The following is a 288,358-nucleotide window of genomic DNA, read 5'->3' as shown; positions in this document are numbered from 1 at the left end:
CACGCCCCCAGGACGTGCGCCAGCCATGCCCCCCTGCTCTCTGCCACTGGGTCAGAGTAACTTTTGGATGAGTTTCTGTGCTACAGTTCCCACAGTTCCCTGGAAAGAGTGATTGACCACTCTGGGAACTGTAGCAGGTGGGGGGCAGGGATAGGGAGTTTCCTGACACCGCTCAGCATCCTTAACAGACTACAGCTCCCATAATTCTTTGGGGGAAGCTATGGCTGTTTAAAGTGGCATCGCAGTACAGTGGTATCTCGGGTTACATACACTTCAGGTTACAGACTCTGCTAACCCAGAAATAGTACCTCGGGTTAAGAACTTTGCTTCAGGTAGAGAACAGAAATCGCACAACGGAGGCATGGCAGCAGTGGGAGGCCCCATTAGCTAAAGTGGTACCTCAGGTTAAGAACAGTTTCAGGTTAAGAACGGGCCTCCAGAATGCATTATGTTCTTAACCCAAGGTACCACTGTACTTTCATTGCATGGTGCGAATGGGGCCCCCCCCCCAATTTTTTTATTCATTTTATAACTCAAATAAAAAAAACATAGACAGAAAAGACAAACAATACTAACAGATTCTTGTCTTATCCTTATTTTTCTAAACATTGTTAGGTGGGCTTCCCCAAGTCCCACCTATCTGATTTTCATTTTACTTCATCTTTAGCAGTTTACATATATCATAATTTCTAACCATCCTTTTTTTTATCATGCTTAAAATAACTTCACATTTTATCACTTACAAATAATACTATTTTAAAATACCCTATCTTCTACTTCTAACCCTACAGCCTATATCCACTTCCAAAGCTATTCTAAGGTTTAAATATTAACATATTTTTTCAAATATTCCTTAAACTGAATAGGGGCCAGCGTGGTGTAGTGGTTAGAGTGTTGCACTACAACCTGGAAGACCAGGGTTCTAATCCCCACTCAGCCATGACCCTGGGGGCCAGTCATAGCCTTTCAGCCTAACCTACCTCGCAGGGTTGTTGTGAGGATAAAACGAGGAGGGGGTAAACCATGTATTCCACCTTGAGCTCCTTGGAGGAAAAGGTTGTGGGCATTCTGTGGCTGCGTGTTGGGACAGAGTCAGCCTGGGGGAAGTTGCTGCAGCTCCAGGCATGAACAACACACCCAGTGTGACAGGCTGTATGTAATTATATGAATTCTTTTCTTAAATTCTTATTTAACTCTTTTTAAAATAATTTCAACATGTCATATTAGAATATGTGGTTCTGTAGACCAACTTATCATATAAACAAAACATATTATGAGAAATTAGAGTCCAGCAGATTGACCAGGAAATACAATCTGTTCAGTTCTTATGTTAGCAATATGCTAACATAAGAATTGGATATTGCTAACAAGAATTTAAGAAAGCGTGTTCTCCTTCATGGACAGCACATGTTGCGGTGGGGGCCGCCAGGACACTCCAAAGTTGGGGGGCGGGCTAATTGATCGTTGGCCACTGATGCGATTGGGGCTTCCCTTGTTGTTGGGAAGAAGTTAATGTTGCCATTTATTGATTGACAGCCAGAAATAGTAAAACTCCTTGCACGAGGCTAGGGCTTCCTCTTTTCGCCCGTGCATTGGATTGCCCGTCCCTCCCTCCCTAGAATAGGGTTGTTCGCTTTGACCTTGCTATGCCTGTCATGGGGTTGTCTGCTTTGGAGCGGGGGCCTGGTAGGAATTTTGTCCATCTGGCTGATTGGCTGGGGCCATTTGGTTTTTGCCTACTGCGTAGCAAATCGTCACAACTTGTAAGGTTCGCGGTTAGGCATTGGTTGGTTGAGGGGCATGGATTGGCTGTGCCTGCCCCTCTAATGCTGCTGCTGCAAGGGATTCCGTTAAAGGAATTGGGAGCTAACTATTGCTTGTCCACTCTGTCAAGGGGGCTCGGGCCATAGCAATGAGCTCCTGGTTGCATTTGGGGTGAGGGCAGGTTCCCTGCTCCGTGTAACCCCCAAGTGTATTCCCCCATTCTGACTTTCGCATCGTGCGGAATGTCAGTCTGTCCCCCATGGTGGGGGCAGATAGTCGCAACCATTGCCTACGCAACCACTCACAAATTTGTATTTTAATAAAGTTGTGGCCAAAATTATGCCAAAAATCTTAAACAAAAATTTCTGTGTGATGTGTGAGTTATTGGGGTGGACCTGGGGACCTCGACACGCAAAAAGGAATTCATATAATTACATAAAGCCTGTCACATTGTGTGTGTTGTTCAGCTTTCCATTTACATGACAAAGGGTTTGATAGTGTTTTGAACACAGCTCCAGGCATAGTGAGGCCTGGGCAGGGGCAGGGGTGTGTGGTGGGAGTGGACCGCTCCGGGTGTGTTCGCTGAGGGGGGGGGGGGTGACCAACCCTACCCCGAGCCATCAGGGGAAGGGGGGGACTGCACTGCTTTGCTGATAGCATTTCCCCCTTCATTTTGAAAGCTCGGGGGAGGCTTGGGAGTCATGGGCGGGTGGCATGTTGAATGTCTGCCATCAGCGGCTCACTCCACCCCTGTGGGCGGTTCGCTCGGCCCCAACTGCAGGGCACGCACAGCGCTCCGTGCACCCGAGTGGCTATCCCGCGCCTGGGAGGGCACCCTCTGCCCCCTGCCTCCCTTGGGAGCACACTACACCCTGGGCACCACTGTCATATGCCCCGCCACTGGGCCTGGGTGGGCTGTAAATGGTTGCAAAAACCAGGAGGCTGGCAAATCAGCAGTGACTTACTGGGCACCTTGTGAGAGGAAAGTGATTAATACATTTAGCAAGTAAATATAATAAATAATGGAAGGCTCACCTGAAGCCAATTCTCACGAGGAAGGCTCCATTAGCAAGCCGCTTTGTAAATCTCAGCTGCAGAGGGCAGCTTGGCTGCTCTTGGGAAGTGGGAAAAGGAATTTTAATTTTGCTCATGCCTGCATTGAAGTCAGGTCAGCTGCCGTTAGTTATAGCTCTGTTTTGGACTTGGAGGTATGGAAATTGAGGCATCATGAAGTGAATGCCAGGCCTGCGAACCTGGACGTAATTGAATCCTGCAAGAGGTTTAAAATATGAAGCCTGTTCCTCTCTCCTGGCAGTGGGTTGCCCATTTGATAGAGTTTCACAGAATTGTAGGGCTGGAAGGTACACCCAGGGGTCATCTATTCCACCCCCTGCAATGCATGAATCACAGCTAAAGAATCCCTGGCAGATGGCCATCCAACCTCTGTTTAGAAATCTCCAAGAAGGAAAGTTCACCATCTTCCAAGGGAGACTATCCCACTGTTGGACAGCTCTCATCATCAGAAAGCTCTTAATGTTTGGTCAGAATCTCCTTTATTGTCCCCTGAAGTCATTGGATTGGGTTCTTCCCTCCAGAGCAGCAGAAAACAAGCTTGCTCCATCTTCCTTGTGACTGCCCTTCAGATAGTTAAGGATGGCTATCCTATTACCCCTCAGTCTTTTCTTCTCCAGACTAAACACATCCAACTCCCTCAACCGTTCTTCATAAGGCTTGCCTTCCAGATCCTTGATGATCCTGGTTGCCCTCCTCTGTACACCTTTGAGATAGCCTTGAAGGCAATAGCCTTGAAGGCAGCAATGCTACTGAAAATCAGTTCCTGGAAACCACAGGCCCTGCTTACCGGTTTCTCAAAAGAGGCATCTGGGTGTCCGCTGTGAGAACAGGATACTGGATTAGATGAACCTGATGTTCCGTTTGACTCTGTTCCCATTTGCATTTTTGCAGAAGAAGAAGTTCTCCAAACAGAGACTGGCGGGCTAGTCTTTCCAGGCTGCAATTATGTAACCTTTGAGAAGACGTTAGCATTGCAAAATTGCCACCCCGCACATGTGTTATCTCCCTTCCCCACAGCAGTCCGTTCAGCTGGAATTTAATTAAACTCATCCACTCACCAGGACTGCAGCTATCATCACCCAGCCCATGTGGCAAAGTGCTGCTTCAGCAAGGCAGGCGTGACCAGTCAGTCCCCCTTTGCTCTGAACCTTTTGGGGTCCCACACCCAGAATGGAGCAGTAGGGCAGGCATCTGCACTGGCCCTTAGAATCACCACCCTCTCCTCATTCACCAATCTGTTTCCTTTAGAGCAGGCTTCCTCAACCTCGGCCCTCCAGGTGTTTTGAGACTACAGTTCCCATCATCCCTGACCACTGGTCCTGCTAGCTAGGGATCGTGGGAATTGTAGGCCAAAAACATCTGGAGGGCCAAGGTTGAGGAAGCCTGCTTTAGAGAGCCAGTGTGTGCTGGTCCCGGGGGTAAGGTACCGTGGGCGTAAGCAGAGTCCACACAAAGAGGGGCGAGGTCCGAGGCGGAGAGCCGGGTGGGGAACAGGAACGCTGGAACAGGAGACCGAGCAGGGAACAGGAACACCGGATGATCAGGAGCAGGAGGCCGAGCAGGGATCAGGAACACAGGAAGGTCCAAAGCCAACAACGACGTTGCTCCCACAACCTGGGACCGGGCTGACTAGGCTTTTATCCTCTTCTAAGGCCAGGGGCGGTCCCGGCCCCCAGGAGCCCCGCCTCCTCTGGCCTTAAGGTGAGCACTCCTCCTGGGAGCAACCAGTTCCCTTCGCCTCTCTGCCCTAAGCCTCTGCAGATCAGGAGAGGCCGAAGGGTTACTGGGCCCTGGAGGAGGCTCACCTGACGCCACTGAGTCCTCAAGCACCTCTGGGGCCAGAAGGGTTTCACCTGGGGCCAGCTCCTGGTGCTCTGCCACAGGTGCAGGCGCTTCAGAATCAAGGCCCTGCCCCAGTTCAGCCGGCCCTGGAGGCGGGGACTCCTGTGCAGGCTGGGATTCCTCTGGTTCATCCTCTGAATCGGAATCCCAGGCCATCACACAGTGTGACGTAGTGGTTAGACTGTTGGGCTGGGCTCACAACCAGGGTTTCAATTCCCACTCAGCCACGAAGCTCACTGGGTGTGACTTTGGCGCCAGCCACTCACTCTCAGCCTATCCTACCTCACAGGGTTGTTGTGGAGATAACATGGGGATGAGGAAAGGCAGGATACATAAATGCAGCAATTCAACAAATCCTTTTTGCAAAGCTTCCAGATGATGTTTCAGTGTATTTGCGTCAGTCCAGTGTTTTCTATATTGCCCATCTGTGGCAGCTGAGGTGGGGATAGTGGTGGACCCAATTTGTTCACATTTTGTAAATAATGAAATGGGGGTGCAGTGCTGGCATAGTGATTGCAGCCAGAGCCACTGGTCTAGCAGTCTGGGAGCTGATGGGCCTTTGTCTAGTTCTCACTGTGGGAAGATGTGTGAGCAATTAACAAAAGAATTACCTGGGCTCCTATATTGCACACTCTCCATCCACAAAGAATCCCCAGGAGAGTTTAAAACATTCACAGAATTAAGCAGCAGAATAGTGTGAACTATAGTTTGTTAAACCCTTTTGCACATCCCTTTTAGTCTGCTTTAAAGCCTTTGCCCTCCTCTACATTCTTAAATAAGAAGGGACGTGGGTGGCACTGTGGGTAAAACCTCAGCGACTAGGACTTGCCGATCATATGGTCGGCGGTTCGAATCCCCGCGGCAGGGTGAGCTCCCGTCGTTCGGTCCCAGCTCCTGCCCACCTAGCAGTTCGAAAGCACTCTTAAGTGCAAGTAGATAAATAGGTACCGCTTTATAGCGGGAAGGTAAACGGCGTTTCCGTGTGCTGCGCTGGTGCTGGCTCGCCAGAGCAGCTTCGTCACGCTGGCCATGTGACCCGGAAGTGTCTCCGGACAGCGCTGGCCCCCAGCCTCTTAAGCGAGATGGGCGCGCAACCTCAGAGCCGGTCACGTTTGGCCCGTACGGGCAGGAGTACCTTTACCTTTTTACATTCTTAAGTAAGTTTAAAAGTTTAGAAGCTTTACTTACTAAACTTACTAAAGTAAGTTTAAAAGCTTTACTTACTAAATTCAAATGCATTCTTCATGCATTGTTCCATGCAGCAACACAGGTAGATTACTATGCAAAATGCGTAATAGAGTTTCAAACATATGGTCTGAACTTGTTCAGACACTTATATCCTAGTCGGGTACATGGCTGAAAGAGAGTGAGGAATAGGAAGAAGGAGAAGCTTCACTTCCTTCCTCATGAAGAAGAGGGGGTGTGACCTAGCTGAGCCTGGGAACAGAACTCTGTGGTCTTAACCACTTCATACACTAACTAGCACTCATGTGTAGTTGTGTTTGACTGCAATTTCCCACACTCACACAGACTTCCCATCCCTGGAGAAGCACTACAGTGGAAAGTCAGCAGGAACAGCATCTGTAATGGTGTCTGTGCAATTCTGAACTTTTTAGGTGGTTTGTTACTGTAGATCACGGCATCAGTACAGTTGGTATCATTCAATATACCACTCAATGAACTTTCTTGATCCTGGGACAAGTCCTCATCTTGAACATGTCCTGGAAGGTTTCCTGATATTTTAAAAACTTTAGGTAAATTATCAGCAAGTAGCCTACTTATCGGGACACGGGTGGCCCTGTGGGTTAAACCACAGAGCCTAGGACTTGCCGATCAGAAGGTCGGTGTTTCGAATCCCACGACGGGGTGAGCTCCCGTTGCTCGGTCCCTGCTCCTGCCAACCTAGAAGTTCGAAAGCACGTCAAAGTGCAAGTAGATAAATAGGTACCGCTCTGGCGGGAAGGTAAACGGCATTTCTGTGGGCTGCTCTGCGTCACCAGAAGTGGCTTAGTCATGCTGGCCACATGGCCCAGAAGCTGTACGCCGGCTTCCTCAGCCAGTAAAGTGAGATGAGCGCCGCAACCCCAGAGCTGGCCACGACTGGACCTAATGGTCAGGGGTCCCTTTAGCTTTACCTAAAGGCTCCTCTCTGTTGCATTGTCTCCCAAAACACCTCCCAATACAAGACGCAGCTGATCAAGTGCACGGGTCAAGGTTTGGCTGCTCTTTTGACCACCAGAGCGCCACATGCCAGCCCTCTCCCTTTACAATGAATGCCAGCAAATTAATTAAGCAGAGGATTAACACTTCATCATAAAGTGCTTTGAAGGTGGAAGGCACAATAGTGGTGGTAATTATGTAAATAATAAGAACAGTGAGGAACTCTTTGATGTGTCCAGGAAAAGCGGCAGTGAGATTGCTGTGGTGCTGGGAGCCTAAGAGATGAAGCAGGATTTGTGTGCAGGAGCATCTCAGTGAGGCTGGGCAAAGGGTGGCGGAGAGGACCTAGCTGGAATGTCATAGACTGGTTGGATGCTGAGAAATGGTGGGAGAAACCAGCTGGAGAAGACAGTTCAGAGGCTAGGGAGCGCTGGTGGGATGATGATGGTGTTCAGAGGGAGAAGACTGGGAAGAGGAGGTGTCAGAAGCTGAAGCGGGGTAACGGGGGCTAGTGAACTCGGAGAGTCTGTGCAGAGAGAAGCCCAGAATCAGAGGCAGAAGCTGAATCAGGAGGGTGGGAGGAGTGAGGCTGTGCTGGTCCCATGGGTTACCTGAGAGGCAAGGTCCAAGTCCGGTCTGAGGTCAAAGGTGCAACGTGGAGGCAGTTCATTGTAGCTGAAGCTGGGTGCAGGGCAGGGAGTCGGGTGAAGTCAAGAACAGGCTTGCAAGCAGGGAGCCAGGGCGGGTCAGGAGCTCAGGCAGAAAAGGAGGACAGAGTTCAGGCAAGAACTAGCAACCAACAATGTTGCTCCCACAACTTGGGACTGGGGCTGGCCGGCTCTTATCTACCCCAAGGCATAGGGTGGCCCCGATCCTCTGGTGACTCACCTCTCCTGGCCTGGGGGCGAGCCCTCCTCCTGCGGGAACTTAGTTCCCTCCGCCTCTCTGCCCTGAGCCTCTGCAGCTCAGGAGAGGCTGGAGGGTTACCGGACCCAGAGGCAACCTCAGCTTCCTCTGACGGGGCTGAGAGTGGAGCACCTGCGGGCAATGGGTCCTCCATCACCTCAGGAGCCAGAGCAGACTCAGCTGGATCCAGCACAGGTGAGGACCCTTCAGGCTCATGCCCCAGCCCCGGCTCAGCTGGTTCTGGAGGCGGGGGATCCTGTGCAGGCTGGGATCACTCAGGATCAGCATCTGAGTCCGAATCCCAGGCCATCACAGAGGCCAAGAAGCAGAGATGAGTCAGGCTGATGTCTTCCCTTCCTTCTGGGACAAGCTCCCCTCCCTGATGGTCTCTCAGAACCAAGAGAGGCGTGAAAAGGTGGAGGAGAGGTTGGCTGCACACAGGCGCAGTCTCCGATTGCTTGGGGGAAACCCTGGAGAGGCGGAGACACAGATGGCTGCAAGGAGGCTAGGACCTTTATTCTCGGCAACTGATCCACGGATGCAAGACCTATGGGATGGGGGTGGGGAGTTCCTGTGCTCATTAGGTCTGACACTCTGCCAAATCTGTGCAGACCCTGTTCTTGCTAATGTAGTTAACTCTGATGTGCATGGTGTGATTTACTACTGGCTGGCTCCTGTCAAAGCATAACAGAGGGCCTTCTCAGTAGTGGCGCCCACCCTGTGGAATGCCCTCCTATCAGATATCAAATAAATAAACAACTATATGACATTTAGAAGACATCTGAAGGCAGCCCTGTTTAGGGAAGTTTTTAATGACCGATGTTTTAATGTATTTTTAATCTTTTGCTGGAAGCCGCCCAGAGTGGCTGGGGAAACCCAGCCAGATGGGCGGGGTAGAAATAATAATAATAATAATTATTAAATGAAACAAAGAATAAAAAATGTAGACTGTAAAGTATCACAGTCAGGAAGGACCAAAGTACAAAGTTCTAGTGCAGTTTGGGGGCAAAAAAAACACCACCCATCCCCTTCACAGATAATAAAGATTTATAAAAAAATAAAAGTATTCTCCACCTGTGAGTTCCATAGATATTGACAAAAAAAGTTCTATATGGTTTTAAAGAGTCGTCCATGACTGGACCTCATAGTCAGGGGTCCTTTTAGCTTTACCTTATGGTTTTAACGTGGGTGGCGCTGTGGGTTAAACCACAGAGCCTAGGACTTGCCGATCAGAAGGTCAGCGGTTCGAATCCCTGCGACGGGGTGAGCTCCCATTGCTCTGTCTCTGCTCCTGCCCACCTAGCAGTTCGAAAACACGTCAAAGTGCAATTAGATAAATAGGTACCGCTCCGGCGGGAAGGTAAACGGCGTTTCCGTGCACTGCTCTGGTTCGCCAGAAGCGGCTTAGTCATGCTGGTCACATGACCCGGAAGCTGTATGCCGGCTCCCTCGGCCAGTAAAGCGAGATGAGTGCCACAACCCCAGAGTCGGTCACGACTGGACCTGATGGTCAGGGGTCCCTTTACCTTTACCTTATGGTTTTAAATGAGATGGATATTTGCATTTACTTGGTGGCACTGAGCAACCACGGGCCTCACAGGTGTATTTGTATAAGAAATAAAATCATGCCTGAGCTCTACCCTTTAGATACTTTTAGTTTATGAGATATGTTTTCGAGAAGGGCATTTTACCAAACACATTGTCTGCCAGCTCAGCCAGACCTCCACCCCATCGCTGCATCGCCAAACCTCCTTCCTCGCGATGCGCTTGCTATAACCTCCACTGTTAGATACGAAGGGAACCAGTGGCCCAGCCAGGCTCCATTTTACTGGGTGATCAATAAACTGTTAATTTAAAAATATCCTTAGAAAACAGCTTCTGGTCTGAGGTCTCCGAATGTGCAGCTGGGAAACAGATTGCAAAGGCGGCAAGAAATGCTATTAACAAGACTCCAGTGTTCCAGGAGATATTAATATTAATGGCGATATTAATGCCAACGAGCGTCAGCTCCAATATTTTGAGGCATCTTCTAAGCGCTGCTAATGGGTAATGACAACCAGGCAGTTTCTGGGGGGAATAGAATTGTCTCTGCTTAACGCGACGGGGCAGGAGCCAGGCTGGGGCTGCTTCCATAGCTGGTACTGTGATGGATCGGGGTAGGGGGGTGTCCTGTTTTGTGTCAGGGCCTGATCCACTCCAAAAAAGGCTACCACTAGACATAAGTCTCTAGGAAGTTCAGCTTTTCAGAGGAGGGGGTCCTAAACCTCACAGACAAGGTCTCCTCCCTCCCTCCCTCCAGAAGAGAGAGAGAGGAAGATAGATATATTCTATATTCTTATTGTCCAGAGGACCCAGCTTTGGAACAAAAAGGGCAGTGGACTCCCCTTCATTGGGGGCTTTTAAACAGAAGCTAGATGGTCAAGAATGGGAAATCGATGATGAAGAGTGAAATATACTTGGAGTCGAGAGTGGATTTCATGCTCTTTATTCAGCTCATAGTAGTGAGGAGGAATGGAAGTTCCCCCGAAATGTCTGCTTTATATACATTATTTACACAACGGGCCCCACGTGATTGGCTAATTCCGGGATTCTCCTGCAGGCCAATGAGGTTGCGGATTCACTTCCACCTGGAGTTGGATTGGGTGGCTTCTGTGGACCAATCAGACTGCTGCATTCTGAATCCTATTGTTCTAGGACCAATCAGACTGCTGCATTCTGAATCCCATTGTTCTAGAACCAATCAGACTGCTGCAATTTGGATCCTATTCAACATAACAAAGAGGTTAAACATGTTGTGATTAAATGGGCACAAGATTTAGGACATAATATTCAAATGAAAGACTGGGGAAAATTATGGAAAGTAGATTTAAAATTTACTGCTTGTACAACTTTGAAAGAAAACTATATGAAAATGATGTATCGATGGTATTTCCTGTTGAGCTTGCAAAAATGTATAGAATTAGTTCCAATAAGTGCTGGACATGTAAAGAGAAAGAAGGTACGTTTTATCATATGTGGCGGAATTGTAAAGCAATCAAAAACTTTTGGGAAATGATATATAATGAATTGAAGATGTTTAAAATAACTTTTGTTAAAAAAACCAGAAGCACTTCTGTTAGGTATAATAGGATAGGACTTACCAAAGGAGTGGAAGAAGTTGTTTATGTATGCAACAACAGCGGCTAGGATTCTCCTAGCTCAAAAATGGAAAGACAACAAGATACCTGCAAAGGAAGAATGACAAGTCAAACTTATTGAATATGCAGAAATGGCGAAACTTACAGAAAGAATCAGAAACCACAACAATGAAGATTTTAAAAAAAGACTGGGAACCTTTTATGTTGTATTTACAGAAATACTGTAAAGAAATAGACTCACTAGCAGGGTTTGATTAAACACTGACAAGTAAGAAAACAAGTTTAAAGGTCAAGAAACAATAATATGGAATGTAATTGAGTGTAAGATGTAATTATGAAAGAAAATTTGGTACAAAAATGATAAGAATTTAAGGGTATTCAGATATAAGATGATAAAAACAAGATAACAATTAAGCAGAAGTAGTAAATATTTAAAGATCCAGAAGGGGAAGTTGAGGGCAGTCATGGGGGGGGGGATTCTTTTTCCTTTTATGTGACAAATGTTATATTGTGTTATTTGGCTGAAAACTCCAACAAACAAACAAAAACACAAACAAGCAAACCAACCAACCTTTGGTGTACCTTCCAACTCTACAATGTTGTTGTTTAGTTGTTTAATCGTGTCCAACTCTTCGTGACCCCATGGACCAGAGCACGCCAGGCACTCCTGTCTTCCACTGCCTCCCGCAGTTTGGTCAAACTCATGCTGGTAGCTTCGAGAACACTGTCCAACCATCTCGTCCTCTGTCGTCCCCTTCTCCTTGTGCCCTCCATCTTTCCCAACATCAGGGTCTTTTCCAGGGAGTCTTCTCTTCTCATGAGGTGGCCAAAGTACTGGAGCCTCAGCTTCAGGATCTGTCCTTCCAGTGAGCACTCAGGGCTGATTTCCTTCAGAATGGAGAGGTTTGATCTTCTTGCAGTCCATGGGACTCTCAAGAGTCTCCTCCAGCACCATAATTTCAAAGCATCAGTTCTTCGGCGATCAGCCTTCTTGATGGTCCAGCTCTCACTTCCATACATCACTACTGGGAAAACCATAGCTTTAACTACACGGACCTTTGTTGGCAAGGTGATGTCTCTGCTTTTTAAGATACAATACTTAACTCTACAATACTATGATTCTATCGTAAATCTTAGCAGGAAATTCCAGAGAAATGCCTTTTCAAACCAAAGATGCTGTACACAGTATTTCGAATGAGCCATCGATTTGTATAGCAGCATTATGTTATCGGCCGTTTTCAATTCCTTTCCTAATGATCCCTAGCATGGAATTTGCCTTTTTCATGCCCCGCCACCACCACGAGGTCGACATCTCCACTGAGCTATCCCCTATGACCCCAAGGCTTCTTTCCTGTTCTTTCACTGCCAGTTCTGACCCCATGAGCGCATGTGTGAAATTAAGGTTTTTCTTCTGGGGACACAGTAGGTGGGAGGGAATCAGGCTGCTGACCAGGTCACAGATTTGCCTGTGGTTTGTGGCAGATGAGATGCCTCTGTGATGTAGAGAAGTCCCATCAGCTCCAGGAGTCCAGCAATATGGGGTGTGTGGTCCCAACAGGCTCACCACCTGTTATGTACTGAGCTGAATCCTAGAACAATAAGATCCAGAATGCAGCAGTCTGATTGGTCCGCAGGAGCCACCCAATCCAGCTCCAAGTGGAAGTGAATCAGCGACCTGATTGGCCTGCAGGAGCAGCCAATCAGGTTTCTGGAGGAGGTGAATCCGTAACCTGATTGGCCTACAGGAGCAGCCCGGAATTAGCCAATCACGCGGGCCCATTGTGTAAATAATGTATACAGTGGTACCTTGGGTTACATACTCCGCTATCCCAGAAATAGTGCTTCAGGTTAAGAACTTTGCTTCAGGATGAGAACAGAAATCGTGCTCCGGAGGCACGGCAGCAGCGGGAGGCCCCAATAGCTAAAGTGGTGCTTCAGGTTAAGAACAGTGGTACCTCAGATTAAGTACTTAATTCGTTCCGGAGGTCTGTTCTTAACCTGAAACTGTTCTTAACCTGAAGCACCACTTTAGCTAATGGGGCCTCCTGCTTTGCCGTGCCGACGCTGCACGTTTTCCGTTCTCATCCTGAAGCAAAATTCTTAACCCGAGGTAATATTTCTGGGTTAGTGGAGTCTGTAACCTGATGCGTATGTAACCTGAAGCGTATGTAACCCGAGGTACTACTGTATATAGCTAGACGTTTTGGGGAAAGTTTCATTCATTGCTACTATGAGCTGAATAAAGAGCATGGAATTCACACTCGACTCTGAATATATTTCACCACCCCTCTGTTTTCAAAAGAGTTTCCTTCGCACATCAGGCTTCACTACCCACAACACACTCTTGCTCCATTCATTTCAACTCCTTCATGGAATCCCTCCAAATGATGCTCAAACACACATGCGACTGTGTCTCTTAACTACACACACACACGCACACAATGTTTAGCACTGCCATTTCTAAGTGGTGTACAATGAGCTTTGAAAAGGGCTACAGTAGAGATGCAATCAGTTGCAATTAACCACAGAATCAGGAAAACATACTGAAAATGCCTGCTGGAAAATAAATAAATTCAAAAGGGGACAGATGTTCAACGAGAAGGGGGCCTTCCTCATCTCAGACGGGAGGGAGATTCACAGAATTTGAATACATGAATGCTGGAAATTAGGAGCCGGGTGCCTGAGCGACAGGAACCACAAATATCAACTCCCTCGACAACCTCAGTGGGTGGATAGGAATGTAAGGTATCAGGTGGTCTCTCGGGTATCCTGGACCCAAATAATGAAGGAGACTGGACTTGGCTCAGTGGCATGTGAGCGGCTGGTGCATTGCAGGAGGTTAGACTAGATGTCCCTTGGGGACCCCTCCCAGCTCTGCAATTCTATGCTTCTCTGAGTTATCTTTGGCCGAGAGCCTCTCCCTCCCGCTTCCATTCCCTTTGACTCATTCGGCTTCTGCAGCATGTTTATGGACATAATTACGGTGCGCTATTGATTTCCTGACAGCCAGCCTGATGTAGCTCAGTTACAGAGTCAAGCTAATTTCATACTTGGAGGTTTTTATGGCCCTTCGCAGCCTGTGGTGCCCACGCCATGCTGCCCTCCTCTTCGTGGCCAGAGATGGCGTCCGTGGGGGGGGGGTTACACCGACTCGGACCATTGGTCCATGTAGCTCAGTATTGTCTTCACGGACTGACAACAGCTCTGTGGGATTTTACACAAGGAGTCTCTCCCAGCCCTAGCTGAAAAAGCCAGCAGGGATTGAATCTTGGGCTTGCAAGACAGATGCTTTTTCTCTGAGCTATGGTCCTTGCTAACAACACACACACAGAGGATCTTCTGCCCAACCAACAGACGTCACAACAATACAAACACAACATGTAGGCTCCCGGTGGAGTACAGCGTCAGGTTTAAGGTGCTGCTTTTGACCTTTAAAGCCCTATGCGGCCTAGGACCCACGTACCTACGGGACTGCCTCTCCTGGTATGCCCCACGGAGGACCTCACAGTCCACAAATGACAACATTTTGGAGGTCCCAAGTCGCAAGGTGATTAGATTGGTCTCAAGTAGGGTCAGGGCCTTTTCAGTACTGGCCCTGACTTGGTAGAATGCTCTGTCACAAGAGACTAGGGCCCTGCAGGACTTGACATCTTTCCGCAGGCCTGCCTGTCTGGCCTTTGGTTTGGACTCAGTCTGACCCTTATGTTTCCCTCCCCTTATGGTTTTGATCTATGGGCCTCTTTTAAAATGAGGCTGCATTTTAAATTGCATTTTAACCTATATTTTAATTCCCCCCCCCATTATGTTTTTACTGTAATTTTACGGGTGTTAGCCGCTGTGAGCTCTGGCTGGGGAGAGCGGGGTATAAATAAATTTTATTTTTATTATTATCATTATTAGTTAATAGAAAATATATAATAGAATAATGATATCATTTCAAATTGTAGGAGTAAGCCAATCAAAGTTCATATGTACAATATAACAGAGTGGTAGTGAGGACCATCAAGGCATGTGTTCAAAACAGATGTATAAGGACTCCACAATAGTCTTTCAAAAGTTTCAACATACGTCTCAAAAGTTTCAAAAGTAAAGGCTCTCAATAGTCTTTCAAAAGTTTCAATGGAAGACGTCTCAAAAGCCTCAAAAGGGCAGTGTCTCTGTAATGATACTACTGTTTCGTAATAGTCTTCATCAGCTTTATCTCACAGGAGGCACCACGAATGGAAGTCTGGATCAAGCCTCAGTCCCTTTGTGGTGTGGGACCGGTGAAGACTTTTTCTTTTCTTTTTGTTTCATATGGCAAAATGAAACATGGAGCGCTGAAACAAACCTCAAAGGCATCTTACAAGAAAACAGCAGTAGCGGCATTATCAAGAAGAACGAATAACAATACAGTGGTGCCCCGCAAGACGAATGCCTCGCTAAACGAAAAACCCGCAAGACGAAAGAGTTTTCCGATTTTTTAGTGGCTTCGCAAGACGAATTTCCCTATGGGCTTGCTTCGCAAGACGAAAGCCCATAGGGAAATCTCCGGGGACAGCGGGGAAGCGCAGCGCGCCTTCTCCTCTGTTCCCGGACCTGTCCTAAGGCTTGCGGTGGGAGGTCCGGGAACAGAGGGGAAGGTGCGCAGCGCTTCTCCTCTGTTCCCGGACCTGTCTTGAAGACTTGCGGTGGGAGGAAGGTTTTCCTCCCCACCGCCAACATTCAGAAGGCTGTTCTGAAGGCTGGCGGTGGGAAGAAAAGCCCTTCTCCCCCGCCAGCCTTCAGAAGAGTTCCCGCCTAGGCTGCGGATAGCAGCCTGCTGCCCCGCGTGAGGGGCTCTGCTTAAGAGCGCCCCTTGCGCGGGGCAGCAGGCTGCTATCCGCAGCTTGGAGAGCCCTCTGGACCTCTTTTGAAGGCGGGCGGGGGGCAAAAGTCTTTGTCCCCCCTGCCTGCCTTCCCGGGGGCTTTTAAATTGCCCCGGACAGTGGAGTCCTCCGCTGTCCCGGGGTTTTTAAAATGCTGGCGGGCGGCAGCGAAGGCTTCGCTGCCGCCCGCCAGCATTTTAAAATCGCCCCAGGACAGCGGAGAAGTCTCCGCTGTCCTGGGGGCTTTTTAAATGCTGGGGGATGGCAGCGAAGCCTTCGCTGCTGCCTGCCAGCATTTTAAGATCGCCCGGGGACAGCGGAGAAGTCTCCGCTGTCCCGGGAAGGCAGGCGGGGGGAAGCAAAGACTTTTGCCCCCCGCCCGCCTTCAGAAGAGGTCCAGAGGGCTCTCCAAGCTGCGGATAGCAGCCTGTCCCCGGACCTGGTCTGAAGGTGGTTTCGATAGGAACGCATTGATTGATTTTCAATGCATTCCTATAGGAAACCGTGCTTCGCAAGACGAAAAACTCGCAAGACGAAAAGACTTGCGGAACGAATTAATTTCGTCTTGCGAGGCACCACTGGACAGTGGTACCTCGGGTTACATATGCTTCAGGTTACATACGCTTCAGATTACAGACTCCGCTAACCCAGAAATAGTGCTTCAGGTTAAGAACTTTGCTTTAGGATGAGAACAGAAATTGTGCTCCGGCGGCGGCTAAAGTGGTGCTTCAGGTTAAGAACAGTTTCAGGGTAAGAACAGATCTCCAGAACGAATTAAGTACTTAACCCAAGGTACCACTGTAATTTTAAGACTTTTGAAAAGTTAAAACAGCAGCGTCCTAAAAGCAGATTAAAACTCATCTCAGCTTTCAATATGTACATCCAGGTAGGCTTGTCTAAGCAAAAACATTTTTAGCAGGTGCCTGATATCACTAGGCAGGGAGTTCCAAAGTATAGGTGCAGCAGTAAAAGGTCAAGTTCTTACAAGGGCAGAATGCGTATTATGTGGCACCCTCAGTAGCGCCAATTCCTCCGATCAAAGCATTCGAGTGGACGTATATTGGATAAAGTTGTCTCCTAGGTCCCAAGGTGTTAAGGGCTTTATATACTAACAGTAACATCTGGAACTTGTCCTGGTAGCAAATCAGCAACCAGTGCAGGTCTCTGAGCACAGGTATTGTACGCCAACAAGGTATTGCTTGCTCCTGCCAGTAATCGTGCTGGAGCATTGGATGGTGTTGGAAATGCTCCTTTAGGTATATACTGGGCAGAGGCCATTTAGGGCTTTAAGGTCAGCACCAACACTTTGAATTATGCTCAGAAATGTACTGGGAGCCCATGTTCAATTCCTGTCTCCATCCATTCTTTGTCCCCGCTGGGCCATCCGGCCTTATTTGCTGTGTGAAAGTTGCCCTCCTGGTCCGGGTCCTGGTGACACGATAAAACAATTGTTCGAATTAAACAGGCTCCTTGCTTGTCACCCAGACGAGTAATAGAGTGGTCCTGATGCAATTATGTATCGATTGGCATCGTTACAGCCACTCCTGATTGCTTCTTATTGATATACCTCCAAGGCAGCCGTTGCAGGCTGAGCCAAGGTTCTGGGCGCGGAGAAAGCAGAGAAGCTCTTTCCAAAGACTGGGTGTGCAGGCAGCTGGCCTCCAATAGCCCCTTTGATAACTGAGCGCAGGGGCAGTGGCGTAGCGTGGGTTGTCAGCACCCGGGGCAAGGCAAGTAATTTGTGCCCCCTAACCGCACACCTGGCACCCCCCCTCCACAGTGGGCGGCGACCCGGCGGCTTGGATCGGATTCGCACAGCCAGCACTGCAGTGAGAGAGAGTGAGTGAGCCAGGTAGGGGCAGAGAGCTGCGAGTGCGAGCGCGCCCCCCCAGATGTTGCACCCGGTGCGGCCGGCCCCCCCCCCTGCACCCCCATGCTACGCCACTGCACAGGGGAGCAACTGAAATCAATCAGGACAGTGCAGGGGGAGGGCGCAAGGCAGAATTTCAGGAGCAGGTGAAGAGCCCCAGATAGATGAAGCTAGCCTGGCATCCTATCCAGGGCCCTGGGGCCAGTCAGAAGCCCACAAGCAGAGCGGCAAGAAGGCCACAGCCCTCTGAGGCTGAGGGATGCCAGGGACTTTGGTTTGAAGTTGACTGACTCTTCTGAGACAAGTGATATAGGGAGGGCTCCTAGGGACGCGGGTGGCACTGTGGGTTAAACCACAGAGCCTAGGACTTGCCAATCAGAAGGTCAGCGGTTCGAATCCCCGCGACGGAATGAGCCCCCGTTGCTCGGTCCCTGCTCCTCCCAACCTAGCAATTCAAAACCATGTCAAAGTGCAAGTAGATAAATAGGTACCACTCTGGCGGGAAGGTAAACGGCATTTCCTTTTTTTTATAATAATATTTATTAAGTTTTTTGTTTACACAATAAAAAACATACATAATAACATAGTATTTTCCAATATCCACATTTCATTCCCATCTTTGGACTTCCTCACATCTCTTGTTCCTGCATCCTAAACTCATAAATTTTACTAGCAAATTATTAACTTGTTTCAATTCATATAATATATTTTTCCAATATTTAAATCTCAGATTTTAGAATTTAAATCACTCTTTTGGAGACTTAGTTATAACAATTTATCCAAAATTTGTCTTTTTTTTCAGTTACAATTAAATTTGTATTCCTTGTAACTAATTTGTTGGAGCCATTCTATTGCTAATCTTACATCTTTCTTAACATTCATACAATTTACAATATTTTTGTAGATAGTCCTTGAATTTATTCCATTCCTCCTCCACCAATTCTTCTCCCAGATCTCGGATTCTGCTAGTCATCTCCGCCAGTTCCATATAGTCCATCAGTTGCATCTGCCATTGTTCCAGTGTGGGCAAATCTTGAGTTTACCAGCTTTTGGCGATGAGTGTCCTTGCTGCTGTTGTAGCATACATAAAAAAGGTTCGATCCTTCTTTTGCACACTCTGGCCGACAATGCCTAAAAGAAAGGCCTCTGGTTTCTTAGGGAAGGTATACTTAAATACCTTTTTCAGCTCATTATATATCATTTCCCAGAAAGCCTTCACTCTAGGGCAAGTCCACCAGAGGTGAAAGAATGTTCCTTCAGCTTCTTTACACTTCCAACATTTATTGTCAGACACATGATATATCTTTGCAAGCTTGACTGGAGTTATGTACCACCTATATATCATTTTCATAATGTTTTCTTTCAAGGCATTACATGCCGTAAATCTCAAACCTGTGGTCCATAACTTTTCCCAGTCCGCGAACATAATGTTGTGCCCTATGTCCTGTGCCCATTTTATCATAGCTGATTTGACCGTTTCATCCTGTGTATTCCATTTTAGCAGCAAGTTATACATTCTTGAAAGTAACTTAGAGCTGGGTTCTAACAGTTCTGTTTCTAGCTTTGATTTTTCCACCTGGAATCCTAACTTTTTATCTGACTTAAAAGCTTCTTTAATCTGAGCGTAATGTAACCAATCTCGCACTTTCCCCTTTAATTTCTCCAAACTCTGCAACCTCCAATTGTCTCCATGCACTGCTCTGGTTCCGTTTCCATGCACTGCTCTGGTTCGCCAGAAGCGGCTTAGTCCTGCTGGCCACATGACCCAGAAGCTGTATGCTGGCTCCCTCGGCCAATAAAGCGAGATGAGCGTCGCAACCCCAGAGTCGGCCACAACTGGACCTAATGGTCAGGGGTCCCTTTACCTTTGCCTGTTATGTACTAAGCTTGGATCCTAGAACAATAGGCAAGTAGGATCCTAGAATGCAACAACTGATTGGCTTGCAGGAAAAGACCAATCAGACTCCAGGAGGAAGTTAATCAGCCTATTAGGCTGGTAGGACTGTAGAATGCAACAACTGATTGGCCTGCAGGAGAAGACCAATCAGGCTCCAGGAGGGAAGCAGAACCAGCCAATCAGACGGGAATCACTGTGTAAATAATGTATATAAAAGCCTGAGGTTTGGGGGGCAATTCAATCACTGTTTTACAAGCTGCAATAAAGGGGATGAAATCACTATAGGAGTATATTTCAGTTCCTTCTCCAGAGTCTTCATATCTGTGGTCTTTGTAGCTAAGTAGAGATTGTTCTTCTTGTTGGTTGGCTTTAGATGAGGAGGAGAGGTTATTTTATTTATTAATTGCCCTTCCTCTTTTCCTCGCTTGTGTGAGAATGTAAATATCTGTTTCAGCAGAGTTAATATCACCACCCATGCACAGCTTAGCTCTAGAAGCTATTAGGTCAAGGTTGCGCGACCTTCTAGAACAATTACAATATGCAAGGATGTGATAGGCAGTCTTGGATTAGCTCCTCATTTTTTATGTTTTCCTCTTAACAAAGAAATCACTCTCAGGCTGTTGAGCAAACAGGAAAAATACAAGGTTTACTCACTGATCAACGTCTTGCCAGGATTCTACATTTGCAGGGATGAAGATCAGGCAGGCAATAATCCTTTAAAGGACCTACACAAGTCCATAAAAGGTAAAGGACCCCTGACAGTTAAGTCCAGTCGCGAATGACTCTGGGGTTGCGGCACTCATCTCGCTTTACTGACCGAGGGACCCATGTTTGTCCGCCGATAGTTTTTCTGGGTCATGTGGCCAGCATGACTAAACCGCTTCTGGTGAACCAGAGCAGCGCACGGAAACGCCATTTACCTTCCCGCCAGAGTGGTACCTATTTATCTACTTGCACTTCGTGCTTTCGAACTGCTAGGTTGGCAGGAGCAGGGACCGAGCAACGGGAGCTCACCCCTTCGCGGGGATTCGAACTGCTGACCTTCCGATCGGCAAGTTCTAGGCTCTGTGGTTTAGACCACGGCACCACCCGCGTCCCTGACACAAGTCCAGTTCAAAATTGTGTCTGCTTTCTGGGTGAGAGCTCACAGACATCCTACCCCATTGTAGGCAAGAAAAAGGATAGAAGACACAGGGATTAACTCATTGCCTTTCCCCCACCACCAGGTTTTGGGGATATGATGTCATAGAGTCCACTCTGTGCAGGTTCTGAAGCTCCATAGGTGCCATTGTCCCTATTTGTCTAGCCATTGTGCATTTGTGATGCTGGCTGCACATCCTCCCACACTTCCTTATTGCAATTAAGAGTTATTCATTTATTTCATAGAATTTATACACTGCTTGTGCACTGTCTCAGGGAGGGAGACTTGGGGCAGTTGGGAGGTGAATCAGACCAAGGTCCATGAGAAATACACTGGTTACCCCACTCCTCTTCCCCCCACCCCCACCACCAATGACGGCTCTTTCTCGCTTGCCGCCACCAACTCTTCCCCCCTGCCCTCCTCCATTTTGGCCTCCTTTCCCTCCCACGTTCCATGGTATTTTTTGTTTTTGCCTCATAAACATATTGGTCTGGCCCTAGTTGATGGTACCTTGGGTTAAGAACTTAATTCGTTCCGGAGGTCCGTTCTTAACCTGAAACTGTTCTTAACCTGAGGTACCACTTTAGCTAATGGGGCCTCCTGCTGCTGCCGCGCTGCCGGAGCACTATTTCTGTTCTCATCCTGAAGCAAAGTTCTTAACCCGAGGTACTATTTCTGGGTTAGCGGAGTCTGTAACCTGAAGCGTATGTAACCTGAAGCATCTGTAACCTGAGGTACCACTGTAATATGAATGCAATAGACGCTGCTTTAAAGTGAATCTCAAAAGAGTGTTTCCATTGGGCCTACAATGTGGTCTTCACATCATCGACGAATAATATGCTCAGATCTCTGTTTTGATATAGAGGCCTTTGTCACACATTCCTTTCCGGTGCTTTCCCCAGGTACGGTCCATGATTTAAAGCTCCGTGTTTGAGCATGGACTGTTTTTTTTTTCCTTCAGAGCTTTCCCACGAAGCCTCACTATTTAAAGCTGAATTGGAGCAAACAGCAATCCACAGGAAATCTGAATTGATGTTTGCTCCGACTGAGCACCAAATAGCGAGTTTTCACAGGGAAAGCTGGGGGGGGGAGTGTGTGTGTGTGTGTGTGTGTGTGTACACACATGGTGTTTTAGAGTGTGGACCTGTCCCTAGAAAGAGCAAGGCAAAAAGTAAAAGGTAAAGGGACCCCTGACCATTAGGTCCAGTTGTGGCCGACTCTGGGGTTGTGGTGCTCATCTCTCTTTACTGGTCCACCTTCTGTTTACCTTCCCACCAGAGTGGTACCTATTTATCTACTTACACTTCGTGCTTTTGAACTGCTAGGTTGGCAGGAGCAAGGACCAAGCAATGGGAGCTCACTCCGTCATGGGGATTTGAACCGCCAACCTTCTGATCAGCAAATCCTAGGCTCTGTGGTTTAACCCACAGCGCCACCCTAAGGCAAAAGGTAGGTATGGGTAAACCCTTAATTTTCTTGTCTGCTTGGCCAAATGAGGCATTCCCTCCTGCTGGGGTTGAGCTGGGGTTGAGCTGTGGCCCCTGGGTACTTTTGACCACTTGGACTTTTCCTACCCCCAGACTTGTCGCTTAACTTTGCTGCTCTCCTTGAGCTCAAGTTTTCCTTCCAGGGCAAGTGATGGAAGGAAAGGTCCCAGCGCTTGATTGTGGCTCTGGGCACGTTCATTTCAGGCTGCATCTCATTCACAATCTCCCAGCTCTAATGTTGCATCATCCTCAAAACACAACATATGCTGCAGAAATAAATTACAAATTCCATCTGGGGCGGAGTGATGAATTGGAGCACTTGCAAAGTTGCCTTATCGCCGCCATGCATATGGGCACCATTGTGTGTGCGTGCGTCCGTGTGTTGTGCGTTTGAGGGAGAAGGAGGGGGTGCGAGGGGTGGAATGAGGAGACAGTTTCCCCTCCCTCCCCCTCTTCTCTTTCCCTTGCTTGCAAGCCCTGTGCCACAAGGCTGCTGTTGCCTTCCTTGCAATGCGAAATCGAGGCATCTTTTCCTAAGCTGCCTCTCTCAGTTCCATGTTTCCCTTTAATTCCTGCAAAGGAAGGGTGCAAACGGCCAGATTCTTCAGCACATGTCAGCCTCTCGAAGCTTCAAATTCCTAGTTCTCCCCAGGCCGTTCCCCCAGACGGTTGCCTCTTGACAGGTCAGTGCAGCTGACCATTTCTCTTTACTGATAGGAAACTGTGAAAGAGCAACTTTGGCCGGAGTTGGGCTTGCTCTCCCAAGGCACTTTGAGGTTATTTGAAACCACAATCATAAAGGTTCCACTTTATGTATTTATAAGAGTGTTTGCATACCACCATCTCATAGACCATCTGGGTGGTGCAAAGCAATATGCGCACAATAAGGCATCAACATTAAAAACAGCAAAATATTAGAAACAAAATAATTGTTACAGTGGCTGGCTAATCAAGACAGATTTAAACAGCTGCACAGGCCTGTTGGCACAAATCCAGCCTTCAAACGATCTGAAAATCAAACACGAGGATGCCTGATGGATCTCTGCTGGAAGAGAGGCTTCCCTGCAGCAGGGAAGCAGCCACATGCAATGCCCAAGTATGGGGGACCAATTTAGAAATAAACACGAATAAACTGTGTGTCTCGTGAGATAGACAGATGCCAACAACAATGCACAGCAGCAGCAGCAAAAGAAAAAGAAAAAGAAAAGCTACTGCAATTCTAGGCTGCATCAACAGAGTGTCCAGATCAAGGGAAGTTTTTTTGCATTGGTCTGTGTCCAGTTCTGGGCACCCCAGTTTAAGAAGGGTATTGAAAAACTGGAAAACGTGCAGAGGAGGGAGACCAACAGAGGATCAAGGGTCTGGAAACCAAGCCTTATGAGGAACGGTTGAGGAAGTCAGGTATATTTACTCTGGAAAAGAGAAGGCCAAGAGGTGATGGGATAGCCACCTTCAAATATCTGAGGGGCTGGTCAGATGGAAGATGGAGCAAAGTTGGCTTCTGCGGCTCCAGAGGAGAGAAGCAATGGATCCAAATGGCAAGGAAGGTGATTCTGATTAAACCTTGGGAAGAACTTTCTGATGGTGTCAGGAGTGTGTGCAGGAACCGGGCCCTGTGACCAGTAGGGCTTCGCAGGACTGGGGCCTTCCTAAGGTTGTTCTGAAGAGGCAAGGCATGGCCACACAGGTGAGGCCGATTCACAGCACCTGGTGGCAAGAGCCGGGAAGGGATATAAGGTCAGCATTTCCTTTTGGCTCTTTGCTACAGCAACACATTCCCTGCCTTGCTGTGTTTGGCTCATTGACTCCTTGCTTCTTGATCCTTGGACCCTTGACTTCATGACTCCTTGCTTCCTCACCCTCGGACCCTTGCCTTCATGACTCCTTGCTTCTTGATCCTTGGCCCCTTGACTTCGTGACTCTTTGCTTCCTGACCCTCGGACTCTTTGTTTCCTGACTCCTGGCTTCTGGACTCCTGTTCCTGCTCCCACCCTGCCATCTTGCCCCCGGTCCTGACGTCCCCAGCTGGGACTTTGATCGCCCGTGAACTGGACCGTGGCAGTAAGAGCTGTTTGACAGTGGAGAGGACTCCCTCAGAATGTGGTGGGGTCTCCTTCACCAGAGGTTTTGAAGCAGAGGTTGGATGGCCACCTGCCAGGGATTCTTGGGCTGTGATTGCTGCATTGCAGAGGGTTGCATTACCCTCGGGGTCCCTTCCAACTGTACGATTCTATGATTCTGTGGTATCACTGTCAGTTTACGTCTGCATCAGCCGTTGAATCAGAGGCTTCCCTTTCAACTCTTCCTGGCCGACGGATTGTGTGGGCCAGCTTACTCTCACGGAAGGACACCCCCCACCGCCAGCACAAGGCTTTGGCTCAGAACATCTAAGCCTCTGCCTGTGAAATTGACACAGTGGTTGAAACGACACCAGGATGTTGGGTGTTGGAGGGGAAACAAAGGGCAGCCTTGACGGCCCTTTAGGCCAGCAGGAAGAGGGAGGCTGGCAGGAAGGAGCCTTTGGCCCGGGGGCCCAACAGAAGGTCAAACTTAAATGTTCTAGGCATCTTCTGTCATTCAACCCTCGACTTCAAAACTCTCTGTGACACTCTTCCGATGCCTTTGTGACACAGCGACTGCCAGATTCGAGTTTATGAATAGTAGAGGTCAAAGGGAAGTCCAGCGGCTAGGACCTTCTCAAGCAGGCCCTGACCCCAAGCAGGGCAGGGTGCTGCTGGTTGCAGGAAGAAAGGAGCCCTTAACAGAGCCCTTTGTCTCCTGCTGTTTGTAGAGAAACTCACTTCAAGCTATGTTAAACGTATGGAATCCTACAGAATTGTAGAGATGGAAGGGACTCCATGGGTTCTCTAGTCCACCCTTCCAGCTCTACAATTCTGATTTTCATCCAGGTCACACCTTAGACTCAGCCCTCCAGCTACTTGATTGTAAGAAAACAACCTCATGGCGGCTTACAGAAAAGATAAAGCAACAATTTTTTTCAGTACAATTTATGGGGATTGTAGGAAAGGATAGATAGTGGTACCTTGGGTTAAGAACTTAATTCATTCTGGAGGTCTGTTCTTAACTTGAGGTACCACTTTAGCTATAATGGGGCCTCCCACTGCCGCCACGCCGGCGGCAGGCGACTTCTGTTCTCATCCTGAGGTAAAGTTCTTAACCTGAGGTACTACTTCTGGGTTAGCGGAGTCTGTAACCTGAAGCGTCTGTAACCTGAAGCGTCTGTAACCCGAGGCACCAGTGTATTGAGTAAGTATTTTCCTTCCTTCACTCATGCTAGTGAGTGATGTAGCAGAGCAAATTCCCCTCAATATAGCTGGAAGCTTGTTTGCACATTCATTTGAATCTCTGAGTTAAGATTATTCCTGGTGTCCCCTTTAGTGCCCTCTTAAAAGAATAAAGACACAAGCGTCTTTCTGAGTAAAGTAACAAAAAAGTGTACTCACTTTTGATCCCTGAGAGGCGGGCTTTGCTTGGTAGTTACACAAAGAAACTGTGAGTTCATCTCATATGGAGACTGAACTCATGTGTGGCTGGCTGAGAGCCAGCAGACAGCAAAATTACATGAAGAGAATACAAAATGGCTGCAGGAGAGCATCATGGCAGCAAAAGAACAGTATCAAGACAAGCAAGAATCAAGACAACTTCTGAGGCAAGACAACAAGAAGAGTAGACTGCGACTGAGAAAATGGCTACATGACTCAGCTCTTTTATGGAGTCAGGGCCATGCCTTTCAAAAAAGTTATGATAACAATGGACTAAAATAGATTAAAAACTCACACCAAGTTTCTTGTTAAGTTGTGGGTGAACATATCAGATGACTCAGCGATTCTTCAAACAGCTCTTGTTTATTCACAGGCCAGAACAGAGCTGAACTGAAGGGTTCAGCCCAACCTGCTTATATAGAGCTCCACTAGAACGCAACAGTAACCATTTTCTGTAACTATCCAATCACTGAACGTCACTTTCTATCCCTTATTTGCATATGTGCCTGAACTATCTACAGCATCCCCCTGCTGGCCCAGGGTGAGAACTTCAGTACATAACATTTCTAAACAACTGTGAGTAGGCTTATTTAATCGGAAATATTTTCAAGGAGGTGACAAAATGAGAGCATTGAAGGCCTGATATCAACAGGCGGGGAGTTCCAAAGTATAATGCTTACATTTGAACCCCTGGAAGTGTAACAAATGCAATAGGAAAAACAAGCTTTGCAGCAGTTAAAGAAGATACATACAGGGCAGCGACGAAACCAAGGATGAAGCTGGCCAGATCCGTGATGGGTAGCATGAACCTGAGCAAGGGTTCCAATCCTATGGACCCTTGAAAGCTCATAAATAGAAGGAAGGAACCCCAAGGGTCATCTAGTCCAACCCCTGCAACTGTTAGCCACCAAGCTGCAAAGAGAAGCATCACAGCAACCCAGCGGGAGAGTTCAGCCGAGAGTGAGGTGCTTTACCTAGAGGCTCCAGAAGGCAGAGGTGGAGGGGCACAAGACTGGTATTTGCAGCCTGGGTCTGCTTGCCTCATCGACCACCACATGGGGGCACCCTGCCATCCCACTTTCTTGCTGGACCCCCCAGCCAGTGGGGACCTGGTTCCAGGCAGGGTTTCAGAGCTGCACAAATACTGTAATTGCCAGGGTTCTGAGCTAGGAAGAGCAATCAGACTAATTAGCCATCATGCAAATGAAAATAAGCAAAGGGGAGAAACAGCAAAGCCAGTAATTGAAGCCCAATAATGAATATTTAACTCTCATAAGTAAAGTTTAATTAAGTTCCCTATGGCTGAGGCTTTCTGCAACATCACTGTGGCTTTTGAGGACATTAAGGCGAGCTGGAAATAACCTGAGCAGAGAGAGAGAGAGAGACTAGGCCTGCCTGTCTCTCTCCTTCACTCTCCCTCTCTGAGGAGTTGTTTTCCTGCACCGCACTTTAGCCTGTAGGTTTCATTAACAATAAAGTGGAATTAATTTAGAGGCTGAGTCCCCTGCCTCCACCCTCTCCCAAAATGAATAACAAACAGTTTAGTTCCATTAGAATTAATTAGGGATAGATTCTGACAAAATAGGTCATCTTAGTAAGAGTCCTGGACTTAGGGCTTGGTGCTCCTGGGTCTATTCTGGCAGCAGGAGACACCAAGGAGACACCAAGCAAGAATGGGTGAGGATGGCTTTGATAGAGTGGGCATCATGGAGACGTGGTGGAGCGAAGGGAACCAGTGAAACACAGTTATCTCTGGACAGAAGCTTTTTAGGAAGGACAGAAAAGGATGTACCAGAAAGGAGATTCAAACTAAACACTGGGAAGGAACTTTCTGATGGTAAGAGCTCTTCAACAGTGGGACAGACAACCTTTGAAGGTAATGGACTCTCCTTCACTGGAATTTTTTAAACGGAGGTCAGTTAGGGATCCTGTATGTGTGATTCCTGCATTGCACAGGTTTGGACTAGATCAGAGGTGTCCAAACGTTTTTCAAAGAGGGCCAGATTTGATGAAGTGAAGGGCCACAAGGGCCAACTGAAGTTGTTGACCTTTTTTTAGGATTGAAGTTGTTGACCTTTTTATGATTTTACCCCAAAGTTGTTGGGCTTTTTTTAGGATTGAAGTTGAGGTTTTTGGGATTTTACCCCAGGAAATAAACTACCACAGGGGCCGGATTAAACTGACCAGTGGGTCAGATTAGGCCCCAAAATGGACTTTGGACATGCGTGGACTAGATGATCCTTTGGGTATCAGAAATCCCAAAAGGGACAGAATTGTTATGGATGTTGATACGGGGTCCCAGAGGGAGCCTGAAACAGGGTGTGTGTCATTTTCTCTCTGATCAAAACTCTCAGGGAGATCTTCAGATGAAGAATCAGATCAAGGAAAAGAGTCCAAAAGAGGAGATATTATACTTGTTAGAATTCCTGGCTCCATGATTGCAGTCATGGGATTGTTGTCTATCACATGATGGTGTATGTTTTCATTCCACAGAGTGGGAAGTGACGGAGACAGGATGTTTGTGTTACTGTGTTCCGTGAAGTGGGACTATTGTCCTTTGTTCTTTCTCTTTGCTGTCTGATTCTTCCATCGTAGCCGCCACAACAAACACTCTGTGAGGTGAGTGGGGCTGAGAGACTTCAGAGAAGTGTGAGTAGCCCAAGGTCACCCAGCAGCTGCATGTGGAGGAGCAGGGAAGCGAACCCGGTTCCCCAGATTACGAGTCCACCGCTCTTAACCACTACACCACACTGGCTCTCTACAACTCCCATTAGGCTCAGTACCAGAATGAAACCAGCAGCGGGTAACAACATCAAGTTCTGCCTCCTGTGTTGTTTTTGCTGCATTTGAAGCACCAACATGACCTCTCCTGGGTGCAAGCCTGGACATTGTACATGGAGATTCTGGCCTGGCTAGATGAAAAGACCTGCCCCCCTCTTGATGTGGTCCAAAGGAAAGCAGAGCAATAAATTTGGAACCAACTTGGCCACAGGAGTTGCTGGAAGGACCCCCCACAAAATCCCAAGAATTGGAAGGTACTCAGGGCATCATCCAGACTGACCCCCAAACCCACAATATGAATTTTCTTGCACACCAACATGTGTGTTTTTGTACTTATATTTTGCCTGGAGCTGGATTATGCAGAATTAGACAAATTAACAGGAAGCATTCGAAACCTGCGGGACCAGAGATTCTTAGAAGACTGGAGTAAATATATGAACTATTTGAAAGGTAATAGTAATGAACAGATTACGCTTGTAGGATTGCAAGAAGTTTTGTAAGGAGGACTATTTGAAATATTACAAGTAAGACTAAGAGGAGAATTATTAGTTTAGGATAATTACGAGTAATAGAGAAATTAAGAAATGCAGAATAAGTGATAAAGAACGGAAAGTCATCAGAGGTGTTGACGGACGTATAAGATAAGAAGATATGTTATATGAATGTTGGAAATGATACGTTAAAAAACTAATAATATATAAAAATATAGCTTGCCTGGAGAATTGCAATATAAAAGTCGGGGGCATGAGAATTTCAAAGGCGAGCTGCCTTTCAGTTCATGTATAGCTTTGGGAAAGTACAACTTAAGTAGGTTAACATTCAAAGTTGGAAATGAGTGGACCCCCTACCCCTGCCAGGGACCTAAGCCTGCAGCGCTCCCCAGGCGCTCCAGCAGGAGAGGGCTGGGATCAGCGGCTGATCACTCTTTTAACTCCAGCCAATTTCATTAGCACACTCTCTGCCATCTCTCCTGGGTTTGCTTTTCTGAACTTGCAGAGCTCCCCCTCCCCTCCCCAGCTGTGTGCTGAGTTCCTGGGATGATGCCTGGATAGAGCTGCCTATTGATTTCAGTGTCAACCTCTTAATTGCAGAGTCTCCATCTAAATCCTCTCCAGCATCTCTTCGTGAATGAGCATTTGGATGTATGAGTGCCACTCATCAGCTTCCATCGCAGATGTGGGGCAGAGGCAGAGAGGAGAGCTTGCCTGCATCCAATCCTTGCCTGCAGCCTAAGAATGTCAGGGATTCTTTCCTTGTGTTTCCTGCATTGTGTGTGTGTGTGTGTGTGTGTGTGTGGGGGAGGGGTTGAGCTACATGACCCTTGGGTGTACTTTCAAACAATTTTATAACTCTATTAATGGAGTAGAGCAGTAGGCAAGGACCACAGAGCTCCTCTCAGTTAACTGCTAGTCCCCACAGATGAAAAGCCAAACAGGGAAAGCTCCAAAATTCAGTGCTGATGCCAGGACTCATTTATATATACTTTTTAAAAGTAAGTGGAGAGTTAGTATGGTATGCCCCGCAGAGGACCTTAAGGTCCACAAATGGACAACACTTTGGAGGTCCCGAGCCTCAAGGAGGTTAGATTGGTCTCAACTAGGGTCAGGGCCTTTTCAGTACTGGCCCCGACTTGGTGGAATGCTCTGTCACAAGAGACCAGGGCCCTGTGGGATTTGACATCTTTCCGCAGGGCCTGCAAGACAGAGCTGTTCTGCCTGGCCTTTGGTTTGGACTCAGTCTGTCCCTTATGTTTCCCTCCCCTTATGGTTTTGACTTTTAAAATGAAGCTGCATTTTAAATTGCATTTTAACCTGTATTTTAAATTGTTTTTCCCTTTTTTTCTTATTATGTTTTTACTGCGATTTTATTGATGTTAGCCCCCCCTGAGCCAGGGAGGGCGGGGTATAAATAAAATTTATCATCATCATCATCATCATCATCATCCTGGGTAACCTCTATTATCAGAAGCCATATGTCCCCTGTACTTAGGTTCTGCTTCTATGCTTCCCATTAGGACATCAGAACATAAGAAGAGCCTTCTGGATCCGACCAAAGGGAGTCATCCAGTCCAGCACCCTGTTCTCACAGTGGCCAACCAGACACCTGTGGGAAACCAGCAAGCAGGATTTGCGCACAAGAGCTCTGTTCCCTCCTGTGTGGTTTCCAGCAACTGGTGTACTCAGAAGCATTGCTTGCCTCCAACCGTGATGGAAAAGCACAGCACATTTTGGCACCCGAGGCTAAGGGCAAAACGCCAGGGAACAGGCAGGGAGTGAAGAGCAACATTGAGAACAAGGCAGGGAATCCAAGCCACCTAATCTGATGGTTGGAGTGAGGATCAAAGGCCAGTGGGGTGGGAGTAGGGGGGAAAGGAGCCTTCCCTGAGTCATGCTGGGTGGGTGCAGAACCTAGGAGACCTCAGAGGACAGCCCCTGTCCATTTCCTCCCTAGGGGTGGGAGGGAGACTTGACCCCAGGGTTGGGAGGAGATGATTTGCTGAGAGGCTGCTGTAGAGGCAGTGTGTGTGTGTCTGTGCTGCTGATGTGGTGGCAGACCTGGCCTCCAAGAAGCATGTTGCTGTTGTTGCTACCACCATGAAGGAGTTGCCAAGGCATTTCTTGGAGGCCAGATCGGCTGCCTCTGTGGATTACGCCACCCGAGTCAGTCACCTCACCTTACCTCACAGGTGAGCCAGCCCTGTGGCCAATAGTCCTCTCCCCGTGGAATTAACAAAAGACAAGGTCAAGTGCAGGTATAAACAAGAAGGAGATCTGCAGAAGGGACATGGAAGAGACTTAAGAGCCTCGGACACAAGATTACCAGGTTGATGGTCTAGAAGGAATGGACAGTAAGGACTGACATAACCCGAGACCAGGAAAAGAGACGCTGGATGAAGATTGGAAGAAAGTTTTTAAAGATTTACTTTGGGAATTAGTGTAAAATTAATGAGTATTAGGAAAAATGTTGGAATGAAACTATTTGGCTTTAGTAGAAATGATATAAGGAGTTATGTATAAATAAGTATTAAGTTTTAAGCTTTAAGGTATTTTATGGTAAGATAAGGTTAAAATAAATTAAGGCAAACTGAATGACAGAATATAGTGAAAGATGGAAAGGATTTGTTCATTTAAATAATAAGTTAGACTGTTAAGATAAATTACCCAATAAAAATTGAGAAAGATGGAAAGAATTTGCTGAAACAAATAATAAACTAGAATACAAAAAGGGAGGTGTGAGGAAGTTGATGAAACAAGCAATTGGAAGATTAAGATATGGAATATTGGATGTGTGTCCCCCCCCCCTTTTATTGTTATTGTTGTATTGGTTTTTATGTTTTTCTTTTTTCTCTTTTTTATGTATTGTAATGTATGTTTTGCTAATTTTGTTGTTGTTGTTTTCTTCTTTTTTCTGTAATTTTTAAACTTCTAATAAATATCATTTAAAAAAGAAGAGGAATTTGTCTTATTTTCCCCCAAAGCCATCGTTATGTACTAAGCTTGGATCCTAGAACAATAGGCAAGTAGGATCCTAGACTGCAACAACAGATTGGCTTGCAGGAAAAATCACTACAGGACTCCGAGTATATTTCAGCCATCCAAGTTGGTGGCCAACACTGCCTTCTGCAGGGGCAAGTGCCACAGTTATACTATGTGCTGCATGAAGAAGTACTATCTTTTATGCTTCCTGACACTTGACTGGCCACTATGAGAACAGAATGCTGGACAAGGGCAGACCCCCTTTGCCCAGACCCAGCTACTGCTGCCGGGCTCTTCTTGTGATGACACTGGGGGATCTGCCTGTCAGGTGTGTGTGCAGGAGCCAGGCCCTGTGACCAATAGGACTCTGCAGGACTGGGGCCTTCCTAAGTTTCTTCTGAAGAGGCAAGGTGCGGCCACACAGGTGAGGTCGATTGGTAACTCACAGCACCTGGTGGCAAGAGCCGGGAAGGGATATAAGGTCAGCATTTTCCATTCAGCTCTTTGCCACAGGAACATGTTCCCTGCCTTGGTGGATTTGACCCCTTGACTCCTTGCTTCTTGATCTTCGGACCCTTGACTTCATGACTCCTTGCTTCTTGATCCTCGGACCCTTGATTTCTTGACTCCCAGCTCTCTGACCCTCAAACTCTTGGCTTTCTGACTCCTGGCTTCTGGACTCGCATTCCTGCTCTCACCCCACCATCTTGCTCCCAGTCCCGATGTCTCCAGCTGGGACTTCGATCGCCTGTGAAAAGGAGTGTGACACTGCCCCAGATCTGAGCCATTTCCCACTGCCAGATGTTTCTGAGGTTGAGCAAAGAACACCAGCCAGCACTAGTGTCAAAGGAATTAAGCCCGGAGGGGAAGCGCTCAGCAGGGTGGGAAAGCTCCAGTCTGAAGCCAAGTTGGGTCTGATAGTCATTTACATCTCCTGTTGCCCTGTTGCCCCCCAAGTAACCCCACTGTGGGACGCAGGTGGCGCTGTGGGTTAAACCACAGAGCCTAGGACTTGCCGATCAGAAGGTCGGTGGTTCAAATCCCCGCGACGGGGTGAGCTCCCGTTGCTCGGTCCCTGCTCTTGCCAATCTAGCAGTTCGAAAGGACGTCAAAGTGCAAGTAGATAAATAGTACTACTCTGGTGGGAAGGTAAACAGTGTTTCCATGCGCTGCTCTGGTTCCCCAGAAGTGGCTTAGTCATGCTGGCCCCATGACTCAGAAGCTGTACGCCGGCTCCCTCGGCCAATAAAGCAAGACGAGCGCCGTAACCCCAGAATCGTCCGTGACTGGACCTAATGGTCAGGGGTCCTTTAACTTTACCTTTAAGTAACCCCACTGCCCACTTTGGAAACTGCTGCCCTTGAGGATGGAGCTGTGTGCTTGGAAATGGGATGCACAAAAGGCTGTCTTGAGCTTTCGTGATTCCAGCAAAACATCCAAAGAAGGAAGCAGACATCTCTTCCCCAAGGAAGATTTGGTTGCCATGTGCCTGCAGGAGGTATGGTTGCTGCTGGTTTTGTCCCCATTTAGTGCTCTCGAGATGTTTTGCCCCATCACCAGGGGCTGCCCTGGTAGAAGTCCAAAACAGCTGGAGGACACCTGGTTGGCAACGGAGACTCTGGGGTAGCTGTTCAGAGATCCATCCTTCCTTCCTTCCTTCCTTCCTTCCTTCCTTCCTTCCTTCCTATGGCATGCATGGTCTCCCTCCTCATTGAATCCCTGCAACAACCCTGATGTAGAGAGCCAGTGTGGTGTAGTGGTTCAGAGTGGTGGACTTGTATTCTGGTGAACCGGGTTTGATTCCCCGCTCCTCCACATGTTTCTGCTGGGTGACCTTGGGCCAGTCACACTTCTCTGAAGTCTCTCAGCCCCACTCACCTCACAGAGTGTTTGTTGTGGGGGAGGAAGGGAAAGGAGAATGTTAGCCGCTTTGAGACTCCTTCGGGTAGTGATAAAGCAGGATATCAAATCCAAACTCCTCCTCTTCTGTGAGGTAGGTAAGGCTGAGGGGCAGTGACCACAGAGTGAGCTTCATGGCCAACTGAGAGGATTTGAACCCTAGTCTCTCCAGGGTCTAAGTCTAACCTCCTGACCTTCTTACTACACCACAATACATGTCAACACCGGGGTGGTGATCAAGGGCACCATTTTAGGGGACAATAAATTAGGGAGGCTTCTCCTGAGTACATTCAGGACTAAATTCCAAAAAGGTCGTTTGTTGTGAAAGCAATTTGTGTTGGATTTGTTTTAGGAACTACAGCAGCGTTGTCAACTCGGATGAAACAAACATCCGATAACATTTGCTCTTAGCCAAAGGAGTTGGCATTTTTGGCACGCAAACTTAATGGGCGGTTGGGAGGCAGGTGGAATTGCTTGGAACGACAGCCGCCTCCTTCAGCAAAGATGGCCAAAGTCATTTGGGCACAGCCCTGCGGAATAACAACAACTTGTGGCCTGGAAAACCTGGAGGTGCTGGTGGCTGAGTGTGGGGAGATGTGCCCCTTGACCTCGCCAGAAGAGGGAAGCATTTTTCAGCCTGTTCCTCTGTAAGTGGAGAGCCTGCTAGCAGAGAGTCAGGAGGATTGTGCTCTCCGCATTCTCTCCCTAATCTGCATGTGCTCATCAAGCACTCTAAACAAACCACCAAAAATAAAACAAAATTGTCTCTTCTGCTAAACGGCAATCATTCCCCGGCGGCCTCTTTTCCAAAACGCCTCCGATGACAATGAGTGATTTGTAACAACATCCAATTGGGTGCACCTCACCCTAACCCATAATTGCCTGCTTTTCCGTGGCGCTTAAAAGCTTTCCAGGTTACAGGAACAGAAGCTTCTTGTCAGAACACCAGGCTATTAGACAGATGAAAGGAGCCGGCATTTTTCCCGCTGCCCGTTTTGTGATGGCCTGCCCCTCCCCTCCCCTCCCTCCCCTCTCTCTTGAGCTATAATGGGAGCGTTTGACTTCAGGACATTGCCAAGATGATAAAAAGATTTGGAGGCAGGCAGGCAAAGGCTCTCTAGCTAAGCGTGACTCCACAGAGACTGGACATTGCCACCTAGCCTCACTGAATCGTGATGTTGGAAGGGAACCCCCCCCCCCCGGGTCATCTAGCCCAACCCCCTACAATACAAGAATCACAGAGGAAGAAGCCCCAAAATATGGCAATCAGAACTCTGTTTAGAAACCTTCAGCAAAGGAGAGTCTGTTCCCTTCCGAGGCAGTCTGTTCCACGGTCAAAAACCTCTTGCTGTCAGAAAGTTCTTTCTAATGTCTAATCTCCTGTCATGCAGTTTGAATCCATTGCTTCAGCAGCAAACAAGCTTGCTACATCTTCCAACTACTTAGCTCATTTGGTTAGAGCGTGATGCTGATAATACCCGAACCCTCACCTAGCTGCTAGGTAGGCGAACAAGAGCCTGGGTGGTGTGTGAGAGCTGAGCTGGGATCAGTCTGGAAGGCGGAGATACAGAGACCTGCTTGCTTTGTGCTGGCTCCAAAGCTGTGCCTTACGGAGAAGCGAAATCTGTTACTGCTGTGAGCCCTTCCATCCTATGCTGAAGTTGTAGCTGTATGTAATTAAAACCATATATCCTAAAGACACCACAGTCTCTGCTGACGTTCATTCCAGGGAAACCAAGCCTGGTAAATGCATGGAACCCCTAGAGTTTCTCACCACTCGGAGATTGGGAGAGCTTGCGACAATATTTTCGCCTGCTTAAAAATTAGAACTGCCCCTCAAAACGAGCTCTCCTCTTCTCCCCAACTCCCAATGAAAGTGTTTCCCTTACAACCTGCCTGGTTTCACTTTTAAGAAGAAAAATCTGAAGGATATATTTATTTTTGGGGGGGACTGAGTCAACAGAACAACTGGAGGCTTTTAGGGGGCACGGGGTGGCACTTCAACTTGGGGAGGGGCCTTGTTAGCATCACGATCCTAATGGGTAAACTTTAAAAAGGACACCCCAAGGACACCCTCATTTGAGTTGCAGATTTCATAAAGTTAATTTCATACAGAACTGATTTGTTGTTGTTTAGTCGTTTAGTCATGTCCGACTCTTCGTGACCCCCTGGACCAGAGCACGCCAGGCACTCCTGTCTTCCACTGCCTCCCGCAGTTTGGTCAAACTCATGTTGGTAGCTTCAAGAACACTGTCCAAATATCTCGTCCTCTGTCGTCCCCTTCTCCTTGTGCCCTCCATCTTTCCCAGCATCAGGGTCTTTTCCAGGGAGTCTTCTCTTCTCATGAGGTGGCCAAAGTATTGGAGCCTCAGCTTCAGGATCTGTCCTTCCAGTGAGCACACAGGCCTGTTTTCCTTAAGAATGGAGAGGTTTGATCTTCTTGCAGTCCATGGGACTCTCAAGAGTCTCCTCCAGCACCAGAATTCAAAAGCATCAATTCTTCGGCGATCAGCCTTCTTTATGGTCCAGCTCTCACTTCCATACATCACTACTGGGAAAACCATGGCTTTAACTATACGGGCCTTTGTTGGCAAGGTGATGTCTCTGCTTTTTGCACCCAAAAATACATCTGTCTAAAAAGATACATCCGTCTAAAATGTAGTCATCCTCAACTTGCAATCTCCAGCCCACGTTGCCACATAAGTAGGGTTCCACTCCATCCCAATATTTGAGCGGCGAGAGAATCCAGTTGTGATGGCCTGGGATTCCGATTCAGAGGCTGAACCAGAGGAATCCCGGCCTGCACAGGAGTCCCCGCCTCCAGGGCCGGCTGAACTGGGGCAAGGCCTAGATTCTGAGGAGCCTGCACCTGTGTCAGATCCTCAGGAGCAGGCACCAGGTGAAACCATTCTGGCCCCAGAGGTGCTTGAGGACTCAGTGTCTACAGGTGAGCCTCTTCCGAGGCCCAGTAACCCTTCGGCCTCTCCTGAACTGCAGAGGCTTAGGGCAGAGAGGCGAAGGGAACTGGTTGCTCCCAGGAGGAGTGCTTGCCTTAAGACCAGAGGAGGCGGGGCTCCTGGGGGCCGGGACCGCCCCTGGCCTTAGAAGAAGATAAAGGTCAGTCAGCCCGGTCCCAGGTTGCGGGAGCAACGTCGTTGTTGGCTTCAGATCTTCCAGTGTTCCTGTTCCCTGCTCGGCCTCTTGCTCCTGACCTTCCAGCGTTCCTGTTCCCGCCCGGCTCCCAGCTTCTGACCTCCCAGCGTTCCTGTTCCCCACCCGGCTCCCTGTTTCGGACCTCGCCTCTCATCTTGTGAACTCTGACTACGATCACGGTACCTTCCCCCCGGGACCAGCACACCAGTGGTGCAGTTTAATTTCCTTGGAATGAAGGTCAATGGAGCCTGTGGTATATTTTAGGATATGTGGTTTTATTTACACGTGCATACAACCTGAGCATAAGATGGAGCGACTCACAGCGTTAAAACCCCAACAGATCTTGCATCTCCATCAGTTACAGTTTTGGGTCCAGCACAGAGGAAGCAGGTCTCTGTGTCTCCAGCTTCCAGCCTGCTTCCAGCTCAACTCTCACACGCCACTCTGGCTCTTGTTCTCCTACCTAACCCCTCAGGGGAGGAGGGTGGAGGACAGGCCCACCCATTAGCCTGGAGGGCTACATCACTTAGTGTTAGCTCTTGCAACCTGGGTCATTCTTTGGGGATGCTGTTGAGGACATTGAAGTGGCCAGCTAAGCTTATTGTTTTACAAAGAAACTTGTCTGTCTAGTTCAGAAATAGAGATTCCAACCCTTCCTCAGGCACAAGACCCCTAGAATTAGAAGGGACCCAAGGACAACACCCCAAAACTCGTAACAACCTATTTGCCTGTGAATTTTCCTGAGTATATTTTAATAGAGAAATGGGTGATATACAGCTTAGAACACAACTTAAGATCTCTATCACTACAAGAAAAGGTAAGAAGATGCAGAGTTGGACATTTCCAAAAGCTCTTTGCAATAGCTTTGATGACTCCTGGATCTACCTGCATCATGTGGAGAAGATCCTTCTGGATGCTCAGAAAGCAGATCCCATCAGTCACAGACAACACAGTCAGATGACAGTGGGACTGGTGGGAGTTTGGGTACAAACATCTGGAAGACCACCAGGGTGTTGAATGTTGAAAGAAGCAGCCCCTTTTCGCCCATGTTTTAATCTGGAACCCAACAATGTTCTTGCCTGCTAAGGGAGTCTCCATTCATCTGATTCCCTTTCCTCTTTGAAGTGTGAGAGCAACATCAAAACAAATCCACAGAGGGGGATGTCAAACAGCTGGCTGCCAATTTCCAAGAGATCAAACTCCTGTCCCAGAATAGCGCGGCTGATTGCCATGTCATCATTTGCAATTTTCTAGCAATTAATTCTGCTCCTGGTGACATCCGGTCACTTTTATACACAAGGGGCTTCTTGCTGATCCTCCTTGAACAAACAGTCAAACATTTCACGGCAAAGCAGAAGCCGAGAGGATGTGGGATCCCAGTCATGTGCCCCCGACAAGATATATGACGCCCCATCCCAGTTCAAGGGACCACTCCATGACCCCAGGGGTCACCGATGCTAGTCCTGAATCACTTCCTGTTCTGATGCTATGACGGCGAACCATTGGTCTTAGAAAAATATCCTCTTGGAGCAGATTGAGTATGTTGATGGGGGGGGGGGGCAGGTGGCGTTTAATTCCCAAAGATCAAACTCCTACCCCAGAAAAGCTCCTATCTCTGGGCTAAGGTTACCAGATTTTTTTTCAAAGAATCCGGGGACATTTTTTTTAAAAGAGAAAAAAAAAGTTCTATTTTAAAAATCATTTTTTATAAAATTTAAGAAGTAATATCTTCTCTTCTGGGTCTCCTCTATTGTGCAGCCTTCCTTTGGGCTCCAGACTGATCTCTTGGAGCGCTATCTGCTGTGGAGTAGGCTTGGGTCGGGCCTGGGCTTGGCCATGTGTCCTTGCCCTCCTGGTGCTCTCCTACCTCTCTTCCTCAGCGGCAGTGGTGCGGCAAGAGGGGCTCCCCTCTTTTTTCTCCTTCCACTTTCTCTTCTTCCTCCTTCTCCCTGTGTTGGCTCCAGTGTTTTTACTGGCCCTGGAGCGCTGCTGGGCAGTCGGCTAGGTGGCTGGGTACTGTCACTCCCGGCTCAGTTTGGGTCAGCGGTTCCCCCAGTTGACACGCCAGGCGTCCCCAGTTCCTCCTCGGCAGTGGCTCTGGCTGGCTTCAGGAGCTGCTCGCTGCCATGGCATCCGCCATTTTGCCTCACCAGAAGTCCCCATATAATGTGTCTTGTGCTGTTGAACCAATCATGCAACATTCATTCCCTACTAATAAATCTGCAACACTTAAAATATACATCTGGTGACATTAAATGAAATCCGGGGACATTCTGGGGACAGATTTTGTCCGGGAACAGATTTGTAAATCCGGGGACTGTCCCCGGGAAATGGGGATGTCTGGTAACCATACTCTGGGCAACAGATTAGATTGGAAACAACTGTGGTCTGTTCCATTTCCCTGACCAGCAGCTCATTTGCCATCGTGGTTCATAAACTTCTTTAGGCCCCCACTTGCTTGGTCCCATAAATTCACCCCCAGTGCCCCCCCCCCTCTACCCTATAAAAAGCATTATTCAAAATAGCAGTTTGCAAAGCCCAGGAAGGAAAATAATTGTTGCTGGCATGTCTTGGGAGACAATTGACAAGTGTGCTTTTGGGGTTAAAGTCAAACTATTGGAAAGTTACAGCGTCTGCTTTGGCTGTAGAGATGGATGCAGGAGAGATGTGTTTTATTGCAAGTGGGGCTATCGTTCTGCCAGGACACTGAGGTCCAGTGCTGAGGGCCTTCTGGCGGTTCCCTCACTGCGAGAAGCCAAGTTACAGGGAACCAGGCAGAGGGCCTTCTTGGTAGTGGCACCCACCCTGTGGAACGCCCTCCCACCAGATGTCAAAGAGAAAAACAACTACCAGACTTTTAGAAGACATCTGAAGGCAGCCCTGTTCAGGGAAACTTTTAATGTTTGATGGACTATTGTATTTTAATATTCTGTTGGAAGCTGCCCAGAGTGGCTGGGGAAACCTAGCCAGATGGGTGGGGTATAAATAATAAATTATTATTATAATTATAATGAAGACGTGTGGTTGCATTGCTGCAGATACACCATGGCATTTCTTCTCTCTGCACTCCTCCCAATAAATAAAATTGGGAAATGATAACACAATAAAATTCAGAACAGTAACAATTAATTGCACATTTATTAAAAAAATATATCTATATATGCCAAAAACATATATGCAAAAATGAATATACACAAAAATGAATATATGATCTGCTCTAATCTTGTAGCTAAAAGAAAAAAGAAAGAAAACCTACTGAATTATTGCCTGTTGTGCAATTGCAAAGGGTTTTGTGGGACAGTCTAAAAACCTTCCCTCAAATTCCAAAATATTTCCATCATTAGAACGAAAGCTTTGTGAGATGAGGCATCCGACCACGCAAGGAGGAAAATGGAACCAAAGTGGGAGAAGGACAAAAGGAGTGTTTGCTGGATCAGAACAATGGCCCATCTAGCCCAGCATCCTGTTTGCACAGTGGTCAGGCAGAGGCTCCAGTGGGAAACCAGCAAGCAGGATTCTAGCACAAGAGCAGTCTCTCCCACCAGCTGGCATTCAGAAGTATAATACAGGCAGGCAGCTCTGGCAAAAAGGCTCAGCAGTCTTTATTTAATTATGAACAATATATCTACATATACCACAATTTAATTAAAAAAAAAAAATCAGAGCAGTGAAAACAAATAGGACAACCACGTATACCACCTTGAGCTCCTTGGATGAAAAAGGTGGTATAAAAAATGCAATAAATAAAATAAATATAAATGCAAGAAAAAACGACATAACTAGTCAAAAATCACAGCTCATTTGCTAACTGTAGAAGAAGAAACATTTTTTTAAAAAAATTGTCTGCATCAGTCTGTGTGGGAATGTTTAGGGAGACAGGAGAGGATATATTGTTTAATGATATACTTCCGAACTTGCATTAGCAAGTTCTATGTCTTAGCAGAGTTTAAACATTCCCCTTTAAATGCACAGCGATTCGCTTGCTGCAGATTTGTCTGAACCTCTCTCTATAAGATTCCCGGTAAGATCCCTTCTTGTCCCTCTTAAAAAGAGTATACACGGCAATCTTATTAAAGCGAATATAAAAGTAGTTTACTCACATTCATTCAGTTCACATTTAGATCCCTGAAGGCAGACTTAGGTTACAAAAGTATATATACGTGTGGGACTATCCCATAAGGGAGTTAGTCCCAAGTGACCGCAGACAGGCAGTCACTTCTGCTCACACATAGAGAAAAACAAAAATGGAGAAGCGAGGAGCAAAAGAAGATGTTGTGCTCCTCTGCCCCAGATTAGGCCACACACACAACCTCTAGTCACATGCAGAAGTTTGTCCCAGTTCAGGAGGAAACAGGAGGTTTTCTCCTGGCTGGTACAAAGCATCCCCTAGCATGTCCATTCTAGGAATGTTGTACTTGACTGCTATGCGTTTCACACCCCACAATCTGGTGGTAGAGAAAATACAAATGTCAGATGAGTGCAGTACAGTGAAGATCACTGGAGGCCTGCACACAGTGCGAGTGGAGAGTGCTGCAAATTATTTGTGATTTGAGGACCCGATCCCCGCTTGGGGAATAAAGACACGTGGACACAGAATGTAAGGTTAATGGGTAAGGTAAAGGCCACAACTTTATTGATTACAGCATGTGAGAAGGTATTGGCTTAGGCATTGGACCACGGAACATTAGACTCCACCCACTCGTAGAGGGATGAGTCTGAGGAGGAGTTAAGCACCAGTAGGGGAAGCCTGTTGGTGCTAATCCAACTATAGGCTCTCTTCCTGATGTCACCGAGGGTCGTGCCATGGCCCCCCGCTACACGGGCATTGGACAGGATCCACGACCGGCGGCTTCCTTTAGCGGAATACCCAAAATTGCCGGGGAAGGCGATGGCCACACCTTGCCACCCGAAACACCAACAACACATTCCAATGCCTAACCGCCAAATACCACGAAAGTTGTGGCGGTTGCTACGAGGTAGGCGAAAAAAACCAAGAGGCCGGGCCAATTTAGCCAATTGGAAAAAACTCCTACCAGGCCCCCTGGTTAAACAGGGCGACCAACCAGAGGTCCATAGCAAAGTCTCAGGAACAGCTAATCTAAAGGGAGTGGAGGGTGACGGTGACTCAAAGAAAAGGGGTGTGCAATGGTGGGGATCGCTGGCGCGGCTGCGTTTGAGCAGCAAGCCACACCCCCGTCGAGCTTCCCTATTGGGTGCCCAACTGGGGAGGGGCGTGGTGCCAGCCCTGGAGTTGAAGCAGGGAGCAGAGCAGGATCTGGTAGTTTTGGCTACCAGATTATTATTATTATTATTATTATTATTATTATTATTATTTTGAAGCTGAGTAGCAACAGGGAGTCAGTAGTGGGGATGGTGAGGCAAAAGACCCTGGGCCCAAGCACACATGCATATTGTATAAAGGTGCAAAGCCCTTCTTTCGCACCCTGTAAAACATAAATGCACAGTTTTTAAAAAACTGGGCAATGGTGTGCCGCCTGCCCGTGACTCCCAAGCCTTCCCTGATCTCTTGCCCCCTTCCCCCTTTGTTTTGACAGATCGGGGGAGGCTTGGGAGTTGTGGGCAGCTGGCCGTTGCCATTTTTTAAAAAACTCTGCACATTTATGTTTTGCAGAGTGCAAAAGAAGGGCTTTGCACCTTGCCTGGCAGAGAAACCGTGTGCCTTTTGCCCCTCCTGGGCAACAGTTGGCTGCCTGCAACTCCTGAGCCTCCCCCGATCTGTCAAAACAAAGGGGGAAGGGGCAGGAGATCTGAACCACCGAACGTTCCCGGTTCACCTTCGGCAGTGGTGGCGGCAGTGAGCAGCTTCTGAATCCAGCTAGAGCCAACTGTGCTACCAGACTGGCTCCGGGCTGCTGAGGCTGCCACTGCCACATTTCGCAGGGACACATTTGCAAATCTGGGGACATTCCGGGGACGGAATTTGTCTGGGGACAGATTTGCAAATCTGGGGGCTGTCCCCAGGAACTGGGGATGTCTGGTAACCCTACTTTAGGGTCCCTCTATGTGTCACTCCCTGGACACATAGACTCCCTGGAAAAGAACCTGATATTGGGAAAGATGGAGGGCACAAGGAGAAGGGGACGACAGAGGACGAGATGGTTGGACAGTGTTCTCGAAGCTACCAGCATGAGTTTGACCAAACTGCGGGAGGCAGTGGAAGACAGGAGGGCCTGGCGTGCTCTGGTCCATGGGGTCACAAAGAATCAGACACGATTAAACGACTAAACAACAACAATGTGTCACCTTTCACCTTAAGCCCCAAATTCTTAAGAAACCAGAGAGGATAGGGAAAGGTTTTGTGCATCTGTCATTGCACAAAGACACGTGGTCTTTCAAGGACACTGGATGTTGGGAGATTCAGGATAGATAAAAGAAAACACTTCTTCATGCAGCGCATAATCTGTGGAACTCCCTCCCACAGGAACCAGCGATGTGCAACAACTTAGGGGGCTTTAAAAGTGGATTGGACAAATTCATGGAGAAGGCTAAGGCTATCAATAGGTACTAGCCAGGATGGTCATACTCTGTCTCCACAGTTGAATACCAGTTGCTGGAAACCTCAGAAGAGGAGATGGCTCCTGTGTTCGAATCCTGATTGCTGGCTGTGCACTGTGAGAACAGGATGCTGGACTCAATGGGCTCCCACTGGGCTGATGCAGCCGGTTCTTCTTATATTCTTTTGGAGGCAGAGCAAGTGAGAGCAGACCTTGCACTGTCCACGTCCCCCTCTACACAGAAGACTTTGAAAGGTGCAGCCCTTAGTGTGTAGGGAAATATTATACGTTGCTGTTGCGTGTTATATGAGAAAGAAGCTGGACTCTCTGCCAAGCTGTGCTGATTAGGTGACAACGAGGCCAAACTCAGAGGTCTCAAATGACTTTTCTTTCATTCTGCGGCAGCCACCTAAATCCTAAGACTTGGGTCTGGAAGCTGGGATTAGACATTGTTTATTAAACTCCTGTTCACAGATGCCAGCAAAGAAAAGATTGTTGCCATTATGGATTGAGTATGTAGGGGGACGGAAAGGGGGGAAATCACGAATGCCTTGTTTACTCAATTCCCTTTCTTCCTTTTCAACTGGACTGTGAATCTAAGAAATCCGCTCTCTCCTCCCCCCACCTCACCCACAGAGAGAGAGGGACACACACACACACACAGAGATCTCTTCTATGTGTGCTCATTTGAGTGTTCATTGGAGTACAGCCAGGAGTAGCACTGGTAAAGCAGAGCACCTGCTGTAGAAGCATCCCTATCAATCTGATGGGAAGGAAGGCTTCTGGCAACAGGGCTCCCCCAAACACCATACAGTGGTACCTCGGGTTAAGAACTTAATTTGTTCCGGAGGTCTGTACTTAACCTGAAACTGTTTTTAACCTGAAGCACCACTTTAGCTAATGGGGCCTCCTGCTGCTGCCGTGCCGCCGCTGCTGCACGATTTCTGTTCTCTTCCTGAAGCAAAGTTCTTAACCCGAGGTACTATTTCTGGGTTAGCGGAGTCTGTAACCTGAAGCGTATGTAACCCAAGGTACCACTGTATAACATAAGTAGGCAACCTAAGGCCCGGGGGCCAGATGCGGCCCAATTGCCTTCTCAATCCTGCCTGCAGATGGTCCGGGAATCAGCATTTTTTTACATGAGTAGGATGTGTGCTTTTATTTAAAATGAACCTCTGGGTTATTTGTGGGGCATAGGAATTCATTCATCCCCCCCCCCCCCGGAAAAAATATAGTCCAGCCCCCCACAAGGTGTGAGGGACAGTGGACCGGCCCCCTGCTGAAAAGGTTTCCTGACCCCTGCTATATACAAACATCCATGTTAGGGTCTTAAACTTGATGCCATCACTAAAATGTTGTGGGATGAGAGTCTTCGTCATTTCCAGCTATTTCTTTGCCTTGAGTGTTCCTGTTCCTGTATATATTTGGCACCTGTAAGGAGATAAAGGGCAAGGAACTCCCTGCAACCTGCACACTCCCTGCTTCCGGTGATGCCACCTGCGATTGCATTGGCCTTTTCAAAAGCATCCCTGCTGACTCAACATTCGGCTTTTGATCCTTCCTTGGTGCCCTGCTGCCAAGTCAGGTCTCTGCCATCCTATGCCATGCCTTTGATTTTCCTTTTGGCACCCAAATGCAGGCACTGACTTTGATCTCTGTAGATTTGATCTTGTTTCCGCTGGTCAAGATGATCTTTCATCTCTCCTTAAGGGCCTCATCTGATTCACAGATCAAACTGCTGCAGTGCAAAGAGGGTCTCCTTGGCAAGGGCCTCTGACACCCCACTGGAGACCCCCCTCCAGCCCCAAAGGAGCACTCAGCTGAGTCTGGTTGCTTGCCTCAGTGGCGGAGGAACCCTCTCCGGCACCCGGGGTGGTGCAGCCCGTACAGACTGCGCATGTGCGGCATCCCGTATTGTTTGTCTAATCCTCTTTTAAAGCCATCCAAGTTGGTAGCTATTCCTGCCTCCCATGGAAGGGAGTTCCATAGGTTAACTCTGTGCTGCGTAAAGAAGAAACCTCCAATGCTCAACTTCATTGGATTTCGACAAGTTCTAAGGTTATAAAAGGAAGGCACTTTTTTCATATGTGGTGGAGTTGTAAATTGATTTAAAATTATTGGGATATGATTTATAATGAAATCAAGAAAATGTTTAAATTAACCTTTATTAAAAGACCAGAAGCCTTTTTATCAGGCATTTCAGGTCGAGACCTGCCAATAGAAAAGAAGAAACTATTTATGTACGTTACGACTGCGGCTGGGATGCTACTAGCCCAAAGATGGAAAAGCGAAGAAATACCAACCAAGGAAGAATGGATACAAAAATTGATGGAATACACTGAAATGGTGAAACTAACAGAAAGACTCAGAGACAAAGATAACAGAGAATTTTTAAAAGATTGGGAATCATTTATGTTGTATTTACAGAAACAATGTGAAGAACAATCCAAATGTCATAGAACAAATGGAGCAAACAGCACGCAGATCTAGTGGTGGGAGGAAAAAATCCTTAAATAAGAGACACGGGGGAATGATTAATGGACTTCAATGTCTGTACACTAATGCGCAAAGCATGGGAAATAAACAAGATGAGCTTGAGCTCTTGGTACAGCAAACTAAATATGACATAATAGGCATCACTGAAACCTGGTGGGATAAGTCCCACGATTGTAATAATGGAATGTAATAATGGAGGGATACAATCTATTTCAGAGAAACAGACCAGACAAGAAAAGAGGAGGAGTGGCGTTCTATGTCAGGGATGTGTATACCTGTGAAGAGATCCAAGATTTAGAACCTCAAAGCCAAAGTGAGAGCATTTGGGTCAAAATTAAGGGAGAGAAGAATAACAGTGACCTCATTGTGGGAGTTTACTATAGATTCCCGAAGCCAAACGGAGGACATAGATGATGCCTTCCTGGAACAGATGGCCAAGTATGCAAAAGGAAGGGAGATAGTAGTAATGGGGGACTTGTTGGATGTCAAACTCAGCCAAGAGCATATGGTCAAACAGATTCCTCACTGGCCTTGCAGACAACTTCATTGTCCAGAAAGTGGGAGAAGCAACAAGAGGAACAGCCATTTTAGATCTGGTCCTAACCAATGTTGATGACCTGGTTAGTGGGGTAGAAGTGGAAGGATCATTAGGCGTGAGTGATCATGCTCTTCTGAAGTTTACTATACAGCAGAAAGGAGCAACCAAGCATACTAGGACTCAATTTCTTGACTTTAAGAAAGCCGACTTCATAAAACTTAGGAAAGTGCTGGGTGAGATCCCATGGACAGTAATACTAAAAGGAAAGGGAGTTCATGATGGCTGGGAGTCTGTTAAGAGGGAGATAGTAAAAGCACAACTTCAGGCAATACCAATGAGACGGAAACATGGAAGGTGCCTAAAGAAGCCAGGGTGGCTATCTAAAGAACTTTTAACTGAATTAAGATTAAAAAAGGATGTGTACAAAAAATGGAAAAGGGGGGAAACCACCAGAGGAATTCAAACAAATAGCCAGCACGTGTAGACACAAAGTCAGAAAAGCTAAAGCACAGAATGAACTCAGGCTTGCTAGAGAGGTTAAAAGCAACAACAAAAAAGGCTTTTATGGGTATGTTCGTAGCAAAAGGAAGAACAAAGAAACCATGGGGTCACTCAGAGGAGAAGATGGTGAAAGGCAAACAGGGGATACAGAAAGGGCTGGACTCCTCAATGCCTTCTTTGCCTCAGTATTCTCCGATAAAGAAAACAATGTCCGACCTGAAGAATTTGGAGCAAATGATTCAGCAGAGGAAACACAGCCCAGAATAACTAAGGAGATAGTACAAGAATACTTGGCTAGTTTAGATGTATTCAAGTCTCCAGGGCCAGATGAACTGCATCCAAGAGTATTAAAAGAACTGGCAGATGTGATCTCAGAACCACTGGCAGTCATCTTTGAGAATTCCTGGAGAACAGGCGAAGTCCTGGCAGACTGGAGGATGGCAAATGTTGTCCCTATTTTCAAAAAGGGGAAAAGAGAGGACCCAAATAATTACCGCCCAGACAGTCTGACATCAATACCAGGGAAGATTCTGGAGCAGATCATTAAGCAAACAGTCTGTGAGCACCTAGAAAGGAATGCTGTGATCACCAATGGTCAGCATGGATTTCTGAAAAATAAGTCATGTCAGCCTAACCTGATCTCGTTTTTTGACAGAATTACAAGCCTGTTAGATGACGGGAACGCAGTGGATGTAGCCTACCTTGATTTCAGCAAGGCATTTGACAAGGTGTCCCATGATATTCTTGTAAAGAAGCTGGTAAAATGCGGTCTTGACTATGCTACCACTCAGTGGATTTGTAACTGGCTGACTGACCGAACCCAAAGGGTGCTCATCAATGGTTCCTCTTCATCCTGGAGAAGAGTGACTAGTGGGGTGCCACAGGGTTCTGTCTTGGGCCCGGTCTTATTCAACATCTTTATCAACGACTTGGATGATGGACTCAAGGGCATCCTGATCAAATTTGCAGATGACACCAAACTAGGAAGGGTGGCTAACACCCCAGAGGACAGGATCACACTTCAAAACGACCTTGACAGATTAGAGAACTGGGCCAATTTTAACAGGGAGAAATGTAAAGTATTGCACTTGGGCAAAAAAAATGAGAGGCACAAATACAAGATGGGTGACACCTGGCTTGAGAGCAGTACATGTGAAAAGGATCTAGGAGTCTTGGTTGACCACAAGCAGAGGCTTGACAACCATATGTCAGGAGTGCTCTGATGGTGTTTCCTGCTTGGCAGGGGGTTGGACTCGATGGCCCTTGTGGTCTCTTCCAACTCTATGATTCTATGAAATAGACTCACTAGCAGGGTTTGAGTAAACATTTACAATTAACAAAAGTAAGTATAAAAGCTATACAATGGTACCTCGGGTTAAAGACGCTTCAGGTTACAGACTCTGCTAACCCAGAAATAGTACCTCGGATTAAGATCTTTGCTTCAGGATGAGAACAGAAATTGCGTGGTGGCAGCGGGAGGCCCCATTAGCTAAAGTGGTACCTCAGGTTAAGAACAGTTTCAGGTTAAGAACGGATCTCCGGAATGAATTAAGTTCTTAACCCGAGGTACCACTGTAAAGCTGATGTTAAAGTGATAAAATATAACAAGAATTAATACATAATTTATACAGAGAATTCATATGAAAGCAAGCAGGGGAAGCCAATATTGGGGAAAACCAGAAGAGCAAGTTGAGGGAAGTCAAAGGGGGTGGGAATCAGGGAATGTTTTTCTTTCTTTTTTCATTTTGATAATTGGATAGTCTGTAATATCATAAAAATGTAAAACTTAATACAAATTTGTTTTTTAAAAAATAAGTCTACCTACTTTTTACCAGGCCACGATTCACAGATCCATCGGCTTGCACCTGTGTATCCACAAGGGGGCCTGTTTCCACGGCTGGAGGTGGTGATATGATAGCCTCACTGGGCCCCTGTTGTAACTGATGGTTTTCCAGCTGGCTTCTCAGAAATTCAAGGTGACACCCTTAATTTAAACCTTAATACAGCTAACCGTTTGAAGGTACCTTTTTTCACCTTTGGTGGACATGCCCAAAGATTAAGACCTTTTGGGAGATGCTTTATAATGAAATGAAAAAGGTATTTAAATATACCTTCCAGAAGAAACCAGAAGCCTTTCTCTTGGGCATGGTCGGCCAATTGGTGCCAAAGAAGGATAGAACTTTCTTTATGTATACCACAACAGCAGCAAGAATACTTATCGCAAAGTACTGGAAAACACAAGATCTACCCACCCGGGAAGAATGGCAGATGAAGGTGATGGACTACATGGAACTGGCTGAGATGACTGGCAGAATCCGAGACCAAGGAGAAGAGTCGGTGGAAGAAGAGTGGAAGAAATTTAAAGTTTATTTACAGAAATATTGTAAAATTAAGGAATGTTAGAAAGATGTTGGAATAAAACTATGTGGTTTTAGCAGAAAAGATGTAAAGGATTAAGTAAAAATGAATTGATGAAAGAAGAGAAATTAAATTACAGTATATTAAGATTATGATTAATATAAAAATAAAGCTGGAAAGGATTTGCTGAAATATCTAACTGAACTAGAATACAAAAATGGGAGGTGTGAGGAGGTCAAGGAAGTAAGTGAATGAAAGCAAGTAAAGGGTTTTTATGTATTGTTTTCTTTTGTGTATTTTTTATTGTTTTTATTGTATGGTCTGTTTTCTACTTATATTTTTCTTTATTTGTTTTTTCTTGTTTTTCTGTAACCTTTAAAAAAACAAAACCTTAATAAAAATTTTTATATATATATATATATATATAAAATACAGCTAACCGTTTGACTCTGTTATGTGTTAGACCTCGGGGGAGGGATTGGGGGAAACTCCGTTTTCATGCCAACTGAGATCATTTGTGCTTCTTAACTCTGTGAACTGAGGCAGAGCTTGCTTTTGAAATTCACACTTCTCTGAATTTTGTGATGCCTCCGATAAAAAATAAACACATACAGATGTGTGCATATTTGGGTAAAGTGTATAATGACTGCGAGGTTGATAATGTAATAGAAATGCACAGAGTCAAGTAAAATGAAGTACAGATATGTTCCGCGTTAGGAGCAATGCAAATGGAAATGATGATGAATTTTCACCAGGATTATTTTTTTTAAATTGCAAACTGTTGCTCAAATGTGTCAAAACAGCCTTAAAGCTAGGGGGAAATGATAAATGAGAATGGACGGATTTGTCCTATTCTAGAGCCGAGTGCTAAGGATGCTAAGGTCTGTTTGTGAAGAAAGGTACAAAGTCCTTTCAGTTGTGGAGGATAATTCAAAGATATGAGCAGCCCCACATGGCCAGACACCTCCCTTTCTGCTGATACTATTTTAGGCTGTATCAACAGAAGTTGAGTGTCCAGATCAACAGAAGTAATAGGACCATTCTGTTCTGCCTTGGGAGAAAAGCAATGACAAACCTAGACAGCATCTTAAAAAGCAGAGACATCACCTTGCCAACAAAGGTCTGTATACTTAAAGCCATGGTTTTCCCAGTAGTAATGTATGGAAGTGAGATCTGGACCATAAAGAAGGCTGGTTGCCGAAGAATGGATGCTTTTGAATTCTGGTGCTGGAGGAGACTCTTGAGAGTCCCATGGACTGCAAGAAGATCAAACCTCTCCATTCTGAAGGAAATCAGCCCTGAGTGCTCACTGGAAGGACAGATCCTGAAGCTGAGGCTCCAATACTTTGGCCATCTCCCTGGAAAGACTCTCTGGAAAAGACCCTGATGTTGGGAAAGATGGAGGGCACAAGGAGAAGAGGACGAGATGGTTGGACAGTGTTCTCGAAGCTACCAGCATGAGTTTGACCAAACTGCGGGAGACAGTGGAAGACAGGAGTGCCTGGCGTACTCTGGTCCATGGGGCCACGAAGAGTTGGACATGACTAAATGACTAAACAACAACATTCTGCCTTGGTCAGACCCCCACCTACAGTCTTGTGTCCAGTTCTGGGAGCCACAATTAAAGAAGGATATTGGCAAGGTGGAAGGTTGTAGAGGAGGGCGACCAAGATGATAAAGGGTCTGCAAACCAAGCCTTATGAGGAACAGCTGAAGGAGCTGGGTATCATTAGCCTGGAGAAGAGAAGACGGAAACGGGATATGAAAGTCATCTTCAACTACCTGAGGGGCTGTCACGTGGATAAATGAGTAATCTTGTTTCCTGTTAGCTGCTCCAGAGGGGAAGACCAACAGGTTCAAATAACACTAAAGGAGATTCTCCCTGAACGTTAGGAAGAACTTTCGGAGTGTAAGAGCCATTCAACAATGGAACAGACACATTCAGAAGGCAGTGGACCCTGCTTTGTTGGAGGTATGTAAGCAGAGTTTGGGTGGCCATCTGTTACGGATTCTTCAGCTCTGATTCCTGCATTGCAAGGAGTTGGACTAGATCATGGGTAGGCAACCTAAGGCCCGTGGGCCAGATGTGGCCCAATCACCTTCTAAATCTGGCCCATGGACGATCCGGGAATCAGCGTGTTTTTACATGAGTAGAATGTGTCCTTTTATTTAAAATGCATCTCTGGGTTATTTGTGGGGCATAGGAATTTGTTCATTTCCCCCCCCTTCAAAATATAGTCCGCCCCCCCCACAAGGTCTGAGGGACAGTGGACCGGCCCCCTGCTGAAAAAGTTTGCTTGTCCCTGGACTAGATGATACAGTAGTACCTCAGCTTAATTTGTTCCGGAGGTCCATTCTTAACCTGAAACTGTTCTTAACCTGAGGTGCCACTTTAGCTAATGGGGCCTCCCGCTGCCGCCACGGCACGATTTCTGTTCTCATCCTGAAGCAAAGTTCTTAACCCGAGGTACTATTTCTGGGTTAACGGAGTCTGTAACCTGAAGCGTCTGTAACCTGAGGTACCACTGTACTTTGAGTCCTTTCCAACTCTACAGTTCTTTCAATTCTTTCGTTCCCACAGGCAGAGGGACCCTCTCCCATCTCTGGTCATATCCAATGTTACGGCTAAAATCTGGGTGCGGGGCTACACTGCCACCCAGTTCGTCGGACTAAGTGTCCGCGGGTCCCTGCGGAAGAAAATGAGCTCAGCCGGATAGGAGCAAAATGCGGAGATCCAAGGTTTATTGCGCAACAGGTTCAAGACGAGATTGAACAGCGAGAAAGGGGTGACATGAACTTTTGAAACTCCCTCCATGTCCCAGAATACAGTGCAAAATACATCCCAGTTACATCATGAATACATTAAGGAAAGGTGGGGTTACACAGATTACATCATGAATACATTAAGGAGAGGTTGGGTTACACCGGATTAACATAAGGAGGAGGGAGGGGGGAATATGCAGAGCTACACCGGATTAACATAAGGAGGAGGGAGGGGGGAATATGCAGAGCTGGAGATATGCGCAGATAAGCGCTTCCTGAGTGTATGCATAGTCTGTCACCTGGCATTGCCCGGAGGAAAGGTTTGGCAAAGTGATTTTGACAGGATTAGGGTCTTGACACCTGACTTGAGGGATTATGGATTTGGATTTTATAGATTTTAGTTCCCTTTGACATTGACAATTGGGAATAAATGGATATATTGTAGTGAAGAAGGTGAAGAAGACATGCCCCCCCCTTCCGTAACACCAAATGAGACAGCTGAAGGTGACCCTTTCAAGATCAGGACCTTGCCTTTGATTTGCAAGGTCTCTATCCCAACCCTTCCAAGTTTTCAGATCAGCAAATTTGTTCTCGGCAAACCTCTCCATCCCTAGAGCCCCACCAGCCAGCGCCTCTCCCTCTCCGCCTTGTCCTTCTGAAGCTCCGGTTGCTGTTGTTCCCCACCCCACCCCACCCCCCAAGAAGCACTTGAACAATTTCAGACAGTCAGATTCGTGAGTAATTGTGTCCAGAGATGGCATTTAGATGCACGGCGCAGCAGGCACGGAAATGGCCAGCACTCAGCTTGGCTGCAATGCTAAATTTAACCGGAGAAGAAGCAGGGGCTGTTTTGCAGGCACAAAGCTTGGGATCCACACCTCCCAACCTCCCACCGCAAAATGCCCACACTGGGAATTAACAGAGTTTCAATCAAACGTCCATTCATCTTTCTCCCCTGGCTGCGTTGTTCCTTTGAAAGCCACTAATCACTTCTCTTATCTTTGAGGTTGAAAAAGCTTTTGGTTAAGGATCAGTGTCAACCCTTGCAGATTTTCAGAGAAGGCTGCGGAGGAAATAGAAGGGAGCAGTGGGGGAGGGGCAGAGGAGGAAGGGGGGGCTTCTGCTTGCTGGTGACGGGGCTCCAAATTGTTTGATGCTTTCCCACTGAAATCATCCCCAAAGCAACTCACAATGCAAGAGCAAAATACATATCATAGAACTGCACAGTTGGGAGGGAACCCAATGCAGGAATCCCAGCTAAAAGAATCCCCACAGATCTCTGCTTATAAACTTCCATTGAAGGAGAGCCCCCCACCTTCTGAGGGACTCCATTCCACTGTCAAACAGCTCTTACCATCAGAAAGTTCTTCCTAAGGTTTAGTCAGATTCAACTGGCAGAGCTTGTTTTTGAGAAACCCATACTGAATCTTACTAATCACAGCATCCTTTTCTTTCTTTTTTTACTTTTTTAAAATTGATTTTAATTCGTTTTGCTACATCAAACATTAAAACAAACAAAAGAAACATACATAACACATACACACAAAAAAGAAATACATAAAAAAGAGAAATAATAATAACGAAAACAAAAGAAAAAACATCTCCTAACATAAGATACCAACAAATTAACTTACATTTACTAAATAACACACAACACTGATTGACTTCCCTTCATCTCGGTTTCAGAATATATTATATGATTTTTATCTGCAGTTTCTTTTCCTCAAAAAACTCTTTACATCACAAGTGTTACATCACACCTACTATGATTTTTAGATTTTTTACCTCTGTTTCCATGTATGTCATAAATTTATTCCATTCTTTGTTAAACTTTATATCTTTTTGATTTCTTATTTTCTGTGTCATTTTTGCCAATTCTAAATACACAACATCCTTTTCTAAGTGCTCCCAGTTCCTTCCAGTCTGCAGGGAACTCACATGTTGTCCAGGAATCTCTAAGAGTATAGACAGAGGCTCTGAGATTATATCCAAAGGCAGCCCTGTTTAGGGAAGTTTTTAATAATAATAATTTATTATTTGTACCCTGCCCATCTGGCTGGGTTTCCCCAGCCACTCTGGGCGGCTTCCAACAAAGATGAAAAATACGCTAAAATGTCACATATTAAAAACTTCCCTGAACAGGGCTACCTTCAGATGTCTTCTGAATGTCAGGTAGTTGTTTATCGCTTTGACATCTGATGGGAGGGCGTTCCACAGGGCGGGTGCCACCACTGAGAAGGCCCTCTGCCTGGTTCCCTGTAACTTGGCCTCTCGCAGTGAGGGAACCACCAGAAGGCTCTTGGAGCTGGACCTCAGTGTCCGGGCAGAACGATGGGGGAGGAGACGCTCCTTCAGATATACTGGACCGAGGCCATTTAGGGCTTTAAAGGCCAGCATCAACACTTTGAATTGGGCTCGGAAACGTACTGGGAGCCAATGTAGGTCTTTCAAGACCGGTGTTATATGGTCTCGGCGGCCACTCCCGGTCACCAGTCTAGCTGCCGCATTCTGGATTAGTTGTAGTTTCCGGGTCACCTTCAAAGTTAGCCCCACGTAGAGCGCATTGCAGTAGTCCAAGCGGGAGATAACCAGAGCATGTACCACTCTGGCGAGACAGTCTGCAGGCAGATAGGGTCTCAGCCTACGTACCAGATGGAGCTGGTAAACAGCTGTCCTGGATACAGATTTGACCTGTGCCTCCATGGACAGCTGTGAGTCCAAAATGACTCCCAGGCTGCGCACCTGGTCCTTCAGGGGCACAGTTACCCCATTCAGGACCAGGGAATCCTCCACACCTGCCCGCCTCCTGTCCCCCAAAAACAGTACTTCTGTCTTGTCAGGATTCAACCTCAATCTGTTAGCCGCCATCCATCCTCCAACCGCCTCCAGACACTTACACAGGACCTTCACTGCCCTCACTGGTTCTGATTTAAAAGAGAGGTAGAGCTGGGTATCATCCGCATACTGATGAACACCCAGCCCAAACCTCCTGATGATCTCTCCCAGTGGCTGCATGTAAATGTTGAAAAGCATGGGGGAGAGAACAGAACCCTGAGGCACCCCACAAGTGAGAGCCCAGGGGTCTGAACACTCATCCCCCACCACCACTTTCTGAACACGGCCCAGGAGGAAGGAGCGGAACCACTGTATGACAGTGCCCCCAGCTCCCAGCCCCTCAAGACGGTCCAGAAGGATGTTATGGTCGATGGTATCAAACGCCACTGAGAGATCCAGCAGAACTAGGAAACAGCTCTCACCTTTGTCCCTAGCCCGCCGGAGATCATCAACCAGTGTGACCAAGGCAGTTTCAGTCCCATGATGAGGCCTGAATCCCAACTGGAAGGGATCCAAATGGTCCACTTCTTCCAGGCGTGCCTGGAGTTGTTCAGCAATGTCTGATGTTTTATCGCATTATTATTATTCTGTTGAGAGCCACCCAGAGTGGCTGGGGAAACCCAGCCAGATGGGTGCGGTATAAATAAAAAATTATTATTATTATTATTATCATCCTCCTCCTTATCATCATCTGCAAGCTCCTTTAGTAGCCTTGGGTGTAGCTCATCAGGCCCTGAAGATCTGAATTCATTCAAAGTAGCTAGGTGTTCCCTTATCACCCCTTTTTCCTATCTTGGGCTGCAGCTCCTTCTCCGCATCGTTTAGTCCAGGGGTCAGCAACACTTTTCAGCCATGGGCCAGTCCACTGTCCCCTCAGACCATGTAGTGGGCCAGACTATTTTTTTTGGGGGGGGGATAATGAACTAATTCCTATGCCCCACAAATAACCCAGAAATGCATTTTAAATAAAAGCACACATTCTACTCATGTAAAAAACACCAGGCAGTTGTATCCCACTGGACCATTCCTTTCCCCCCAAAAAATAAACCCCATGCCCACCTGTCAATCACTTGCTGTCACTCAGTTCTGCATCCCTAGCCTACAGGTGCCCCTTAAGAGCTAAGCCCACACCAGGGGGAAACAGAAAGAGACACAGCTCCCTCCTAAGTCCAGGCCCTGGCTGAGATGGCAGCATCTCTTTCTGCAGAACGAAAGACCACCAGCAGCACTCAGCGAAAGCAAGGCACGAAGTTGTTGTTGTTTAGTCATTTAGTCGTGTCCGCTTCTTTGTGACCCCACGGACCAGAGCGCGCCAGGCACTCCCATCTTCCACTGCCTCCTGCAGTTTGGTCAAACTCATGCTGGTAGCTTCGAGAACACTGTCCAACCATCTCTTCCTCTGTCATCCCTTCTCCTTGCACCCTCCATCTTTCCCAACATCAGGGTCTTTTCCAGGGAGTCTTCTCTTCTCATGAGGTGGCCAAAGTATTGGACCCTTAGCTTCACGATCTGTCCTTCCAGTGAGCAGTCAGGGCTGATTTCCTTCAGTATGGAGAGGTTTGATCTTCTTGCAGTCCATGGGCCTCTCAAGAGTCTCCTCCAGCACCAGAATTCAAAAGCATCAATTCTTCGGCGATCAGCCTTCTTTATGGTCCAGCTCTCACTTCCATACATCACTACTGGGAAAACCATGGCTTTAACTATACGGACCTTTGTTGGCAAGGCACGAAGCAAGACTGCTCTTTTTTTCTCAGTGTCCCCAGGACCTGCCTAGTTCCGCAGGCTCCTCAGCTGCACTTCTCTTGAGTAGCAGCTGCTACACCTCCTGCTCCTTTGCCTGGCTGGATGAAAGAGTCAGCCCTTTGAAAGCCCTTGGCAGGCCAAAATATTTGGCTCCACCACAAAGGCTCCTACAGCTCCCATTAGGGAAGGTGCCAGCTGCTGCCTTGCAGTGAGCACCACGTCCACCTGGCAGCACTCCAGCAGGGAGCTTTATCCAGAGTTGCAGGTCTGAGAAGAAAGGAGCGTGCTTGTCCTAGCGTTGGGACTCTCAAGGGTGCCCCAGAACGCAGGAATCACATCTAAATAACCCCTGACAGCCAACCTCTGCTTAGAACCCTCTGTTGACCCATAGAGTTGTACAGCTGGAAGGGACTCCCCGGGGGTGGAGGAAGGGGGGGTGCAGAGGGGGGCGGGTCACCCTGGGTGTCACCACTGAGGGGGGTGACAAAATGCCAGGCAGCATTCACTGCAGTGCTTGCAGTGCATGCAGTGCACCTGAGCCACACGTCTCTCCTGGGAGTGACACGCTGGCTTGGGCACCTGCAGGCTCCGCACTGCCCAAAATGGTCTGCCTGCTGTTTCCCCCTCAGCTGTAGGGGAGGAGGCAGGCAGACTTCTTGGAGGCCCTGCGGAGCGTCCTGCCCCGGCTGCTCCCGCCCCCCTGGGTGCAGGGCACACACGCTGCCCCAGGCACCTGATCAGCTTGCTCCACCACTGGGACCCCCAAGGATTTATGCGGCCTAGGACCCACGTACCTACGGGACCGCCTCTCCTGGTATGTCCTGTGGAGGACCTTAAGGTCCACAAATGAAAACACTTTGGAGGTCCCAGGTCGCAAGTGGTTAGATTGGGCTCAACCAGGGCCAGGGCCTTTTCAGTACTGGCCCCGACTTGGTGGAACGCTCTGTCACAAGAGACTAGGGCCCGGCGCTGGCGGCAAACCGCTATGTACAACTCATGTGCGACGTCATTAAGTACAGTGCATGCGTGCGATGCCACACATGTGCTGTACATAGCGGTTTGCTGTCGGCACTGGAATCCTCTGCTCAAGGCTGCAGCCGTGAACGGTGGATCGTCCACATGTGGCTTCGGCGACGTGATGGCTGCTTGCCACGAGCCCTCGCAGAGTGCTTTCTTGTCACCCCCCCGACATGGCACCCAGGATGCCCTGCCGTCTCATGATGCCACTGTTCCCCTCCCCAGTGATTTCCCTGTGAAAACTCGCTCTTTACTGCTGAATCGGAGCAAACAGCAATCTGCAAAAAACTCAAAATGCCTTTTGTTCCGATTCCGTATCAAAGAGCAGGTTATCGTGGAGAAAATGTGAGGCGGGGGAAAAGTGCTCAGACATAGCCTAGAAAGCACAGGGCAAAAGGTTAGTGTGGGTGATCCCTAGAATCATTGGGCAGAGAGTTCAGGGAAGCTGATTTGGGAGAAAGATGTCCTAAAAGTAAGAGCAGCTCAGCAGCAGAACAGGCTCCCTTGGGCGTTCTCAAGATTTAAAGGTTACTGTCTGATAGGAGTAATGCTGAAATTGCATTGAGAAGAAGATGCGAAGTGGGTCAGGAGTAGCTTCCTTTATGAGGTAAGTCTGCAATTTGGGGGGATTGTTACTTTAGAGAAAAGATGAGTGACAGGTGACATGATAGACGTTCATAAATTGATGCATGGCATGTAGAAAGTGGACAGAGAAAATCTTTTCTCCCTCTGTCATCACACCAGACCTCATTCAACGAAGCTGAATATTGGTACTATCAGGACGGTATGTAAAACTTAGACCTAGATGGCCATTGGCCTGATCCAGAAAGCTCCTCTTATATGAATTAGAAGACACCTAGCTGCCCAGTGGGATGCGGGTGGCGCTGTGGGTTAAACCACAGAGCCTAGGGCTTGCCGATCAGAAGGTCGGTGGTTCAAATCCCCGTGACGGGGTGAGCTCCCGTTGCTCGGTCCCTGCTCCTGCCAACCTAGCAGTTCGAAAGCACCTCAAAGTGCAAGTAGATAAATAGGTACTGCTCCGGCGGGAAGGTAAATGGCATTTCCGTGCACTGCTCTCGTTTGCCAGAAGCGGCTTAGTCATGCTGGCCACATGACCTGGAAGCTCTCTCGGCCAATAAAGCAAGATGAGCGCCACAACCCCAGAGTCGGCCACGACTGGACCTAATGGTCAGGGGTCTAAAAATAAATAAATCCGCCCAGTGCCTCTCCCAGCTCTGTGATTCAGCTTCCTGCCTATCAGTTCCAAATGTAGGTGATGCTTCTTAGAGGGGAACATGCAGTGAGGGACAGGATACTGGAGAGCCAAGCCTCATCTTCAGGTTGTCCTCCCTTCTGCTGACTCCCCAGCCAGCTCCCCTGGCCCACTCGTGCCGCAGTTCAGCATATTTCCTGTGCGAAATAAACATTACTTTCTTGCCCACCTAAGTCCAATTCATCTTCCTGTCAAGGAGATCACACAGAGAGGGAAGGAGGCAGGAAAAGGCCACTTATTGCTTACGAACGGCAAAAGGAACGGCGTGCTTGCCCACCCGACCCTCTTGCTGTTAGACTTTCTCTCTCATTCCCTCTCTCTCTCCCCCCCCCCCCCTTCCAGTTTCCTTGTTTAATCAAATTGAAGCAGGGATTATACGAGGCTGAAAAAGAACCACCTTGTTCGTTGCAACGGTACCTTTGTTCTATCCAGGGCTATAAAACCCTTTGCGATTATTATCTTTTTCATAAACTTTTATTGAATCCGGTGTTACGAGGGCCGTCGAAGGCGCTGCAATTAAACTTCCCCAGTCATCTCAACCTGAACTCCGGCGAGCTACACTGATGGGGAGATTAAAAACTAATACAAATGACAAATGCAGGCAGACAAGCCCAGCCAAGGAGTCTGGAATGGAGGGGGCGGGCAGGCGGGCAAGAGACTCAGGATGGCTGAGTTGAGAGTAGGCATTCCAGACTCAACCTTTCCCTTTCCCTTTGGCTGCAGGTTGTCTACTGCACAGGCTCACTTGGGACTCAGCTATGTTGTTGTTGTTGTTTAGTTGTTTAGTCGTGTCTGACTCTTCGTGACCCCCTGGACCACAGCACGCCAGACACTTCTGTCTTCCACTGCCTCCCGCAGTTTAGTCAAACTCATGCTAGTAGCTTCGAGAACACTGTCCAACCATCTCTTCCTCTGTCGTCCCCTTCTCCTTGTGCCCTCCATCTTTCCCAACATCAGGGTCTTTTCCAGGGAGTCTTCTCTTCTCATGAGGTGGCCAAAGTATTGGAGCCTCAGCTTCAGGATCTGTCTTTCCAGTGAGCACTCAGGGATGATTTCCTGAAGAATGGATAGGTTTGATCTTCTTGCAGTCCATGGGACTCTCAAGAGTCTCCTCAGCACCATAATTCAAAAGCATCAATCCTTCTTTATGGTCCAGCTCTCACTTCCATACATCACTACTGGGAAAACCAGAGCTTTAACTATGCAGACCTTTGTCGGCAAGGTGATGTCTCTGCTGTTTAAGATGCTGTCTATGTTTGTCATTGCTTTTCTCCCAAGAAGCAGGTGTCTTTTAATTTCATGACTGCTGTCACCATCTGCAGTGATCATGGAGCCCAAGAAAGTAAAATCTCTCATTGCCTCCATTTCTTCCCCTTCTATTTGCCAGGAGGTGATGCTATACAGCTGCAAATAAAACGTTTTAAGTGTGTTTTAAAGTGCAACATACAAATGTGACACTAGATGGCGGTGGTGAGCTATGGCAAATTCAATATATTTTTTTCAAAACGCTTTTTTTAAAAAGCATTTTCACAGTGGTTCTTATATGCTTGTAGATTCTACCTTGGACCTCCCAGAAAGACCTAAGGAATACTGCCGTCTTTCTGGGTCACCTTGCCGTGACCTGGACTCACTGAGGTATTGCTGTAATGCAGGTCTGGGGTCTGCTTGGCAAGAAAGAACTAAGCTGCCCTAGTTTCCATATTTAGCCCTTCCGTTAACTTCACATGCAGAGATTGGAAGACAAGAGCTGTTCTTCTTCCAGGCAAAAAAGCTTTTCCAGTGACCTGGTCTGGAAAGCAAGTCTTAGCGGAGGAACGGTTGAGGGAACTGGGTCTGTTTAGCCTGGAGAAGGAAAGACGGACAGGAGATATGAAAGCCATCTTCAAGTATTTGAAGGGCTGTCCCATGGAAGATGGAGCAAACCTATTTTCTGCTGCTGCAGAGGGTGGGACCAAACTAATAGAGTCACTGCTAGCGCATTTGAAAAGCCAAGCAGTTTCCAATTGGATGGGGGAATGTTCAGATTCCTGCATTGCAGGGGCAAAACAAAAAAAATTCCTTCCAGTAGCACCTTAAAGACCAACTAAGTTAGTTCTTGGTATGAGCTTTCGTGTGCTTGCACACTTCTTCAGGTACTTCATGTATCAGATACTTCAGATACTTCTTCTTCAGGTATCTGAAGAAGTGTGCATGCACATGAAAGCTCATACCAAGAACTAACTTAGTTGGTCTTTAAGGTGCTACTGGAAGGAATTTTTGTTTTGTTTTGACTATGGCAGACCAACACGGCTACCTATCTGTAACTGCACTGCAGGGTGTTGGACTAGATGACTCCTGGAGTTCCTCTTAACTCCATGATTCTGTGATTCTATCCATTCCTCAGCATTTGTTGGGACTGGGCACAGGCCCACTCTAAACTTGATTCCCTGGGCCCGCAAAATGCTTTTCTCTGCTATTACCATTCTTATGGCCTTAGATTTTGAGAAAGCCTGGGAAACGAGACGGCAAAGGATCTAATGTGACAGAAGGAAGCTTCTTAACACTTTCTTTCTATAAAACATAATTCATTCAGACTCTTTTATTTTCTAGAAGGATGAACATAATGCCGCCTTAAAAACTAACAAATTTATTATGGCATGAGCTTGGGGGGGGGGGGGACAAGCCTCTTCGTCAGATGTGTGAAGTGTTAGCCTGAGTTACAGGTACATATACCCATAGCAGTGTTAGAATTCCTGCTCCATGATTGCAGTCATGCAAGCTGCGCAAACTCTGCGGATCCCTAAGTGTGCCGGTGTCGGTTGGCATTGGTCGCTGTGATGTTCAGGCAGAAGAAAGCTTTTGAAGCTCCCAAACGATCACGCAGGAGGGAGGGAACATGCCAGTTGGGCATTGTCTCTGCCAGGGTCCTACTCGAGTAGGTTGAGCTTCTGACAAGCAGACCCTCCAACATTCCTCAGATGGAAATAGAGACTGCTGATCCCTTATTTTCAAATCTGAAAGTTGACAGCTATGCTCTCGATCCCCCTCATTTCCTACCAGAAGAAGGGTGAGGGCCACTACCACGACACCAACAGGACCTCCACTGTCCCAAGAAAACCCCTTAATCTCTATTTTATTTTCTTCTTTGGTAGAGTTACAAAAAGAAAACCACACACCAGTAAACAAATTTTAGAAAGGGGCAATATTAGACACACAAAGCATTGTTTTGTATATTAAAAAAAACAAGACTCCTTGTGCTCTGCTCTGCTCCTGCTAGTCTGGTCTCTAAAATATCACTGGTTTGCTCATTTCTATATACAGTGCTACCTCGGATTACAGATGCTTCAGTTTACGCGTTTTGAGGTTATGGATGAGCCAAAACCCGGAAGTACCAGAATGGGTTACTTCCAGGTCTTGGTGCTCACGCATGCGCAGAAACGCTAAATCGCACTTTGCACATGCGCAGTAGTGACAAATCGCGTCACAAACGCAGCGCTGTGGGTTGCAAATATGCCTCCCACACAGATCACATTCAGAACCCGAGGTTCTACTGTATAGGGTGCCTACATTCTGCAGGGACTGGCTGCATGGCAACAGGTAGCATGCAGCTTCAGTCTGCAGAGCAGCACAGTTGAATGTAGCACAAGCTGTTGTACCTGTTGTGTAATATGAGAGAGTGCTTGTAGACTGATGATCAGGCAGCATGGGCTAAGGGTATGAGTCTTCTGCCTACTGATTGATTCCATGTAATACGTAATTTATTTATTTTGATACTTTAGAAAAATATTCATCTTTATTATTTAGTATATTTAGTAGGGCCCCATTACCTTCAGTAGCTTAGGGCCTCATCAAACCTAAATCTGGCCCTGGCAATGGAGAGGCAACGCGATGCTCCCTTGCCACAGCCCTCAACACCTGTGACAAACGCTGGCTCATTCTCCTCTTTGAGCTTAGCGGCGGCAGCACTGACAGGGGAAATAGGGGTGTTCTGGGATCAAATCAGAAGCCGGGATGGCTTTTGTAATTCCAGAATTGTCCCTGGAAGGAACTAAAGACTACATTGCAAAGCTGGTTACATCATAGACAATTGAATGAACTGTTTAAGGAAGACAAGAAGAAAGATTTCAGCTACACAGTGTCAAACTTTCAAAAATAGGTAATTGAGAGTGATATGAAATTACTTTAAAAAAATGTATAATATATGGGGAAACGCTGGATGAAATGGTAATGTCAGCATAAATAAAGTGGGCTCAGGATTTAGGTCATAATATACAAATGGAAGATTGGGAAAAGATGTGGAAGGTGAATTTAAAATTTACAGATTGTATCTTATTGAAAGAGAATTATATGAAAATGATGTATAGATGGTATATTACGCCAGAGAAAGTGGCAAAAATGTATAAAAAGGGATCTATAACCTGTTGGAAATGTTAAGAAAAAGATGGTACATTTTATCATATGTGGTGGGAATGCAAAAGGGTTAGAAATCATTGGGAAATGATATATAATGAATTGAAAAAAGACTTTTGTTAAGAAACCAGAAGCATTTCTCCCAGGAATTTTAGATCAAAAGTTAAAAAAAAAGAAAATTGGAAATTATGTATGCAACAATAGCAGCAAGAATTATACAGTATTAGCCAAGCTTCGAAGACAGAAGAAATACCAACGAAAGAACAATGGCAAGGGAAACTTATGGAATATGCAGAACTGGCAAAATTAACAGATAAATTACAGACTTTAAAAGAGCATGGGAACCATTTACAACATATATGAAGAGGCAACATAAAGAATTGGACTCACTGGCAGGGTTTGAATTAACAAACACAGTTGACTATAACAAAAAGTAAGATTATATTTATTGGGATTTTTTTTTAGGAAACAACACGCAGGTTGAGTAATATGGAAATAAAACAAAATGGGAATATGAGGGAAGTCCCGGGGGGGCGTATGGAAAATTATTAGAGAAACGTTGTTAGAGGATGTATACATGGGGAAAACAATTATTATTATTATTATTAAAAAGGATTGTCCCTGGAAAATCAGGACACTTGGAGGGCATGCCATAGTTTAGGGTGGAGTGGGGAGTAGGGTTGAAGTCAGAAGTGATAACAGGTGATATTATTTACATTATTAACAGTGACCATTCACAGAAAGCAGTATTAGACCAAACAGATATCCTGGCCATAGTAAACAAACAATACACTAAGAATCCTTGGTCTCCGTTCAGCCAACAATTCTGAAACTCTTGATGCATTGCAATCCAGTCATTCCCCACTGCGGTCTCCCTTGGTTTCAGGATGGTCAGCCAATACAGTGGTACCTCAGGTTAAGTACTTAATTCGTTCCGGAGGTCCGTACTTAACCTGAAACTGTTCTTAACCTGAAGCACCACTTTAGCTAATGGGGCCTCCTGCTGCTACCGCACAATTTTTGTTCTCATCCTGAAGCAAAGTTCTTAACCCGAGGTAATATTTCTGGGTTAGCAGAGTCTGTAACCGGAAGCGTATGTAACCTGAAGCGTATGTAACCTGAGGTACCACTGTAGTCACTTCTAGGATGTCCTGGGAGGTTGAAAGGTTTGAAACCTCCATTGGTTTTTAGATATATTGTCATTTCAGATGTCAGATTTGTGTTCATTTTTTATTCTCCCTGAGGACTGGCTTTTTTTGCCCTTTACAGAATGCAGAAGGGCCTTGTTCGCAGATGGTGGTAGGTGATGCCACTGGAAGAAGCAGGTGAATGAATTTCTCCTCTCTTCTTCCCCATTTTTCTTTCTAGATTGTAGACTAGAGGGCTGTTTTGTCTTTTTAACTTTTCCTTTTCTTTTGAGTGATTTGAAAGCTGAGCTGGGAGCCCTTTTTTTGGCTGAAGAGCAGCATTTTTTTAAAAAAATAAAAGAAATCCCTTTATCCCTTGATGTTGTGGGGGGTGTTATTGGGACCTATAATGATGTTGCCCAAGTAGAATATGGGGACAGATTTGACCTCCATCTTTTTCTTATAGGGTCTGGTCCACAATTTTCTGTTGCTGTCTTTAAGAAAGCACAGAACTGCCCACCAAGGTCAGCGGGAGGAAGGTCTGTCATTGTCCAAGATTGGGCTGTTGATCATTACTGACACATTTGAGTGGTTTCAGCTGGGAACGATCAACAGCACTTTCTCTTCCAGCTCTGCCTTTATGATAGATCATTCCTAGGTACCAGTCTGGCCTTGTTGAGCTGTTTCCCCCTCCACCTTTTCATTTTGTTGGATGGGTATTGCAGTTTGAGGAATGCTTGATGTATATTCTTAAAACGCAGAGTCTCCGCCTGATGGGTCTTAAGAAAAGTGGTTGTATCTTTGAGCTTGGTTGTGGATCTTGTTCTGGGTGGAAGCTGGAAGTATATAAATCTGAGCAGCAGTCAGTGGATCTCCTGTGTAAGGCGGTGCCCTTATGTAGCTGCCAAGTCTGTCCAGAAAGGGAACCTCTTCTGGGGACTGGTCTAGGCTCAGGCTGATGATGGGGTGAAAGTTTGTTCTCCTGGAAGTCCTGGTGAAGCTGTACGGGTACATCCTGATCCTGAGTCCAGATTATGAAGATGTTCTCCATGTATCTCAGGTAGAGACGGGACTTTTTTCCAGCCAGAACTTGCTGGAACTCAGTTCTAGTACCTCTCCGTTTGTCAGGAATGAGCCAGCTCCAAGCGAAGGGTTGCAGCCAACTGCAGAAAGCAGCCAGGAACAGAGAGGCTTAGATGTTAGTCAGGCAGGGGAGAGCCGGCAGCTGCAGAATTCGGCTCTTCCTGAGCTTGACGGGCTGGCTGATAAGGCAGTAGCTGAGAGCAGGCTAGAACACAGCCAAAGCTTGCAGGAAGCACAAATAGGAGAGAACAGATTCAGAGACAGCCTCTCAGACCAGGAAGAGGTTGGAGCTGATCCACTAAGTCCAAAGCGTCGATGAATGGGAGGGTTGCTAGACAGGAAGCAAAACAAGAGGCGTAGGGATCATGAGTTCAATATCTTCTGTTGACGCCGGAAAGAGTCTTCAGAAGTGTCATCTTGAGTAATGATGCTGGAGGCTTTGTCAGAGCCGTCCAGAGCTACCTGTTTGTTTTTGCAATAAATCCTCCTTTTTAATTACCTACGCTTACTGTGTTATCAAGCTGGCAACCTGGACCCCAGACACTGTTGGTGCCATTGCCATTCTAAGAGAACGATTGAGGTGTTCAGGGTAAGTTCTGGCACCTCTTTTTCTAGAAAAATAGCACTGGGTAGAGGAGAGGTTTTTGGAGGCTGGGGTGGAGAAGACTTGTTCAATGTCAGCCATTAAATGTTTCTTTAACTGTGGAGCCAGGCAAGTGACCATGGCAGTGCCACTGATCTGAAGACAACATGTTCTCCCCAAGGCTGAAGTAACTGTGGAGTACAAAGTGGCAGAATTTAATAGCAAGGTGTGCTGGAGCCTGTCAACAATGGTATCTCTGATAGCTTGCACCCCATCTCTGAGGGTGGTGTGAAGAACATAAGAAAATAAGAGGAGTCTGCTGGATCAAGCCAATTGCTCATCCAGTCTAGCATCCTGTTCTTACAGTGGCTGACCAGATGCCCCATTGGGAAACCTGCAAGCAGGATCCAAGCCTAAGAGCTCTCTCCCCTCCTGCGGTTTCCAGGAACTGGTATTCAGAAGCATTTCTGCCTCTGACTATGGAGGTAGAGCACAGCCATCATGGCTAGAAGCCATTGACAGCCCTCTCACCTATTAATTTGTCTAATCCTGGTGAGAGCTGGACCATAAAGAAGGCGGATCACCGAAGAATTGATGCTTTTGAATTCTGGTGCTGGAGGAGACTCTTGAGAGTCCACATGGACTGCAAGAAGATCAAACTTCTCCATTCTGAAGGAAATCAGCCCTGAGTGCTCACTGGAAGGACAGATCCTGAAGCTGAGGCTCCAATACTTTGGCCACCTCATGAGAAGAGAAGACTCCCTGGAAAAGACCCTGATGTTGGGAAAGATGGAGGGCACAAGGAGAAGGGGACGACGGAGGACGAGATGGTGGGACAGTATTCTCAAAGCTACCAGCATGGGTTTGACCAAACTGCAGGAGGCAGTGGAAGACAGGAGTGCCTGGTGTGCTCTGGTCCATGACTAAATGACTAAACAACAACAAAAAGTTGGTGGCCATCAATACATTCTAGAGGAGCGAGTTCCATAAGTTAACTGCCGTATTTTCGTATTTTTCACTCCATAAGACATACCTTTTTCTTCCTAAAAAGTAATTAGAAATGTCTGTACGTCTTACGGAGTGAATGTGTGATCCCTGGAGCCGAATTGCCCAGGGGCAAAAAGCTAATCATGCTTTTTTTCTTTTCTTTTTTTGAAAGAGGGAAGTGGGTGTTGAAACAAAGCCGCTAATCTGCAAGCAATCGGGGAGGGAGATAAGGGACTCTAGTGATAAAGGAGGCTGCCTGGAAGGGGGGAGGTAAAAGCCTATGGATCCTCAGGATTTTTACATTGGGTCACCCCAAATTCACCATCAGATCACATAGCATGTCCATGGCTACAGCCTGCACACACACAAAAACCACGCATCCACTGTTTCGTGAGGCTGCAATGGTGCAAAAACGTGGTTACAAAGCATGGATCCACATGGATGCTCAGGATTTTTGCATTGGGCTACCCCAAACTCACCGTCAAATCACATGTCTGTGGCCACAGCATGAACCACAAAAATCATACATCCACTGTTTTGTTCAGAATATTTTTTGTTTTGTTTTCCTCCTCTAAAAACTAGGTGCGTCTTATGGTCAGGTATCTGGGAGGCTGCTCAGGAGAACTGTTCAGGAGCTGCAAGCGACTGGCCACAAGGACCAGCTCCTTCTTCTGGCAGGTCTGCAGTTTACGTTTCAGCAAAGAAAAGCGGCCGCTGACTCTGCAGGCTGTGAAGAAACTGCTCCTTTAAAAAAATTATTGTCTATAGGGAATTAACTCAAAAGGGCACCTTTCAAAGCGGAACTTTTAACCTTCTGCAAAAATGCAGACCAATACTATGATCTGTGTATTTTTACATTAAGTGTGATCTAAAGAAAGATCGCATTATGCATTTTGTATGTCAAAGGAAATGGACATTTTTTGCCACCTGTCTTTCCACCCATGGGTGCTTATTATTCCCTTTCTTCAACAGCAACTTTATTCTCCCTTCAACCTTCACAGCTTTAGGAAGCTGAGGTTTAAGCTATGTTTTCAAAAACATCTGCAGCAGCCCCTCCGCTACAAGCAGTTAGAACAATCCTATTCCCTTTGAAGCGTTTGTTTCCTCTATACATATCTCTTCAATGCAGTTTAAAGGCAACATACACACCTTTATTTCCTGTTCTTGACAGCTTCTAATGATTCTGGACTTTTTTATATAAAAAACCCAAACACCTCCCATCCAAGCCTTATGCCTTGAAACTGACAGGCTCCCATTTCACTGATTCTCTCTCTTTTACAGGGCAGGTTTTGAAATATGTTCCTTTTGATGTTTGTCACTCTTTGATGATTGTAGTTTTTGTTGGAAGCGGGGAGGAGTTTTGATCCAGTGTCCTCTGCTTTGTTTAGAGGTGTATGATAGCGAGACGTCTTTCTCTCAGAACACGGCTGGACCAACAGCAGTGGCTGAAAAGGGCATGGCAAAAATGCTTCCTGATTTCAGGCATTTGCACCAGGGCTTTGTACTTCAAGACACTTTGAGCATTTGGCCTTGTGGGATGTAATCCTCTGGAGCAGTCAAGTACAACATTTCCTGTTTGCCTAGAGTGAACATGCAGGGGAATGTTGGTCCAGCCAGTTAAACTTCCTGTTACACCTGGTCTGGAGCATCCTTGCTTTGCATGTGACCAGGTAGGTGAGCGTGACCCTTCCAGACCTAACAAAAGGTCCAGTCACGCAGACACCTTCCTCTTTTTGACACTTTTGCCTTTTGCCTCCTGGACTTTTCGACAGTGGAATTTGCTGCCAAGGAGTGTGGTGGAGTCTCCTTCTTTGGAGGTCTTTAAGCAGAGGCTTGACAACCATATGTCAGGAGTGCTCTGATGGTGTTTCCTGCTTGGCAGGGGTTGGACTCGATGGCCCTTGTGGTCTCTTCCAACTCTAGGATTCTATGATTCTATGACTGCACTGCTGGCTCTCAGTCAGCAATACAGGGATATACCCATATGGGGTAAATCCACTCACACTTATTTGCAACTTCAAGCCTAAAGCTTGCCTTCAGGAACCACACTGTGCTCTGATCATGAGTCAACGTCTTATTGTTACTTATGAAGAAGACTGTTGTGTCTTTATTCCTTTTTAAGAGGGATAAAAGTGGTCTTACCAGGAATATACTCCAATCTGAATGAAGCTAGATTGGATTGCTTATTTATTTATTTATACATACATACATACATACATACATACATACATACATACCCCGCCCATCTGGCTGGGTTTCCCCAGCTACCCTGGGTGGCTTCCAACAAAATATTAAAATACAATAGTCCATCAAACATTAAAAGCTTCCCTAAACAGGGCTGCCTTCAGATGTTTTCTAACAGTCTGGTAGTTGTTTTTCTCTTTGACATCTGGTGGGACGGCGTTCCACAAGGTGGGTGCCACTACTGAGAAGGCCCTCTGCCTGGTTTCCTGTAACTTGGCTTCTCACAGTGAGGGAACCACCAGAAGGCCCTCGGCGCTGGACCTCTGTGTCCAGGCAGAATGATGGGGTTGGAGACGCTCCTTCAGATATACTGGACCGAGGCCGTTTAGGGCTTTAAAGGTCAGCATCAACACTTTGAATTGTGCTCGGAAATGTACTGGGAGCCAATGTAGGTCTTTCAAGACCGGTGTTATGTGGTCTCGGCGGCCGCTCCCAGTCACCAGTCTAGCTGTCGCATTCTGGATTAGTTGTAATTTCCAGGACTCCTTCAAAGGTAGCCTCACATAGAGCGTATTGCAGTAGTCCAAGATGCAAAACTAAGAACATAAGAAGAGCCTGGTCCATCTAAAGCAGCATCTTGTTCTTGTCCTGGCCAATGAGATGCAAGCAGGACAGGAACCTCCATGGTTTCCAGCAACTGGTATTCAGAGACATTGCTGCCTCTCACTGAGGAGCCAGAGAATAGCCATCAGAGTTAGTACAGTGGTACCTCGAGTTAAGTACTTAATTCGTTCCGGAGGTCCATTCTTAACCTGAAACTGTTCTTAACCTGAAGCACCACTTTGGCTAATGGGGCCTCCCACTGCCACTGCACCGCCGGAGCACGATTTCTGTTCGCATCCTGAAGCAAAGTTCTTAACCTGAAGCACTATTTCTGGGTTACCGGAGTCTGTAACCTGAAGCGTATGTAACCTGAGGTACCACTGTAGTCATTGACAGTCCTTTTTTCCATGAGTTTGTCTAATCCTCTTTTGAGGCTCTCCAAGTAGATGGCCTTCTTTGGCAGGGAGTTCCATAGTTTAGGTGAATGAAGAAGTTATTTCTTTTCTCTCTCCTCAATCTTCCAACATTCTTTTTTTAATAATATTTATTATTAAATTTTCAATTTTGTCATAATCACAGTTCCATTACATAATTCCATAACCACAAGCATTGCTCAGACTGAGCATCGACCTCCCCCCGTCCCCCTTTCTGACCTCAAACATAATTACTTAATTCTAAGCATTTCTATGACCACTCTCTTCTTTTTGTATTTCCCCTCATTTAATGTAAATCAGTTCCTTAGGTTCACATTACAAAACATTTCAACTCAAACCTACAAACGTTTTCAGATGTTTACAATGTTCTTTCACATATAATATAAATGTGCTCCAGTCCGTTTGAAACAGTTCGTCGTGCTGATTCCGGATCTTCCCCGTCAGCTTTGCTAACTCTGCTTATTCCACCATCCTACTCAGCCATTCTTCCAATGTTAGAAGTTCCTGCTGCTTCATTCTGACCTATCTAGCAGCCCTGGACAAGGAATGCAAAGACCTCCTTAAATTAACAGAAACGGAGAGTCTGAAGGCTGTGGAGAAGTTCAGAGAACTGCGCCGGTTCCTGGAAGAACAAGAGAAACGTCTGCTGACTCATGTGGCAGAGGTGGAGAAGGAGATTGCAGAGAGAAGGGATGAGCAGCTGGCCAGACTCTCCAGGAAACTCTCCTCTCTTGAGAGGATCATCCAGGAGATGGAGGAGAAGAGTCAGCAGCCAGCGAGTGAACTCCTGCAGGATGTGAAAAGGACCTTACAGAGATGCTTTGCTATTCAGAAAGCAAATGTCACTCTGGATCCAGACACAGCCCATCCCTGGCTCAGCCTGTCCAAGGATGGGGAAAGCGTGAGATGGGGAGACAAACCTCAAGCCCTGCCTGATAATCCTGAGAGATTTAGCCACAAGATTTGTGTGTTGGGATGTGAGGGATTCACAGCAGGCAGACATTTCTGGGAAGTCACTGTGGGAAGTGGGGGATGGTGGGCTTTGGGGGTCGCCAGGAAGTCTGTGAAGAGAAAGGGCATCTTCCCCTTAAGGCCTGAGAGAGGGATCTGGGCTGTGGGGAAGAGGGGAGAGAAATACTGGGCCCGTACCTCCCCTGATCTTTCGCCTCTTTCCCTGAAGGAGAAGCCCAGGAGGATACGGGTGACTCTGGACTATGAAGGGGGACGTGTGTCTTTTTCTGACGCTGACTCAGGAACCGAACTCTACATGTTCTCAGGAGCCTCATTCTCTGGAGAGACCCTCCTCCCTTTCTTTCATCTGTGGGAAAATAAAACCCACCTCAGTATCTCCTGAGGAGATTAATCTGCCTCTCAGGCCGAGCAGGAGTTTCTCTCCAGACCAGAGTGACTGACATAAAAAAACGTTTACCTGCCAAGAGCAGGTTCGGCAGTTTTTCAAGGGCTCTTTGAGAGGATTCATTCCAGTCAAAATCAGCAGAAATAACAAAACAAAAACGGATTGCTCTTGGTTTGCATTTTCTTTCCTTTTCCCAGAATTCCCTCTGCAGCTTACTTCTTAGAGAGACAGTCACACTTTTAGGAGTCCTAATAAATTTTCTCACCTTCAAAAAAAAAGGAAAAAAAAGAAGAAGTATCCATGCAGCCGTTGTGGCATACATAAACAAGTTTACATCTTTTTTTTGGAATTTCATCTCCAATTAAACCTAACAATAACGCCTCTGGGTTTTTACTAAAATTATATTTAAACACCTTTTTAAATTCATTATAGATTATGTCCCAGTAAGCTTTCACCTTAGTACATGTCCAATCTTCCAACATTCAGCTTCATTAGATATCCATGACTTCGAGTGTTAAGAGAGAGGGAGGAATACTTTTATCAGTCCATTCTTCCCCACGCATATGCATGGCATTTTATAAACATCTGTCGTGTCATCTCTTAACTCGCCTTTTCTCTAAACTAAAGTCCCCAATACCTTTCCTAATAGGGAAGCTGTTCCAACCTCTTGATCAAACCAACCGCAGATGGAAATTGAGTCATTCCTGCCTCTCGCAGAGAAGGAGAGGAGGCTGTGAGCTGCTTGCTTGTATGCTGATTGGCAAGTTCAGGATGTTTCCTCAATATAAAATTGTATTGGGCTCCATGATCACTGCAGATGGTGACAGCAGCCACGAAATTAAAAGACGCCTGCTTCTTGGGAGAAAAGCAATGACAAACCTAGACAGCATCTTAAAAAGTAGAGATATCACCTTGCCAACATAGGTCCCTATAGTTAAAGCTATGGTTTTCCTAGTAATGATGTATGGAAGTGAAAGCTGGACCATAAAGAAGGTTGATCACTGAAGAATTGATGCTTTTGAATTATAGTGCTGGAGGAGACTCTTGAGAGTCCCATGGACTGCAAGAAGATCAAACCTCCCCATTCTGAAGGAAATCAGCCCTGAGTGCTCACTGGAAGGACAGATTCTGAAGCTGAGGCTCCAATACTTTGGCCATCTCCCTGGAAAGACTCTCTGGAAAAGACCCTGATGTTGGAAAAGATGGAGGGCACAAGGAGAAGGGGACGACAGAGAAAGAGATGGTTGGACAGTGTTCTCGAAGCTACCAGCATGGGTTTGACCAAACTGCGGGAGGCAGTGGAAGACAGGAGTGTCTGGCGTGCTCTGGTCCAGGGGGTCACAAAGAGTCGGACACGACTAAATGACTAATCAACATCAACAAGGTGCATAGGTACCAGTCCCTGTCTCTATCACAACTTCAGATAATATTGGATCTGCCCAAGTTCCACATCTTCTGTAATCAATGGTGAAGAATCCAAAGTCTGTCCCTACTAAGATATCAGCTCCTCTGCTCCATCACATAAGAAAATACAGAGGCCTTTTCCTAAATAACTCGAAGGAACCAATAATGAAGTGGAATTGTATAAGCAAGAGATTCCTGAAGGCAGGAGAGAAATGGTCCTTCAGATCTATTTATTTCTAGAACTTCTTATGTGACGATTACTCTCTTCAATGGAGTTGCTCTCAGGCTTTGCTTTCAAACCATCAAGAGTTTTCCAAGAGTGGTACTAATGGAAAGAGAGAAATGATTTGAGTTGAATCTTGGGGCAATAGGAATGAAGCTCCGTTTTCACTCAGATTCTCAAAATATTCTGCCGATAGTAGACTCAGCTCAGTCAAGCCCCACTTCTCCCCAAGTCTCAGGGACCTTTTTTTCCTAAGTTGAAAAGTCCGGAATGTTGTATAACCTTACCTGGAAGGAAAATTGCTCCATCCCTTCAATCATTCTGCTCCAGGTCTCAGGAAGGCCGATTCAAGGTAAGACATGGGGAGTCATGAATCACAACTGAGCCAACGGCAGACTTCAGGAAGATTGCTGCCGCTCTCTGATTCTGGAAGTGCTGCAAAGCTCTCCTTCAACAGGACCTACTGCACACATTACAAAGAAGAGAATAAGATCAGGTAGTCGACTGCTTGAAATCCAGTGCCAGATTTACCTATGAGCTAAACAAGCTATAGTTTAGGACCCCACTCTCTTGGCCCCCCCAAAATTTAAAGGATGTACATTTAATGGGTGTACATTTCCAAAATATAAGATTAAAAAAAATCAAATAAAATCTACATACAGCAACAGTGTTTTGTGTTGTGTAGGCTCCTATGATGTAAGTAATGGGCCCCGCCTGCTAGCCTGCTCCCTAAAATATCACTGGTTTGCTCATTTCTATATACAGTGGTACCTCGGGTTACAGACACTTCAAGTTACGTGTTTTCTGGTAATGGACGCACCGAAACCCGGAAGTACCGGAAAGGGGTTACTGAGCTCGTGCATGCGCAGAAGAACTAAACCACACTTTGCGCATGCGCAGATGTGGCGCTGCAGGTTGCGAACATGCCTCCTGCACGGATCATGTTCGCAACCCGAGGTTCCACTGTATAGGGTGCCTACGTTCTGTATGGTCCATTACTTACATCATTGTTTTGGGTTGTTTGGGGGGGGGGTCCCCAAGAGAGTGGGGCCCCAAGCTATAGCTTGTTTAGCTTATAGGTAAATCCATGGAGTGAGCTTCCGAAGGGCTACTGTCCCTCCCTCAGCTCCCCAGCCCAAATTCTGCAAAGTAGACCCAGGAATGTGCTTGGCAGGGAAGCCTACAGATCACAGCAGCGGCTCCCTGGAGGCCATCAGTGACACTGGTGAGAAGCATGCAGGTGAAAAATACCTGCAGAGCTCCCAGAGTGGCAAGTCAGCACCAAAGGTGACAAGTAGTGCCTTCTGCAAGGTTTTAAATGAGGAAAAGAATCCCACCAGGATGCAAGCCTTCCTGAAAGTTGCCAGCTCTGTAGCTTTTGAGGAATCTATGGAAGCAGCAAAGTGGTGGATTAAAGGGGGGGGGGGGAAACCACCACATGCTCTATCTGCCCCCAGGCATGAGTGTGAAGCAGTGGGGCTGAAATATTGTGGCCCTTCATCACTGGGTCTCACAATAATTCCTCAGTGGGCATTTTACTGCTTCCCACTTTGAGGGGTTCATTCCACCCTCTTCAACCCAAGACAGAAAATCAGGTGAGGGGTGGCACACTTAAACAAACACTATTTTTAAAATGTTAAATTCCGTTTCAGGGCAAGGACAGGGACAATCCCAACAATTCAGCTTCTGTTCACCTACGAATTGTGGGAATGTTCAGGGATGCAGGAGAGGATAAATTGTCTGATTATATCCTTTTCCAACTTGTGTTAACAAGTTCCACAATTTAGCAGAGTAACATTCCCCTTTTTTAAACTTGGAGCGGATGCGTTTGCTCAAGCTCGCTAAAGCCTCTATAATAACTGTTCTGGCATTTCCCCCTTATTCCCTCATAAAAGATAAGACATGACATAGTCTTCTACAAAAGTATAAAAAGAGTTCACTCACATTCTGTTCACAATCAGATCCCAGAAGGCAGACTTAGCTTAGAAAAGTAACATACACTTGGAATCGATCTCATAAGAAGACAGTCCCTTTGTCCTTTCTTTGATGGAAGACAAGAGGGCATCTTTGGCTTAGTAGATGTTGCTTCTTCGATGCATGTGGTGAAAGAGATATGGCTGCCCTGCCCTGCCCTTTTGTCGTTACCTGCACAGGTGAGGCCACACCCACCTCTAGTCACATGCAGAGGAAGTCTGTCCCAGCCCAGAAGGAAACAGGAAGTTTACCTGCTGGCTGGACAAACATTCCTCCCCATGTGCAAACATTTTCATTCTAGGAATGTTGTACTTGACTGCTCTTGTGTTTCACATCCTACACGAATTAAGCAAGTGTGTTCGAAAATGACGAGAGAGAGTAAACTTCCACATAAGAAGACGTGAGGAGCTCTCTTTCCCTTTGACTCTGACCCAGCAAGATGCCTTCAAGACTGAGGAAGACCAGGAAACTGAGGGGTCATGTTAGCCATGGCCACGGCCGTATCGGCAAAACACTGGAAGCATCCTGGAGGCCATGGTAATGCTGGGGGTTTGCACCACCACAGAATTAATTGTGACAAATATCATCCTGGTTATTTTGGAAAAGTTGGTATGAGACATTACCACTTGAAAAAAAACCCCAGCACTTCTGCCCTACTGTGAATATGGATAAACTCTGGATGCTTGTTAGTGAGCAGACAAGACTCAATGATGCCAAAAATCAAGCGGGATTAGCTCCAGTTATTGACATCGTACGCTCAGGTTACTACAAAGTCCTGGGCAAGGGACAACTGCCCAAACAGCCTGTAATCGTGAAAGCAAAATTCTTCAGGAGGCGGTTGGAGGATGGATGGCGGCTAATGGATTGAGGTTGAATCCTGACAAGACAGAAGTACTGTTTTTTGGGGACAAGGGGCGGGCTGGTGTGGAGGACTCCCTGGTCCTGAATAGGGTAACTGTGCCCCTGAAGGACCAAGTGCGCAGCCTGGGAGTCATTTTGGACTCACAGCTGTCCATGGAGGCGCAGGTCAATTCTGTATCCAGGGCAGTTGTCTACCAACTCCACCTGGTATGCAGGCTGAGACCCTACCTGCCCGCGGACTGTCTCGCCAGAGTGGTGCATGCTCTAGTTATCTCCCGCTTGGACTACTGCAATGCGCTCTACGTGGGGCTACCTTTGAAGGTGACTCGGAAACTACAACTAATCCAGAATGTGGCAGCTAGACTGGTGACTGGGGGCGGCTGTCGAGACCACATAACACCGGTCTTGAAAGACCTACATTGGCTCCCAGTACGTTTCCGAGCACAATTCAAAGTGCTGGTGTTGACCTTTAAAGCCCTAAATGGCCTCGGCCCGGTATACCTGAAGGAGCATCTCCACCCCCATCGTTCTGCCCGGACGCTGAGGTCCAGCGCCGAGGGCCTTCTGGCTGTTCCCTCATTGCGAGAAGCAAAGCTACAGGGAACCAGGCAGAGGGCCTTCTTGGTAGTGGCACCTGCCCTTTGGAACGCCCTCCCATCAGATGTCAAAGCAATAAATAACTACCTGACATTCAGAAGACATCTTAAGGCAGCCCTGTTCAGGGAAGTTTTTAATCTGTGATATTTTAGTGTATTTTTTGTTTCTATGGAAGCCGCCCAGAGTGGCTGGGGAAACCCAGCCAGATGGGCGGGGTACAAATAATAAATTATTATTATTATTATTATTCAGCAGAAAGGCAGAAGAGAAAATCAAAGAAGTTGGTGGTGCCTGTGTGTTAGTGGCATAAAGAATTTTTCTATGTATCCAGGCTTTGATAAACACGATTTCAGCTGTGTATTGATAAAAAAAGAAGAAGACATGAGAAGAACATAAGAAGAACCTACTGGATCAGGCCAATGGCCCATCTGGTCCAGCATCCTGTTCTCACAGCGACCAGACAGATATGATACGATATATATGATACAACAGATATGATACAATAATATTTATTGTCATTGTCCCATACAGAACAACGAAACTGAAAAAAATCTACATCAGACATTCAAAAACCAACAAGCCTGCTTTCCCAGCTATCCCAGCCTGGTTAACCCCCTAAAAACTCTGATACCCCATAGTTAAATACAATATACTTCCATATATAGAGAGCCAGTGTGCTGTAGTGGTTAAGAGCAGTAGTCTCGTAATCTGGTGAACCGGGTTCGCTTCCCCACTCCTCCACATGCAGTTGCTGGGTGACCTTGGGCCAGTCACACTTCTCTGATGTCTCTCAGCCCCACTCACCTCACAGAGTGTTTGTTGTGGGGGAGGAAGGGAAAGGAGAATGTTAGCCTCTTTGAGACTCCTTAGGGTAGTGATAAAGCGGGATATGGGCTACCTTACACTGTGTTTAAAACCAAAATTGCATTTGAATAGAAAATGTTTCTCAGGTGGCTAGTCCTAGTCTTTATAACCCTGTACCTTCTTCCAGAGGCTCCAATACTTTGGCCACCTCATGAGAAGAGAAGACTCTCTGGAAAAGACCCTGATGTTGGGAAAGATGGAGGGCACAAGGAGAGGGGGCAACAGAGAACGAGACGGTTGGACAGTGTTCTCGAAGCTACCAGTATGAGTTTGACCAAACTGCAGGAGGCAGTGGAAGACAGGAGTGCCTGGCGTGCTCTGGTCCATGGGTCACGAAGAGTCGGACACGACTAAACGACTAAACAACAATAACAACTTTCTTCCAGAAGGCAGAAGCTGAAAGAGATCATTTCTGGGGTGCGCACTGTCCTGCGCTATCTCTGCAGCTTTCTTATGGCACCTGGAAGCATAGATTTGATCCAAGGTGGGAAGAGTGCACCCAATTATTCTCTCCGCAGTCTTTACAACCCTGGATGTCCCAAAGGGAAAACAGCAAGCAGGATCTGAGTGCAAGAGCCCTTTCTCCTCCCGTGGTTACCAGGAACTGGTATCTTAAGTGGCTCTAACTGTGGAGGGTTGAGCATAGCTATCCGTGAATTTGTCTCACCCTCTTTTAAAGCTATTTAGGTTTGTGGCGATCATTGCCTCCTGTGGGAGCGAGTTCCAAAGTTTAACTATGCACTGGGCTAAAAAAGGACTTCCTTTCATCTGCCCTGAATCTTTCACAGGGCTGACAATGCAGAGAGAATAAAGTTTCATATAGACACAGCACACGCCAGCTCATTAGGAACCCTCCTAAAAATTTAAAACAAGACAAATCACCTTTCAAGGGTAGTACATGGAGATTCAGTGCGATTAGTACTATTAATATGGAGCTGTGAGTGAAGGATGGAAAGGGGGGTCCTTTTTGGAGTGAACTATTAGTCTATACAAGCAGGCATCACAAATATGCAAGGGGAGAAGGGGAGAAGGAATGTGCAAAAACCCAAATACCTGAACCCTGGAAGCTGACTCATAAAAGGAAGGGGGGACATGGGAAAGGTCCAGTACCCCCACCCCCAAGACGCAAAAATAGGGCAGAACAGGTTACAGTGGTACCTTGGGTTACATACGCTTCAGGTTACAGACTCTGCTAACCCAGAAATAGTACCTCGGGTTAAGAACTTTGCTTCAGGATGAGAACAGAAATCGTGCAGCAGCAGCAGGAGGCCCCATTAGCTAAAGTGGTACCTCAGGTTAAGAACAGTTTCAGGTTAAGAACGGACCTCCAGAATGAATTAAGTTCTTAACCCAAGGTACCACTGTATATTTATTAAAATGTAACAACTTCATACACAAATTCATGGAGATCTATCAATGGCCACAAGCCATGATGGCTCTTGCTCTGCTTCTGCAGCTGGAGACAGCAGTGCTTCTTAATCCCTGTTGCTGGAATCTGCAGGAAGGGAGAGGGCTCTTGTGCTCGCATCCTGCTTGCCACATGACTTCCTTGGTCCCACTCATGGGCCTAGCCAGGGAGGAACAGCTGCCCCCCTAAATCAAGTAAATAAATAAAAATGTTTAACCAACTGACCAATCAAGTCATAAGTAGCTCGCTTCTGCCCTCCCTAAAGTCCTGGCCCTTCCCCTGCATAAATCCTGGCTATGCCCATGGTCCCACTCATGCGACCTCAGCGGCCTCATCCACATAACTTCTTTGGCCACAACTAAGCTGGTACCACCACCTCCAGGCTGCTTACTGTAGGAATGTTCAGGGATGCAGGAGAGGATATATTGTTTGATTATATCCTTTTCCAACTTGTGCTAACAAGTTCCACAATTTAGCAGAGTGTGATGGCCTGGGATTCCGATTCAGAGGATGAACCAGAGGAATCCCAGCCTGCACAGGAGTCCCCGCCTCCAGGGCCGGCTGAACTGGGGCAAGGCCTAGATGCTGAAGAGCCTGCACCTGTGGCAGAGCACCAGGAGCTGGCCCCAGGTGAAACCCTTCTGGCCCCAGAGGTGCTTGAGGACTCAGTGGCGTCAGGTGAGCCTCCTCCAGGGCCCAGTAACCCTTCGGCCTCTCCTGATCTGCAGAGGCTTAGGGCAGAGAGGCGAAGGGAACTGGTTGCTCCCAGGAGGAGTGCTCACCTTAAGGCCAGAGGAGGCGGGGCTCCTGGGGGCCGGGACCGCCCCCGGCCTTAGAAGAGGATAAAAGCCTAGTCAGCCCGGTCCCAGGTTGCGGGAGCAACGTCGTTGTTGGTTTCGGACCTTCCTGTGTTCCTGACCCCTGCTCGGCCTCTTGTTCCTGACCATCCGGTGCTCCTGTTCCCTGCTCGGCCTCCTGCTCCTGATCATCCGGTGTTCCTGTTCCCTGCTCGGCCTCCTGTTCCAGCGTTCCTGTTCCCCGCCCGGCTCTCCGCCTCGGACCTCGCCCCTCTTCGTGTGGACTCTGCTTACGCCCATGGTACCTTACCCCCGGGACCAGCACACAGAGTAACATTCCCCCTTTTAAACTTGCAGTGGATGCATTTGATTAGGCTCGCTAAAGCCCCTATAATAACTGTTCTGGTATTTTCCCCTTATTCCCTCATAAAAGATAAGACATGACACAGTCTTCTATAAAAGTATAAAAAGGTTTACTCACACAACATTCTGTTCACAATAGAATTCCAGAAGGCAGACCTAGCTTAAAAAAGTAACATATACCTGGAAACTATCTCATAAGGAGACAGTCCCTTTGTCCTCTCTTGGCTGGCCAAGAGAGCATCTTTGGCTAAGCAGATGTTGCTTCTTCGATGCATGTATTCAAAAGGAGAGAGAGATGGCCACCCTGCCCTGTGCTTTTGTCATTACCTGCACAGATGAGGCCACACCCACCTCTAGTCACATGCAGAGGAAGTCTGTCCCAGCCCAGAAGGAAACAGGAAATTTACCTGCTGGCTGGACAAACATTCCTCCCCATGTGTAAACATGTTCACTCTAGGAATGTTGTACTTGACTGCTCTTGTGTTTCACATCCCACACATATTGGGCAAGCCCCACTCAGTGTGTGGGCTCCGGGATGCTCTCGCAGGGCTGGCCAAGTTCCCATGAGAGCATGCCAGAGCCAGCATACTGAGTGAGACTTGCCCAATACAGCAAGGTGGAGGACTCAAAAGCTCTTTTTGGAGCATGTTTTCTTCACCTTGTGTGCAGGTAATTTGTACAATTTCAACTCTACCTCTCTTTTAAATCAGAACCAGTAAAGATGGTGAAGGTCCTGTGTGAGTGTTTGGAGGCGGTTGGAGGATGGATGGTGGCTAACAGACTGAGCCTGAATTCTGACAAGACAGAAGTACAGTGGTACCTCGGGTTACAGGCGCTTCAGGTTACAGACTCCACTAACCCAGGAATAGTACCTCGGGTTAAGAACTTTGCTTCAGGATGAGAACAGAAATCGTGTGGTGGCAGTGTGAGACTCCATTAGCTAAAGTGGTACCTTAGGTTAAGAACAGTTTCAGGTTAAGAACAGACCTCCAGAATGAATTAAGTTCTTAACCCGAGGTACCACTGTACTGTTTTGGGGGGACAGGGGCCGGGCAGATGTGGGGGACTCCCTGGTCCTGAATGGGGTAACTGTGCCCCTGAAGAACCAGGTGCACAGCCTGGGAGTCATTTTGGACTCACAGCTGTCCATAGAGCCACAGGTTAATTCTGTGTCCAGGGCAGCAGTCTACCAGCTCCATCTGGTATGCAGGCTGAGACAATACTTGCTCGCATACTGTCTCACCAGAGTGGTGCATGCTCTAGTTATCTCGTACTAGGACTTCTCCAATGCGCTCTACGTGGGGCTACCTTTGAAGGTGACCCGGAAACTACAACTAATCCAGAATGCGGCAGCTAGACTGGTGACTGGGAGCGGCCGCCAAGATCACATAACACCAGTCTTGAAAGACCTACATTGGCTCCCAGTACGTTTCTGAGCACAATTCCAAGTGTTGGTGCTGACCTTTAAAGCCCTAAATGGCTTCGGTCCTGTATACCTGAAGGAGCGTCTCCACCCCCATAATTCTGCCCGGACACTGAGATCCAGCGCCAAGGGCCTTCTGGCGGTTCCCTCACTGCGAGAAGTGAGGTTACAGGGAACCAGGCAGAGGGCCTTCTCGGTAGTGGCGCCCTCCCTGTGGAACACCCTCCCATCAGATGTCAAGGAAATAAACAACTATCTGACTTTTAGGAGACACCTGAAGGCAGCCCTGTTTAGGATAGTTTTTAATGTCTGATGTTTTATTGTGCTTTTAATTCTGCTGGGAGCCACCCAGAGTGGCTGGGGAAACCCAGCCAGATGGGCAGAATGTAAATAATAAATTTATTATTATTATTGGTCTGCTTTCAGCTGCTTATGGTTGATATCGTGCAATTAAATTGCACATAAGATGTGAACGTACTGTACAAATATAAAATCAAACCAAAATCAACCAGTTAAGCCAGAGGTGACCCACCTTAATTCAGTCACCCAGCTGGTGAATTCTATGATCTGCCTCTCCTTTGAGGTTCCTATAAGATCCATGCAGACCCTCCAGAGGCAAAACCCACCTATCTGAGATACAGATCGCAGCAGTTCAAAGCCTCAGACTCTCATCACCCCCTTTCTCCTTTTCCTTCTTCCTCTCTTTTTTGCATTACTCACTCACTCACTGAAAGGTCACCCTCCAAGGAAGGAGGAATGTAATTACCCTTGATTGTGTGATTCCTAATTCCCTCCCCCACTGACTCATGCCTGCTAAATTCCCCATCTCTAAATGCTTGTTGAATGGAACTCCAATTCAACAAAGCTGTTTTGATGCACTAAATAAATATCAATTGACTACTTTTTAAAAAATAAAATAAAAAGGAGCTTATTTGAGAGGCTAGTACGAGGCAGCTGCAGGTTTGCAGGCTTGGCTTTGAAACACAGCCCTTGTTCTAGCAGCTGTCTGCTAAAACCAGGCATTTGAGAGTCACTCTGGTCATTAGGAATGCCACACACAAGAGCTCTCTTTTGCAGGCATGAACTAAGCCCCAAAACATCCTATTTGTCCAACAAGGGCTTGACAGAGGCAGAAGGGGAGGAGGGGAGCTGCTGCATAAGGTCCAGGAGTCAAAAGAGTCTTCTTGAGCAAGCTTTTGATGACCTCTGCAAATAGGAGCCAATAGGATTCCCACTGGGGTAGCCATATGAGTCTATTGCAGCAAAAAGAATGTTTCATGTGCCGCAATATTGTGGCACGTGGCCACAATCTCAGAGTGGTGAGAGACCTCAGGATTCCAGGTATTTACTTAGGGCAGGGGTCAGCAAACTTTTTCACCAGGGGGCCAGTCCACTGTCCCTCAGTGGGCTGGACTTTATTTGGGGGGGGGGAGAGAATGAATTCCTATGCCCCACAAATAACCCAGAGATGCATTTTAAATAAAAGGACACATTCTACTCATGTAAAAACACGCTAATTCCCGGACTGTCCGTGGGCCAGATTTAGAAGGGGACTGGGCCAGATCTGGCCCCCAGGCCTCAGTTTGCTTACCCATGACTTAGGATTTGATTTCTAGGTTTATATAGGTTTGGTTGCCTTGCAATGAAGGTCAGCAGAGACTCTGGTCTCTTTAGGATATATGGTTTTATTTACACACCTATAGAACATGAACATAGGATGGTGGGGCTCACGGCATTAATACCCCAGCAGATTTCGCTTCTCCATCAGTCACAGCTTTGGACCCAGCACAGAACAAGCAGGTCTGTGGGTCTCCAGCTCCCAGTCTGCTCCCAGCTCAGCTCTCACATACCTCTCTGGCAATTGTTCTCTTACCCAGCAGTTAGGTTGGGATAGGAGGCCTACCCATTCATTCTATGGCACAGAGCAACTCCTATGGTGCTTGACTAGTCAGCCAAAGCCATTGTCTGGAGAAAAGGACTGGTTTGGCAAGCTTGCTCTCATACCTTCTACCCCCAGAGACGCAGGACCCCAAGAATTGGAAGTCACTCAGGGCATCATCAAGACTGCCCCCCCAAAAACAACCCTCATAACAAGGGAAGGTTTGCCAGACAAGTGTCATGAGGCAAGTGGGATCTGCCTTGCCTCTCCTTGAACTGAAGAATGAGCTCATTTTGCACAAAAAGTATCCCAGAGAGGGCAGTTCAAGTTCACGCTGATGGCAAAAGTTCCTGGGAACACAACACACAAACCCTTAGGAGGTCGTTTGGCTGGGAGAGTTGAACACATGCCGGGCTGAATGGTGCCAGAACAAGCACCAGGCACGGCAAGGGGCTGCCTTTGGGGCTGCCTTTGACCAAGGGGTCAGCGCTGAAACCCTGGAAATTGGGGAGATGGAATGCCACGCAGTGTGATTAATCTGAGAAGAGAGGTTGATCCTGCTCCTGCTGCAGAACTCAAAAGGCTGTTTCTTTTTTAAAGCTGCCTGTGTAAATAGCTCCTCTGTGTCCAGGAGAAAAGGGAGAAGGCAGGAGAGGAAGAAGCTTGACAAAACCCAGCCTTGAGCCCAGAGTCAGGCACTAGGAGGCATCCAAAGGGTTTTGATGAGGGCAAGGGGGTGGTCAATGGATATAAAGTGCCCCAGCCGGTGGAGAGGAGAGGAGCTGTCCCTCAATGCAACTTCAACCCTGAAATGAAGAGTGGAATAGGGGAGTCTCCCCAAAAATCCCCACCAACTGTTCCAGGGCTTATTACCAATTTTTTTTTTGCTCTGTAGGACGCACCCGACCATAAGACGCACCTAGTTTTAGAGGGGGAGAACAAGAGAAAAAAAATTCTCTCCCTCTCTGCAGAGCCCCTTCCATTTCTCCTCCCGTTTCGCACAGAGGGGGAAAGCTGTGCAGCGCCTCTCCAGCGAAGCCAAGCCAGGAGAGCAAGAGGGATTGGTGCGCACCAACTCCTCTCGCTCTCCTGGCTTCAGGGATAGCCGCCCAAAGCCTCCGGAGCGCAGTGGGAGTGTTCCCGCTCCAGTGCGCTCCAGAGGCTTCGCATTGCTTTAGCTGAAGCCATGGAGCCAGCATTCGCTCCATAAGACGCACACACATTTCCCCTTAATTTTTGGAGGGGGAAAAGTGTGTCTTATAGAGTGAAAAATACTGTATTTTGGGATGAATTGCTGCTGATCTCCTGGCCTCAGAATCATGGACTCCCCAAGACATGAAGGGATTTGGGGTGAAATCCAGAATCAACAGGTTGCAATAAATAAATAAAAAGAACAGTGGAGGAAAGACATGTGTAAGAGAGGACGTGACAGATATGCATGCTGTAGAGAAAGTAGATAGAGAGAAGTTTTCTCCCTCATCATCCCAGAACCGGCTTGTGCCATACTTGTGCCATTCCCATCTGCTTAGCCACAATCTGAAATGGAAGTTTGGATCAGATGGGCCTTTGGTCTCATCCTGCTGCAGGCAGTGGTGCAGGGATATGGGAGAAACATAGAGGCAGCACTTTTGCCTGTGCTGGGCCAGGATCAGAGGTTGGGGTGTGCCTAACAATAATGATAGTACCTTGACACAGCGGCCTGCATATTTGGACTCCATGCGTTCTTTGGAATGGTACTTCCAAACCTTTCACCACTGGCTGCAGAATAATGAAAGAATATCGCTGTGTGTTTCAGGGGGGTCAGTCTGGATGACACCCTGAGTCCCTTCAAATTCTTGGGTTCCTGTTTCTGTGGGGACAGAAGGTATGAGAGCAAACGTGCCAAACCAGCTCCTTTGCCTAGGCAATGGCTTTGGCTCACTAGTCAAGTGTCATGACTAGCATAACCAAAGGAGCTGCTCTGTTTCATTGAATGAATGGATGGACCTTCCCTGCCTCGCTCACCTAGCTGCTAGGTAGGAGAAGGAAAGCCACAGGGTTGTGGGCTGGGCTGTACTGTAAGCAGACTGGAAGTTGGAGACACAGAGACCTGCTTGCTCTGTGCTGGATCCAAAGCTGTGACTAACGGTGAAGCGAAATCTGCTGGGGCGTTAATGCCCTGAGCCCCACCATCCTATGTTCATGTTCTATAGGTGTGTAAATAAAACCATATATCCTAAAGACATCAGAGTCTCTGCTGACCTTCATTGTGTAGCAGGACCCCCCCCCATAATCCAGTTTGTACAAACTTCACACACACTCACACTCACACACTACATACGCAACACTTCTGTTATAAATTCATAGAAAAATCAACCATACATCGGATTTGCACTGTTCCATTTTTATTTTATTCCATATGACAAGGACTATCAAAAGGGGGTGGCTTGGTTCTGGTCAGCCATAATCCCTTCACCATCTCAGCACATCCACAGGAGCCCTGCCCAGTTGTTATGCCAACCCTGATGATCCCAGACAGAAGACAATCAAGATCACAAAGAACTTGCATATGGGAGTGGATTCAGCATGGACTGAAACAAAGGACAATGATCAGATCTTCCCTCTGGGGGCAGGAAACTGCAAACTCCCCTTTGTCTCCTGGAAGTGACTCATGGGGAGGGGGGAAAGGAGGAACCAGCCAGGTGACAAGACACTCAGGTTACCACCACAACTCCTCCCTCAACCCCTCCTTTCTGTAATGTATGCATGATGTTTCTGGGGGTGGGCTCGACCTAGAGGAGGGGAATTTCAAAAGTTTTTATAAGACCTTGCACACTATTCTTCTGGGTCTTTCCTCTCTCCTGCAAGTGAGGGGAACACCCTGTTGCAACAGTTCAATAAAGGCCAAGCCTACAGGCTGCTGTTTTGCTCCAAGTTATCCTGGTTGGTGTCTTTGTTTTGTCCAAGGGAGCCCTCGGATTTTTCCGGTAACAATTGCCAAGAAACCAAACCTGGATAAAGACCTGGAGCCCCTGAATTCCCTTACTCCTTGGAGATTGTGTTGGCGTGTCTCACCCTCCAAGGCCAAGGTTTGGGTATGACAGAATGCAAAGGGGCTTTCGTAATCCCAGGGGGTCCAGATGGCTGCTCTTGGTGGAATGATTGCCAGTTCCACACAACCGGTGCCAATGGAAATGTTTCCTTCAGAGCAGATATCTCTCTCAGGATCACCACAGGGGAGAAAATAATTTCATCCGTCCGCCACAGTTTATGCCATTTTGAGTACAGATGTGCATCTATCATGCTTAAAACTATGATAACCAACAACCGTTTGTTTCTCCAGTGCACACCTGGTGGGGGGGGCAGAGAAAGTCCACGCCTTATGGTGCAAAAGCAGCAGGAACACACTAATCCTTTGCATATTGTGCCACAAATCGTTTGCCAAACAGAACCACATTGCTTCTGCCAAATGTGGAGGCTGGATTCGTGCCGCTGGCTCGCTCTGCTGTGTGCTGCTATTGGTATGGCAATAGAGGAAGAGACAGAGCCCCTTTTCAAGGGTCTGCTGTGAAGTAGATCAAGGCAGGTGGGAAAGAAGGATGCTCTGATTTAGGAGCTGTCCCTCCCCATCCCACCCTCCCCTCCCACTAGACATGGACCATTCCACAGTCCTTATCAGCCCTGCTGTTTCAACCCAAGCCCTCCATTTAATCAGAGGGGGTTGTGTTCATTGCCTCCTTCTCTGCAGCTGCTCACAGCTGGGATTTTGAGAATCTCGAGTGAGAAGGTTAACCAAGCTGTCAGAGTAGATTTCCCCCCCAAAAAAGATGGCAAAACAGTGACACGTGTCTAGTTTGGGGTTGGGAAACTAATGGGAAATAGATATTCCGGCTGTGCAAAGCACTAACTGCCTTTGACATGAATGATGGACCTTTGCTTGGAACAAATTCATCCAGTGCCTAAACACATTATTTCAAGTGCTGATAGCACCGTGTTGCAAATATTCTAATGCTGGTGCTCTGCTGCGTATCCAGCACATCTCATTTGGTGAGGCCAGGGGGAATAGGGCGGATCTGTTGTAGAGTTTGCAAATGGCTCCTTCTTCCTCCTCGTCACATCTCACCTTTGCATAAAAGGTAAAGGGACCCCTGACTATAAGATCCAGTCGTGACTGACTCTGGGGTTGCAGCGCTCATCTCGCTTTATTGGCTGAGGCAGCCGGTGTACAGCTTCCGGGTCATGTGGCCAGCATGACTAAGCCACTTCTGGCGAACCAGAGCAGCGCACGGAAACACTGTTTACCTTCCCACCAGAGTGGTACCTATCTATCTACTTGCACTTTGACATGCTTTCGAACTGCTAGGTTGGCAGGAGCAGGGACCGAGCAACAGGAGCTCACCCCGTCGCGGGGATTCAAACCGCCCACCTTCTGATCTGCAAGTCCTAGGCTCTGTGGTTTAACCCACAGCGCCACCACAATCTAGAACCCCTCATTACAACAGCCTTCTCTCCCAATAGATTATTAACAGGTGGATTATCACAGGGTGACGCTTCAGCCAAAAACAAACAAAACACCTCTCATGCAATTCTAGGCTGCATCAACAGTTTTTCTACTCTGTTCTGCCTTGCTCAGACCCCACCTGGAGTTCTGTGACCAGAAAGTTGACTCCAAGCCTTATGAGGAATGGTTTCGGTTAGGCTTCCTCAAACTTGGCCCTCCAGATGTTTTGAGACTACAGTTCCCATCATCCCTGACCACTGGTCCTGCTAGCTAGGGATTATGGGAGTTGTAGGCCAAAAACATCTGGAGGACCGAGTTTGAGGAAGCCTGGTTTAGGGAGTCGGAGATGTTTAGCTTGGAGAAGAGAAGTCTGAGAGGGCTGTCCCATGGCTTTGCCCAGAAGGTTAGTTCTTCTTCTCAGTGTGGGAATGTTCAGGGGTGCAGGAGAGGATATTTTGACTAATTATATCCTAATCCAACTTGTGCTAACAAGTTCCCAAAATATCAGCAGAGTTTATAAACATTCCCCTTTTAGTTCGCAACGGTAACGTCTGCACAGGTTCGCTAGAACCTCTATAATAATTACTCTGGTAATTTCCCCTTTGTTCCCTCTTAAAATACAAGACAGGACACAGTCTTTATAAAAGTATAAAAGAGTTTACTCACGTTCTGTTCACAATATGATCCCAGAAGGCAGACAGCTTAAAAAGGAAAAATACATTTAGAATCTATCTTGTAGCAAGATAGTCCTGTCCTCTCTTGGCTGAGAGCCAAGAGGACATGTTGCTCCTTCAGAAGATGAAGATGAGAGAGAGATATGGCTCCCTGCCCTGTGCTTTTATCATTTTCCTGCACAGGTGAGGCCACACCCACCTCTGGTCACATGCGGAGGAAGTCCGTCCCCAGGAAGTTTACCTGCTTGCTGGACAGACATCCCTCCCCATGTTCTAACATGTACATTCTAGGAATGTTGTCATTGACTGCTCCTGTGTTTACATCCCACACTCAGTGTATTGATCACCACATTATGAAAGATTGATATGTGCCACAGGCCTTGATTTACAATGAAACAGTCCCCAAAGATGGCTCAAAGCTTCCATATGAGGATGTTTGTAAATGTGACTTAAGTGACTTTGACATCACTGAGTGGGAAGCTCTGGCATGCGTGAGGAACATCTGGTGTCTCAGACTCTGGGTTGGTGCACACAAATGTGCCAAGAAATGTCTCCTGCAGGCCAGTAGAAGCTCATAAGCAGAATGAAGAGTAAGGAGGGAGGAGGCGAGAGTTGAAAATGGGCTCATGCACGCAGCTTGAGGTTGATCAAGATTGGTCTACCTAAGCATTTGTATACAGATATGTGTGGGCTACTTTAGGAAATCTACATTATATGGTATGCATATGATGTTATATGTATAATAATTACACTTGACTTGATCTTAGCCAAAAGGCCGAGAAGCCTTTTGACTTGCGATCTCAATCACACGCAGTCTGTAGTCTGCTGGCAGTAGGAGTACAAGATGGGCATGTCTTTAAGTTAACATCTTACATAAAAAACCTGACAGTACCAAACTATCAAAGGCTTTTCACCAAAGCCAGACTAAACATCTTTCCTTCTGCAGTGTTTGATGGCAGGTTGAGAGGAGTTCCCTACCAGGACAGACTTTGCTCGTGTGCTCAAGACATCGATTCCATAAAACATATTTTGTTGCACTGTACAAAATATGAGCAAGCCAGGGCTGAACTGATACTACCCTTGCTGGTACCTTTCCCGGGAAAATCAGAGGCTCACTATGTCAGGTTCCTACTGGAAGACCGGACAAATGCTAGAACATTAGCAGTGGCAAAGTTTTTATCGGTGGTTGAAAGAACCAATGATCCCTATATTCTGAATAAAATGCTTGTTTAACCTGGAAGTAGGCTGTATGAATTATGTAATGATTTCTTGGGTCTCTGGACCATAATAAAGATTGGTGATAATAATTTGTATAATAATGCATCTATCATCATCATCATCATCATCTTTGTGGCATTGTAACTTTAGGAAAAAGACAATGGCCAAAGTCCCAAACAAAAACTGTGTGTTTCCAGAGGATTGGAGGATCCATATTCTGGTGGGACTTTATTTCCACTGCTTCAGTCTTTGATGCTCAACATTCACCATTCACACCAGCTCAAAAAATACGGGTGCCTTGATTTACATCAGTGCTTCTCCATTTCTTTTTCCTATTATTGATTGATTGATTGATTGATTAATTGCTTTGTATGTAGCATGGTGTAATGACCTGCTACTACACTTTTGGATTATTAAGTAATGGCAATAAAGGAAGTTGTTTTTAAATATATTTTTATGATTATTATTATTAGTAGTAGTAGTAGCATATAGATTTACAAACCGCATCACAGCAGAAATCCATAGAAGAGGGTGCACAAGATGAAACAGAATAAACGCAAGCTCCAAGTTGAGTAAAAGCAATTCTGCAAACTCTAAAACAATAAAAATCATCTCTTAAAAACAACATAACCATTTCATCAGAGATGCAGTTTTCAAATCAAATCAAATACCTTTATTGGCATCACAGTATAAATTAACATTTCAAGTCCCTGAGATAATTAAAAGGACAAGGGTGAAGCTGTTGAGGGTAGTAAGGTCAAGCTGTGATTGTGTGCACTTAGATATTCTGTTTTGCCCTGTCTGCTCCCCAAAAGGATGGTTCGTTGGGAACCCTTTCGGGTAAAATTGTGGCTAGAAAGGAAGCTACTAAAGCAGTGATCTGCCAGGAGAAACCTTATTTGACTTCTTCTCAGAGTTATAGGCCAGAGGTTCAACGTTTTGCTCAGCATCAGTTGGCGAGGTCTACTGTGTAGAGAGCAATCTAAGAGAATGTGGTCCATTGAATCAGGTACTTCTTGGTTGCAGACACACAGACGGGCTTTGATATGGGGTATGTGAGAATCTACCTTTGGTCACTGCAGAGGGGAAGGCATTTAATCTCAGGAGCATAAAGGCTTGTAGATACTTCAGTGATGCAGTTGATCGTCCCTAAACGACCAGGAAAGCCTTCCAAAACAAAAACGTCTTCAATCGCTGCCTAAACATCATGATGCTAGACACCAGTCCGATTTCAGCTTGGAACTGATTCTAGGGGGCTGGCGGTGCAACACTAAAAGCCCAGTTTCTAGCACAGGCTGAGCGCACCTCTGGGGCATACGGTACTCTCAGCAAATTCCCCAACAGAGGAGCACAATTGCCAGGCAGGGGTAGATTGCGCAAAGAAGTCCCTTAGATATCCTGCTCCCAAGTTCTTTAGGGCTTTAAATGCAACTCACAAAGGAACAGATACCCACACTGCACTTCGGCACTTTGCTGGTGCACATCTCCTGGCCAATGTTAAAATAGGGTTTTCAAAGCCCTTAAAAAAAAACAAAAACCTAGCAAGGGTTGGGCTAGATGACCTTGGGGCATCTTCCAACTGCAGGATTCTAGGATTCTGTGCTCACTAGTGGAGCAGACTAGGGGGTTGGACTAGATGGTTTCCAAGGACCCAGCCAGCTCTGTGATTCTATTATCCTATCCTGGCTCTTTTTCTCTCGGTGGGTCTTTCAGTGCCAGCATCTCTGGTGGGGGCTCCTCGCAGGAGAGGGATCGAGGGGCGGCTTAGCACATTACCTGCTTTGTCTTGCAGGGCTTAACACTGCGCTGGAAAGAATATCTTTATTCCTAAACCCTTCAGTCCCAGTAGGGACAGCTTGCCTGGCAGAACTGTGCAGGGAGGGCTCCCCTCTCTCCGCGATATTACTCAAAGGAATGAGCAGCTATTATGAAATCATTAAATTAATAACTTGGTAATATAGGCAGATATATAAAGCAATCTGTTCACAGAACAAAAGAAATTACCACCTCCCAAACATTCATAATTTAATTTAGCAATGAATTATTAGCAGCATGGAGGATTTCAGCCTCAAAATGTCAATAGAATCATGTAAATATAACTTTGCATTCCTAATGCTAAGTGTGTCGACTGGAGGGGGTAGGGAGAGCTGGGCATTGTGTGGGTACCATTTTGAAGATTCCTGTTGTGGGTCGGGGGCACCACTTCTCTTTCAGCCCCCAAACCCAACAGACAGAAATACACGAGATGTCTGGCTTTTAATTAAGAGTTTATTAAACGCTCAAAGCTCTCTGAAGGAAAATGAAAACATGGGCGAGAGCTGGGATTTACTCTGTTTGTAGGATTTAACAGAAAGACTCAACCCAGCAATAGTTGAAGAGCCCAGGAGTTTCAGGCAGCTGAGAGGGTTTGTGGGTTTATTGTGGGAAAACTAGAGGGAGCCCATTTGGAAGAGCGTGCCGCAAAAAACAAAAATAATCTGTTCAGCAAACTGTGAAGCTCCAACTTTGGCTCAGATAACTAAATGGCCATCTAGGCACCACCCGTAACAAACGACAATTCCCATTATTCTTTGGGAGAACTCATGATTGTTAAAGTGGAATAAGAGTGCTTTTATGGTGTCGATGTGACCAAAGTCACACCAGGCCAGGAAGAGATGGGGGACTTGTGGTCCTATTTCATGCCAGAGGTGCAGGAAGCAATTCCAGGGGCAAGAAATGCTGAGCAGCAGTGGGGTCCATTGGGCCACCCCATATGACTCCCTAGCGGCTCCTGGGTACAGTCCAAGGACCCCACCAGCCAATGGAGGGTGAGAGAAGGAACCTGGCAATTCCAAACACAAGTGCTGTGCAGCTTGCTGGTTTGGGCGAATGAACATACTCAAGAAGGATATTGACAAGCTGGAAGGTGTGCAGCGGATGACAGCCAAGATGATTGAGGGCTTGGAAGCCAAGCCTTGTGAGGAAGGGCAGTGGAGGGAGTTGGTTATGCTTAGCCTGGAGAAGAAAAGACTGAGAGGTGATATGATTGTTGTAATTTAGTTGTGTCCGACTCTTCATGACCCCCTGGACCAGAGCACGCCAGGCACTCCTGCCTCCCACTGCCTCCCGCAGTTTGGTCAAACTCATGCTGGTAGCTTCAAGAACACTGTCCAACCATCTCATCCTCTGCCGTCCCCTTCTCCTTGAGCCCTCCATCTTTCCCAACATCAGGGTCTTCTCTTCTCATGAGGTGGCCAAAGTATTGGAGCCTCAGCTTCAGGATATGTCCTTCCAGTGAGCACTCAGGGCTGATTTCCTTCAGAATGGAAAGGTTTGATCTTCTTGCAGTCCATGAGATATGATAAAAGGTAAAGGGACCCCTGACCATTAGGTCCAGTCATGACCGACACTGGGGTTACGGTGCTCATCTCGCTTTATTGGCCAAGGTAGCCAACGTACAGCTTCCAGGTCTTGAGTAAGCCGCTTCTGGCGAACCAGAGCAGCGCACGGTAACACCGTTTACCTTCCCGCTGGAGTGGTACCTATTTATCTACTTGCATTTTGATGCACTTTCAAACTGCTAGGTTGGCAGGAGCAGGGACCAAGCAATGGGACCTCACCCTGTTGCGGGGATTCGAACCACCAACCTTCTGATCGGCAAGCCCTAGGCTCTGTGGTTTAACCCACAGCGCCACGTGGGATATGATAGTTGTCTCCAAATATCTGAAGGGTTGTCACAAGGAGGATGGAGCAAGCTTGTTTACTGCTGCTCCAGCGTGGGGGACCCAGACCAATGAATTCTGACGACAAGTAAGAACGTTCTGATGGTAAGAGCACTTTGACAGTGGAACAGAGGCTCCCTCGGATGGAGGAATTCAATCCTTGGAGCGATTGAAGCACAAGTTGAGGGGCCACCTTCCAGGGATTCTTTATCTGTGATTCCTTTGTTTTATGGGTGGTTGGACCAGATAGCTCTTGGTATCCATTCGAGATCCACAATTCTATTTTTTCTTCCAAAGGAAGAATGTACATTCAAGCCCCATGCAGAAGATTAACTCTGTGTCCAGGGCAGCTGTCTACCAGCTCCACCTGGTACGCAGGCTAAGACCCTACCTCCCCGCGGACTGTCTCGCCAGAGTGGTGCATGCTCTAGTTATCTCACGCTTGGACTACTGCAACGCGCTCTACGTGGGGCTACCTTTGAAGGTGACCCGGAAACTGCAATTAATCCAGAATGCGGCAGCGAGACTGGTGACTGGGAGTGGCCGCCGGGACCACATAACACCGTTTCTGAGAGATCTGCATTGGCTCCCAGTACGTTTCCGAGCACGATTCAAAGTGTTGGTGCTGACCGTTTAGGGCTTTAAACGGCCTCGGTCCTGTATACCTGAAGGAGCGTCTCCACCCCCATCGTTCAGCCCGGACTCTGAGATCCAGCGCCGAGGGCCTTCTGGCGGTTCCCTCATTGCGAGAAGTGAGGCTACAGGGAACCAGACAGAGGGCCTTCTCGGTAGCAGCGCCCGCCCTGTGGAACGCCCTCCCATCAGATGTCAAAGAGATAAAGAATTACCTGACGTTCAGAAGACATCTTAAGGCAGCCCTGTTCAGGGAAGTTTTTAATATGTAACGCTGTATGGTTTTTAACACTGATTGGGAGCCGCCCAGAGTGGCTGGGGAAAACTCAGCCAGATGGGCGGGGTATAAATAATAAATTATTATTATTATTATTAAACTCCATCCACAGTGACTGGTTCAGGATCTCTTCTGGCGACAGCCTGAAATGGAATGAAGTCTCTGTGCTGCCATGGCTGCACCTCCATCATTTTCCCTCCTGTTGCAGAAACTCACCGGAGCTCAGAGCAGCCCCCGCTGCCCCGCTAATTCCAATCCCAAAGCGCACCAGAGAAATCTGTGCCCGACGCCTGCCTCTGCCTCGCGGTCTGCCTCAGACTTTCCGCCCGTGTCTTTTTTCCATCCGAGCAACCCAATAGTTTCTCTTTTGGTTGGAAATTAATTTGTTGTAATATATGTGTGCATACGTTGATTGCTTTTGATTAAGTTTAACAAGCTGCAAAAAAAATCTGCTGAATTGAACATCAGAGTAAACAAACCCATTTTCGAGGTCTGCTTGTGTATAATTAATACACGCTGTCATTTTGGGTGCAGTGAATATATCTATTATGTTACAATAAAATATGTGTTGTGGTAATTACTACATGCAGCCCAAATATGCACTGAATAAGTTTGCAACCATCTCCAGACACAAGTTGCATGCCTGGCAGTTCCCTTATTGCCTGTAACTGAAAGACATCTGTGATTGCGAAGGGGGGGGGGGGAGAGGTTAGCAATTAGAGATGGCGCCAAAGGGGGGGGGTGGGAGTGTTCAGAAATGAACTTCTCCAGTTCATAAAGCTTGAAGTACTTACAGAGGGAGCCCAGCCCCCTCCTGTATTGTCTGTTGAACCTTGGCTAATAGATCCAGGCTCCACACAGGTGTTGGTGAGTAGTAGATTTGTTTTACCAGATCATAATTACAGAGCACTTTTGCAGGGCTCTGAAGCACATTCCCACAGCAGAGTTCCTCTTAGACTGTAGAGAAAGACTGGAGGGAGCCAGAGGGATGGCTTGCTTCTACTTGAGGCTAACTTGAAGGACTCTGCTGATAGGGTCCCTGTCTCCTCAATGCTCTTGCTCAAATGTGCATTGCAAGAGAGGAGGGAGACAGGCAACAGAGAAGGATCGTGGCAGAGTAGGAGGGGATGAGCACTTCTCACAATGAAGGGATGCAAGAAGACTCATAGAATTGTAGAGTCGGAAGGGACCCCAAGGGTCATCTAGTCCAACCCCCTGCAACACAGGAACCACAGCTGAAGAATCCCGACAGATGGCCAGTCGGCCTCTGCTTAAATACCTCCCTTCCGAGGGAGTTCATTCCAACATCATCACCCCAGTTATTTGATGAGTAAGCAGGCAGAAATAACTCCCACCCCCTACACACATATTCAGCTGAGCGAGAGGGTGGGTGCATCCACCACTGGGGGGGGGGGTGGTCCAAAAATGTTAGCACCCCCTCATTGTACATGCTCAAAGACGCCATCTTTATTGTTCCTTCACATCTTTCTTATCCGAAATAGAACCCATTTCAGTGTCTATTTAGGACACTGAAATGTTTTAGCTCAGGCATAGGCAAACTCTGCCCTCCAGATGTTTTGGGACTACAAGGGGAAGGATTTGCTGAATTAATATAACAGAAATTGGAATACAGAGAGGGGAGGTATGGGGAAGTCGGGAAAGTAAGGTATAAGAAAAAAGGGGAATGAAATTACACTTGTTCTTTTTTTTGGTCTTGTTTTTCTTTTGTATGTTTTTTTCCCCATTATTGTTTTGTCTTGTTTTTATATAACTATTGAAAAACTTAATAAAATTCTTTTAAAAAAACAGATGTTTTGGGACTACAACTCCCATCATCCCTGACCACTGGTCCTGTTAGCTGCGATGGGAGTTGTAGTCCCAAAACATCTGGAGGGCTGAGTTTGCCTATGCCTGTTTTTAGCTCAAACTCTGCAATGCCCCAGCCAGGGGAGGCCTCATGAAGAGAAGATCAGGAGGCCCTGTCTTTCTACAAAGCCCCATCAGGGATCCTGTGACACAGCCAACGAAGGACTCTCCACATGCAGGGTGAGTTATGCAGGAGATATTACAGTTGAATCTAACAATGAAAACCTATGCTACTTAGTAAATGAAGGATCGCAGAGATGTGAATTTCTAGAGAAGGCACGGCTAGATCATGCCCTCTCACCTTCACGGAAGGAGAAAGTAAGGTTTGCTTCATATTCCTTTCTCTCTCTCTCCTCTTTGAATCCTGCAACTGAGTAGACATCTGAGGCTGGGGCTCTAGACTCAGACTGCGTGTTTGAGACCAACTTCTGCATTTCGTAACCAAGGATACCTTACCTGCGTTGTTTCTGCTGTGCCATCGAACAATGCGTGAGTGAGACCTCTGATTACTATAAGTAAAGCATTTAAACTTACTTAAGGTTGTGGTCTATTCACTCCAAGAAGGGTAGAGGCCAGAGAACACAATTGTAAGCACTTAATACTGGAACATTTAAAGACCTGACAACCTATATTTCCTGCTGTTTTAAACGCTGCTAGGGTGTTTTTGGCTAGAGAGTGAGTCCAGCCCCATGTCCTTTTTGAAGCCAGGCAGTCAAATTGGTTTTTCTTTTGCAGTTTCCTCACACATTGGGGTGAATTGGTATTCCCCAGTTGTTCCCAACAAGTTCAGCCTCTGACCAAACAGGTCCCAAGCCAGAGCATAGCTGTCAACATACAGATTTGAAAATAAGGGACCAGCAGCCTTGAAAATAAGGGACCAGCAGCCAAAATAAGGCACCTGCAGCCTCACCTGTTCCAGGCACTCCAGTCTTCCTGTCCTCCTGCAGTCTGGTCAAACTCATGCTGGTAGCTTCGAGAACACTGTCCAACCAACTTTGTAACCAGAGGTTCAACTGAATAGAATCTGAATCACATGCACCACAAGGCCTATGCAGCCTCAACTTAAGATGGCTCCCCGGCCTGGCTTTGCACTGCAATGTTTGCAGCAGCACGTGCAACAAAATGGTGTCCAGCATTCAAAAAACCCCTCAGCTTGCATTAACTAGCCACACACAAGGCATGCAAGCTCCACCCCCCAGTCGTTCTTAGACTTCTTATTGGGTGAGCAACACAGCCAAGCAACACAGTTGGAGGCTCCCTCCTCCCTGGCCGGCAGGAAGGGAGGGAGAGGAGCTGCTTCCTTTGAAATTTAAGGGACATCATTTAAGGGACATTTAAGGGACATCTATCAATAAGGGACAGCAGCGGAACATGGTGCTGGAATAAGGGACTGTCCCTTCAAATAAGGGACACTTGACAGCTATGAGCCAGAGGAAGAGACGATGCCTTAAAGGCCAGATGGAAATCCAGCCCATATACAAGCTGTTGGGGTGTTGATGGCTGCTAGCCATGATGGTTCTGTTCTGCCTCCATGATCCGAGGCAGCAATGCTTCTGAATACCAGCTGCTGGAAACAGCAGGAAGGGAGAACGCTCTTGTGTTCGAATCCTGGGTTTTCAATTCGGTAGGGTTGCCATATTTCGAGAAGTAAAAATCCAGACACCTAGCTCGCTTTCTTTCTTTCTTTCTTTCTTTCTTTCTTTCTTTCTTTCTTTCTTTCTTTCTTTCTTTCTGGAAAACCCAAAAGCTGCTGAGTTTCTTTTACAACCCCCCCCCCCAAAAAAAACCCAGTTTACTTGCTGAAGATCCAAGACAAACTGCTGCCTTCGCCCTGGACGTCATTTCTGCCTTTGAAACCCTAGTAATGTTTGGGAAATCTTGGATGAATGGCAACCCTATATTAGGGCATCTGGTTGGCCACTGTGAGAACAGAACGCTGGACTAGATGGTCCCCCTTTGGCCTGATCCAGAAGACTTGTCTTACAGTGTTGCATGGGTACATGTCAGAGACAGAATGGAATCCAAACTGGAGATAAACCAAACTGAAGACAAAGCAGGTGAGAGCAACTTTAGAATGAAAATCCGTAGCAACTGGGACCAGCCCCCTTAGCCAAGCAAGAGGTTTAGATCAGGATTTAGGAGGACGAAATGGGCTTCCTGATGTCCACGTCAGGACTGGCTGCCGGCCGAAATTTCATTCTGCTTAAAGGAGGGACATTGCAGAAGGATGTGCTGTGTTTTATTAAGGCATATTCCCCTTCCCCCTTCCAAACTTCACACCCTCAACTCAGTTTCCTCCCCATTCCATTGTTCTGACAACATTTTGGATCTGATAATCATCAGCCATCAGAGCATATTCCCTAAGCTCCTCAAATGTTGCCTCCCCTTCTTTCTCAGTCTGTCACCATATTTCAGAGTCATTTTGTTTCAACTGAAATGATCAAGGAGATGGAACAACTCCCTTCGGGGGCAAGGTTTCAGCGTTTGGGACTTTTTCAGTTAGAGAAAAGGCAAGTGAGAGGTGACAAGATAGAAGTATATGAAATTATGCCTAGCATGGAGAAAGTGGATAGAGAGCAGGTTTTTTCCCTCTCTCTTAACGCTAGAACTGACGGACATCGGTTTCAGATTCAGATGACAGGAAGTCATTCTCTATACAACACAGAGTTAAACTGTGGAACTCCCTCCCACTGGAGACAATGGTAGCCACCAACTTAAAGGTAAAGGGACCCCTGATCATTAGGTCCAGTCGTAGCCGACACTGGGGTTGCGGCGCTCATCTTGCTTTATTGGCCGAGGGAGCCAACATACAGCTTCCAGGTCATGTGGCCAGCATGACTAAGCCGCTTCTGGCGAACTAGAGCAGTGCACAGAAACGCCATTTACCTTCCCGCCGGAGTATTTATCTACTTGCACTTTGAGGTGCTTTCAAACTGCTAGGTGGGCAGGAGCAGGGACCGAGCAACAGGAGCTCACCCCATAGCGGGGATTCAAACCGCCGACCTTCTGATCAGCAAGCCCTAGGCTCTGTGGTTTAACCCACAGCTCCACGCGTGTTCCAGCCACCAACTTAGATGGCTTTAAAAGAGGATTAGACAGATTTATGGAGGAGACGGCCACCGATGGCTACTAGCCAGGATGGCTATGCTCTGCCTCCACAGTTTGAGGCAGCAATGCTTCTAAATAGCAGTTGCTGGAAGTCCCAGGAAGGAAAAGCGCCACTTTGAGCATCTGTTTGGCCATTGTGAGAAGAGGATGCTGGACTCGATGGGCACCTTGGGCCTGATCCAGCAAGCTCTTCTTACGTTCTTACTTTAGCTTGGAGAAGGAACAGAAACCTAGACGATAATAATAATAAATTTTATTTATATCCTGCCCTCCCCAGCCGAAGCCAGGCTCAGAGCGGCTAACAACAATAAAAATAACACAGTCTACATAAAATCCCAATCAATTAATTGAAATGCATTCTAAAATCAACTCATTCTAAAATCAATTCAGAATCAAATTAATGGCGACCATTGGGCTAGAGTTCTGTGAGGATTACCAAAGGAGGGGGGTCAGACTGTGCCTTGGCCAAAGGCCTGGTGGAACAGCTCCATCTTGCAGGCCCTGCAGAAAGATGTCAAGTCCCACAGGGCCCTAGTCTCTTGTGACAGAGCGTTCCACCAGATTGGGGCCATGGCCAAAAAAGCCCTGGCTCTGGTTGAGGCCAGCCTAACCTCCCTGTGGCCTGGGACCTCCAAGATGTTTTTGTTTGAAGACCGTAAGTTTCTCTGCGGGGCGTACCAGGAGAGGCGGTCCCGTAGGTACGAGGGTCCTAGGACGCGTAGGGCTTTAAAGGTTAAAATCAGCACCTTGAACCTGATCCTGTACTCCACTGGGAGCCAGTGCAGCTAATATAGCACCGGGTGAATCTGATCCCGTGGCAAGGACCCTGTAAGGAGTCTCGCCGCGGCATTCTGCACCCACTGGAGTTTCTGGGTCAGTCTCAAGGGCAGCCCCATGTAGAGCGAGTTACAATAATCAAGTCTGGAGGTGACTGTCACGTGGATCACAGTGGCTAGGTCAGGGCGAGACAATCGCAAGCAGACAATCACTGTGTGTGTGTGTGTGTGTTGATAATTTTTACGATGCCCATTCCCTCTCCCGGCCCGGTCATCAACTGTCCTCTTCAGCAGCTTCTGTTTGCATTTAACATCCCATAAACGTGGATCTCAAGCACAAGGTCAACTTTGGCAGTCACACATACTATTTAGGAGTTTCTTCGTTTATGGCATTTATATCCCACCCTTTTCTCCGAGGAGCTCAATGTGGCATTCCTAGGACTAGGTAAAGGTAAAGGTACCCCTGCCCGTACGGGCCAGTCTTGACAGACTCTGGGGTTGTGCGCCCATCTCACTTAAGAGGCCAGGGGCCAGCACTGTCCGGAGACACTTCCGGGTCACGTGGCCAGCGTGACAAAGCTGCATCTGGCGAGCCAGAGCTGCACACGGAAACGCTGTTTACCTTCCCGCTGGTAAGCGGTCCCTATTTATCTACTTGCACCCGGAGGTGCTTTCGAACTGCTAGGTTGACAGGCGCTGGGACCGAGCAGCAGGAGCGCACCCCGCCGCAGGGATTCGAACCGCCGACCTTTCAATCGGCAAGTCCTAGGTGCTGAGGCTTTAACCCACAGCGCCACCTGCATCCCTATTCCTAGGACTACCCCTCCTCATTTAACCCCCACAACAACCCTGTGATGTAGGCTAGGAAAAGAGGCTTTGACTGACCCTCCCTACAAGGTCACATCCATGGCTAAGTTCCCCCTCACCGTCTCCAGGTGAATCTCTTCTCATGTAACAAAGGACCAGATCATAGCTCTGCAGCCAGAGAGGGTTTCAAAGGCTGCTTTCCGCTTTGAAGAGAGGGCATAACCGATGGAAATGAGGTAGGACGCATTTATTTTTCATTATAATCCCAGGTGATACCGCCATGTAGCTGACGTTTTCCTATTCAAAAGGAGTCGAACATTTGAATTTTGGCAGCCAAGGCCATTACAAAAAAAAAATTTTAATCCCTTTCGCCTGCAGTTAGCAACATTTGTTGTATTTGGGTTAAAGGAAGTGTATCATTTTAGAAGCTACTTGGCCAATTATTACCTTTTCTTCCTTAGCAAGCCCCCACCGCCACCCATGTACCGTCTAATGATAGTAATTGCAGGCAGCTTCAGAGAACAGGGAAATTAATGACTAAGAATGAAGGCAGTTAGCAGCCAAAGGAACCGGGGCACTTGGTGCAACGCCATTGTTGCTGGCATTTAATATTTATGGCTGGTGGTGTCAAATAAGCTGTAAATTGAATGAGGTTGTTTGCAAGGTAATTAAAAAGAGGCAAGCCAGGAGATGGAAAGTCTCCTTTACGGGGAGTTATAAAGCGGATGTAATTGGGGATTTGGGTGTTCAGCAGGGAGGGAGCAGCCTATGGGCTCACGGAGAAAGGGGGCACCCCACTCGTGGGGCAGGCTGAAGGCAAAGGGCCTCATTGGAGCGGAAAGTCTGGCAGGTGGGCCTCCCTCTGCAGAGAAGCACCTTCTGTTCGCCGGGGCCGATTAGAAGACAGGCATATCTAAACATGTCAGGCTAATTACAGAGTTGTTTAGACAGCAGCCGTGCTTCTGCTTCTCGTAGGGGCTGTGCAATGATGGGTGGAAGCTGCTGCAAATAGCTCTGCTCATTCCCAGAAATAGGTCAGGCCACGAGTTCGGGGGGAGGGGGCTCATGGCAGCAGAGCTGTTCTGTGCAACAGCTGCCGGCCCCATCGGCAATGGCAGGCAGCAAAGTGCTTTGGAAAAGGGGTTTTGCTCAAACGGGCGTGGCAGAGAACTAGGCATTTTTGAATGCAGGAGCACAGCATAGCAATTCAAAGCACCGCAAGTCAAAATGCAAGTCTTGAAGAGAGAGGCAGTATACAAGTGTTTATACGCCAATGCTGGAAGCCTCCAAGCCAAGGTGGGTGAACTCTACAGGGAGGACAGAGAAGGACGTGGTGTTACTCTGTCAATGTCTGCTGTATAAACCACCACGGACCTCTTTCCCTCTTTATCGTGCCACTCCTTGCTTGCCATGGGTGGGGTCCTGGGGAAAAGGGGTGCTTCCTCCTCCAAGCAAACGCCTCACTCCCCTTGTTTAATGGAGCAACCAGCTTCTGGATCGCTTACCATGAGAACCTTTCTCCAGCACAGCCAAAAATCCTTGGCTTCCCACTCCTCAGCAAGACTCCGACTCAGACTATTATTAATGTCAGCTTTGATGCAACCCTATTCCTGCTCCAGTTAATTCTGGAGGCATGCCTGCGACAAACACACGCAAAAAGCACAATGGCTTGGCCTCTTCCCAAGCCTGCAATACAAGAGAGAAGAGGCAGGGTGGGCAGAAAGAAGGGCTTGCGTGCACATGTAAAGGTAAAGGGACCCCTGACCATTAGGTCCAGTCGTGGCTGACTCTGGGGTTGTGGCGCTCATCTCGCTCATCTCAGCCGCTCTGAGCCTGGCCTTGGCTGGGGAGGGCGGGGTATAAATAAAAAATTATTATTATTATTATTATTTACTGGCCGAGGGAGCCGGTGTACAGCTTCCAGGTCATGTGGCCAGCATGACTAAGCCGCTTCTGGCGAACCAGAGCAGCACACAGAAACGCCATTTACTTTCCCGCCAGAGTGGCACCTATTTATCTACTTGCACTCTGACGTGCTTTCAAACTACTGGGTTGGCAGGAGCTGGGACCAAGCAACAGAAGCTCATCCCGTCGCGGGGATTCGAACCGCCGACCTTCTGATCGGCAAGTCCTAGGCTCTGTGGTTTAACCCACGTGTGCATGAGGGGAGAGCAAAAAAAATCAGCATGCATTTGAATGGGTTCGCTGCAGCATGCGACAGATAAATTTTGTCCAAGTAAAAGAAAGTCACAAAATGGAGAGTGCCATTATTCAGCAAAAGTGATGATGCCACAGGCAGGGCAGGCTGGACCTGATGGCGATACAGTCCCAAACTTCTAGAAGGCAGCAGGTTGACAAAGGCTGATCCACAATTTGCACATTCGCACCATGGCCCATCCAGTTCAGCATCGTGTTCTTGAAGTGGGCTACCAGATGCCTCTTCTGGGAAACCTGAAGAATTTGGATTTGGACTTGATATCCCGCTTTATCACTACCCGAAGGAGTCTCAAAAGCGGCTAACATTCTCCTTTTCCCTTCCTCGCCCACAACAAACACTCTGTGAGGTGAGTAGGGCTGAGAGACTTCAAAGAAGTGTGACTGGCCCAAGGTCACCCAGCAGCTGCAAGTGGAGGAGCGGGGAATCGAACCCGGTTCACCAGATTACAAGTCCACCGCTCTTAACCACTACACCACACTGGCAAGCAGGATCTTAGCTTAAGAGCCCTCTCACCTCCTGTGGTTTCTGGCATGGCCAAATTTGGAGGCAGAGCACAGCCTAAAAGCCATCAATAACCTCTCCTCCATGAATTTAATCTTACTTTAAAGCCATACACGGGTGGCGCTGTGGGTTAATCCACAGAGCCGAGGATTTGCCGATCAGAAGGTGAGCAGTTCGAATCCCCGCGACGGAGTGAGCTCCCGTAGCTCGGTCCCAGCTCCTGCGAACCTAGCAGTTCAAAAGCATGTCAAAGTGCAAGTAGATAAATAGGTACCACTGCGGAGGGAAGGTAAATGGCGTTTCCGTGTGCTGCTCTGGTTCACCAGAAGCGGCTTAGTCATGCTGACCACGACCTGGAAGCTGTACACCGACTCCCTCGGCCAGTAAAGCAAGATGAGCACCACAACCCCAAAGTCCTCCGCGACTGGACCTAATGGTCAGGAGTCCCTTTACCTTTACTTTAAAGCCATATAGGTCAGTGACCATCTCCAACTGCCCCAAATCTGTTGGGATCGCCACAGAAACATGAAGCCATTGTGGCTTCTTCCTTTGCCACACATTGGGACAATTTAAGCCGCTCTTAAAGGGGCAATGAGCTTGCAGCTTAAATTTAATCTCATTCTATTTATGTGTTGAAGGTGTATGTGATCCCTTCCCTTGCAGATTTTTCCTTTACAACAATCCTGTGAAGCTGAGAGGTTGTAAGTAGCTCAAGGTGACAGATGTCTATGTGTGCAGTGAGATCTAACATGGTAGAAGCCTCCTGATGTAGAATAGAATGTCGCTCTGTTCATCTGAGGAATGTTGGAGGGTGGGCATCTCTGCCTCCAGTGGAAGAGAGTTCCATAGTTTAACTATGCAGCATGTGAATAAAGTATTTCTACTATCTGTCTGGAATCTTCTAACATTCAGCTTCCAAGGGTTCTCGTGTTATGAGAGAGGGGGGAAATAATCCCCCTTCCACTTTCTCCATGGCAGGGATAATCTTACAAACTTCACCTCTTATTCGCCTTTTCTCTAAACTAAAAAATCCCAGACACTGCAAGTTTTCTTCATAAAGATCTTTTTAAAAAAGGCAAGGTAAAGGACACCTGGTTGGTTAAGTCCAGTCAAAGGTGACTATGGCGTGCGGACAGGGCCGGATTTAGGTTTTATGAGGCCCTAAGCTACTGAAGGTAATGGGGAACCTTATATGTCCAGCTGCCTTTTGTCAACAACAAATTGTCACTGTTTTTGTGTTGAATTTATGCTATGTATATGTATATGTATATGTATATGTGTATATGTATATGTGTATGTATATGTATATGTGTATATGTATATGTATATGTATATGTATATGATGTGTATGTGTATATGTATATGTGTATTTGTATATGTATATGTGTATATGTATATGTGTATGTATATGTATATGTATATGTATATGTGTATGTATATGTATATGTATATGTATATGTGTATATGTATATGTATATGTATATGTATATGTATATGTGTATGTGTATATGTATATGTGTATGTATATGTGTATGTGTATATGTATATGTATATGTGTATGTATATGTGTATATGTATATGTGTATATGTATATGTGTATATGTATATGTGTATGTGTATATGTATATGTATATGTGTATGTATATGTATATGTGTATGTATATGTATATGTGTATGTGTATATGTATATGTGTATGTGTATGTATATGTGTATATGTATATGTATATGTGTATATGTATATGTATATGTATATGTGTGTATGTATATGTATATGTATATGTGTATATGTATATGTATATCTCCAACCTAGAGATAGATAGATAGATAGATAGATAGATATAGATAGATAGATAGATAGATAGATAGATAGACAGATAGATAGAGATACGGTAGGTAGATAGATAGATAGATAGATAGATAGATAGATAGATAGATAGATGGTAGATAGATACAGTAGATAGATAGATATAATACAGTGGTACCTCGGGTTAAGAACTTAATTCGTTCTGGAGGTCTGTTCTTAACCTGAAACTGTTCTTAACCAGAAGCACCACTTTAGCTAATGGAGCCTCCCGCTGCCGCTTCACGATTTCTGTTCTCATCCTGAAGCAAAGTTCTTAACCCAAGGTACTATTCCTGGGTTAGCCGAGTCTGTAACCTGTAGTGTATGTAACCCAAGGTACCACTGTATAGCGTTAAAAGTAAAGTCGACAGGAAATTTAATTTGCTGCAGCTGTGAGGCTTTTAATTGTTTTATGATCATTCTGTAGTTTCTAGGTTTGTTTGATGGTTACTGTATATTGATAAATGGCAGCCCATTTATGATGGCAGCAGGCCAGTCATGTTCTGGGGTGGGGCATGGGAAACCAGAGGGTGGTGACTGCAATATCACCATATTTTCTCATTAGGGAGTAAACCTCATTTATTTCAAGACAGGTACTTCTGAAACGGGACGCGGGTGGTGCTGTGAGTTAAACCACAGAGCCTAGGACTTGCCAATCAGAAGGTCGGCAGTTCAAATCCCTGTGGTGGGGTGAGCTCCTGTTGCTCGGTCCCAGCTCCTGCCCACCTAGCAGTTCGAAAGCACGTCAAGTGCAAGTAGATAGTTAGGTACCGCTCTGGCGGGAAGGTAAATGGTGTTTCTGTGCGCTGCTCTGGTTCACCAGAAGTGGCTTAGACATGACCCGGAAGCTGTACGCTGGCTCCCTCAGCCAATAAAGCGAGATGAGCACCGCAACCCCAGAGTCGGCCACAACTGGACCTAATGGTCAGGGGTCCCTTTACCTTTTACTTCTGAATAAAGCATACCAAAACCAACCAGTTGTATTTTATTCTGAAAGGCAGCACACTTGGGGGGGGGGGTGAATGGAATACAGTGGTACCTCAGGTTAAGTTCTTAATTCGTTCCGGAGGTCTGTACTTAACCTGAAACTGTTCTTAACCTGAAGCACCACTTTAGCTAATGGGGCCTCCTGCTGCCGTTGCACCGCTGGAGCACGATTTCTGTTCTCATCCTGAAGCAAAGTTCTTAACCTGAAGCACTATTTCTGGGTTAGTGGAGTCTGTAACCTGAAGCGTTTGTAACCTGAGGTACCACTATAATGTGGACAGGAGGAAAGTACTAAAGCAAAGAGAAAGAGGGGGGCGGGCCCTGTTGGCATGGGGCCTGGTACAATTGTACCCCTATAGCCCCCTAGAAGTGGCCTCGTTTCCTGGCATCTGGGAGTTTGAATGAACATGGAAAGTGCCTAACACAACATGTTAATCCAAAAGGGATTTTATTGAACGGATTGGATTAGAAGCAGAGTTCCATCTCCTGCTCCCGAATCGTTCCCAGCTGGTCATTAGAATAACAACTTTCTAACTTCAATAACTGGCGCCTGAGTGTGTTTTACCCCTCCTCCCCCCCCCCCCGTCCCTTTGTTTGTTGTGCCTTTTAGATTCTAAGCCCTCCAAGGAGGGACTGCCTTGCTTGAATGGCTTGTATTTAAGCCACCCTGTAAGTCCTTCCTGGCCCAAGAGTGAGGTCCAAATTCTCTGAGGATGCCTCCAGATTCTCTCTCTATAATTTGGCCCCATGGATGATATTTAGCAAGTGATTTTTTTTCAATGAGAACTTCAGAGAGCTTTATTGTTTTTCTATTATTATTATTATTTGCAGTATTATAATCTGTATCATGGTTTGTTAATTTTTATTTGTCCTTTCAGTGCGCTGGGTAAGGCTGTTACCACCACCCAACCCCTAACCTTAGATCATCTAGTGAGCTTTGTGACCGGATTTGAAGCTGAATATTCGTGGTCCTACTTCATGAATCACATTTCAAACCATTGACAGGCATGACATCGTAGGGTGGGCTGTCTAGGACTCAGCTATACAGCTGCAACTAAAACGTTTTAAATGGGTTGCAAAGTGCAATATACAAATGTGACACTAGGTGGCGAGAGTGAGCTATGCAAAATTCGAAGTATTTTTAAAAACTTTTTTAAATTTCACAGTGGGTTTTTTTTAAAAAAAAAAAAGTGTGTAGATTCCACCTCTATCTGTCTGTGCAGGCACACCTGTCTGCATGCACCATGGCTCCACAGGTGTGCAAAAGAAACAGAGCTGGTGCTTCTCGGATAGTATTCCTTTTCTTGGGTAGCTTATTGCTTAAAAATGGGTAGGATTTTACTTAAGGTGGGAGAGAAATTTCCAGAAAAGGGCTAAACCAACCTCTCAGTATTGGAAGGGACTTATTTATTTATTTATTTATTTTTGAAATACTTTGTTGTCCTTTGTACAACTTGTATACAGTGAGATTACATGAGCACCCCCCACTCAGCTCTCTTAGTCTTAATTCCCCTCGTTTACTGACACACAACCACGAAACCCGAAAGTCAGTTGCCCTGTTGTTATCTTTTCATTCAGCAGCCTAACGGCCCACGGATAGAAGCTGTTCTTTACCCTGTTGGTGCGACTAATCATGCTTCTATATCTTCTGCCTGAGGGGAAGAAAGTGCCGGCCAGGGTGTGAATCATTCCTGAGAATTTTCCTCACTCTCCTGAGTCAACGTTCTTCCGCGATGTCATCCAGTGGATTCACGGGACAGCCCATAATATCTTGTGCTGTATTCACCATCCTCTGTAGCCACTTCCTATCAGTTGATGTCAAACTAGCGTACCACACCGTGATGCAGTGTGAAAGGACACTTTCTATTGTAGACCGGTAAAAGGAGATCATCAAATGTTGATTGACACCGTTCTTTCACAATACTCTGAGGAGACGGAGTCTCTGTTGGGCTTTCTTAAATACCTGGGTTGTATTGAGAGTTTTCTGCCCTCCCTCCCGGCTTCCAAAACCAGAATGATGCCAAGTAGCTCTGACTGCTGCTTTTGAATTATGGTGCTGGAGGAGACTCTGGAGAGTCCCATGGACTGCAAGAAGATCAAACCAATCCATTCTGAAGGAAATCAGCCCTGAGTGCTCACTGTAAGGACAGATCCTGAAGCTGAGGCTCCAGTACTTTGGCCACCTCATGAGAAGAGAAGACTCCCTGGAAAAGACCCTGATGTTGGGAAAGATGGAGGGCACAAGGAGAAGGGGACAACAGAGGATGAGATGATTGGCAGTGTTCTTGAAGCTACCAACATGAGTTTGACCAAGCTGTGGGAGGCAGTGAAAGACAGGCGTGCCTGGCGTGCTCTGGTCCAGGGGGTCACAAAGAGTCGGACCCGACTAAATGAGTAAACAACAAGCTCTGACTGCAGAAAACATCAGGAACTAGGCCCATTTACCCCCAGTTAGCAAAGTCTGTCCAGGTTGCAGAATCTTGATAGGCTAGCTGTGCAGAATAGCAGGGAATGTGCTGCAGGAGAAGGATATAAACAAACAGCTGCCCCCACCCATAAGCCATCAGCAAAGACTTCAAAACAAATTAAAGTTGTTATAGCAACTGGAATGTGAGGGCAGCAACTCGTGCGGCCCAAATTAACACACAGGCTGCCTCTTGCTGCTAATTAAACGATCCCTTCCATATCCCAGCCCAGGGAGTGAATTGTAAATCCGATCTTGCTGGAACAGGCAGAGTGTTTACATCAGCATGACGAAAAGGTGGGATGCAGTTGTTGTATATGAGCATTAGCATGTTTTTCTACTCCTCCCATCATGCTTCTGTATTTCCTATGTACAAAGGTGAGTGTGGGTGTTGCAATTGTCTTAGCTGATGCCCTGCTCTGCTTTGTTGCTCTCCATTTGGGAGGGAGGGGAATTCAAAAAAAGCTTTCTGACATCAAGAGCTGTTGAGAAGAGATTTTCAAGCGGAGGTTGGATGGTCATCTGTCATGAATGCTTTAGCTGAGATTCTTGCATTGTGGAAGGGGGGGGCTGGACGAAATGATCCTTTGGTTCCTTCCAGCTCTAGGATTCTAGGATTCTATGATCAGCCTAGAAGCTACAGGTAGAACTGGATATGGAACAACCGATTGGTTCAAAAGGTGTACGACAAGGCTGTATATTGTCTCCCTGCTTATTTAACTTTATATGCAGAATTCATCATGCGAAAGGCTGGACTGGATGAATCCCAAACCAGAATTAAGATTGCCAGAAGAAATATCAACAACCTCAGATATGCAGATGACACAACTTTGATGGCAGAAAGTGAGGAGGAATTAAATACCCTCTTAATGAGGGTGAAAGACGAGAGCGCAAAATATGGTCTGAAGCTCAACATCAAAAAAACAAAGATCATGGCCACTGGTCCCATCACCTCCTGACAAATAGAAGGGGAAGAAATGGAGACAGTGAGAGTTTTACTTTCTTGGGCTCCATGATCACTGCAGATGGTGACAGCAGTCACGAAATTAAAAGACGTCTGCTTCTTGGGAAAAAAGCGATGACAAACATAGACAGCATCTTAAAAAGCAGAGACATCACCTTGCCAACAAAGGTCCGTATACTTAAAGCTATGGTTTTCCCAGTAGTGATGTATGGAAGTGAGAGCTGGACCATAAAGAAGGCTGATTGCCGAAGAATGGATGCTTTTGAATTCTGGTGCTGGAGGAGACTCTTGAGAGTCCCACGGACTGCAAGAAGATCAAACCTATCCATTCTGAAGGAAATCAGCCCTGAGTGCTCACTGGAAGGACAGATCCTGAAGCTGAGGCTCCAATACTTTGGCCACCTCATGAGAAGAGAAGACTCCCTGGAAAAGACCCTGATGTTGGGAAAGATGGAGGACACAAGGAGAAGGGGACGACAGAGGACGAGATGGTTGGACAGTGTTCTCGAAGCTACCAGCATGAGTTTGACCAAACTGCAGGAGGCAGTGGAAGACAGGAGTGCCTGGCGTGCTCTGGTCCATTGGGTCACGAACAGGCGGACACGACTAAACGACTAAACAACAACAACATGATCAGCCTGTTGGAGCTGTGCGCCTTGGGGTTCCTTCCAACTTTACAGGTCTATAATTCAACGAAATCATGCGTGCGCACACACACACATACATGCCCCAACTGGGAGATTTGGGGGCTGCTGTCAATTGTGCAACAAATAAACTGCTCTCCTGTGTTTCTGCCTTTCTCTTCAATCTGTCTGCAAGCTGCATTGTGTCTATTTTTAAATCAAGGTGCATCAAGGCCAGTAATTGCAAAGTGGGGACGCTTTGCCATTATGTAAATGACAAAAGGAAGACCATGATTCTCCACTCTGACTCCCCCAAAGGCCATCTATTTGAGGAAGGAAAGGAGGAAGGTAGGGATAGCCCTCCTTGCTGCAGCTATTCAGTCCGACACATTCAGATCTCGTCTCCAGCGTACCTATGTACACAGCAATGTTCACTGGCTGATCTCTCTGGCAAGCTTCCGGGGCATCCCTAGGTGTATGTGGCCACAGGCAGGAATGCCTCTGAACACCACTTGCTAGAATCCACAGGGAAGCACTCAGGTCGTGTTTGCAGATTTCCCATGGGGACATCTGATTGGCCACTGAGAATAGGAGGCTGGACTAGATGGACCATTGGCCTGATCCAGATCAGAAAAGGATAACCCTGTTTTCAGGCCACAGGCCATTTGCCAGCTTCCCCTTGTCCTGTGCCATATCCCATTCTGAATTGTTTCCCCACAAAGCCCAACCATGAGGGCCGGCCAAGGGAATGGTGTCAGGTGTGCATGCAGGAGCCAGGCCCTGCGACCAATAGGACTTTGCAGGACGGGGGCCTTCCTAAGGTTGTTCTGAAGAGGCAATGCATGGCCCCATAGGTGAGGCCAATTGGTAACTCACTGCACCTGGTGGCAAGAGCTGGGAAGGGATATAAGGTCAGCATTTCCCTTCGGCTCTTTGCCACAGCAACACGTTCCCTGCCTTGCTTCTTGATCTTCAGACCCTTGACTCTTTGCTTCTTGATCCTCGGACCCCTGACTTCGTGACTCCTTGCTTCTTGATCCTCGGACCCCTGACTTCATGACTCCTTGCTTCTTGATCCTCAGACCCCTGACTTTGTGACTCCTTCTTGATCCTCGGACCCCTCACTTCGTGACTCCTTGCTTCTTGATCCTCAGACCCCTCACTTCGTGACTCGTTTCCTGCCCCTCGGGCCACTTGGCTTCTTGACTCCCGGCTCTCTGACCCTCGGACTCTGGGCTTCCTGGCTTCTGGACTCCCATTCCTGCTCCCACCCCGCCATCTTGCCCCCGGTCCTGACGTCCCCAGCCGGGACTTTGATCGCCCGTGAACCGGACCGTGATAAATGGTCTTGCTCACAACAGCTCCCAGTGCATCATCATCTTGACTTCCTTTCCCCTCCACTGCCCGCCCCTTACTGGGCGCATGTGTGGGCAATCAATCTCCAGCTCCCCTCCCCCTGGTCTTCCACGAGCTGCAATTCCTTTGGGTTTTAAAAGCTTTGTCAAGAATGGGTGGGAATTTTCGCACCGCCAATTTCCCTGCCAGATGATATGATCCCTCTGCGAGATTCCCCTGGAAAATGTCAATTAGGATGAAATGTTTCAGTTTAGAGTGCAGAGGAAAATGAAGCTGCAAAGGGTGTGTTTCACCAGATTAAATCATTGTGATTCAATTGAAAAGCCAGCGGAAATGCACAAAGCCTTGTTGGCTTTTAACGTTCTGTGAAATTCCCTGACATTTGGGCTTCTGATGGGATGTGAAATGTTTTTAAGGGCTGGTTGAATTTCGCCCCACCCCCACCCCAAATCAGTCAGAAAAAAAGTATGGGCAGTGCTGATGAAAGCAAAATGTTTTGAGGGGTGGGGGTTATGGTGGAAGAATTTTGAAAACAGTTGCAACGTTTTTAAAAAATGTGTATTTAATTCTGAATATTGCATTTTACATTTTCCTCTGAGGTTAGAATCCCCTTTCCTGTCTTCTAGACTGGGACACCCAGGAGCCAAATATGGCTGTCCAAGGCTCTGTCTGGCCCGCTGGACTCCCCAAGACAGAACAGAGGGCTACTATTACTGAACACTAGACTTTTGTTGGTGTAGCCTAGAATTGCATTAGCTTGTTTTTGCTGCTGCATCACACTGTTGACTCATGCTCAGCTCTTGTTTTCCTAAGGCTCCCAGATCCCGTTCACATCTGATAATCACAAAACAATTATTAATAGACACAATCACGCAGTAACACACAAAGCTGAGCATTATCCTGGGGGTTTGTATAGCAAGTGGCTCCAGGACTGTTCACAACTTGAGTTGAAGTTTTTATTTGATTGATTGATTGATTGATTGATTGATTGCCTTTGTATTCCAACTTTTTCTCCATGGAGCTCATGCAATCCCTCACTTCCTGGCCAAGTGAAGATTTCAACCCTGGTCTCTCCCAGGCCCTTGTATGACCCTCTAGCCACAACACCAGACTGACTGTCAAATGCTGTTGAATGTGTATTTGAAACTCTTCCACATGACATCTCCCTCAAACTGCTCCTACCCAGTTGGTTTTCCCCTGTAAATTTGGGTTTCCCTGATCCAGGGATCATCCAGTACGTTTTGAAAAATGCAACTCCAAACTGCTGCTTTTGATACAGCAGTGGCATTTCCCCTTGTGTTTGTGTATGTATATAAAGTGGTACCTCGGGTTAAGAACTTAATTCGTTCAGGAGGTCCGTTCTTAACCTGAAATTGTTCTGAACCCGAGGTACCACTTTAGCTAATGGGGCCTCCCACTGCCGCTGCCACTGCGCGATTTCTGTTCTCATCCTGAAGCAAAGTTCTTAACCCAAGGTACTATTTCTGGGTTAGTGGAGTCTGTAACCTGAAGGTACCACTGTATCGAGCATCCATAAGCAGGCTGGTAGCTGGATACACAGAGACCTGCTTGCTCTGTGCTGGATCCATACTTGTGACGAAGGGAGGAGCGATCTCTGTTGGGGTGCCAATGCCGTGAGCCCCTCCCTCCTATGCTCAGCATATATAGATATGTAAATAAAATCATATATCCTAAAGACACCACAGTCTCCACTGACCTTCATTCCAAGGAAACCAAACCCTAGACAAATGCTTGGAACCCCTGGAGTCTCTCATTTCTCAGAGATTAGGGTGCAATATAATGGTATCAAACAGCCATTTTCCTCTCTTGGAATGGGAAATCCCATTTTTTTGATTGTGCATAAAACAAAGTCTGTGCAGGTAAGTTTGCATTGCATGGGGGGGGGGGAATGTATGTGTGTGTAAGGTAAAGGTAAAGGGACCCCTGATCATTAGGTCCAGTCGTGGCCGACTCTGAGGTTGTGGTGCTCATCTCGCTTTATTGGCCAGTGGAGCCGGCGTACAGCTTCCGGGTCATGTGGCCAGCATGACTAAGCCGCTTCTGGCGAACCAGAGCAGTGCACGGAAATGCAGTTTACCTTCCCGCCAGAGCGGTACCTATTTATCTACTTGCACTTGACGTGCTTTCGAACTGCTAGGCTGGCAGGAGCAGGGACCGAGCAACGGGAGCTCACCCCATCTCAGGGATTCGAACCGCCGACCTTCTGATCGGCAAGCCCTAGGCTCTGTGGTTTAACCCACAGCGCCACCCGTTTCCCTTGCATGTGTGTGTACTATTCTGAAATTCCAGGGGCAGAGTTTGCATGCAGTGCTGAGCTGATTCCTGTGTACATGCCCAGTTTCTGCACAATTAATACACTTGAATTAAAAAAGATGGAAGGCAGAGATAAAAAAGGGAACACTTCCTGTTATGGGTTGGAAAAAGCAGGCTTGACCTTCAGCTTCAACTGTAATTGCATCTGTGCGTGTGTGAACTAATAAGGTCAAACGGGAAGGGAGACAATGTGGATTCCAAATGAGAACCAGCTCCCAGGTGTGATCAAGGCCCCAGCCTCACTATTAATTTGTTAGATGCCCATCTGTCAGTGCTTTTGATAGTTAGCAAGCTTTGTTGGACAGGCTCTCTCCCAGGTGCTGTCATATCTTTGTGGTCTGTCAAACGATTTACCAGATTTACACTTAGTGGCAATCACCTGCCTAACATCTGTTAGCAGGGTTTTTGTAAGCTTGCAGCCTTCTTTGTTAAAAGTTCCTTCCAGGTAAGCCGGGAGGGTTCTGTTCGGCATCATGAGAATGGCATGTCACCTGCATGACGTCCTTTATTATATTGAGCATTTCTTGCCAGAAGGTTAATGTTTGAGGACTTGAGCATCATAAATGTAGGTCAGTGGTGCGTGGTGTTTGAGACCTCCATCCCCTGCCCACCTGGAGGGTTTGTGTTCTTCAGAAGACCAGGAACCATATGCCACCTATAACTCAATTGAAACTTGAATGGATTCAGTGTCAAATTTATCTGAAATATCTCACTCCTAATCACTCCTCTGCTTTGCTGCCTTCCTACACTCCCACCCCATGCGGGGAAAATATCCTTTGATCTCTTGAGAAATCCAGCAGCACCCTTCTCTGTTTCCTAGACACTCACTGCATGGCCAGGCAGAAGAAGAAGAAGAGTTTGGATTTCATATCGTGCTTTATCACTACCCTAAGGAGTCTCAAAGCAGCTAACAATCTCCTTTCCCTTCCTCCCCCACAACAAACACTCTGTGAGGTGAGTGGGGCTGAGGGACTTCAGAGAAGTGTGACTAGCCCAAGTCACCCAGCAGCTGCATGTGAAGGAGCGGGGAATCGAACCCGGTTCACCAGATTACGAGTCCACCTCTCTAACCACTACACCACACTGGAGAACAATCCCTACCACCAACTCCACATTTTTCAGAAGGAGAACTTTCCTGCAAGGGCAACCGTTATAGTTTTAGGGCAGGTCTAATAAAAAGGATTCGCTTAATCTCCCATAGTGTTTTATGGTCAGTTGGTTTGGAAATAGCAGGCATGAAACAGGTGGCCTGCTATATATTTATAAAAAAAACCTGTCAACGTGCAGATAGATAGGTCCAGGGGCTTTAATGCCAGGCCCCTTTGAAGTTGATTTGAAGATAAAGGTAAAGGGACCCCTCATGTTAGGTCCAAGGCATTCTGGGAAATGATCTATAAAGAGTTGAAAAAGGTATTTAGGTATACCTTCTTGAAGAAACCAGAGGCCTTCCTTCTGGGCATTGCCGATCAGAAGGTGTTAAAGAAGGATAGAACCTTTTTTATGTATGCAACAACAGCAGCAAGAATACTCATCGCAAAGTACTGGAAGACACAAGATTTGCCCACCCTGGAAGAATGGCAGATACAATTGATGGACTATATGGATTTAGCAGAAATGACTGGCAGAATTCGAGACACGGGAGAAGAACAAATAGAAGAAGATTGGAAGAAATTTAAAGATTACCTGCAAAAACATTGTAAACTATATGAATGTTAAAGTGATGCAGGATATTGAGACAATGTGGCATTAGTGACATAGCTGAAAGGAACGTGCAAAGATGTTTTATTAGTAACAAGTTAAAGAACTATAGCTTAGTTAACCTAAGGAGGGGAGATTAAAAGATGAACGGATAGCTGCAGGAATGGTTAACTTAAAAGAAATTAAGATACACTAAATTGGTTAAAATAGAGGGAAAATCTGCTGAAACTAAATTGGAAATTTGAAAACAGAAAAGGGAGATGCGAGGAAGTCCAGAAAGAAAGCTGTATGAAACTAAGAATTGAATCTTTTAATTTTGTGTAATTTCTGTTTTTTATTGTTTATTGTTTGTTGTTCTGTTGCTTTGTTTTTTGTGTTATTATAAAATTTGTTGAAACTTTAATAAAAAATTAAAAAATAAAAAGGAAATAGCAGGCATGAAACAGATGGCCTGCTATATATTTATAAAAAAACCTGTCAACGTGCAGATAGATAGGTCCAGGGGCTTTAATGCCAGGCCCCTTTGAAGTTGATTTGAAGATAAAGGTAAAGGGACCCCTCACTGTTAGGTCCAGTCGTGGCCGACTCTGGGGTTGCGGCGCTCATCTCACTCTATAGGCCGAGGGAGCCGGCGTACAGCTTCTGGGTCATGTGGCCAGCATGACTATGCTGCTTCTGGTGAACCAGAGCGGGTGGCCAGGACATGATACTGTAACATTCTACTTGTCACTTTTTTCCAGGACGACAAGGAACCATTAATGAGTGCTTTTGGGGTTCAGACAGTCAACCAGCTACAAATCCACCTGACAGTTACCTTATCCAGCCCACATTTTAACAGCTTCTTTGCAAGAATATCATGCAGGGCTTTGTCAAAACCCTTACTGAAATCAAGATACACTACATCCCCTGGTCCGCCAAGCTTGTAACTCCATCAAAAAAATGAAAAAGCAATGAGTTTTGCCTGCCATGACTTGTTTTGGGGGAAACCCTTGCTGGGTCTTGGTAATCACAGCATCCTTTTCTAAGCACTTACTGAACAACTGTTTAATTATGTGTTCTTAGACCAGGGGCCAGCAACTATTTTCAGCCATGGGCCGGTCCACTGTCCCTCAGACCATGTGGTGGGCCGGGCTATATTTTGAAAAAAATATATGCACAAATTCCTATGCCCCACAAATAACCCAGAGATGCATTTTAAATAAAAGCACACATTCTACTCATGTAAAAACACGCTGATTCCCGGACCGTCCGCGGGCCAGATTGAGAAGGCGATTGGGCCGGATCCAGCCCCTGGGCCTTAGGTTGCCTACCGCTGTCTTAGACCCCTCTTTTAAAATAATGATGTTAGCTGGCCACTTAAGTGCTCTCATCAGCATCCCAAAAGAATGAGCAAAGTTCCAAGAATTCCAGCCAGGTGGGCCTCACCTAGCTGCTAGAATGAAGAACAATAGCCAAGGTAGTGTGTGAGAGCTGAGCTGAACGCAGGCTGGAAGATGGAGACACACAGACCTACCTGCTCTGTGCTGGATCAAATTTGCCACCAATGGAGAAGTAGGATCTGTTTGGATGTTAATGCCATGGGCCCCTCCATCTTATGTTTAGGTTGCATCCATGTATAAATAAACCATCTATCCTAATGACGCCATAGTCTCTGCTGAGTTTTATTCCTAGGAAACTAAAACCCGAGGAAGTAGCTGGAACCTCTGATGCCTCTCACTGCTTGGTGATTGGGGTGGTGTGAAAACAGGCATTCACAGCTGGTACTTCCAAGTAAGATTGGGAGGAGATTAGAATCAAAACATTGAATAAGCAAATCTTTCCGGGGTTTGTTTTTTTCCTACTAAAGCAAATAAAAGTAAATATTCACTGCACATCATCAATCATTTTGCAAGTACAGCTATTAGGCAACAGCAAAACCCTCTTTGTTCCCCAGTATAGCAGAACAATTGCAGAGTTAAAATGAAACATAAGCATCTATGGAGTTTGAATTATTTAGCAGACAGTATCCCTTACATCCCTGGACTTCTCTTTTGTACCAACCATGTGCAGCTTAAAGTAATTCTGCATTCAATGATAAAATTTTTCATCCCTATAATTAATTTACTGGAAATAAGTTAGGGAAACCACCACTGCCTTTCTCTTTTGATAGAATGCATGGATCTGTGATAAATTAACGAGGTATTCTTGCTCCCAAGCACGAAAACAATACAGAGGAAAGAAGGGGCGGGGAGGGAGAGAACCCACCAAATAGCATATTGAAATTATTGAGATGAACGCTTCTACAGGGGTTGCTTTCGGAGTTTTACCACAAAGCATACATTTCACTGTACATCTCAGCTGCAATATTGTGCGCTGCTAAGGGTGACAAAACAAAACAAAAACAAGGCAGTGGAACTTGGTACAAAAGGACTGCACTCTTTCCATGCTCTTGTGCAGGGCCGTTGTAAGCATATCTGGCGCAGTGGTGCAAAGATCCCTTTCCAAGAGTTGTTGACCTTTTTTTTAGGGCTGGAGGAGGCACACAGCGGCTGGAGGGCGGATCCTCTGGCGGGGAAGAGGCGCAGAGGCTGGACGCGGTGCCTCCCGGTTCAGCTGGCCGCTTTGTGCAACAGTGGCATGGCAGGCAACACACTGAGCGAGCGAGCAGGCCTGCGCCAAGCAAGCGAGGGTGCATGCGTTGCTCCCACTGAGCATCGGTTCAGTTTTTTCCCTTTTAGCCTTCTGGCGCCCCCCAGAATTCAGCACCTGCAGGCTAAAGGGGAAAAAACTGAGCCGACGATCGGTGGCAGCGGCGCATGCACCCTCGCTCATTCAGTGCGCTCATTCGGTGTTCCACAGACTCTCGCCTCCAGAACCTGGCACCCTGGCGCCCCGCGACACTAGCCTCTATGGGTAAGGCGGGCCAGCTCTTGTGCAGCATCCATTTTCACAAGGAACACTCAGCAGGAGCGAGCCAGTGTCACAGAATCACAGAACTGTTCCACTGCTGAATAGCTCTCACCGTCAGGAAGTTATTCCTAAGGTTTAGTCAGAATCTCTTTGCATGGCTTATCAAATGGTAGAGTTGTAAGGGACCCCAGTGGTCATCTAGTCCAGCCTGCTGCAGTGCAGGAATCACTCAGTGGGACTTGTTGTTGTTTAGTCGTTTAGTCATATCCGACTCTTCGTGACGGAGTCCTGCCTGCCCTTGACATCATGTTTCTGCCCCCCCCCCCTAGACTTAACCATGTCTCCTCTATGAATTTGTCCAATCCCCTTTTAAAGCCATCCAGGTTTGTGGCCATCACTGCTTCCTGTGGGTGGGAGTTCCATAGTTTAACGATGTGCTGCAGGAAGAAGGACTTCCTTTTGTTGTTGCTGTTTAGTTGTTTAGCTGTGTCCGACTCTTCGTGACCCCATGGACCAGAGCATGCCAGGCACTCCTGTCTTCCACTGCCTCCCCCAGTTTGCTCAAACTCATGCTGGTCCCTTCGAGAACCCTGTCCCACCATCTCGTCCTCTGTCGTCCCCTTCTCCTTGTGCCCTCCATCTTTCCCAACATCAGGGTCTTCTCTAGGGAGTCTTCTCTTCTGATGAGGTGGCCAAAGTCTTGGAGCCTCGGCTTCAGGATCTGTCCTTCCAGTGAGCACTCAGGGCTGATTTCCTTCAGAATGGAGAGGTTTGATCTTCTTGCAGTCCATGAGACTCTCAAGAGTCTCCTCCAGCACCAGAATTCAAAAGCATCAATTCTTCGGCGATCAGCCTTCTTTATGGTCCAGCTCTCATTCGTTCTGAGGAAAAATGCAGATTGCAATGTAAAGCTACATGGTCTCTTCCTAGTAACCTGAGGGAAAGCTCTCTTGAATACAGTGGGACTTACTTCTGAGAAGACACATAAAGGCTTGCAGTTCCATTTCCAGTAAAGGAATCAACACTCCCTGCGTTTCCTTAAAAAATGGCTGGCTGGTGAAGCATTTCAGTTAAAGAATTTAAAGTGGATTGGTGACATTTTCCTTCAAAATTATAGGAAGGGCTTCGTATGCCAGCTTCCCTATTTCTTTCATTTGGTTCAGGCATTTTATTTTCCATATAAACAGGACTCCGTTTTTACACCTACGCCCACACACAGCACTTTTAATTGTCCTCTGAAACGTGGAGGAGAGGAAAACTGGGACATTCCAGGAACAAACCAGAAACTGGGATGGTGACTATAATTCCAGGACTGTCCCTGGAAAATCGGGACACTTGGAAGGTATGCAACCAGCAAGAATATCCATTTGTTAGGTTGGGATGCTAACCTCCCACACAACCTAGTTTGAAAACCTGAGGGAGTCCGTTCTACTGTTGAACAGCTCTCCCCACCAGAAAGTTATTCCTAAGAACTTGGTTTGGTTGGGTTGGGTTCTCCCTTCTTTTCAAGTGAATCCATAGGTGCAGTCCCATTTCCCTCCATCTCTGTAGCAACTCTGTGCCCTACACAAAGGAGGCTGGCAAGGCTGACCTTTGCAAGAGGATGCCTGGGTCATCCATGTCCGGTCCTGCCCCTTTGTGTTCAGCTAACTGGTTGATCACTGAAGAATTGATGCTTTTTAATTATGGTGCTGGAGGAGACTCTTGAGAGTCCCATGGACTGCAAGAAGAACAAACCTCTCCATTCTGAAGGAAATCAGCCCTGAGTGCTCACTGGAAGGACGGATCCTGAAGTTGAGGCTCCAATACTTTGGCCACCTCATGAGAAGAGAAGACTCCCTGGAAAAGAACCTGATGTTGGGAAAGATGGAGGGCACAAGGAGAAGGGGACGACAGAGGACGAGATGGTTGGACAGTGTTCTCAAAGCTACCAGCATGAGTTTGACCAAACTGCGGGAGGCAGTGGAAGACAGGAGTGCCTTGCGTGCTCTGGTCCATGGGGTCACAAAGAGTCGGACACAACTAAACGATTAAACAACAACAAAACTGGTTGACAATAGCCGCAGGGCTGCCTGCCCTCACTCAGAGGATTGTGGAGCCACGTCCATGAAACATGACCCACGTCAAGTCCTTTGCAAACCACCACCACCCTTTTCATTTTGAGCAACCAGCTTTGTTTATGAGTCTCTAACATATTTGAGTGCCGGCTGAGGAGGTTTTTCTCCCCGACACTCCAGCAGGCGAGTAATTCCCTTTGCACAAACATGTGAGCGGAATGCCAGCCAGACAATTAGTGCAGCTTTTATTTTGCCTGCTTGCCATCCTTGCGAAGCTGAAGGAAATTTGATTTATTTCAGTAATAGGGAGGCGAATGCACTGCTCCTTCTAAGTTCACCCTCTCGTGTGCCTCACCATATACATCGCTGAGTGGGGAGAAGGCAGGGAACAAACCGTGTCAACACACGGTGCTCAGCTGGAACAAGACCTGACGGCCACAACGTTCTTAGCTCAATGCAATGCAAGGAGAAATAAAGGAGAAAGGTTATATCTGGCCCAAGACCTGGACATTGGGATAGACTTACTCCCTTATTAGGGAAGGATACTGCATTTGGGACTTTTCAGTTTAGTGAAAAGGCAAGTAGAAGTTTATAACATTATGCTATGATAGAAGTTTATAAAATTATGCCTGGCATGCAGAGAGTGGATGGAGAAATTTTGCCCCCCACCCCTCCTAATATTAGAACTTGTGGACATCCATTGAAACTGGATGTTGAAAGATTTAAGATAGATAAAAGGAAGTCCTGTATAGTTAAAGCTATGGTTTTCCCAGTAGTGATGTATGGAAATGAGAGCTGGACCATAAAGAAGGCTGATCGCCGAAGAATTGGTGCTTTTGAATTCTGGTGCTGGAGGAGACTCTTGAGAGGCCCATGGACTGCAAGAAGATCAAACCTCTCCATTCTGAAGGAAATCAGCCCTGAGTGCTCACTGGAAGGACAGATCCTGAAGCCGAGGCTCCAAGACTTTGGCCACCTCATCAGAAGAGAAGACTCCCTGGAGAAGACCCTGATGTTGGGAAAGATGGAGGGCACAAGGAGAAGGGGACGACGGAGGACGAGATGGTTGGACAGTGTTCTTGAAGCTGCCAACATGAGTTTGACCAAAGTTGGGAGGCAGTGAAAGACAGGAGTGCCTGGCATGCTCTGGTCCATGGGGTCACGAAGAGTCGGACACAGCTAAACGACTAAACAGCAACAACAAAAGGAAGTCCTTCTTCCTGCAGCACATCGTTAAACTATGGAACTCCCACCCACAGGAGGCAGTGATGGCCACAAACCTGGATGGCTTTAAAAGGGGATTGGACAAATTCATAGAGGAGACATGGTTAAGTCTAGGGGGGGGAGCAGAAACATGATGTCAAGGGCAGGCAGGACTCCAAAGAGTGTGGGATGGAGGCAGGGGACCAGGAGAGTGACCCAGGAGAGGGGACAAGAGATTGATGGGGCTTGGTGCTGCCTGTAAGGAGCCAGGGGAAGTGGGAGAGTCGGGGCAGTCTGCGTGGAGAAAGGCATGCCAGATGTGGCACCAGAATGCGAGGCTGTTCAGCCAACAGATGGGTCTGCAGTCTCCGCACCTTCTCCTGCCCTGCTGTCTCCTAGATTCTGGAGGGCCACGAGGCGGTGACTGCTGTGCAAGAGAAATCTCAGGTTCTGTATGTGCAACCCACCAGGAGAGGGCATATAAACCAGAACACTGGTGTGTGTGTGTGCATGCGTGTGTGTGTGTGTGTGTGTGTGTGTGTGTGTGTGTGTGTGTGTGCCATAACTGCCTCATGGGGCCCAGACCAGTGGACAGCTGCTAAGAGGCTAGAAGCATGTTTACGTGTGTGTTTTTCTTGCGAAGAAAGAGTTAACTGTCATATGTGTGCCTTCCTTATCTGTGACGGGACAGGAGACATAAGAATTCTCCCCTGGTCTCCATGCTGGCCCAAATAGGACTAATTTAGCCAGCTAGCCCTGGTGATCTTCTAATGTTTATTGGATGGTTCCCCCCCCCCCACACACACTAAATTGATTTTTGAATTCTGAAATTATCGTTATTCATGTTTTATACTATCTTTTATGCTGTTTTTTGTTGCATCAATTAAGTGCTTTAAATTTGTTGTTAGCCACCCTGAGCCCAGTTTTTGAACCAGGAAGGGCAGGGTATAAATAAATTATTATTATTATTATTATCATTATTATTATTATTATTATTATTAGCCACAACAGCTATGCTCTGCCTCAACAGTTGGAGGCACCAATGCTTCTGAATACCAGTTGCTGGAAAGTACAGAAGAATGTTCCTATTGTGCTTGGATCCTGCTTGCAGGCTTCCCATTAGGACATCACATTAGCCACTAAGAGAACAGGATACTGGACTAGATAGGCCATTGGCCTGATCCAGCAGGCTTTCTTTATGTTCTAATTCTTGGAGGTTAAGCACACGGATGGCGCTGTGGGTTAAACCACAGAGCCTAGGACTTGCCAATCAGAACGTAGGTGGTTTGAATCCTCACAACGGGGTGAGCTCCCGTTGCTTGGTCCCAGCTCCTGCCAACCTAGCAGTTCGAAAGCACACCAGTGCAAGTAGATAAATAGGTACCACTCCAGCGGGAAGGTAAACGGCATTTCCATACGCTGCTCTGGTTCCCCAGAAGCGGCTTAGTCATGTTGGCCACATGACCTGGAAGCTGTACGCCGGCTCCCTTGGCCAGTAAAGTGAGATGAGCGCTGCAACCCCAGAGTCATCCACGACTGGACCTAACGGTCAGGGGTCCCTTTACCTTTAAGCACATCTTTTAGATTTTAATTTTTCTTTTTCAGAGCCGGCAACTCCCAATTCCCCATGGCTGCCAATGCAAAATGATCACAGACTGCATCTAGATGTAAGTCTGTATTTGGAGTGTTTATACCACGCCTCTTAACAAAGGCCTGCTCATTGAGGAGCTTCCAGCAGCTTCAGGAATCATTGTTGCAGAAAGGGTCTTAGGGGTCATCTTGTCGAACCCTGGTCAGCAATCCCCCCCCCCTCCACCATCATGCTTTATTAGCCTATAGACTTCCTGAATTCAGAATGCGGGGGTTGGGGGGGGGAGAGAAAGCAGAGCCCACACTTTGCCAGCATTCTCCCGCAGGAGCACTGCAGAGCTTGGGAAATGTGCGGCCGCACCATTTAGTCAATTGATCGGTCGCATTTCTCCCTTAAAAAAAGCTCCCCTGCTAAATCAAGCAGCAGCATTCAAAATACTTTTGCATTGCTGTTTATAAGAAGTCCTGTTTTATAAGAAGATTGGCACCATCGTAGATAGAAGAGGCACCATCTCAAGAAGCACCCCCTGATATCGCTGTCGGGAGTTCAGCCTACACTCGAGTAGGACCCTGGCAGAGACACATGCCCGACCGGCATGTTCCCTCCCTCCTGGTTGATCGTTCGGGAGCTTCATAAGCTTTCTTCTGCTCGAACATCACAGCAACCGATGCCAACCGACACTGGCACACTTAGGGATCCGCAGAGTTTGCGTATCATGCGTGACAGACCTCAGCAACTCAGCATTTTGGCTAATCTACTTTATTTACACACTAAGCACTGCAACATGGCTCCCTCTCTCTCTAGCATCAGACAGGCACAGGCAGGTGGCATCTGAAAAGAAATAAATGAACTATTCTCTTTGAAAATTCTTCACTGATTATTGTTCTTGTTGGTGGATCAGTTTAGATTTCAGGTGACAGCCCAAACCGACTATCCACTTACAGTGGTACCTCGGGTTAAGTACTTAATTTGTTCTGGAGGTCTGTTCTTAACCCGAAACTGTTCTTAACCTGAGGTACCACTTTAGCTAATGGGGCCTCCTGCTGCCGCTGCACCGCTGCTGCATAATTTCTGTTCTCATTCTGAAGCAAAGTTCTTAACCCGAGGTACTATTTCTGGGTTAGCGGAGTCTGTAACCTGAAGCCTCTGTAACCAGAGGTACCACTGTACTCCTGAGCCAGGTTCAAGATCTTTGCATTAATTTACAAAGTTCTGAACAACTTAGATCCTTCCATCCCAGCTTGGTCACTGAGATCAACTGCAAGAGCATCGTTGCTCATTCCCCAAGTTCTGACGTTCATCTGACAGCATCGAGAAACAGTGCCGTTTACTGCCATTGGCCCAGTCCTGTGGAACTCTCTGCTACTGGAGATTTAGCAAATAAAAAAATTGTCCAGTAGCACCTTAAAGGTGTAGGTAAAGGTACCTCTGCCCGTACGGGCCAGTCTTGACAGACTCTGGGGTTGGTGCGCCCATCTCACTCAAGAGGCCGGGGGCCAGCGCTGTCCGGAGACACTTCCGGGTCATGTGGCGAGCGTGACAAAGCTGCATCTGGCGAGCCAGCGCAGCACATGGAAACGCCGTTTACCTTCCCACCAGTAAGCGGTCCCTATTTATCTACTTGCACCCAGGGGTGCTTTCGAACTGCTAGGTTGGCAGGCGCTGGGACCAAGCAGCGGGAGCGCAGCCCGCCGCGGGGATTCGAACCGCCGACCTTTCGATCAGCAAGCCCTAGGCGCTGAGGCTTTTACCCACAGCGCCACCCGCGTCCCAGTAGCACCTTAGAAACCAACTAAGTTTGTTCTTGGTGTAAGCTTTCGTGTGCATGCCCAATTCTTCAGATACTTAGTTGGTCTCAAAGGTGCTACGGGACTGCATCAGATATTTCGACTGCTTCAGACCAACCTGAATCTGGAGATTTAGCAGTCACTTTCTCTGCCAATTTTTAAATGCCTGCAGTCAATGAAGAATGCATTCTTCCATAATGGTTAATGGAGGTCTGTTTTAAACTTTTAAAATAGTTGTTATGGCTGTAAAGCACTTCAGTATTTTTTATAACACAGCAGCATGCATTTCCCACAAACAAACAAATAAAATTTTTTTTAAAAAAATAAAAAATAAGGAAGGAAGTGGCACATTTTACACTTGGTGGGCAAGTCCACGTGTCTCACGCCAGAGACAAAGAGAAAAGCTGCTTTGTCTGGCCAGTCACGTGGCCCATGGGCAGCCTTGCCCTTCTGCATGGCTTCCATGTCCACTTCAGTAACCAACTGGCATGGTACAGAACTGTGGCTCAGTGGTTAGAGCATCTGCCTTGAAATCAGATTGGGCCAGGTTCACTCCCCAGTGACACCTCCAGGGCTGGAAGGGACTCCTGCCTGAAACCCCAGGTTGCTGCTGCTGGTCAGTGTAGACCAGGGGTAGGCAACCTAAGGCCCGGGGGCCAGATGCGGCCCAATCGCCTTCTCAATCTGGCCCGCAAATGGTCCGGGAATCAGCATGTTTTTACATGAGTAGAATGTGTCCTTTTATTTAAAATGCATCTCAGGCCCCACAATTAACCCAGAGATGCATTTTAAATAAAAGGACACATTCTACTCATGTAAAAACACGCTGATTCCCGGACTGTCCGCGGGATGGATTTAGAAGGTGATTGGGCCGGATCCAAACCCTGGGCTTCAGTTTGCCTACCCATGCAATAGATGAACCAATGGTATGAGCCAGAATCACAGAATTGAAGAGTTGGGAGGGACCCTGAGGACCATCTAGTCCAACCCTTTGCAATGCAGGAATATGCAGCTGTCCCACACGGGGATCGAACCTGCAACCTTGATGTCACCAGTATCATGCTCTAACCAACTGAGCTTGTCAAGCTCCTTGTGTCACTAATGAGCTATGGCTCGTATTTAAAGGCAATTGTGCAGTCTCTGGATAGGTGCACCCTTCTCATTTTGTCACCACTGTACAGTGGTACCTCGGGTTACATATGCTTCAGGTTACACACGCTTCAGGTTACAGACTCTGCTAACCCAGAAATAGTGCTTCAGGTTAAGAACTTTGCTTCAGGATGAGAACAGAAATCGTGCTCCAGCGGCGCAGCAGCAGTAGGAGGCCTCATTGGCTAAAGTGGTGCTTCAGGTTAAGAACAGTTTCAGGTTAAGTACGGACCTCCGGAACGAATTAAGTGCTTAACCCGGGGTACCACTGTAATTTGCTCACCAGCAATTCCCCAAGGACAAAAACAACCACAACAAAAACAGCTGGGGGGGGGGGAGGCGCAGAACCCTAGCAAATGACTTCCCTCCACCGAAGGCAGTCTTGCAGCTGACGGGCAATTTCAAGCCACGGCCATCACTGTGGCTTCTGGCCTGGCTCCCTTCAGCCCAGAAGCGATTTCCTTTTGCCTTGGAATACCTTGCAAAGATGTGTTCCCTCCTGCTCCCCACCCCTTTTCCCCAATCTCCACCTGCAGGTAGAACAGGTGGAAGGCAATTATCATAAAGGCAGCGGCAATAGGCAATTTCGTGGAGTTCTGTTTGCTTGCGAGGCACATCAGAATCTTTCAATTTCATTGCCCTCCGGAGATTGTATCTATTTTCTTCCCCATTTGGAGAGGCGGCTGTTGAGAGCATATATAATGGGCCTGGGTATTTCTGAGAAGAGCTCTGGTTCTTCCACCGAGCTGGTTTCCGATCAGTCACCTGAACAAGGGGCCGTTTGCCTCTTAGCAAATGAGGCCATTCAGACCCACCATCTCTTCCCCTTGGCCACATTTGAGCCCTGCAGCCACAAAAACATGAAAGGAGGCTGCTGGATCAGGCCAGTGGACCATCTAGTACAGCATTCTGGTCTCACAGCAGCCAACCAGTTGTCCCAGAGGGAAACCAGAAAGCTGTACCCCCCCAAAAAGTGACCTCTCGTCTCCTGGGGTTTCCAGCAACTGGAATCCAGAAGCATTGCTGCTTCCAGCTGTGAAGGCAGAGCATAACCATCATGGTAGTTCAGCATCCAGTAATGTCTCCAGGTATGGCTGGAAGTGAGGGATGCAGGTGGCGCTGTGGGTTAAACCATAGAGCCTAGGGCTTGCTGATCAGAAGGTCAGTGGTTCGAATCCCCGTGACGGAGTGAGCTCCCATTGCTCGGTCCCTGCTCCTGCCAACCTAGCAGTTCAAAAGCACTAAGTGCAAGTAGATAAATAGGTACCACTCCGGTGGGAAGGTAAACGGTGTTTCTGTGCGCTGCTCTGGTTCGCCAGAAGCGGCTTAGTCATGCTGGCCACATGACCCGGAAGCTGTATGCCGGCTCCCTCGGCCAGTAAAGCGAGATGAGCGCCGCAACCCCAGAGTCATCCACGACTGGACCTAATGATCAGGGGTCCCTTTACCTTTTTACTCATGACCATCTTAAAACACAGCAAGGTCGCCCTTCACCCACTTTGTTTCAAATGTCATGTGTGTGTCATTAAGGTTGGGGATGTTTCCACATTGCCAACTACCTGTCCACACAAGCGATTGGAGAGGGGGCATAGGTGCCTTGAAATGGCTTATGTGTATTCCTGCATTGCAGAGGGTTGGGCGATATTACCCTCAGGGCCCCTACCAACTGAGATTCTATGATTCCAAATCAGGTCAAAGCTGGTTTGCGGGAATGCAGGAATCACAGCCAAAAAATCCCAGACAACAGGCCATCCAACCTCAGTTGAAAACAGTATTTCCCAAACTTGGGTCTCCAACCGTTCTTGGACTACAACTCCCATCATCCCAGTGGTCAGGGATGATGGGAATTGTAGTCCAAAAAGAGCTGGGAAACACAGGTTCAAAGCCTCCAATGAAGGAGAGTCCACCATCTTCTGAGGGAGTCCGTTCCACTGGCAAATACCTCTCACCGTCAGAAAGTTCTTCCGAATGTTTAGTCAGAATCTCCTGTCTTACCATTTGAATCCATTGGTTCAGGTCCTCCTCCTTGGAGCAGCAGAAAACAAGCTTGCTCTACCTTCCATGTGAACAGTTGAGGGAGTTGGAGGATGTTTAGCCTTGAGAGGAGAAGATGGGTAGCTATCTTCAACTTTCTGAAGTTGAAGATAGCTACCTGTCTTCTCTCAAGGCTAAACACCCTCCAACTCCCTCAACTGTTCATCGAAGGCTTGGTCTATTAAATGATTGATTTTTTTTATGTTAACCATTTAGAGATTTTTTTTTACTAGGTTAAGCACATGGGACGTGGGTGGTACTGTGGGTTAAACCACACAGCCTAGGACTTGCCAATCAGAAGGTTGGCGGTTCGAATCCCCGCAACGGGGTGAGCTCCCGTTGCTCGGTCCCTGCTCCTGCCAACCTAGCAATTCAAAAGCACATCAAAGTAGATAAATAGGTACCGCTGCGGCGGGAAGGTAAACAGTGTTTCCAAGCGCTGCTCTGGTTCGCCAGAAGCGGCTTAGTCATGCTGGCCACATGACCTGGAAGCTGTGCACCGGCTCCCTCGGCCAATAAAGCAAGATGAGCGCCGCAAGCCCAGAGTCGTCCACGACTAGACCTAATGTTCAGGGGTCCCTTTACCTTTTAAGCATATACTTATATATATGCTGGTCTGAGCATTTCCATCACCTACAGAAAGGCAAGTTGAGGCAGGTGCTCTGAGCTTTACCCTCATCTTCCTCAAGCAGGATGGGGAAGTAGGATTGGGGTGGACGGCCAGTGACTCAAACAGCACACACTTTGCTTCTTGGTATGTTTATTTTAGATATTGGTTAAGCACTCCCAACCGCTCTCCTCTTGCCAACGCCCCCACCAGCCCCAGGGCTCTGGAGGAGGTCATCTTGAACACGGAGGGCAGAGATATTTTGTTCCCTGTTGTAGACATTGGTTAAATAATAATTAAAAAAAAACTTTACAATAATACATTTTTGTTGTGGTTTTGATCCTTAAAAAAGAAGAGAGGAAAGCTAAAGGAACCCTATCCAGGTTATGTGTTTGGTTACGTATATCCATATGTACCGTATTTTTTGCTCTATAAGATGCACCAGAACACAAGACGCACCTAATTTTTGGAGGAGGAAAACAAGAAAAAAAATATTCTGAATCTCAGAAGCCAGAACAGCAAGAGGGATCTCTGCGCAGTGAAAGCAGCAATCCCTCTTGCTGTTCTGGCTTCTGGGATAGCTGCGCAGCCTGTGTTCACTTCATAAGACGCACACACATTTCCCCTTACTTTTTAGGAGGGAAAAGGTGAGTCTTATAGAGCAAAAAATACGGTATATAAAGAAGCAGGTCTCTCTTGATATACATATGCTAGATATGCCTAGGATCAAAGGAGAGTAATGAATGCTGGTTGCCAGCCATGGCTGCTTCCATCCATTAGGAACCCAAAGTGACATTGGGGCAACCTTGAGAAGAGGAGAAGCTTCACCTCTTGGACAGCAAAAATCCTAGAAAAGAGAGAGGAAGGGAATCAGAAGAAACAGCAGAACGGGGTATCTCCTCTGGACCTGTCCGATACGCTTCTTGTTCCACCACGAGACTTGACTGGGTTTGCTATCAGGAAGGCTGTCCTGAAGGCCTAGAAAATCATGGGGTGTTGCTGCTCATCTCACAGTGCTCCTTGCACTCCTGGAGGGACCCCCCCTGCCCCCCGCCAGCTGCACAAACATCTTCTCCACCTTCTGCTTCAAGAGGAGAAAGTTAAGACACTTCTGTGGGTGACGGAAGTCAAGCTTGGCTGAGGGGAGGAAGGAGACAGTTGTGTGGTTTTGTTTTTTTCCAAGCAGCAAAAAGGAATGGTATGGAGACTGGGGGGACAGGGGGAAAGGGACATAGCTGTCTCTTGCCCTGCAAAGCAGTTTGGCAAACTAAGACGCATAAGCCACAACTGGCTCAGTCTCTCCGTCCAGAAAACGCTCCTTTGAAACGCCTTTGCGACCCCTTTTGAACATGGATGTATTTGGACACAATGGGAAACTCTTGGACTCTTGCTCTAGACACTTCAAACCAAAAAGAAACACAAAGCGAAAAAAATCCCCTTCTTTGAGTATGCAGAATTCCCGGCGTTTAAGTGCTCCCTCAGCACAGATTTCCTGGGGGAAATTGTCCTGTCAAAGCTCCTGCAAAACTGGCCGCCGTGCCTTTTCGAAAGCAGAGACTCCGGAAGGCCAAATGGCCGAAGGAAACGTTTTCAAGGTGTCTTTGTCCATCTCTGTATGCGCAAAAGTTTGGGCTGCGCCTTCCCCCACCCACTCAGAGCACTCTGTCCCTCTTTTCTTCTATAATGCCACTATCAAAAGGAGGAGAGGGAGAGCAAAGAGGGTCCCTGGGACAGCAGGCCGGATGCCAGATCCATTTGTGTCCACAAACGTCTTCTGTTCGGGGATCATGTCTGTGGTCAGCGACTTCTGCAGGGAGAAAGGAGGAGGGGGGAGAGAGAGGGGAAAAGAAAGGAGGGTCAGTTCAACAGAGCGGCAGCCACCCCAGGGCACTGGAGTTTTTCCTGAAAGAGCTGCTTCTCTCCTTCCAAGCCAAGGAGCCAGACCTCTTGGTTTCGAGCGAGGATATTGGCAAGTGTCATTGTCAGCATGCAAAGCAATACAGCTCTCCTGGGGAGATTAGTAAAAACCTAGGCTGCCAACCTAGCAGTTCGAAAGCACGTCAGAGTGCAAGTAGATAAATAGGTACTGCTCTGGCAGGAAGGTAAACGGCGTTTCCGTGTGCTGCTCTGGTTCCCCAGAAGTGGCTTAGTCATGCTGGCCACATGACCCGGAAGCTGTACGCCGGCTCCCTCAGCCAATAAAGCAAGATGAGCACCGCAACCCCAGAGTCGGCCACGACTGGACCTAATGGTCAGAGGTCCCTTTACCTTAGGCAGTGACTGCAGGAGGCTCTGCATCAAAATAATAATAATAATAATAATAATAATAATAATAATAATAATAATGTATTACTTTTACCCTGCCCATCTGGCCGCGCCTCCCAAGCCACTCTGGGCGGCTTCCAACAGAATATTAAAAACATGACAAAACATCAAACATTAAAAACTTCACTAAACAGTGCTGCCTTCAGTTGTTTTCTAAACGTCAGGTAGTTGTTTATTTCCTTGACATCTGATGGGAGGGCACTGTTGTTGTTGTTCTTGTTGTTCTTGTTGTTGTTGTTTCTTTATATCCCTCCCATTACCCTGTCCAAGACTCAAGACTGCATACCCCAATCAAAGCAACACAGATAAAATGCAAAAAGCTCCAATAGAATTAAAACCATCTAAAGAACAGATCTATTAAAATCCAGATGATGAAAAACAATAAAAGCAGGACAGCACTCCTTAAAAGCCCTTTCCTTAAAAAACAACAACAGTCATTTCCCAAAGGCCTGTAGGAGTAATACCATCTTCACTTGCTGTCAGAAGGACAGCAAGGAGGGAGCCAGTCTAACTTCTCTAGGGAGGGAGTTCCAAAGCTTGGGAGCAACCACCGAGAAGGCCCTATCCTGCATCCCCAGCAAGCAGGCCTGTGATGGAGGCAGGACTGAGAGAAGGGTCTTCCCTCAAGATTTCAGAACCCAGGCAGGTTTTATGGGAGGATAGGTAAAGGTAAAGGGACCCCTGACCATTAGGTCCAGTCATGGCCGACTCTGGGGTTGCGTCGCTCATCTCGCTTTATTGGCTGAGGGAGCCGGCGTACATGTGGCCAGCATGACTAAGCCGCTCCTGTTGAACCAGAGCAGTGCACAGAAATGCCATTTACCTTCCCGCCAGAGTGGTACCTATTTATCTACTTGAACTTTGACGTCCTTTCGAACTGCTAGGTTGGCAGGAGCAGAGACCGAGCAACGGGAGATCACTCCGTCGCGGGGATTCGAACTGCTGACCTTCTGATCAGCAAGTCCTAGGCTCTGTGGTTTAACCCACAGCGCCACCCGCATCTCACAGTCCCTCAAATAGCTTGGGTCAAAGCCATGAACTCATGGACAGACCTTAGACCAGCCACTGTTCTACACACACACACACACACACACACACACACACACACACACACACCATGTACCCCTACCCACTATTATCACATCTGATTCGCATACGGACGGTCCTGAGTTCAGGTCTCTCTGCAGCCTCCTGGGGAAGGATCACCACTCACGGGCAGTAGAGCTTACTCTTGACATGCAGAAGGACCCAGGTTTAAACCCCGGCTGAAAACAATCTCAGCCAGGAGATGATAGGAAAGGTCTCTCTTCTCTCTGCAAGGCAACCCCTTGCTATTCAGTGAAGCCAATGGGCTCATCCACAAGTCTGCTTGCCCAGCTGCCTTCCCCTGGGAAAACCCACAGCTTAGCTCTGAATTGGAGCAAATGGCAATCAGGTTTTGCGCAGACTGCTGTTTGTTCTGATTTATCGCTAAAGAGCAGGTTTCCGGGGGGGGGGGGGAGCAGTGGGACAGAGGCAAAACCACTCGGACCCGTGCCTAGAAAGTAGAAAACCACTTGGACCTGCACTTCCTAGGCATACGGCAGATGGTACTTTCAATTGACGTTCCTGACTGCAGATTCCTTTAATTGTCTTCTTTTAAAGGATGGTGGTTTCAATGTGCTGTGTACACCGACTGGGATTGTTACGGTTCTTTTATAATGAATGGTTGTCTATACATATTTAATAAAATATATAGAATCAATCTACTACGCTAAAGAGGCAAACAGTCTGGACTGGGCTGGGAAAGGGAGCTTCCTCACTTCTACTGATCACCACCTCCTACCAGATGCTAATAATTCCAGGCTACCTTTGCAGGTGTTGTGAGGATTACTGAGCTGGAGCACATCTGCTTTAAGTACTTGAAATGTGCTCCGCTGGTAGCGTCATCATCATCGGTCATCAGGTCATCCAGAACAAAGGGATCACAACCAACAGCATGGAATACTTTGGGTTCGTGTAACAAGGAAGGAGATTCTGGTGAATCTCAATCCACTGGATATTACAATATCTGCTTCTGCTTGTGTGTATGGACAGTTAACATCGATAAATAGGCACATAGAAGGGGACTTCTATTCCTGATGCCTCCTAGAGGGCCCGGCTATAGGAGATGGCCTGATGACCTTATGAACTGTTGGGAAACTGTGTACATGCAGCTACTCACACAGAGTCAATTAAGGTTTGGCAGACAGCCAGAAGGCAATCTGAAGGAGTAAGTCTGCCTGGTGATAACAGAGACATGGAGACCGCTCCCTGATTGGTCAAGCTCTCTCAAAGGAGTGATAATTAATGGCCTACTAACTGGAATGTGTTAGTTTGGAGTTCATGTTCAGTTGTTCTGTGTCATTGTAGGAGTTGTGAATCGTGTATGAGAGAGCAAGCTAAAGATCCATGTTCTGTTCCTGTAAATAGTCCACTGTATATAATAAACACCTAACTACAAGTTCCTGGTTCCTGCTTCATCTATCCTGTCTGCAGCCAAGTTGCCAATTGCTTCCGTGGATTCTGTGTGTACTCTGGCTAAGGTCCTGCAACTAGTCAGAAAGTTGTGAAACACCAATAGGTTTTACCAATATGAACTTCCAAATGGATTGCTGCTCTACCAGTTAAGCAGCCAGGCCAGGTGTGAGCCAAACAAACGTACAATAAGAAACCTGAGGTGTACTGGAGCGTGTTGTGGTCAGTCTAGTGCAATGCTTCCCATTGGGGGGGGTGTACTGCTCCTGGGGGGCAGTGGGATTCCAGGGGGTGGGTGCTAAGAGGCAAGGGAATGACAAGGGGGGTGCTACGGGTGTCAGCGACTATCAGACTTTGAAAAGCTGGCATCACTGGATCAAGTCTGTCAAATTAATTCAACAAAAGAGTTTGAATTGGATTTTGAATACATGTGCAATTAATTGTTGCTGTTTTGCATTTTGTTGTGTTCTATGATCTGCCTTAGTGGGTCATGCAAACCGCTCTCCCGAATAATCCTTTTTATAAGCTAAGGCACTGGGGATGAGGGAAGTGGCCCCCAAAAGTCTGGGAATAAATAAAGTTCATTTTCTATGTCTGCAATCCTATACCCACTTATCTAGAAGTAAGACCCTGTGAATTTGCAAAAGGTTAAAAAGAAATAAGACCCAACTTGTCCTATCCTATATAAATCAGGATTGGATAAATGCTGGAGAGGTGGATTGAATAAAAACAGATTACATAAACATCTTTTGGAATTGTTCTCAACTGGAGATATTATGGAAATCTGTTCGTGCTAATGTCTTTGATATGTTAGGATACAATATACCCCTTGGAACCTTAAATAGTTCTGCTTGCAATTCCACAAAAGCTGCAATTCCACAAAATAATCAAGAAATAGTGTTCAAACTTATAACATCTGCTAAGATTGCAATATCAAATAATTAGGAGGTGGGGGAATCAAATCTCCTGCTATATCTGAATGGACTGAGGAAAATTTGGTTTGATTAAGCTAACTTATTACAAAACAATACATATAAACCAGCCTAACAGGTTTGTGGAGGGGGGTATATTTTATAATCTTTTGGAACAACAAGTTCAATGATGATGATGATGATAATAATAATAATAATAATAATAATAATAATAATAATAATAATAAAAAATTTATTTATATCCCGCCCTCCCCAGCCGAAGCCAGGCTCAGGGTGGCTAACAACAATCAACAATCAAACAATCAGATATTCACACATTCTAAAAATATTTCATTATAAAAATCAATTAAAATCAAATTAATGGCAACTAATTAAGCAAGATTCTAAGCAGGTTGCCAGAGGAGGGAGTCAGGCTGCGCCCTGACCAAAGGCCTGATGGAACAACTCTGTCTTGCAGGCCCTGCGGAAGGATGTCAGGTCCCGCAGGGCCCTAGTCTCTTGTGACAGAGCGTTCCACCAGATTGGAGCCGCAGCCGAGAAGGCCCTGGCTCTAGTTGAGGCCAGCCTAACCTCTCTGAGGCCTGGGACCTTGAGGATGTTATTATTTGCAGACCGTAGGTTTCTCTGTGGGGCATACCAGGAGAGGCGGTCCCGTAGGTACGAGGGTCCTAGGTCGTATAGGGCTTTAAAGGTTAAAACCAGCACCTTAAACCTGATCCTGTACTCCACCGGGAGCCAGTGCAGCTGGTATAGTACCGGATGAATGTGATCTCGCAGCGAAGACCCCATAAGGAGTCTCGCCGCGGCATTCTGCACCCGCTGGAGTTTCTGGGTCAGTCTTAAGGGCAGCCCCACGTAGAGCGAGTTACAATAATCCAGTCTGGAGGTGACCGTCGCATGGATCACAGTGGCTGGGTCAGGGCGAGAGAGATAAGGGGCCAACTGCTTAGCTTGGCGGAGATGAAAAAATGCCGCCTTTGTTATAGCTGTAATCTGCGCCTCCATAGAGAGGGAGGTATCGAAGATTACACCCAAACTCTTAACGGACGGTGCTGACACTAATTGCACCCCCGCAAGAGATGGGAGTTGCCCCCTCAATCCCATATCGTCCCGCCCCAGCCAGAGGACCTCTGTCTTCGAAGGATTTAACTTCAACCGGCTCCCACATAACCATCCAGCCACAGCTTCCAGACATCTCGCCAGTGTATCGGGGGCCGAGTCAGGATGGCCATCCATCAACAGATAGAGTTGGGTGTCATCAGCATACTGATGGCAACCCAGCCCAAAACTCCGGACAAGCTGGGCGAGGGGGCGCATAAAGATGTTAAAAAGCATCGGGGAGAGAATTGCACCCTGAGGCACTCCACACACCAAGGAGTGGCGCGATGACAATTCCCCCCCGAGCGCCACCCTCTGTCCCCGACCAGAGAGAAACGAGCACAGCCATTGAAGGACTGTGCCCTGGATCCCCACGTCGGCAAGGCGGTGGTCCAGGAGTTCGTGATCGACCATGTCGAAGGCTGCTGACAGATCTAGAAGAATCAGCAGCCCCGACCCACCTCGATCCAGCTGCCTACGGAGATCATCTGTTAGGGCGACCAGAGCCGTCTCGGTCCCATGACCAGCACGGAAGCCAGACTGGAATGGATCCAGAGCAGATGTTTCATCCAGAAACCTACCAAGCTGCCTTTTGCTGCTTTGAGCCTGCTGTGGCAGCACAGTAGTTCTTTATGCTCTTTGTCTTATTTTGTTTACTTTTTAAAAGAAATTAAGACCCCAAGGTAATTAAAACTGGGTAGAATGGCCCCACTCTTTAAAATGAGTACATAGTCCACAGGTCCCTCAAATCTGCACCCCGGCACCTCTTTTGATCCCCGAACGAGAGATTCTTTCTGGGAAATGGGGCCTAAATAGATGTCAAAGGGGGCTTCTCTGTATTTGTCCCCTCCAGTTGAAATCTCTTGAGCCTGGGAAGAACGACGACGTGAGCTTTGAAGATGCTCCTCTCGGGGATGAGCAAGAAAGGACCAAAGAGCCACTAATGTTTCAAAACCAGGAGCTAGTCGAGAAATCAGGGATCAGAGCAGCATCCGTTGGCATGAAACCATCAAAGACGCACGTCTCTTTCCCTTCATGAACTTGAGAGAGATAACTTCAGCTACAAAAAAAAGACCTCATTAAATTCCACAAGATGGATTTCCTTCAGGAGCTCCTCAAGCCACAGAGAACAAGCAAATTACCTTGTTTATGAGATGCTGCTGTACATATAAAAACCATCTCTGAATTGATGGAGTGCAATTTGACCTGGGCGACAGGGGGAAGGCAGTTATACCAGAACGCCCAGTTGAGAGAGGTGGAAGCAGCAGAGGACGGTGGCCTTCATTGACGATTTACTATGTATTATTATTTATTGATTACATTTTTATCCCACTTTTTTTTCCTCCAAAGAGGAACCCATACATGGTTCTTTCGTCCCCTCCTCCTTTAATCCCCATGACAACCCTAGGAGGGAGGTCAGGCTGAGAGGCATGACTGCCTCAAGGTCACCCAGTGGGTGTCATGATGGCCTGGTGGGGATTTGAGTCTCAGTCCTCATGTAATCCTCACAAAAGCCCTGCGAGGTTTGTTGTTGTTGTTTAGTCGTTTAGTCGTGTCCGACTCCTCATGACCCCATTGGCCAGAGCATGCCAGGCACTCCTGTCTTCCACTGCCTCCCGCAGTTTGGTCAGACTCATGTTTGTAGCTTCGAAGACACTATCCAACCATCTCGTCCTCTGTCGTCCCCTTCTCCTTGTGCCCTCCATCTTTCCCAACATCAGGGTCTTTTCCAGGGAGTCTTCTCTTCTGATGAGGTGGCCAAAGTATTGGAGCCTCAGCTTCAGGATCTGTCCTTCCAGTGAGCACTCAGGGCTGCTTTCCTTAAGAATGGATCGGTTTGTTCTTCTTGCAGACCATGGGACTCTCAAGAGTCTCCTCCAGCACCATAATTCAAAAGCATCAATTCTTCGGCAATCTGCCTTCTTTATGGTCCAGCTCTCACTTCCATACATCACTACTGGGAAAACGATAGCTTTTACTATACGGACCTTTGTTGGCAAGGTGATGTCTCTACTTTTTTAGGTTAGGCCAAGAGTCAGTGACTGGCCCAAGGTCACCCAGGGAGCTTCATGATGAGCGAGCAACATCATCGGATGGGTTTTCCCAGGACCAAGGTGAAACCTCCAAGCTCCCAAATTAGTTTTGCAGTTGGATTTTGTTAATGTACTCATAGAATTGTAGAGTTGGAATGGATCCTGGAGGGTCGTCTAGTGCAACCCCCTGCAATGCAGGAATCTCAACTAAAACACCCATGACAGATGGCAATCTCTGATCTTGTTACATTTATAGTACTGAAATGTTAGGGAAACGTTTTTGCACTCTTTGGTTTTGAAATGCCTTCTTGCATGTAAGCCACTTTGGCCTAATTTTTTGAGTGGAAAAGTGGCATACAAATAAAATTACAAATTAATGATGAGCTAACGATGGTCAAGTGAGGATTTGAACCCTGGTCCCAGATGGACGCGGGTGGCGCTGTGGGTTAAGCCACAGAGCCTAGGACTTGCCGATCAGAAGGTCGGCGGTTCAAATCCCCGCAACGGGGTGAGCTCCCATTGCTCAGTCCCTGCTCCTGCCAACCTAGCAGTTCAAAAGCACGTCAAAGTGCAAGGAGATAAATCAGTACCGCTCCTGCAGGAAGGTAAATGGTGTTTCCATGCGCTGCTCTGGTTCGCCAGAAGTGGCTTAGTCATGCTGGCCACATGACCCGGAAGCTGTACGCCGGCTCCCTCAGCCAATAAAGCAAGATGAGTGCCGCAACCCCAGAGTTGGCCATGACTGGACCTAATGGTCAGGGGTTACTTTACCTTTACTACGCAGAATTCCCAGTATGCAGATCCGGGGGGGGGGGTGCCTGTCCATCTCTAATGTGGGATGTAATCCTCTGGAGCAGTCAAGTACAACATTTCCTGTTTGCCTAGAGTGGACATGCAGGGGAATGTTGGTCCAGCCAGTTGAACTTCCTGTTACACCTGGTCAGGAGCATCCTTCCTTTTGCATGTGACCAGGTAAGTGGGTGTGACCCTTCCAGACCTTACAAAAGGTCCAGTCATGAAGCCACCTTCCTCTTTTTGACTCTTTTGCCTTTTGCCTCCTGGACTGCACTGCTGGCTCTCAGCCAGCCATACAGGGATATATCCAGATGGGGTAAATCCACTCCTGAGAGATCCACACTGAGAGCCAGTGTGGTCTAGTGGTTAAGAGCGGTGGACTCGTAATCTGGGGAACTGGGTTCGCTTCTCCGCTCCTCCACCTGCAGCTGCTGGGTGACCTTGGGCCAGTCACACTTCTCTGAAGTCTCTCAGCCCCACTCACCTCACAGAGTGTTTGTTGTGGGGGAGGAAGGGAAAGGAGAATGTTAGCCGCTTTGAGACTCCTTCAGGTAGTGATAAAGCGGGATATCAAATCCAAACTCTTCTTCTCTTCTCTTCTCTTCTTCCTTCTATTTATTTGCAACTTCAAGCCTAAAGCCTACCTTCAGGAACCACACTGTGCTCTGATCGTGAGTAAACTTCTTTTTGTTACTTATGAACAAGACTGTTGTGTCTTTATTCTTTTATGAGGATTCAAAGGGATCTTGACCAGGAATAATAGAACTTATGAGACTCTAACGAATCTGCAACTAGTTTCCTGCTGTGTAAAAGGGGGAATGCACTCTGCTGCATGAATAAACTCACTAGCATGAGTTAGGAAGGGTAATATGTACAGCGGACCCTTGGGTTGCGAACGTGATCTGTTCGGGAAGCATGTTCGCAAGCTGCAACGTTAGCAACCTGCAGCACCGCATCTCCGCATGCGCGGGTCACGATTTGGCACTTCTGGTTTTTTTTTTTAATAATATTTATTAAAGTTTCAAAGAAATTACAAAAATAAAAAGAAGAAAAGAGAAGAAAAAAAACCAAAAAATTCAAAATACAGAAAAAAAAACCAATTAAAAACAAATCAGTCTTTCCATATCTTGTCTTTCGTTTGCTTGTTTCCCTGACCTCCTCACACCTCCCTTTTTTGTATTCTATTTCAGTAGTTGTTTCAGCAAGTCCTTACCCTTTTTGCTTTTATCTTGATATTTTATCTTAATATATTGTAACTTTACATTTTCACCTGTTAACAATCCATTTTTACATACCCCTTTATAACATTATTGCTAAAACCACATAACTTCTTTCCAGCATCCCTCTAACATTCCACGATTCGGCACTTCTGCACATGCAGAAGTGCCAAAACCCAGAAGTAACCCGTTCCGCTACTTCCGGGTCCGGCGGGGTGCGCAACCTGAAATCACACAACCCGAGCATCTGTAACCCGAGGTATTCTCACAACATTCCCACATCTAACACATCTGGATTCCCAAAGACCATTCCTTTCTCAAAGGTCTGCAGTGGTGCTCTTCCATGGGTGCCCTGCCTGCAGACTCAGCTTGCCCCCTCACCCTCACAGAGACCACCCTGTGACACCCATGCCTGGCCCCGCTGGATCCGTGCGCGCTGAATTCCGGGGCTTGATGTCCTTGTGAGGCAGCGGCCCAAGGGCAATGGACAAATTCTCATGCTCATCACAAGCTGGCAATTACTCAGCTGGGGAGGCGGGAGGCTGGGATGCTATCTGTTTGCTTAAATATTTCGCCTCTTTACATGCATTTCTTGACACTCCAACTGCCAGAAGAGATTTGGAGAGGGAAGAAGAAGGGCCCCCACGTTTAGCTCCCTGGGAGCCTCCTGCCCTTTCCTTTTTTTAATGAGGGGGGAGAGAAGAGAAAAAGAGAAGAGATTTCATTGCACCAACATTGCTGCTTCTTCATAAATGTCTAGATCTTGGACAGCGGTTCTGCTACACAGCATGCCAAGCCGAAGGGGTGCAAAATTGAGAAGATCCATCCCTGAGAAGGTCCATTTGGGGGTGCCAAATTTTGGCCTTGCAAGGGCGCCATATTACAAAAGATTACCTGTGTCTGCCTGTGTCTTGGGAGTGGGAAGCTGGTATTAAAGGTAAAGGTAAAGGGACCCCTGACCATTAGGTCCAGTCGTGACCGACTCTGGGGTTGCGGTGCTTATCTCGCTTTAATGGCCGAGGGAGCCGGCGTACAGCTTCCGGGTCATGTGGCCAGCATGACTATGCTGCTTCTGGCGAACCAGAGCAGCGCACGGAAACACCGTTTACCTTCCCACTGGAGCGGTACCTATTTATCTACTTGCATTCTGAGGTGCTTTCGAACTGCTAGGTTGGCAGGAGCTGGGACCGAGCAACAGGAGCTCACCCTGTGGTGGGGATTCGAACCACCGACCTTCTGATCGGCAAGTCCTAGGCTCTGGGGTTTAACCCACAGCACCACCCGCGTCCCTGGGAAGCTGGTATTAGGATAGAATAAAAAGACTGTATGGAAGCAAATCATCTAGCTGAGGAAGGGCCCCCATGCTTAATATTATTAATTTGCTTCTTTAGCATATTTGTCTCCTAATGTTTATACAACACTGGTTTGTAAAAATAAAATAAAATAAAAATCTCAAAGCAGTTTGCCGAAAAGATGCCACACTCAAAGAGCGAGTTCAATTCCTGCATTGCAGAGGGTTAGACTAGATGGCTCTTGTGGTCCCCTCCAGCAATACAATTCTATGATTCTAATGAAAGCAGGATGGCTCTTATGCGACACCTGTAATCGTGGTACAGTGGTACCTTGGGTTACATACACTTCAGGTTACATACGCTTTAGGTTACAGACTCCACTAACCTAGAAATAGGTCCAGCGCCGAGGGCCTTCTGGCGGTTCCCTCATTGCGAGAAGCAAAGCTACCAGGCAGAGGGTCTTCTCGGTAGTGGCACCCGCACTGTGGAACGCCCTTCCAGCAGATGTCAAAGCGATAAACAACTACCTGACATTCAGAAGACATCTTAAGGCAGCCCTGTTCAGGGAAGTTTTTAACGTGTCATATTTTACTGTATTTTTGGTTTCTATGGAAGCCGCCCAGAGTGGCTGGGGAGGCCCAGCCAGATGGGCGGGGTATAAATAATAAATTATTATTATTATTATTATTATTATTATTATTATTATTATTAGAAATAGTACCTCAGGTTAAGAACTTTGCTTCAGGATGAGAACAGAAATCGTGCTCCTGCAGCACGGCAGCAGCAGGAGGCTCCATTAGCTAAAGTGGTGCTTCAGGTTAAGAACAGTTTCAGGTTAAGTACGGACCTCCGGAACGAATTAAGTACGTAACCCGAGGTACCACTGTATTTCCACCGATAGAAGCAGCCAAGTGGGTGCATATGGGCAAGGTGACCTCGCAGGTAGACTGGTCCCAAGTTATTAAGGGCTTTGGATACTAATCGAACACCTTGAACTTGACCCAGTAGCATTTGAAATTTTCAATTATTCTTGTTATTTTTCTTAGTGATTATTTTATTGCTTTATCTTTTTTTTGTACACCATTTTGAGGTGTGTGGGTTTTTTTCTTTTCTTTTAACAATCAGGCAGTGCATATTTTTTTTGAAATAAATATTTTTTGAAATAAATAAACAGTTTTTGGAAGAGAAGGGATGGAAACTGGTGCGCTGATATACTGATAAACAGAGGCTATCTATATTGGTGTACAAAGGCTTCTAAGTGTTATGTACTGAGTTGAATAGGATCCAAAATGCAGCAGTCTGATTGGTCCTAGAACAATAAGATTCAGTATGCAGCAGTCTGATTGGTCCTAGAACAACAGGATCCAGAATGCAGCAGTCTGATTGGTCCACAGGAGCCACCCAATCCAGCTCCAAGTGGAAGTGAATCCACAACATGATTGGCCTACAGGAGAATCCTGGAATTAGCCAATCACGTGGGGCCCATTGTGTAAATAATGTATATAAAGCAGACATTCTGGGGGAACTTCCATTCCTCCTCACCACTATGAGCTGAATAAAGAGCATGAAATCCACTCTCGATTCCGAGGATATTTCACTAAGCCACCCCAAAATGGGCACCTGCATCCAGCACTGAGTGCATATTATGGGGTACACACCCTAGAACCATAGAATTGTTGTCCCTGAGATTAAGAGTCTCATGCTCTACCGACTGAGCCACCAAGTCTAAACCTCCAGACAAATTCTAGAATAGGGCACTCTAGGTCTTTTTTTTGGGGGGAGGGGGGGTCGTACAGTTTGGAGCTGGTCTTTGTCAACTACCGCACCAAAACAGTTTTTTTTGCCTGAGCAAGATGTAACAAAGGTTGTTCAGATTTGACCCCAGGCTTGGGTAATGAATGTCCCTTGTTCCAGGGCAGGCAGCGAATCAGTCAATGGGGCCGAGGATGTGCTAATGGAGAGGAAAACGTTCTGTCCTATCCCCCACTTGCCGTGGGGGGGGGGAGAGGTTCTGTTGCGAGTAGAGGTGCCCGCAAACGGAGCACCGGGCCTCTGATGCGATGCAACTCTAGCATGAAATTGAGCCGCTGATTGTCTCATGCGGCGGTAACGAGAAGCATAAGATGTAATTTCTCAGGCATGCCGGATCTAATTAGAGGCTGCCCAAGGGTGACATTGCTGCCTTTTGCATCTGCTCGCCGAGCTGAGGAGGGGATCCAAATGGCCAACAAGACCCCCGGGAGAGGAGGAAGGGCTTCACCAGAGAGTTGTCTCGCAGGTGGGCTGGGGGGGGGTGCAAGCAGGCATTGTGTCTCCACGCACATAGGAATGCGCTCCTTGGCGAGGGGCTCACTGAACCGGCCAAGGCCTCCTGCTGCTCCCTCGAGTCTTGTGCAAGCATGGCTTGAATCACAGAATCAGAACTGTCATGTAGGAAGGAGACCAAAGTTCATGTAGTGTAGCCCTTTGCGATGCAGAAATCATAGGTAAAGACACTAGGTAAAGAACTTCCTGACAGTGAGAGCTGTTCGACAGTGGAATTTGCTGCCAAGGAGTGTGGTGGAGTCTCCTTCTTTGGAGGTCTTTATAAGCAGAGGCTTGACAACCAATGTCAGGAGTGCTCTGATGGTGTTTCCTGCTTGGCAGGGGGTTGGACTCCATGGCCCTTGTGGTCTCTTCCAACTCTAAGATTCTATGATTCTATGATTCTATGACCGATGCCCACCCAGTATATTTTCAGAAACCTCTGATGAAGGAGAGTCCATCACCTTCCCAGGTCATCTACCGTATATACTTGAGTATGTTGTTGTTGTTTAGTCGTTTAGTCGTGTCCGCCTCTTTGAGACCCCATGTACCAGAGCACACCAGGCACTCCTGTCTTCCACTGCCTCCCGCAGTTTGGTCAAACTCATGCTGGTAGCTTCGAGAACACTGTCCAACCATCTTGTCCTCTGTCATCCCCTTCTCCTTGTGCCCTCCATCTTTCCCAACATCAGGGTCTTTTCCAGGGAGTCTTCTCTTCTCATGAGGTGGCCAAAGTCTTGGAGCCTCAGCATAACGATCTGTCCTTCCAGTGAGCACTCAGGGCTGATTTCCTTCAGAATGGAGAGGATTGATCTTCTTGCAGTCCATGGGACTGTCAAGAGTCTCCTCCAGCCCCAGAATTCAAAAGCATCCATTCTTCGGCGATCAGTCTTCTTTATGGTCCAGCTTTAACTTCCATACATCACTACTGGGAAAACCATAGCTTTGACTATACGGACCTTTCTTGGCAAGGTGATGTCTATGCTTTTTAAGATGCTGTCTAGGTTTGTCATTGCTTTTCTCCCAAGATACTTGAGTATAAGCCGGGGCACCTAATTTTAGCACAAAAAACTGGGAAAACCTATTTACTTGAGTATAAGCTGGTTCACCACAAACCTGGTGGTGGCGGCAGTGGCGGAGGAGGAACGAGCAGCCGGAAAACAGCCCTTTGGGGCTGCTCATCCCTCCACCACCACCGCCCACCTCACTCGAGTATAAGCCAAGGGGGGCTTTTTCAGCATAAAAAAATGTACTGAAAAAGTTGGCTTATATTCGAGTATATATGGTAATTATTGGAAGGGACACAAAGGTCATCAAGTCCAGCTCCCAGCAATGCAGGAATCTCAACTAAAGCATCTCAACCTCAACTCCCCCCCCCCCATGAAGATCATTTTTTTTAACAAAAACAAAACCTCCATTGAAGGAGAATCCACCACCTTCCGAGGGCATCAGTTCCACGGTTGAACAGCTCTTACCCTCAGAAAACTCTTCTTAATGTTTAGTTAGAACCTCTTGTCTTTTGAATCCATTGGTTTGTCTCCTAGGCTTTTGAGCAGGAGAAAACAAGCTTGTTTCATCTTCCATGTGGCAGCCCTTTAGATATTTGAAGGTAGCTGTCATCTCATCTCTCAGTCTTCTCTTCTCCAGGTTAAACATCTCCAAGTCCGTCAGCTGCTCAAATGACCCTCATTGGAGGCAGACTGACCATGAGTGTGTCTCCTCTGCCTCCCTGTGCCCCCCACTGTCACCTTCCGTGAGCTGACCCCCTTTATCAGCTGCTTTTTGGAGCTAAAACTTACACAAGCAACAAGAAAATGAATGGAAAGTTGAGTTGGCGGGACTGGCCATATGCCCCATCCTCTGAGGAAGGAAGGCTGGGCCTTTCAGACTCCACACTCTGTGACCTGCTGTGATGGCCTGGGATTCGGACTCGGATGCTGGACCTGAGGGATCCCAGCCTGCACAGGATTCCCCGCCTCCAGAACCAGCTGTGCCGGGGCTGGGGCATGAGCCTGAAGGGTCCTCACCTGTGCTGGGTCCTCAGGTGCAGGCACCAGCTGAGTCTGCTCTGGCTCCTGAGGTGATGGAGGACCCATTGCCTGCAGGTGGTCCACTCTCAGCCCCGTCAGGGGAAGCTGAAGTTGCCTCTGGGTCCCGTAACCCTCCAGCCTCTCCTGAGCTGCAGAGGCTCAGGGCAGAGAGGCGGAGGGAACTAAGTTCCCGCAGGAGGAGTGCTCGCCTCCAGGCCAGGAGAGGCGAGTCACCAGAGGATTGGGGCCGCCCGATGCCTCAGGGCAGATAAAAGCCGGCCAGCCCCAGTCCCAAGATGTGGGAGCAACATTGTTGGTTGCCTGTTCCTGCCTGAACCCTGTCCTGCTTTCCTGCCTGAGCTCCTGTCCCACCCTGGCTCCCTGCTTGCAAGCCTGTTCCTGACTTCACCCAGCTTCAGCTACTACAGACTGCCTCCATGTTGCACCTTGACCATGGACTGGACTTGGACCTCGCCTCTCAGGTAATCCACAGGACCAGAACACCTGCAAAGCAAACCTGTGCTCTTGAGTCGCCATGAAGGGATGCAGGGATGCCTTCCTATAGGACTTACCTGGATGGAGGCTGAAGTGGTGGTCACACCTGTGTCGTAGATGGTGTTGCTGTCATTGGCGTCATATGTTGATGTCTCCATCTTGGGTGGCAAGGTGATGTGTTGAATCGGCGGGAGAGGCCGGTCCGTGCCGTTGCCAAAAGCCTGGATGGCATTTCCTGGAGAGGGAAACAGACAGCTTTACTGAAGGAACAACGAAAGCTCCTCCTTGACATCACCTCCATGCCCTTTCCTGTCAGGCTTCCTGGTTGGGGACCCACCCCTCTCTGACCTGCCCATTGCTTCCTGCAAGTGCTCTGCAGCCACACATGAATGCCATATAATGAATGTAACCACAGGAGACGGTAACTGCGACCAACTGGATGGCAAATTCATGGAGGAGGGGGCTAGCAAGGGCTACTAGCCATGCATGAAGGCTAAGTTCTGCCTCCACAGCTGGAAGCAGCAAAGCTTCTGAATTCCATTTGCTGGAAACTCTTGTGCTCAGATCCTGCTTGCGAGTTTCTCAAAAGTGGCACATGGTATGTAATGGTGGAGAGGGCTATTGATGGCTACTAACCATAATGTGATCAGGCCAATGGCCCATCAAGACCAGCATCCTGCTCTCACAGTGGACTCGATGGGCCATTGGTCTGATCACATTAAGGTTAGTAGCCATCAATAGCCCTCCCCACCATTACATCTCTCTCTCTCTCTCTCTCTCTCTCACACACACACACACACACGCACGCATGAGGCTCCATGGTGTTTGAGAACAGCCCTAACCTCCCTCTGGCCAACTTCTACTCTGGGGACCACGGAATGACTTACGCAGGCAGGGGTTTTCCATGAAGTCCTTCAGGAACTTCTCACACTCTTCCTCCATGTTGCCACTGCCCCGGCAGGAGCACGACGGGGACACGACGAGGTTGGCAGTGCTGGAGTCGACATAGTTGGGTGTCATGTCCAACCCTGTCCAAGAAGGGAGAGGGTAAAGCTTGAGTCTGCCACCTCCTACACACAGGTAAAGGTAAAGGGACCCCTGACCATTAGGTCCAGTCGTGGCCGACTCTGGGGTTGTGGCGCTCATCTCGCTTTATTGGCCGAGAGAGCTGGCATACAGCTTCCGGGTCATGTGGCCAGCAGGACTAAGCCGCTTCTGGCAAACCAGAGCAGCACACGGAAACACTGTTCACCTTCCCGTCGGAGTGGTACCTATTTATCTACTTGCACTTTGACGTGCTTTCGAACTGCTAGGTTGGCAGGAGCAGGGACCGGGCAACGGGAGCTCACCCCGTCGCGGGAATTTGAACCACCGACCTTCTGATCAGCGAGCCCTAGGCTCAGTGGTTTAACCCACAGCGCCACCCGTGTCCCCCCCTACATACAGAGGGATGGGCAAATGCCACTGTCTTTGTATTTCCTTTCTCAAAACCCTGCCCCATTTGTCCAGCGCACATCAGGTACTGGACCCCCAGGGTTCAATTTAAGCATCAGTGTGTATCTCAGAGACCCATCTCTGGGCTGCCCCATGATATTATGAGAGATTGCAGTCAAACAGAACTACGCACGACTCCTAGTTAGCACATGAAGGGGTTAAGGACTACATTGTATTGCTAGATAGACTCAATATTGTTTCCTCCTCCTTTCTGCCATGTGCTACCTCTGCACTTAGACCACATGTCTGACTCTGGCTGTATTTTCTACCCAAGACTATTTTGCCAGTATTATCCCTGCATGGAACAATGCATGACTGAGACCTTGGATCTGCAAGCAGAGCATTTTAAACTTACTTAACATAGAATCGTGGAATTGCGTTGCAGGGACCCCGAGAGTCATCTAGTCCAACCCCCTGGAACCTCAACTAAAGCATCCTCAGCAGAGGGCCATCCAGGCTCTGCTTTAAAATGCCCAGTGAAGAAGATTCCACCACCTCTCGAAGGAATCCATTCCCCTGTGGAGCAGCTCCTGCTGTCAGAAAGTTCTTCCTGATGATCAGTCAAAATCTCCCTTCTTGTAACTTGAATCCATCAGTTTGTGTCCCACCCTCCAGAACAGGAGAAAACAAGCTTGCTCCATCTTCCATGTGACAGGCCTTGAGATATTTGAAGATGGCTATCACATCCCATCAGATGGTCTTTTCATTGCAAGAGGGGCAGAAAGAGGTCGGCTGCTGTGTGCAGCTAATTGGGATAAGAAAGGTCCATGAACCTACATTCCTAATGTTGTTCTGTTGCACAAGCTGTGACTTGATTTTAGACTCTGCTGCGGCTCTTAGTGTGCCAGCCCTGGGCTTGGCGTGTGTGGCAATGGACGGCAACTAACAAAACGTCACCCCACATGTGGAAAATCACCCACGCAATGTGCTCCAGTGCCAGGCTGCCCATCAGCCTTGGTGAGGACAGCTGGGGTTGGGCAGCGGATCCAGATATCCCCTTTTTCTCCCTTGCCACCTTCAGTGTACCAGGGCTCCCCGCCTCCAGTAGCCTCAGGTAGGAGCAGAGGAGGCAGGGAGGCAGATGGAAGCCTTTCTCTGTTTTGCCTCAAGTGGCAAAATGCCTTGGGCCAGCCCCATTCAGTACATTCACAATGGGGTAACATGCAATTCTATATTGGATTGTCTTCCCGTACCAGATTATACATGGCTGAGTAAAATCTGATTTTGGGGGTGGGGTGGGGAGAGTATAAACCACTGTTTTAATGAGGAATCCAACTGTAGACGTGGAAGGTGTGGGAATGTTCAGGGAGGCAGGAGAGGATATATTGTTTAATAATATCCTTCCTAACTTGCGCTAGCAAGTTCTGTAACTTAGCAGAGTTTTACATTCCCCTTTTAAACACACAGAAGTTAGCTTGTTACAAGCTTGTTTAAGCTTCTCAATATAAGATTCCTTGTAATTTTCCTTATATTCCTCTTAAAAAGAATAGACATGACACGATCTTGTGTAAACTGTATAAAAGAAGTTTACTCACACATTCAGTTGACAGATGGATCCCTGAAGGCAAACTTAGTTACAGAGTATACACATGTGGGACTATCCCATATGGAGATAATCTCTTTGTTGGCTAAAAGCCAACAGAGCATCTCTAGCTAAAAAAACTGCTGGTCTTGTGACGGAGAAGGCAAAAAGAAGAAAGAAGGGGGGCTGCATGCCCTGTGCTTTTGTTACCTGCACAGGTAAGGTCATGCCCACCTCTAGTCACATGCTAAAGGAAGTTTGTCCCGGCCCAAGAGGAAACAAGACGTTCCAACTGGCTGAACCAAACATCCCCTTGCATGTCCACTCTAGGAAAACTAGGAATGTTGTACCTGACTGCTATCTATGTATCACAAAAGGGATAAAATAAAAATAAAAGACACAACAAGCAGTTTCAACACAGCGTTAGCTTCAGTGTGGATGAGCCTAGAATCATAGAATCATAGAATAGAATCATAGAATCATAGAGTTGGAAGAGACCACAAGGGCCATCGAGTCCAACCCCCTGCCAAGCAGGAAACACCATCAGAGCACTCCTGACATATGGTTGTCAAGCCTCTGCTTCAAGACCTCCAAAGAAGGAGACTCCACCACACTCCTTGGCAGCAAATTCCACTGTCGAACAGCTCTTACTGTCAGGAAGTTCTTCCTAATGTTTAGGTGGAATCTTCTTTCTTGTAGTTTGGAACCATTGCTCCGTGTCCGCTTCTCTGGAGCAGCAGAAAACAACCTTTCTCCCTCCTCTATGTGACATCCTTTTATATATTTGAACATGGCTATCATATCACCCCTTAACCTCCTCTTCTCCAGGCTAAACATGCCCAGCTCCCTTAGCCGTTCCTCATAAGGCATCGTTTCCAGGCCTCTGACCATTTTGGTTGCCCTCCTCTGGACCCGTTCCAGTTTGTCAGTGTCCTTCTTGAACTGTGGTGCCCAGAAATGGACACAGTGCTCCACTAATGCTACTCACCTATTAGGCCTGCGTAGGAACCAAGACAAGCCTGGTAATTGTCCCCAGGGCAGCTGGTCAGTGACTGGAAAGAGGCTTGGCAATTCGTGTGGAAATCTGCCAGTCTTGACCTGGTGACAAAGACAAGGGAGGAAAGGGGAAGGAAAGTTAAAATACTGCCCTACTCAAGAAGTAGCAAGCTGTTTATGAGAGTCAGGGTGAAGGGAAGAGAGAGGAGATGAAGGGAACTATGGTATTGCCAAATCCTGGAAGACCTTTAATCTTAGTGCCATGGTATCTTGATTGTCAAACTTAATACGTTCCGGAAGTCCGTTCCAAAACCAAGGCGTGCTTTTCCATAGAAAGTAACGCAAAATGGATTAATCTGTTCCAGACTTTTAAAAACAACCCTTAAAACAGCCATTTAACATGAATTTTACTATCTAATGCAGCAAACTTTTTCAGTAGGGGGCCGGTCCACTGTACCTCAGACCTTTTGCGGGCCGGACTGTATTATGGGAGGGAAATGAACGAATTCCCATGCCCCAATAAATAACCCAGAGATGCATTTTCAATGAAAGCACACATTCTACTCATGTAAAAACACCAGGCAGGCCCCACAAATAGCCCAGAGATGCATTTTAAATAAAAGGACACATTCTACTCATTTAAAAACATGCTGTTTTCCGGACCGTCCGCAGGCCAGATTTAGAAGGCGATTGGGCCGGATCCAGCCCCCGAGCCTTAGTTTGCCTACCCATGATCTAACAAGACCACTGATCCATAAAATGAAAGCAATAAACGACATACTGCAGTCACACAATCAATCAGTCAGTAGATGAACTGGGTTCCACACAGTCGCAAAAACAAAAAAGGCGCAAAAACAAAAACGCAAAATAGCAGCAAAAACAGACAGACCTCAGTGTAACACTCAAAACGGAGCACGTTCAGCTCCCGAAAACAGTTCGCAAACCAGAACACTAACTTCCAGGTTTGCAGTGTTTGGGTTCCAAGTTGTTTAAGTACCAAGGCGTTTGAGAACCAAGGTACCACTGTAATTTGGACTGCTGGTATTGAAGGGTTTGCAAATGGTCCTTCTTGAAAACGTATCTCATAGACAAAGTATCTAAAGGGCAGGGTTTGACTGGCCTTCTTTTTGCTATATATAATAGAATATTAGGTAAAGGTAAAGGTACCCCTGCCCGTACGGGCCAGTCGTGCCCGACTCTGGGGTTGCGCACCCATCTCGCTTAAGAGGCCTGGAGCCAGCGCTGTCCAGAGACACTTCCGGGTCACGTGGCCAGCGTGACTAAGCGGCAGCTGGCGAGCCAGCACCAGCGCCGCACACGGAAACGCTGTTTACCTTCCCACTATAAAGCGGTACCTATTTATCTACTTGCACTTAGGGGTGCTTTCAAACTGCTAGGTGGGCAGGAGCTGGGACCGAACGACGGGAGCTCACCCCGCCACGGTGATTCGAACCGCCGACCATACGATCAGCAAGTCCTAGGCGCTGAGGTTTTACCCACAGCGCCACCCGCGTCCCGTAATAGAATCATAGAATTGCATATTTGAAAGGGACCCCAAATATTGTCTAGCCCAGTTCCCTGCAATGCAGGAATCACAGCTAAAGCATCCCTAACAGATGTCCAACCACTGATTAAAAAACTGATATGAAGGAGTGTTCACCACCTTCCAAGGGGTCCATTCCACTTTCAAATAGCTCTTACCATAAGTAAGTTCATTCATATGGCATGGTTTTATTTCTTATACAAATATGGAGGCACATAGTCACTCGGTGCCACCAGCATATGCAAATGTCTGACTCATTTAAGCATATACAAAACTTTGGACACATCTACACAGCTGCAAATAAAACATTTAAAGTGTGTTGTAAAGAGCAATGTACAAATGTGACACTAGGTGGCGATAGTGAGCTATGCAAAATTCAATACAAATTTTCAAAACCATTTTTTAGAAAAAAGCATGATCACAGTGTTTTGTTATACGTGTGTAGATTCCACCTTTTATTCTTAGTAATGAAGGAACTCACAGATGAAGAATACTTTTATTTTTATAAATCTTTTTGTTTTTAAAAAGGAGTATTTTGTGAGTTAATACTTTATTATCCCTTTGGAGCTATGTTGCATCTTTAACTATGATTCCTGCTTTGCAAGGTTCAAATTAGATGACTCTTTGGGTCCCTTTCCATCTCTACAATTCTATGATTTTATTATCTTTGTACTTTTGTCCTTCCAGGCTTTACAGTTCACATTTCTGACTCTCTCTTTTTGCCCTTTTTGTTACGTTTGCACTTTTGGCTGTAGTCCGCAAATCAATAAAATGGAATAAAGAATAAAGAATAAAGGCAGTCAAGGGTCTGGACGGCTGCAGGAGGTGGTCATCATGTCACAAGTCATATTCGCAACCCTTTTGTGGCTCTTCCTGGACCTCACACCGTGAGCGAGAGAAGCCAGAGAAAGCTGCCAGGAAGATCTATGTCCGAGATGACCACGGAGGCGTGAAGACCATCACCCAGGGAAGCACAGAAACTAGAGCGGGGCTGAAATGACTCACAGCTTTTCATAAATTTTTCTGGCAGTGCAAAAAAGAAAAAAAGGCACTCTTAGCATTTGGTCCCCACGTCCTTCTTGTGAAATTATGCACTTCCTTCGTTGACAACTGGCTGTCTTTTCTCTCCAGTTAACCCTCAGTGACATCTTCACGCGGCCAAATTGAATTGGCTTTGCAGCGTTGTGGCATCTCGTTCGCTGCATAGAATCAGAGAACTGAATCATAGAACTGCAAGGTTTGGACAGGACCCCAAAGGCCATCTAGCCCACCCCCCTGCGGTGCAGGAATCACAGCTAAGGAATCCCTAACAGATGGCCAGCCAACCTATCTTTATAAACCTCCAACGAAGGAGAGGTCACCATCTTGCGAGTGAGTCCACTGCAGAACAGCTCATACCATCAAGAAGTTCTTCATATGAATAAGAATAAGAATACCATATTTTTGCTCTATAAGACTCACTTTTTCCCTACTAAAAAGTAAGGGGAAATGTGTGTGCATCTTATGGAGCGAATGCAGGCTGCACAGCTATCCCAGAAGCCAGAACAGCAAGAGGGATTGCTGCTTTCACTGCGCAGCGATCCCTCTTGCTGTTCTGGCTTCTGAGATTCAGAATATTTTTTTTCTTGTTTTCCTCCTCCAAAAACTAGGTGCGTCTTGTGGTTGGTCTGGTGCGCCTTATAGAGTGAAAAATACAGTAATTTATTTGCACTTTGCCCATCTGGCTGGGCCTCCCCAGCCGCTATGGGAGGCTTCCAACAAAGATGTCACACGTTAAAAACTTCCCTAAACAGGGCTGCCTTCAGATGTCTTCTAAATGTCAGGTACAGTGGTATCCCGGGTTAAGTACTTAATTCGTTCCGGAGGTCTGTTCTTAACCTGAAACTGTTCTTAACCTGAAGCACCACTTTAACTAATGGGGCCTCCTGCTGCCGCCACGCCGCGAAGCACAATTTCTGTTCTCATCCTGAAGCAAAGTTCTTAACCTGAAGCACTATTTCTGGGTACCACTGTAGTTGTTTATCCCTTTGACATCTAATGGGAGGGCGTTCCACAGGGCGGGCGCCACTACCGAGAAGGCCCTATGTCTGGTTCCCTGTAACCTCACTTCTTGCAGTGAGGGAACCGCCAGAAGGCCCTCGGAGCTGGACCTCGGTGTCTGGGCTGAATGATGGGGGTGGAGGCACTCCTTCAGGGATAATGGGCCGAGGCCGTTTAGGGCTTTAAAGGTCAGCACCAACACTTTGAATTGTGCTCGGAAACGTACTGTGTTTAGACACGGTCGCCTATATCCTTTTCACATGTACCGCTGTCAAACCAGGTGTCTCCCCTCCCTACATTCTATTTGTGGATCTCTCTATTCCTGTCTAAGTGGAGAACTTTACATTTAAAACCTATTGGTTTTGAACCAATAAATAACCGTTCATAATTCAACACACCTGCCTGGAGGAAGCCTTTTAATCTGTGCGTCTGGCAAGTTATGTGCGTTTCATTTTGCTGGCTTTGACCTGACAGCTCTCTCTTCCTCCATCCCATCAAGAAAGAAACTTGCACCCCTATTTAATCCAGATAACACTGAACCCCCTTTTGATGTGTCCAGTAAATGTAATGGCGCGTATTGTGGAGTGAGCAGTTTAACTACGTGGTTTGGTGAAGAAGCACCTCCTTCTGCCCAAATCTTCCAGCAATTCAGCCTGTTGGCATTTCATTGTCTTCGCGGCGATACAGGGCAGGCTGGCAATGCTAAAATCCTGGCATGCGCTGCTGAGTTTGACATGTTCTCTCTGCCTCTCGCTGGAGCCTGGGCGCGCTGGTGTCTTGAGGCATCTCCTGCTGGAAAGCTGGCATGTTCTGGGCAGGTAATGAAGCAATAGAATCGATGGGTTTTCACCCTTCTTTACTTTGAGGGAGGCTCCAGGGTGGGGGCAGGGAAGGTGCTGTGGCCGCAGCAGGAGAAGGGGGGGGGGCTGTTTAAAAAGCAGAGACATCACCTTGCCAACAAAGGACCGTATAGTTCAAGCTATGGTTTTTCCAGTAGTGATGTGTGGAAGTGAGAGCTGGACCATAAAGAAGGCTGATCGCTGAAGAATTGATGCTTTTGAATTATGGTGCTAGAGGAGACTCTTGAGAGTCCCATGGACTGCAAGAAGATCAATCCTCTCCATTCTGAAGGAAATCAGCCCTGAGTGCTCACTGGAAGGACAGATCCTGAAGCTGAGGCTCCAATACTTTGGCCACCTCAAGAGAAGAGAAGACTCCCTGGAAAAGGCCCTGATGTTGGGAAAGATGGAGGGCACAAGGAGAAGGGGACAGCAGAGGATGAGATGGTTGGACAGTGTTCTCGAAGCTACGAACATGAGTTTGACCAAACTGCAGGAGGCAGTGGAAGACAGGAGTGCCTGGCGTGCTCTGGTCCAGGGGGTCACAAAGAGTCAGACATGACTAAACGACTAAACAACAACAACAACAACATTTCATTTGCAGCTGGGAGCACTGCTTATCTTCCTTAGTCAGTCGTGAATACTACTATTCCGGATAACCCTTTTTAGAGGGTAGGGGCAGCAGGGGTGAGTTTATGGAAATAAAATGCTTGGGAACCATTGAGAGGTAAATATCAGCCTGTAATATGAGTCTACCATATGCAGCTGGTATAAGGATATCTGGCATCATGCCTCTGAGAGATGCTCAGCGCCTGCATAGGACAAGACCACCTAAATACTAAGGAAGTTTCTTCTTATTTTGCTCCTAGGCTGAGACCTGCTTTGTCCAGGCAGGCGGGTTGAATTATGAATAGTTATTTCTTTGTTTAACCACGGGCTAAAGGAAGCACACAAAGAATAAGCAATATCCCAGGTGGAATATATGGCTTGGTCCTTATATATGGCTTAAATCAAGGCTATCTGAAAGACTCTGTTCCCTCATAAGAACCTGCCCGGGTTTTGAGATCTTCGGGAGGGTCCCTTCTCTCGGTCCTGCCACTCTCCCAGGCACACCTGGTGGGGATGCAGGAGAGGGCCTTCTCGGTGGCTGCTCCCAGACTTTGGAACTCGCTCCCTAGAGAAGCCAGACTGGCTCCCTCCTTGCTGTCCTTTTGCCGGCAGCTGAAGACTTCCCAAACAGGCATTTGGGAGCTGACTTCTTTTAAGGAAGGAGATGGCACTGTGCTCTCGCTCTCTCTCTCTCTCTCTCTCTCTCTCTCTCTCTCTGTATAAATGTTGTTTTTTAATGATTTCCCCCCTGTCTTTTAAGCTCTTCTTATTTTGATCTATAAAGGGACGTGGGTGGCGCTGTGGGTTAAACCACAGAGCCTAGGACTCGCTGATCAGAAGGTCGGCGGTTCGAATCCCCACAGTGGGGTAAGCTCCGGTTGCTCAGTCCCAGCTCCTGCCAACCTAGCAGTTCAAAAGCATGTCAAAGTGCAAGTAGATAAATAGGTACCACTCCAGCGGGAAGGTAAACGGCGTTTCTGTGCGCTGCTCTGGTTTCACCAGAAGCGGCTTAGTCATGCTGGCCACATGACCCGGAAGCTGTACGCCAGCTCCCTCGGCCAATAAAGCGAGATGAGCGCCGCAACCCCAGAGTCGGTCACGACTGGACCTAATGGTCAGGGGTCCCTTTACCTTTACCTATTTTGATCTATAAGCAGCTTTGAGGTCTGTGTCAAGGGAAAAGGTGGGGTACAATCAATCAATCAATCAATCAACCCTCTGGTGTAAATCTGGAGAAATAGTACATGTTGCATTTTCACAGATTCATTCCCTGGGTGGGTATCTCAGTGCTCAGGTTCTGCTGCATCCCTGATCCCAGGATCAGAGTCAGTCGCATCAATTGCCCCAGGAAGTGTCACAAGCTCATTGCCAACAAGGAGATAAATTTGTCACACCCCCACCCCCCACCGGGTCCTGCTCCTGGCTTGTAGCATCCTCCAAGGCAAATGTTATTCTTTGCACAATACATGACAGGCCAGCTGGTAATCTTTCCGTAATATCCAAGCCAGATGTCGCTCTTTCCATTAGGCACAATGAATTCACAGTTATTGGATGAGATTTTAACTGCCAGGAATAAACCTTCCTGGAGCCATTCCAGGGCTTCTCAGGTTTCCGTCTTTCAAGTGGCTCGGTCGGGAGCCCTGGGCCAAGTCCCTGGGTGTGGTGGCATGGAGAAGTCAAGCTGCCACTGAAACACTCCTGGGGCAGGCAGGTGGTCCTGTCCAGGCTTCAAAGCTGAAGGGGGACCTGGCTGAGGTTCTGGAAAACGGGATTAATGCTGAAGGGAGGCCAGGAGACCCGGAGAAGAGTCCAAGAACTTGGTTGGGTTCCTTTCCTGAAATACTTTTGAGAAAGGTATAAAGAAAAACAGATGAAAATCGCAGGCTGCCTTCCAAAGGCTCCATTTCAAAATTAAATCTCCCAGTTGTTCCTCTTTGATGAACTCATTACATGAATGTACTTTCCTTCTGGAGCCATTTGACTTGGCCGGGACACACTGAGAATGTATCCCTGGCAAACAAAGAGCACACATCGCTCAAAGTGTCTGGATCCCCAGGCCTCTGTCATGGGACAGGGCCATGATCAAGCGCTGGCCTAAACTGCAGAACCCCCTGAGCTTCCTGTGGCATTTATTTATTTTTATTTATTTATTGCATTTCTGTCCCACCTTCTTCACCAAGAAGCTGAAGATGGCCCACATGGAGCCAGTGTGGTGTAGTGGTTAAGAGCGATAGTCTCGTAATCTGGTGAACTGGGTTCGCCTCTCCAATGCTCCACATGCAGCTGCTGAGTGACCTTGGGCTAGTCACACTTCTCTTAAGTCTCTCAGTCTCACGCACCTCACAGAGTGTTTGTTGTGGAGGAGGAAGGGAAAGGAGAATGTTAGCCGCTTTGAGACTCCTTAAAGGTAAAGGGACCCCTGACCATTAGGTCCAGTCGTGACCGGCTCTGGAGTTGTGGCGCTCATCTCGCTTTACTGGCCAAGGGAGCCGGTGTACAGCTTACGGGTCATGTGGCCAGCATGACTAAGCTGCTTCTGGCGAACCAGAGCAGTGCACGGAAACGCTGTTTACCTTCCCGCCGGAGTGGTACCTATTTATCTACTTGCACTTTGACGTGCTTTCCAACTGCTAGGTTGGCAGGAGCTGGGACTGAACAACGGGAGCTCACCCTGTCACGGGATTCAAACTGGTAACCTTCTGATCACCAAGTCCTAGGTTCTGTGGTTTAACTCCTTAGGGTAGTGATAAAGCTGAATATCAAATCCAAACTCTTCTTCTTCTCTTCTTCTCTCCCTCCACATTTTATCCCCCAGACAACCCTGTGAAGTAGGCTAGGCTGAGAGGTACTGACTGGCCCAAAGCCACCCAGTGGGCCTCATGGCTGAGTGGGGACATTGGAACCCTGGTCTCTCCCTAGTCCAACCACTACACAACACTGGCTCTCAACCATGGAGTCACACAGGAGTTGAAGCTACAATCTCCTTGTCCATCATCAGATGCCTTATCCCTTACACCACTGGTCCAGTTTTTGTAAAACCAGCCCAGGCCTGTATTTCAAAGCATGCCTGGATTTGAAGTGCTCTGTGCATGTGCTGAGCACCAAAGGGTGCTCATCAATGGTTCCTCTTTACAGTGGTGCCCCGCAAGACGAACGCCTCGCAAGACGGAAAACTCGCTAAACGAAAGGGTTTTCTGTTTTGGAGGCGCTTCGCAAAACGAATTTCCCTATGGGCTTGCTTCGCAAGACAAATGTCTTGTGAGTTCCTGCGGGGTTTTTTCCCTTCCCCCCTCTTTTCTTAAGCCCTAAGCCGCTTATCAGCTGATCCGCTAAAAACCGCTAAACCGCTAATAGCGCTAATCCGCTAAACTGTCAATGGGCTTGCTTCGCAAGACGAAAAAACCGCTATACGAAGAGCCTCACGGAACGGATTAATTTTGTCTTGCGAGGCACCACTGTATCCTGGAGAAGAGTAACTAGTGGGGTGCCACAAGCTTCTGTCTTGGGCCCGGTCTTATTCAACATCTTTATCAACGACTTGGATGATGGACTCAAGGGCATCCTGATCAAATTTGCAGATGACACCAAACTGGGAGGGGTGGCTAACACCCCAGAGGACAGGATCACACTTCAAAACGACCTTGACAGATTAGAGAACTGGGCCAAAACAAACAAGATCAAGGGAAGTAATAGTGCCACTGTATTCTGCTCTGGTCTGACCTCACCTGGAGTACTGTGTCCAGTTCTGGGCACCACAGTTCAAGAAGGACACTGACAAACTGGAACATGTCCAGAGGAGGGCAACCAAAATGGTCAAAGGCCTGGAAATGATGCCTTATGAGGAACGGCTAAGGGAGCTGGGCATGTTTAGCCTGGAGAAGAGGAGGTTAAGGGGTGATATGATAGCCATGTTCAAATATATAAAAGGATGTCACATAGAGGAGGGAGAAAGGTTGTTTTCTGCTGCTCCAGAGAAGCGGACACGGAGCAATGGATCCAAACTACAAGAAAGAAGATTCCACCTAAACATTAGGAAGAACTTCCTGACAGTAAGAGCTGTTCGACAGTGGAATTTGATGCCAAGGAGTGTGGTGGAGTCTCCTTCTTTGGAGGTCTTTAAGCAGAGGCTTGACAACCATATGTCAGGAGTGCTCTGATGGTGTTTCCTGCTTGGCAGGGGGTTGGACTCGATGGCCCTTGTGGTCTCTTCCAACTATGATTCTATGATTCTATGATATATAGATGTGCAAGTGCACAGTAAAAATAATGAACTGGGTATAACAATCAAATAATGGAAGACCAAGTCTAGAGTGGAGGTGTCAAGGTGGAGGAGATCTGGAGAAATAAGCAGCAGATGCATTAAATGAGGATGGAGAGGACCACCTTGAGCTCCTTGGAGAAAAAGGTGGGCCATCAATGAAATCAATCAATCAGTAATACTGGGGATCATACTGCTGGCTATTTACCACTTAACACCTAACCATAATCGGAGGAGTAAATGGCTTGTGGGCATCCAATGAAGCTGAGTGTCAGAACATTCAGGGCAGATGAAAAAGTCCTTCATGCAGCATGTCATTAAACTCTGGAACTCCCTCCCACAGGAGGCAGTGATGGCCACCAACCTAGATGGCTTTAAGAGAGGTTACCAGTACGTTTCCAAGCACAGTTCAAAGTATTGGTGCTGACCTTTAAAGCCCTAAACGGCCTTGGTCCAGTATACCTGAATGAGCGTCTCCACCCCCATCGTTCCGCCCAGACACTGAGGTCCAGCACCGAGGGCCTTCTTGTGGTTCCCTCGCTGTGAGAAGCAAAGCTACAGGGAACCAGGCAGAGGGCCTTCTTGGTAGTGGCCCCCACCCTGTGGAGCGCCCTACCACCAGATGTCAAAGAGAAAAACAACTACCAGACTTTCGGAAGACATCTGAAGGCAGCCCTCTTTAGGGAAGCTTTTAGTGTTTGATGTACTGCAGTATTTAAAAAAAAAATTGGGAAGCCGCCCAGAGTCCAGAGTGGCTGGGGAAGCCGAGCCAGATGGGGGGGTATAAATAATAAATTTTATTATTATTATTATTATTATTATTATTATTATTATTATTATTATTATTAAAGCCAGGCCACTAGACAGGGTGACCACGCTCTGCCTCCACAATTGGAGGCAGCAATGCTTCAACTGCGGGAAACCACAGGATGGGAGAAGGCTCTTGTGCATGAATCCTGATTGCAGGTTTCCCAGAGGAGGCATCTCGTCAGCCACTGTGAGAACAGGATGCTGGACTAGATGGACCACTGGCCTGATCCAGCAGGCTCTCCTTATGTCATTGAGTTCTAGTGTGGTGTAGTGGTTAAGAGTGGTAGACTCGTAATGTGGTGAACTGGGTTCGCTTCCCCGTTCCTCCACCTGCAGCTGCTGGGTGACCTTGGGCCAGTCACACTTCTCTGAAGTCTCTCAGCCCCACTCACCTCACAGAGTGTTTGTTGTGGGGGAGGAAGGGAAAGGAGAATGTTAGCCGCTTTGAGACTCCTTCGGGTAGTGAGAAAGTGGGATATCAAATCCAAACTCCTCCTCCTCCTCCTCCTCCTCCTCCTCCTCTTCTTCTTCTTCTTCCTTATGCTTAAGAGTTCTTACACTTCTCCAAGGCCTGCAAGTATCTGCAGAGGCCCCAGAGGCCCCAGAAGTAAAGGGCTGAGGGGAGCTGAGTGTCTGGAAGGAGAGGACAATTACAGAATGGCAAATTTGGGCTAAGGAAACTGCAGGTTGACTTGGAGAGATTCTCTCTTCCAGAAGTGTTGGCTGAGTGGAGACCAACATTTGGAGTAGCCCTGGTCTTAAGGTTCTGTGTACAGTGGTACCTCGGGTTACAGATGCTTCAGGTTACAGACTCCACTGACCCAGAAATAGTACCTCGGGTTAAGAACTTTGCTTCAGGATGAGAAGCAAAGTGGTGCTTCAGGTTAAGAACAGTTTCAGGTTAAGTATGGACCTCCAGAACGAATTAAGTTCTTAACCTGAGGTACCATTGTAGTTGTTAATTAATTGATATTAATTATTGTATCTTTATTTTATGTTTTACTGTGATTTGTGTGGGAATTGTTCAAACTGGTTGTGTATTTTTTGATGTTTGATTAATTGTTTATGACTAATTTTGTTTCGAGGGATGCGGGTGGTGCTGTGGGTAAAACCTCAGTGCCTAGGGCTTGCCGATCGTATGGTCAGCGGTTCAAATCCCCGCGGCGGGGTGAGCTCCCGTCTTTCGGTCCCAGCTCCTGCCCACCTAGCAGTTCGAAAGTGCAAGTAGATAAATAGGTACCGCTTTATAGCAGGAAGGTAAACGACATTTCTGTGTGCTGTGCTGGTGCTCGCGAGCCAGCTGCAGCTTCGTCACGCTGGCCACGTGACCCGGAAGTGTCTTCGGACGGCACCGGCTCACAGCCTCTAGAGCGAGATGAGCACACAACCCTAGAGTCGGACACGACTGGCCCGTACGGGCAGGGGTACCTTTACCTTTACCTTTTACTTTTGTTAGGTTGTAATTATGTATGTTTCCATGTTGTAAGCCACCTTGAACATGGTTTAAACCAGGCATGGCCAAACCTGGCCCTCCAGATGTTTTTGGGACTACAATTCCCAACATCCCTGACCACTGGTCCTGTTAGCTAGGGATGATAGGAGTTGTAGTCCCAAAACATCTGGAGGGCCAGGTTTGGCCATGCCTGGTTTAAAGTATGGAAAGGTGGCATGCAAATAAAATTGTGTATGCATGCATATATTAACAGGCACACACTCAAAATGTATGCATTAAAATGCACACCTTTAGGTGGGATCATCTGGACTGTTCCCATGCAAGTCCATGAACCACACGTGTGGATTTCTTTCCGTCACAAATGGCAAATAGAATTGAGAATGGCAGCCCATAAAAAACAACTATAAAATCTACAAGCAACATTAAGTGAGTTTCTTATTTTATACAGAGGAAGGTAATTGAGCCAACTGTTCAAACGGATGTTTTGGGAGCCTCCAAAACTCAGAGAGAGGAGAGAGACAGAGAGAGTCTGCTGAACTGGCACAATTGCTTTGGTCTTTTGCTTCCTTCCTCCACAAAAAGCTCCTGCCAAAAAAGCTCCTTTCTAGTCACCTTGTTCTATATCATGCTAAGAAGAAGCCTTTCCTTTGGGGAATGTAGGCCATGAAGAAGTGTAACCTTTCCCAGAGATGTCATCTGTGTAGCCCTCTGTTCACTACAGTGTCTCTCTTAATGCCCTGACCTTTGAAAGACACGTACCTATTTTGTCTCTTTATCCTTGTAGTAAACGGCATCCAAGTCCCTTAGACTATAGTTCTAGCTCTTTGACTTTTTTGCTCATCTCTCTTCTGGAAGTCTTAATTCCCCTCCGGTCCCTTGAAACTTTGGATTCGCCTGCATCTTTTGGAAGTGTGTGCCTGCAGCAGCAAACACAAAGGGTATGTGGTTCCAGATCCACCTTCCCCAACCCAGTGCCCTCTGGGAGTTGTGGACCACAGGCTGATGGGAGTGATAATCTAATAGAGGTGAAGGCTACAAAGCTGAACCAGGCTGCACTCTGTGGACCAGTCTTGGTCTAGTCCAGCACAGGTAGATATGTTTATTTTTTAAAAACATGACCACCTGTGCTGGATCAGACCACATTGGGGCCATAGAGTGCAGGTGGAGATTTGTAGGTGTCTATCTCAATTACTTTCTTGGGCTTCATGATCAATGCAGATAGTGGCAGCAGCCACGAAATTAAAAGACTCCTGCTTCTTGGGAGAATAGCAATGACAAACCTAGACAGCATCTTAAAAAGCAGAGACATCACCTTGCCAACAAAGGACCGTATAGTTAAAGCTATGGTTTTCCCAGTAATGATGTATGGAAGTGAGAGCTGGACCATAAAGAAGGCTGATCGCTGAAGAACTGATGCTTTTGAATTATGGTGCTAGAGGAGACTCTTGAGAGTCCCATGGACTGCAAGAAGATCAATCCTCTCCATTCTGAAGGAAATCAGCCCTGAGTGCTCACTGGAAGGACAGATCCTGAAGCTGAGGCTCCAATACTTTGGCCACCTCAAGAGAAGAGAAGAGAAGACTCCCTGGAAAAGGCCCTGATGTTGGGAAAGATGGAGGGCACAAGGAGAAGGGGATGACAGAGGACGAGATGGTTGGACAGTGTTCTCGAAGCTACGAACATGAGTTTGACCAAACTGCAGGAGGCAGTGGAAGACAGGAGTGCCTGGCGTGCTCTGGTCCAGGGGGTCACGAAGAGTCAGACACAACTAAACAACTAAACAACAACAACATCTCACTTAGGAGGCCAGCCAGGGCTCGGTTAGAGAAACCAGCAGCCAGCCAGCCACAGAGAACATCTCCTTGCACGGCGAGACTTGTTGAAGTGAATGGGCGGTCCCTGACAGCATCTTCCATCACTCTGGTACATTTCAATGCACCCACCAGGGGGATTGTGCTCAAAGGCTTATGTTCCACTAGCAAAACTTCCTTTTCAAATCCCACCTGCATATTTGTCAGTGTGATGTTGTTTCCTCTTAAGAGCCTGTGTTTTCTTTTTAATTCACAGCGGTTAAATGCACTTGAAGAAGAGCCCCCTCCCCGTGGCATCCCCTCACCTGTGCTCAGAGGCCATGATTACCTAGCGAGGGAAGGGAAGAATTAAGGGCATGCATCATTTGATTTTAATTGAAGGAATGTTCTGTCCCATTGAACTGCTAACTAAGCCGAACACAGGATTGTGTTTACATAAGCAAGCCCCGAGTCGATATAGACTTGCTGTCACGTTAAGTCAATACTTATGAAAGTTCTCTGTTTAATTATTCAGTGAGGATTGACTTATTATTGTGTTAAGATGGTGGTTAGCCTTGAGCAAAGGGAGCTGCAGAACTGAAAAGGCTTCTTTCGGCTTTCCCCGGAATGGGCTGGGGCTCAGAGATAGAGAGAGAGATAGTCTCTCACATCTTCACCATAGTCAGAAGCTCCTTCGATTGGGGGGGGGGGACGACACAGCTGGGGATAGGGAGAAGGAGGCAGTTTTCCATTTTATTATCTTTCCATTCATACATTCCCGAATCAAAGCACGACCCCAGCAGGCCTTGGAGCTGAATATCAGCCAGCTGAGATCAATGATTCCCTAACAAAAAGTCACCAGCCTTATTTCACTTTCAGAGCTAATCGAAGAGCCTCGATTCCCCCAGATGTATTGTTCCACGCTACCCCCGTCTCTGAGCGATGAGAGACTCCAGGGCTCCTGCATGCTTAGCCAGGGTTCAGATTCCCTGGAATGAAGGTCAGTGGAGCCTGTTGCATCCTTAGGGTATGTGGTTTTATTTACACCGACATACTGAGCATAAGATGAAGGGGTTCACAGCATCAATACCCCAGCAGATCTTTCTTCTCCATTAATCACAGCTTTGGCTCCAGCACAGAGCAAGCAGGTCTCTGTGTATCCTGATTCTAGCCTGCGTCCAAAAGCTCAGCTCCCACAAACTACTCTGTCTATTTGTTCTCCTGCCTAGCAGCTAGGTGAGGAGAGACCCATCCCTTAGCTTTGAAGGGTCCCATCACTTAGTTGTAGCTCTTGCAACCTGGCTCACTCTTTTGGGATGCTGATGAGGACCCTTAAGTGGCCAGCCTAAGGTCATTGTCATATCAAGAAACTTATCTATTTCAACAATAGAATCCTTTATTAGATTCTGACCCTTGCTGCCCCCAAGAATTGGAGGGTCTAAACTTAGGCATCATCCTGACTGACCTTCACGCCCCCCCACCCAAAAAAAACACCCCACAACAATATGCTTGCAGGGATGAACATGTTCCCACCCCCTTGAAGAACAAAGCTCAGGTCAGGGGGAGGTATATATGGATGTCATGAGACCTGTCCAATCAAAGGGAGGCTCGGGGTCACCTCCCCCTTGTGGAGCACTTTCCATTCGGCACAGCCCCTCCCCTCCATTCCTCCCTGATGGGGACCAAGGAGAGCTGACATTTCCCCATCTAACCACATGGACAGTATTTATATAATTACAGGGGAGGTTGTGGTCCTGTGTGAAGGGTGAGTCAGCTGAATGTCATTCTGTCATGAAAGAAATGGGTGTGGGTGTGTCATTTCTATGACTTACAGTTCCAACATAATGCTAAGCCTGAGTTCAAGCTTTGTTTTCCCATGACAGCAAAGCATCCAAGGTAAGCCATTAACCATGGATCCCTGTGGCACGTGAACAGGTGTTACCTGCCATGGTTTATTGATCCAGATAACCGTTTTAGGTAAAGGTAAAGGGACCCCTGGACATTAGGTCCAGTCGTGGCCAACTCTGGGGTTGTGGCGCTCATCTCGCTTTCTTGGCCAAGGGAGCCAGCGTACAGCTTCCAGGTCATGTGGCCAGCATGACTAAGCCGCTTCTGGCGAACCAGAGCAGCACACGGAAATGCCATTTACATTCCTGCTGGAGCGGTACCTATTTATCTACTTGCACTTTGATGTGCTTTTGAACTGCTATGTGGGCAGGAGCAGGGACCGAGCAACGGGAGCTCACCCCGTCACGGAGATTCGAACCGCCGACCTTCTGATCAGCAAGTCCTAGGTTCTGTGGTTTAACCCACAGCGCCACCCGCGTCCCTGACCACCATTTTACCAAGCGGTAAAGGCGGGGGAAGCCTTACGACTGGATGAAACCCCCAACCTTGGTTATACATGAGAAAACAAAACAGGGAAAGAATTACATTGCATTGCTAGACACGCTAGAAAATCTGGCCAGTCACATTGGGCTCAACTCCCACAAAGAGAACTGACTGTTGAGCAGATGATGAGCTCAACATCACAAATATATGGCTCTTTCCCTAAGAAGCATTTCTGAACCCCTCCTCTCCACAGATTAATAGGCAATTCTGATTCCTCTCCTACCCTGCCTATTATCTGGCTAAAACCTGGACCTGTGAACAGCTGCTCCAAGCCCTTCTCATTATGTAGTGTAATGAGAAGGCCGAACCGCTCTGGTTGTTGGTTTTATCCAGAGATGCATCTACTGTATTACCAAATGACATTTTGCCCATTGCTGCAGGGGGTGTGAAGCTCTTTGGGTCCAGGTAAAAATAAAAAAATTAAAAAGCAAGCGTCCCACTTGGAACACGGATGCTCTCAGAGTCAGGTCATTTAATGAGCATCTTCTCCTCTTTCGAGGTTTTCTGTTGGAGGGTGAGGAGAAGAGAGTCTGAATTGAAGAAAGAACCCCAATGAAAAATGAAGGTCTCTCCTTGCCTCTGGAGACGGTGGAAACACAGCCTTTGTAGAAGATGGGAAATTCTTCCCAGGCAGCACTCAGTGAAGCATGTTAAGACCAGATTATTTGTGGTCCTGATTTGCTGATGCAAGATGAAAAAATACAGCAAACTGCAGCTGCTGAAATCAGCTCTTTTCATCCTTTCCCCTCCTCTTTCCCCTTAGCTGAGGTTATGGTTTTGAAAAAGGTTTTATATTCTGAAGCTAAAACCTGTCCGGTACAATCAGCGCCGCGGTGCAAAGAGTCTGTCAGAAATCCCTGCAGCTGCGGGGAAGACAAGAAAAGCCACACAGAGGGGAACGAGGGTGCCAGCAGAGGGAGGGGTGCTGCTCCTTTTTTCCTACCACCTTTTTCCATTCCAAGGGGATAGGGAGCCTGATCCAGGCACCCTGGGGTGGGGCTGGGGTTTTTTCCTACTCTCAGCCAAGGTCCAAAGGGGTGGCAAACTGCATGTGACATACAAATGCATGGGAGGGTGGTTTCCTGGCTGATGCTTTAATGAAAAGCGGGTCATTGGGAGGCTGAATCACAGAATTGTAGAGCGGCAAGGGACCCCCAAAGGCCATCTAGTCCAACCCCTCGCAATGGATGAATCCCAATCAAGAATCCCTGACGGGTGGCCATCCAACCTACTGTATCTTTTTTAAAAAACACACACACCCAACAAAGATTTGTACAAGGGGGTGACAGTGTTGTTAGCCATTCCCCTGCTAGCCACGTTCCCATTCTTCATTTCTGGCCCCCTGGTTGCATTAGCATTTTGACCCCAGTCCTATAAGGGGCAACACGCTCCCCGCCTCCTTTCCTCTGATGTCTTCCTGCACTTGAGATAACAGTAAGGGGGGGGGGGAACAACTCTCTTTAAAGGCTCTCCAATTACAGCTCATCTTTTTGCCTATTAGCTCTCAGGTTGGAGGTTTAATTACCTGCTGTCCTCCTACCACAGAAACCTTATCTTGTCTCTGGGTTGTTATTGGGGTGGTAGGTGCGGTGTTCTTGGTTGTAGCTGGAGTCTCATCACTTTGTTGTTGTTTAGTCGTTTAGTCGCCTCCGACCAGAGCACGCCAGGCACTCCTGTCTTCCACTGCCTCCCACAGTTCAGTCAAACTCATGCTGGTAGCTTCGAGAACACTGTCCAACCATCTCGTCCTCTGTCGTCCCCTTCTCCTTGTGCCCTCCATCTTTCCCAACATCAGGGTCTTTTCCAGGGAGTCTTCTCTTCTCATGAGGTGGCCAAAGTATTGGAGCCTCAGCTTCAGGATCTGTCCTTCCAGTGAGCACTCAGGGCTGATTTCCTTCAGAATGGATAGGCTTGATCTTCTTGCAGTCCATGGGACTCTCAAGAGTCTCCTCCAGCACCAACACAGCACCCATCACTTAAAGGTAAAGGGACCCCTGACCATTAGGTCCAGTCGTGGCCAACGCTGTGGTTGAGGCACTCATCTCACTTTACTGGCCGAGGGAGCCGGCGTACAGCTTCCAGGTCATGTGGCCAGCATGACTAAGCCGCTTCTGGTGAAACAGAGCGGCGCACGGAAACGCCATTTACCTTCCCGCTGGAGTGGTACCTATTCACTTGCACTTTGACATGCTTTCGAACTGCTAGGTTGGCAGGAGCTGGGACTGAGCAACGGGAGCTCACCCCATCGTGGGGATTCGAACCGCCGACCTTCTGACTGGCAAGTCCTAGGCTCTGTGGTTTAACCCACAGTGCCACCCGAAAACCGAAGGAATGAGCATCAAGGAGGCATTTTTTCCCAAGAGAAGCCAAGCAGCGCCTTCCACGTGGTCTCTTGCACCTGGCACTGCATGTTTCATAAGAAAATAAGAAGAGCACCTGCTGGGTCTGGCCAATGGCCCATCTAGACCAGCATCCTGCTTCTCATAGTGGCCGACCAAATGCCTTTGGGAACCCCACATGCAGGAAGAAGAAGAAGAAGAGTTTGGATTTGATATCCCGCCTTTCACTCCCCTTCAGGAGTCTCAAAGCGGCTAACATTCTCCTTTCCCTTCCTCCCCCACAACAAACACTCTGTGAGGTGAGTGGGGCTGAGAGACTTCACAGAAGTGTGACTGGCCCAAGGTCACCCAGCAGCTGCATGTGGAGGAGCGGAGACACGAACCCGGTTCCCCAGATTATGTGACTGCCGCTCTTAACCACTACACCACACTGGCTCTCAAGAGCCCTCTCCCCTCCTGCGGTTTCTAGCAACAGGTATTCAGAAGCATTGCTGCCTCCGACTGTGGAGGCAGAGCAGAGCCATCCTGGCTAGTAGCCATCGATAGCCCTCTCCTCCACGAATTTGTCCAAATCCTCTTTAAAAGTCACCTAGATTGGTGGCCATCATTAGTTCCTGTGGGAGAGAGTTCCACAGGTTCACTATGTGCTTTGTGAAGAAGGACTTTCTTTTTCCCCAGTCCAGCTAGAGCTGCTACTTCAGGTCAAGGTGCATACAGTGACCACCTGTGGATTATTTAGAGGCCATGATGGCTTCCGTGGAATCCACTCCTAATGCTTTTTGACTTCCGACCTGTGTGCTTTCCTCCAATTCCTTCAGCCACCCAATTTCCCTTTCCCCTTGCTGCCCTCTTGTACATGCAATGCTCCCCCTTTATACCTCTATGCCCCTCCCCTTTCCCACCAAGCCTTCGGGTTCGGTCCCATTGTGCCCTGACCCTCCTGGCAGTAACCTCTGCCAATCACAGAAAACAACGGCCCATCCTAATATACCAGTATACCCACCAGATTTGCCCTCTTTTACACTTTCCTCCACTTCTGCTGTCATCTTTTCTGGACTGATTTATATACATACATATTATCCTTCATTCCTTATCTCACTTCTCCTCATGTAGAGCACAGAGTAGCTACCAATGTATAAAATATAGCAATAAATGGCTCCTGAAAGCACAGACTAAAAATACAGCCATAAAAATGCCATTAAGCAGCCTATCACAATCCGAAGTGCTGCAGGCATCCTGTCCCAAAGGCCTGCCAGAACATAAATGTTCTTTGCTGGCATATGAATAAAGTTGGGGACAGGAGAGTCAACTTGACCTGCAGAGAGAATAAATTCTACAAACAGGATGCCGCCACCAAGAAGCCCCCGCCCTCAGACCATCCTCAATGGGGGGACCACCAGCACACACCCCCCCCCCCGCAGCTCCTAACGCCCAAGCTGGTCAGCACTGGGCAAGACACTCCATTGAGTACTGGGCTCTTAGTCATTCAGGGATTTGTACATTAGTACCAACCCTCTGAAACTGGGCCAGGTCATTTTGTTGATGAAATACGAGCCTGTCTTGCCATTCTAGATAATAAATGGGCAGTAGCATTCTGTGCCAGCTTCAGCTTCCCAAAGCACTTGGGCAAGAGAATCCCAGTGTGCCAGGACCTCTCCACCCACAGAGGCCAAGCTTCCCTCTTCGGACTCCAGCTCAGAAGCCCCAGCGAAACCATCATTACTCCTGCTCTACTCAACAACTGCTAGCTAAAGCCAGCTAGGCTGCGTTAATTGAAGAAGTTTCTGCCACCAAAGACAGAACAAGCCACTGAGAGAGAGCTGCAGCTTTTATTCAGGACTCAGCCTTGGAGTGCAGAGGCTGAAACAACACCTAGGCTTTTATAGAGCCTGCAGCCAGAGCCCTGCATGGAACTGTCCAATGTGCCACAGAAGGCTCTCCCTCAAAGCAGAAGAGACTCAGAAAAGTTCAGGTAGCCCCCTGCCCATTTCCTGACACTCGGCAAACTATCCTGTACTGGAGCAGAATGTTCTGCAGGTCTCTTAAGAAGAGCAGCTGCTGGATCAGGCCGATGGGGCCCCATCTAGTCCAGGACCCTGTTCTCACAGTGGCCCACCAGATGCCAGGGGAAATCCTTCTGAAGGCATTCCACATGGGACAATGAAAGTACCTTTGAAGGACCCCATCCCCACAAACCTTGTGCAAAGCCTGTTAATGGAGGGAACAATGTGAAAGGTGCCTTAATATCAATTCTGGATGTTCCATAAACAAATTTCCCTTTAGAATGGCCTGCTTGGTTCGAAACCTAATTCGGTGGTCCCATTTGCCACCCAGAATTCACTGCTCCCAGTTCCACAGCAGAGCTAACCTCAAGAGCCAGCATGGTGTAGTGGTTAAGAGCGGTAGACTCGTAATCTGGTGAACCGGGTTTGATTCCCCGCTCCTCCACCTGCAGCTGCTGGGTGACCTTGGGCCAGTCACACTTCTCTGAAGTCTCTCAGCCCCACTCACCTCACAGAGTGTTTGTTGTGGGGGAGGAAGGGAAAGGAGAATGTGAGCCGCTTTGAGACTCCTTAGGGTAGTGACAAAGCGGGATATCAAATCCAAACTCTTCTTCTTCTAATGTATAGAAAGAAACGAACAGGACAATACAGTGGTACCTTGGGTTAAGAACTTAATTTGTTCTGGAGGTCCGTTCTTAACCTGAAACTGTTCTTAACCTGAAGCACCACTTTAGCTAATGGGGGCCTCCCGCTGCCGCCGCGCCGCCGGAGCACGATTTCTCATCTTGAAGCAAAGTTCTTAACCTGAAGCACTATTTCTGGGTTAGCGGAGTCTGTAACCTGAAGCGTCTGTAACCCGAGGTACCACTGTAGTTGCTTGATTAGCCGAGCATCCACCTGAGAGTGTGCAGAGGAGGCACAAACACCAAGCATCAGATGCTGGCCATGCCCAGCGAGTCTTTCTTGGGCAGCAGGAGGGTGAGGTGGCCGCCCAACATTCCTACTGAGCAGGCAGAGCCAAGCTGGAGCAGGTTTCCCATAGGCTTGTGGGTCTCCCTTTGGGGCATCTGGGTTTCCACTATGAAAACAGGATACTGGACCAGATGGGCCATTGGCCCAATCCAGCAGGCCCTTCTGGTGTTCTTATGCTCTTGCACTCAGGTTGTGCTTGCAGGCTTCCCACAGGTATTTGGCTGGCCACCCTGAGGACAGGAATCATCCCTCTTCCAGGGTGAGGCTTTGCCAGGGATTCCCCATTCCTGGGCACATGTTGGGCCCGGGCCCAGTTCCACTCCAACACCATTTCCCAAGCCCACAAAGGCCTTTCTCTACTATTATCATTAGGTGAAGGTAAAGGGACCCCTGACCATTAGGTCCAGTTGTGACGGACTCTGGGGTTGCGGCGCTCATCTCGCTTTACTGGCCGAAGGAGCCAGCATACGGCTTCCGGGTCATGTGGCCAGCATGACTAAGCCGCTTCTGGTGAAACCAGAGCAGCACACGGAAACACTGTTTACCTTCCTGCAGGAGTGGTACCTATTTATCTACTTGTACTTTGACGTGCTTTCGAACTGCTAGGTTGGCAGGAGCAGGGGCCGAGCAACGGGAGCTCACCCCGTCGCGGGGATTCGAACCGCGACCTTCTGATTGGCAAGTCCTAGGCTCTGTGGTTTAACCCACAGCGCCACCCACGTCCCTTTTATCTATTATCATTATGATGGCCTTAATTCAAGGGAGAGCCTGAGAAATAAGATAACCTTTTCAGTTTAGAAAAGAGTAGAGCAAGAGGGAGGGAGGGACATTGCAGTGCTTGGGACTTTTTAATTTAGTTTAGGAGAGTAAAAGGTGACATGGTAGAAGTTTATAAAATTATGCATGACTTGAAGAAAGTGAATAATGTTTTCTCCCTCTCTCATAACACTAGAACCCGCGGACATCAAGTGAAGCTGAATGTTGGAAGGGTCAATGCAGATGTTTAAAAAGGACTTATTTATGCAGTGCAGAGTTAAACTGTGGAACTCACTCTTGCAGGAGGCAGTGATGGCCACCAATCTGGATGGCTTCCAAAGAGGATTGGACAAATACATGGAGGAGAAGGCTACTGATGGCTACTATGGTTCTGAATATCAGCCACAGGAGGGGGGAGAGCTCTTGTGCTCAGGTCTAGCTTGTGGGCTTCCCAGTGATGCATCTGGTTGCTTGCTGGGAGAACAGCTGGACTAGATGAGCCCTGCTGGCTTGATCCAGCAGGGCTCTTTGTATGTCCCTATGTGCTGTAGTTCATCCACTAGCCATTCTAGCAGCTTATAATTTCTTCCCTCCGCCTCCTGCCTTTGTACCCAGCATTTAGCAAGGGGCAAGGGGAGGCCCACAAGGATTGGCAGTGCCCATTGGCCCTTGGAAGAAAATATTGCCCTGGCAGCTGATTAGACTGCCGGGGGAGTTCTGGCAGCTGGAGAGACAGGGAGACAAAACCAGAGAGACAGGGCAGAGCAAGAGACCGAAATTCAGGGAGACAAGTCTAGCACTAATGATGTTTCCCCCTTGGCCAGCACTTTGACACCTCCTTTTTCAACATCACTTGCAATTTCTTTCTCCCTGATCTCCTGAGACACATCCCTGCCCCTGTGTCCAGCCCTAGCAGAGCATCACGTGCCCTCCCACCCCCACAAACATGCAGACACATGCGCCTAGACCAGCTCCCTTCCTCTGCCTTCCAAGCAGGCCTGTCTTCTTGGCAAAGCCAGCTCCAGGTTGCCTGGTCCATTGGGGCCAGATGATTGGCAGGATCCCCATCCTGTCCCACAGTGGCAGACATGAGGGATGAACCAGCATGGCCAGCACTGTCGCCTTCCCCAACAGCACCCCATCTGCGTTAGAGGAATAGAACGGTCGAGCTGGAAGGAACCAAAAGGGGCATGTAGCGCAACTCCCGGCAAGGCAAGAATTGCAGCTAAACAATCCCTGACCTCTGTTCAAAAAATTCTAAGAAAGAAGAGCACAACATCTTTCAAGGAAGTCCATTCCCTTGTCAAACAGCTCTTAACTGTCAGAAATTTCTTCCTGGTGTTTAGTCAGAATCTCCTTTCTTGTAACATGAATCCTTTCATTTGGCTCCTACCCTCAGAAGCAGCACAAAACAAGCTTGTCCGTCTTCCCCATGACAGCCTCTGAGCTGCATCAATAGGAGTATAGCATCTAGATCAAGGGAAGTAATAGTGCCACTGTATTCTGCTCTGGTCAGACCTCACCTGGAGTACTGTGTCCAGTTCTGGGCACCACAGTTCAAGAAGGACACTGACAAACTGGAACGGGTCCAGAGGAGGGCAACCAAAATGGTCAAAGGCCTGGAAACGATGCCTTATGAGGAACGGCTAAGGGAGCTGGGCATGTTTAGCCTGGAGAAGAGGAGGTTAAGGGGTGATATGATAGCCATGTTCAAATATATAAAAGGATGTCACATAGAGGAGGGAGAAAGGTTGTTTTCTGCTGCTCCAGAGAAGTGGACACGGAGCAATGGTTCCAAACTACAAGAAAGAAGATTCCACCTAAACATTGGGAGAACTTCCTGACAGTAAGAGCTGTTTGACAGTGGAATTTGCTGCCAAGGAGTGTGGTGGAGTCTCCTTCTTTGGAGGTCTTGAAGCAGAGGCTTGACAACCATATGTCAGGAGTGCTCTGATGGTGTTTCCTGCTTGGCAGGGGGTTGGACTCAATGGCCCTTGTGGTCTCTTCCAACTATGATTCTATGATTCTATTCTATGATTCTAGCCCTTCAGATATTTGAAGACGGTTCTCCAATCGCCTCTCAGTCTTCTCTTCTCCAGGCTAAACATTGCCAGCTCCCTCCACTGTTCCTCACAATTCTTGCTTCCAGACCCTTGATCACCTTGGTACCCCTCCTTTCCACACTTTTCAGCTTGTCAATCACAGGACTCCAGGTGGGGTTGGACCAAGACAGAATAGAGTGGTACTATTACTATTACTTTAAAAGGGGGAAAAGTTGACAGCTATGGTTTCCGCAAGAACACTCACAGCATGCACCCAAATCACTGCGTCAAAGCAATCCATCACCAGAGATGCTCAAGACTCCATCAAAAACCACACACACCCAAAACTCAGAGCCACAAATGGACCACAATGACAACGTTTCCTTGGTGAGCCCAGGATGCTGAGCCCGTTTTCCTTAGTGACCTTCCTTTGGAAATAAACTTCAGTGCTCAAGCCCTTCCTTCCTAGGTATCTTCTCCCATGTTTGAAAACTCTGCTCATAACAAAACTCAAATTTCACAGACCATTCATGAGCCTCGGGGGCTTTGCCAGTGGGAAACCCGGCTTCACAGTGAGGCAGTCCTTACCGGCAGAGGGGGTCCGACCTGCACAGGCTGCGAAGCTCCAGGCAGTTGGGCTTCTCTTTGTCCTCGTAGGAGCAATGGGGGACGATGGTCTGTCGGCGTCGCTCGGCACATGCCTGGTCCCTGCAGGAGCAGAAGAGCAGCCGGTAGGTGTACTCATGGGGCACGCGGTCAAAGAACTGGCGCAGGGCTTTGTGGCACTTGCGGCGGTTGCAGCGCTCCGTGGAGGAGATCTCCTTGTTGCAGATGGAGATGTAGCTCGAGCGGAGGCGCTTGCAATTGTCGTTCAGGTTGCAGGCTTTGGCCGCGTCGAGGCAGTGGTTGCTTTTGGCGTTGGCAGTCGAATCCATCCCTGTCCCGGAAGAAGAGAAAAAGGGGTTACTTTGCATAAGAACAGCCCGATGCTTCAGGCCGAGGACCCACGTAGTCCAGACTCCTCCTTCTCACTGTGGCCAAACACAAGAGCCCTTTCCTCCCCTGTGTGATTTCCAGCAACAGGTATGCAGAAGCATTGCTGCCCTCGACTGTGGTGGTACAACATAGCCATCATGGGTAATACAGTGGTGCCCCGCAAGACGAACGCCTCGCAAGACGGAAAACCCGCTAGACGAAAGGGTTTTCCGTTTTGGAGGCACTTCGCAAAACGAATTTCCCTATGGGCTTGCTTCGCAAGATGAAAATGTCTTGCGAGTTCCTGCGGGTTTCCCCCCCTTTTCCCCCCCTTTTCCTAAGCCCTAAGCCGCTTATCAGTTGATCCGCTGATAAGCCGCTTATCAGCGGATCCGCTAAAAGCCGCTAAACCGCTAATAGCGCTAATCCGCTAAACTGTCAATGGGCTTGCTTCGCAAGACGAAAAAACCGCTATACGAAGAGCCTCACAGAACGGATTAATTTCGTCTTGCGAGGCACCACTGTAGTAATAATAATAATAATAATAATAATAATAATAATAATAATAATAATAATTTTATCTATACCCCGCCCTCCCCAGCCAGAGCCAGGCTCAGGGCAGCTAACACCAATAAAATCACAGTAAAAACATAATGGGGGGGGCAATTTAAAATACAGGTTAAAATGCAATTTAAAATGCAGCCTCATTTTAAAAGTAGCCAATAGATCAAGACCATAAGGAGAGGGAAACATAAGGGTCAGGCGGAGTCCAAACCAATGGCCAGGCGGAACAGCTCTGTCTTGTAGGCCCTGCGGAAAGATGTCAAGTCCCGCAGGGCCCTAGTCTCTTGTGACAGAGCGTTCCACCAAGTTGGGGCCAGTGCTGAAAAGGCCCTGGCCCTAATTGTGACCAATCTAACCAACTTGCGGCTCGGAACCTCCCAAGTGTTGTTATTTGTGGACCTTAAGGTCCTCCGCAGGGCATACCAGGAGAGGCAGTCCCATAGGTACGTGCATCCTAGGCCGCATAGGGCTTTAAAGGTCAAAACCAGCACCTTGAACCTGACCCTGTACTCCACCGGGAGCCAGTGCAGTTGGTAAATCACTGGATGAATGTGATCCCGCAGCAAGAACCCCGTGAGGAGCCTCACCGCAGCATTCTGCACCCGCTGGAGTTTTTGGGTCAGCTTCAAGGGCAGCCCTGCATAGAGTGAGTTGCAATAATCAAGCCTGGAGGTGACTGTTGCGTAGATCACTGTGGCCAGATCAGTGGTGTAGCGTGGGGGGTGCAGGGGGGGCCGGCCGCACCGGGCGCAACATCTGGGGGTTAGGGTTAGGGGGCGCAAATCCATGGGTTAGGGGGTGCAAATTACTTGCCTTGCCCTGGGTGCTGACAACCCACGCTACGCCACTGCGCCAGATCAGGGCGAGGAAGGTAAGGGACCAACTGCTTGATACGGCGGAGATGGAAAAATGCCACCTTTGCTGTGGCTGCAACCTGCACCTCCATGGAAAGGGAGGCGTCGAAGGTTACACCCAAGCTCTTGACAGAAGGCAGTAAAGGTAAAGACCATTAGGTCCAGTCGTGGCCGACGCTGGGATTGCGGCGCTCATCTCGCTTTATTGGCTGAGGAAGCCAGCATACAGCTTCTGGGTCATGTGCCCAGCATGACTAAGCCGCTTCTGGCGAACCAGAGCAGGGCACAGAAACACTGTTTACCTTCCCGTCAGAGTGGTACCTATTGATCTACTTGCACTTTGACGTGCTTTTGAACTGCTAGGTTGGCAGGAGCAGGGACAGAGCAATGGGAGCTCACCCTGTCACGGGGATTTGAACCGCCGACCTTCTGATTGGCAAGCGCCATCCGCGTCCCGACAGAAGGCGGTAGGAGCCCCCAGTAGCCCTCTCCTTTATGAATCGGTCTAATCCTCTTTTAAAGCCATGCAAGTTGGTGGCCATCACTTCCAACAGTGGCAAGGAGTTTCATAGTTTACCTATGGACTGTCTGACAAAGACCTTTTTTAAATCTGTCCTAGATCTCCCATCATGCACCACAGGATTCTCTGGGCGCTTCCAGAAGGGTCCTTTATAATGTGCACTTTGGGTGATCTGTGGCCCTGGTGCTTTGGGGCATGCGAGAGAGACATCCACCCCTCCTCTAGCTGCTCTCTGGGGTCCTTTTGCAGCAGGTGGGATTCTTATCTATGCTCTGGGAACAGCAGGTTGCAGCCATTTGAGAAGGAGAACTCCCAAGCATGGCATCTGGGTCCAAGATTACATGCATCTCTGATCCAATTTGAAGGATGTGCCCCTGGGAGATTTGGCATGGGTACCTCTAAAATGCCCAGAAGGGGCAATCAAGCGAGAGAGAAGGGACTGGCACAGAAGCATCGTTGTGGGGCTTGCCCTCCCCCATCCCTTTCCTTCCCCTCCATCCAGCTGTTCCCTCTCACCAAACCACAGAAGCACTGACCCACTTTGCACAACCCGTAAAGGAAGGTAATAGCACAATAAAATTCAAAATAGTAACAATTAATTGCAGTTATTCAAAAGCCAATTAAAAGTATTTCATTTAATTGATTCAACAAAACTGATCCAGCGAGACCAGCTATTCAAAGTCTGATAGTCATTTACACCTCTGCCACCCCACCACTCCCTTGCCTCTTAGCACCCCTTGCCCACTTTGGGAAACACTGAGACCCTCAAGGGCTGACACCAGCAGAGCATTCTGGAGCCCTAAACTGTTTAGTCAAAAGATTTTTTAGGATGCCCATCAGTGAGACCTGCAGGCCAGCATAAAGGTAAAGGGACCCCTGACCATTAGGTCCAGGCGTGGCCGACTCTGGGGTTGCGGCACTCATCTTGCTTTATTGGCCGAGGGAGCCGGCATACAGCTTCCGGGTCATGTGGCCAGCACAGAAACATCGTTTACCTTCCTGCCGGAGCGGTACCTATTTATCTTGTTTCCAGCTTGGCAGGGGGTTGGACTCGATGGCCCTTGTGGTCTCTTCCAACTCTATGATTCTATGATTCTATGATCTACTTGCACTGGTGTGCTTTCAACCTGCTAGGTTGGCAGGAGCAGGGACTGAGCAATAGGAGCTCATCTCGTCACGGGGATTCGAATGGCCGACCTTCTGATCAGCAAGTCCTAGGCTCTGTGGTTTAACCCACAGCGCCACCCATGTCCCGCAGGCCAGCGTCCCGCAGGCCAGGATACAACAAGAATAACAGAGCATCGACTTTTTAAAAGGAAAGGGGGGAAATCACAATTGAAATTGCAGAACTGGACAAAAGCAGAAAATGCGGCAGAGCCTAATGAAGACCTCTTCCAGCTCGCAGTCATCCCTGGAGAGCCTCCTTTGCTCATTTTCTCAAGGGTTTTCCTGGAAACTGCAGCTGAAATTGGACAGAGGTGGGCAGCAGGGAGACCCCACATGCACCCAGTGGACTGCCTTGCTCCACCAGAAGCACCAGAAGAAAGGAACAAGGCACGTCTGAAGCTGCCATTAACCCTGCAGCACCGAGCTGGGCTGGGTCATGTATGTGTTCTATTGTGGAGAAATATGACCCCCCCCCCAAAGTGGAAAATCCTCTCCTGCCAACTGCAGTTGGATTCTCAGCATCTGCCCTGCATCCCCAAATATTGGCATAAACAGAGGAGGTTGCAAGGAAAAATGAAAGCTGGGATTTCTGTCTGAAAGAAGCATTCCCCCCCCCCCAAGAAGAGTTTGGATTTGATATCCTGCTTTATCACTACCCGAAGGAGTCTCAAAGCGGCTAACATTCTCCTTTCCCTTCCTCCCCCACAACAAACACTCTGTGAGGTGAGTGGGGCTGAGAGACTTCAGAGAAGTGTGACTGGCCCAAGGTCACCCAGCAGCTGCATGCGGAGGAGCGGCGAATCGAACCCGGTTCAACAGATTACCAGTCCACCACTATTAACCACTACACCACACTGGCTCTCCAGTGCCGTGAGTCTGCTCCATAGCCACCCAGAACCTCAGCCATCATGTCATTCATACCACATGGACCTATTAGAACCTCTTGGAGTTCTTTGTCAAGAAGCAGATAGAAAGAGGTGATCTGGTTAACAGGCTGGACTTGTGGTTTGGGGGGAAAGCATCAGAAAAAGGCAACTAAAAGGATCAAGGTGTTGGAGCAACAGGTTGTAGACTGGATTTCTCTTCCCATAACCTGCTCATTTTCCACCAAAGGTCAGTGATGCACATAATCTGAATGAGAGTTGTGCAAGCAAGTTTTGGGAACGCGCCATTCCTCTGGCCACACATCAACAACAAGAGATCCACAGCTACGTTCAGAGACAGCATGCACCCATCCTGGCTCCCCGCCCCAGCATGTGCTGCCTCCGGGGGTGACCAGCAAGCCGGCTTGAGGCAAGAGGCCTCCCTGAGCAACAGCCTCACACAAACTCCAGCGCACAGATCTCTGACCTCAGAGATCCTTTTCAGATGTTCATTGGGGAAGTTGATTCAGTCTGCCACAAGCTGGCCTGAGTCTTCAAAGCAGCTTCATTGCCTTTGGCAACCAGGATGGTCAAGGGGCCAGAGTGACTCCCCTGTAATGAAAAGTTGCGGCTTTGGGGGAATTTCAGTTTGGAGAAAAGGCAAGGAAGAGGTGACTTGACAGAAGTGTATAAAATGATGCCTGGGATGGAGAAAGTAAATACAGAAACATTTTTCTCCCTCTCTCATAAAACTAGAATTCGCAGGCATCTGGCGAAAAGGAACAGGACAGGTAAAAAATACTGTATTTTTCCATGTATAAGAGCCCTCAAGCTTCTTTTGTAAGTTCGCTGAGCTGTTGAGCGGCTTTTCCATGATCACCCGCTCTGGCTGATGGAACTGGTGCCGTAATACACCGCATACTGGCACTCACCAAATTCTCTTCCTAAGCCAGGGAGAGCGGGTAAGCAGCCTCCTCTCCGACATTTCCCTGCTACGGCCGCAGCACCAGCCCTCGCTTACTTAGCATATTAACCTGTGTATAAGACGACCCTCAATTTATTACCCCAAAAAATACAGTGGTACCTCGGGTTACATACACTTCAGGTTACAGACTCCGCTAACCCAGAAATAGTACCTCAGGTTAAGAACTTTGCTTCAGGATGAGAACAGAAATTATGCTCTGGCGGCGCAGAAGCAGCAGGAGGCCCCATTAGCTAAAGTGGTGCTTCAGGTTAAGAACAGTTTCAGATTAAGAACAGACCTCCGGAACGAATTAAGTACTTAACCCGAGGTACCACTGTAAACCGAGAGACGCAGGTAGCGCTGTGGGTTAAACCACAGAGCCTAGGTCGGCGGTTCGAATCCCCGCGACGGGGTGAGCTCCTGTTGCTCAGTCCCTGCTTCTGCCAACCTAGCAGTTTGAAAGCACGTCAAAAGTGCAAGTAGATAAATAGGTACCACTCCAGCAGGTAGGTAAACAGCGTTTCCGTGTGCTGCTCTGGTTCGCCAGAAGAGGCTTAGTCATGCTGGCCACATGACCTGGAAGCTGTACGCCGGCTCCCTTGGCCAGTAAAGCGAGATGAGCGCCGCAACCCCACAGTCGGCCACGACTGGACCTAATGGTCAGGGGTCCCTTTACCTTTACCTTACCTCTGTAAACCAGAAAAAGGGTCGTCTTATACGTGGGAAAATATGGTAGTCCTTCTTCATGCAGTACAAAGTTCAACTATGGAACTCGCTCCCACATGAGGCAGTCATGGCTACCAACCTTGATGGCTTTAAAAGAGGTTTAAACAAATTCATGTCGGAAAAGGTTATCAAAGGCTGTTAGCCAAGGTGGCTCTGCTCTGCCTCCACAGCTGGATGCAGCAATGTTTCTTAATCCTAGTGGCTGGATTCCACAGGAAGGAGAGCTGCTCTTGTGATCAATTCCTGCATGCAGGTTTCTCATGGACATCTGGTTGGCCACTGTGAGAACAGGTGGCTGGGCTAGTAGGGCGACTGGCCTGATCCAGCAGATACTCTTCATATGTTCTTATGGTAGGAGCACATTCATCATTAGTCATATATATGTGTGTATACACACACACACACACACACACACACACACACACACACATTTTTATTGGTTTTTTTAACATATCGGTTCCAACAGTCATACAACATAACTTCTCATCTTATACAATATTTTAGACTTCCGTCAACACCTCTGATGATTTTCCGTTCTTTATCACTTATTCTGCATTTCTTAATTTCTGTATTACATTTAATTGTCCTCAACTAATAATTCTCTTCATATTCTTTCTTGCAATATTTCAAATAACCTTACAAAACTTCTTGCAGTCCTACTAGCGTAATCTGTTCATCACAATTACTTTTCAAATAGTTCATATATTTACTCCAGTCTTCTAAGAGTCTCTGATCCCGCAAGTTTCGAATCCTTCCTGTTAATTTATCTAATTCTGCATAGTCCCTTCATCCTTCATTCTTCTTTCATCGGTAGTTCTTCTTGCTTCCATTCACATTCATCATTAGTCATTCCATGCCAGTCTTATTATGGTGCCTGGGCCCTCCCCACCCTAAGCCAGTGAGCCTAATGGGAAGAGAGCTTACTGGGAAGTGCTGGTGCCCCAGTTCCCTTCTCCTGCAATAGCCAGTTCCCTTTACTGCACAGAGCCAGTTAGCTGCTTTCCTGATAGAGTTCAGGCAACACGATGACCATATACATACGTAATAGACAATCTTTATAGAATTCCTTCAAACCATAAAGAGTTCAAAATGAAATCTTCAGTCTCAAAGTCTCTGAAAATCTTTAAATGAAGCGAGGTACCAAGCTTTGTATGATGAAAGACAAGCTGTGAAGCTTTGTGTATTCAACAAATATGATGTCCAACACTGAACAGTAATTCCGGACATTGACTACTGTTTCGCAGAACCCTTTGTCAGCGTGGTGGGTGGATATAGAATGCTTCATAAACCCATCTTATTTCAAATGACCACATTATTACATGAGAACTGTTCCACAGCATTTGATATTTTCATTTACATACATTCATTCGAAATAAGATGGGTTTTTGAAGCATTCTATATCCACCCACTCTTTATGGTTTGAAGGAATTCTATAAAGATTGTCTATTATGTATGTATATGGTCATTGTGTTGCCTAGACATTGTTGACGTTCTCTTTGCAACACAGGGGTTTGTTTGGATACTTCATGATAGAGTTAACATGTGTCAGGTGCCAAGTTCTAATACAGCATAAAATTAAAGTCAGACCAGGGAAAGCATGAGACGACACGCAAGTGAGAGGGGCGCCCCTCCCACGTGCCTGCCTTGAACTCAAGCCTGTCCTCATCCGCCATCTGCTCTTGATTCAAACCAGCTTTCTCTGCGAGGGGAGTAACGTTTCGGTTCCTTTTGCTGAAGCTGATCCTGGCCCTGCCACCAGCCCTCTATGGCTGCGGGATGCAGAGCTCCTAAAGTCTCAACACTAAAGTCTCCTTCTCCATGCAGCGTATAGTTAAACTGTGGAACTCCCTTCCACAAGAGGCAGTGGTGGCCACTAATTGGGATGGCTTTAATAGAGGATTAGGCAAATTCATGGAGGAGAGGGCTATTGGTGGCTCCTAGCCACAAAGGCTCTGCTCTGTCTCCACAGTTAGAGGCAGCTATGCCTGGAAACCAATCCTGCTTGTAGGTTTCCCTTTGGGCCATCTGGTTGGCCACTGTAAGAAGAGGGTGCAGGATTAGATGGGTCCCCATTGGCCTGAATTGGCAGACTCTTCTGCCAAATGTTGCAAGAGGGAGAACGTGGCAAGTCACACCAGCGCCAGCCCACCCGTGAGGCAAGGCGATGTGAGAATGTATCTCTCGCTGCTGCTGCCACTGGTGTGCTTGTTATAATAATAAATAATAATAAATTTTATTTATATCCCACCCTCCCCAGCCAAAGCCGGGCTCGGAGCGGCTAACATCAAATGTATAATACATTAACACAAAGTCAAACAATCAATTAAAATACATCCTCGAATCAGATCAGGATCAGAATAAAATCCAATCGGATGGCAACCCTCAGATTAGGGTTGGGGACCTTAAATGCTCACCAGGCCCAACTGTTTGTGCTGAACTTATATGGGCCTGTGAGAAAAATGGAGAGGCCACTTTCATGCAAGTTCTTATGAAAGGGGAGAGGGAATCAGACTGAACCCCGACCAAAGGCCTGGCAGAACAGCTCCGTCTTGCAGGCCCTGTGGAAGGATGTCAAGTCCCGCAGGGCCCTAGTCTCATGTGACAGAGCGTTCCACCAGATTGGAGCCACAGCCGAAAAAGCCCTGGCTCTGGTTGAAGCCAGCCTAACCTCTCGGTGGCCTGGGACCTTCAAGATGTTGTTGTTGTTGTTGTTTTTCTGCTGTTTTTGCGTTCTCATCTGTTCTTAATTGTCTTTGTTGTACATCGCCCTGAGATGGTTGTTTAGGAGGCAATTAGCCATTCAATAATAATAATAATAATAGTACACCCTCCTAGCAAAATTGGGAGAAGTTCAAAGGGCAATCATAGATTGTTTGGGAAAGCACAAATTGGGATGGGTTTGCATTGACATGTGACCCAGGCTGAATTTCTGCCCCATGCCTTGTATCCTGGGTACCACATGACCCCCCCCCCCCAGCTCTCATATTTTAAGTTGCTCATTATGCTATAAACCTCCCAGTGGCTTTTAGTTGGGGGGGTATATAACTTTCTTAATTAAAAAGATACCCCCGCCATAGGGGGCGCGCTAACCCACATAAGAGTTTTATAAATGTCTTATATAGCCATACCTCAGATTACAGACACTTCAGGTTGTTTTTTGGGGGGGTTGCAGACTGCCCAAACCCGGAAGTACCGGAAAGGGTTACTTCTGGGTTTTGGCGGCCGCACATGCGCAGAAGCGCTAAATCGCACTTTGCACATGCGCAGAAGCGCCAAATCGCAACCCGCACGTGCACAGACACGCAGGCGCAGGTTGCGAACACTGTGGGTTGCGAATGTGCATCCCGCATGGATCAAGTTGACAACCCGAGCGTCCACTGTATATATAATAGATGTTCATAAATGTACCAAGCAAACACATACAAAAATGTAAACCACATGTCTGATACCCACAGAAAAGTCCTGAAACCATTTTCTCTCTCCCAGAATGGCCAAAAAATACAGTGGTGCCTCGCAAGACGAAAAGAATCCATTCCGCGATTCTCTTTGTCTAGCGGTTTTTTCGTCTTGCGAAGCAAGCCCATTGACGGATTAGCAGATTAGCGCTATTAGCGGTTTAGCGGCTTTTAGCAGCTTAGCAGATAAGCGGATAAGCAGCTTAGCAGCTTAGAAAAAGGGGGGGAAAGGGGGGAAAACCGCAGGAACTCGCAAGACATTTTTGTCTTGCGAAGCAAGCCCATAGGAAATTTGTTTTGCGAAGCACCTCCAAAACGGAAAACTCTTTCGTCTAGCGAGTTTTCCGTCTTGCGAGGCATTTGTCTTGCGGGGCACCACTGTACTCCTTTGCAAGATCAAAGGAAATGGAACTCTCCCCATTGTCTCTTTCACAAATCCTCTCTTAAGGGAACATTTAAGATATGAATAGGGTGTGAGCCTGTGACCTGTGACCTGGATCCAGGAATTGAGTAGTTATCATAACAAAAGAGTGGTCAGGACCCCCAGATAATCCAATCAGGTAACCTGGGAGACAGGAAGAAACAACACACCCAGATTTTCGCCCCTTCTCTGATGCATTAAGGGGGTGGTCTTGGGCCACACCCCTTCTGTGATGTATGTATGATGTTTCTGGGGGTGGTCTTGGACTCCAGGGTGGGCAATTTAAAATGTATATATAAGGCCTTGTGCACATGCCTCGGGGTCCCTCCTCCCCTCCTGCGTGTGTGGGGAGCACCCTGTTGCAACAGCTTTAAAAAAGATCAGGCTTACTAGCTGCTTTGCTTCTCAATATTCTCTGCTTGGCCTCTGTTATTTTCTCCTACTGATAGAGAACCTACAAAAGGATTCTACATGGGCTCTTGGGTACCCCATAAGGGGAAAGGAGCAGTTTTTCTCTCATAACACGTTCCCACGCTCCTTGGAGGCTGGATCTGTTGTCCCCTTGGTAGCCCCCACCCCCAATGATCCACTGGTCTGCTCTCGAGCTACATCTTTATCCCACACTGTGGGATGTGAAACACAAGAGCAGTCAAGACAACATTCCTAGAGTGAACATGTTTATACATGGGGAGGAATGTCTGTCCAGCCAGCAGGTAAACTCCCTGTTTCCTTCTGGGCTGGGACAGACTTCCTCTGCATGTGACTAGAGGTGGGTGTGGCCTCACCTGTGCAGGTAATGACAAAAGCACAGGGCAGGGTAGCCATCTCTCTCTTTTTGACTACATGCATCGAAGAAACAACATCTGCTTAGCCAAAGATGCTCTCTTGGTTTCCAGCCAAGAGAGGACAAAGGGACTGTCTTTTTATGAGATCGATTCCAAGTGTATGTTACTAGGTGTATGTTACTTTTCTAAGCTAAGTCTGCCTTGTGGGACCCGATTGTGAACAGAATGATATGTGAGTAAACCTTTTTATACTTTTATAGAAGACTATGTCATGTCTTATCTTTTATGAGGGAAAAAGGGGAAAATACCAGAACAGTTATTATAGAGGCTTTAGCGAGCCTGAGCAAACGCATCCGCTGCGAGTTTAAAAAGGGGAATGTTACTCTGCTAAATTGTGAACTTGTTTACACAAGTTGGAAAGGCTATAATCAAACAATATATCCTCTCCTGCATCCCTGAACATTCCCACAACCACCCCCCCTTGTTCCTGATGTGGAACTTTACTCCTTCTTCCCTGGTGAGGGACACCGTTTGTTGGTTTGCCTCAGGTGCTGAAATGTCTTGGGCCAACCCTGGGCCACACACCCCCTCCCCATCTCCCTATCCTTAACCTGGCACAGGAGAAAGGAACAGAGGGAACGCATCTCCCCTCCTCCTCCTTTCAAGCCTGAATCCAAGCTGCCCTTTTCCAAGAGCATCAGTGCAGGGATCTATGTAAAGCAGGCTTGATTGGCTAATCCTCCCGAGTCCCCCCTGATCTTGCCCTGCCTGAGACCGGCAGGGACCTGGATGCATTTTAATAGATCCAGGGCTTGCAGGAGTCTTGCTTTCTGGGGAGATCATTAATGAAGTACAAGCATTAAACTTTCATGAAGAAGAAGAAAGGGAGGCTGGAGCCGGGCCTTTCGGAGGGGGAGCTGAGCATCGCTGACCCCATTTGTTCTCGGGGGCCAAAGAGACATCTGCTGCCTCTCCTGCCCCAAAAGGCCTTGAATACCCAAAATCCTTTATTCCACACTCAAAAAGGAAAGGCATGTTCTCCCTTTGGCCTCCTGCATCTCCAGGGCTCGCCAGAAAACACTTGGGACAAATAAAGTTCAGAACCTAAGGAGTTCCTGCCAATCTGGTCCAGCATCTCACGGTGGCTGACCAGATGACCATTCTGGGAGACTCCAAAACAGGACCCAGGTACAAGACTCTGGACTAGTGGGCCTTAGTCTCGGTTGTAGCCTCTGCCTGCCCCTTCATGGAAAATGATATCCCCTTAATGGGATCTGCGAGGAGTCGCATCTGTCCAGGTACCCAGGTAGGTGCTAGGGCCAGAGCACGCCCTGATGGGGACCTCTCTGGGGGTACCCCTATTTGATGAAGGTCATAGGACTGGGAACACTCCAAGCAGAAGGACTGGAGTGCGAAAAGATATACCCAGTGCCTATGCCACATCTTTCACATCTGTAATCAATAAAATTGTGGCCTATTTGACGCGGGTGGCGCTGTGGGTTAAACCACAGAGCCTAGAACTTGCCGATCAGAAGGTTGGCAGTTCGAATCCCCACGACGGTGTGAGCTTCCATTGCTCGGTCCCTGCTCCTGCCAACCTAGCAGTTCGAAAGCACATCAAAGTGCAAGTAGATAAATAGGTACTGCTCCGGTGGGAAGGTAAACGGCACTTTCGTGCGCTGCTCTGGTTCGCCAGAAGCGGCTTAGTCATGCTGGCCACATGACCCGGAAGCTGTACACCGGCTCCCTCGGTCAATAAAGCAAGATGAGCGCCGCAACCCCAGAGTCGGCCACGACTGGACTTAACTGTCAGGGGTCCCTTTACCTTTACCTTTACATTCTTTGTCTGCCTGTTTATTTTTACTATATTAGGGGTGATGGGGTCACAGTGCCTTGGCACGCAACTCAGCGGGGGCTGACCTGATTAGCTAGACGACAGAAGGCCATTCACCACTCGAAAAAGCTCTGTGCTTGTGACAGCAGAGAAGGAAAGGCTGATACAATTTGGAACTCCCTCCCTAGAGCAGCTAGACTTTCTCCCTCCTTGTTGTCCCTTTGCCAGCAGGTGAAGAAAGACCTTTCTATTCCAAAAGGCATAGAAGCATAGAATTGTAGCACGGGAAGGGACCCTGAGGATGATCTAGTCAAAACCCCTTAAAAGCAGGAATATGTAGCTGTACCATATGGGGATCGAACCTGTGCCTTTCCTTTTTTAAAGGAAAGGGATGGTACTATGAAGCTTTTATACCTTTAATAGATTTTTAAATATTGTTTTAATTCTTTTACTGTTTAATTGTTGTTGTTTTTTGATGATTATCCTTTCTATGTTCTTAGCTTCTTCTGTTTTACCTGTGTTTTTGTATTTCAATCTGGGAGCTGTCTTGAGCAGGGGTCAGCAAACTTTTTCAGCAGGGGGCCAGTCCACTGTCCCTCAGACCTTGTGGTGGGCCGTACTATTTTTTTTGGGGGGGGGGTATGAACGAATTCCTATGCCCCACAAATATCCCAGAGATGCATTTTAAATAAAAGGACACAATCTACTCATGTAAAAACACCAGGCAGGCCCCACAAATAACCCAGCCCGGACACTGAGATCCAGTGCTGAGGGCCTTCTGGCGGTTCCCTCACTGCAAGAAGCCAAGTTACAGGGAACCAGGCAGAGGGCCTTCTCAGTGGTGGTGCCTGCCCTGTGGAACGCCCTCTCTTCAAATGGAAGGAAATAAGCAGCTATCCTATCTTTAAAAGACATCTGAAGGCTGCCCTGTTTAGGGAAGTTTTTAATATTTAATGCTGTTTTGTTTTTAACACTCGACTGGGAGCCGCCCAGAGTGGCTGGGGAAACTCAGCCAGATGGGTGGGGTATAAATAATAAATTATTATTACTATTATTATTATTATTATTAGGGCACATTCTACTCGTGTAAAAACACGCTGATTCCCAGACCGTCCATGGGCCGGATTTAGAAGGCGATTTGGCCGGATCCGGCCCCCAGGCCTTAGTTTGCCTACCCATGGTCTTGAGCCTTGGTCTGGGGAAAAGGCAGGATATACCGTGTTTCTCGCTCTATAAGACGCACCAGACCACAAGACGCATCTAGTTTTTGGAGGAGGGAAACAAGAAAAAAAATATTCTGAATCTCAGAAGCCAGAACAGCAAGAGGAATCGCTGCGCAGTGAAAGCAGCAATCCCTCTTGCTGTTCTGGCTTCTGGGATAGCTGCGCAGCCTGCATTCACTCCATGCACACACATTTCCCCTTACTTTTTAGGAGGGGAAAAGTGAGTCTTATAGAGCAAAAAATACAGTAAATAAATTTCGGATGCTTTGACATCCCATGCTTTGCAGATGATGCTGCAGTCATTCCTGGGCTCCCAGGCACTTAGCCTATGCTCAGCAAGTAAGGCGGCCTTGTGTCCCTGCCTATAGAACATGCCATGCCCCCCCCCACAGGGACAGCATCTGGAGCCATCCCAGCTTCCAACCTGCCTGTCCAGCTGCCATCCCCAGCATGTCCCAAGGGGCTCCTTGGTTTTGCAAAAAGAAAGCTTTGAAAAGCTGAGCTCCATTGCTAACCTGCTTTGTGGTGAGACTTAGCAGGTTTGACAGCCGCCGGGCGAGGAGGTGGGAGGTTTTGAAATTTAAATAGCATGTTTTCCACATCTGCCTTTGGATCCAACCTGAGGGTAATCGTTTTACATCCCCGTGCAGCTGGAAAAGCGACGCTACCCAACGTTTAGCTTCTTCTTTCCTTGTGCAAAGACAACCGCCCCCCAACTCTCAGCCCCCGCCCCCCACCCACACGCATACACGCTTCCTGAAAATATTTTCGGCGATGAGATCCAGAATAAATACATCCAAGCGCTAATGCTTCTTGATGCCAAACACGGCCCATTCCTTATTTTCCACCAGCTAAATAGTTTATTGATGGGGATTTGCTTCAGAGCGGAAAAAAAGAAAAGTATTGTCGACTGGAATCTAAGCGCTGCATTTCTTGGAAGGGAGTTTTGCAGATTTCCTTCTGAATGTCAATTCATATTTCCTGCCCACAGAATTAGGAGGGGAGGGGAGGACCAAAGCAGCCCGGGAGCCCTTCGGGGCAACTCTGTGTATGGGGCATTGTCTGAGCACATCCAGTTCTCACTGCCCAGCACAACACACGCACACAGCGGGTTCCTTGGCTGCCCCCAAACCCAGCAGCTCCAGGAAAGAGGAAAGAGCCCACACAAACCACAGGGCAATCAATGGGGCTGCATGGCTGCCCTCCTGAGCCACAGCTTTCTTGAATGAATTTCCCAAAGGTCTGCTTGGACATGCATACAGTTATACATGGCATGGAGGGCATGGTGGGCATGGTGGGCATGGTGGGCAGGGAAATTTTTTGTCTCCCTCTCTCATAAGAAGAAGAGTCTGGATTTGATATCCCGCTTTATCACTACCCGAAGGAGTCTCAAAGAGGCTAACATTCTCCTTTCCCTTCCTCCCCCACTACAAACACTCTGTGAGGTGAGTGGGGCTGAGAGACTTCAGAGAAGTGTGACTAGCCCAAGGTCACCCAGCAGCTGCAGGTGGAGGAGCGGGGAAGCGAACCCAGTTCACCAGATTACGAGTCTACCACTCTTAACCACTACATCACACTAGAACTCAAGGTCACCCAGTGAAGCTGATTGCTGGAAGATTCAGAACAGATAAAATAAAGTTCTTCATGCACCGTGCAGTAAAACCAGGGGTCAGCAAACCGATCGCGCAGGGGAGCGCATGCCCAAACGCGTGTGCACACGCTGTTTCTGGCACACTTCTGGGTCGGAGGAGCACCAGAAATAGCTTGTGCACATGTGCACGGGCCTCCTCCGACTCAGATGTGCACCAGAAATAAACGCTTGTGCATGCGCAAATAACACATGCACATGCTCACAAGCTATTTCCGGTGCTCCTCCGACCCGAAAGTGGGCAGCGGTGCAGCGCAGCGCCGGTAAAAGCGGGCGGTGGCAGCAGGCAGCGGGGGTCGCCGCGGGCTGGAAAAACAAGTCTCTTGGGCCTTATCCAGCCCACGGGTCTTAGTTTGGGGACCCCTGAGTTAAACTATGGAACCCAGTTCCACAGGAGTCAGGAATGGCCACCAACTTGGATGGCTTTAGAAGAGGATTGGCCAAATGCATTGAGAAGAGGGCTTTCGATGGCTACCAAGCCATGATGACTCTGCTTTGCCTCCACAGACAGAGGCAGCAATACTTCTGAATATCAGTCACGGGAAGCCACAAGAGGGGAGAGGGCTCTCGTTCTTGAATTCTGCTTGCGGGTTTCTCACAGGGGATCTAGTTGGTCACTTTGAAAGCAGGATGCTGGACTAGATAGGCCCCCGGCCTGATCTAGCAGGCTCTTCTTATGTTCTTATGACATTAAAATGCCATGAGCATGCACCCACGTGACGATGGAAACTGACTTTCCCTCTAAGATCAAGTATTAGTCATTGGCTATATTTATTATTCTGCCTCTCTGGGTTGCCATCAGCTGTCGTCAGCTCATAATCTTTGCAACCTCGTTTACAGAATCAAGTTCAGCATTTATTTATTGCTTTGAAGCATTTATCTGCTACTGTTCAGCCAAAATGTCCACAGCATCGCCCAAATTTAAAGCATGCAACTAGCAGAAGCATTAATAAAATAATTTGGCAACAAAAAAAGGGATAAACAGCACTGCAACATTGTCACCAAAAGCAGAATCAACCCACAAGGATGCTGTGGGACTACAATTCCCATTACCCCTGGCAACTGGTCAGGCTGGCTACTGGGACTTTATTTGAGGTTATTCTTCTCTGAAATATTTACATGCCTTTATTGCTGCCGTATCTGGATATTCTGTTTCCATGTCAAATGTGCTCTAAACATTCCACATATCATAATTAAAAACAGCTTCTGTATTTACCCAGGCTACTTAGTATCATGACAGGACGATCAAAGGAAAGACTGTCTCCATCAATGCCTGGAGTGAGTAGGATTTAAATGCACCTGGTGAGAGAAGGAGGGTGGATTTCACCACTCCACTAGGAGACAAGTCCCCCTACGCCCCCGCAGTGGCGTAGCGTTGGGGGTGCAGCGCGTCAACTGGGGGAACCGCTGTCCACCCCCTGCGACCCAAATCGAGCCGGGTGTGAGAGCGTCTGTCTGACTGCCCAGTGGTGCTCCGGGGCCAGGAAAACTCTGGAGCTGCCAGGGGTAGAAGGAGGAGAGGAAAAGGAGCTCTGCTCTGTCTCAGGCACACAGCATATTCAAAAGTTGCACACATCCAATTTCTCTTGTGAGCATTTGCTCGCACACAACACTCTCCGTTGAACATCTCTATGTTTCTCAGGATGGGGTGCCTTTGCAATGCCCGTGGGTCTCCCCACCTGCCCTAAGTTCTGGAAACTCGAGGCCCACTGGTCACCCAGCCAATTTCTAAATCATTTTCAAGATACCAGTTTCCAATATACCAGACATGCACAAAACAGTAGCTAAGGAAAAGACATTTTGCTGCCTGAGGCAAAAAACAAGATGGCGCCCTCCTCCAAGGCCCGTCCTGAAGCCAACTGGACTGGTAGTTGAATCCTACTTTAATACTGGTGAAACGGCTACCCTCAAGGGCAAAAGGCTAGCCTAGGGGCTACAGGGCAGGTCATGTGGCAATCAAAGCTCTGTTCACTCCCTGCCCCACCTCAGCATATGCCGCGTGAGGCAGCTGCTTCATTCTGCCTCATTGTAGGGCTGGCCCTGATGGGATGAACCAGATCCGCTTTAAAGTGCCATGTGTACATACACAGACAGCCCTGAACTCCCACGAGAGAGGAGCAAGAAGATGTTGGTTCTCCTGGATAGAAAACAGCAAACGGAAATGGCCAGGAAGCCCTTTTCCCTTGGCCTCTCTTACCTGAGACAATTGAAGCGAGTCTGAATATATCAGTGAGACGAGAGGTGACTGGTTCGTAGGGGGAAGCTTCATAAAACTCTTCTCCTGGAATGAGAAGGAGGAGAAAGGGAGACTCTTAGAAACTCATAATGTCCTTTTGCTTTTGCACAGGGTGGGGGCAGAGAGCCACAGATCCCTGGATCCCTGTTAATCTGCAATTTCTTTCTTGTGAAAACAAACTCAAAGCAGTTGACCAAAAACCTGAATCAATAGCATTGTTAATCAGAAAAATTAACAACAACAATTTAAGGCTTTGGAGAATTTAAAATGACAATAGACTAAGCACAGATTAAAACTCACACCAACTTTCTAAAGATCTGGGCAGATTTGTCTAAACAAGGAAGTTTTTAACAGGCACCAAAAAGAGGACAGTGAAGACACCTGTCTGATGTCAATAGGCAGGGAGTTCCAGAGTGTAGGTTCCGCCACACTAAAATATCAACTTCTTGCAAATGTGGAATGGGTATTGCATGGCACCTATAACAGCACCACCTCCACTGATTGGATAAGAGGGTGATGTGGCTCAGCAGCTATCATGGGTTGACCTTAGCTGATCTGTGAAATCGGATTCAGCTCACAAACACTTTTCTCCAGATAAAGCTCTCTTGCCCCCTTTTTCTTGATATCTGACCTATGAAACAGAACTGACAGCCTCCCAGGGTTGTTGCAAGCATGAAAGAGGCAAAGGCTATTTTAACACGGACAGTTCTAAGCATCAAGAGCCTACGTAGCTTGATTGAACGGCCCCTGAAGCTGCTCAGGCAAGGCATTTCAGATGCATCTGGGAGCCGTGCATTCCCAATTCGCCTCTGAAGCCCTGATGTGACCGTGATTCGCACACCAGACCAGAGGGGCACAGAAGCAATCCAGAGGAGAGAGGGCCCCAGTTTAAACCATGGATTTCAGCAGCTCTTAGTCCCGACGCAACTTTAAACCATAGAATTTTAGAGTTGGAAGGAACCCCAAAGGCCATCTAGTCCAACCCTCTGCAATGCAGGAATCAAAGCTAAATAATCTCTGGCCATCCACTGTCTCTTTAAAAGCCTCCTACAAAGGAGAGTCTTCTCTGTATCGTTCCAATTTTAGTATAAAGGTAAAGGGACCCCTGACCATTAGGTCCAGTCGTGACCGACTCTGGGGTTGTGGCACTCATCTCGCTTTATTGGCCGAGGGAGCCGGCGTACAGCTTCCGGGTCATATGGCCAGCATGACTAAGCGCACAGAAACGCCATTTACCTACCCGCTGGAGCGGTACCTATTTATCTACTTGCACTTTGACGTGTTTTCGAACTGCTAGGTTGGCAGGAGCTGGGACCGAACAACGGGAGCTCACCCCATCGCGGGGATTCAAACCACCAACCTTCCGATCGGCAAGACCTAGGCTCTGTGGTTTAACCATGGTATATGTGCTGCCAAAGCGAGCACCCTACAACGGAGAGCCCGTCACCTTCTGAAGTAGTCTGTTCCACAGGCAAAGAGCTCTTGCCACCAAAAAGTTCTTCCTATTGTTTAGACGGACTCTCCTTCCCTTAAATTGGACCCATTGGTTCAGTTCCTGCCCTCTGGAGCAGCAGAAAACAAGATTACTCCATCCTGCATATGACAGGTATCTGGAGATGGCTATCATGTCACCTGTCAGCCTTCCCTTCTCCAGGCTAAATAACTCCAATAATAATAAATATATTATTATTATTATTAGTAGTAGTAGTAGTAGTAGTAGTAGTATTAGTATTAGTATTATTAGTATTATTAGTATTATTAGTATTATTAGTATTTGTACCCTGCCCATCTGGCTGGGCCTCCCCAGCCACTCTGGGCAGCTTCCAACAAAATATTAAAATACAGTAATGAATCAAACATTAAAAGCTTCCCTAAACAGGGCTGCCTTCAGATGTCTGGTAGTTGTTCTCTCTGACATCTGGTGGGAGGGCGTTCCACAGGGAGGGCACCACTACCGAGAAGGCCCTCTGCCTGGTTCCCTGCAACTTGACTTCTCGCAGTGAGGGAACCGCCAGAAGGCCCTCGGCACTGGACCTCAGTGTCCAGGTAGTGTCAACTGTTCCTCCTCCTAAGGCTTCGTTTCCAGACCCTTGATCATTTACTTCAGGGGTCAGCAAGGTTTACCTCACCTGGGCCGGTTCACTCCAGCAGAGATCCCTCTGTAGGCCGGATTGCACATGCATGTGAGTGCACGCACATGCAGACACAATTTCCAGCAATACAGAAGTGAGTCCCTGCGCCACACCGGTTTAGCGCAGCGCGTGGGGACTCACTGAGCGGGCAGCTCAGTTCGGGGGCGGCTCGTGGGCCGGTTAAACGACCTCCGTGGGCTGCTTGTGGCCTATGGGCCTTAGGTTGCCAACCCCTGATTTACTTGTTCCACCCTTTGCGTTCAGGAGTTGCAAAACAAGCTCAAAGGATGGAAAGACTCTGATGGAGGAGGAGAAGACCTCCCTCCCAGGTTCCTCCTGGGCTGCTTACTCACAGAAGATATTCTCAGCCTGCAGGAGGAGGAGGAGGAGGAGGTGGTGGCAGCTGCCCCCCTCCTCTCTTGTAATTAAGAAGCTCAGCTGCTCAAACACAAGGTTATTAGCAAGCCAGGAGCACTCCAGGAAGGGTCAGCCCCCCGCCACGGGAGCTCCTCGCTGGACAGTTACAAATGCATTTCATTACAGTACTGGGGGTTGTTCCCCATTGCCAGGCGAGCTCAGCTGCCCCCGTGTACAGAGGCTGCTTCTCAAGGGCACGCTTCTCACACAGGCTGCTTCTCTCCTTTCGCAATAGGGAACGGGAGCCCGGGAAGGGAAAGACAGAGCCTTAAGGGGAGGTTCACATGGAAATCCTAGAGTCGTAGAGGCGTCATCGAGCCCAACCCCCTGCAATCCGACTTGAAACGCAGCAAGGTCGTTTCCCAGCCGCCCACAGAGTTCCAAGATGCATTTACAAAGGAGCGTTCCCATCAGAAAGGGTTGGGATGCCTGAACGATGGTCGCCAGATTCTGTGTATAGATCTGTAGGCACAGACCAACCCATGACCCAAACTAGTTCGTTAAGAAAATCCCCATACTCTGTTCCATGGGTGACTCTGGTCAACTCTCTGCAGTAGCTTATCTTAAAGTTTTAAGTGTCTATAGGCTTATCACATTTATAATTTTTAAATTTATTGTTGTACATTGTTTTAAATGTTTGTTTTCCTTCTGGGATTGTACCCCCAAGTGTGTTTTATAAGCTGGTCTCCGGCTGTAATAAATTATCTATCTATCTATCTTGGGACCTTTTCAGTTTCCCACCCTGACAATTCCTATTTACAAAGCTGTTGTCTGCATACGTGTGATGGCCAGACATTCGCACAACCACTGACTCTGCATCCAGTTTCCAAATCAGATTGAAGTTGGCTTCAGAAACAGCAGCATTTGTCAAGGAACAGCAGGACTGAAACGGATCGTGGCTAACATCGTGTGAATGCGGCTTCTAAATTTAGCAGTGGGAGTGCACTGGATGCGGAGGAAGCGGTCATTTGAACGTGCCCAAAGAGACTCTGGGGACGCGGGTGGCGCTGTGGTCTAAACCACTGAGTCTAGGGCTTGCCAATCAGAAGGTCAGCGGTTCGAATCCCCGCGAGGGGGTGAGCTCCCATTGCTCAGTCCCTGCTCCTGCCAACCTAGCAGTTCGAAAGCACGTCAAAGTGCAAGTAGATAAATAGGTACCACTGCAGCGGGAAGGTAAACGGCGTTTCTGTGCACTGCTCTGGTTCACCAGAAGCCGCTTAGTCATGCTGGCCACATGACCCGGAAGCTGTACGCCGGCTCCCTCGGCCAGTAAAGCTAGATGAGTGCCACAACCCCAGAATTGTCCGTGACTGGACCTAATGGTCAGGGGTCCCTTTACCTTTAAAGAGGCTCTGACTTCCATCTATGTATGCAAAGGGAGAGCAAGTGAGGAAAGTCTTGGTGTCTGTCAGCCATAGCTCAGTGGCAGAGCAGCTGCCTTGCATGTAGAAGGTCCCAGGTTCAATCCCTGGAATGTCCAGGAAGGGTTGGGAGAGATCTCCTCCCTGAAATCCTGGAGCGCTGCTGCCTGTCAGGGCTTGTCCACACCCCTGCTTGTCCCGTGCTTAAAAAGCTCAGGTCCAAGTGGTTTTCCACCTTTCTAGGCACAGGTCCAAACAGTTTTGCATTTGCCCCACAGCTCCCCTGGGAAAATGCTCTTTGCTGTTGAATTGGAACAAACAGCAATCCATGGAAAAGTCAGTTGCTGTTTGGTCTGATTCAGTGGTAAGAGCCGTTCAGCAGTGGAACAGACTCCCACGAGAGATGGCAGACTCTCCTTCCTTGGAGGTTTCTAAGCCGAGTTTGAATAGCCATTTGCTAGGGAAACCTTAAATGAGATTCCTGGACCTCAGAGGGGTTGGGCTGGATGACTCTTGGGGTCCCTTCCAACTCAGCAATTCTATGAAATCGATTAAGTGGCTAGCCTTGCTTCTGCCTCCATGAAGCTGGAGAATTGCTGGCGTGGAATCAAAGCTTTGTCTCTCCATGGGCAGCCCTGACAGGCCACAGCTTTGGATTTCCCCCTCGCTGGGCTTGCAATGACAAATCACACATTCGCAATTCAGGTGCCTCAGCTGCTTCTTTTTCTATATCGCCTCGCCAGGGCCATAAGTAATTAGGTATCTGAAAAACTTTGCCCCTCGCTAGGAAAATTGCCTTGCATCAAAAGGGCAGTGGAATTCCCCTGAGCTGGAGGAGGAAGAAATAGCCTGGGGGGGGGAGCACCAAGGTGGAAGGGGAGCAACCTTGGTTGGGGGGGGGGAGCTCAGCTAGGCTCCTTCCAGGAGGAAAGAGGACCTTTGGGCAGATGGTCAGGGGCAACACTTTGGACAGGTGGGCAGATTTTGCCATTTGCAAACTGTCCTTTGCCTGTAGGTGCAGAGAAATATGCCCAGAGACTTGCATTTGCTGGAGGCAGGAAACTGTGCCACAGATCTTGTATGTGTAAGATGGGGTGCATCCATCAATAGAGCACCCCCATTTTCACCACCGCTTTCCTCCCTCCTCCTGCCAGTTTACTTACAGCTGCTGCACCTTCCTGGGCTAGTTTTTTTGTGACAGATTAACATAGAAAAACTGAGATAATGAGGTAAATGTCACACAGAGGCTGGGTACTGCCTTTTTTTTCATTGGCAGGGTCCCTACTTCATGCTAAAAGTTTAAATGGTAACACTTAGAATCACAGAATTGTAATAGCCAAAAGGTACCCCCTCTCCCTGGATCATCTGGTCCAACCTTCTCCAGTGCAGAAAGCTTTGCAAAATTATTTGCATTTCCAGTGAAAGGCCAAAGGCTGCATTTCAGCTGGCTGGAGATCTTTTGTGAAATGTTGATGTGTTTTGCACATTGAACCTCTGCAGTCAGGAATAAATAAATAAATAAATAAATAAATAAATAAATAAATAAATAAATAAATAATAATAATAATAATTTATTTATACCCCACCCATCTGGCTGAGTTTCTCCAGCCACTCTGGGCGGCTTCCAATCAAGTGTTAAAAACAATACAGCATTAAATATTAAAAACATACCTAAACAGGGCTGCCTTCAGATGTCTTTTAAAGATAAGATAGCTGCTTATTTCCTTCACATCTGAAGGGAGGGCGTTCCACAGAGCGGGCGCCACTACTGAGAAGGCCCTCTGCCTGGTTCCCTGTAACTGCACAGAGTTCCATGGATCTCACCCCCAGTTAGATTGCTGATATGTGTGCATTGTAATGGATCAACACCATTACCTGCATTCCTGGACACGCTGTGGGGAGCAAGGCTATGGGGGGCTCTCCTGATGAGATCCTGCACTTCAGAATTTGCCATGGCATTGCAAGTCTGGATTGCAGGGACTGCCAAAGGGGACATGTGCCTTGGGCATCCCGTTAGGGGGAAAGCGAACCGTATTTTGTCCCCTTCCTTTTTCATTTTTTTTTTAAGATATTTATTGAAATTTTCCAAGAAAAAAGAAAGGAAAAAAAAGATACAAAAAAAGAAAAAAATACAAAAAAGTAAAAAAAGATTAAAGAATAGAAAAAACAAACCTTATTTTCAATAACTTATTTCCATGACTTCCCCACGCCTCCCCTTCTTGCATTCCAATTCCAATTTTTTGTTCAACAAGTTCTTATCCCTAATTTTTTAACCTTATTATATTTAGTTCATTATTGTATTTCGTTCATTTTATATAACCAATTTTGACTTATAAGCCTCAATCTTGAAATCTTTTTCTAAGGTCGACCTCAATTCCCTTCCACGAATTCCCCAATTTTTATACTGATAAGAAACTCCCACAAGGAAGAGTAAAAACATGATATAATTGTATACCCTTTGGATTCCCAATCCTCACCCCCCCTTTCCCGGTTTTGATCCCCAACAAATGTTTGTCAGTCCAACTGCTATCAGCCTGGAGATCTCATGTCTGAGGCCCTTAATTCTCTCTCAGTTCCTCTCTGCCGGTTTTTTTGATAGTCCTTTATGTTAAACACCAAATCTCGGAGAAGCTCCATTTTGTCCATAATGTCCATAATGTCCATTTTTCTTCCAGCCAGACCTACATATTTAAGAGTGGAGCTGTCCCCTTCCTTTTTCATACCCCTCACTGCCTGCAGCAACACAGAAGCAAGCCCTTTCAATGTGGTTTCTTTGCAGGGTTTGTTCTCCACTGGGTGGGGAAAGGGAAGAGGTGTCTAACAGCTGGACAAGAAAAGAAGGCGTGGGAAAGGGAGCACACCTGGTCTGCAAGAGCAGCAGCTTCAAGAGCAGTCAGCAAGGTCATGTGGCTTGGAAGATGTGCTTGAAAAGCCTACAATCTTAACCAAGTCCACACAGCAGTAAACCTTATCCAGCCTCTCTTCAAAGGAAGCATGGTCTAGGCTTCCCTGGGATTCTCCCATCGGAGAATGAGATGCAGACTTGCACAACAGGTGCCATGTAATACCCGTTATGCATTTATAAGAACTCAAATCGTTTGGTTCTTTGGAACTCCCCGCCTCTTGAAATCAGGCCGGTGTCTTCACTGTATTTTTCACAATGCCAGTGCTGCCAACTGAAGCGGTCATGTCGGCAGACATGGGTGAGGCGATCTCGCAAGTGAACCGGTCCCAAGTTGTTAAGGGCTTTATATACTAATAGCAACACCTTGAACTTGGCCCAGTAGCTGGCAACCAGTACAGATCTCTGAGCAAAGGTGTTCTGTGCTGACGAGGCCTCACTCCCGTCAGCAATCGTGCTGCAGCATTCTGCACTAACTGCAGCTTCCAGATCAAGCGCAACAGAAGCCCTACATAGAGTCCATTGCAGTTTCATCCATGAAATAACTGGTGCATGAACTACTGTGGCTAAGCAGTCCGTAACTGTTTGAAACTGTACTCCCTGAATTATTCCTTCACCTGCTTGCAAGGAGAGGCTTACTAGCCATTTTAGGCACTGATTTCTTTCTGTTTTGTTTTTTTAAAAAAATAATCTCTTAAATTATTTTTTCATGTTCTGTGTACAGTCATACCTTGGGTTGAATGTGCTTCGGGATGAGCGCGTTCAAGTTGTGCTCTTCGGCAACCCGGAAGTAACGGAGCACATTACTTCCGGGTTTCATCGCTTGCGCATGCACAGACGCTCAAAATGACGTCACACGCATGCGCAGAAGCGCCGAAACGTGACCCGCGCACGGGTTACGTTCGCTTCGAGATGCGAATGGGGCTCCGGAACGGATCCTGTTTGCATCTAGAGGTACCACTGTATTCCATCTGGTGAAGGGCCTCACTCCTGCCAGCAGTCATGCTGCAGCATCTAGATCAGGCATCCCCAAACTCGGCCCTCCAGATGTTTTGGGACTACAAATCCCATCATCCCTGACCACTGGTCCTGTTAGCTAGGGATGATGGGAGTTGTAGCCCCAAAACATCTGGAGGGCCGAGTTTGGGGATGCCTGATCTAGATGAAGCACAAGGGTGGCCTCACATAGAATGCATTGCAGCAATCCAGCCCGGTTCTCAAAGATCACTCAGTTTCACACATGTACACCCCTGCTAGCCAGGAAGCTACTTACCCCCTGTCAAGCCAAGGTGGATACTCCAGTAGATCTGAAGGCACAGGAGCTCCTTCTTCATCCCGCGCTTGCAGTGGCAGTCGTAGAGGGGGCTCTCCTGTAGCACCTCCAGCGCTGCCTGGCACTCCTTGTTGGCCAGCATGGTGTTGCGGTCACGCCCGGCCACACACTGGCGCAGCGTGCGGTAACGGGAGCTGCAGCTGGGCTCGGCCGCACACAGCTCGTTGGCGCGGACACAGTCCACAGGGATCCGCCAGGTGTGGAAGTCCTGGGTGGTCAGCGAGGAAGAAGCAGCCCAGGTGTGCAACATCTTGTCTGCAGGCAAGGAGGAGAACACAAGGAAACGGCTCAGAGAGGAAGAGAGCAGAGACACAGGGCACCACGCCCCCAAAGCCTGGGTAATTATTATTATTATTATTTATTTATTTATTTATTTATTTATTTATTTATTTATATCCCACCCTCCCCAGCATAAGCCGGGCTCAGAGCGGCTAACAACAGTAAAATGATGAAACATTCTAAAATAATTTCATTCTAAAATCAATTCAAAATCAAATTAATGGCAACCATTGGGCTAGAGTTCTGTGAGGATTACCAAAGGAGGGGGTCAGACTGTGCCTTAGCCAAAGGCCTGGTGGAACAGCTCTGTCTTGCAGGCCCTGCGGAAAGATGTCAAGTCCTGCAGGGCCCTAGTCTCTTGTGACGGAGCGTTCCACCAGATTGGAGCCACAGCCGAAAAAGCCCTGGCTCTGGTTGAGGCCAGCTTAACCTCCCTGTGGCCCAGGACCTCCAAGATGTTTTTGTTTGAAGACTGTAAGTTCCTCTGTGGGACATACCAGGAGAGGCGGTCCTGTAGGTATGAGGGTCCTAGGCTGTATAGGGCTTTAAAGGTTAAAACCAGCACCTTAAACCTGATCCTGTACTCCACCGAGAGCCAGTGCAGCTGGTATAGCACCGGGTGAATGTGGTCTCGCAGCGAGGACCCTGTAAGGAGTCTCGCCGCGGCATTCTGCACCCACTGAAGTTTCTGGGTCAGTCTCAAGGGCAGCCCCACGTAGAGCGGGTTACAATAATCCAGTCTGGAGGTGACCATCACATGAATCACAGTGGCTGGGTCAGGGCGAGAGAGGTAAGGAGCCAACTGCTTAGCTTGGCGGAGATGAAAAAATGCCGCCTTTGTTATAGCTGCAATCTGCGCCTCCATGGAAAGGGAGGTGTCAAAGATTACACCCAAACTCTTAACGGACGGTGCTGGCACTAATTGCACCCCCGCAAAAGATGGGAGTTGCCCCCCCCCAATCCCATATCGTCCCTTCCCAGCCAAAGGACCTCTGTCTTTGAAGGATTTAACTTCAACCGGCTCCCACATAACCATCCAGCCACAGCTTCCAAACATCTGATCAGTGTATCTGGGGCCGAGTCAGGATGGCCATCCATCAACAGATAGAGCATACTGATGGCAGCCCAGCCCAAAACTCCGGACAAGCTGGGTGAGGGGGCACATAAAGATGTTAAAAACTCAGTGTTAGAAACTCAGATAGATAGATATATATTTTAAAATAATATTTATTAAAGTTTTAAAGGTTACAAAAAGAAAAAGTAAAAACACCATATTAAACAAAAACAAAACAACACATCACAATACACAGTTCACTTTTCATTTTTCATGTATCGCAACTCTCCTCACTGTTCAAGCTGGGTGGAGCCAAGAGGAGCAATAAGGGCACAGCAAGCTCAGTGTTCTTCATTGAAAGACAGCTTCCAAACACCACTTTTAAAGAGAAAGGTGGAGAGAAAGAGGTCTGCTGTTTCTTCTCCACAGCCAAGAATATCCCATTGAAATGCTGGGGCTTTAGTCATTCTTGGGATTTGAAGAACCCATCTCCTGCACAGCTGTCCTACAAAGTCAGGCCTTTCTAAAGAATCCGGTTGCCTTTTTATTTTCAGGCACCAAAGAAACATCCCAGCAGACTCCGAGAGCCTCCTAAAACATCCATCAAACCTTACTGCAAGACAAGAGGAGGACAATGGCGATTCTTTCATGTGCTGCAGAAGACGGAGGAATCAGAAGTAGCTAAGAAGCAAGATGCTTTTGATGCTTTTGAATTCTGAATTCTGGTGCTGGAGGAGACTCTTGAGAGTCCCATGGACTGCAAGAAGATCAAACCTCTCCATACTGAAGGAAATCAACCCTGAGTGCTCACTGGAAGGACAGATTATGAAACTGAGGCTCCAGTACTTTGGCCACCTCATGAGAAGAGAAGACTCCCTGGAGAAGACCCTGATGTTGGGAAAGATGGAGGGCACAAGGAGAAGGGGACGGCAGAGGACGAGATGGTTGGATAGTGTTTTCTTTATTTTTTTTATAATATTTTTTATTAGTTTTATGAAATACAGAAAAAAGAATAAAGAGCATATTATAAAAGTAGAAAAAGAAAGTTACAAATTTTCTTGTTCTTTTTTCCAAATCTACTGGACTTCCCCGCGTCCTCCCAACCCTGCATTCTCTGTGATACATAACATCTGCAATTTGTTAACTTGTTTCAATACTTATTGTATCTTCCATTTTATCATGTTATCCAATTTCAAATATATTATGACCCAAATCATGTACGTTTTCATTTTAACACAATAAAGTTGTTTCATTATTCTATCTCTGACTTCTTGTACCTTAATTTCCATTTCTTTAATTTAACATTACTGAAGCTAGAATTTCCTAAAAGGTGCGTTTTTTAACATTCATACAACTTATAATATTTTTCCAAATAGTCTTTAAATTTTTTCCAGTCCTCCTCAATTGTTTCTTCTCCCAAGTCTCGGATTCTGCCAGTCATTTCGGCCAGTTCCATGTAGTCCATCAACTGCGTGTGCCATTCCTCCAGTGTGGGTAAATCTTGTGTCTTCCAATATTTTGCAATCAGGATCCTTGCTGCTGTAGTAGGTTGGATAGTGTTTTCGAGGTTACCAGCATGAGTTTGACCAAACTGCGGGAGGCAGTGGAGGACAGAGGTGCCTGGTGTTCTCTGGTCCATGGGGTCACGAAGAGTCAGACACGACTAAACGACTAAACAACAACAACAAGAAGAAGCAAGAGGAGTCAGGGGTTGTGCTGCGCAAAGGCCTTGCCACCGTCTTGCAGGAGGGATATGCTTGGCAGAATCCCAGACTGCATCCCTTAACCAAATACATGAAGATGATCTGTACTCTGCAACACTTAAAAAGTACATGCCCAACATCCAGACTGCAATGTGTTGCCTGTTTTGTAGTCCAGTCAAATGAAGAAACTCTGCTGTCATCACTTACATTCCTGGCTTTGAATCTTGGATCCGACAGATTTTCAGGAGCATGAATCGGATGGCAACAAAATTATGCTGCTCCGTTCTTTCTCCCAAGCCCAGTCCTTTGAGGTTTCATCTAGAAGGCAGAAAGAGATCCACCAACTATGCCAAGAAAAGGAAGACTACAAACAAAGAAAGCATTGAATCCTTCCTTCCCTTGTCACAATGGCAAGGCCCCACAAAGGGCAGAAATGTATCTCACGCTTGCATTTGAGCTGTACTCTCAGGGTTTGCTTGTCCTTGGGGTACAGGAATTGTAGTGATCCAGTACATAAAGGTAAAGGTAAAGGTAAAGGTACCCCTGCCCATACGGGCCAGTCTTGACAGACTCTGGGGTTGTGCGCCCATCTCACTCAAGAGGCTGGGGGCCAGCGCTGTCCGGAGACACTTCCGGGTCACGTGGCCAGCGTGACATCGCTGCTCTGGCCAGAGCCAGAGCCAGAGCCGCACACGGAAACGCCGTTTACCTTCCCGCTAGTAAGCGGTCCCTATTTATCTACTTGCACCCAGGGGTGCTTTCGAACTGCTAGGTTGGCAGGCGCTGGGACCGAACGACGGGAGCGCACCCCGCCGCAGGGATTCGAACCGCCGACCTTTCGATCAGCAAGCCCTAGGCGCTGAGGTTTTACCCACAGCGCCACCTGCGTCCCCGATCCAGTACATAGCTAAAGGTAAAAGGACCCCTGACCATTAGGTCCAGTCGTGGCCGACTCTGGGGTTGCGGCGCTCATCTCGCTTTATTGGCCAAGGGAGCCGGCGTAAAGCTTCTGGGTCATGTGGCCAGCATGACTAAGCCGCTTCTGGCAAACCAGAGCAGCACATGGAAACGCCGTTTACCTTCCTGCCAGAGCGGTACCTATTTATCTACTTGCACTTGATGTGCTTTCAAACTGCTAGGTTGGCAGGAGCAGGGACCGAGCAACAGGAGCTCACCCCATCGCGGGGATTCGAACCGCCGACCTTCTGATCAGCAAGTCCTAGGCTCTGTGGTTTAACCCACAGCGCCACCCACGTCCCTAATACAGTACATGGTCTTACACAAATGTGTTACTGTTACACAGTTTTAGAAATCATTTGGAGGGCATAAATACATGAAAACTTGGTCTTAAACATTTTGTTCATCATTCTAAAAGAAAATATTTCTTAATCCAAAAACTTTTCAAAATGTCTGGGGGGGGGGGGCACAGGAAGGACAGAATGAGACAAAAAGGGCTTTGAAGAAATGGGGAAATACCTGTTTTCTCCCCTTTTTCCAGTCCACCCCCCATCCAGTCTTCAAAGCTCTAAATTTGGGCAAAAATTCCTAACTTAACATATATTCTAACAGGGTTCGAATTGGCAGGACTGACCAATAACAAGATTTTGGGGCAAAGGTGGATTCAATGAAGACATTGACCCAGTGTGTGGCAGCCTTCAAAAAAAGTGAATTCCGTGCTAGGGATCATTAGGAAATGAAACTGAAAATAAAACTGCCAATATCAGAATGGCATTATATAATTCTATGGTGTGGCTGTACTTGGAATATTGTGAACAGTTCTGCTTAAAAAGTAAAGGTACCCCTGACCGTTAGGTCCAGTCATGGACAACTCTGGGGTTGCACACTCATCTCGCTCTATAGCGCCTCAAAAAGGATACTGTTCAAGGTGTATAAACCTATTATTTACCACTGAATTGGAGCAAACATCAGTCTGCAGAAAACCTGAATCAGGCATCTCCCAAACTCAGCCCTCCAGATGTTCTGGGACTACAATTCCCATCATCCCTGACCACTGGGGATGCCTGACCTGAACTGTTGTTTGCTCCAATTTAGCAGCAAAGAGCAGGTTTTCGGTGGGGAAGGGGAGGGAAGCAGCACTTGGGCACAGACCAGGAAAGTGCCAACTTGTGCCTAGAAAGGGCAGGGTGGGTGTGGATGAGCCCCGAATGTTGGATGATTCTGGACAGACACATGTCTTCACATAGTTCAGCTATGGAACTCACTTGCACAGGAAGTTGTGACCATCACCAACTTGGTGGAAGATTAGACATATGAATGGAGAACAAGGCTATGGATGGCTGCTAGGGCACCATGTTGGCGGAGGCCGGCTTCCACTGTCCCCAGCCTGGGGGTCTTCTGCATTTCACTGGCCCTCCAGTCATGCTGTCTCAGGAGGGTCCTGTGAGAAAGTGGAGAGGGAATTGCTGCTTCCTCTTCTAAGCTGCCATCTGTGAAATGACCTCGGTCTCAGGCTGCTGTCTGCAGGAATTAGATGCTGAAAGTCTGGAAAGCCCTGAAGGGGTTATCCCAGCAGCCTTGAAGCAGAGCATCCCCTCTTCCAAATGCAAAGGGGTTGGGCTCCATCACGTGTCAGACATGTGGGTGCTGCGCGGAGGTAAGCACAAGGTGACACGAGAGCCACAGTTCACGCATTCCTTTGAATTCAGCACCCTCTCAGGGTTCACCTAAGTTCACCCAGTTCCATGCCTGGGACATGTTGTTTTCATTAAAACTGCATGATGCGCTGAGAGAGAAAGCATGACAAGATTTGATGCCTTCATCTGCTTTACAGGATTAAAGTCACGCAGACTCAGGAGAGGAGGGAATTTGGGAGCGGTGAATAAGTTGGTGTGTTCTGATTTCATAGGCTTATAGAGCTGGAAGGGACCCCAAAAGTCACCTAGCCCAATGCCCCGCAGTGCAGGAATCACAGCTGAAGAATTCTTGACGGATAGCCATCAACCTTCTGTTTAAAAACCTCCGGTGAAGGAAAGCTCACCATCTTCTCAGGTAATCCGTTCAACTTCCTGATGTTGAGCCAGAATCTCCTTTATTGTCACTGGAATCCATTGGTTTGGGTCCTCCCCTTTGAATCAGCAGAAAACAAGCTTGTTCCATTTTCCATGGGTGAGCCCTTTAGATATTTGAAGATGGCTATTGTGTCACCTCTCAGTCGTCTCTTCTCCAGGTTAAATGTACCCAACTCTCTCCACCATTTCTCATAATTCTTGATCAGTTTGGCCATCCTGTTTTCCACACCTTCAGCTTGTCAATCTCCTCCTTAAACTGTGTTGACCAGAACTGGTCACAAGACTCCAAGCAGAGTCGGACCAAGGCAGAACAAAACAAAACAGACCAGTACTATACTTCCCTTGATTTAACATCCTGGGAACCTCCAACAAGAGCCAACAAAGGCTGCATCTTGGGCTGCTCAATCATGACATCCATACTTGGCCAAAGCTGGGGTTGCTCAGCTTTGGGCACCTGCTCTGAGTGCCGTATGGAGCCACAGAGACCAGCACTGCACAGAATGAGGCAGAACAGGTTGTCCAAGGTAAGGCCAAGAGTTGCAGGCAACCTAGGAAGCTGGTGGCCAAGGTGGTGTCAACCCTTTGAGTCAAAGCCAAGAACAAGGCTAAAGGAAAAGGAGGGAGGGGGAGGGGAGGGCTGTCAATGTCAGCACAAGAAGATACAATGGAAATTTGAGATGACCAGTTGCCTAAAGTAATTTGACACAGGCAAACAAGCAACAGCAAAACAAAAAAAAATTCCTTCCAGTAGCACCTTAAAGACCAACTAAGTTCTTGGTATGAGCTTTTGTGTGCATGCACACTTCTTCAGATACACATGCACACGAAAGCTCATACCAAGAACTAACTTAGTTGGTCTTTAAGGTGCTACTGGAAGGAATTTTTTTTGTTTTGACTATGGCAGACCAACACGGCTACCTATCTGTAAAAGCAACAGCAAAGTTTGGGAAGCCAGGAAGCTGGTTCATCCAGCATCAGACCATTGGTCCATATAGCTCAGCACTGTCGACAGGGGCTAACAGGGGCACTCTGGGATTTGGGGCATGCTCTCTCCACCCCCACCCCCAATTCAGAGGGAGAAGCAGGCCTGGGTGGGAGCCATGGCAGGAAAACCCCTTAGCAGTGGGTGAGAAGAAACTGCTAAGAAACCCGAGGAACAGGATCCAGCTGCCGCCAGCAGAGATCAAAACTTGAGCCTTCAAAGGGCATCTTCTCCCAAGACTTTGTTCCTGGCCCAGTTGCTCTTTGAAGTGCGTCAGTAAAGTTTTAAGGCTTTGTAGATCCCAGCCTAGGGAAAGGATGGCCTGCCTTAGGGGGTTTATTAGAGCATTGCCCATCCCTGCTGGGTTCCTACCCCCATATGCTCCGGACTACAATTCCCATCATCCCCAGACAGCGTAGCGATGAGGATACAGCTATCAGTGGTTGCTAGCCAAGATGCCACTGTGCCTCAGAAAAGCAGCTGCCAGGAACTGCAAGTGGGCAGAGTGCTCATGTGCTCATGTCCAGCTTGCAAGCTCCCCAGTGTGAGAACAGGATGCGGGACGAGATGGTCCATTTGCCTGACCCAGCAGGCTGCTGCTCTTATGTTGGAAGGCAGGCAGAGAAGACTCTGCCCCACATCCATGGAGCCCAGCAGGCCAGCAGACACAATCACCTCCTCTCTTCGCAAGAGTGAGTCTCTCTGTCTCTCCCCATCTTCCTTCTCCTCCACACCCCCACCCTGAACCGATCCACTTAATTCAGCGTAAATAAGCTCAGCATTTCAGGGCTGCAGCTCTCCACCCTGCTCCCCCAAGAGGGAACTTCGCTTCTTTTGTACTTTGTTTGGCTTGGTCTGGCAGGAACGTCCCATTGAATGGGAAAACTCAGCTTTCCCCCTGCTTGGTTCAGGCAACGCCTCCCCCCCCCCCGCCCCCACCCACTTGACAAAGGCTGGGAAGGCTTCCCAGCAGCTTCTTGGCTGAAAGACAGTGGGGAGGGGGATCAAAAGGGCTGCCTCTCCAAGGCCCCCTGCCTCCAAGCACACACAGCCTGGCACTGGCTTGTAATCTGGGCCCATAGAGCCTTTGCCCACCCCACCCCACTGATGCCACCACCATACATAGAAAAGGCGCCAGGCAGAGCCCCTAGGAAATGAGGCAGCAGCGACACCTACAGGCAGGTGGGGGCTCTGCCCATTCAGTGCTTCCCAAGGCAACACACAGATGGGGCAGTTCGAAGGGTTGCTCCTCCAGATACTTTCCAGCATCGTGTTCCAACCGGAGCCTGCCTGCTCCATTGCAAGGCCCTCTGAAGGCCAGCACCTGGTACCTGGCAGTAGCCAGCACACGGCCTATCCATCCCAGAGGCTTATGGGAGACCCTGGACACTGGCCTTGAAGCCTTGCATGGTGACTTCCACCTGAAAGGGAGGTGCAGCTGCCTCTGAGAGGCCTTTTGATCAAGGCCCCAGTCCCTCATGACCTGGCTGTACAGCACACAGAGGCTCAGTGTGATGGCCTGGGAATCCGATTCAGAGGCTGAACCGGAGGAATCCCAGCCTGCACAGGAGTCCCCGCCTCCAGGGCCGGCTGAACTGGGGCAGGGCCTTGATTCTGAAGCGCCTACACCTGTGCCGGATCCTCAGGAGCAGGCACCAGGTGAGTCCACTCTGGCTCTGGAGGTGGTTGAGGACTCAGTGCCTACAGGTGAGTCTCCCCCTGGGCCCAGTAACCCTTCAGCCTCTCCTGAACTGCAGAGGCTCAGGGCAGAGCGGCAAAGGGAACTGGTTTCTCCCAGGAGGAGTGCTCGCCTTAAGGCCAGGAGAGGCGGGTCTCCTGGGGGCCGGGACCGCCCCTGGCCTCAGAGAAGATAAAGGCCAGTCAGCCCGGTCCCAGGTTGCGGGAGCAACGTCGTTGAAGAGCTATTTCGGCCAGCATCCAGTCCTGTTTCCCCCAGAGTTCCTGCTTCTCGCTGTGGACCCCGCTTCGCCCGAGGAGGACTGTCTGCCGACCCTTGACTCAGGTCCTGGACCTCGCCCCACAGTAACCTCCCCCCCTGGACCAGCACACTCAGGGAGTCCAGGGTGGAGCTGCCTGGGCAGAGGCAGGAGGGCCAAACAGCTGGGGCCAGAAGGAGGCCAAAAGCAGAGCGCTCTGAGAGGTAGGCAATATGGAAAGGTCTGGGTTGAATGGCTGTTTGTGTGGCCCTGGTCACGTCCTGGCCTATCCTTCCTCAGAGAAGAGTTTGGAGTTGATATCCCGCTTTGTCACTACCCGAAGGAGTCTCAAAGCAGCTAACATTCTCCTTTCCCTTCCTCCCCCACAACAAACACTCTGTGAGGTGAGTGGGGCTGAGAGACTTCAGAGAAGTGTGACTAGCCCAAGGTCACCCAGCAGCTGCATGTGGAGGAGCAGGGAAGCGAACCCAGTTCACCAGATTACGAGTCTACTGCTCTTAACCACTACACCACACTGGCTCTCAGGAAATGAGACAAAGTTGGAGCAGTTGAAATAACGTATGAAGGGTCTGGCTGCTGGGTCAGGCGAAAAGGAGTTTCATCTAACCCATTATCCCATTTTCACAGTGGCCAAATGCTCCTAAGAACTTAAGATTCTGGACCTGGAGGTTCCACAAGAATATAAGAGCCTGATGGACCAAGCCAATGGGCTATCTAGTCCAACATCCTGTTCTTACATTGCCCAACCAGATGCCCTAAAGGGAATGTTGCAAGAAGGAGCTGAACATAACAGCAACTCTCTCCCCACTTGCGACACTGAACAACTGGAGGATTATTCTTACTTAAATCCCCACACACCCCTATTTCCAGGCAGAGGTCTGTGTCAGAGCAGGGTTTGTTTGTTTTTGCCCCAAACTTCCCCTGCAAATACCCATTCTTTAAAGCTGAATCGGAGAAAACATCAATTTGGCTTTTCAGCGGATTGATGCTTCCTCTGAATGAGATTTAAAGGGTGGGTGTTCGCGGGGAAAGCTCTAGAGCAAAAAGAGGGTGGGCACTCAGACACGGAGCTTTAAATCGCAGGCTGTGCCTGTTGATAAGGGAAAATAGAAGGTGTTGTAATTTTCCCCCCCCCTTGGAAAGAGGGGAGGAAAGGTAAGCCCTGAGAGTCAGAAGTGTGACTGCATAGCTACCATGGCCAGCACCCCTTGATAGGTCTCTCCTCCATGAATTTGTCCAATTCTCTCTTAAACCTGCAATGCCATCGGCCTATGACAGTAGTCACTCTCAAGTTCAGTGACTTGAGTCTCAGAGCATTTCCAGACAGAAAAAAATAAGTCCTTTCCCACCTCTAGAGGGGAGGGGGCAGCCTTTCTGTTTGGTGGGGGGGCAGGGCAGGAAGAGCAGAAGTATTAACATTTTTCCTGCACTCAAACAACGGTTCCTGGCAAAAATTCACCACTGCAGAACTACTCCATCAGCATCTCGTCCTGAAGGAAGGAGAGCTCTCACGTTCCAGCTGTTCCCCTCCCACACACCCTGCGGCTTTATTGCATCATTTTAATTGGTGCTTTTTGTTTTAATATTTTTGTGCACACCATTTTGTGGTGTGCATGCAGTAAAGATGTTGTGTGAACAAACAAACCTGTTGCAAAGAAGCAGAGTTCTGCTCCAACATTGGACCCAGCGGGGAAGGGGGCAGTGTGCACTGAGATACAGTGTGGTGTACTGGTTAGAGTGCTGGACTAGGACAGGCATGGCCAAACTCGGCCCTCCAGATTTTTCGAGACTACAATTCCCATCATCCCTGACCACTGGTCCTGTGAGCTAAGAATGATGGGAGTTGTAGTCCCAAAACATCTGGAGGGCCAAGTTTGCCTATGCCTGGACTAGGACCTGGGAAAGAAGGATTTGAATCCCCACTCAGCCATGAAGTTCACTGGTTGACCTTCGGGGAAAGTCATGTATGCCACTTTTATCTCCTTGCAGAAAAAGGTGGAATATAAATTCAATAAAATATTGGAAAGATTTCTGAAATGATTTTGTGTGGACAACAGTCATTGGACAGGGTGTTGGGTGAGAAGCTCTACATTGGGGAATTGGGGTGCTCAGTTTTAAACACCAGCTATTTCAGGAAAGAGCCCCAAAATTGGCTGCATATTGTTTCTGCAAGAGGAGCTTGAGACCTTTGACCTCGCTGCCTCCATGACCACCAATCAACAACCCACCACTGGCACTTCTATACCACCAGGTGGAGTCACCTGGTACAGTAAGATCATAAGCACATAAGAAGAGTTTGCTGGATCAGGCCCATAGGGGCCCATCTAGGGCAGCATTCTGTTCCCACAGTGCCTGACCAGATGCCTCAAAGGGAAACCCGCAAGCAGGATTCGAGCACACAAATACAGTGGTACCTGGGGTTACAGACGCTTCAGGTTACAGACTCTGCTAACCCAGAAATAGTACCTTGGGTTAAGAACTTTGCTTCAGGGTGAGAACAGAAATCGTGCGGCAGCAGCGGGAGGCCCCATTAGCTAAAGTGGTGCTTCAGGTTAAGAACAGTTTCAGGTTAAGAACAGACCTCCAGAACAAATTAAGTTCTTAACCCAAGGTACCACTGTACTCTCCCCTCCAGTGGTTTCCAGCAACTGGTATTCAGAAGCCTTGCTGCCTCCACAGCATAGCCATTGTGGCTAGGAGCCTTCTTTGCCATGAAGTTGTCTAATCCTCTTTTAAACCCATCCAAGGTGGAGGCCATCACTGATTCCTGCTCTGTGGGAGGGAGTTCTGTAGTTTAACCATGTGCTGCGTGAAGAAGTGGCTGTTGCCATTCATTTTTGTTGTGTGCAGGAGAAATGTGATTCCCCCTGCTCCTTCCTCCCCTGCTCCCCCAACAACACACACACACACACACACACACACACACACACCACTTTGAAGAGAGCCATTATCTGAATGGTGTTCAGCAATGGTCTTCCCTCCCCCTTTAGGCAACTTTGGTACCCTTGTCTAGCGCAGCTCATCCCTCATCTGGAAAAGCCCCCCCTTGAGCATAGCAGACTGTCTTGCATAACCAGACAATGCACCTCTGATCAAATTGCTGGAAAGGAGTGGAGCCCAGCGCCAAGGGAACACGTGCTGAGAGACAATTTCATCCCATGTAGTACCTGCTCCTTTTCTTGTGTGACTGTCAGTGGAAGGCCAAGACAGAATTCAGAAGCCACTTTGGCCCTAGAGGCCAATATGGCAGCACTGTGTGCTTGTCTAGCTATGAGGTTAGGCAGTTTTTCACCAGACATTCATGCAAGGCAGCATAGAAAAGTTGCAATGGCAAATGGTGGCAGAATATTGTTTGTTTGTTTGTTGCATTGATATCCCGCCTTTTCCTCCAAGACCTCTGTGAGGCAGGTTAGGCTGAGAGTGAACGGTTGGCCCAAGATCACCCAGGAAGCTTCATATCTGAGTGGGGATTTGTTGTTGTTTTTTATAATAATTTTTATTGATTTCCAATACAAATGTACAAAAATTCCATATCCAAGTTTTCACAGAATATCTCTTTTTGAACTTCCTTCAGCTTCTCTGTTAATCATCCATATTTAATCTTTAGTTACGCATTCCCTAATTTTTATATTGTCATTAATATACCCTCCTACTTCTATTTCTTTTTAACAATACTTCTCAATTTTCACAGTGCTTCTTGAAACCCCACTAGTGTTATCTGTCCATCACTTAAGCTTTTCAGATATTCTACAAATTTTCCCCAGTCCTCGAAGAACTTTTGGTCTCGAAGATATCTAATCTTCCCAGTTAATTTGTCCAATTCTGCATAGTCTGTCAGTTTCATTCTCCATTCTTCAATCGTTGGTAGTTCCTCCTGTTTCCATTTCTGAGTGGGGATTTGAACCCTGATCTCCCAGGCCCTAGTCCGACACTCTAACCACTCCACCACACTGGTTGCTTTGACTTTATCACCACCAAACAACACTCTTAGAAGGAGCAGACACCAAGCACAGTAAGGAAACTAAGCAGTCCTCCCTCTAGGCTTGGGATCCACAAAGCAAGGAAGCAGCTTCAGCAAGCAGCAGCAACCTTGATCGTTAACAGAATCATTCATGAGAGGGATGGAAAAAGTCACCCACTCAGGATGCTCACCCACCAAACTGCCACAGGTCCCACTCACAATAATCCAGCCCAGATGAGACCACTATATCCCAAAGTGTCAAGAGAGAACTAAATCTAGCAACAAAACAGCAGGAACCATATTTACTCTACTGCAACTGCAATCAAGAGCGCCCAACTCAACTTGGTTAAGACTCGGTGATCCATCTGTCCTGTTTCAGTTTCTCTGCTTCCAGAATATGCTTCCATTCAGGGATAATTTTATCCAAGCCATGGACACAAAGCTCACAGTGCTATAGGAATCCCCAAAGGGTTGTTTCCAGGAGAACTAGCCCCTAAGTCCCACACCCTGCATCAAAAACAGGGGCCTGAAAACCACATTCCCCCCCCCAAAAAAAAAAACCAGGAAGAGAAGGACAACTTTCCCATTCCCACTGGGATCTCTTGCCTTTCACATGATGCCTGAGCCCATCCCACTTTAAAAAGATCAGCTTCTTCCTCGTTTTGTGACCCTGTTCAGAAGCCAGCCTAAGGACATCCGTGGAATTGATGTCTTGTCGGTTCAAAACGAGACACTCTCCATGGATTTTGGACCTGCTCTGCATCGGTGATCCAGGACTCGGCTTGTGCAAAAAACAATGAAAAACGAATGCCTTTCCCTGCCAAATCTTCTGGACACCCAAGTTATCCCAGGCACCTATTGATGTCTGTGGTCAGCCAGCAAACGGAAAGCAGATCTGGAAATCTAATCATGCAGTTTGTCTGGGTGCCAAACTCCTGTTCCAAAGGTTGCATTTGTAATTGGTTTGCCCCCTGCCTGGATCACCTGTCCTAGTGCCAGCCCACACTTTGCTGCCGTATCAAGAGAAGAAGAAATCCCACACACGCCTCCAGAAGACAGAATATTCCCCCCCCCCCAACAAAGAAAGCCAGGAATGCTCGCTGCCAGCTAGTCAAGGCTGTACGCTCTCCCCCAAACCCACAGCACATTCACAAACAGCAGGTCTTTTTCTTTAAAAGTCATGTGTGAGGCAACATACACAGAGGACAGCAGATTTGTGGAGCTGGGCTGTTGGTTCGGCTGACAAGTTCCAGCTTTCCTTATCATACAATAAGGAAATGGTTTCAGTTGCACGCTGCTCTTGAAAGGTAGGGCGAGCCAGCAGCGGCTTTGCAACTCAACTTCAACTCCCAGAATCAGCACCACATGAGAGCAGCTTTATTCACCAACCTAGCTGACACCTACCAGGTGTTTTGGACTACAACTCTCAGCACCACCACCACCCCAGCCAGCGCAGTGACTCTCCCATTCGTTGAAGCATCACACAGCTGTAGGTTTGTTAGGACACCAAGGGAAGTTGCATAGGAACACAGAAAGCTGCCTTATAGTGAGTCAGACCATTGGTCCATTTTGCTCAGTATTGTCTACACCAACTGGCAGCTGCTCTCCAGGATTTCCAGCAGGGGATCTCCCCCAGCCCCTTCTGGCGATGCTGTCAAGGATTGAACCCGGGCCCTTCCACATGCAAGACAGATGTTCTACCACTGAGCTACAGCCCTTCCCCAACACAGCAGGAGGGCAGCAGGTTGTTGGAGAGTATTCCAGGTGAAAGGAAGGAGGTGGGCAGTCTAGATCCAGTTGGGGGGGGGTCCACTGGACCCTGGACCTCATCATCAGCCCTGCTGCTCATTGCTGTTGCCAACGGCCCAATCCTGGCCACCATCTCCTTACACTGCGTTGTTTGCATGCACACACATTTGTGCAGAGAAAGACAACATGACGACTGGGGTCAGTCTCAGCCTCCGAAAGCATTGCATTTGGCAAGGGCAGTGGAAAGAGAAGAGGCAGAGGTGGGGAAAGACTGGGGGGCTCAGCAGGCCTGAAATGAGACACACGCACCCTTCCTCCATTGAGAATTGAGGCTCTCTCTGTGACAGCACCAGTCACTAGCCCAAGCGGCAAATGGGGTGTGGCCAGGTTGTGGCAGGAGGGCAGGCGTGAGCTGCATCCCCCAGTGTGGCGAGGATTGCTCTCTCATGCCCAGTTATAGCCAGGATGCCCAGAGAGGGCAAAGATGGGTCAGTGGGCTCCTGGGGTCCCTGCGGCTGTTCCAGCTGGTCTTCCTGCCACGGACCTTTGCGAGGCTGGACCTTCTCTTGAGGAAGACCCTTCCTTTCCCTTCCCTTCTCTGGTTTTGCACAGACATCTGGCATTCTGGAGGTGGGCAAGTGCTTAGCTCCCACTGAGGTCATTTTCTAGTCCAGCAAAGCACTTAAGGCGGTCTCTGCACGAGGCGCTGGCCACCCGCAGCCTGGTGTCAGCATTTGGGGAGAGATGGAGGTGATCCTGCTTCTCCCCTCATATATATGGGTGGGTGGGTAGGATACACCCCCCTCCCCGTCGCCCTGGCCTATTTCTCCAACTCGCCCTTCAAGACACCCCCGCCCTCCCGCCCCTCAACCTAGCACTCGACCTGGGGCAACCCCAGGAGACTGGCCTCTCACTACCCTCCAGCAGGCGGGCCAAGCGGATTTTTATGCCCCTCGGCTCGTAAGCCAGGGAGGTTGACAAAAAGAGAGGACCCCCCCCCCAACCAAATACACCACCCTCCCACCCCCACAGCTCCGGTTGGCCTGGAAAGACAAAGATGACAATGTCGCCCGCACCTCCGCGCTCTCCTTCTTTCAACTAAACTTTCGGCGGGGGCTCTCCAAGCCGACCTTGGCGGCGGGGAAGCAGCTCCGATCAGAAGCGCTGCGGTGAAGCAGCCGACCCCCCCATCCCCCCCGCCATCCATGTCCCATTTCCTGCCGCGCTCCCAGCTGGCAAAGGCAGCGCTGCCCCCCACCAGCTGAGACGCCCCCTGCCAGGCAGATGCGCCCCTCCAACACACACCCGTCCTCCCTTCACACAAGAAGACCCACCAGCGCGCCCCCGTTCCAGTCTTCCCCCACCCCGCTCTCAGTCTAGGCTGGGGCGCCCCTCCGCCTCGCCGTCCAGGGTCCAACCTTCCCCGGCGCACCTGCTCGGTCACTCACCCAGGCAGAGGAAGAGGCAGAGCACGCCGGCGGCGATCATGGCAGGCAAATCGTCCCCGGGACCGGCGGCGGCTCCGCCAAGGCAGCAGCTCCCGCGCTCCGTGCGCTCTCACGGCTCCGTCCGCCCGTCCTGCCGCCGCCGCCGCCGCCCTGCTCCTCAGTCCCCGCGAGGCGGAGGCGCCGTCCGCCGCTCCGCCGGCAGCATCTTGCCTGCCTGTCTCTTCCACGACGACGGAGCGGAGCTCAGAGCGGAGGCTCCATGCCGCGCCGCCTCTCCGCGCTCTCCGCCTGCCCGACGACGACAACGAGGACGGCGCTCGGCTCGCTCTGGCGGCCGCGGGAAGCAGCCGCAAAAGTGGCCGGCAGGAGGCGGAGGAGGCGGAGCTGTCCGCGGTGCTTCGCCCGGCCTCCGCGCCCGCTCCTCGGCAGCCTCTCCGCAGCCCGCCGGAGCCCAGACGTGCAGAGCTCTCCCCCGGCGGAGGCGCGGGCGGGCGGGGACCTTTTGAGGCAGAGGGGAGGCCCTTGGTGGCTCCGCCAGGGAGGGAGCGAGGGCGGGGCACAGCCTCGCCCGGGCGCGCCGTCCAACTTGGCCCTGAGGACGCGCCGCCCGGGATGCCGCTACCTTCAGCCCCAGCAGCAGCGGCGGCGGCGGCGATGCCTCCTCTCCGAGTAGCGGCGCAAGGGAGGCGGCGAGAGGCGGATGCAGCGAGGCGAGGAGGAGTCGGATCGCGCGCCGTCGAGCCTCGCTTTCGCAGGACCTCCCTGACCTCCCACCCCACCTCCCCGGGACGTCTCCGGGGACGTGGAGCTGCCGCGCCAAACCCAGATCGTGCCTGGCGGTAGCGTCCTGCCGCGCTGGCGCCAAACGGCCCCGAGGGCATCTCTGAGGTGCATACAAGCGTGCCAGGCAAAGGAACGCCCAAGGGCCTCTGTGTGCGTGCAGAGTGCGTTTCCCTGCCAGCTGATTTCACGCAGCCTGCTCTCCAAAGCTCTCCACGTTCATTTTTAGGAATGCTGTCTTTGCATTCATATCCCACCCTTTCCTCCATGGAGTTCAGATTGGTGCACCCGGTTCTCCTCCGCCTCCCCATTTTATCCTCACAACCACCCTGTGAGGTAGGTTAGGCTGAAGGTCAGTGACTGGCCGGAGGTCACCCAGTGAGCTTCTTTATGGCTGAGTGTGGATTTGAACCCTGGTCTCTCCTAAGTCCTAGTCCAGCACTCTAACCTCTAGGCTGCACTGACTCCCTAGTTTCTGGTTTTGTGCCTTGGAGGTCATCTCAGTGCAGGATCTGACAACTGCAGCCTCCACCAGCTCATAAGGAACTCTGGCCTGTCCCATCAGTTCAACAACCTTCCTGTTGGAAAGTTTGCCCCAGGTAGAGGATCTTGTCTTTTCTAGATCTGACCCGTTGCCCATTCTCTCTAAAGAGAGAGAGGCAGAGAGACAGAGGGCAGATTTGGGAAGAAGTGGGCCTACTAGTAGGGAGGTGGTTCTGAGAGAGGCCTTTTCAGCCTCCTCTAAGTCACCTGCCACCCCTAGCTGAGAAATCTGGGCATAGGTAGCCCTACAGATGCATGAGTGTCTCCCAGCAGACTGGCAGCCAGCTGCTACTGGCCACAGTACTGGCCTCCGCTGAGACAGGGCGACAGGCGACGGTCACCTCCAGACTGGATTATTGTAACTCGCTCTACGTGGGGCTGCCCTTGAGACTGACCCAGAAACTCCAGCGGGTGCAAAATGCCGCGGCGAGACTCCTTATGGGGTCTTCGCTGTGAGATCATATTCATCCAGTACTATAAAAGCTGCACTGGCTCCCGGTGGAGTACAGGATCAGGTTCAAGGTGCTGGTTTTAACCTTTAAAGCCCTATACGGCCTAGGACCCTCGTACCTACGGGACCGCCTCTCCTGGTATGCCCCACAGAGAAATTTACGGTCTGCAAATAAAAACATCCTAAAGATCCCAGGCCACAGAGAGGTTAGGCTGGCCTCAACTAGAGCCAGGGCTTTCTCGGCCACGGCTCCAATCTGGTGGAACGCTCTGTCACAAGAGACTAGGGCTCTGCGGGACCTGTCATCTTTCCGCAGGGCCTGCAAGACAGAACTGTTCCACCAGGCCTTTGGTCAGGGCGCAGCCTGACCCCCTCCTCTGGCAACCTACACAGAATTTTGCTTGATGGCTGCCATTAATTTGATTTTAATTAATTTTATAATGAATGTTTTTAGAATGTTGAACTATTTTGACTGTTGTTAGCCGCCCTGAGCCCAGCTTCGGCTGGGGAGGGCGGGATATAAATAAAAATTATTATTATTATTATTATTATTATTATTATTATTATTATTATTAATTCAGCTCATAGTGGTGAGGAGGAATGGAAGTTCCCCCAGAATGTCTGCTTTATATACATGATTTACACAATGGGCCCCACGTGATTGGCTAATTCCGGGATCTCCTGTAGGCCAATCAGGTTGCGGATTCCCTTCCACCTGGAGCTGGATTGGGTGGCTCCTGTGGACCAATCAGACTGCTGCATTCTGAATCCTATTGCTCTAGGACCAATCAGACTGCTGCATTTTGGATCCTATTCAACTCAGTACATAACACCCTGTGTGACATTGAGTCTGGTTTTGCCCCTGGGGCCATCCTGCATCTTGCAGGAGATCCTGCTGACTTTCTCCCCACTTCCCACGAGAATTCTTGCCCAGGTGCCAAGATGATGGGGCAGACACAGATCCCTCCAAGCGACCTCTGTCCCTTCTTGGAGCTGGCTAGGACAGGAAGAGGAGGGGGAAGGGCAGGACACCTGCCGTGCATGCAAAAGGTTCCAGGTTCAATCCCCGGCATCACCAGGTAGGGTTTGAGGAGACCCCTGAATCTGAGACCCTGAAGAGCTGCTGGTGGTCAGTGTAGGCAATACTGAGCAAGATGAACCATTGTCTGACTCCATATAAGACAGATTCCTATGTTCCCAGCACAAGGTATTCCATTTGTGTGTGTGTGTGTGTGTGTGTGAGAGAGAGAGAGAGAGAGAGAGAGAGAGAGAGGTTGGGGGGAGATTAATTGTTGTTGTTGTTTGCTTGTTTGTTTGTTTGTTTGTTTGTTTATAACCCGCCCATCTGGCTGGGTTTTTCCCAGCCGCTCTAGGCGGCTCCCAACAGAACATTAAAAGCATGATAAAACTTCAAACATTTAAAACTTCCATAAACAGGGTTGCCTTTAGATGTCTCCTAAAAGTCAGATATGGGACGCAGGTGGCGCTGTGGGTTAAAGCCTCAGCGCCTAGGACTTGCCGATCGAAAGGTCGGCGGTTCGAATCCCTGCGGCGGGGTGCGCTCCCGCTGCTCGGTCCCAGTGCCTGCCAACCTAGCAGTTCGAAAGCACCTCCGGGTGCAAGTAGATAAATAGGGACCGCTTACCAGCGGGAAGGTAAACGGCGTTTCCGTGTGCGGCTCTGGCTCGCCAGAGCAGCGATGTCACGCTGGCCACGTGACCCGGAAGTGTCTCCGGACAGCGCTGGCCCCTGGCCTCTTGAGTGAGATGGGCGCACAACCCCAGAGTCTGGCAAGACTGGCCCGTACGGGCAGGGGTACCTTTACCTTTACCTAAAAGTCAGATAGTTTTTTTATTTCCTTGACATTTGATGGCAGAATGTTCCACAGGACGGGTGCCACTACCGAGAAGGCCCTCTACCTGGTTCCCTGTAACTTCGCTTCTCGCAGTGAGGGAACCGCCAGAAGGCCCTCAGAGCTGGACCTCAGTGTTTGGGCTGAACGATGGGGGTGGAGACTCTCCTTCAGGTATACTGAGCCGAGGCCGTTTAGGGCTATAAAGGTCAGCACCAACACATTGTATTGTGCTTGGAAACATACTGGGAGCCAATACAGTGGTACCTCGGGTTACAGACGCTTCAGGTTACAGATGCTTCAGGTTACAGACTCCGCTAAGCCAGAAATAGTACCTCGGGTTAAGAACTTTGCTTCAGGATGAGAACAGAAATCGCACGTCGGCGGCACGGCAGCAGTGGGAAGCCCTATTAGCTAAAGTGGTGCTTCAGGTTAAGAACAGTTTCAGGTTAAGAACAGACCTCCAGAACGAATTAAGTTCTTAACCCGAGGTACCACTGTATAGGTCTTTCAGGACTGGTGTTATATGGTCCTGGCGGCCACTCCCAGTCATCAGTCTCACTGCTGCATTCTGGATTAATTGCAGTTTCTGGGTCACCTTCAAAGGTAGCCCCACACAGAGCGTATTGCAGTAGTCCAAGTGGGAGATAACCAGAGCATACACCACTCTGGAGAGACACTCTGCGGGCAGGTAGGGTCTCAGCCTGCATATCAGATGGAGCTGGTAGACAGCTGCCCTGGACACAAAGTCAGGAGTCAGGAGTGTGGGAGGAAAGGAATCAATGGTACAATGCTTGGCTGAAAGGGATAGAGGGAGGGCAGAACTGGAGCACCCTTAAAATTAGCCCTGCTCAAAGTACGTCAGCCCCACATGACCAAGCAGGCTTATGGGGCCACCCACTGGAAAGCTGAAATAGTGGAAGAAGGTACTCATGTCCCCAAAGGGAATTCTCAGCAGGGTGAAATTTCTTAACTGTCATGGAGGTAGCATGATGGTGGATACTTCTTAAGACACACAACACAGTTTTGCAAAAACTTAATTCAAACAAATTTTGATCTTTCATGTGGCGCTTTCTTTCTTTTGCAGCCTCATGGAGCTTTGTTCTTTCTCTCTCTACTTTGCAGGGGAAATATAACTAAAGGTTCAGAATTCGTTTTTTATTTTCTTTTGTTTAATTTTCATCAACTGGTGAAGAAGAAAAAAGTGCGGAGATAACAAAAAGAAAGAAAACAAAGAATGAAAAGGCTGCGGTGTTTGGGACATGAAATATACTCAGAGTTGAGAGTGGATTTCAGGCTCTTTATTCAGCTCACAGTGGTGAGGAGGGATGGAAGTTCCCCCAGAATGTCTGCTTTATATACATGATTTACACAATGGGCCCCACGTGATTGGCTAATTCCGGGATTCTCCTGTAGGCCAATCAGGTTGCGGATTCACTTCCACCTGGAGCTGGATTGGGTGCCTCCTGTGGACCAATCAGACAGCTGCATTCTGGGTCCTATTGTTCAAGGACCAATCAGACTGCTGCATTCTGAATCCTATTGTTTGAGGACCAATCAGACTGCTGCATTCTGAATCCTATTCAACTCAGTACATAACAGGACAGTTTAGAGAAAAAAGCAAATACTGGTAAGAGGTGACATGATAGAAGTTTATAAAAGCATGACTGACATGGAGAAAGTGGATAGAAAAGAAAAGTTTTCTTCCATCTCTCAAAACACTAGAACTCATGGATCTCCAATGAAGCTGAAGGTGGGAAGATTCAGGACAGATAATAGAAAGTATATTTTCATGCAACACATAAACTATGGAACTTGCCATCACTGATGGCAGCATGCGGCCAATTCTTGCTGGTCACAGTGAGAACAGGATGTTGGATTAAAGTGGCCATTGGTCTGATCCAGCAGGATCGTCTTATGTTCTTAGGTTCTTGTTCTTGTTCTCGTTTGCTACTTTTGTTCCACCCCATCTGGGGAACCTTACCCTTTGCAGGAAAAAAGCAGCCTGTGTCAAACTGCGTGCCTGCTTTTCCTCAGTGATGCTTTGTCAGTTGATAAGTCCTTACCTCTTTGACCCTTCCATAAGGCAGCACGCTTGACTCCTCCAAGGACAAAAATGCACTCCCCCCCCCCCCCATTGCAGGGTTTCTTCCCCTGCTTAAAACATTGTGAACAGACTTCCCTCCTCACGATTCCAGAACCACACGCAGCAGGGTTGCATGTTGAGGCAGGAGATCAACGCTGCCTCCCACCGCCGTGCTGGATTAGGTCAACTGCAAGGGAAGCACTAAAAATAAATGTAGTGTTTGTTTTCCTTTCCATCTTTCCAATTAGGAAAGGTCCTAATTTGGCAGCAGCTGCTTCTGCTGTGGTTCCCCTGGCTCTGGCCTTCATGGAAAAAAAGAGAGATTGGAAGAGGCCCCTTCAGCCTGGAGCTTTTAACTGATGTGGGCTAAGCCATTGCTGCTGCCTTTGGGCCAGAGCTTCCTTTGGAAGCCTGCTGAGATATCCTTCTTTACGCAGAGAAGATCTAGAACAGGGCGGTCCAATTTTCACACCAAGTATGCCGAAAGAACACTTGGACACGGAACCTGTGGGTTGCACGCTGCCTTGCAGTGGGGTGGGGAGCGAGGCTGAAATTTGATGCCCCCCCAGCCTTCATTCTGCCTTCCCAAGCTTCCCTCCCACATCCTTCCCAAAGCTAAAAGGTACCATTAGGTCCAGCCGTGGACGACTCTGGGATTGCACACTCATCTCGTTCTATAGGTCGAGGGAGCCGGCGTACAGCTTCTGGGTTATGTGGCCAACATGACTAAGCCGCTTCTGGCGAACCAGAGCAGCGCACGGAAACACCGTTTACCTTCCCGCCGGAGTGGTACCTATTTATCTACTTGCACTTTGATGTGCTTTTGAACTGCTAGGTGGGCAGGAGCAGGGACCGAGGAACGGGAGCTCACCCTGTCATGGGGATTTGAACCGCTGACCTTCTGATCAGCAAGCCCTAGGCTCTGTGGTTTAACCCATAGCGCCACCCGACTCCCCACATCCTTCCCTCCCACATCCTTCCCAAAGCTAGGAAAGCAATAACTAGGCCATGGGTAGGCAAACTAACCCCGGGGGCCGGATCCGGCCCAGTCGCCTTCTCAATCCAGCCTACGGACGGTCCGGGAATCAGTGTGTTTTTACATGAGTAGAATGTGTCCTTTTATTTAAAATGCATTTCTGGGTTATTTGTGGGGCATAGGAATTCGTTCTTTTCCCCCCTTCAAAATATAGTCCGGCCCCCCACAAGGTCTGAGGGACAGTGAACCGGCCCCCTGCTGAAAGAGTTTGCTGACCCCTGAACTAGGCTTTGGGAAGGAGGTGGGAAGGACTCTAGGACCCTATCAATGCTTTGTGTCTCCTTCCCAAAGCCAGCTCCTTGCTTACCTAACTTTGGGAAGGCCGTGTAAGGGTTGCCGGGGGTGGGGGGTTCATCAAAAGTTGCTGAGGACCACAAAAAAGGCCTCGAGGGCCACATCCGGCCCTTGGGCCACGTATTGAACCACCCTGATTTAGAAGAAAGTTGCACATGGAGAGGTCCCAGTATTTCTGTGTTGCAGGACAAGGAAATACCGTATTTTTTGCTCTATAAGACTCACTTTTTCCCTCCTAAAAAGTAAGTGGAAATGTGTGTGCGTCTTATGGAGCGAATGCAAGGCTGCGCAGCTATCCCAGAAGCCAGAACAGCAAGAGGGATCACTGCTTTCACTGCGCAGTGATCCGTCTTGTTGTTCTGGCTTCTGGGATTCAGAATATTTTTTTCTTCTTGTTTTCCTCCTCCAAAAACTAGGTGCGTCTTATAGAGCGAGAAATATGGTACTTCCTGCCTGAAGCCCCAAAGGCCCATCACCAGAATAAAGAATGCTGAGCTGGGCAGATCAATGGCCTGACTCAGGACAGAGCAGCTCCCTCTCTTTCCAGCACAGAGTGGTTGGTTTCTGGCTATTTCGGGGCGACCGTATGAGTCGTCAATTCAATGCTATTCCATACTTGGCTATGTACACATTAGTGGCTGAAAACGCAGCAAGTCGTTTCCTGGGCTTCAAGTTGTGTTTTCATGTCGCTGTACAGAGCAGAGAGAGGAGTCTCCGCCCAATGCGCACCTTTCTGTATTCCCTGCCTCCACATTACTCGCCCCACCCCAACCTGTGTCATTTGCACATGTTCAATGGCTGTCTCAAATGTTCACACCTCAGCTTTGTGGGATGTGAAACACAAGAGCAGTCAAGTACAACATTTCTAGAGTGAACATGTTTACTACACATGGGGAGGAATGTTTGTTCAGCCAGCTGGTAAACTTCCTGTGTCCTTCTGGGCTGGGACAGACTTCCTCTGCATGTGACTAGAGGTGGGCGTGGCCTCACCTGTGCAGGTAACGACAAAAGCACAGGGCAGGGAGGGAGTGGGCAGTGGAGTGCCCGTGCTCTCCCCACTGGTTTCTGGCGAAGAGTCTTGGAGCCTCCTCTCCGAATCCCCCATCTGCCCCCCTTCTCTACTGATGTTGCGCTGATTTCCTTCCCCAGCCGATGAGCTCCCTCTCTCCCTGCTGGGCCCCTCTCCAGCATCACTTGAGAGCCTTGCCTCCACCTCTGGCTCCGATGTCAGTTCCCTGACACACAAGTTGGAAAAGGATATAATCAGACAAGATATCCTCTCCTGCATCCCTAAACATTCCCACAAGCTTAACTGAAAAGTGAATGTGGCTCAAGTTTTCCTTTTGGACTGAAGTTGGTTGGAGGGCAAAGAACCAAACGGAAGTATTTTTCAAGAAACAACAGGATAGCTCTTTTATTATTGTGAAGATGCGGGGGGGAGGTTGCCAAATTTTGTCCTTGCTCAGGGCGCCATATTGCCAAAGTTAAACCCTGCACACTTTGGCCTGATCCAGCAGTTTCTTCTCATGTACTTAAAAAAAGGTAAAGGGACCCCTGACCATTAAGTCCAGTCATGGCTGACTCTGGGGTTGTGGCGCTCGTCTTGCTTTATTGGCCAAGGGAGCCGGCATACAGCTTCTGGGTCATGTGGCCAGAATGACTAAGCCGCTTCAGGCGAACCAGAGCAGCGCACGGAAATGCCATTTACCTTCCCACTGGAGCAGTACCTATTTATCTACTTGCGCTTTGATGTGCTTTCGAACTGCTAGGTTGGCAGGAGCAGGGACTGAGCAACGGGGGCTCACCCCGTCGTGGGGATTCGAACCGCAGACCTTCTGATCAGCAAGCCCTAGGCTCTGTGGTTTAACCCACAGCACCACCCGCGTCCCTTTTTCTCGTGTACTTACAAGGAATCAAAAGCCAGGAGTGGAAGCATGCTGGAGTCATGTGTACACAGCCCGCATCTCAACTCTTTTCCTGGATCTCCTCCACAAAGCTTCCAGGCAGTATTTGTACCTTTCCTTCCAGCTGGGAGGCAACAGAAGCTCCAGGGAGGAGAGAGATCCATTATTCATTATTATAACAAAAGCCTTGGACTGATTTCTTTCCTCCACTAACACAGACAAAAGTGTTCAAAATCTATTTTCACAGAGTCTGCTCTGGTGGGTCGCTTTGGCCTGATAAAGACATCACTTTAATAAGGATTTTGGTTTGTTTTTCCCCCCTTGTGGGCCAACAACTATTTTTAGTTTATGTGTGACCGGAAAACATTGTGTCTGAGATTTATTCTGAAGCAAAGTATGTTTGAATCTGGCCAGAGTAGAAGGACCGAGTTTTCCCATTTAGCAGTGGAAATTTCCAAGGAACACAAGATCCCTTCCTTTCCCACTTCAGACTCCAGAAAGGATGGGCAATGAGTTTTGAGTACAAATGCAAGAGGGAGAAAAGAGATGGTCTCCTCCCTGGGGTGGAGGCATACATGAGATTCAAGAAATGATTGAAGAACAAAGTTATCAGCCTTGCTCTGGCTGGGATAACTCTTGAGTCCTACCTCCTCTGCTGAAGGCCTTTGAATCTCAGTTTCTGGGCACCATGTACTGTTAGACTTGGGACCTGCTTGTGGGCATCTGATTGGCCACTTCATGGAGAAGATGCTGGCCTAGATAGGCCAACTTTGGTCTGATCCAGCTACCAGGCTCTTCACATAACACCGGAATTTGTGGACATGCAATGAAGCTGGAAGTGAGAGCTGGACGATCAAGAAGGCTGATCGCCGAAGAATTGATGCTTTTGAATTATGGTGCTGGAGGAGACTCTTGAGAGGCCCATGGACTGCAAGAAGATCAAATGTATCCATTCTGAAGGAAATCAGCCCTGAGTGCTCACTGGAAGGACAGATCCTGAAGCTGAGGCTCCAATACTTTGGCCACCTCATGAGAAGAGAAGACTCCCTAGAAAAGACCCTGATGTTGGGAAAGATGGAGGGCACAAGGAGAAGGGGACGACAGAGGGCGAGATGGTTGGACAGTGTTCTCGAAGCTACCTACATGAGTTTGACCAAACTGCAGGAGGCAGTGGAAGACAGGAGCGCCTGGCGTGCTCTGGTCCATGGGTCACGAAGAGGCGGACACGACTAAACAACAACAACAAATGAAGCTGGGTGTTGGACTATTTAGGAGAGCTAAAAGAAAGTCCTTCTTCGTGAAGCACAAACTATGGAACTCACTACCACAGGAGAGTCTGATGGCCACCAACTTGGATGGCTTTAAAAGACGGTTGGACATATTCATGGAGGAGAGGGCCATCCATGGTCATTAAGCCTTGGTGGCTATGTTCTGCCTGCATAGCTGGAAACAGCAATGCCAGCTGCTGGAAGCTACAGGAGGAGAAGGGAGTGTTCTTGTGCTTGAATCCTGCTTGTGGGTTTCCAACTGGGGCATCTGCTTGGCCACTGTGAGAACAGGATGCTGGACTAGATGGGCCATTGGCCGGATCCAGCAGGTGCTCTCCTTATGTCCTCATGTCATTATGTCTGGCAGGGGTTCTGACAGGGAGCTGCTGCAAACACAGTGAAGCACCACATGTGGACTACAATTCCTGAAGGATGCCAGGGCAGCTGGGAGTTATAGTGGAGGGCACCTGGTTGACAAAGACTGGACTAGAAGGATCTTGCTCTGAACGACCAGGGAGGCTCTCATTTGGAGAGCTTTTCCTTCTTCCTTTTGAATGTTACCCTTGGCTGGTTGCCCCAGAGCAGCGGTTCTCAACCTGTGGATCCCCAGATGTTGCTGGACTACAACTCCCATCATCCCTGGCCACTGGTCATGCTGGCTAGGGATGATGGGAGTTGTAGTCCAACAGCATCTGGGGACCCACAGGTAGAGAAACACTGCCCCAGAGCAACACTTGGCTCATCCCACACCTTCCCGCCTCCTGCTCCCACGGAGCTCAGGGTGCCGTGTGTGGGTGATCCCACCTTATTCTCACAGGTACCCTTTGGGGGTAGGTGAGGCTGTCAAAGAGCAGCCGATTCAAAGCTACACAGAGAACATAACGCATGGGCAGGGAGTTGGACCCGGGTCTGCCTGGCCTATGCCTCAAAGCTCTAGTCATCCCACCAGAAGCCTTTAACTGGTAATAATCAGATGATACTTCAGAGGTTTCGTGGCTGCATTACCATCAAAGTCTAAATTGCCTCCTGAAGTTACCCGCAATATCTGCATAAATCTCACAGCATGCCTGGGTTTAGGCTGACTGTGCTATTGTGCAAGGCATTTGCACCTCACAGTGCAAAACCTCGTAGCTGTCTGCTTCTAAAAATATCTCTGTTTGTACCTCAGGAGATCCTCCTCGTTCTCAGCATCTTGGTCAGTGGTGGGAAGAGTTTGGATTTGATATCCCGCCTTTCACTCCCTTTAAGGAGTCTCAAAGCGGCTCACATTCTCCTTTCCCTTCCTCCCCCACAACAAACACTCTGTGAGGTGAGTGGGGCTGAGAGACTTCAGAGAAGTGTGACTGGCCCAAGGTCACCCAGCAGCTGCATGTGGAGGAGCGGAGACGCGAACCCGGTTCCCCAGATTATGAGACTACTGCTCTTAACCACTACACCACACTGGTGGGAGGGCAGGTCTGGTGGAGAAACGCCATTGGAGGGATCCAGCATCAGTTGTTAGACCTGTGAGGAGGAAGCAAGTGTCAACGCATGGCGGGGCAGGCGCTTGCATGGGGGGAGAGCAGGGGTGGAAGGAAGGGTGAGAGGCAGGGGTGTGTGCTTGCAACACGCCAGGTTTTTGGCTGGGATGGCTGGATCTTTCTTCTTTTGGCTGTGTCCCATCCCTGTGATTTTGTTGTTGTTTAGTCGTTTAGTCGTGTCCAACTCTTCGTGACCCCCTGGACCAGAGCATGCCAGGCCCTCCTGTCTTCCACTGCCTCCCGCAGTTTGGTCAAACTCATGCTGGTAGCTTCGAGAACACTGTCCAACCATCTCGTCCTCTGTCGTCCCCTTCCCCTTGTGCCCTCCCTGTTCCATAGTTTGTGCTTCACGAAGAAGGACTTTCTTTTAGCTCTCCTAAATAGTCCAACACCCAGCTTCATTTGTTGTTGTTGTTTAGTCGTGTCCGCCTCTTCGTGACCCATGGACCAGAGCACGCCAGGCGCTCCTGTCTTCCACTGCCTCCTGCAGTTTGGTCAAACTCATGTAGGTAGCTTCGAGAACACTGTCCAACCATCTCGCCCTCTGTCGTCCCCTTCTCCTTGTGCCCTCCATCTTTCCCAACATCAGGGTCTTTTCTAGGGAGTCTTCTCTTCTCATGAGGTGGCCAAAGTATTGGAGCCTCAGCTTCAGGATCTGTCCTTCCAGTGAGCACTCAGGGCTGATTTCCTTCAGAATGGATAGGTTTGATCTTCTTGCAGTCCATGGGCCTCTCAAGAGTCTCCTCCAGCACCAGAATTCAAAAGCATCAATTCTTTGGCGATCAGCCTTCTTTATGGTCCAGCTCTCACTTCCATACATCACTACTGGGAAAACCATAGCTTGAACTATATGGACCTTTGTTGGCAAGGTGATGTCTCTGCTTTTTAAGTTGCTGTCTAGGTTTGTCATTGCTTTTCTCCCAAGAAGCAGGCATCTTTTAATTTCGTGACTGCTGTGATTAGAGATGGAATTATGGTGGTGGGGAAGTGAGTGAGGCTGCCATCTCTGTAGTGGTAAGCAGAGTGCTGGAAGGGGGATAGTTACATCAAAGCTCTTGCCCCTTCTTCTCCCCCCACTCTATTTGGGGGAGCTGATTTCCTGTTCCGATGCTGTGGGTGCCAAATGTCAAGCTTGCTGAGCAGGGATGGAGGAAGGGATGCGGTGGGGGCGGGTTGCCCAGGGTGTCACCACTGAGGGGGGTGACAAAATGCTAGGTGGCACTCACCACGGGGCCTGCAGTGCACCTGAGCCACACACCTCTCCTGGGAGGAGACAGGCAATGTGATGGCCTGGGATTCGGATTCAGATGCTGAACCTGAGGGATCCCAGCCTGCACAGGAGTCCCTGCCTCCAGAACCAGCTGAGCCGGGGCTGGGGCCTGAGCCTGAAGGGTCCTCACCTGTGCTGGGTCCTCAGGTGCAGGCACCAGCTGAGTCTGCTCTGGCTCCGGAGGTGATGGAGGACCCATTGCCTGCAGGTGCTCCACTCTCAGCCCCGTCAGAGGAAGCTGAGGTTGCCTCTGGGTCTGGTAACCCTCCAGCCTCTCCTGAGCTGCAAACTCAGGGCAGAGAGGCGGAGGGAACTAAGTTCCCGCAGGAGGAGGGCTCACCTCCAGGCCAGGGGCCACCCTATGCCTCGGGGCAGATAAAAGCTGGCCAGCCCCAGTCCCAAGTTGCGGCAGCAACATTGTTGGGTGCCAGTTCCTGCCTGAACTCTGTCCTGTTTTCCTGCCTGAGCTCCTGACCCGCCCTGGCTCCCTGCTTGCAAGCCTGTTCCTGACTTCACCCGACTCCCTGCCCTGCACCCAGCTTCAGCTACTACGGACTGCTTCCATGTTGCACCTTTGACCACGGACCGGGCTTGGACCTCGCCTCTTGGGACCAGCACAGGACCACAGGACCAGCACAGGCAGACTCCTAGGAGGCCCCACAGAGCGTCCTGCCCCAGCTGGCCCTGCCCCCTGTGCACAGGGCACACGCGCCGCCCCAGGCCCCCAATCAGCTTGCTCCACCGCTGGGGGGTGGGTGCGAGGGGAAACTCTGTTCTTCTGCACATGCATTTATTTATTTACAATTTCAAATCCTGCTTTTCACCAAAACAGCTTGCAATCTCCAATAAAAGCAACTCCACCTGACAATAAACCATAAGAATGAAAAATGCTGTACAACTAAACAATAAACCAGCATGAAAAGAGAAGCAGAGAAATGCAATATAAAGTGTAATGCAGATCACACAGTGATCCTGTAAACAGCATCAAGACAGAGAAACCAGCAGAAATTAAAGGCTGCAGGATTGTGCCCGTGCATCTGATCCAACACTGGGTGGTGGGCAGCATTGTGGAGGGTTTGTATTTGCCAATACATAACTGAATGTTAGTGAGAAAAGCCAGGATGAGAGAAAAAAGACAGGAAAATGTGAAGGTGCAGAGGAATCGATAACAGACTTGCACTCAGTGCTAGTGCTCACTTTTTCTTTGCTTAATTTTATTTTTACTTCACGCCAAGTTTTGCTAATAGAGCCTTGTTTGCTCTGAGGCCTTTTCGCCTTCTCTCTGCGAGGAGAAGAGATTCCTTGCTTTGAACGTCTCCCTCCTTCTGGCTATTTTATCTGAATCAGCCCTTCTAAGACTGGATACTTGGCTCATGAATAGTTTTTATGAGATGCAATTTTTATGGGGCTTTGTTTTCCCTAAGATCCTTCATATTTTGATTTGTTTGTTCCGTTTGTTAACTGCTGAGACTCAGGCTGCATTATTCCGATTTTAAATATTTTTCTTGAACTTACTTCCCACCTGGACCATACTGCATTTTGGATTCCTCTTTCTCAACTTTCCCTTGGAGCCCACAGAAGCCAGTTTCACGGATTCCTCGTGCTGAGATTGATAGTATAATTCTGCACACACACACACACACATTTAATCTTCAGGCTAAACTAATGTAAGGCTGGGAATCTAGTAAGCTTTTTAACTAGTTTTGACTGGGGGAGGTTTGGGGAAGATGCAGTCCAGAGCTTAGCAATATGCCTGCTTTCATAGTAGCTGTTTGGCAAATAAAAATGATTAAACATTCTCATCCCGTTTTCCATTAATGCATAAATTAATTCATATATTCTCTTTATTCTTATCTTTCCGTTATTGCTGAGTCTGTCCTTTTTCATTCAAATCTTCCCCATTTACGTTATTTTGGTCTGACTGTGGTCCCTTTCTCATTACCACCGCAAGCTCACTGGAGCAAAAATTAAGAGCCTCTTTTTCACGTGGGGTTTTTTCTTCTCTCCCACTCCCACCCCCTTTAATTTTTTATTTATGCACTTCCCAAAATTCATCTTTCAATTCTCTTCATTCGTCTCATTTATCCAGACTTCCCCATCCACCCACTCATTTCAGCTTTGTTCCTTGTTTTGCTGTTTATCCATTTATATCACCCATTTTGATTCTATGCAATATCTCCAATGTTATTAACTGCTGCTCACGTATCTATCCCTACTTTGAAATTTATCTGGTTGTTGTACTCCCCCTCCCTTTTTGATTCACACAACAACCCTGTGAGGGTGGTTAGGCTGAGAGAAGTTGACTCCTAAGATTGAGGCACCTAATCATAAGCCTGCATTTTTATCAAAGCTTATATATTGCAATCAAGGCTTGTATTTAAAAATGAGCTTAAAAAAGGATTTTCAAATGTTTCATGCCAGGCAGAAAGAACCTTGGCAAGAGGTTTTTCTCCTAAGACAAGGGGGGCCCCATTGATTTATAGTAGAAAAACAATTCTCAAAGTCATAAAAAGGGAGAATTACATATGCTGCCCCAAGGCTGAAAAAACACAATTAGGAATGGGCAAATAGTAAAATGATGCCATGGGCCTCTCGTTAAACCTTGAGCTGTATTTTCTAAGGCCAAGAGCAGTGAAAAAAAGGCAACTGGCTTGGCTGGAGAAGAAGCTTCTTTCTATTTTATTTTGAGGCTGGAAAGGAGGGTGAAAGGGGGGAGGTGTACACTGAAGAGGTTTATTTTAAAAGCTGTGTTTTTTTACTGAGTTCCTTCCTTTTTACTTTGAGAAGCTTTATTCTTTTAAAAGGCTACCTATGATAAATGAATGAAATATATTAGCTTAAATATATTGGCTTAAATGTAATTATGCAAAGGATTTAAGGAATGCTAGATTCTTATTTCATATGGTTGTAAGAGTTGTATTTATCCTGAAATTAAGTCAGCCACCAGCCTAGCCCCCCTGCCAGACAGAAGACGCCATCCAAGCACTCTTGATATATAGTTGTCAGGCATTTGTTTAGAAACCTTAAATGAAGGAAATCTTTCAATGTTGATGTGAACTCAAGATCCTTGACATCTGTTGAACATAAAAATGTAAGATTAAACATTTGTTTTAGAAGGCAATAGGGCAAGGAGGGCAAGAGGTGAGCTGGTAATTAAGATTCCATGTAAGATATATTATTACTTATTTGTCACATATATAGCTCTTTGTCTCCCTTATAAGGGCAAGGAAGTGGGTGTATCTTTTGTGGGTGTATCTTTTGTGATTGGTTCTACCAAACAGCCAATAGGAATTTCAACCAGGCTGATTGGACAGAGGCAGCCACAGGAGGAGCAAAGGGGGCTGGATTAAGGGAATATAAGTGCTGGCCAGGATGGCAAGAGGCCAGGCCAGAGCTTGGTAACCATATACCACTGAGCCTCTCATTTATTTGTCTGACAAATAAATTATTATTTTAATTTCTCTATTGCTGCGTTGAATATTTCATTCCAGCTAAGCGTTAACCACAAGCAGGGTGCTACATTTTATGGTGCCACTGTGACTCGGATAAGTGGTCTGCTGGAACGCAGCCCCTTCGCCCTACTGGGCAGGGTACAAGAGAGAGGATCTCTAAACTGCTTACCCAGCGCGCACTGGTAAATTTTTCCAGGGGGAACGCAGAGGACTCGTCTGTCTGATACCCTGCTCATTGGCGGCGACGGACCGGGGGAAACAGGGAACCAACCAAGGGTAAGTGCACAAAGGGATTTTTGGCCCTCCAATTAATTAGGAGGAAGAGAAGTCTTGATCAAACTTCTGCGTCTCAGTAAGGGGAAACTGAGTACGCTAGGTGGTTGGGTACATCAGATGGTGATCTGGTGGAGGAAAAGGGAAAATTGGGAGGTAGAGTGTGGTGAAGTATCTAGCGCATTGTATGTGTGAGAAAGTACAGAGCAATCTGTAGCTGACCTGAGTGTGGAGTGGGTAGTACTTCGGTTCCCAGTGAGGCGACTCCATCTGGGCAAGGAAACTCACAAAGTGTGTGTGCGAGTGACTGAGTGGATACTTCACAGGGCCATACAATGGGAGTTGGGGGTTCAAAGGGGGAAAATACACCTCTTGAGTGTATGTTAAATAATTTTAAGAAAGCCTTCTCAGGGGCATATGGAGTCAAAATGACGCCAGAGCGCTTGAGAACGTTATGTGAACTAGAATGGCCGAAACAAAATACTGAATGGCCATCTCAGGGAACTTTTGATATAAATTTAGTAAGCAAACTTTGGTCTAACATCGCCAAAGAAACTGGAGGGTGCCCAGAACAATTTCCATATATAGATTCCTGGCTGAGCACATTAAATAAAAATCCTCCATGGATAAGGGAATGCAAAGTCAAACGATGCAAATTATTGTCTATAAAAGCTGAAGCTAGGAAAGGAATCTTGCCAAATAAACTCAAACCCATTTTTGAGGGACCAGAGGAAGAGGTACTTCCACCTCCACCCTATGCTCCACATCGAAGGGAGCTTAATTCAAACACTCCACCAGTTGTAACCCCAAGGCAAGAAAGTGGAATGAATAATGGGAGTGGAGTCACAGAGCTTGATTCCTTGATAGATTATGATAAATATCTTCAGGAGGCATTGGAGTCCTATAATAAAGTCCAAGCAGAAGTGGTTATTCCACCTGTGACTCCTAATAGACCTCCATCTAAAGTCTCCTTTAGTGGAACAACTGATTGCCCACCCCAAACCCCTGTACATCCAAGTCCCAGAGAATTATTACAGAAGTTACAGGGAGACCTTAATCGGTCAGCAAGCAATACAGCCAGGCGTATAAAGCTGCTAAAAGAACGCCTTGGGACAAATACCATCCCCTATGATTTGAGGCCCCTAGAGCAAAGTGAAGAGAAAGATCACGTAGTAGCCCCTCTTAGAAGAGTATTTGATGCACTTGAGGAGCCTGCGCTGGTTAATGGGCAACCCGGACCACGGCCACCTCGAACTTCGACCCTGCAATATATTCCATTCACAACTACAGATCTGATGAATTGGAAAACACACACCCCATCTTTTGCAGAAAAACCTCAGGCTATGATGGACTTGGTGACTTCAATAGTAAATACTCATAGCCCTACTTGGACAGATTGTCGCCAGCTCCTAAATACTCTTTTCACCACTGAGGAAAGGAGAGACATAATTGAAAAAGCACGAGAGGTAACTAAGAGACTCCTCACTGAATTGATCCCAAGGTTTGGATTACCTAGATGCATTGGAAGTGATAATGGGCCAGCGTTCATTGATCAAGTAGTACAAGATGTATGTCGAGTCCTACAAGTAAAATGGAGACTGCATGCAGCATATAGGCCTCAGAGTTCAGGGAAAACTGAAAGAATGAATCGGACTCTGAAAACCCAATTGGCAAAATTAACCCAGGAAACGGGATTGGGATGGGTAGATGTGTTACCCATAACACTGTTTCGTGTTCGGTGTGCACCCACAAAAAGACTTAAGTTGTCACCTTTTGAGCTCCTGTATGGGAGACCGCCCTCCTTTGTTCAGGATATTCCAGCTGACCTTAAACAAATAGGAGATCATGTGACACAGGGACAAGTGCAATCTCTCTCCCGTGTTTTTGTTTCTCTTAACAGGTGGGCCCTCGAACGCACGCCGTGCAGCATTGCCGAGCCGATTCATCAGTTCCAGGCTGGCGATAGCGTATGGGTGAAAGAGTGGAAACGCGATCCACTTGCACCTAAATGGCGTGGACCTTACACCGTCTTGCTCTCTACTCCAACAGCGGTGAAGGTAGCTGAGGTGACCCCCTGGATTCATCACTCTCGTTTGAAGAAGTCCGAAGGCAGTTGGACGTGCAAAGGTGACCCCTCTAATCCTTTAAAACTAACTCTCTCCAAAAACCCCTGTATCTAGCCCTACCGGGAACGGGCTAGGTCACGGGCAACATTTGACGACCGGCCTGCTGCAGCCACAACCTGGAAGCTGGCTGACCTGCGCACGCCTGAAGCTTGAGGAGCGTCTAAACCAGCGATTATGAACGGAAAGATTCTCTAATACAATTAATTGACTGCCCCCTTGTGGAACAATTATCAGAGATATTACTCATTGGGGATCCTCGGGATATATGTTTTGGTCTTGGTGGTACCCCATTTCTGTCACTGGGGGAATTATATTGGGGCTAATAATTATTTGCTATCACAATAAGGTAATCTTTTGTGGAAGGAATGCATATACTAGACATCAACATGATTTTATTATTAATCCTGATCCCTTGGGAAGGGGAAGGGTCCTTGAATCTGACCAAATTGGCTAAATATGGATTCAGCCATGACCACAATATGTGGGTAGGTTTAGCTGAAATGGTAGCCAATGTTGCAAATAGGACCAATTGCCTTGTTTGCTCTCTTGGGCCAGATGATTCAGAGGGAGGTATGCCCTTATTACCGATACCATTAGATGCCATTGGTATGGTAAGCGAAATGCCACACCAAACAGAAATACAGAATTTCCCCGGATGGAACTCAACTAAACCATTACGAGTTATACCTGTACAAGGGGAATTCTGTGTACATAAATCATCAGATGCAGCTGATTCTCCCATGATAGGCTCTTCTCATTGTCACTATACTTGGGATTATATTAAGAATAGTCATACCTGGGCACACGGTACTACCTATCGAACTCGGAATACCTTGCCCTGTGCACCTCCTTTTATTCATGCATGGAAAGTGGTATGGAACATAACTGTGACAGAAAAAGGCAATCTAACATACTGCACCGTGAACTCTCTACCTCTTTTGGTATTTCGCCTTCTGTACTCCACGTACCAAAAACCTCAGACCCGATGGTTGTGGTGGATATGTGGAGAATGGGCATACAAAAAGCTCCCTTCCAAATGGAGTGGGACTTGTTTCTTGGGTTGGGTATTACCACCAATGTGGATTATGCCCACTAGTTCGGCCAGGCGAACACGAAGGAATGCTGATATTTCTCATATAGCAGGAGGAAGTACCCAAAGTTGGAGCGGTACTGATGATTGGCCGCCAGAGCGCATTATAGCCTATTATGATCCTGCCTCCTGGAATCCTGGTGAGCTCATACAAGGGGCACGGGATCCTATTTATAATCTAAACAGAATAATTCGATTGCAAGCAGTAGTGGAACTTGTAACCAATGCAACGGCACAGAGTTTGAGACTTATTGCACAACAGTTGGATGAAAGTAGAGCCGCCATTTTGCAGCTGAAAATGGGAATGGATTATGTACTTGCCAGGCAGGGAGGCCTATGTGGAGTCTTGAACTTGACAGGGAATGCCTGTTGCTTTAACATTTCTGATAATGGTGAGGCAATCCGTGTGTTGGCCACAAAGATGGAGAATATAGCACATGTCCCAGACAATTGGTTACCTAATGTCGCAGGACTCAAAGGGATACTATTGTCTTGCTTGTTTTTCTTGACAGTAGTAGTATTGGTTTTATGTATGATGCCATGTATCATTTCATGTTTTAGAAGTACAATTAGCAAGATGGTTTCAAATGAAACTCTACCTCATATCATGGCCCTATACAGAGCTTTACCTCAGGAATATGATGAAGGTCAAGCTATCAAGGACACTTGGGATGAAGGTCCTTGAGCTTGAAAGGGGGGAATGAGGCACCTAATCATAAGCCTGCATTTTTATCAAAGCTTATATATTGCAATCAAGGCTTGTATTTAAAAATGAGCTTAAAAAAGGATTTTCAAATGTTTCATGCCAGGCAGAAAGAACCTTGGCAAGAGGTTTTTCTCCTAAGACAAGGGGGGCCCCATTGATTTATAGTAGAAAAACAATTCTCAAAGTCATAAAAAGGGAGAATTACATATGCTGCCCCAAGGCTGAAAAAACACAATTAGGAATGGGCAAATAGTAAAATGATGCCATGGGCCTCTCGTTAAACCTTGAGCTGTATTTTCTAAGGCCAAGAGCAGTGAAAAAAAGGCAACTGGCTTGGCTGGAGAAGAAGCTTCTTTCTATTTTATTTTGAGGCTGGAAAGGAGGGTGAAAGGGGGGAGGTGTACACTGAAGAGGTTTATTTTAAAAGCTGTGTTTTTTTACTGAGTTCCTTCCTTTTTACTTTGAGAAGCTTTATTCTTTTAAAAGGCTACCTATGATAAATGAATGAAATATATTAGCTTAAATATATTGGCTTAAATGTAATTATGCAAAGGATTTAAGGAATGCTAGATTCTTATTTCATATGGTTGTAAGAGTTGTATTTATCCTGAAATTAAGTCAGCCACCAGCCTAGCCCCCCTGCCAGACAGAAGACGCCATCCAAGCACTCTTGATATATAGTTGTCAGGCATTTGTTTAGAAACCTTAAATGAAGGAAATCTTTCAATGTTGATGTGAACTCAAGATCCTTGACATCTGTTGAACATAAAAATGTAAGATTAAACATTTGTTTTAGAAGGCAATAGGGCAAGGAGGGCAAGAGGTGAGCTGGTAATTAAGATTCCATGTAAGATATATTATTACTTATTTGTCACATATATAGCTCTTTGTCTCCCTTATAAGGGCAAGGAAGTGGGTGTATCTTTTGTGGGTGTATCTTTTGTGATTGGTTCTACCAAACAGCCAATAGGAATTTCAACCAGGCTGATTGGACAGAGGCAGCCACAGGAGGAGCAAAGGGGGCTGGATTAAGGGAATATAAGTGCTGGCCAGGATGGCAAGAGGCCAGGCCAGAGCTTGGTAACCATATACCACTGAGCCTCTCATTTATTTGTCTGACAAATAAATTATTATTTTAATTTCTCTATTGCTGCGTTGAATATTTCATTCCAGCTAAGCGTTAACCACAAGCAGGGTGCTACAAGATCACCCAGTGATCTTCTTGGGGATCTGAAGCCCAGCCTCTCAGGAATGAGATCCAAACTGTAGCCAGTCCCTCACACTGGTTACCAAACCTGTGCCGGTGCCGAAAACGTTTGCTGGCCCCTGGTGTAGAGCATGTGGCCTGTTGGTATCATGGGGGTGGCTGTTAAGTTGTGGGTGAACATATCAGATGACACAGCGATTCTTCAAACAGCTCTTGTTTATTCAGAGGCCAGAACAGAACTGAATTGAAGGGCTCAGTCAGCCTGCTTATATAGAGCTCCAGTACAACGTTACTGTAGCAACTTTCTAAAACTATCCAATCACTGAACGTCACTTTCAATCCTTCATTTGCATAACTATCTACAGTATCCCCTGCTGGCCCAGGGTGAGAACTTCAGTACATAACAGTGGCAGCACTCATTCTTCTTCTGATGGGAAATGGAGGACTTGAGGAGGGTCAGTTGGTGAGGGAGTGAGAAATGTCCCTGTTTTCATCTGTGGAATGTTGGGGGGTATGAGGTCATTGTCTTACAAAGAAATTTGTCTGACCAGTTCAGCAATAGAATCTTGTATTAGATGCCAACCTTCACTGGGTAAAGGTAAAGGTAAAGGGACCCCTGACCATTAGGTCCAGTCATGGCCGACTCTGGGGTTGCAGCGCTCATCTCACTTTACTGGCCAAGGGAGCTGGCGTACAGCTTCCAAGTCATGTGGGCAGCATGACTACGCTGCTTCTGGCAAACCAGAACAGCACACGGAAACGCCGTTTACCTTCCCGCTGGAGTGGTACCTATTTATCTACTTGCACTTTGATGTGCTTTTGAACTGCTAGGTTGGCAGGAGCAGGGACCGAGCAACGGGAGCTCACCTCGTTGCGGGGATTCAAACCACTGGCCATCAGATCTGCAAGTCCTAGGCTCTGAGGTTTAAACCACAGTGTACAGGACCCCCAAAAGTGGAAGGGACATCCAGACTGACCCCCACAAACCCACCTCATATTTTAATATTGTGCGATTGTGGTTATTTTGCTGGTGTTTTGAGATACCATTGTAAATATATATATATATATATATATATATATATATATATATATATATATATATATTTGCTTTCGTAGATTTTCACGGGTACAGGAATGCAGGTTTTGGTGTCCTCGGGTGTCTTCCCGTGTAAAAGTTGGGGTGTCTAGGCGACGTTTCGACGAGGTCTCACTCGTCATCTTCAGGCTGGTGCTTTCGGCTTCTTGTTACTGGAACAGAGCGGGATCTCAATGTTTGAGTTCCTATAAATACTGTAGAGGGGGTGTGGTGTCTAGCCTCCAATGTTCTGGGCAGAGAGGAAGTTCCCAGGCTAGTGTGCCTTTTCTTCTTTTGTTCCTTAATTACTTGAGAGATACCTTGAGTGATTTCTTGAGTGATATCCTGAGTACCACTTAGGTGGGTCATTAGGTGTGGATTAGTTGCTAAAGTCTTTGTGTCTTGACCTCTTGAACTTTGTGAAGAGTTTTCCTGAGAAGATGGCTGTATTGCACTTAGTTGTGCTTTGGCTTGGCTTCGTGTATAGGGGCGAGCTGTGGTTTTGTGGCTTGTGTCAGCCAGATCTGTGTAGGGATTGCAGGGGGGTGCAGCATCCGGAGGTGCCACCATGGATTGGCTACTGGATGGTGTCAGTAATTCATCTGTGGAGAGGGTCTGGGTTTGGGTCTGGTGTGGTTGATTGGTGTTGGCGTTCTGTGTGCCTCTGGATCTGGTGTCAGTTTTTGTGGGGAGGGCTAATTTCCAGATGTCTGGCAAGCGGGATGTGTCGTCACGCTTGTTCATGTTGTGAGGGTGTTTCTCTATCTCGATGGCTTCCATGATTATTCTCTTGTGGTGATGTTCCGTGTTAAAGAGCAATTTGGAATCTGCAAAATTAATTTCGTGTCCTGTTTCTTTCATGTGTTGGAAAAGAGAGGAAGTTTTTTCTTCTTTTTTGACGGCATTCTTGTGTTCTGCGATACGTGCATTTATTCGTCTGTTTGTTTGTCCAATGTACGTGGCTGGGCAGACTTTGCAGGGTATTTCATAGATCCCTTGGTTTTCCAACTGGATTTTATCCTTGGGGTTTCTGAGGATATTGGCTATTTTTTGGTTGGTGCAAAAGGCTGTTTTGATATTGTGTTTATGGAGGATTTTGCTAATTTTATCTGTAGTGCCCTTGATATAAGGAAGGAGGGCCATGCCATTGTTTTCTTCTGTGTCTTGGTTTTTGGGGGGTGTTTCCTTTTGGATTAGCTTCGTAATCCTGTTTTGCTGGTATCCATTGGCAATTAACACATTTGAGAGATTCTGTAACTCAGTTGTCAAGTGGTCTTTGTCAGCCAGGCGTTTGGTTCTGGAGATGAGAGTCTTGGCTACGGAGTTTATTTGTGCAGGGTGGTGGTGTGATTGTGCATGTAAGTAGCGGTTGGTGTGTGTTTTTTTCTGGTAGATAGTGTGTCCTAGGGAGCCATCAGGTTTTTTGTAGATTAGGACGTCAAGGAAGGGAAGTTGGTTGTTGGCTTCTATTTCCATAGTGAATTGTATTTTGGGGTGTAAGTTGTTGAGATGTGTGAGGAAGCTATCCAGTTTTTCCTTCCCGTGTGGCCAAATCACCAACCTGAGGAAAGACAACAACATAATCATTCTCCCAGCAGACAAAGGTAATGCCACAGTGGTGATGAACACATCGGACTACCAAGCAAAACTATCAAAGCTACTCCAAGATCCTGCCTACAAACCTATAAAAACAGATCCCACCACCTATCTGGAAAAAACCACCAAATCCAAAATAAAAGCCTCTCCTATCAGTGAAGAAATCCAGCTAAGAATCATCCCCAGAGAAAAATCATCCAGATGCCCCAAACTCTACGGCCTCCCCAAGATACACAAAGAAGGAACACCACTCAGACCAATAGTCAGCTCCATAGGCTCACCTCTACAAAATCTCGCTAAATTTCTCGCCAAGCAACTTCAGCCCTATGCAGAATCCATCTCTTCACACGTACCAAACTCCTTCCAGTTCATAGAAACAATAAAGAAGCAAAACCTACATCCTAATGACCTACTTGTGAGCTTCGATGTTGTATCTCTCTTCACACAAGTGCCCATTAATGAAGCCTTGACAGCTATTCAAAACAAATACAATCCCCCCGAATACATCTTGGACCTGACCAACCACTGCCTAACCAACACGTACTTCATCCACAATGGACAAAGATACAAACAGATAGAAGGAGCACCTATGGGATCACCCCTCTCACCGGTCATCGCAAACCTGTACATGGAACACTTTGAAACCAATGCTTTAGACAAGTCAGAACACAAACCCAAACTTTGGCTCAGATATGTTGACGACACCTTTGTAATTTGGCCACACGGGAAGGAAAAACTGGATAGCTTCCTCACACATCTCAACAACTTACACCCCAAAATACAATTCACTATGGAAATAGAAGCCAACAACCAACTTCCCTTCCTTGACGTCCTAATCTACAAAAAACCTGATGGCTCCCTAGGACACACTATCTACCAGAAAAAAACACACACCAACCGCTACTTACATGCACAATCACACCACCACCCTGCACAAATAAACTCCGTAGCCAAGACTCTCATCTCCAGAACCAAACGCCTGGCTGACAAAGACCACTTGACAACTGAGTTACAGAATCTCTCAAATGTGTTAATTGCCAATGGATACCAGCAAAACAGGATTACGAAGCTAATCCAAAAGGAAACACCCCCCAAAAACCAAGACACAGAAGAAAACAATGGCATGGCCCTCCTTCCTTATATCAAGGGCACTACAGATAAAATTAGCAAAATCCTCCATAAACACAATATCAAAACAGCCTTTTGCACCAACCAAAAAATAGCCAATATCCTCAGAAACCCCAAGGATAAAATCCAGTTGGAAAACCAAGGGATCTATGAAATACCCTGCAAAGTCTGCCCAGCCACGTACATTGGACAAACAAACAGACGAATAAATGCACGTATCGCAGAACACAAGAATGCCGTCAAAAAAGAAGAAAAAACTTCCTCTCTTTTCCAACACATGAAAGAAACAGGACACGAAATTAATTTTGCAGATTCCAAATTGCTCTTTAACACGGAACATCACCACAAGAGAATAATCATGGAAGCCATCGAGATAGAGAAACACCCTCACAACATGAACAAGCGTGACGACACATCCCGCTTGCCAGACATCTGGAAATTAGCCCTCCCCACAAAAACTGACACCAGATCCAGAGGCACACAGAACGCCAACACCAATCAACCACACCAGACCCAAACCCAGACCCTCTCCACAGATGAATTACTGACACCATCCAGTAGCCAATCCATGGTGGCACCTCCGGATGCTGCACCCCCCTGCAATCCCTACACAGATCTGGCTGACACAAGCCACAAAACCACAGCTCGCCCCTATACACGAAGCCAAGCCAAAGCACAACTAAGTGCAATACAGCCATCTTCTCAGGAAAACTCTTCACAAAGTTCAAGAGGTCAAGACACAAAGACTTTAGCAACTAATCCACACCTAATGACCCACCTAAGTGGTACTCAGGATATCACTCAAGAAATCACTCAAGGTATCTCTCAAGTAATTAAGGAACAAAAGAAGAAAAGGCACACTAGCCTGGGAACTTCCTCTCTGCCCAGAACATTGGAGGCTAGACACCACACCCCCTCTACAGTATTTATAGGAACTCAAACATTGAGATCCCGCTCTGTTCCAGTAACAAGAAGCCGAAAGCACCAGCCTGAAGATGACGAGTGAGACCTCGTCGAAACGTCGCCTAGACACCCCAACTTTTACACGGGAAGACACCTGAGGACACCAAAACCTGCATATATATATATATATATATATATATAGTAAACCACCAAGGGTTTCGAAAATAAAGGGTGGTAGATAAATATTCTAAATAAATAGAAACCTCTCATTTTCCTGTGAGGTTTTAGGCATCAAGGGAAAGGGCCCCTATCCAAGAGTGTGGTGCCATTTTTGAATTTTCCACACTGAGCTCTTCTGTACACATCCAATCCCAGAGCAAGAACACACACACACACACACCGGGCACCACAGCACCGGGTCAAAACAGAGTTGTCTTCATTATCTGCACGAAATTGATAATTATGACGAAAGGATTTTCCTTTCCATTTAAGCTTCATTAGAATAAGCTGGATCTTCTCCCACTTTCTGAATCTAATTCGGAAAGAATTACCACATTAACCAGCGTCAAGGTTGTTAAAGTGATGGATAACTCATTACGGCGCAATTCCCAAGAGGGAAATCCTGTCTGGACACCACAAATTGGGCTCTGTCTGCCTTTGCAGGAGTCATTTGGGGCACAGGGAGACAGAAGCATAACCCCTTCACACTCAAACACACACCATCACTTTTCTTCCTTGTGCACTGAGTGTGATTTTTGTGTCTGACGGCTGCCTGAAGCAACTAACCAGCTTGGCCCCTGTGAGAGCAGGATGATGGGTTAGATGGGTCATTGGCCTGATCCAGCAGGCTTTTCGGATGTGCTTATGTTCCCAAAGGAAATCCAGGGCCTCCTAGTTTTGGCTTTGCCACTAGAGTGTGCTGGGCCTGGGGGTAACCCATGAAACACGGTTCAGGACCGTTCCAGAATCCAAAGGTTCCGCTGGGAGTCAGTCTGACAGGGCCAAGGCAGGAAACCAGGCAAGGAGAGGTACAGGATCTCAGGCAGGATCTAGCATACAGCAATGTTGCTCCCGCAACCTTTTATCTTTGTCGGGGTAAAGGCCGGTCCTGATCCCCCGGCGACTCACCTCCCTGTCTCACCCGAAGGTGAGCACTCCTCCTGCAAGTACTCAGGTCTCTCCTTCTCTCAGACCTTAGTCTCTGCAGCTTGGGAGACGTCAGTGGGTTACTAGACGCAGAGGCCGCCTCAGCCTCTCCTGACCCAACCAGTAGTGGAGCAGCTGTAAGTGATGACCCAGCTGAAGGCAACAAGGTAATCCCCGCATCTGGAGCCAGGGCAGGCTCAGGCCCCTGACTCGGCCCAGCTGGGGCTTGTTGCAGGGGAACCTGTGCAGACTGGGACTCGTCAGGATCAGGCCCCAGACTTAGTTCAGATGATGCCTGAGGCAAAGGATCCGGTGCAGACTGAGTCTCCTCTGGTTCCGAGTCCGAGTCCCAGGCCATCACATAGAGCTGTCAAGAAAGCTGCGGGGAGAGCCCCCAAGGGACCAGGAGAATCACAGTAAGGCAGCCAGCACAACTCAGATATCATAGAGCCCACATCACAGAGCGGCATTATCACCACAGAGCTCCCTTCCAAACTTATGTCTATGGACGTCTTGGGTCTTGCAGAGAGGGCTAAGGAGGAAGGCAAGCCAGTCCAGCTTTTTTCAGGGAAGACTGGCTGGTGGGTTAGGAGCCTTGTTATGTACTGAGCTGAATCCTAGAACAATAGGATCCAGAATGCAGCAGTCTGATTGGTCCACAGGAGCCACCCAATCCAGCTCCAGGTGGAAGTGAATCAAAGACCTGATTGGCCCCTGCAGGAGCAGCCAATCAGGCCCCTGGATGAAGTGAATCAGCAACCTGATTGGCCTGCAGAAGCAATCAATCAGGCTTCTGAAGGAAGTGAATCCGCAACCTGATTGGCCTACAGGAGCAGCCCAGAATTAGCCAATCATGCGGGGCCCATTGTGTAAATAATGTATATATAGCTAGACGTTTTGGGGAAAATTTCATTCATTGCTACTAAGAGCTGAATAAAGAGCATGAAATTGATGATTGACTCCAAGTATTTTTCAAGCCTGGAAGGGCAGAAGACCAGATTCACCCACATCTCCTACCAACTGCCTCATCTTTTACTCTCAAAATCCTGGGCATGCCTTGCCTGGGTGATAACTTGTTCATTGGCCATCTAATTAATTGTGTGCTAATCGCTAATGTGCAATTAGCCAGCATTCTCCATCTGTCTCAAATATTAGTGCAATTTCAAAGTTCAGGCACTAGCAAGACTCAGCATGTGGAAATCAAGAGGAAAAGTCCATCCTCTGAAGGCTGTAGGTTCTCCTTCACTGGAGGTTTTTAAACAGAGGATAGTTGGCCCACCTGTCATGTCATTCCTGCATTGCCGGGGGTTGGACTAGATGATCCTTGTGGGTCCCTGTCCCCCCCCATTCTATGATCCAGCAATGACAAAGCTAGACAGCATCTTAAAAAGCAGAGACATCACCTTGCCAATGAAGGTCCGTATAGTTAAAGTTATGGTTTTCCCAGTAGTGATGTATGGAAATGAGAGCTGGACCATACAGAAGGCTGATCACCAAAGAATTGATGCTTTTGAATTATGGTGCTGGAGGAGACTCTTGAGAGTCCTGTGGACTGCAAGAAGATCAAACCTATCCATTCTGAAGGAAATCAGCCCTGAGTGCTCACTGGAAGGACAGATCCTGAAGCTGAGGCTCTAATACTTTGGCTACCTCATCAGAAGAGAAGACTCCCTGGAAAAGACCCTGATGTTGGGAAAGATGGAGGGCACAAGGAGAAGGGGACCACAGAGGACGAGATGGTGGGACAGTGTTCTTGAAGCTACCAACATGAGTTTGACCAAACTGCGGGAGGCAGTGGAAGACAGGAGTGCCTGGCGTGCTCTGGTCCATGAAGAGTTGGACACGACTAAACGACTAAACAACAACAACAACATGATCCAGGAGTCCCAGCAAGGGCCGGGAGGCTCCAGTATCTGAGCTGGAACCTCAATGCTCAGAATTGGGAAAGGAGCAAACTGCATTTATGGTGATTAGTTTGGGCACCAGATTAGGAAGGGAAAGGGAGACCAGGCTGCTTTGTGTGGGGCATTTGTGTGTCTGATTCACAACCACAGGATCTTGGTAAGAAAAGGGCCTGAAGAGTTGTGCATTTCATAGCTTTCCCATCGCTTGTCTTTGAAGAAGAAGAGTTTGGATTTGATACCCCGCTTTATCACTACCCTAAGTAAAGGTAAAGGGATCCCTGACCATTAGGTCCAGTCGTGGCCAACTCTGGGGTTGCGGCACTCATCTCACTTCACTGGCCGAGGAAGCCGGCGTACAGCTTCCGGGTCATGTGGCCAGCATGATTAAGCCACTTCTGGCGAACCAGAGCAGCGCACGGAAACGCCATTTACCTTCCCGCCAGAGCGGTAACTATTTATCAACTTGCACTTTGACGTGCTTTCGAACTGCTAGGTTGGCAGGAGCAGGGACCAAGCAATGGAAGCTCACCCCGTCGTGGGTTTTCAAACCGCCGACCTTCTGATTGGCAAGCCCTAGGCGCTGTGGTTTAACCCACAGCACCACCCACGTCCTCATCACTACCCGAAGGAGTCTCAAAGTGGCTAACAATCTCCTTTTCCCTTCCTCCCCCACAACAAACACTCTGTGAGGTGAGTGGGGCTGAGAGACTTCAAAGAAGTGTGACTGGCCCAAGGTCACCCAGCAACTGCTTGTGGAGGAGAGGGGAAGCGAACCCGGTTCACCAGATCACAAGTCCACCGCTCTTAACCACTATACCACACTGGCTCTTTGAGGACTTAAGGAGCATAAGCATGTGAGAGGAGCCTGCTGGATCAGGCAAATGGAGGCCCATCTAGTCCAGCCTCCTGTTCTGGAAGAATTCATGCAAGCACAAGAGCTCTTCTTCCCTCCTGTGGTTTCCAGCCTCCAATGGTGAAGGCAAAGCACAGCCATCATGGCTAGTAGCCTCCTCTTCCTCCATGAATTTGTCTAGTTCTCTTTTAGAGCCATCCAAATTTGTGGGCATCACGGCCTCCTGTAGGAAGGTTGTGGTCTCCCCACTTACCAAAGAACTGCAATGGTTTGCCATGAATAGGATTCATATTAAACAATTAGCCCTGCTGAGAAACATTTCTGAATGTTTGCGAGGCAGATGTTTTGAGTTTTCTGTATCTGAATTTGTTGAGGGGAGGCTTGACTGTTATCTTCTACAATCAAAATACCATTAAAGTGAATAAATGCAGATTATACAAGAGCTTGCATTAAAGCAATAGCCTTAGTGAAGGTGACCTGGAGATGTGTGGGTGGATTTGATTCATCATCTGTGTTCCCCCCCCCCCCACGGATGGACTGTGGACGGCAAATGGAGAGGTGCTACAGCTCAGTGGCAAAGTGAAGGCTTGCTGTGCCCAGAACTACAGAATCAAGCCCCAGCATGTCCCATTAAAAGGAGCAGGGGAGTCATGATGGAAACAGCCCCTTTGCCACCACCGTAGGAGACCCAGGAGAGCTGCTGCTGTCTGAGTAGAGAATTTGGGGCGAGGTGCCTTAGGGCTCTGACTCATCCATCCTTGGTCAGTTTCATCCATGCAGTGCTGGGGAAGAGAATTGGTGCCACCACACTCCCAGCCCTTAGCACAAAGCTGTGCATGGATTTTAGCAGTGAAAATAGCATGCCTTTCGGGACACAAAATACACACACTTAAACATTTCTCTGATAAAATAGGGACGTCCTATTCAATTATTAAGGGACGTGGGTGGCGCTGTGGGTTAAACCACAGAGCCTAGGACTTGCTGATCAGAAGGTCGGCAGTTCGAATCCCCGCAACGGGATGAGCTCCCGTTGCTCGGTCCCCGCTCCTGCCAACCTAGCAGTTCAAAAGCACATCAAAGTGCAAGTAGATAAATAGGTACCGCTCCGGCGGAAAGGTAAACAGCGTTTCCGTGCGCTGCTCTGGTTCACCAGAAGTGGCTTAGTCATGCTGGCCACGTGACCCGGAAGCTGTACGCCGGCTCCCTTGGCCAGTAAAGCGAGATGAGCGCTGCAAACCCAGAGTCGGCCACAACTGGACATAATGGTCAAGGGTCCCTTTACCTTTATTCAATTATTATTATTATTACAGTATTATTATTATTTTAATAATTATACCCCACCCAACTGACTAGGTTGCCCCAGCCACTTTTGGCAGCTTCCAACATATATAGAAACATAATAAAACATTAAACATTAAAAAACCTTCCCTATACAGGGCTGTCTTCAGAAGACCCCGGGGTCAGATAACTCCAGACCCTCCAACATTTCTCCAATGAAAATGGGGGCATCCTAAGGAAAAGTGGGACGTTCCTGGATCAAATCGGAAACCAGGAAGGCTTCTGTAAATCTGGAAAATAGGGTCACTTGGAGGATCTGAAAATATTCAGTGCCAGCCCAGGGTGGAGGAGGTGATGGCACCAGGAACGCCCATGGCTATGGGACTCAGGCCTGCTTCTTCAGCCACCAACTTCAGAAGGTGTGCTTGGTCTGCCTCTGTCATGCAGGGCCTTGCTGGACCTTAGGCTGACGCCCAGGTGCCACATTTCTTGGCCTCCTCAAATTTAGCCGTCCTGACCCCTGCAAGGCGTTGTGCTGTGCACTGACCCCAAATACCGAGAGAGCATTTGGTGCCTTGTATCAAACAGCCTCTGCACAATCTTGCAACAGTTGAGAAACACTTTGGTCAATGACACATCCCTCACACACACCCCCCCAATCTGCCAGGATGACACATGCATTCAGACCCAGCCAGCTTCGTTCCCTCCTCCAGGCTGCTTTCTATCTTCCCCCGCTCCTTAAGGCAGCCTTCCACAACCTGATGCACAACTCCCAGTCTTCCAGTGTGCCAGAGAACCAGTGTGGTGTAGTGGTTAAGAGCAGTGGACTCGTAATCTGGTGAACTGGGTTCGCTTCCCCGCTCCTCCACCTGCAGCTGCTGGGTGACCTTGGGCTAGTCATACTTCTCTGAAGTCTCTCAGCCCCACTCACCTCACAGAGTGTTTGTTGTGGGGGAGGAAGGGAAAGGAGATTGTTAGCCGCTTTGAGACTCCTTCGGGTAGTGATAAAACGGGATATCAAATCCAAACTCTTCTTCCCTTCAACCCCAGCCAGCATGGTTCTGCGCCCAACACACCCACCCTGCAAGACAGACCCATGCTGGTTGAGGCTGAGGGGCTTTGCAGCCCAAACCTTTGGGAGGTTGCCAGGCTGCTGAAGGCTACCATAGCTGCGATTCATACATTGCGCAGAATTGAACTAGATTACCCTTCAATTATTCTATTATTTTAGCTCCAGGCATTCTACAGGATAGGGAATATTAAGTTACTGTGTTGTTCTTGATGATGATGATGATGATGATGATGATGATGATGCCACCTCCTCTGGCTGGAGGACCAGCCCTGTGGGTTGTTTTTCTGCATTAGAACTCACAGATATCCAATGAAGCTGAACACTTGAAGATTCAGGCAGAGCCAGCCCACCTATGAGGCAACGTGGGGAGACAGCCTTGGATGGCAGGAGCCACAGGAACAGCAGATCTGGACGTTGATCTTTATTCCTTGTTCCTGGTGTACCCTTCTTCCTGATGTAGATCTTAACTCACCAGTTCTTCCCTGGCAGGGAGGGGGGGGTGCCGTTTTGTCATTTGCCTCAGGCGTCAAAATTTCTTGGGCCAGCCCTGGATTCAGGACAGACAAAAGAAAGGACTTCTTCATGCAGCACATAGTTAAAGTATGGAACTTTCTCCCACAGGTGGCAGAGATGGCCACCAGCCTAGATGGCTTTAAAAGAGGAATACTGTAGACAAATTGTGCTATTGATGGCTATTAGCCAGGGTGGCTCTTCTCTGCCTCCACTACTGGAAGCAGCAATGCTTCTTAATACCAGTTGTTGGAAACCACCAGAGGGGAGAGAGCTCTTGTGCTCAGATCCTGCTTGCAGTTTCCCATAACAGGCATAAGAACAGGATGTGGGATCAGATATGCCCTGGTTGGCCTGATCCAGCAGGTCCTTCTCAAATCCTTGCATTTGTTTGCTCTTGTGATGGGCTGGGACTCGGGCTGGGACTCGGAACCAGAGGAGACTCAGTCTGCACCAGGTCCTCTGCTTCAGGCAGCAGCCGAACCTAGTCTGGGGCCTGATCCTGAAGAGCCCCAGTCTGCAGAGGTCCCCCTGCAACAAGCACCACCTGGGCCGAGTCAGGGGCCTGAGCCTGCTCTGGCTCCAGATGTGAGGATGACCTCGTTGCCTCCAGCTGGGCCATCACTTACAGCTGCTCCACTACTGGTTTGGTCAGGGGAGGCTGAGGCAGCCCCTGGGTCTAGTAACACACCAACATCTCCTGAGCTGCAGAGACTCAGGTCTGAGAGAAGGAAAGACCTGAGTACTTGCAGGAGGAGTGCTCGCCTTCGGGCGACACAGGGAGGTGAGTCACTGGGGGATCAGGACCGGCCGTTACCCCGTCAGAGATAAAAGGCTGCCGGACCCTGCCCCAGGTTGCGGGAGCAACATTGCCGCTTGCTGGTATCTGCCTGTTACCCTGTGCCTGACCTAGCCTGGTTTCCTGCCTTGGCCCTGTTGGACTGACTCCTTGTGGAATCCTTGGATTTGGGTCCAGACCTGGACCACGTTGCTTGGGTTAACCCCCAGGTCCAGCACAGCTCTGATCCTGCTTGCAGGTTTCCCAGTAGGGCATCTGGGTGGCACTGGCGGAGGCAAGGGCGGGGGGGGGAGTCCATCACCCAGGCAGAATGATCCTGGTGGGGTGCCATCATGGCTGATCCCCTGCCCACGCTGGCCACCATGCCCCTTCAGGTGGCATGTCATGCCCCTAGGACACATGCCACACACCCAGGGCACACGCCAGCCACACACCCCGCCTGCTCTCCGCCGCCCGGTGCCAGAGCGTATGGTCACTGTGAAAACAGGATGCTGGACTGGATGAGCATTTGGCTTGATGCAGCAGAGCTCTTGTGTGCTTACCTGGGAAAGGGGGCATTTATCTTCCACCCATTTTGTTGGCAGTGCAGGGTTTTATTTTATTGTTTGAGTCCAGGGCAGAGAAAAGTTCCCACCTAGGGAAATTAGATCACCCAGCGGGGACCCTGGTTGGCGCAGTATTCATCCTCCTGATTAATCCTGATGCGAGCCTGATGGAGGCCTGGAGGCTGATTGCCAGGGTCTCCCCCCTGTGTCACCTTGCTCAGGAAGCCACAACCACCTCCAGCTGATTGAAGCTTCTCACAGGCTCCGGGATTGTTGCTGTCAGAGAAGCTGCCTTGTTGTGATTACAGAAGTGAAGGTGAGCCGTCGGCCTGGCAGAAAGAGAGTCTCCTGACAGCCGTGACCCCTCTGAATAAATACACCTCTGTTTGTCAAGCCAGAGAGCTTCCTTTGGAGAGAATGCGGTGCGCAAGTTCAGCAGCGCCCTTGCCTGGGGAATTTGCTCATGGACACATCTGACCGGGACAAGTCCCCATTAAGAGAGCGCTGCGGCTTTGCCTCCTCTCGGGAAGATGGCAATTAAAGCCAGGCAGTGCCTCTGCAATGCAAGGCAGGAACCTGTCACTTGCTCACTGTCAAGGCAGGAGGCGTCACTCATTGAAGGTCACCCTCCTCTTCTCTCCATAGCTCCGCTGTCTTGTGAGGCTCAAGAACCACAGGAGCGGAATCTGGCTGGTGTGCAGGCGACGTAAGCGGGGAAGCATGGGCAGAAGAAATGAGACCTCTTCTAGAGAAACTAGACTGGCTCCCTCCTTGCTGTACTCCTTATTCCAAGAGGCCTTTGAGAAGTGACTGTGTTTTAAGGAAAGGGATTTAAAAGAGTGCTGAGCTGTTTTAATTGGTTGTTGTTTAGTCGTTTAGTTGTGTCCGACTCTTCGTGACCCCATGGACCAGAGCACCCCAGCCACTCCTGTCTTCCACTGCCTCCCGCACTTTGGTCAAACTCATGCTGGTAGCTTTGAGAACACTGTCCCACCATCTCGTCCTCTGTCGTCCCCTTCTCCTTGTGCCCTCCATCTTTCCCAACATCAGGGTCTTTTCCAGGGAGTCTTCTCTTCTCATGAGGTGGCCAAAGTATTGGAGCCTCAGCCTCAGGATCTGTCCTTCCAGTGAGCGCTCAGGGCTGATTTCCTTAAGAGTGGATAGATTTGATCTTCTTGCAGTCCATGGGACTCTCAAGAGTCTCCTCCAGGAGGCAAACTATCCCCAGTTCCAACGGTGCTGTCTAGAGACATTTCAAAGGGATTAGGAGACTCAGAGCCCCCAGTTTGGGGAATTGTAGCACAAGGCACCTTATGTGTGGGGAGGCGGCGGTTGTGGGTTGGGAGAATTGGCTCTGTATTGGAGATGATAAATGGGCCAGGTCATTTGAATATACCAGTCCCCCTTTTCCAGTGGTCTCATTGGCACCACAGTAGGGTAATCACATTAATTTTGTGCCACAGCCCTTTGCTGTATTTCCACCATTATCCAGTCTAAGGTAAAGGGACCCCTGACCATTAGGTCCAGTTGTGACCGACTCTGGGGTTGCGGTGCTCATCTCATTTATTGGCCAAGGGAGCCGGCGTACAGCTTCCAGGTCATGTGACCAGCATGACTAAGCCGCTTCTGGCGAACCAGAGCAGCGCACGGAAATGCCGTTTACCTTCTCGCCGGAGCAGTACCTATTTATCTACTTGCACTTTGACGTGCTTTCGAACTGCTAGGTTGGCAGGAGCAACGGGAGCTCACCCCATTGCGGGGATTTTAACCACCGACCTTCTGATCAGCAAGTCCTATGCTCTGTGGTTTAACCCACAGCGCCACCCGTGTCACTTTCCAACTGCTTAGCAATTTCACAGCATTCCGTCAAGGGCTCCTTGAACAGTTCCCCGTGAGCCAGCCATGCCAATGGAAAACTCCCAGAAGGGTCTCAAAAATCCATAAGGGTCCATCTGTGACCAAGTGGGGAAGTCCAAGAGCAGCCTCTCAAACCCCTTTCCTTGCCACTGGGTCTTACTCTCCAGTAATTGTTCCCCAACCATCCCACTTACTTCTGCAAGCCAGGTGGACCTGGGATGCGCTAAAGCAATTACTCTGAGAAAGGTTCGGAGTCAGTGCCCCAGCACTGCTCAGTTCAACTCACACCCGTGTGATTCACGCTGTGTGTAAAGGCAGTCCTCCCTTTCTCAGAGACCTGAAATGGTTGCTTTGGTCTCTTACAACTCCAATCCTAAACTCCCAGTAGCCTGAATGCCAAGCACCTGGGCACGCAGGGATTCCAAAACCCTGAGGGTGGCAAACACACACACTTCAGCAGTCAAATTACCTTTGTTGTGAATAAAAGTTAAGGGGGGGGACAGGCAGAAGGTCAAAACAGAACGCAAAATAAAACGGAGCCCTGTGGCTCTGAAACTGAGCTAATCCTCATCCACTCACTGCACTGGTTGTTCTGGTTTACTCAGCAAGGCTGGTCAGCTTCATAGAAAGTCAGTCTTATTCTAAACACAAACAATACCTTACATTTAATCTTTGTCTATATAGATAATAGATTTATGAGAGATTTAGAAAACCTATTGATTAGAATATTTGTGTGGGATTGTATGGGGAAAAATACGGAATAACAGATACAATCTTGCTTAAAATGTATATAGGAAGTGCAGTGTAAGCGATGGAAGTCAATTAATCAAATTTTATTATTATTTTCATATTGAGATATTTTTAGAATATCTTCTAACTTTTCTTCTTCTTTTTTCTCTATTTTTTCTTCTTTCTTCTTTTCTTCTTTTTTCTCTTTTGTTCCTTTTTCATATATATGTGCTTATTTGAAATATGTATGTATGTATGTATTTGTGTAGTGATGTATGGAAATGAGAGCTGGACCATAAAGAAGGCTGATCGCCAAAGAATTGATGCTTTTGAATTCTGGTGCTGGAGGAGACTCTTGAGAGTCCCATGGACTGCAAGAAGATCAAACCTCTCCATTCTTAGGGAAATCAGCCCTGACTGCTCACTGGAAGGACAGATCCTGAAGCTGAGGCTCCAATACTTTGGCCACCTCATGAGAAGAGAAGACTCCATGGAAAAGACCCTGATGTTGGGAAAGATGGAGGGCACAAGGAGAAGGGGACCACAGAGGACGAGATGGTGGGACAGTGTTCTCGAAGCTACCAGCATGAGTTTGACCAAAGTGCGGGAGGCAGTGGAAGACAGGAGTGCCTGGTGTGCTCTGGTCCAGGGGGTCACAAAGAGTCAGACACGACTAAACGACTAAACAACAACAACAACATGATCCAGGAGTCCCAGCAAGGGTCAGGAGGCTCCAGTATCCAGCAGCTGCATGTGGAGGAGCAGAGAAACGAACCCGGTTCACCAGATTACGAGTCCACCACTGCTAACCACTACACCACACTTCGCTCTTTCTGGTCAGGTATCTCACATTTCCCAGGTAGTACCCTTTTTGCTTCTGAAGAGGACTGGCAGGGGATGCCTCTCAGATGGACTGGCAGAGGTCCTTCTTCACACCATCAGACTCCAATGTTGAACCCAGACGCCTGGAATTCATGCTGCTTGAAGCATAGGATCTGCGCTGTAAGAGACCAGCATGCTCTTCTGAGATCTGGGAGAGACCTAGGGAGTGTGGATCGCCCATACCCTCTGAGTAACTGACAAGGTTGCCATGGGTCTCAGAGTTCCAGGGTTTTAGGAAGCTGAGAGGGCTCTGCCAGGGAAAGGAGCGAGCTGCTTAGATCTTGGACTGGCATAAGGCAGCTAGAAGCTTTCCCTCAGCAATTTGCGTTTGGGCTGGACCAAGGAGTGCTGGGCACCCATCTGAGGATCCCAGCAGAGGTGGATTTAGGGGAGTGTGACCAGTTTGGTTGCACTGGGTGTGGTGCCTCTGGGGCACTGCAGGGGGTGCTGCAACTATGATGTAGAATGGAAGGCTAGAGATACCCATAGTTAAGGGGACCCCTGACCATTAGGTCCAGTCATGGCCAATTCGGGGGTTGCAGCACTCATCTCGCTTTACTGGCCGAGGGAGCCGGCCGAGGGAGCTTCCGGGTCATGTGGCCAGCATGACTAAGCCGCTTCTGGTGAACCAGAGCAGCGCACGGAAACACCGTTTACCTTCCCACCAGAGTGGTACCTATTTATCTACTTGCACTATGACGTGCTTTCGAACTGCTAGGTTGGCAGGAGCAGGGACCGAACAACGGGAGCTCACCCCGTCGCGGGGATTCGAACCACCAATCTTCTGATCAGCAAGTCCTAGGCTCTGTGGTTTAACCCACAGCGCCACCCACATCCCCCAGAGATGCCCATAGCACATGAAAAAAGGACTCTTTCTGGAACCTAGAGCCATCCAACATGCCTCCAAGCCGAAGAGTCCGCTGGGCTGATCAGAACTGCACAAAGCTGCCTCCCTGGGAACCAGCTGCCCCTTCCTTTCTTTTGCATTTCTGATGCAAGCCCACCTGTGCGAGCTGCTCTCCCCGAACCCCGCAGTTGAACGAGGGGCCAATTAGCTCCCAAATGCTCTGCATTAGGTCCGCGCAGGGGAAAGATGTCAGGCGTCCTGGTCACGGCCACATCAGCTTCCACAGCCCCAAATTATATTTGACATTTAATTAAGCCCCCTCAGGCACCTAAGCAAAGAGTGCTGGCTTGGGAACCAAGATGACTGGGGATTTTCTTCCTAAGGAGCAGATTTGTTTGACTCCGGTCCCTGCTTATCATTTTGATCAGCGGCAATCCAGCAGCTTCATGAGGCGTTAGGGAGACTTGCTTAATGAGAAAGGGAGATGGGGGCGAAGTGCGGAGGGGGGAGGACAACCAAATCCAGGATTGCCTCTGAAATTGAGCAAAGCTCTTCATCCACTGTTCACTGGGGCTCCCGTCACCTTCTCCCCCAGAAGCTGCCTGCCTCTCCCCCCCACCCACTTGGGTGTAGGGCAGGGAAAGGTGGTCCGCAGACCCAGAGCTTGTGGCTCAGGCTGCCCAAGCATAAGCAGAGCCTGCTAGAACAGGCCAAAGGCCCATCTGGTCCAGCCTCCCATTCTCATAGTGGCCCACTAGATGTCCATGATGGGAGACCCAGAAGCAGGACCCAAGCACAAGAGCCCTCTTGTCAGGAGTGCATGCAGGAGCCAGGCCCTGTGACCAGTAGGACTTTGCAGGACTGGGGCCTTCCTAAATTTGTTCTGGAGAGGCAAGGCATGGCCCCACAGATGAGGTCAATTGGTAACTCACTGCATCTCATGGCAAGAGCTGGGAAGGGATATAAGGTCAGCATTTCCCTTCGGCTCTTTGCCACAGCAACACGTTCCCTGCCTTGCGTCGTGATCCTCGGACTCCTGACTTCATGACTCCTTGCTTCTTGATCCTCGGACCCCCGACTTCGTGACTCCTTGCTTCTTGATCCTCGGACCCCTGACTTCTTGGCTCCCTGCTTCTTGATCCTCGGACCCCTGACTTTGTGACTCCTTGCTTCTTGATCCTCGGACCCCTGACTTCGTGACTCCTTGCTTCTTGATCCTAGGACCCCTGACTTCGTGACTCCTTGCTTCCTGACCCTCAGAACCCTTGGCTTCTTGACTCCCGGCTCTCTGACCCTCAGACTTTTGGCTCCTGACTCCTGGCTTCTGGACCCCCGTTCCTGCTCCCACCCCACCATCTTGCCCCCGGTCCTGACGTCCCCTGCCGGGACTTCGATCGCCCGTAAACTGGACCGTGATACCTCTGCCCTCCTGGGCTTTCCATTGTTATAAGAATTTTAAGGTCATATATAAAAAAAATATGTTCATAACTGTATAAATAAACCACATGTCTGAAACCCAAGAGAAAAGGTCCTGAACAAATTGACCTCAAATATTTCTCTGCAAGGTCAAAGTGGGAAACCTCCCCGTTGTTTCTTTCCTCACAAATCCTGTCTTAAGGGCACATTCAAGATATGAACAGATTGTGAGCCTTTGACCTGTGACCTAGATTCAAGAATTAAGTAGTTATAATAACAAAAGAGTGGCCAAAACCCAGATAATGCAATCAGGTAACTTGCCAATGCACTCAGATTTCTGTTGTAGACCGCCTTTTCTATGATGTAGGTATGATGTATTTGGGGGTGGTCTTGGACTCCAGGGCGGGACATTTAAAATGTCTGTACTGTATAAGGGCAGGCACACCTTTCTTCTGGGTCCTCCTCCTCTCTCCTGCGTGTGAGGGGAGCACCCTGTTGCAACAGTTAATAAAGATCAGGCTTACCAGCTGCTTTGCTTCTCAATATTCTCTGGTTGGTCTCTGTTATTTTTTCCTACCGATAGAGAACCTACAAAAGGACTCTATATGGGCTCTTGGGTCCCCGTAAGGGAAAAGGAGCAGTTTTTTTACTTATATCAATTGGCGAGCTTTACTTATATCACCATAAAGGACATAAGAGCCTGCTGGTGGATCAGGCCAGCGGCTCATGTTCTTACATTCCTCTTGAAAACAAAGCCATAGCTGCTCTTTCTGGTTTGTTTTCCTGCAAAACATCTTCCCATTATCATGTCTCGCTGCCGCTCTTCCTTTCTCTCTTTCAAAAATGCTCCCATTTGTTGTTGCATAATTAGACACCAAGTGTTTGCTGGCGCACTGAAGCAAGGCCACGGGGGGGGGGTCGTAGTTACAGAAGAATCCAGGTACTGTTTTCATCCCCCACCCCCAATAATGCTCAGATTTTTGAAAGTGCAGTCAGGGGGTGGGGGGAGGCTTATTTTTTTATTATTATTCACATACCTCTCTATACCAGCCTAGCAGTTCGAAAGCATGTCGAAGTGCAAGTAGATAAATAGGTACCACTCCGGCAGGAAGGTAAACGGCATTTGTGCGCTGCTCTGGCAAACCAGAAGCGGCTTAGTCATGCTGGCCACATGACCCAGAAAAACTGTCTGCGGAAAAATGTCAGCTCCCTTGGCCTATAGAGTGAGATGAGTGCCGCAACCCCAGAGTCGTCCACGACTGGACTTACTGGTCAGGGGTCCCTTTACCTTTACCTATACCCACAGCTCTCAGGGCAGTCCACAAGATTCCCCTTCAGGATCCTCTATAAAAAATATGCCCCTCACACTCTAAGACAGTTCAGGAAGTGTGTTTGTTTGTCTATATTCAGTGAGCTCCGTGTCTGAGGGGGGATTTGAACCCTGGTCTCCTAGGCCTTAAAAGGTAAAGGTAAAGGGATCCCTGACCATTAGGTCCAGTCGTGACCGACTCTGGGGTTGCAGCGCTCATCTCGCTTTATTGGTGGAGGGAGCCGGTGCACAGCTTCCGGGTCATGTGGCCAGCAGGACTAAGCCGCTTCTGGCAAACCAGAGCAGCGCATGGAAATGCCGTTTACCTTCTCGCACACACTTTGATGTGCTTTCGAACTGCTAGGTTGGCCAACCTTCTGATCGAACCGCCAACCTTTGAACCGCCAACCTTCTGATCGGCAAGTCCTAGGCTCTGTGGTTTAACCCACAGCGCCACCCACGTCCCTCCTCCCAGGCCTTAGTCCTCATCTCATCTTCACAACAACGCTGAGAGGTAGGTTAGGCTAAAAGACAGTGACTGGCCCAAGGCCACCCAGTGAGCTACATGCCTGACTAGAACCCCAGTCTCCCAGGTCTTAGACTCTAACCACTACACCACACTGCCTCACTCTGGTGGCAGGGAGGTCCCCAGATCTTCCTTCCTTATCTCATATAAAGTCCCTCAAATCCTTTCTTGCTTCTGAGCATCCTCTACCCCAACCTGGTACCCTGCAGTAGCCCAAAACAGCTGGAGAGGGCACATTTGGTTGGCAAAGGCTTACTTTGAGGTTGAGCAAGGAAACTCTGCCTCTGCCCCCCTCCCACTCCAAGTGGGGAAGTGTGGGGGCATTTGATGGAGTCTTTGGAGAGCCGCTCCTGTGGAAATGGCTTTGGGGAATGGAGCAAGCAAGGTGCTGATCTGGGCCAGCTCTGCTTTCATCCACTCAGCCTCACTCAGGCCAGGCAGCAAATTGAGTTTCGCTAAAAGCCTGGGAGGCCTGCCCCCGATCCTGCCCGGGCGGCCGAGGGGAATGAGTGCGCCATCCATTAGGGGGATGTAATCAAGAAGGTTCCAACAGGGAGCAGAGACAATGTAAGTGAATTAGGAGCTCCCTTTGTTGAAAAAGGATGGGCAGACTTGGGCTTCGTGTCAGAAAACAATGTTAAATCTTCCCCGGTCAACATTTCTTTACTCTGGCCAAAGGGCTTTGGAGCTGGGGGAGGGAGGGGCGGAGAACACCTGATCCTGGATGAAATATACTCGGAGTCGAGAGTGGATTTCATGCTCTTTATTCAGCTCACAGTGGTGAGGAGGAATGGAAGTTCCCCCAGAATGTCTGCCTTATATACATTATTTACACATTGGGCCCCACGTGATTGGCTAATTCCAGGATTCTCCTGTAGGCCAATCAGGTTGCGGATTCACTTCCACCTGGAGCTGGATTGGGTGGCTCCTGTGGACCAATCAGACTGCTGCATTCTGGATCATACTGCTCTAGGACCAATCAGATTGCTGCATTTTGGATCCTGTTCAACTCAGTACATAACACTGGAGCAAAGAGGCAGAGCAGAGGGACTAGCGCCCCATCACTTAGTTGTAGCTCTCACAACCAATCACATTCTTTTGAGATGCTGATGAGGACACTCAACGGGCTACCCAAGCTCATTGTCCTATAAAGAAACTTGCATGGCTAGTTCAGCAATATAATCCTCTCTTTGATTCTAACCCGCACTGGGTACAGGACCCCAAGAAGAGACTCAGGGCTGACTGCCCCCAACCCAGAACTACTACTAGTTACAAAATGGGAGATTTTAGTCTTCTACTAGATGACTCAATTTAGCAAGTGGGTGAACATCTGGGCCATCCATCACATCTGGGCTTTGCCACAGCCACGTCCTCCCTACCTACTGATCTTTGCTTGTTGCCTTTTTATCCCATCTTTTCCTCCAATGAGCTCAAGATGGCGTGGATTATTGTCCTGCTTCTTATTTAATCACCACAACAACCCTGTGAGGCAAATGGGGCTGAGAGGCAGCAGCTGGTCCAGGGTCCCCCAGTGAGTTTCATGGCTGAGGAGGGATCTGAACCCGGGTCTCGCAGGTCCTCATCTGACATTCTCCTTTTTTTTCTTTTGAAATTTTTTTCTTAGGAATTTCAACATAACAATTTATCAAAAACACACCATCCTCATTCCCCCCCCCCATTTTTCTATCTATAAAGTTAAAGGTAAACGGACCCCTGACCATTATGTCCAGTCGTGGCCAACTCTGGGGTTGCGGCGCTCATCTCACTTTACTGGCTGAGGGAGCCGCCGTACAGCTTCCGGGTCATGTGGCCAGCATGACTAAGCCGCTTCTGGTGAACCAGAGCAGCGCACGGAAACGCCGTTTACCTTCCTGCCGGAGTGGTACCTATTTATCTACTTGCACTTTAATGTGCCTTCGAACTGCTAAGTTGGCAGGAGCAGGGACCGAGCAACGGGAGCTCACCCCATCGCTGGGATTTGAACCGCTGACCTTCTGATCGGCAACTCCTAGGCTCTGTGGTTTAACCCACAGCGCCACCCACGTCCCTTTCTATCTATGTTACCAATAAAAAGTTTGTGAATGTTTATTCAAAACCTGCCAAGGAGTCCAATTCATTTTGTTGTTTCTTTAAGTACTTTGTAAAAGGTTCCCATTCTTTTTTAAAGTCATAGTTGTCCTTATCATGTAGTTTATGTGTCAGTTTCACCAGTTCCGCATAGTTCATCAGTTTCTCTTGCCACAGTTCTTTGGTCGGGATTTCTTCATTCTTCCATCCTTGTGCTATTAAGACTGTTGCTGCCGTTGTCACGTACATAAATATGTTTTTCAATTTCCTTGGCAGGTCTTTCCCTGACATTCTAACCACTATGTCACACTGCTTCTTATACCCCATGGCAAATAGCGTACAAACACGGGCTGCCCAAGGGCTTGATGAACTGAAATTTCCAGGGCTTTAAGGCAATCAGGCAGCACAGAGCAAAGCATTCACTTGGAATAAAATGAGCATTTACCAAACTGCTGAGAGCTCAGGTCTGCTGTTTATATTAATTAGACTTGGAGACACATTTCACTTACACCTGAAAACATTTATGAAAGTGTGTTTCTTAAAGTGCCCCAGTGGGCGAGGTGTGTGTGTGTGTGTGTGTGAGAGAGAGAGAGAGAGAGAGAGAGAGAGAGAGAGAGAGAGAGAGAAACCTGGGAGGCAACAATTAGCTTGGAAAAATTTATTCTGCATACACCAGCAGAAGACCACTGAATTATTTCAGTTCATAATAACAGTAATATCAGAGACACAAACAGCACATTATATATAAATAAATCTCAGAGAAGAGAGGAATATAATGAACAGTGTAGATAAGTCATGATTACATGGAAAACAAAACAGGATATGAATATGCAATTTAACTTTTAAACATAACTCTACGCAGAACAACATGCAACTTAACTATTGCAAACAATAATTTGGGCATATGAAACTAGTAATTTAAACAATTGCTCAATATTTATTTATTCCTTTAAGCTTCCAAACCAGCTGAAAGGCTTTGCAACGTTCCAGCTATATAGGAGCGTATCCTAAATATTAAGAAAAGAGGAAAAGGGAGGCAGTGATAGCAGAGATGCAAAGGAAATGGTTTCTGAGCACTCAGGGAAGAGCTGAGAGATGAATGGGTAAGGGGAGAAGAAAAGGTTGGGGGAATAAAATGGGGAAGCAAAAACCTCAACTGGGAATAATCCAAAATATTAAAACACAAACAGGTGTATAAGAACTACAAAAGCTGAATCTCTTCAAAGTTGTTTACGAGCCAAAAGCCCAGCTCCAAAGGGCTGGTTTGGAGGAGAAGGGCCAGGAAAAGCTTCAAAAAGTGAAGGAGGGACAGGTTCAAAGCAAGGTCTCAGTGCTTCTCTCAGCTGCAAACTGAGCAGCAAAGGGCTCAGCACCAGCAAAAAAAAGAAGGATCAGAAAAACTTGGAGCTAAGCACAGATCAAATTAAGCAAAGAAGCAGTGAGCTGTAAGCCGACCAGTTCAGCAGGGCTCAGGGAGACTCAGGAAGGTCAACCAGCCCTGCTAGTTGCCCAGAGCAACGAATCTTGTACCTTAGTCACACTGATACACTTTGGAACTCCCTGCCTATTCAGGCAGGCATCTTCACTGTACTTTTTTTGGTGCCTGCTAAAAACATTTTTGTTTAGGAAAGCCACCTCAGATATTTAGAAAACGGATGTGAGCTTTAATCTGTTATTAGTCTGTTGCTAGCTCACATTTTCGAACTTCTTAAATTATTGTTTTGAATTGTTTTATTGTTTCATCTTCTTTTGTAAACCGTTTTGAGGTCATTGTTGCTTTGCAGTCAAGCAGTGTACAGTGGTAACTCGGGTTACATACGCTTCAGGTTACATACACTTCAGGTTACAGACTCCGCTAACCCAGAAATAGTACTTCGGGTTAAGAACTTTGTTTCAGAATGAGAACAGAAATCGTGCTCCAGCGGCAGCGGGAGGCCCCATTAGCTAAAGTGGTGCTTCAGGTTAAGAACAGTTTCAGGTTAAGTACAGGCCTCCAAAACGAATTAAGTACTTAACCTGAGGTACCACTGTATACATTTTATGAAATAAATGCCGAAATAAGGTAAAGGTAAAGGTACCCCTGCCCGTACGGGCCAGTCTTGACAAAGTCTAGGGTTGTGCGCTCATCTCACTCAAGAGGCCGGGAGCCAGCGCTGTCCGCAGACACTTCCGGGTCACGTGGCCAGCGTGATGAAGCTGCTCTGGCGAGCTGGCACCAGAGCAGCACACGGAAATGCCGTTTACCTTCCCGCTGGAGCAGTACCTATTTATCTACTTGCACTTAAGGGTGCTTTCGAACTGCTAGGTGGGCAGAAGCTGGGACCGAACGACGGGAGCTCACCCTGCCGTGGGGATTCGAACCGCCGACCATGCGATCAGCAAGTCCTAGGCGCTGAGGTTTTACCCACAGCGCCACCCGTGTCCCATATGGCCAAAATGTGAACTTGCAAGGAAATACAAAAATATTTTGAGGACTTTTTTATTTTAATTCTCAAACAGAAATGTGGAAAAGTGAAGTTAAGTGAAGATAAGAATGGGAAAAAAGAATGTGGACAGATTAAGCCCCGCAACAACCCTGTGAGGTAGGCTAGGCTGAGAGGCAGTGGCCGTGACCCAAGAGCACCCGGTGAGTTTTGTGGCCACGTGGTTTGAACCCTGGTCCCTCCCAAGAACTGGCCTGACACCTGAAAACTGGAATGGGGTACAGGTGGAGAGGGAGAGGGTTAACCCCTTGAATTACCAAGCAAACCTTAATTATTAAAAGAGATCTTGTGTACACTGCCTTGCCTTCAGAAAAGGAAGAGGGGGGGAAAGAGGCAATGAAACTGGACTCCGGTCTCTTGGTTCCCAGACTCTTCGAGCTTTTCTGAGAGCAATCGATATTACAGGATTCTGTATCCGGCATATGAATGAAATCACGTTCTCCCCAACTTCTTCTCCTAGCAAAGCCCAACACATTCTGCTGCGTCTTTCTTAGACCGTAGCCATCCGTGATCAAAGAGACTGCGATATCTTTCTCCTAGCCAACTTCAACCTCATTGCTCAGGTTCCCTGATATCGTGCAGAAGACGTGACGAATCAAAGGAAGAGTCTGCTGCTGCAGCTGTGTGTGTGTGTGTGTGTGTGTGTGTGTGTGTCTAAAACAGCGGCCTGTTTATCCTCCTGCAAATGCCTCACTGATACAATCCATCACAAAGTTAGTGATCTTTATATGGGAGCAGTGAGACAGGGAGAAGAAAAGCTCTTAGAAAGTTTACATGGCTAGACATAGATGATTATCTTAACAGCCACTTTTGAACTTAACTGACTTGGAGGGAAGAGTAATTATGGGATATAGATGATACATGATAGATAGATAGATAGATAGATAGATGATAGATAGATGATGATAGATAGATAGATAGATATAGATAGATAGATAGATAGATAGATAGATAGATAGATAGATAGATAGAGATATAGATAGATGATAGATAGATAGATTAGATAGATAGATAGATAGATAGAGATAGATAGATAGATAGATAGATAGATAGATAGATAGATAGATAGATAGATAGATAGATATAGATAGATAGATAGATAGATAGATAGATATAGATAAATAGATGATAGATAGATAGATGATAGATAGATAGATAGATAGATAGATAGATAGATAGATAGATAGATAGATGATAGAGTAGATTATAGTGTTATAATCCAAGCAGTAAGGAGGAGGTCCAAGTGCTTACCCAGAGTTCAGTTTCCTTGGAGTTAAGGTCAGTGGAGAATGTGACGTCTTTAGGAGATCTGGATTTATTTACACATATATACAACCTGAGCATAGGGACGCGGGTGGCACTGTGGTCTAAACCACAGAGCCTAGGGCTTGCCAATCAGACGTTAGGGGTTTGAATCCCTGCAACGGGGTGAGCTCCCATTGCTCAGTCCCAGCTCCTGCTGACCTAGCAGTTCAAAAGCACGTCAAAGTGCAAGTAGATAAATAGGTACCACTCCAGCGGGAAGGTAAACGGTGTTTCTGTGCACTGCTCTGGTTTGCCAGAAGCGGCTTAGTCATGCTGGCCACATGACCCGAAAGCTGGACGCCGGCTCCCTCAGCCAATGAAGCGAGATGAGCGTTGCAACCCCAGAGTCATCCGTGACTGGACCTAACGGTCAGGGGTACCTTTACCTTTTTACATCCTGAGCATAAGATGGAGGGCCTCAGAACTAACAGCCCAACAGATCTCACTTTTCCATGAGTCACAGCTTTGGATCCAGCACAGAGCACGCAGAGCTCTGGGTCTCCAGCTTCCAGGCTGCCTCCAGCTCAGCTCTCACACATACTCTCTGACTATTGTTCTTCTACTTAGCAGCTAGAAGAGGAGGATGGAGGAAAAGCCCACCCATTAGCCTAGAGGCCCATCATCACTTGGTTGTGATTCTTCTGGGGTGCTGATTGTTATGTACTGAAGTTCTCACCCTGGGCCAGCAGGGGGATACTGTAGATAGTTATGCAAATGAAGGATCGAAAGTGACGTTCAGTGATTGGATATTTTAGAAAGTTGCTACAGTTACGTTGTTCTGGAGCTCTATATAAGCAGGCTGACTGAGCTCCTCAGTTCAGTTCTGTTCCAGCTTACAAATAAAGAGCTGCTTTGGAAGAATTGCTGTGTCGTCTGATATGTTCACCCACAACTTAACACTGATGAGGGTACTTAAGTGGCCAGCTGAGGCCATTGTCTTACAAAGAAACTAGTCTGACCATTTCAGCAAACTCCCCTGCTAGATTTTAACCCTCTCTGGGTACAGGACCCCAGTACAGTGGTACCTCGGGTTACAGACGCTTCAGGTTACAGACTCCGCTAACCCAGAAATATTACCTGGGGTTAAGAACTTTGCTTCCGAATGAGAACAGAAATCGCACAGCAGCAGCGGGAGGCCCCATTAGCTAAAGTGGTGCTTCAGGTTAAGAACAGTTTCTGGTTAAGAACGGACCTCCGGAACGAATTAAGTACGTAACCAGAGGTACCACTGTAATGGAAAGGCACTTGGGGCATCATCCAAACTGACCCCACAAACCCACAACAATATATATTGTATCACTGGGGTATATGAAGGATCTCATAGAGGAAGGGGGTGCTAAACTTTTGTTTTGCTTTCTTTTGTTTAAATAAATAAAAAAAACTTGCAAAAACAGAGATACCAAAAATATAGAAAACACCAGATGTCCCAGCAAAAATAGAAATTCTGTGGAGAGCATGTATTGTACAGTCATTAATAAAGCTAACAAGCTGGATTTGGGCCAGAAGTGGAAGGAGATTAATGATTTTAAAATAAAATAAGAACAATTCCTCATTTTCTGGTATCGATACAGAATATCAGCCTTGAATTTCATTATCTCTCTGCAGAAAATAATGTGTATCTGTTTGAATTCTTTATCGTGTGCTGTATTTTATCATTTGGATGTTGACTGCCAGAAAATTGACCAGTGTACTCTTTTCATTTAAAAAGTGACACAAATGTCATTATACAAATCTATAGGGCAACCCCCCTTGAAATACTGCATCACCGCACTGCAAAAGCGATATTATGCAGTTGGGAAAGATTCAGAAAAGGGCAATCCCTGCGATGGGATGAGCTCCCGTTGCTCGGTCCCTGCTCCTGCCAACCTAGCAGTTCAAAAGCACCCCAAAAAGTGCAAGTAGATAAATAGGTATCGCTCTGGCGGGAATGTAAATGGCGTTTCCATGCACTGCTCTGGTTCGCCAGAGTCATGCTGGCCACATGACCCGGAAGCTGTACGCCGGCTCCCTTGGCCAGTAAAACGAGATGAGCACTGCAACCCCAGAATCGGCTATGACTGGACCTAATGGTCAGGGGTCCCTTTACCTATATACACGTGGATCTATCCCATATGAGGATAATCCCAGTGCCCTCTAACAGAGCATTTCTAGCCAAAAAGCTGCTCCAACAAAGGAGGAAGTCAAAGAGAGAGGGTATGGCAGCATGCCTTGTCCTATTGTAACCTGAACAGGTAAGGTCATACCCACCTCTAGTCACATGCAAAGGAAGTATGCTCCAGCCCAGGAGGAACAAGGAAGTTTCAACTGGCTGGACCAAACATCCCATGGCATGTCCACTCTAGGAAAACAAGGAATGTTGTATTTGACTGCTGCTTATGTATCACATCCCACACCAGCTCACTAGCCTGAAATGAGGGCTGAAGACTGTGCAGATAGATGCCAGAGGTAGTACAGTGAAGAAGCACATCCTTCAAGAGCAGGAGAAGCCCTCAAGAGGGTGCTTCTGTCATCTTGGCAGGTGTCCAGAGGCTTGAGGTCCTGGGTGACCAAATGCTTGCCAGTGCCATCATCTTGCTATTTGCTTTCTCCTGCACAGTGATGGACCTACATTTGAACTGTTAAGGGGGCACAACCAGCAACAAGGGTAACCCTTGTTTTCTTCTTCCATGGGGTTGTTCCATGGCAGATCACCATTCCTTTAAATGTCTGCGCAACTGACTCTCAAACTTTGGGGTTGTTGAAACACATACAACAACAAAAATCAATCCATTTGATGGTAGGTTCCAGTGGCAGGGCAGCTGGGGTGCCCACAGGGGTGCCACCTCAGGTGCTTCTGCTGCACAAGGGGGCTGCTTCACCCAGTCTCATGGGTGGGCCGGCCCTGCCCATCAGTGGCCACTAGCCACGATGGCTATGCTGTGCTTCCATGCTCGGAGCCAGTAAACACTTCTGAATACCATTTTCTGGTAAGAGAGCCAGTGTGGTGTAGTGGTTAAGAGCGGTGGACTCGTGATCTGGTGAACCGGGTTCGCTTCCCCGCTCCTCCACATGCAGCTGCTGGGTGACCTTGGGCTAGTCACACTTCTCTGAAGTCTCTCAGCTCCACTTACCTCACAGAGTGTTTGTTGTGGGGGAGGAAGGGAAAGGAGAATGTTAGCCGCTTTGAGACTCCTTGTTGTTGTTGTTTAGTCTTTTAGTCGTGTCCAACTCTTCGTGACCTCCCTGGACCAGAGCATGCCAGGCACTCCTGTCTTCCACTGTCAAGCTCATGCTGGTAGCTTCAAGAACACTGTCCAACCATCTCGTCCTGTCGTCCCCTTCTCCTTGTGCCCTCAATCTTTCCCAAGAGCCTCCTTAGGGTAGTGATAAAGCAGGATATCAAATCCAAACTCTTCTTCTTCTTCTTGTGCTCACTTCCAGATTGCTGGTTTCCCACAGGCTTCTGCTTGGCCCCTATGGGAAGAAGATGATAGGCTAGATCCAACAGGCTCTTCTTATGTTCTTCGGTTGCTCTGTGGACCCAGCCCCTTTGCAACACGTTTCCCTTTGGCCTGATCTGCCACTTTGGCTAGTCATCGGCAGCAGCTGACTGTCTTGGCTGCTCTTCCAGACAGACAGATGGCCCTGTGTCATCTGAAGCGTGGAGTCGAGGCTCAGCCCAGCCAAGTCCAGCCAGCACTGGGCAGGTGTAGCAGCTTTTTGTCACGCACCCATCCGCAAAGCCCCCAAAGTGATTTCTACCTTGAGAGGCTGGTGGAGTGAGAAGGCAAGTGGCCGGTTCCTCCAGATAGCCTCCTCCTCATCACCCAGCCTCCACCAAGGCTGATCCCCCCGGCCCGCCCGGCCAAAGCACTATCAAGGACTCTGGGCTTTGGGTTCACCTTCACAGGCAGCCAGCCTCCCCACCCCCAATGCCTTTTGCTCTTATGCCAAGAACCATAATGTTGCACTGAGAGCGCCAGTTCCCCAGGCCTCCCGTGCCACCTGCTCAGGATGAAGTCTGGACGGGAAAGGGCACAGGAGCCAAAGGCAAATGGAGATAGATCTGTTGTTGATGGGAGGAGAAGGGGAGAAAAAATGGCAGCAGGCAAAGGGTGGGGAGAGGTCCAAGCAACAGGAAAGAGAAATTTTCTGGCATCAGCGCTGGAGAACCCCTTTTTTAAGGCAATAAACGCACAGCTGTTTCTCTTTCTTTTCCTACCCCTCACGCCGCGATGTTCTGTCATTGCGGGGGGGAAGCCATTTTCTCCACATCACCTGTTCTTTGCTTTTGATGGAAAGGTTGTGCAGAATGTGGTGGTGTGTGGGGTCAAGGGTGCCAGCCGGATAATGCCCATCAGACAGCACAAGTGATGAGTAACCGCCAGGCGTCTAAGCCAGGCACGGAGCGCCTGGTGACCCTTTAAAAAGAATTATGTCTCATCTCCAGGCTTCCACAGGGACTGAGCAGCCTCCTCTTCTACCACTTGAGCACACCCAGACCTTCAAAATACGTCTGGAAAGGGCAGCTCTTTCCTGTGTTCAAATTGAAGTTTGTATTTCATTTCTCTTTGAAGGATATATGCTCCTCGCTTTCCAGTGCTGAAGGATTCAAGCAGACCGTGGCCATTGCAAATCTCTGCAGCATGGAAAGCCACCATCCAACTAGAAGGACACAACCTGGGACCCTCCAGATGTTTTGGAACACAAATGCCATCAGTCCCAGCATGCTGTGGCTTTGCTCCCATCATGCAGCTGTGCTGGCTGGGGGCTGATGGGTCTTGTAGTTCAAAATGTTTGGATGGCACCAGTTTGGGGATGATGATAATAATAATAATAATAATAATAATAATAATAATAATAATAATAAATTTTATTTATACCCCACCCTCCTGTGCCAGAGCTGGGCTCAGGGTGGCTAACACCAATAAAATCACAGTAAAAACATAATAGGGGAAAAAGAGAGGAGGGACAAACCAATGTAAAATACAGGTTAAAATGCAATTTAAAATGCAGCCTCATTTTAAAGTAGCCGATAAATCAAGACCATAAGGGGAGGGAAACATAAGGGTCAGACTGAGTCCAAACCAAAGGCCAGGCGGAACAGCTCTGTCTTGTAGGCCCTGCAGAAAGATGTCAAGTCCCGCAGGGCCCTAGTCTCTTGTGACAGAGCATTCCACCACGTCGGGGCCAGTACTGAAAAGGCCCTGACCCCGTGTGTCCTAGGCCGCATAGGGCTTTAAAGGTCAAAACCAGCACCTTAAATCTGACCCTGTACTCCAGTGCTGATGTAACAGGCTGTTGCACAACAACCCATCTCTGAGCAGTGAGAGACTCCAGGCTCTTAGTCAGGGTTCTATTTCCTTGGAATGATGGTCAGCAAAGACTGTGGTATCCTTCGGATATAACTCCAGAAAACTGACCACCAAAAGCTAAGTTTAGGAACAGAATCCAGGATGCGCAACTGTCTCACTTTAATGCCAACCCCATTCCTTCCACAGGAACCAATAGTGTACATTACAAAGTCAAAAGAGAACCCTTAAACCTAGGTCTGGTCACCTCATTCTCCAAATGAGCAGGCAGTTCATCTGCCCTAGGACAAAGTGGCAACCAAATGTTTGGGGTCAGAGCAGAGACAGCAGCTGGGAGCAAATGACTGTGGAGAGAGGATGTATGCTGGCTGGTTCCATTTGATCCCCTCTCCCAAACTTCTGCTCTCTGGAGGGAGATCTTAGCTGTGATTCCTGCATTGCACTGGCACACCACAGGGATGTGTGCTAAGTCCCTACCTGTATTCATTGTACACATACAATTGTGTATCAGCTGACCCGTCTACTGCAATTATTAAGTTTGCAGATGACACCACCATCATGGGTTTAATAACAGGTGGAGACAAATCAGCGTATAGAGGGGAGGTCCCAAAAATATCTACATGGTGCCTAGGGAACAGGAGCTCACCCCGTCGCGGGGATTCGAACCGCCGACCTTCTGATTGGCAAGTCCTAGTCTGTGTGGTTTAACCCACAGCACCACCGGCATCCCGGAACAACTTGCACCCTAATATCAGCAAGACAAAGGAGATGGTGTTGGACTTTCGGAGGAAGAGTGGAGAACTAGCCCTGCTGTACATTGGGGAGGGCTGTGTGGAGAGAGTCTCTTCCTTTAAATTCCTAGGAGTTTATCTCAGTGAAGACCTTACTTGGAAAATAAATACAACCCAGGTGGTTAAGAAAGCCCAACAGAGACTCCATCTCCTCAGAATATTGCAAAAGAATGATGTCAATCGACATCTGATGATCTCCTTCTACCACTGCAATTTCAATTTCAATTGCAGGGGGTTGGACTAGATGGCCCTTGTGGTCCCTTCCAGCTCTACATTTCTATGGTTCTATGGTCTCAATTCTTCTCAGGGGAAAGGGACAGCTTAGCCATGAGCCATCAAGCTTTCCATCCGCATTTTCCATTAATTGAAGGTGAAGTATTAATGACAAGTGACATCAACTGCAATTGACAGTGGAGAAGAAGGAATATCCATTGCACAGTTCTTGCATTTGCATTCTTATTCATTTTGCATGAATGCAAAAAAAAAAAAAAAAGTGTGCCCCACTGCTGTCCCCAAATAGACATGAGCCACACGAGTGCCCCCCGCTTTGGCTTCTGGTTTCCTTTCCTTCTATCATTCTTTCACCTCGCTTTGGAAATGTTGCCAAGCACTGAACCGTCTGCCTGTCACAGCTGGTCAAACATGATGCTACCAGCAGAGGCTTCCAGGAGGCAAAGATAAACATGAGCATAAGGGGGTTTAGAAGAGAACAAGAGGGTAATCAAAGAGGGAGGGTAAACAAGAGGGAGGACAATTTAATTTCCTTATAATTGGAAAAGAAAGTCTCGCTCTTTGAACAGCTGTGTCCTCCTACAGGCTCCAAGATGCTTGGGAGATGGGCAAAGCCTTTGTGCAGATCTATAAGAGTCACCTGTATGTTCTAGTACTGCCAGTTCCAGCCTTCAACCAACCTGATGCTCTCAAGATGTTTGGGACTAAGAACTCCCACCAGTGGCAGCTGTTAATAAGAATTCTAAGGTCCCAAATATAAAATGAACGTTCATAAATGTACAAGGCAAACACATACATGAGTATATAAACCACATATCTGAAATAGCACAGGAGAGCAATCCTGAAGCCATTTTGGCTCTCCCAGTTTTTGCTTACAAATCCTGTCTTTAGGGCGTATTTATGTATGACTAGGGTGAGCCTGTGACCTGGGTGGCACTGTGGTCTAAAGCACAGAGCCTAAGGCTTGCCAATCAGAAGGGTGGCGATTCAAATCCCCGGAACGGGGTGAACTCCCATTGCTCGGTCCTAACTCTTGCTGACCTAGCAGTTCGAAAGCACATCAAGTGCAAGTAGATAAATAGATACCGCTCCGGCGGGAAGGTAAACGGCGTTTCTGTGTGTTGCTCTGGTTCGCCAGAAGCAGCTTAGTCATGCTAGCCACATGACCCAGAAGCTGTCTGCGGACAAACGCCGGCTTCCTCAGCCTATAGAGCAAGATGAGTGCTGCAACCCCAGAGTCATCCGTGACTAGACCTAACGGTCAGGGGTACCTTTACCTTTACCTAGGGTGAGCCTGTGACCTGGATTCAGGAACTAAAATATTCACCATCACAAAAGAATGTCCTGGCTGCCCAGGTGGAGCAATCAGTGACCATTAACAGGTTTCCGGGCAGACAGGATTTCTGCTGTAGACCGCCTTCCTTCTGTGATGTATGTATGATGTTTTTGGGGGTGGTCTTGAGCTGCAGGGTGGGCAATGTGCAACATTGTTCTGGGTTCCTCCTCTCTCCTGCATGTGGTGAGTGAGGGCCCTGTTGCAACAGTTTAATAAAGATCAGGCTTACTGGTCACTTTGCTTCTCGATATACTCTGGTTGGCCTCTGTTATTTTCTCCTACCGATAGGGAACCCACTTAAAGGCTCTATACAGGCTCTTGGATAAGCGAAAGGGAGCAGTATTTTTCTTATAACACATCTGTCAGAGCTGCCCGAGGTCCCAGCTCACAAAGGACCAACGCCAGTTTGTTGTTATATACAAAAGTCTTTATTGAAGTTCAGTTTCGATTTCAAAGCCGCAGCGCACAGCTCTACATCTCAAACTCTAGACCGCTGAAGCTCCGTCTGAATCTCCTCCCCCCTGACACCAGTTTAAGACTCTAGCCTTGCTCCACCTCTTCCTTTGCTCTTTTCTCCTCTGGGCCCGCCTGTCCGCTGGGGTCTCGCCCTTTCTAGACTCTTCTGACGCTGAGTCCCCTGAGTCTTCCCCCTCCCTCCGGCGGGCTTTAGGACCTGGTTCCCAATCCGGGTTTCCTGCTGTGCCGCGCGCCTGTACATTCGAACTTGGCGCGCGCGCTCAGCCGGCAACCTTCCTCCTGACCGTTACACTGCTCCTGTCACTGCTTCCCCCTTCGGAGAGGCTAGCTGGACCTGACTTCCCCTCCGTTCCCTCACTCTGTGATAGAGGCATGGCCAGCCCTGATTCATCTTCTCTCCCTGCTGGAGGAGAAGCTGGCCCTGATACATGGGACTCTTCCCCCCCACTACGCTCTGGTGGAGGAGCTGGTCCTGATCTCCCGCTGCTGCTTTGGGAGTCCCCGCTGGCCCCTTGCTTCTGGTGTGTCCCCCCTGGGACCCCCCTTGCCCTGGCCATCGGCGCCCCCCTCTGGGAATCTTCTGATTCGCTGGAGAAGCTCATGGAATCTCTCGGGCCACTTTCATACTCCCCTACGCTGCCCTCCGATTCTTCCCCTTCGCTCTCCATTTCCTCTCTCCCCTGTGCCTCTGCTCCTGAGCCCCTGACAACATCCAATGGGAGCTGTGGTCCCAAACCTCTGGAGGTCACCAGGCTTTATATAGTTCTTCAGAGTATTTAGAGAATTTGTATTGCTTCAGTGGAAGCTGCTAGGCTTTGGAAACATCCTTCCTAGAGAAGATAAGACTGGCTCCCTCCTTGTCCTTTCCCCATCAGCAGAAGACCTTCTTATTGCAACAGTCCTTTGGGAACGGACTGTTTTCTAAGGAAAGGCCTTTTAAATAGGACTGTGTTGTTTTTATCATCCGTATCCTAATAGAATTTGTTCGATGTTGTTTTAATTCTATTAGAGTTTAATTACTTTTCTACTCTCATCTTTTACACGTTCTTCGCTTTTTGTAATATTCGTCCGTGTTCTTTTCATTTGTACAGGCCACCTTGAATCCTGGTCTGGAGAAAAGGCAGGATATCAATCGATAAATATAATAATATCGTAATGTTATTTGCACTGATCGGTCCGTTAATTAATTAATTAAACAAACCAACAAACAAACAAATGAAGCAGGTCTTTGAATTGGAAAACTTGGGGGAGCTGCAGATTGTTTTGGCTTTATTGCTTTTTATTGTACTAACTTCTGCCTACACGCTTGCAATTGCAAGCCTTCATATTAGCAAACCATATTGGACGCGAGGAAAAATAATAAAGTAGCAAAATAAATAACGGGAATGCAATGAAAATAAATCATCATGAAATCATTCTGCCATTTCCCCCTGCAAGTTTTTATTTTCCTTTTTTTTTAAGGGTGGGTGTTGGTGGGTGCTGATAAACCTCTCATTCCACGCTTGCTTGGTTTGTGCTCAAAAGGCGGTAGTGGAAATAACAAATCGGTAGGCAAATTGGAATGACACACCATTTTGGGAATGCCCACAAGTACAAATGGAAAGCAGGTAGTTTTGCAGCTAAAATACAAGTGCCAATGCAAACATGTGTGGACTTCGGAGAACAAATTGGAATGAGAAAACAGAGGATTTAGATCCAGAGCCTATTCACCCCAGCAAGCATTAAAGAATCTTAGAACTGTAGAATTGGAAGGGACCCTCAAGGATCATCTAGTCCAACCCCCTGCAATGCAGGAGTAACAGGTGTTCACCTGTGAAAACATGCAAAGGCAGCTGCGCATAACAAGATGAAGCTTCGCTGCCATGCTGTCAAAGCGCAGAAGCGAACGTTCATAGAGAGTCAGAAATGCTCGGTTCATGTCAGAAGCCACTTTTCAGAACTACATGCGTATTGTGTGGGGATGTTCAGGGATGCAGGAGAGGATATATTGTTTGGTTATAGCCTTTCCAACTTGTGTTAACAAGTTCACAATTTAGCAGAGTAACATTCCCCTTTGTAAACTCGCAGCGGATGCGTTTGCTCAGGCTCGCTAAAGCCTCTATAATAACTTCTGGTATTTTCCCCTTTTCCCCTCATAAAAGATAAGACACGACACAGTCTTCTATAAAAGTATAAAAAGAGTTTACTCACATTCTGTTCACAATCAGATCCCAGAAGGCAGACTTAGCTTAGAAAAGTAACATACACTCTTGGAAGCCAAGAGAACATCTTTGGCTAAGCAGATGTTGCTTCTTCGATGCATGTAGTCAAAAAGAGAGAGATGGCTGCCCTGCCCTGTGCTTTTGTCATTACCTGCACAGGTGAGGCCACACCCACCTCTAGTGACATGCAGAGGAAGTCTGTCCCAGCCCAGAAGGAAACAGGAAGTTTACCTGCTGGCTGGACAAATATTCCTCCCCATGTGTAAACATGTTCACTCTAGGAATGTTGTCTTGACTGCTCTTGTGTTTCACATCCCAAATATTGGACATGGACTATATATTGGTTAAGAATTACATGAAACATAGGCAAGATAGCCAGGTTCCAGGCCCCTTTCCAGACTGCTGGACCCCGGTAATTTGTACTGGCTTCCCCTGCTCTCCCATTGGCCCTGGCCGTGGGTCTTGTGTTCCTTAGGCTTTGCCTCTGCTGACCCATCTCCTTATTCTGAACCCAGGATCAAGAGGCTTCCAGCTCATGGTCAGGGCAGACCTAGGGAGTATCAAGACATCCCAGTGCTTAAGGCTACTCAGCCCATCCCAGTCCCCCCAGGCCCATGTCCACTCGACTGTCTGTCTCCACATCAGTTGCCTGCCCTGCAGTAGCACAACCACCAAACACACACACCTTCCAGCAATCCTCTCCGCCAGGAGGCCGGCCAATAGGCACAGCTGCTATCTTGTTAGCGCAGGAGCAAGGAGGAAGGATTAAGTCTGATTGGCAGGCTGGCAGGCTGGCTCCCTCTCTTAGCCTTTAGACAAATGGTTTAGATGTTTGCTCAGTTTTTGCCAGGCATTTGGGCTGAGTTTATAGATTTCCCATGGCTGCTGTGGATGTTTCTCACATCGCTGTTTTCCACCCCATCCCCATTTCTCTGTATCGCAATAACAGTGATAAATAAATGCAAATGCGATAAATGTTCTTTAATTGTATAGTTTGTATATTTTTATATATATACAAAAAATATGCAAACCATACAATTTGGGAGGCTCTGATGGTTGAATATCCTAAAGAAGCATACTCATGTTGCATAATGTTGTGGGTTTGGAGGTGGTCTGGATAATGCCCTGAGCCCCTTCAAGTTTGGGGGGTCCTGTACCCAAAGAGAGTTGGAATCTAATATTGCTAAACTACTCATGTGTTGCTTTGTAATACCTTTGTTGGCTACTTAAGTGTTGTCAGGGACCGTGCTGAGGAGGGCTGCACTGAGGAAGAATGGTGGGAGCCACCCCCTCCTCTTGATCCTGAGTCTTCCCAGGAGCAGGAGGACAGTATAGATTTGGAACAGTGGTTAGCAGAGGGACATAGTTCAGAAGGCAGAAGCTGGGAAATACTGGGTGGGGAACAGCTAGGAGAAGAAGCACTGGGAGAGAGAGGGTTAACGGACTCACTGTCTCTGGAAAGCATTCATCCACACAGCCCAAGGTCGAGAAGAGTAGATAAGGTGGCAGCACAGAAAGCACAGTGGTTACGAGATCAGCTTATAAGACACAGTAGCGACGTGGGTGACTAGGGAGGAAGTGGGTGAAACCCTTAATTGGGAGCACCGCCGATCCTAGGGAATGGATTCTTTGTTCTCTCACTATGATCATTAAAGTTTCTAACTGGTAAGATGACTCCTTTTCCTTTATTCTGCTTATCTACTGCCAAAGGGGGGAGGAAGCCTAAACCCTGACAAGTGTCCTCATCAGCATCCCCAAAGAACGAGCCAGGTTGCAAGAGCCACAGCTAAGTGATGGGGCTCTCCAGGCTAATGAATAGGCCTTTCCTGCAGCCCCTTCACCTAGCTGCTAGGTAGGAGATCAACATCCAGAGTGTGAGACAGAGAGCTGAGCTGGAAGCAGCCTGGAAGCTGGAGACACAGCGACTAGCTTGCTCCGTGATGGATCCAAAGCTAGTGACTAGTGAAGAAGCAAGATCTTTTGGGGGTATTCGTGTTGTGAGACCCTCCCACCTTATTCTCAGGTTGTATGGATGTGCACTAAAACCACATAACCTAAAGATATCACAGTCTCCGCTGACCTTCATCCCAAGGTCTTGAAAGACCTACACTGGCTCCCAGTACATTTCCGAGCACAATTCAAAGTGTTGGTGCTGACCTTTAAAGCCCTAAACGGCCTCAGTCCAGTATACCTGAAGGAGCATTTCCACCTCCATTGTTCAGCCCGGACACAGGTCCAGCGCCGAGGGCCTTCTGGTGGTTCCCTCACTGCGAGAAGCGAAGTTACAGGGAACCAGGCAGAGCGCCTTCTCGGTAGTGGCACCCGCCCTGTGGAACGCCCTCCCACCAGATGTCAAAGAGAAAAACAACTACCAGACTTTTAGAAGACATCTGAAGGCAGCCCTGTTTAGGGAAGCTTTAAATGTTTAATAGGTTATTGTGTTTTAGTGTTCTGTTGGAAGCCGCCCAGAGTGGCTGGGGAAACCCAGCCAAATGGGCGGGGTATAAATAATAAATTATTATTATTATTATTATTATTATTATTATTATTATTATTACAAGGTAACCGAATCTGAGTAAACATCTGGAACACCTTGCGTGCCACACGGCTCGGAAATTGGGGTGGTGTGGCACACTAATATCTTTGCACATCCTCGTGTCACCTGTGAGCTGTTTATGGTGCTTGCAGACACATCTCTGCACCTTGATGTGGCAGAGGCAGAGGACGAGAGGCAGCAGGAAGCAGCGCCTTCCCAGTTCAGCCATCAGCCTCGATGTTAGTGTCCCTCCTTTGCCTGCTCTGATCAAACCGTACAGGAAACCTCTTTTGAGATGTCTGAGCCAATCTCCCAAACTGCTGTCAGCGGCTGCCCCAGAGGTCCCTAGCAACATACCTGAGTCCCTTGATTGCTTTTATTGTCTCTTCCTCTTCGAGGCATCACTGCTGTGTCAGCAGGGATATTTATATACCTCCCCCTCTGCAGGCGCAGGATCCTGCCTGCTGGTTGTTAGCAACCTTGTCTGTCTTTCAGTCCTGCTCAAATTAGGTTTGGGATCCCTGGAATATGCCTTATGGCAGTCATGCACTGACTCACTGCAGCAGCGAAACCTTCTCCACAGACTGCAGGGAGCTGCATCTCTGTGTTTCCTCCTAGAGTTACTATTCCTACTCAGGCTCTCCCAACTACTGGAACTCTGGGCCTCTTGACATCAGACAGGAGCCTTCATATTGCTCTTTTTGGAGCCTGCTAAAAACATTTTTCTTTAGACAAGCCTCTCCAGGCATGTGGAAAGTTGCTGTATGTTTTAATCTGTTTTTAGTTTACTGCTGATTTTATCTTATGGCTGTTGTAAGGTGTGGTTTATGCTGCTTTTGCTGATGTTATTGTATTATTCTCTTTGTAAACCACAATGTATAAATTTTATGAAATAAATAGTAAGTACGGACCTCTCCAGAGACAGACCAGACAAGTCTTCGGCATCCCAGAGCCTCAGAGTCAGGAGGGCAGTCGTCTCAATTTCACAATGCCACACAGTGGCTGGCAGCTGGCTCTTGAGAGCCACAAATCAGTTGGTGTGGGTGAGGCCAGGGAGTTAGTGGGAAAAGAGGGTGGCACAAGGGATGTGGAGGAAATGGAGGGGATCAGGAAGCAGGGATGGCTCAGGACTTTGGCTGCTTAAGGTGAATCGAAAATTGTATCCCCTCCCTGGGAATTCTGTAGTGATGGCGGTGAAGATTGCCTGGAGGTGGTTGGAGGATGGATGGTGGATAACAGATTGAGGTTGAATCCTAATAAGACACAAGTACTGTTCTTGTGGGACAGGGGCGAGCAGGTGTGGGGGACTACCTGGTCCTGAATGGAGTAACTCTGCCCCTGAAACACCAGGAACGCAGCCTGGGAGTCATTCCAGACTCACAGCTGTCCATGGAGGCGCAGGTCAATTCTGTGTCCAGGGCAGCTGTCTACCAGCTCCATCTGGTATGCAGGATGACCCTATCTGCCCTAGACTGTCTCTCCAGAGTGGTGCATGCTCTGGTTATCTCCCGCTTGGACTACTGCAATGCGCTCTACATGGGGCTACCTTTGAAGGTAACTTGGAAACTGCAGCAGCAAGACTGGTGACTGGGAGTGGCCGTCAAGACCACATGACACCGGTCTTGAAATACCTACTTTGGCTCCCAGTACATTTCCAAGCACAATTCAAAGTCTTGGTGCTGACCTTTAAAGCCCTAAATGGCCTCAGCCCATTATACCTGAAAGAGCGTCTCCACCTCCATCGTTCTGCCCAGACACTGAGGTCCATCTCCGAGGGCCTTCTGGCGGTTCCCTCCCTGTGAGAAGCCAATTTACAGGGAACCAGGCAGAGGGCCTTCTCGGTAATGGCGCCCACCCTGTGGAACGCCCTCCCACCAGATGTCAAGGAAACAAACAACTATCTGACTTTTTGAAGACATCTGAAGGCAGCCCTGTTTAGGGAAGTTTTTAATGTTTGATGTTTTATTGTGTTTTTAATATTTTTCTGGGGAGCCGCCCAGAGAGGCTGGGGAAACGCAGCCAGATGGGTGGGGTATAAATAATAAATGGATGTTGTTGTTGTGTTGATTTTTTATTTGTTTATGAAGAATACAGGCAGCAGGACTGAACCAGAGGTGGGGCGTCTCAATTTTGTCCTCCCTCCCCCTCAAAATGAGCCATTATTAGCAGGGTGGAGGTGATTCTGTGGGCCAGCAGCTGAGGAAACCAAGGCATAAAAATACTTTCTGTGGGTGAGTTCCGCTGTTTAACTGTGTGCTGCAGAAAACACTTTCTTTTATCTTCTAACATTCAGCTTCTTTGGGCGTTGCGTGTTCCAATGTGGATCTTTTTTTTGGGGGGGGGGAGCTTGAGCTCACAGTTGCAGTACACCATGGGGCAAAGGACAGCTACCCCCAGGTGAATTAGCAGTAATATAGACACCAAGGGTTAGGGTCAAAGAATTCACCATGTATTAGGAAACAGAAAAGGATTGATTAGTATGCAGCCTGTTGCGAAAATATAAGATCATTAAGTCCAGGCTCTGCAATTACCTCCCTGTGAGATTTGCAACGTTGATATTCTTCTCTGTTGCTGGTTTTATCCTGTATTTGATTTTAGGGTCGTGTGGGTCTGGTTTTATATTTAATGGTTTCAGATTTTTGCAGTAAGTTCCCCAGAGAATTTTCATTACTGCTTGGCATGTCAATACCCTAAAATAAATAATGGAGTAAAAGAAATAGTGGCCAGCCCTCAGGAAGCCCAGAGGCAGGGCCTGAGAGCAAACCGTGTCCCTGCCTTTTAGTGTCCTTTGGAGGAGATTCCATATCTAGCCAGGACTATGGCTGTGTCCTTATCCCAAGTGCAGATTTGCCTAACTCATTATTCCACGTACCGTATTTTTTGCTCTATAAGACGCACCAGACCACAAGACGCACCTAGTTTTTGGAGGAGGAAAACAAGAAAAAAAATATTCTGAATCTCAGAAGCCAGAACAGCAAGAGGGATCGCTGTGCAGTGAAAGCAGCAATCCCTCTTGTTGTTCTGGCTTCTGGGATAGCTGCGCAGCCTGCATTCACTCCATAAGACGCACACACATTTCCCCTTACTTTTTAGGAGGGAAAAAGTGAGTCTTATAGAGCAAAAAATACGGTATTTGTGTTTTTTCCTACTCTGAAGTTGTCATCTACTTGCCAGTGAATGTGTTGGAGGGACCATTGCTTTAGGATGTTGTGAGGAGATAAATCATATCCCCGAAGAAAACCTTGGGAAGCCTGTTCCTTGGCAGGCTGGACTGTAAAATCTGCTGGAGAGGCGAATGTGTCACGTGTATCAATCTGAACAGCGTGTGACGACGAAGCAACACATCACCTCTCCGTCTCCTCTTCTGCAGGCTAAACATCCCCAACTGCCTCAACCATTCCTCACAAGGCTTGGCTTCCAGACCCTTGGTCCTCTTGGTCACCCTTCTCTGCACACTTTCCAGCTGGTCAATCTTCTTCTGAGACTGGGGTGCCCAGAACTGGACTCCAAATGGGGTCTGACCAAGGCAGACTAAAGCAGTACAATGACTTCTCTTCGGCCTTCTTCTCCTTTGTATGAGAGCACAGCATTGCATAAGCCTTTTTTCCCCCACAGTTAAAATCAGGTTTGTTTAAGCAATAAAGCATCTCTGAGCCTGTGAAGAGCACAGCCCTGACGCCAGGAGGCAAGGAGCAGGGAGGGAGGGGCGTGTGGACAGTGAGGGCATGCCTGGGTCCCCCACTGCTTGTCTCGAAGAGCTTGCAGGGTTGACAACATAATGGCCCAGCCACTCTCTCCAACCATCTGTTTTCCCTCCTGTTTGATTTACTGCGTTCATTCTTCTTGGCAACGGAAGCTGAGCTTAATTAAAGGTATTTTTATGTGCATTAATAGCATTTGTTGTTCTGCAAGCCAAGTCAGCAGGGTGGGGAGGGAAAGCAAAACCAGCTCTCCCAGTTGTTTCTGAGGGCTGGGATGGAATTTCTCCTTCCTGCTTCCAAGGAAGTGGATCCTTTAATTCTCCACCTAGGCAGAGAGTCGCAGGTTTTATGCACAGAGATTTGGTACCCATGTCCAATCCCAGGGCCGGCCCAAGAAATGATGCTGCCTGAGGCCAAGGACAAAATGGTGCCTCCTCCCATTCCAGGAACATAAACAGGCTGGCAATTGCATGCCATTTCCTACAGTAACCCAGAGGGCAGGAGACATACCACTATCTTTAGGATATATGGTTTTACTTACGCATCTATACAAACTGAGCATAAGATGGAGGAGCTCACAGCACTGACACCCCAACAGATCTTGCTTCTCCGTTACTCGCAACTTTGGATCCAGCACAGAGCATGCAGGTCTCTGTGCCTCCAGCTTGCAGCCTGATTCCAGCTCACTACCTATAAAACACTACCTATTGTTCTCCTCCCTAGCCGCTAGGTGAGGACCCCTCCCCACCCCATAGCCTGGAGGCCCTCATCACAAAATTGTAGCTCTTGCAACCTGACTGATTCCTTTGTGATGCAGATGAGGACACTTAAGTGGCCAGCTAAGGTCACTGTCTTCTCAAGAAACCTGTCCTTTCAGCAACTTTCTCTGTAACCATATTTTTTGCTCCATAAGACGCTCCTGACCATAAGACACACCTAGTTTTTAGAGAAGGAAAACAAGAAAAAAAAATATTCTGAACGAAACAGTGCATGTATGATTTTTGTCGTTCATGCTGTGGCCACAGACATGATATGTGATTTGATGGTGAGTTTGGGGTAGCCCAATGGAAAAATCCTGAGAATCCATGTGGATCCGTGCTTTGTAACCACGTTTTTGCACCATTGTGGCCCCACGAAACAGTGGATGCATGATTTTTTGGTGCAGGCTATAGCCATGGACATGCTATGTGATCTGATGGTGAATTTGGAGTGACCCAATGCAAAAATCCTGAGGGTCCATGTGCTTTTACCTCCCCCCTCCCAGGCAGCCTCCTTTATCTCTAGAGTCCCTTATCTCCCCCCCCCCCCCGATCGCTTGCCGATCAGCTGCTCAGTGGCTTTGTTTCAAAACCCCCTTACCGCTTTCTTAAAAAAAAAAAAGAAAGAGAGCATGACCTGCTTTTTGCCCCTGGGCAATTCGGCTCCAGGGACCACACATTCGCTCCATAAGACGCACAGACATTTCCCCTTACTATTTAGGAGGAAAAAAGTGTGTCTTATGGAGCGAAAAATACGGTAGATTCCAACCATCCCTGGATACAAGATACGAGACACCAAGAACTGGAAGGGACTCGGGGCATCGTTCACACTGACACATGCACCCCCAACCCACAACAAAATGTTGAATGCATTTAATGTATCAGTTTTTGTTATTTCAACAGGAGAAGGAATCATCAGAATGTAGGAAGCTGCCTTATATCAAGTCAGATTGTTGGTCCAGCCAGCTCAGTCAACACTGAGTGGCAGTTGCTTTCTAGGTTTTCAGGCAAGGGAGGGAGGCTTTTCCTTGTCCTACCTGGAGATCCTGGGATCTTCTGCACGGAAAAGAGAACATAGGGACATGTGGTGGTTGGAGGATGGATGGCGGCTAACAGATTGAGATTGGATCCTGACAAGACAGAAGTACTGTTTTGGGGGGATAGGGGGTGGGCGGGGGTGGGGGACTCCCTGGTCCTGAATGGGGTAACTGTGCCCCTGAAGGACCAGGTGCGCAGCCTGGGAGTCATTTTGGACTCACAGCTGTCCATGGAGGCACAGGTCAATTCTGTGTCCAGGGCAGCTGTCTGCCAACTCCATCTGGTACACAGGCTGAGACCCTACCTGCCCGCGGACTGTCTTGCCAGAGTGGTGCAGGCTCTAGTTATCTCCCGCTTGGACTACTGCAATGTGCTCTACGTGGGGCTACCTTTGAAGGTGACCCGGAAACTACAACTAATCCAGAATGCGGCAGCGAGACTGGTGACTGGGAGCGGCCGCCGAGACCATATAACACTGGTCTTGAAAGAGCTGCATGGGCTCCCAGTACGTTTCCAAGCACAATTCAAAGTGTTGGTGCTGACCTTTAAAGCCCTAAACGGCCTCGGTCCAGTATACCTGAAGGAGCATCTCCAAGTCCATTGTTCTGCCCAGACACTGAGGTCCAGCGCCGAGGGCCTTCTGGCGGTTCCCTCATTGCAAGAAGCCAAGTTACAGGGAACCAGGCACAGGGCCTTCTCGGTAGTGGCACCCGTCCTGTGGAACACCCTCCCACCAGATGTCAAAGAGAAAAACAACTACCAGACTTTTAGAAGACATCTGAAGGCAGTCCTGTTTAGGGAAGCTTTTAATGTTTAATAGCTTATTGTATTTTAGTGTTTTGTTGGAAGCCGCCCAGAGTGGCTGGGGAAACCCAGCCAGATGGGCGGAGTATAAATAATAAATTTATTATTGCCTGCTGGATCAAGACAATGGACCATCTAGTCCTGCATCCTACTTTCACACTGGCTAACTAGATGCTTGTGGGAAACCAGCAAGCAGGATTTGAGTACCAGCCTTCACCCCTCCTTTGGTTTCCTGAAGCAAAGTTGCCTCCAACTGTGGAGGCAGAGAATAGGCACCATGGCTAGCAACCATCAATGGCCCTCTCCTCCATGAATCTGTCTAATCCTCTTCTAAAACCATCCACGTTGATGGCCATCACAGCTCCCTGTAGAAGGGAGTTCCATGGAATAATTCTATGATGCATAAAGGACCTCCTTTTATTGGTCCCATGGTGCTCTGCTACTGAGTTATGGTCCAGGATTGTGGTGCAGAGGGAAGGCAGTTGATCCCCACGCCCCCTTGCCACAGGCAGGGCACAAACAGGGAGCCCTTCCAGCGGAGAGGCTGCCTAGCAGGACACAGCAGAGGCTGGCCCGCCCAGGATGCCCCTCTCCACCTTGCTTCTGCTTGATTTGAATCTGTGCTCAAAGGCAGCGGCCATCTCAAGTGGAGTCAGTTGAGCAGTTGTCCGCATAATAGCGCTGGCATTGATGTTGCCCAGCAGTCCACCAGCCAGCCAGCCAGGTGGAAGTCTATTAAATGGCCCCATAAATCTCACCTCTTCCCATTAAGACCCCCGGCTAGCAGAAAGGTCCTGCTCCAGCTGCCTGCCACACTTGCTTCCACGGTTCAGCAGCTCCTTCCTCAAATGGGAAAATATTTCACAGCCTCCGAGACTGGAGGGGTAATAATGCCAGACCTAGTGGAGGCGCTTCAATGGTGCTGGGCCAAGTAATTCATGGTGCAGGACCGAGGTTGGCTCAGGGCAGGCACTCCATCTCCCCAAACTGCCTGTCTCTTTCACGCTCCCCTGTGAAGACTCAGGGAGAAGCTGGAGCTGGCAAGTGAGGGAGCGCAGAAGGGCTCATCTCCTGTCACCACTGTAAGGTAACAAAGATCAGGTCCTATGAAAGTATGAGAAAGGAGGTACAGCCCAAATGGTCCCAGTTAAGGGCCTTCACTGGAGCAGGTAAAGGTAAAGGGACCCCTGACCATTAGGTCCAGTCGTGGACGACTCTGGGGTTGCAGCGCTCATCTCGCTTTACTGGCCGAGGGAGCTGGCGTACAGCTTCCAGGTCATGTGGCCAGCATGACTAAGCCACTTCTGGTGAACCAGAGCAGCGCACGGAAATCACCGTTTATCTTCCTGCCGGAGTGGTACCTATTTATCTATTTGCACTTTGATGTGCTTTCGAACTGCTAGGTTGGCAGGAGCTAGGACCGAGCAACGGGAGTTCACCCCATCACGGGGATTCGAACCACCGACCTTCTGATTGGCAAGCCCACTGTGGTTTAACCCACAGCGCCACCCGCGGCCCTGGAGCAGAGGAAGGAGCAATTGTCAGATATTTCCTGTGCCTGGAGAGGAAAACCTGAGGCTTACCATTCACCAGGATCTGGTGGGAAATGAAAGGCTGACATATGGCATCTTTGTCTGCTAAGAGGACTCCTGTGTAAGGAGGAACTAGAGAATGAATCTTCAAAACTGCCTGGAAACCTAGCCTTACGAGAAATGGTGGCAGGAGTTGGGTATGTTCAAGCTTCACGTGAATCAACAATGTGATGCAGCCCCCCCAAAATAGAAATAGAAATCTAATGCAATTCTAGACTGCACCAGCCAAACTTGAGTGCCCAGATCAAGGGAAGTAATAGTATCAGACCCCGTCTGGAGTCCCGTGTCCAGTTCTGGGCACCACAGTTTAAGAAGGATATTGACCAGCTGGAAGTCTTGCAGAGGAGATGACCAAGATGATCAAGGGTCTGGAAACCCGGCCTTATGAGGAACAGTTGAGGGAGTTTGGTATGTTTGGCCTGGAGAAGAGAAGAATGACAGGTGATATGAGAGCCATCTTCAAATGTCTGAAGGGCTGCCACGTGGAAGACAGAGCAAGTTTGTTTTCTCCTGCTGCAGAGGATGGACCTGAAGCAATGGACCTGAACGTTTCAAATGACAAGAAAGGAGATTCTGACCAAATGTTAGGAAGAACTTTCCAACAGTAGGAGCTGATCAGCAGTGGAACAGACCCCCTTGGATGATAGTGGACTCTCCTTCATGGAAGATATTCCAACAGAGTTCGAATGGCCATCTGCTGGGGATTCTTCAGCTGTGATTCCTGCACTGCAATGGGTTGGACCAGATGATTGTGGTGTTTGAAGAGGCAAGAAGGCTCAGAAAACCACTTCATGTGGGACCTTCCTACTAGCTTCGCTTAATGAAACAAACAGGAAGTGAGCCAACTCCTTACAATAACCAGCTAAAGGATGGAAATATATATGTTTACATGTTACATGTTGTCTGTTATATGTGAGTCTGTTCCTTCTGTGTCTGTCATTTTAGAAATGTTTAAGGGGTTTGTGTTTAAAATTGGCCACAACATCCACAGAGTGCCTTTCTTAGGTGTGCATAGTTTAAAACTGCAAGCTTGCTTCAAATTTTAGTTTAAAGAAACCATGTTGGACCTGATCAACTTAAACATGGCATGTTTTTAACACTGGGAGCTGCCCAGAGTGGCTGGGGAAACACAGCCAGATGGGCAGGATATAAATAATAAATTATTATTATATTATTATATTCCAACTTTCCAGTTCTATGGCTCTATGAAACACTCCATGTGAAATAGTAAAATCCAGTCTGTATGATGTCCCGGAGGCCATGCTGGAAAGAACAAGCAGCACACATTCTGTTAGGGTTAGGCAGTGTTTGGGTAGCACACCATCACGGATTGTGTTTCTGGTCCTCATGAGTGGCAGTGGGGTCCTGGCTGCCCCAGAAGTGGGGCATTGCTTCACAAGATTTGGCACAGACATGCAAGGGAGATGGGCTTAACAGCCCAACGTGCTCTTCTTCTGGGAACTCAATATGTGCTAGTAGCCACATTTTTTATTTTTTAAATTTTATTCCACCTGCTTAATCAACAAAACCTCTAAGTGGTATATAGGAAACGCTATAAAATATTCATCGAAAATACATACAAGGTTGAAAACAGAGAAGGCACCTCCCTTCCCCACTGAGCCCTATGCTGGGCTTCCCGGCACCCTCATCCAAGGAGCAGGAGGCAGGAGCGAAGCTTCTGCTCACAGAAGAGGCTTGTTGGGTTTTCCTGGGCTGTGGCAGACATGCCAGCCTGGATGTGGCCCTGCCTTTTCCTTAGCAGACTGAAGCTGTTATGTACTGAAGTTCTCACCCTGGGCCAGCAGGGGGATACTGTAGATAGTTTTCACTCAGGTCCACATATGCAAATAAGGGATCGAAAGTGACGTTCAGTGATTGGATAGTTACAGAAAGTGGTTACAGTTGCGTTGTAGTGGAGCTCTATATAAGCAGGTTGGCTGAACCTTTCCGTTCAGTTCTGTTCTGGCCTGTGAATAAACAAGAGCTGACTGAAGAATCGCTGTGTTGTCTGATATGTTCACCCACAAACTAACAGAAGCCCACCTGCCTTTCACCCCACCTGCCTTCCTAGGCTTCTTGTTCACATCCAGGCATCACCAAGGGATGCTGAGCTGGCACTGCAGTCCAAGAATCTAGTCCATCTGCCACACAACTCTCTTGCGAGGGAGATGGTGAGTTCTCCTTCACTGGAGGTTTTTAAATGGAGGGGTTCTTTAGCTGGGATCCCTGCATTGCAGGAAGCTGAGCTAGCTGACCCTCCAGGCCTCTTCCAGCTCCACAATTCTATAATACTATGTTGCACTGGAGGGTTTTAAGCTGTGATTCCTGCATTGCAGCGGGTTAGACTAGATGACCCTAGGCACCCATTCCAAATCTACAGTCATATGGGAAAGTTATTTGGAGTGATTCAATAGAAGGTTTGCATGGGGCACTAGGGCCATTAAGGGGGTGGGTAGTCTTTGGCCACTGGGGGGGGGGGGTGGAGCCAGAAACCTCCTTGCTTTGCCTGCTCAAATGTGTTCCTGGTGGAATGGAATAATAATAATAATAATAATAATAATAATAATAATAATAATATTTATACCCCGCCCATCTGGCTGAGTTTCCCCAGTCACTCTGGGTGGCTCCCAATCAAGTGTTAAAAACAATACAGCGTTACATATTAAAAACTTCCCTGAACATGGGAATGGGGGGGTCCCCTCTTGCAACACACGCAAGGGCCGTGAACGGAACCC

The 288,358-nt window shown here is 47.9% G+C and overlaps 2 protein-coding genes, 1 long non-coding RNA gene and 1 pseudogene across 4 annotated transcripts; 3 read left to right on the top strand and 1 right to left on the bottom strand.

The window, feature by feature from the left end:
- Positions 1 to 57,824: 57,824 nt before the first annotated feature.
- Positions 57,825 to 71,793, top strand: LOC310850479 (E3 ubiquitin-protein ligase TRIM7-like; the record flags this gene model as incomplete). The annotated part of the gene is made up of 2 exons (XM_083751999.1): positions 57,825 to 58,048; positions 70,865 to 71,793. The coding sequence occupies 2 exons, from the start codon at positions 57,825 to 57,827 to the stop codon at positions 71,718 to 71,720; spliced, it is 1,080 nt and encodes a 359-aa protein (XP_083608125.1). The 3' UTR covers positions 71,721 to 71,793.
- A 3,941-nt stretch (positions 71,794 to 75,734) lies between these two features.
- LOC310851236 (large ribosomal subunit protein uL15-like) lies at positions 75,735 to 77,124 on the top strand (annotated as a pseudogene). The gene is made up of 2 exons: positions 75,735 to 76,161; positions 77,035 to 77,124. The product of its transcript is annotated as a large ribosomal subunit protein uL15-like (transcript).
- Positions 77,125 to 129,498: 52,374 nt separating this feature from the next.
- On the bottom strand, positions 129,499 to 216,907 carry GFRA2 (GDNF family receptor alpha 2). The gene is made up of 8 exons (XM_083753324.1): positions 216,780 to 216,907; positions 200,557 to 200,871; positions 192,433 to 192,516; positions 174,825 to 175,173; positions 150,384 to 150,493; positions 147,267 to 147,407; positions 146,457 to 146,614; positions 129,499 to 131,169 (listed from the first exon to the last, which is right to left on the bottom strand). Exons 1-8 carry the CDS (start codon positions 216,817 to 216,819, stop codon positions 131,041 to 131,043), a joined length of 1,326 nt encoding a protein of 441 aa, XP_083609450.1. The 5' UTR covers positions 216,820 to 216,907; the 3' UTR covers positions 129,499 to 131,040.
- Positions 184,897 to 257,720, top strand: LOC310851267. Its single transcript, XR_014567674.1, has 2 exons — positions 184,897 to 185,050; positions 257,617 to 257,720. It is a non-coding gene; the product is annotated as an uncharacterized lncRNA (long non-coding RNA).
- The last annotated feature ends 30,638 nt before the right edge of the window (positions 257,721 to 288,358 follow it).

Source organism: Podarcis gaigeae, assembly GCF_964106915.1.
Source record: "Podarcis gaigeae genome assembly, chromosome: 8".
Taxonomy (NCBI): domain Eukaryota; kingdom Metazoa; phylum Chordata; class Lepidosauria; order Squamata; family Lacertidae; genus Podarcis; species Podarcis gaigeae.
The sequence above is the reverse complement of the archived record's forward strand: the minus strand, read 5'-3'. Positions and strand labels throughout refer to the sequence as shown.

What these genes read in the sequence shown, in the direction of transcription:
- GFRA2 (XM_083753324.1), bottom strand. Translation starts at nt 216,819, where the DNA reads ATGATCGCCGCCGGCGTGCTCTGCCTCTTCCTCTGCCTGG. An exon ending in CTGCCTCTTCCTCTGCCTGG is followed by an intron (nt 200,872 to 216,779) that starts GTGAGTGACCGA and finishes CCTTGCCTGCAG; the next exon opens with ACAAGATGTTGCACACCTGG. An exon ending in CATGGAAAACCCCTGCCTGC is followed by an intron (nt 146,615 to 147,266) that starts GTAAGTCATTCC and finishes TTCCCTCTCCAG; the next exon opens with GAAATGCCATCCAGGCTTTT.